Source organism: Leopardus geoffroyi, chromosome X (genome assembly GCF_018350155.1).
Source record: "Leopardus geoffroyi isolate Oge1 chromosome X, O.geoffroyi_Oge1_pat1.0, whole genome shotgun sequence".
In the NCBI taxonomy this organism is placed as follows: Eukaryota; Metazoa; Chordata; class Mammalia; order Carnivora; family Felidae; genus Leopardus; species Leopardus geoffroyi.
Window position 1 is genome coordinate 38,383,134 of NC_059343.1, and position 278,310 is coordinate 38,661,443.

At 44.3% G+C, this 278,310-nt stretch overlaps 2 protein-coding genes and 1 non-coding gene across 4 annotated transcripts; 2 read left to right on the forward strand and 1 right to left on the reverse strand.

Moving 5' to 3' along the window:
• Positions 1-1,796: 1,796 nt before the first annotated feature.
• On the forward strand, positions 1,797-75,094 carry MAOA (monoamine oxidase A). Of its 2 annotated transcripts, none has more exons than XM_045473004.1 (15): positions 1,797-3,942; positions 23,797-23,891; positions 32,038-32,175; positions 50,990-51,094; positions 51,795-51,886; positions 56,450-56,591; positions 57,255-57,404; positions 57,702-57,861; positions 59,665-59,761; positions 63,365-63,418; positions 68,296-68,353; positions 69,406-69,503; positions 71,705-71,816; positions 72,028-72,090; positions 72,248-75,094. In XM_045473004.1, the coding sequence occupies exons 1-15, from the start codon at positions 2,073-2,075 to the stop codon at positions 72,392-72,394; spliced, it is 3,381 nt and encodes a 1,126-aa protein (XP_045328960.1). In that variant the 5' UTR covers positions 1,797-2,072; the 3' UTR covers positions 72,395-75,094. The 2 variants fall into 2 exon arrangements, with proteins under 2 accessions (XP_045328960.1, XP_045328961.1); XM_045473005.1 differs by lacking the exon at positions 1,797-3,942 and adding an exon at positions 9,055-9,163.
• LOC123595603 lies at positions 20,065-20,171 on the forward strand. Its single transcript, XR_006711271.1, has one exon. It is a non-coding gene; the product is annotated as a U6 spliceosomal RNA (small nuclear RNA).
• A 19,021-nt stretch (positions 75,095-94,115) lies between the features above and the next one.
• On the reverse strand, positions 94,116-212,924 carry MAOB (monoamine oxidase B). The gene is made up of 15 exons (XM_045470595.1): positions 212,777-212,924; positions 166,777-166,871; positions 165,457-165,594; positions 126,388-126,492; positions 125,597-125,688; positions 118,982-119,123; positions 117,254-117,403; positions 116,037-116,196; positions 110,133-110,229; positions 109,033-109,086; positions 105,674-105,731; positions 102,913-103,010; positions 97,464-97,575; positions 96,400-96,462; positions 94,116-95,125 (listed from the first exon to the last, which is right to left on the reverse strand). The coding sequence occupies exons 1-15, from the start codon at positions 212,820-212,822 to the stop codon at positions 94,973-94,975; spliced, it is 1,563 nt and encodes a 520-aa protein (XP_045326551.1). The 5' UTR covers positions 212,823-212,924; the 3' UTR covers positions 94,116-94,972.
• Positions 212,925-278,310: the final 65,386 nt, after the last annotated feature.

The following is a 278,310-nucleotide window of genomic DNA, read 5'->3' on the forward strand; positions in this document are numbered from 1 at the left end:
CTTTGGACTCTTCGTATGTATCTACTCTTGTCTCCTTCAACCCGTTATTTACATGGTAGGCAGACAGATGTTTTCAAAATGCCATCTAGTTGTATTACCCTTTGCTTAAAATCATGCAGTGGCTTCCATTGCTTTAGAATACAGACCAAGAGGGACGCCTGGGTGGCTCGGCAGGTTAAGCATCCGACTTTGGCTCAGGTCATGATCTCATGGTTTCTGAGTTCAAGCCCTGCATCAGGCTCTGGGCTGACAGCTCGGAGCCTGGAGCCTGCTTCGGATCCTGTGTCTCCCTCTCTCTCTGCCCCTCCCTGCTCATGCTCTGTCTCTCTGTGTCTCAAAAATGAATAAATGTTTTAAAAAGCGTGTGGTTGTCTATACCCTCTACTATAGCTCTTTTAGCAGACTGTATGTTCGGTGAAGGTCTCCGGCTGTCTCGTGTTGCCCGCGTATCCCCAGTACTTTGCCCTGTGCCTGGCACGTAGCATGAAATCAAATATTTGAATGAAAAGAAATGAATGCAATAGGGGTATGGAGAAAGTTGGATGGAATCATATTTAGGAAAGGTCTGAATTCTTTATATCTCTTATTTCCTCTTCACTTCAATGTGTAACAAGATAAAAATGTTATCAATTTAGTCATAATCTCAACCACTTTTCTAGACAGTAAAAGCTTTTAAAGCCTGATAAAGACGATATATTCCCTCACAGTTTCTTCAACAAGATATTGATACGGAATTGGGAGGTGGACAAGAGAAAGAGTTATAGGTGGACTTTTAAGTGTTTGTTTTTGAGAGAGGGAGAGAGGGAGAGAGAGAACAAGTGGGGGGGGGGAGGCAGAGAAAGAGGGAGATAGAGGATCTGAAGTGGGCGTCACACTGACAGCAGAAAGCACCAACCCAGGCATCATGACCTGAACTGAAGCTGATGCTTGTCAACCGACTGAGCCACCCAAGGGTGGATTTTAAAAAATATTTTTCTTTTTTTTTAAGAGTCTTTTTTTTAATTTTTAAATTTGTTTTTAATGGTTACTTATTTTTGAGAGAGAGACAGAGCACAAGTTGGGGAGGGGCAGGGAGACAGGGAGACACAGAATCAGAAGCAGGCTCCAGGGTCTGGGCTGTCAGCACAGAGCCTGACGCGGGGCTCGAACTCATTAACTATGAGATCATGACCTGACCTGAAGTCAGTTGCTTAAGCAACTGAGCCACCAGGCGCCCCTGATTTTTAAAAAAATATTTAACAGATTCTAGTTAACTTCCTGGAGTTCTCATCACCTACCCTAGATGTTATAATTACATCTATTTTCGAGGGTTCTAATAATGATGACCAAACCAGCTCTAGGAGGATAAAGTGTAAATATAAAGAAGGGATAAAACTAGCAAGAGGCTGGTTGTACAGTAAAACATGGGCACTAAATATCCCTCTTTTCCGTAGGATGGGGAAACACATGTTTTCTTTTTTTTGTTTCTGCGCCTTAGCCAGCCCTTCACCTTCACTTTTAAAGTGCAGGTCCCACTTAATCTGTGATAGTTGAGTTCTTAATTTTCTCGCCTACGCGCTTCGATTTGGGTCAAGCACCTCAGCTTGAACCACCCCACAGAGAACCAATCGTCACCAAGTCAAGCCCAAGTAACAGTTCCCACTTCACCCCGCCCCCTCCCTAGGGAGGGCCCGCGCGCGGCTGCGCAGACCTCACCCTGGCCCCTTGTGACGTCACAAAGGAGCCATCGCGGGTGGGCGCGGCCATTACCCTCCATCTTAGTCCCCTTCCCGAGCCCACCCGGCCCAGTCCACTTTTAGTCACGGCGTGAGAGTAACGGCACTAGGCTGAAACTCTCACGCGCCCACCGCTCCATCCTTTGGTGGTGCCGCCCGCCTCTCGGGGCAGGCGAGGTAGGCGGGGCCAGGCTGCGGTAGCGCCGGGTCTCCCCGTCACCTAGTGGGCTGGGCCCCTCACCCCCGGGCAGGCCCGGGAGAGTGCCGGTTCGGGACTGCAGGGACCGGCAAGGAGGGGGCCCGTAGGGGAGGGGCAGAGGGCAGAACACCGCGTCCCTCCTCACGCTCTACACCACCATGAGCGCACACAACTCGCCCGCCTCGCAGGGGGGCCGAGGTGGCGGGGGGGCCGAGCGCGCTCCCGGAGCCGAGGGCATCGCTGCCCAGATCCCGAGCCAGGCCTCCATCTCGGGCGTGGCCGCATCTTCCATGTCCGGGTCGAACATCCATGCCGAGTGGCGGACCTTGACCGGTTCGTCGGCCAGGCAAGCGTGGAGCAGGTCCGCAACGGACACCGGATACGAGAACACCTCCAGGTCCAGCGAGTCGGCCCAACGCGACTTCAGTCTTAGCCGGAGGACCAACACGGACTCTAACACAAGCCTCTGGCGCTTTGACGCCCACGGCCAGAGTCACCAGATCCCCATGTCTGCTACCCGCTTGAGCACCGCCGAGAGGGCCGCCCCAGCATCCGACCCGGACGCCAGCAGCGGTCGGGGATCGGTACCAGCCCCCGCCCCGCCCTCAGACTCCACCCGAGTGTCGGTGTCTGAATCCACCCTGGCCGCAGGGCGCGGCTACCCCCGAGTATCAGTACCAGGACCTCCTATAACCAATAACTCTTCCCCAGAGTCGATGCAAGGGTCCGACCCGCCTGTGACACCCGGCTTCCTCAGGGTATCTACACCAGCACCTCCTCCACCCAGTAACACTCTCCAGGAGTCTGCACAAAGGTTGGCCCCGCCCTCAGTGCAAGGCTCCTTCCGGAGTTCGGTGCAAAGACCTCCCACACCTAACTCCCCACTAGTGTCACAGCACGGGTCCTTGCGGTTCCCAGTAGCTGGCTTTCCCCGAGTGTCAGTAGACGGATCCGCCCAGCTCTCGGACTCCACTGTGGAGTTGTTGCAAGGGTCCGCCCCGTCCTCCGTGCTCAGCATCCCCCGGGGTTCGCTGCAAAGATCTGTCCCGTACTCCGACGTCTCCGGAGCGTCGGTGCAAGCGAGCGCCCCGCCCTCAGGGCCCGGCTCCCTCCGGGGTTCGCTGCAAGGATCTGTCCTGTACACTAACATCTACCAAGCGTGGGTGCAAGAGAGCGCCCCGCCCTCAGGGCCCGGCTCCCCCCGGGGTTCGCTTCAAGGATCTGTCCCGTACCCCGACGTCTCCGGAGGGTGGGTGCAAGAGACCTCCTCGCCCTCAGTGCCCAGCTGCCCCCGGCGTTTGCTGCAACGATCGGTCCCGTGCTTAGACCTCTACCGAGCGTGGGTGCAAGAGACCGCCTCGCCCCCAGTGCTCGGCTCCCCCCCGGGTTCGCTGCAAGGATCTGTCCCGTACCCCGACGTCTCCGGAGGGTGGGTGCAAGAGACCTCCTCGCCCTCAGTGCCCAGCTCCCCCCGGGGTTTGCTGCAACGATCAGTCCCGTACTTAGACCTCTACCGAGCGTGGGTGCAAGAGAACGCCTCGCCCCCAGTGCCCGGCCCCCCCCGGGGTTCGCTGCAACGATCTGTCCGGTATTCTGACGTCTCCGGAGCGTCGGTGCAAGAGACAGCCCCGCCCTCAATGCTCGGCTCCCCCCGGGGTTCGCAGCAGGGAAAGGTCCCGAGCTCGGACTCCTCCCAAGCGTCGGGACAAGGATCCGCCCAGCCCTCAGTGCCCGGCTCCCCCCGAGGTTCGCAGCAGGGACCGGTCCCGAGCTCGGACTCCTCGCGAGCGTCGGGACAAGGATCCGCCCAGCCCCCAGTGCCCGGCTCCACTCGGGTGTCCGTGGAAGAATCGACTCCGCCCCTGGCCTCCCACCGAGAGTCGGTAGAAGGGTCCGCCCCGCCCTTGACCGGCCCCACTTCTATACCTACGCCCCGGGAGAGTCTCAATCAGAGCATGGCGAGTCGGGAGAAGGCGAGTGTCGCGGGCCACATGTTCGACGTAGTCGTGATAGGAGGCGGCATCTCAGGTCAGTGTGGGCCGTAGCGGTAACCTGAGGGGCCCTGGCCGGCCTGGGGTGGGGGCTTGCAGTAACGCCGCGGCGTTTGGGGGTCTCTTTTGTGCATGCTGGTGTGCAACAGTGCCCGGCCCCGGATCCTGCAAGCGCGGGGGTTGGGCCAGTTTTGCCTGTGGTGTGAACTGGGGGAGGCAGAACAAAAATTTTACGACTACAATTAAATACTAACATTTAACTAGCTCTTCCTGTGCAGTTAAATTCAGTACGTTACTTGCATTTTCTCAATCCTGGGAGACGGGTACTATATTCGCCCTCATTTTACAAAACCAAATAACTGAGGTCTGGAGACTTTTCAATAACTTTCCAGAGGTCAAATCACTTAGCCAGAAAGTGGCGAAATCATTTTTTTTTTTTTTTTTTCCAGTTAAGACCTTTACTTCTAATCCCTGAGGTGGCGGCTGCTTTGATTCACTCATTTCATGTCCTTTGCCCTAAACAGGACATCAGTGTTCGGATTTTTGTACTATGGAGGTAGTAATAGAGTTATTCCAGTTCTACTCTTCTCCAAGCACTTTTCTTTAGAAAATTTGGTGAGTGAAGAGGAAGGAAGAATCGTTTAGTAAACATTAAAAAAAAAAAAATTTTTTTTTTTTAATGTTTATTTTGAAGGGGAGAGAGAGAGTGACAGAGTGCCAGTGGGGGAGGGGCAGAGAGAGAAGGAGACACAGAATCCGAAAGGGGGCTTCACGCTCCCAGCTGTCAGCACAGAGCCCTACCTGGGGCTGGAACCCTGGAGCCCCACAAACCCCGAGATCATGACCCAGCCGAAGTCCGACACCTAACCGACTGAGCCACCCAGGCGCCCCAATATTTCTTTTTTAAGAAGAGGATGGGCTTTTAGGTTGAACCTAACTCCCACCATTTCTTAGAGCTTGCAGGAAAGTGTAAGGCATTTATTGCCCAAAGGGAATCCCTTTCTGAAGCAGAGGCTGATTGTGTCTTTTTAAAATTTTTTTTTTCAACATTTATTTATTTTTGGGACAGAGAGAGACAGAGCATGAACGGGGGAGGGGCAGAGAGAGAGGGAGACACAGAATCGGAAACAGGCTCCAGGCTCCGAGCCATCAGCCCAGAGCCCGACGCGGGGCTCGAACTCCCGGACCGCGAGATCGTGACCTGGCTGAAGTCGGACGCTTAACCGACTGCGCCACCCAGGCGCCCCTGATTGTGTCTTTTATAAGCACTCCCACCATCTGAATCTTGTCCTGTGTGGAGCTGGTGAGCCTGGGTTCGCCCGGTCCTGTCTTGGTTTTGCAGCTGACCGAGTGGTGCATGAGGCTTGCCAGTATTTTCGTGGAAATCTCATCATGATTGATATATTAAATTGTCACTTAGGCTGTCATAATTGGTAAAATATTTGAAATTTAGGAATTGTGTTTCAGCCCTAGCTAAAATCCCTCGTGAATCTGCCCAGGAGCGGGAAGGTGTTAATTTCTGAAATGTATCTGCAGAATTTGATATGCGAAGAGGGAGAAAAAAGGTGGAAGGGAGTAAGTCTGGTAGCCCCACAGTAGCCATTTTTGTGTATAATTCTTTTGGGGAGACTCTGAACATGCTTACAAATTAATTTTGGGTGGAGATAGCTTTTGACTTGGTCTGTTGAGGATCAACAGTCTGAAACACCAGAGAAGAGGTTGGCCTGAGCTGCTGCTTTGACAACTCCAGCCAGTGCCAAAAAAAACATGCATGTATGTTGGAGCATCGGAGGAAAGCAGACCCTGGTGGCGAGTAAGAAAAAGAACTATATTTCTCTTGTTTCCATTCTTTCATTCATTCGTTCATTCAACAAACACTCTCTGAGTGCCTGCAATGAAGAGAACGGTTGTTTCCAAAAACCTAGTGCTCCTATGCAAGCCTCCTAGAAGCAATGTGATTGGTGATCACTAGGAAATAAATATTCTGATAGTGTGGCCTTGTAAAGTAAATTGATTATTTCTCTCTCTTCTCCCGTCTCCCATCTCCCATTGATTTTGCAATTCGAACTTCTTTCTGGGATTTTATCTTTGTCCTTTTCTTGTTCTGTGCTCCAGTATTCCTTAAGGAGCATTTTGTCTTTCATTTTCCCTCTGCCTGATTACCTGCTTTCTCCCTGTCCGCACCTTACTCCCAGTAGGTGGTCTTGAGCAGAGGGGGACTTACCGTGTAGGTGGTGACCCTCATGCTTTATGGCCTTACAGCTGCAGGTGCCTTCTGGCTCTCATTCCGAATAAATAGCTTCACGCTGAGTCTTGTGTTGGTAACGTGGCATTCTTTTTTTCTTAGAAAAAAGCATGCAAGTAATATAAGCTTCAGGCCCCTCAAAACCTGGATCTGTCTGTAGTCACTAGTGACTGTTAATTTCTTTGTGTCATTCAGAGAGTGCAAGCAGGGGAGGGACAGGGAGAAGGCAACAGATGATCTGAAGTGGGCACTGCCCTGACAGCCGTGAGCCCCGTGCAGGGCTCGAACTCATGAACCACGAGATCATGGCCTGAGCCACAGACGCTCAACCCACTGAACCACCCAGGTGCCCCGGATTTGAGTGATTTTTAACACCAAAACTGGCCAGAGACATTGCATTCCGGCTCTGGTGGCTTCCCAGATGGTTCACAACTAAAATAAAAGGAGGTGCAAGTCTGGTTCAGGATAAACCCTGCACGCAGACTGGGTATTTCATGAGGAGGTGAGAGGCATTACTTCCCAAGAGCTCTTGAGATATCAGAAGCATAATCTTTGTGTGGGCCTGGCAAAATCCCATGAGTTACTTAATAATCCCTCTATCAGTTTTTAAATGCTTTGGGATATTTCTTACAGCTTTTGTCAGGACTTGCGCACTTTAATATGCTACTCACACACTTACAATACATGGCCAATACTTAATACCTAGCATCTGTAACAAAGCAGCTCCCAGAAGAGTACAAATTCCAAATGACATTCCTCAAAATCAATCTATAGTAACAGAATGACAGGATCTTAATATAGCTCTCTTTTGTCATTAAAAAAAAAAACAACATAAAACAGAGCATGTCTTATAGCCACAAAACCCCTTTTTCTGTCCACTAATCAATTACATAATTGTATCTACTATGTCACTAGTGGAGATGGGAAAACCCACCTGCTCATTTGTAAGCAGTATAATGGTATGTTTAGCATGCTCTGGCCCTTATGTGTCATCCATCATCTGTCACCAAGTCCTTCTTGAAACTCCTTTCATTTTGTGACACTTGGATCCTGAATTTTTTATCCCACACTGATCGCTCCTTTTCTGTTCCTTTCATGTGCCCATATCCTTGTGAACTTCTAGTTTTGAAATGGCCCCGAGTTTCCGTTGTTGGTCACTTTTGGGCTCTTATGCACTCTCTCCCTTCTCTTTCTCATTCTAGGACTTCAGATTTATCTATAGAACGCTCTTAAATCTCTAATTGGGGTCTGTTTCGTTCTCTCAGCTCCTGTTCTACAGCTTATCTGCTGCTGGATATTTCACACTTGAGTGTCCTCTTCTTACTTCGTATTCATCATGTCCAAAAGCCTCCTGGCCGTCCCAGCCCAGCTTGTCTCCCTCACTTCTTGGCTCCACCTTCAATTCCTTATTTGGGCTCTTCCTCTTCTCCATTCCCAGTGACTCCCTCGTCCTGAGAATAGACCCTGGACGCCTTCAGCTCTCCAAGTTACGACTGTCTTTCCAGTGGCCACCCTTTACTTTGGGTTTTCCTTTCATGTCCATCCTGCAGTGTTCTCCCAGAGTTGATTTTTTTTTTTTTAACTTGAGCAGAGTTGACCCACAATGTTACATTTGTTTCAGGTGTACAACTTGGTGATTCAACAAGTCTGTATGTACTTCACACTGTGCTCACCCCAAGTGTAGCTACCATCTGCCCCATTACGTTGCCATTACAGTACCATGGACTATATTCCATATACTCTGCCTTTCATCCCTGTGGCTTATTCATTCCGTAACCAGACTTGATTTTTTTAAAATTTATTTTTGAGAGAGACAGAGAGAGCATGAGCGGGGGAGGGGCAGAGAGATGGAGAGAAAGAGGACCCCAAGTGGGCTTCATACCATCAGCGTGGAGCCCGATGTGGGGGCTTGAACCCATGAGATCATGACCTGAGCCGAAATCAAGAGTCTGCCATTTGACCAATGGAGCCCTCCAGGCGCCGCCAGACTTGCTTTTTTTTTTAAAACACTTCTTTCATCACCTTGCTCTTCTGCTCAAGACCTTCCCTGGTCTACTCCCAGCCTCTCAAACTCCCCACTGCATCCGCAATTATCTGGCCCCACTTTGTTGGACAAGTAGCATTTCCCACTGCCCCCAGCATGGAGTTGAGCTTTGTTTTTGTCTTTCTTAACATGGAAGTGCTTCTCTCTCACTGCCTACATCCTATCCATTCTTCGTCACCTGATTCATGACCCTTTCCTTGACCACCCTGGCTGGCCTTGATTTTTCTCTCTCTATTAGTGCTTGTCCTCTCTAACAATCTACACTCATTTTCTGTCTCTATGTGTATTTCTTGATGTCATTTTTTTTCAAGTTTATTTTTTTATTTTGAGACAAAGAGCGTGTGAGCGGTGGAGGGGCAGAGAGGGGGGAGAGAGAATCCCAAGCAGCCTTTGCACCATCAGCGCAGAGCCTGATGTGGGACTTGAACTCACAGACCGTGAGATCATGACCTGAGCCGAAATGAAGAGTCGGCCACTTAACCGACAGAACCACCCAGGCGACCCTCTTGATGTTATTTTAACTATGGCAATTCAGTCCTTGACTATAGATGCTAGTTTTTACTCAGGAGCTGACAGAGAGAGAGCAGATGGCAGAAACGAAGCAGGGTAAGATTTAAAAATCTGCCCTGAACTGAGCATTTCTGAGTTGGCTCTCTTTAAGGGGAAGAAAAAAGGAAAAGAAAAAAACAACAAAAAAAGCCCATCTCCAGGGGACAGTGTCTACTTCAGAGTCTTTGGGCCAAAGGGTTTTTGGAAAGGCAGTCCGGTCCAATCCCCTAAGATTTTAATCCTCTTGACGGCATCTCCTTAGCGATGGTCTGGCTGTAGCTTTGAACACATCTAGGGAAGGGGAATGCTCTGCCCCTCAAAGCAGCTCCTTGTGTGCCTGGACTCCTCCAAGCCCTTTGGGAGCCTCTATTCCATATGCCAGGCGATGGCAAGATCACGGGGAAAGAGGGATGATGATGAGTAAGTAGTTTCTCCGCCCATAAGGTGCCTGGTCCTCTTTTTAGAAGTAATCAAGGAAGAGCGTAATTGACATTCATACGGTGAGAGAAATATTAATGGCATGAATGTGAACAAAGTCTTGGGACCTTGAGAGATAAGTTTCCAAGTGATAACGCTGGATAGTCCGGGGTAGGTAGTTTCTGCATGCTTGTTGAAGTTTTTAAGTGTCATGTAGAAAGAGATCTTTCCAACTAGTGTCTGAGTAGTGGAACTTCCTTGTATTTTTGAAATCTTGCCATTCTCAACTACGTGGATGGAACTAGAGGGTATTATGCTAAGTGAAATTAGTCAGAGAAAGACAAATAGCATATGACTTCACTCATATGAGGACTCTAAGACACAAAACAGATGAACATAAGGGAAGGGAAGCAAAACTAATATAAAAACAGGGAGGGGGGACAAAACGTAAGAGACTCTTAAATACGGAGAACAAACAGGGTTCCGGGAGGGGTTGTGGGAGGGGGGATGGGCTAAATGGGGAAGGGCACTAAGGAATCTACTCTTGAAATCGTTGTTGCCCTATATGCTAAGTAACTTGGATGTAAATTAAAAAAAGAAGTTTAAAAATATCCATTGTTTTAAAAGAATAGAGAGCACTAGCCACCCAGAACTCTGTGTTGTGTAAAATCAGCAGGGACTGAGTCCTTCCCACCCTCTGAGACATACCACAATTTGCCTTCTTGCTGAAATACATCGCCGTGAAGAGTCCGTTCTGCGGAGAGCATTTCTGCCATTTTAACCCAGAACTTGGCAGCACATCCTTGTGGTTCTGTAGTGATTAAGAAAAACATTTTTAAAAATGGGGCTTATTTTGGGTGCCTTAGTTATTTAGATACTCTGAGGTTCAGCGCAAACCGAGCGTTGATTTTTCTTCTGCATTTCTGGACCCTTCTTTGCCTCTCTTTTGCATTTTTTCCCCTCAAAAATTCACTAGGATGCTTTCACTTTAGAAACTTTTTTGATGTTAAACAAAGAATTCAAGAAAATTTGCGTTCTGATTTTTTGAAGTAGGAAATGCGGAAGTCTGTTAGTGGCGAATGTGGGTCATACCGTTCTTGTGCAGGTGTGACATACACATATTTTACAGGTGTACCCAGAAAGCCTGAGGTCCTGTTGTGGTTTTCTATCACATGCAGGGGTTCGCAAGAGTGTAGACATCCAATTAGCGTCCATTTGAACACTTACACTTGCACGTGTGAAATGGATAGATTTCATAATGACAGCTCCCTTTCGTTTTATGTCTGAGTGATGAGAACGGCACAAGATCAGCCAAAAGAAGTTTCGGTACGTTTTTAACTCTTGTAAGGTTTGAGACAAGTTGATCGTTAGGATTGTTTTTTTCTTTTTTCCTTTATTGTGAAAAATACAGGTTTGCCAGGAATTGAGATTGCCACATTGACGATCTGTTCCTTATTATGTTGTCATTTAGCATTATGAACTAGGGCACCTTAAAATATACTTTTTTAACATTTAAAGGGGCGCCTGGGTGGCGCAGTCGGTTAAGCGTCTGACTTCAGCCAGGTCACGATCTCGCGGTCCGTGAGTTCGAGCCCCGCGTCAGGCTCTGGGCTGATGGCTCAGAGCCTGGAGCTTGTTTCCGATTCTGTGTCTCCCTCTCTCTGCCCCTCCTCCGTTCATGCTCTGTCTCTCTCTGTCCCAAAAATAAATAAACGTTGAAAAAAAAATTAATAAAAAAAAAAATAAAAACATTTAAAGAAAAAATTTTAAGTAATCTCTACACCCAGCGTGGGGTTCGAACTCAACGACCCCGAGATCGAGTCGCACGCTCTACTGACTGAGTCAGCCAGGAACCCCCAGGGCATAGTTTAAAATCTTTAAACTGTGGTTTTGTCATATATAAAATCAGAGGTTGGAGTAAGTTGGATTATGTTATATGTGATGTCTCTTCCAGCATCTCTTTTAGAAATTAGTAGTTCTCCTAACTGTCTCTGCAGCTTTCTGTTTTGGACTCATCCTCAACCTGTTTTTAATTCCATGTTGTATTCTGGAAATGGTTTGCATGATCTCTCATATTGACACCCTACGGTAAATTTTTGTAAAAATTATTTTTAAACGTTTTATTTATTTTTGAGAGTGAGAGTACAAACAGGGGAGGGACAGAGAGAGAGGGAGACAGAGGATCCGAGGCAGGCCCTGTGCTGCCAGCAGACAGCCCAACGCGGGGCTCGAACGCACAACGGTGAAATCATGACCGGAGCCGCTGTCGGCTGCTCAACCAACTGAGCCACCCAGGCGCCCCTACATCCTACACTAAAATCAGGGTCTGGGGCTCCCTTACACATGTTCATTCACACCTTCTCCATGACTTCTCTGAGCCTTGTTTCAAAGCCCTTTTGGAGTTGCTGCTAAGCCAAAGTAAATAAAACCCCACTTTATAGCAATAGTTAATCAATTGATTAGGTAAGAGGGTCAATAGGAACATAAAAATCAGACGATAAGCTTTGAGAGTTGAGTTTATTACATATTAACCATGTTCAAGGGTCACAGAATTGCAGCCTGTAAGGGCTCACAGGGACCAAACCGAGGCTCAGAGGGATGAAGTGAACTACCAAGTGCCACAAAATTCTTATTGGCATAACTTGACCTTGGACCCCTAAAATATCGACTGCTAGGGCAGTACCGCTTCCATACCCCACTTCACTGAGCTGGCCTTATAGGCCTAGTCATAGAACTGCAGTGAACTTTCCTATTGCTTTACTTTAATGCTTGATGCTCTGAAACTTTGTGACTATTGTTTCACTGTAATTAACATTTTAGAATATATTACATGGCATGTTACTGCTTCATGAACATTTACATTTATTATTATTCTTTTAACATTTATTTACTGTTGAGACACAGAGCATGAACAAGGGAGGGGCAGAGAGAGAGGGAGACCCAGAATCAGAAGCAGGCTCCAGGCTCCGAGCTGTCAGCACAGAGCCCGACGCCAGGCTCGAACCCACGAACTGCATGATCGCGACCTGAGCTGAAGTCGGCCGCTTAACCGACTGAGCCACCCAGGCGCCCCTCTTTTGTGTTTAAAACATTTTTTAGAAGATTTTTATCTTTAAGTAATCTCTACACCCAACATGGGGCTCAAACCCACAACCCCAAGATCAAGATTGCACGCTTCTCTGACTCCGCCAGCCGGGTGTGCCAAAACATTAAAAAAAATTTTTTTTTAACATTCGTTTATTATTGAGAGACAGAGTATGAGCATGGGGGGACAGAGAGAAGGGGAGACACAAAATTTGAAGCAGGCTCCAGGCTCCGAGCTGTCAGCATAGACCCCGACGCGGGGCTTGAATTCACAAACCATGAGATCATGACCTGAGCCGTCAGATGCTTAACCAACTGAGCCATCCAGGCTCCCCCATTTTTTTTTTAATTGAAGTATAGTTGACATACTAAAGATAACCTTTAAAGGTGGCCATTTCCAGATTAAATGAGTTTGCTGGGAATGGTGGCTTAAATTCAAGACCTTTTTCTTGGCACACCTGCATGTATTTGTTCATTCACTTATTCATTCATTCATTCAATACATATCTGTCGATTGAGTGGCTCAGTACGTGCTGTGAGCAAAATTTATGTTTTCTTGCTTTGGAACATTGCTTCTAAAGCTTCAGTGAGCTGATGTTTGACTATACTTTTTATTGTCCTCGGAGCCTTCAGTCCAAGAGTCCAAGCGTGTGGTTATGTAAGAATTCTCTGGGCCAGAGATCACCTTGCTGAATAATAGAAAGTTAACTTTAAAAATTTAGTATGGGACACACACTATTCACATTCCTAGGTGATGTTGAATGTGAAAGTTGAAGAAAAATGTCACTTTAAAAACAAATTTTTTTTTTAACGTTTATTTATTTTTGAGACAGAGAGAGACAGAGCATGAACAGGGGAGGGGCAGAGACAGAGGGAGACACAGAATCTGAAACAGGCTGCAGGCTCTGAGCGGTCAGCACAGAGCCCGACGCAGGGCTCGAACTCACGGGCCGTGAGATCATGACCTGAGCCGAAGTCGGACGCTTAACCGACCAAGCCACCCAGGCGCCCTAAGAAAAATGTCACTTTTAGCAATTAAGAGGAAGAACCAGGAGAACCAGAGCATAAGCCATAGCTGTACTAAAGTTTTGCTTCAAAACGCTTAGCTTGTTGTGTTCTAGGCATTGCTTACCTGGGTCCTTGCCCAGGGGAGTTTATTACTGTAAATATTTGGACAGTCTTCTGACAGATGAAACCAGCTTTCCCAAAGTGTGTTTCCCAATAGGGTTTTGTTGTTGTTGTTGTTGTTGTTGTTGTTGTCGTCTTAAAGGCAGAAGGTGGACAAATGCGGAGTCAAACAGGTCTCTTCACTGCAGGACTTATTAGGGTCTTTAATATGCCAGTGTGTGTCACACATTTCCCAGAAGGAGAAATGGCCTGTCCCAACATCCAGGAACATTGATACTTTTCCCTGGAGCGTCTTGAAGAGTAGTGTTCTATAAAACATCTTGGAAACTATTGCCTGAAACCACAGTGCATCCCGGGGTGCAGAATCTAAGGACAGCAGTGTGGAGGGTCTTTGGTGTGGATTTTTTAAGTTTCAGTGAAAGAATGGGGCGGGTAATGAATTAAGGGATAATTGCATTCCCTAACTCGGGTGAGATCCATTTATCTAAAGGGAAGATGAATGCTGGACACTAATCAAATAAATTAGGACTGTCTAGACAACCAGTCTGTCGAATTCAGGGCAAATTGAAGTTAATTGTTAGCTTTCATCTACTTATCATTTGAGACAGTACTGTCTCTTTAGCTTATCAAGGGGATTAGAAGATTTGGCATTTGCAAAAGCAGAGAATTATTTCTCGGAAAGGAAACACAAAATACAGATGGATAGAGGGATGGATAGAAAGAAAGAAATGGTTACATGTATCAGGGACAAGTTTGTGTGTACGCGGATATTCTCTGTTCTCTGTTGCTAAAAAGTGCAATATTGGTTCAGAGACCAGAAAATGTATTCATGGGGCGCCTGGGTGGCTCAGTTGGTTGAATGTCCGACTTCAGCTCAGGTCATGATCTCTCCGTCCCCCTCTCTCTCTGCCTCACCCCCCACATGCGCGCACTCTCTCAAAAATGAATGAACATTAAAAAATATAAACAAAAAGTAAAAAAGAAAATGTACTCCTAGTATTTGGAGTCTGCTGACTTATTTCGGTATAAACATTAAAATGATGTGGCACCCTATCTTTGTCAGTCTTTCTTGGTTGCTCAAGATAAATATAATCTAAGCCTTAGAAACTTCCCTGTTGCCCTCATCCAAGTGAGCATGGTTTTGTTTTCTTGGTGTGTGGTTGTTCTGGTCTTTGCAACGAGCATTTGAGCACCTGCAACGTGGCAGGGTCTATTCTAGGAATGCAAAGACGTAAAACACATTTCTGTTCTCAGGAAGGTCCTAACACACCCGTTAGGAGTCAGATCTCTGGGCGAGGGGTCAGGTACCTTGGATGAAGGCAGAAGCCTACCATGGCTTAGACAAGGGTGACTGTGGTTGCAGTCGGTAGCAGGCAGATTCAGAGCATATTTTGAGGCTACATCTAACAGGACTTGCCACTTGAATGGATGAGGTATATGACAAAAAGAGAAGGCTCAGAAATGGCTTTGAGAGTTTTGATCAGAGCAGCTGACTAAATGGTGGTGGCATTTGCGAAGTTGCAAAGGGCCAGGGGAGGAATGAGTTGTGGGGGAAATACCAAGTGTCCTGTTTTAGATGTATTGACCTCGAGACGCCTAAATGACGCTACTTTCTCGGGGGTTTCATTCCAGTGCGGCTGACCTAAACGCTGTATGTCTACTGCCAGGTGGTGCTGGGCGCTAAGAAGAAACATCAAACAGGCTAACAGGGACAGAGTGTGGCAGGAGATTTAAAACACTTGCCTGTATTGAACACGGGGTCCCTGGACATTTTTCATCAGGAATACGTTACATTTCAAGGTTTTTTTCTAGTGAAGGAGCGGAGACACCAGATCATTTGTTGTGGAAGGAAAATCAGAAATTGAACTGGAAAGGGTGGCATGAATCAAATGGATGAATTTCTTTTTTTCCTAGAATAGAGTCATATGAATGTACTTGAAGAAGGAAGGTAAAGGGAAGGGCCCTTGGCGAGGTTAGAAGAGGCAGGGGTAAGGTGCCTGGGTGGCTCAGTCAGTTAAGCGCCTGACTTCAGCTCAGGTCATGATCTTGCAGTTCGTAGGTTTGAGCCCCCACCGGACTCTGTGCTGACAGCTCAGAGCCTGGAGCCTGCTTTGGATTCTGTGTGCCCCCCTCTCTCTTCCCCTCCCCTGCTCATGCTCTGTCTCTCTCTCAAAAAAAAAAAAAAAAAAAAAAAATTAGAAGAGGCAGGGGTTAAGTGTGAAGCTAGGGTTCCACGGTAACAGATTTATATCCCAGGAGGCATGGACCGTCTCTTTGAAGGCTTCATTGCAAAGACTCTTAATTCTTGCTCCAGGTGCTGTGCGCGTTAAATCATCCCTATACCATTTCTCTGGGGAGGTCCTGCTTCTCAGGACATTGGAAGCAGTGAACAATCTGTAGGAACACAGTTTCCACAGCAGTGCCTTTAAGAAGCTGGAGCTTGGTTTGTGGTTGCCATGGTAGCAGGGGCTGGCTGCATACACCATCTCACCCAGGCTCTCCCGGTCTAATAACCAACATTAACAATTGCCTGAACTCTCACACGAGGGGTGCTTTTAGCAGACTTGCTTTTCTTTTTCTTTTTTTTTTTAAGCCTCTCTAATACATCCTTTAACCTATTTTATTTGGGGTTGTGTAAAACCCAAACGATTGAAGAAAAATCAGAAGAGGAATTGTTTTAAAGTCCTCATTCCTATTTAAAATACTTAAGCGCATGGGGCGCCTGGGTGGCTCAGTCAGTTAAGTGTCCAACTTCAGCTCAGGTCACGATCTTGTGTTTTGTGAGTTCGAGCCCCGCCTGGGGCTCTCCGTGCTGACACCTCAGAGCCTGAAGCCTGCTTCGGATTCTGTGTGTCTCTCTCTGCCCCTCGCCCACTTGGACTGTGTCTCTCTGTCTCTCAAAAAATAAACATTTAAAAATAAAATAAAATACTTACGTGCAAAGTGGGTAAAGATTTGCTTGTGCCCTGATCCTCTGATTTTCCTGTTGTTCAGGTTTTGTTTTGTTTCATTTAAAAAGTGATCAGATCCTTATTTATTTGATAAGTCCTTACCAAACTCTTTGTGAACGTAGCTTCTTGGGGCTCTGTACTCTCATGGAAAACCACAGGACATTTGGGAGTCCTGGGCTCTTTTGCACCTAAGGATTTTGGTTTGCCAAGATGGGGGAGAGAAAGAACTCTCTGTGCAGGCGTGAGGGATGGTAGATTTTGCCAATGCCCCTTAGACCTCTTCCTTCAAATGGAGGGAAGAACCGTTCCCTCGATGGAAGAACCATGGGAGAACCATAGACTTCTGACACTAGGGAAACTGAGAGTCTAGGACACCTTTCCAAGGTGGCCCTTCATCCCTTACAACCCAATGAATCTCATACACTTAACAGACACTCTCCTCTCCCTGACTTTATCCCTCCCCTCTCTGATCTGAGGCCATGACAGTGTGTGTGGGAGCCAGCTTTTACTGGCCGGAGAGGCCTCTTTCCAATTCCACATTCGGTGATCCTACGTTAGTAGCTTGAAATAAGTAGTTTGAAATCACACATGATGGGAGTGTCTATACACTGTGGAAACCCAAATGGTTCAAATCAGGTGGCCCCCTCCCTCTCCCCAGCCCAGAGATGGTTGTTAACAACTTAGCAGCATACCATGGTATCAGACCCTTTCCTTATCTTGGGCAGGGGGAGTGGGGGCTGTGTGTTGCTGGAGGGCTGGATCAGGGGCGAGTCTCTTCTGTCACTCAAGATTCCATGTGGCAATGAAATGATAGGGAGGTGAATGAAAGTGCTCTTAGCTCTGGCGAATCTATATTTCTTGAGAACAAGATGAAATAGATTTAATATGAGATTTTCTCTTTTCATGACAAATATGAAAATAAAAAATACTTGATTATAAAATCTTTTTAAGGAATGAGTAAGTCACGGAGCTGAAAGGCACAGCATGGGGAATATCGTCAGTGGTATTGTAACCGCGTTGTCTGGTGATAGATGGCAGCTATTTTCTCGTAGCTATACTGTATTTGGTGGCTTGCCTTCAGACGTAAAAACCTTTTCTTTTCTGGGGCTTCCAGCTGGCTCAGTCAGTAGAACACGTGATTCTTGATCTCAGAGTTGTGAGTTTGAGACCCACGGGTGTAGAGGTTACCTAAAGAAATAAAAAAATAGTTAAAAACACTTTGTTTCTAACAGTGTCATCCCATTTACCAAAAAAAAAAAAAAAAAAGCTCAATAAATGTTTTTGAAAGATAAACTCAAAGCCCTTAAGCTAATCTGTGTAGTTGTGATATGATTTTTTTTTTTTCCTGTAAGTGATTATTGAGTTCTGTGGTGATGGAGGGTAGGATGCACAGTGAGACACAGAATAAGAACAAAAAAAGAGCTAAGGAGGTCCCTGGGTGGCTCAATCAGTTGAGCATCCAACTCTTGATTTCCGCTTACATCATGATCCCAGGGTCATGGGATCAAGCTCTGCGTTGCCCTCTGTGCTGAGCGGGGAGCCTGCTTGAGATTTTCCCCTCCCCAACTCGCGGGCGTGCTCTCTCTCTCTCTCTCAAATTAAAAAAACGAGAGTTAAGGAGTAGAATCTAAGACTTACATCTTGAAGCAGGCATCATCTTCCTTTTTTTTTCATTCAAATCAACAGCCACAGTTGCTACATTTCTGGACCCCAAGTATTTCCCTGTGCTTTATTTTTGACTGACTGAGTTATTTATTCAAACTTAGTTATTGGTTCTTATTCAAAAAGAACTTTTTTTTTTTAATGGCACCTTGCTTTTCTTTTCGTATTCTGTATTTTCTCACCTTCCAGTGGTTGTGGAACTTCCTCATCAGGGTGTTGTTCACAATAAACACACAAACCCAAACACCAGAACCCCATTTATTCAGCACCGTAGAAGACATACTTTTCTCAGTGACTTACGTCTTCCCTCCTCAAACTCCCAAGACCTTTTTAAAACCATTGCCCCTCTCTGAAATCCTTATAAAATGTTTTGAACATTTTCCTTATTTCTTAAACTAAGAGTTGACACTTTCCTTCCTGAGATAGGACCAGCCACATTCCTGTAGTGCAGAAGTCACTATTGGAATGGTCAGTTTTTAAATTTTGTTTGTAGCCTTAAATGGCCAGTTGCAAAATGACTTTCGTCGCTGGTGTGGTCATTGTCCTGGCTCAGCTGGCTCTGCTTCCCCCCCCTCCCCCTTTAGCTTCCCGAAGGGTGCTTATGTATTATTAAGCCACTCACCCAGCTTATTTACTAGATCTTAGGCAAAAGGCCGAGAAGGCGATTCACCAAGCTTATTTAGAGTTACCCATTAGGTTGGATTTTATTCACGCTCCAACTGAGCGTGTGAGAAGTAAAACCAGTCACCTTTCAGGAGACTTTGTTGCGGTCCTGTCGGTTACTTGGCTTTCCCATATAGAATATGGGGATAATGAAGTCTACCCCGAGGGATGGTTGTGGAGGGGTAACAGGAAAGGCACATGAAGTTGATCTGTATGTGTAGCACCAAACCGACAGGACGCCACGGGACCCACTGCTGCTGGAAGTCAAAGCCACCTCTGCCTCTCCGTAGGCAGCACGCAGAGGGTCGGTGTCCCTTGCTTTAGAAGAGGAGCTACCGATTACTTCTAATAAACCCCTGGCTGTCTTTTTCTAATTGGTTTATAGTTCCATTGGTTAAGGTGAACTGGGAACAAATTAACCTTTTCGTATCTGCCTTTCTCTGCTTTTAAATACAGAATGGTAGTTTGACATAAGAACAGATGTGTGCACAAGCATGCTTTTATTTTATTTTATTTTTTTTTTTAATTTTTTTTTCAATGTTTATTTATTTTTGGGACAGAGAGAGACAGAGCATGAATGAGGGAGGGGCAGAGAGAGAGGGAGACACAGAATCGGAAACAGGCTCCAGGCTCTGAGCCATCAGCCCAGAGCCTGACGCGGGGCTCGAACTCACGGACCGCGAGATCGTGACCTGGCTGAAGTCGGACGCTTAACCGACTGCGCCACCCAGGCGCCCCAAAGCATGCTTTTAATAACACCTTCGTCCTTTTTTAAATGACCAGCAGCAGAATCCGCCTTTGGCTCTGTCCCAGAAAACACATTGCACCAAAGTTTGCAGACCTTGGTTTGCATTTATTTAAATGTCACGGGATGGACGCTTTCTTTGTGAGCAGATTCCAAAGATTTGTTGCATACCTAAATCTTTGATGAATGTCAACAACGTAAGGGTACATTGTACTTGAACAGGTCAAAACTACGTACAAACAGACATTGGCAGATAGCAAGGCTGGATATTATGCTTTAGCCTCCCCGCATGCTCGGTCTTCTAGACCCAAATTCATTCTTGATTCTGTATATGAACAAAGTACCGTGTCAGTCTGGGTCTTCTGAGAGCAGACATCAAGACAGAACTCGCCACTGTAAGAGATTTATTGTAGGGGAAGCCTGCAAAGGATAAAGGGGAGAGAGAGCAGGTGCAGGCAAGTAGTTAAAAAAAATAAGCCAGGGTTGGGGTGCCTGGGTGGCTTAGTCGGTTTAGCGTCCGACTTTGGCTCAGGTCATGATCTAATGGTTCGTGGGTTCAAGCCCCGCATCAGGCTTTGCGCTGATGGTGTGGAGCCTGCTTTGGATTCTCTGTCTCCCTCTCTCTGTGCTCCTCCTGCACGCACTCTGTCTCTCAAAAATAAATAAACCTTGTGCTCGCTTCGGCAGCACATATACTAAAATTGGAACGATACAGAGAAGATTAGCATGGCCCCTGTGCAAGGATGACACGTAAATTCGTGAAGCGTTCCATATTTTTTCTTAAAAACTGAGAGCAAACTGAGGGCTGATGGGGGGTGGGAGGGAGGGGAGGGTGGGTGGTGGGTATTGAGGAGGGCACCTGTTGGGATGAGCACTGGGTGTTGTATGGAAACCAATTTGACAGTAAATTTCATATATTAAAAAAAAAAAGAACAAAAATAAATAAATAAGTAAATAAATAAACCTTAAAAAGAATAAAAAATAAAACAGGGTAGTCCTGTGTCAGTTCCTGCAATCTGGATTTTGTTGATTGCATTTGGTAGTGTCATTTAAACGTGTTCCTCTGGCCCCTGAGTATTAGATCTGGAGGCTTGATCACGTTAGAATTTAGTGTTTGCTCCTCGTCTTCCTCCCCTTCCTTCCTAGCTACTTCTTCCATCGGGAGGCAGATAACATCTGGTTCTCTCTCTTCTTTTGTGTGATGTTAGCAGATGTTAATGATTATTACACTAGATCCATCAATTAGGGGGCGCAAAATGCTGATATTCTTTTAAAAAAATTTTTTTTTCTTTACTGGTTTATTTTATTTTTCAGAGAGAGAGAGACAGACTGTAAGTGGGGCAAGGACAGAGAGAGAGGGAGACACAGAATTTGAAGCAAGCTCCAGGCTCTGAGCTGTCAGCACAGAGCCTGACACAGGGCTCAAACTCACGAACTGTGAGATCATGACCCGAGCCGAAGTTGGCCGCTTAACTGACTAGCCACCCAGGCGCCCCGCAAAATGCTGATATTCTAATTTTACTTGTCTTTACTTATTAGCTAGCGTACTTTTATACAACAAAACCTCCCTTTGTTAGCTACTTGGTTGCTTTGAGGTTCATTGCAAATAGGAAAGGTAGGATGACTGTCAGATTCTTTTCTTTCAGTCATTTTCAAACTGGTAAGGTGGTTCCTTAGCATTCTCCCAAGATGAACTAATGAGAATTTTTCTTTGTTTAATATCGTTATGAATTCGTGGATTTCAGCATCGCAGTTGGGATTCTTTGGGTTTTTTTCTCCACCCCCTCTCCCTCTTGCTGTTATTTTGATTTGATACTCAAATTCTTCCATCTCTGGCCAGTGGGAGTTTCTATAGGTAGGTTCCTGAGCCTTTCTGTCACAATCCAGGCAGTCTCACGTAGCCGCCTCGCTTTCTGGTATGACTGGTTCCAGATTCATCTTTGCACATTTCCTACCCTACAGCTGAAATAGGTCACAAGCCATGATTCATTTCATTGGAAATTCATTGTTTAGGAACCAGAATCTGGGTGTTGGGAGTGTTCACTGCTTCTAGGTAGGTAATTTTTTCCCAAGCTTTTTCACTGGGCAGGACTAAGAAATATAGTTTTTTAATGTTATTTATTTTTGAGAGAGAGGAAGGGAGGGAGGGGCAGAGAGAGGGAGACACAGAATCCGAAGCAGGCTCCAGGCTCCGGGCTCTGGACTGTCCACACAAAGCCTGATGTGAGGCTTGAACCCACGAACCATGAGATCATGACCTGAGCCGAAGTCAGATGCATAACTGACTGAACCACCCAGGCGCCCCTGTATTTTTTGAAGATAGAATCTAGCCGGAGATCATACCAGCAATTCCAATTCATATTCAGGACTACAGGATTTTTACTTAATGTCATTGTTCTTCTATCTGAATTTCCTTACCCCCAGGCCAAAAACCCTGGTTCTCAGTGACATCGGCCTGATTCTGCATTCGCTTTATCCCACACTACATCCATAATAGCCTCAAAATGACAATACTAATGCCAGCACCAGGGAAACGATTGCTGTCTTCCGGATGTATACTGTCAGAAATGAGCTATCAGATTACTGAGTTTTAAAATCACGTTTATACCATTTTACCCAACTTATCCCAGGTGCCCTTCTTATGTCTGTTTCACCCTAATATGCTAACAAACCCTCTTTTTCTCTTTGAAGTGTGTTTATCTCTAGTCTGCTTTGTACTTTTCGTAACGGGAGTTTAAAGATAACTAGGCATAAGCTAGCATTGGAAGTGCAAAAACAACGTAGATTTGAAAATAAGTGTGTGCCGACATAGATTTCCTTACTCTGTGAGCTGAGAGATCTGTGAGATCTGTGAGCAGCAGCGAGCACACCTAGAGCCCAAATCTTGGTTTCTAATGCTGTCAAGGCTCATCGGAGAAATGGCTGATTCGGGGGCTGCACAGAGAGACACAAGCTGAGCCTAGAACATCTTGTAATACCAGAAAAGTAAGGAAGCGCCCAAGCAAACACACACACAAGCACACACACACACACACACAAAGTGATGGGGCCATGTCAGAGTGACACAAGAGCCAACTGAAAGAACTCTCAGAGACCAAAGCTGGAAGGGTTTGAGCAACAAAATAAATAACATACTATCGGATTATAACCCAAAGTGTAATACAACTATCTGTGGGTCCACACTGATGTAATAAGGTCATGATTGAATATGTAAATAAACGGGGGAGGGAGAGAAATCTACCATGTGGGAGAATTCTTAATAATTTATATAGACACATCACCCTCAAAGAAGTGGAACATAATTCCCTACGTCTTAAAAAGTGTGGGGTGTGCATAGACTTCCTTCCAAAGAATACAGGATTGGACGGGAGAAGAAGGAGTAGTTTTACAGTGGAGAAAACTGGCAAATACCACCTCAGCCAGGTAATCAGGATTAACATCAGTGACAAGTCATGTTAATAGCACATATCCTTGTTATAATGTCAGTCCACCATATTTTCCCTACTTTTCTGGTATTACTGTACTGGGTTTTAAATCAATCTTTTATAACAGTTTTTATTTACACATAAAAACCTGTGCTTTGAGCCAATGAAGGAAGTGCGACGCATGGTTCTTCCCTTTGGGAACTTGGAATCTAGCGGAAAAAACAACTAGCAAACATGTAATCCAGAGATAAATCATGGGAGGTGATTATAAGGGTTTTTTAACTTGAGAAAAGCACAGATATACTGAGGGCTGGTGTAGCCAGAGGGAGTTTCCAGGAAAACATACCCTTCTCTTTATACCATCAGGATTTCTGGATGAAGGGTGGGATAAGGGTTGACTGAGGGTTCGACACGTTCTCTTAAGTAAGATTGCATTATCACTGTGGAATTTAAGAACGACAACAGATGAACACAGAGGAAGAGAAGGAAAAATAAGATAGAAACATAGAGGGAGGCAAACCATCAGAGACTCTTAAACACAGAGAACGAACTGAGGGTTGCTGGAGGGGAAGTGGGTGAGAGAATGGGTTAAATGGGTGATGGGCATTAAGGAGGGTGCTTTTGGGGATGAGAACTGGGTGTCCTATATGAGAGATGAATCGCTGGGTTCTACTCCCGAAACCCAGACTACACTGTATGTTAACTAACTTGCATTTAAATAAAAAAAATTATTACATTTTGTCAACCAGCCTCATGATGGATAATATTATGTTAATGTAACAGAGGATAGATGATAAAACTGGTAGCTCAGTTAATCACATTGTGGTTGGAGTTTATTAGAAAGATAGCAGAATCTGTGAATTATGAAGGATGTCCTTCCTGCACTCATTTTATGTGTAGATCTGGCTAAATCTTGGATGTTTCATGTTCAGGTCTTAACATGTTCCTTGATTTTTTTTTTTTTAAATTTCCTCGTAGGGCTGTCTGCCGCCAAACTCTTAGCTGAACATGAAGTGAATGTTTTGGTCTTAGAAGCGCGGGACAGAGTTGGAGGAAGAACATACACTGTGAGGGTAAGTGATTTTTAATGCTTAACGTATAATTTCTCACTCAAACTAGAAGTGGGAGCAATGGAAGGCACAGAAGCCATGTGTCCTCTAGAGCCTTCAGCTGCTCCAACAAGTAAGCATCCGTTGTGGTCAACAAACACTCACTGACCATTTGCAGCTACGTGGCTGGAACCGGAAGGTATTAGGCTAAGCGAAGTTAGTCAGAGAAAGACAAATATCATACGGCCTCACTCATGTGAGGACTTTAAGAGACAAAACAGATAACATAGGGAAGGGGAGCAAAAATAACATAAAAACAGGGAGGGGGACAAAACAGAAGAGACTCATAAATATGGAGAACGAACAGAAGGTTGCTGGAGGGGCTGCGGGACGGGGAAGGGGCTAAATGGGGAAGGGGCATGAAGGAATCTACTCCTGGAGTCATTGTGGCGCTGTATGCTAACTAACTTGGATGTTAATTGAAAAAATAAAAATAAAACAAAACAAAACCAAATAAACACTCACTGAAGAGTGAACGCCTCTGACCTTCAGTAGCTTATAGTCTAGTGATGAAAACAAACGTGAACAAATAACTTCAGTACACTGTCATAACTTCCATACCAGAGACCTCAGTAGACTAGGTAGTGTCTCAGATGGGGTTACAGTTTGACTGGACTTGAAATGACTGTATACCCGTAACACACATGCACGCGCGCACACACACACACACACACACACACACATACACACACACACACACACACACACACAGAGTATAGGTTCCATCTTTATTTATTTAAGGATACACAACTTAAAAGAAGTATGGCTACATGGGTGGCTCAGTCGGTTAGGAGTCAAGCTGTTAATGTTGGCTCAGGTCATGATCTCGCGGTGTGTGGGTTCGAGCCCCATGTCGGGTTCTGTGCTGACAGCATGGAGCCTGCCTGGGATTCTGTCTCTCCCTCTCTCTCTCTGCCCCTCCCCCTGCTTGTGCAATCTCTGTAATAAGCAAATAAGTAAATAAATAAACTTGAAAGAAAAAAAGTGCGGCTACAGTAAGCAGAAGCAAAATGCTGCGTATTTTTGTGCAACTTTGTCCTTGGCCCCTGTTTCCTAAGAGGAGGGCTGTTGGGAGGGACACTCTTTGCTTGGGTAAGGTCGGCTAGACATGAGGACGAAGCTCAGTTCTTGCTACATCACTGCCTTTTTAGACTTGGGCTGATGTCACCTTTCTAGAAAAAAAAAAAACAAAAAAAAACCAACGCATCCCAAGTATTGTTTGCCATTATTCAAGGCCACGGTCGTAGGCAGTCAAGTCTGTGGGAGCTGATGGATGCGCACAGGGAGACGACATGGGGTGGGGAGGAGGTAGGGCCAAAGGCAGAGGTTTGGGGAGCATGCAGATTTAATGGGTGCAGAGGCAGCGGAGCCAAAGCGAAGCAGCGGTGGCAGAGGCAGATGGGTGGAGGAAAGAGGAAGCCCCTGTGTTTGTCAGTTAGGTCATTAATGAGAGCCTTTCCTCCAGCCCGCAAATGGAGTGGTAAAGGCTGGAGATCGACAGGACGAAAGCAGCCGGTTGCAGTGACCGGAAAGAGAGGCAGCATCTATCTAATGAGATGTGTTGGGCTTACAGCAAAATGGCTTTTGCAGCGCTAGTCACAATGGCTTGAGCAATCCAAACATGCAGTTATTTTGCATAAGAAGTGGTCTGGTGGCAGAGAGTCCAGACTGGCGCAGGGCAGGGGGCGGTGGGGGGGATCAGCTTTGTCATCAAGGCTTTATGCTCTTTCTGTCTTCTGCTCAGCCATTCTTTGCATGTTGTCTTATTGTCTTATTGCCTAATGGGCACCAGATGGCTGCTGTAACTCTGAGCATCAGTCCTCACTGAGGACAGGAAAGAGGATGAAGAGGCAAGCCGAGGTTTTCTTTTTAAGTTTGTATTTAAATTCCCGTTACTTAACATACCGTGTAACCTTTGTGTCAGGTGTACAATACGGTGATTCGTCACTTCCATAGGACAACCGGTGCTCATCACGACCAGTGCACTCCCGAATCCCCATCACCTGTTTCATCCATCCCCCTACCCACCTCCCCTCTAGTAACCATCAGTTTGTTCTCTGTAGTTAATGTTTATTTATTTTTGAGAGACAGAGTGAGAGTGGGGGAGGGGCAGAGAGAGAGGGAGACATAGAATCCTAAGCAGGCTCCAAGCTCTGAGCTGTCGGCACAGAGCCCGATGCGGGGCTCGAACTCATGAACTGCGAGATCGTGACCTGAGCTGAAGTCAGACGCTCAACCGACTGAGCCACCCAGGTGCCCCTGTTCTCTGTAGTTAAGAGCCTGTTTTGTGGTGAGGCGGCCCCAGCTTTATCTGCAACAAAGCTTTTCCTTTACCAGAAGACCCCCAGCAGACATTTGCTTTAGGCTATAACTATGCCCTTAGCTGCTGGGGAACCCGGGAAAGCAAGCATTTAGCATTTCCAGACTGCATAATACAAGCAGGCATGGAAAAGGCAATATGAGTGGATGTGGAATAGCTAACCAACATGTGAACTAGAATATTGTAGACTATGTTTTTCCGTTAGACCAGGCCATGCTTCCCCTGTCATTTGCTTCCTATGTTTTTAAAGTTATTTATTTATTATTTATTTTTGAGAAAGACGGAGAGAGTGCGAGCAGGGGAGGGGCAGAGAGAGAGAGAGAGGGAGAATCTCAAGCAGGCTCTGCGCTGTCAGGGTAGAGCCCGACATAGGGCTCGAACTCACAAAAGCATAAAATCATGACCTGAGATGAAATTGAGAGTCCGACACTTAACCGACTGAGCCACCCATGCGCCCCTGCTTCCTATCTTTTTATGATTTTCTATTTTTTATTTTTTTAACATTTGTTCCTTTTTGAGAGGCAGAGAGACACAGAGCATGAGCAGGGGAGGGGCAGAGAGAGAGGGAGACAGAATCCGAAGCAGGCTCCAGGCTCCGAGCTGTCAGCACAGAGCCCGACGTGGGGCTCGAACTCACAGACCTCAAGATCATAACCTGTGTCAAAGGCGGACACTTAACCGACTGAGCCACCCAGGCGGCCCCCTACCTTTTGAGATGCACGCAGGGATGAAAAAAAAAAGATACACACAGGGATATACCATGGGTCTGTTTTCACTTTACTCAGTTCTAAGAGTGCTCTACAGCCTTGCTACTCAGTGTGATCCATGGACCAGTAGCCTCAGAGTCACCTCCCGCTAGGAGCTTTGATAGAGATGCAGAATCATAGGCCCCTGGTCCTAGACCCACTGAATCCAAATCTGCATTTTGACGAGCTCCCCAGGGGATGTTACTGCAGTGCTGCTCTGTGGGGTGTGTTTGCTTGCTTGCTTTAAACGAATCCCGATTAATTGTATCTGGAGAATTTCTGAGCGCTTCCCGGTGCACCGGGAAGCTATTGGTCTGGAATTGAGGAGACTGAGATTCTGGCCCCTGTACCGCCTGACATCCCTTCTTAACCTGGGCCGAGTCCTGCTGGCACCTCACATCTCTGTCTTCCCAGCCGGGCCGTGAGATACAATCTAAATGTACTTCAAGCTCCCTGGCAACTTCAAGTTCTAATTGAAGACAGTGTGTTGTAGTGCAAAAGAAGGATTGCATATTCTGCGTGTCTGACCTTATTAGATACAAGTCCCCTGTCATTTTCAGAAAATTATGCCTTCAGTTTGGCGATAGTTATTCAGCTATTCCTTAGCCCTCCTTTCTTATCTCTAAAACCTTTTGGTTATTAAATAGGAGCATCAGTCATGTTGCAGATTTTCAGGTAAGAACAAGTTTCTTGATCTAAAGGAAATGAGAATTCCAACATGCCTGTCCCCATCTGTGTTATTGCCCCAGGCTGATTTTTCAGGCGGTATCATTTATATACGTCAGCACCATACAGGAAGTATTGTGTGTGAAGCATGATAATTGTAACTCTTTAGGTATATGAGGAAAGAACTTTGAAATGCGCTTTGAAATGCTTACAAAGTAGGAATTAACATTTGTAAGATTTCAAGTGAATAGAAGGAGAATAAAGGGCTTTGAGAAAAAGGAACAGAAATGGTATTTAATAAGAAACTGAACTGGATATTGTTAGAATTCCTACTAAGAGCAATTTTTAAAATATTTATTATTTATTTTTGTTAAGTTTTTAATTTTTATTTTATTCATTTATTTTGAGAGAGAGAGAGAGAGAGAGAGAGAGAGGGAGAGAGAGAATCCCAAGCAGGTACCTTGCTGCCAGTGCAGAGCCCAGTGTGGGGTTTGATCTCACAAACCATGAGATCATGACCTGAGCCAAAATCTAGGAGTCGGGCGCTTAACCGACTGAGCTACCCAGGCACCCCAATTCTTTTCTTTTCTTTTTTTTTTTTAGTTTATTTATTTTTGAGAGAGACAGAGAGAGAGAGAGAGAGAGAGTGAGTATGCATGCACGAGCAAGTGGGGGAGCGACAGAGAGAGAGAGAGAATCCCAAACAGGCTCCACTCTCAGCACGGAGCCCAACACAGGGCTTGAACTCATGAACTCTGAGATCATTACCCAGGCTCCCCTGTAAGAGCAATTCTGAGTCAATTAGGATAATTTGGGGTGGAGACGCCCTAACAGTTACTCTGGATCTTTAAGTACCAAAATACTATGTTTGGTGTTGTCGCTTGGCCACTGTTCAGATAGATCTCCTGTCAGTTTAGAACTTCCCAGTTTTTCCTTCGTGTGGTTCCTCTGTAATTCTTCAGGACCAAATTAATTAATTTGTGTTGTTGCCTTAATATCATCAGGGAAAGTACCATCAGGGAAGGTACCACCAGGACTCCACTAAATAGAAACAATGGACAGGGGTGCCTGGGTGGCTCAGTCAGTTAAGTATCTGACTCTTGATTTCGGCTCAGGTCATGATCTCATGGTTTGTGAGTTCGAGCCCCACGTCAGGCTCTGCGCTAACAGCACGCAGCCTGCTTGGGATTCTTTGTCTCTGTCTCTCTCTGACCCTCCCCTGCTTGCTCTCTCTCTCTCTCTCAAAGTAACTGAGAATAAACTTTCAAAGTAAAAGAATCTTTCACCTTTGTAAAGAAATATCCTGTAAAAGAAAACAAATGAATGCATGGGTGACCAACAGAACCAGAAGCACACTATGTACAGAGAACAAACTGGTGGTTGCCAGAAAGGAGGTGGCCGGGGGTGGACAGAATAGGTAAAGGAGATTAAGAGGTACAAACTTCCAGTTATAAAATAAGTAAGTCACAGACGTGAGAAAAGTACAGGATAGGGAGTATAGTCGATAGTGTTGTAACAATTTGTATGATAAAAAAAGGAAATGTTCTGCAATATGCCTCATAATCCTGCACTTAGGATTATTGGCTTTAGTGTCTGTCATCTAAAGACATCATGTTTGGAAATTCCCACGACTCCTTCTTGCTTGGTTAAAGCAAGTACTTTAACCAGTTTTGTTTTATATTTATTTTATTTTTAAAAGTTTATTTATTTATTTATTTATTTATTTATTTATTTATTTAGAGACAGAGACAGCACGAGCGGGAGAGGGGCAGAGAGTGAGGGAGACACAGAATCTGAAGCAGGCTCTGCGCTCAGTGCAAAGTCCAACTCGGGGTTTGAACTCATGAACCGTGAGATTGTGACCTGAGCCAAAACTGAGACAGTCGGACATTTAACTGACTGAGCCTCCCAGGCGCCGCAGGGTTAGTTTAAAGAAGTCAGAGGCACACTTCATTTCTGGTCTTGTGGCAGGATGGAAGCCCTGGTTACCTCTCCCCATTGGAATCAGTAAAGTGTTGTATAAAATACACTCTGCTGCCTTGACACGGAAATCGGAAATTTGCGGGCCTCCTGAATGCTGAACAGACAGCTCACGTTTCACACACCCAATCTGAACTTCTGATTTTCTCCATCAAGACCGCCGTTCCAGCAGTCTTGATGGAAAGGATGACAGTTCCGAAAAATTCAGAGTCACACCCAATATGCTCATGCCTCTCATTCATTCTGTTGGCTCTGCCTTCGAAATACATCCAGAATCCAACACTTCGCACCGCTGCCATGGCAACTCCTGGGGGCAGTCACTGCCATCTCTAAGCCAGATGCCTCAGTGGCTTCCTAACTGATTTCCCTGCTCTCACCCTGGCCTCCTATAATCTAGTCTTAGTGCCGCAGCTAGAATGAGCCTCTCAAACATAAGTCAGATCTTGGTGTGTCTCTGCCAAAAAGCTTCCAGAAGCTCTCCTCATTCAAAGGTCAAGCCACGGTCCTTACAATGACCTTTGGGGTTTCCCATGACCTGCCCCCCAATAACGTCTCTAACCTTATCTCTAATTCTCTTTTCCTTGCTCACTCTGTTCTAGCCATACTGGCTTCCTATTTCTTGTTTTTTTTTTTTTTTTTTAAATGCTTACTTATTTTGAGAAAGAAAGAGTGCACACAAGTGGAGGGAGGGGCAGAGAGAGAGGGAGAGAGAATCCTAAACAGGCTGCACATTCGGTGTGGAGCCTGATGTGGGGCTCGAACTCATGAACCGTGAGATGATGACCTCAGCAAAAATCAAGAGTCAAGAAGCTTAACCAACTGAGGCACCCAGGAACCCCTGGTCTCCTGTTTCTTGAACACACCAGGCACCTTTCTGCCTTAGTCTTTGCTGTTCTTTCTGCCAGGAATGCCCTTGTCCTGGCATATGGATAACTCCTTCATCTACTTACAGTCTTTATGCAAATGTTACCTCTTCAAGGCGGCCTACATATCCAGTGCATTGTGAATTGCAGTCTTTCCTTTTCTTCTCTGCGGTTTCAGTCTCCCGTGTTCTACTTTAGCTTTTTGATCTTCGTTGCTCTTATCAACTTCGGAGAGATTTCGTTATGTTCTGGGTTCATTTTCTGTCTCTTCCCATCGAATGTAAGTTCCTTGAGAGCAGGGATCTTTGTTTGGTTTACTGATGTAACAGAAGCTCCTTGAACAGTACCTGGCACCTTGTAGGAGAGCAAGGTACTTGCTTATTGAATAAACAAGTGAATCCCCAGAGCAAAGTAAAAACATGAAGCCTAGGAAGTAAATGAGCTCAAAACTTGACTTTCACCTTGAATGCCTACTGAGCCCGAAAGACTTTGCAAATTACAGGGTGACAGCCATATGGCGCGCAGGGAACAGTAGATGAAACTCCGAACCTGCTGAAGATAGGGAATTTTAATAGGAAACGCTCCAATTGGAATGCTTCATACGTGGAAGTGTGATAAAGCTTACCATTCAGAAAGGGAGAAAAATAAACCTTGCCCTCGTTCATGGTTTCCACCCAAATTTACACTACCTTTATGGTATGCTAAACGTCAGGCAGACTATGTAAAGTGCCACACTGGCTGGCAGAAATAGACTCCAAAGAAAAGAAGTAACTCATAGTTAAAAATGAGAGATCATACAAGGAAAACAAGGCACCAAAAAAGGATAAGCGTAAAACAACGATCCAGAAAGTATTTTAACATAAGCTCAAGAGCCCATCAGTGTGTTCTGATTTAAAACTTCATCTGTTGGAAATCAGAGAATTGGGCCTAATAAATCTCAAGGTGGTTCCTCCAGCAACAACCCCAAAGAAAAGCCTGCATAAAAACCTAAATGCTTGGAAAAGGATCTAGATCGGCAGGATGTACTATAGCGTTCTTTATCTACTATACATGTTATTGTTGAATCCACCTCACCAGTAGCTATACAAATGGGATTGTTTCCTGATGAGTGTCCTATAGGGTTGCGCCAAGTTCTTGGGTGACAGAGAAAAAATTGGTATTTTCAGCTGCACTTTATAAGAGATAAATAAGGCACATTTAAGGTGTAACAAATAAATTTTTTTGTTTTTAATTAAGATATAGAAACTTGTCGGGGCGCCTGGGTGGCTCAGTTGGTTAAGCATCCGACTTTGGCTCAGGTCACGTCTCACGGTCCATGGGTTTGAGCCCCGCGTCGGGCTCTGTGCTGACAGCTCAAAGCCTGGAGCCTGCTTCGGATTCTGGGTCTCCCTCTCACTCTGCCCCTCCCCCATTCATGCTCTGTCTCTCTCTTTGTCTCAAAAATAAATAAACATTAAAAAAAAATTTAAGATACAAAAACTTGTTTTTCCCAAGTGTTAACTAAAGTCTTCTGACCCCTTTTTCTCTTTGTACAGAATGAACACGTCAATTACGTAGATGTTGGCGGGGCATATGTGGGACCAACCCAGAATAGAATCTTACGGTTATCTAAGGAGCTGGGTCTAGAAACTTACAAAGTGAACGTATGTGAGCGGCTTGTTCAATATGTAAAGGTAAGCCTGACGTTTTACTCAAGTGACCAGTGGGGGAGCACTGTATTTGGGAAAATATTCAGTTTTCTTCCTAGTTTTTTCTCAAAGCAATTGTAAAAATAGGCTCTCAGCCTTATAGTAGTCTTCTGCATTTTCTTTTTCTTTTTAAAGAAATCCTTGGGGACCCTGGGAATCCCTGTAAGGGGTCATGCCTCAGTTTGCCCCCTCTGCACATCACACACTGTGGCCCTTATAGGCTGCACCCTTACCCCCAGTCCAACTGGAGTAAAGGTATGAGGCTTTCAGCTTCTTTGCTTCTTCAGTGTCTATGGGGAGCAAGGGGGCGGGGACAGGAGCTACCTGTGGTAGACACATGGATGTGCCTACGGATGTGTGCGCGCTTGCGCACACGCACACACACACACACACACACACACACACACACACAGAGCCACAGGCAGCCCTTGAGGCACCTATGAGGCAATTCTAAGGCCCCAAGGAACACAGTAGTCCGAGGCCAGTTCTTAAGACTGAGCAGGTTATTCATTGTCATCGTTACCTGGCGTTTCTTTGCACGCTTTGATAATTTCCTCCGTACTGAGCCTTGACTCTTGGGAAGTCTAGCTGGGCTGTGCGGTTTCCCACTGTTTAAACAAGATTGTTTCACTCTGCTGATATCCAGCTGTTGCCAGAGTTATTCTTTGTCACTGAAGCCAAACATGGAACAGCTGGAGTGTTGGAAATGTGCCTTGAGATGTCAGGCTGTCCAATCTGCCTTCGCAGCCGGCTTCCCAGAACTAGCGTCTCGAGGGCAGGGGTCATGCACTCGTTCTAATGGCAGGATTCCCACACCGGTGATCACGTCACTCTCTGAGCGGCTCTACCCCACTCAGTCACATGGGTCTGGAGCCCTGGGGGGGTTTTCGGAGCTTGGAGTCAAGGGTACTTGTGATGTGTGCACACTGATGCGCCATCAGGGGATCTTAAGACATTCTGATATGGTTTGGGATGGTTTGGGTTGTTTGGGGGAAGGGTCTGGCAGTTGCACATGTGAAAGAACAAAAACAAACCAGCAGCCTTGAGAGAAACTGGGTTCGGAGGTCAAGGGGGGAATGAAGAAAGTATAAAAAACTATACAACGCTAGCTTCGGTAGGCTTCCTGATCACTTTCTCTGTCTACACAGCAGGGTGCTTCCCTGGATTAGCAAATAATGACAACGGTGAGAATGATAGTAACTAACATTTATTGAGCACTTTTACATGTGTTAGCATATTTAATGTAGGGAGAGAGACCAAATCCTTTGCATGGAGTACTAAATAAACAGTCCCATAAATTCACTCTTCAGTCCAAGTAGGAAGCAAGTGAGTCTGATGATTGTCCTGGAATCTGAGCAGACTCATGCTTATGATCTCTTTCTCTCTCACATTCAGGTGCTGAGAGATTTTTTATTTTCCCTGAAGTCTCACAGTAAACAACTAAGTGATTTTTTTATGCATGATCTCTGTAAATCATTACATACACCTCGTTAGGCAGGCACGATTATCCCCATTTTACAGAGGGGAAAACTGAGGTTCAGAGAGATAAAGCAGCTCGACAAGACTATGAAACGAGTAATGGTGTGTTTTACCCCCCGAGCTCATACCATTCATGCATTTTAGGACTGGCTTCCAAACAAGCACACATTTAAGGTGCTGAGCACCATTCTTTTCTTTTAAGACACAATCCCATCTAAAGAAAAGATGGTGGGGCGCCTGGGTGGCGCAGTCGGTTAAGCGTCCGACTTCAGCCAGGTCACGATCTCGCGGTCCGTGAGTTCGAGCCCCGCATCGGGCTCTGGGCTGATGGCTCAGAGCCTGGAGCCTGCTTCCGATTCTGTGTCTCCCTCTCTCTCTGCCCCTCCCCCGTTCATGCTCTGTCTCTCTCTGTCCCAAAAATAAATAAACGTTGAGAAAAAAAAAAAATTTAAGGAAAAGATGGAGCACGGAAATACCATTAAACCATCCTCTCACATACTTTAATCTGCCAAAGCACACATATTTTCACCCAAGGTAGACCGCAATGTTCAGCTAAAGATAATAGTGGGTCAGTTAGAGGTTAATTTATTGGAGCTGAAGGAGTCCCTGTAAAGTGAGGCGGCCAGATTAGGGAAAGGCAGGAAGACTATATTCCATGGAAGATTGTTAGCAAATCGTATAGCAAAAAATCATTCCATTTATTTAAAAATATCTCAACCCTTACTGCTGTGTCCACTTTGGTGGGGTAGGGGGTGGGGGCGAGGGGAATGGACTTTTCCCCGTCACCGTAGTGCACCGGGTTAATAGTGCAAATTGTCTTTGTGACACTCTGAATTGGCTCTCGAGACAACCCCAGCCTCTGTAATCTACCACAGTGCATTCTTTTCAGTGAATACCACCGAAATGAAGCAGGTGAATCCAGAAGATTGCCAGTGTCTGGTTAAACCAAGCCATATTCCTTATGGTCCAGATTGCTTCAGCTTTTAAATTTTCCCAGCGCGCAGCCTTAAAGACTGCCTCGGTTGTTTCTTCTGACAGCAGACTGTAGATGTTTCAATGTATTCTGGGATGATTTTTTGTTTGTTTAAGATTTTTGTTTTTAAGTGATCTCTACACCCAGCGTGGGGCTCGAACTTGAAACCCCGAGATCAAGAGTCGCATACTCTACTGACTGGGCCCCCGCCAGGTGCCCCTCTAAAACGATTGTTAGTATTCACCAAAGAATGGTTCTTGACCCTTGCTAGATTGTGTTTACAGGGCAAATTGAGACTCTAAGCCTGAGCCTCTGAGCTGAGCAGTGGAGATAGACGTTTAGTGGTGTTTTGCACCCTGTCCCTTCCTAGGAGACTATGTCTGTCTACTTCATTCATAGAAGGTTCAAATCATTATGCTAAATTCATCAGTTCAATGAACAGTTACTGGATAGTCTCCTCTGTACAAGGTATTGTTCCAGGCTGGAAATACAGTGGTGGACACATGATCAAAGCTCCTGCTTTCATGGAACTTACCATTAGCTCACATTTCTGCCTGTATCCTTCGTGGACCTTGTGAATAGAATACCTGTTCTTTTTTTTTTTTTTTTTTTTAATCTTTATTTTTTAATCTTTTTATGTTTGTATATTTATTTATTTATTTATTTATAACTTTTTTTTTTTTTTACATTTTATTTATTTTTGATAGAGACAGAGTACGAGTGGGGGAGGGGAGAGAGAGACGGAGACACAGAATCTGAAGCAGTCTCCAGGCTCTGAGCTATCAGCACAGAGCCCGACGCGGGGCTCGAACCCACAAACTGTGAGATCATGACCTGAGCTGAAGTTGGATGACTTCAACCGACTGAGCCACCCAGGCGCCCCAATGTTTATTTTTGAGAGAGAGACAGAGTGAGAGCAAGGATGGGACAGAGAGAGCGGGAGACATAGAACATGAAGCAGGATCCAGGCTCTGAGCTGTCGGTGCAGAGTCCGATGCAGGGCTCGAACTCACAATCTGTGAGATCATGACTTGAGCTGAAGTCGGATGCTTAACTGACTGAGCCACCCAGGTGTCCCTAGAATACCTATTGTAATTTTGGTTTAGTAGATCCTGATTCTTTTTTTTTTTTAAGTTTATTTATTTTAGTAATCTCTACACCCAGTGTCAGACTGGAACTCACCACCCTGAGATCACGATGCGCATGCTCTACTGACTGAGCCAACCAGGCTCCCTAGTAGATCCTGATTCTTATAGAATAGGTTCTTGAACAGGTTTTATGAATGTTGTGAATTTGATAATGGCTTTATTTAGGAGTTTATATCTGCTTTGTGAAATTAAATTAACCATGTTGTTTTTAACCTAAAAGGCGGATTTGAAGTAACACCAGCTAAATGTGTTTAAAACATCTATTCTTTTCCTTTGGATGGTGTAAGGGAAGCAGGTGGACTTGAATGCTTCTTGGATTAATTGACCCATTACTTGCATCAGTGAATTAGATGCACTATCATTACGGGTTATTTGATGAGTAAGTTTCATTGAATTGTGGAGGCTTTTTGTTAAGTTTTACAGTGCCAGGTCTTGGAGAGGAAAGCAGAAATGCTTGATTTCCTTTTTTTTTTTTTTTTCCTTCTTTTAATGGGTTCTTCTGATCTTTTTTTAATTTTTTTTTTTACATTTACTCATTTTTGAGAGACAGAGACAGAGGGTGAGCAGGGGAGGGGGCAGAGAGAGAGGGAGACTCAGAATCTGAATCAGGCTCCAGGCTCTGAGCTGTCAGCACAGAGCCCCACACGGGGCTCCAGCTCACGAACCGTGAGATCATGATCTGAGCCGAAGTCGGACACTTAACCGACTGAGCCACCCAGGCGCCCTGGGTTCTTCCAGGTCTTAATAATACAGGTAGGGTGGAGAGAGGGAGAACACTGCATTTTGCCCGTGCTGCTCTGAAGGAGAAGTTGACATATTTATGCATTCCCGCTTTCTCCCTGCTTTCACACCCTAAATAAAAGTCAAGACTATTAGGGGCGCCTAAGTGGCCCGGTCGGTTGAGTGTTTGACTCTTGGTTTCAGCCCAGGTTATGATCTCCTGGTTCATGGGTTCGAGCCCATTGGGCTCTATGCTGCCGCTCCCCTGCTCATTCTCTCTCTCTCAATCTCTCTCAAAATAAATAAACAAACTTAAAAAAAATCGAGACAATAAATATATACCACCCATTTCTTCTTAGAGAATGGTGTGATATTTATTTAAAACAACCTAGGCTTTCCTGATAGTAACAGCTCACCAAGCAGGTTTTCCTAGTACTGGTTCTTTTCTTCCCACAGCCATTTACTTGAAGGTTTCTAGGCCAATAACTGCAATCAAAGGCTTGCCACATATGTGTGTTCTGGAATACTAAGTCAACTTTTTGTTGTTGTTGCTTAGAGGTGGACTTTATTTTAGCCAGTAGGCCGTGTTGAAAGCAGGGGATCTATTTATTTATTTACTTACTTACTTATTTACTCATTTATTTATTTTTGTTAGGGTGTCTTAATGCCTGCCAGAAATAACTGCGTTCTGACCCCTTGCTTATAATAGTGTTTCTTTTGGATCAGGGACATATATTTTTAAGCTGCTTTTAACACCTTTTTCTATACCAAATCACAGAAGGCGTATGTTTTGTGTTCAAAGAAAGTTATACTTTCACTTTCAACGCCGCTCTGTAGGAAAGGCAGGAAGCCAAGGGCATTAGGCTCTTCTAGGGATATTGCTTGTTGTGTCTTTGTTTCCTTTCTTTTAATCCCCTGAATCCCAGCTGCCTCACTCCATGCATTGGTATTGCCTTCCATCTGTAAGGTTCCTATACCTGTGTCACCTCATTTGAGTTACCTCGTGATCCTATGGCTTAATAAGCATTTCCCCCCATCTCACAGATGAAAAAACTGAGGCTCAGAAAATTTAGACACCAAAGTAAGGCTTTCTGGCTCTTGAGCTCAGGGTTCTGGGGGTTACATCACAAAGTTCCTTATTCCATGGGCAGAAAGTCAACTTGTAAATTCCTTAAAAATTTTTATTTTATTTTATTTTTTATTTATACAATTTTTTTAATTTTATTTATTTTTGAGAGAGAAGGAGAGAGAGAGAGAACATGAATAGGGGAGGAGCAGATAGAAAGGGAGACACGGAATCCAAAGCAGGCTCCAGGCTCTGAGCTGTCAGCACAGAGCCCGGCGTGAGTCTTGAATCCTTGAACCTCGAGATCATGACCCGAGCCGAAGTTGGACACTTAATCTACTGAGCCACCCAGGGGCCCCCATTTTATTTACTTTAGAGGGAGAGAGCATAAGTGGGTGAGGGGGCAGATTGAGAAAGAGAGAGAATCTTAAGCAGGCTCCATGCTGAGCATGGAGCTCAAAGCGGGGCTTGATCCCATGACCCTGGGATCATGACCTGAGTCTAAATCAAGAGTTGGACGTTCAACCGACTGAGCCACCCAGGTGCCCTTATAAATCCCTTTTAATAACCTGTTCTAAGGTATGATAAAAATCACCTTACCCTGATAGGCTCTGAAGTCCTAACATGCCACTCAGACGGTAGGGGCTCCTCTGAACGCGGGCAAGGTCCTGTGGGGTGCCTGGGAGCCGTATGTGGTCCCTTTCACCAGGGTGGCTTCTTCTCTTCTCGTGCACCCTGAGCCATAGATCTGGGGTGCCTCTGGTCTTCAGTGAGCGTTTGACTCCTGACGAACCCCCCAGACCACCCTAGTTAGGCTCAGTGGGCTCAGCAGATGAGTCCCCTTATTATGTTAAAATACTAAGTCTACAGCACGGTTTGGAATAGTTGGCTGTATATTCTTTTTGTTAATTGATTGATGTGAACTTACTGGTCAAAGTATGACCCAGATCAGAGTATTTTATTTTATGCCATTATATCCTGCTTGGTTTAAAGAGAAAAAAGAGAGAGGATTTAAACTAATTTGTAAGCTGTAGAAGTCAGGGTAGAGATGAAAAAAAAAAACCAAACCAATTAGGTATGAACAGGAAAATGGTAATGGGCATGTGGTCATGATAGAAATTCTGTTTGATCATAGAAATGAAGTAATACAAGAGGGATTACTTGTTTTCTTCTCTAAATTCCAGTTATACGTAGGTTTTTTAAAAGCAGAGAGACTAAAAATGTTCATATAGTCTTACATTGGTCTATCAAGTATTTAGTACAAAGATATATGGACATAGCTTGTAAAAAAAAAAAAAAGGTTTTAGTAACTTCCATTCATTTCCCCCCTCCATTTTTTAAAAAAGATTTATTTATTTATTTTCAAGAGAGAGAAAGCATACGTAGAAGAGGGGCAGAGAGAGAAGGAGGAGCCTTGATGTGGGGCTCAAACCCACAAACCGGGAGATCGTGACCTGAGCCGATCTCTTAACCAACTGAGCCTCCCAGGCACCCCTCCTCCTCCATGTTTAAAAGACTTCATTTATTTCTTTTGTTTAAAGGAAAGCATAATGACAGAAATCACTCTTAAAACCTTGTAGTGTTTAGAAAGCTAGGTCAGCATTAGCCATTTTCTCTCAAAGCCTCTTTTCTTTTTCCTAGAAACTTTCAGGGATAAATTTCAGATGTAGTTTGTAGAGAGCAAACCTTCCACTCGGTTGAAGCGACAGCCCAATACATAGCAAAGTCAGGTTAATGACTAGATCTTTTTCCTTCCATTTTTTCCCCTTTTTTTCGTTATTTTTCCCCCACCCCCTCTATTTTTTTTCTTTCTTGAAAAAATCATGGTAACATACACATAACATAAAAATTGTCTTCTTAACCATTAGATGTACAGCTCTCCAACATCAGGTAAATTCACATGTTTGTACACCCATCATCTGTACCGAACGTTTTTCATCTTTTTGCTATTCATTTTTAATAGAGGGCGATTCATGACAGCAATCCTTTTCCAACCATTCATTGAGAAGTAGCCCAGAGTTGCCCTCTGTGACTCAGTGAGCTGGCTTTCAGTGACAGCACAGAAAGGGGATTAGGTCAGACACAAAGGATTTCTCTAAGGCTGTGGAACTTTACAGTCACCCCCCTCGAGTGAAGCTTGGGCATTGTGGGTAATGGCAGAAAGCACCTTGTGAGTGGAGGGGTGCCTGGGTGGCTCAGTCAGCTAAGCATCTGAGTTCAGCTCAGGTCCTGATCTCACAGTCCGTGGGTTCGAGTCTTGTGTCGGGCTCTGTGCTGACAGCTCAGAGCCTGGAGCCTACTTTGGATTCTGTGTCTCCCTCTCTCTCTGCCCTTCCCCCGCTCACACTGTGTCTCAAAAATAATGAATAAACATTAAAAAATTAGAAAAAAACAAGAACCTTGTGAATGGAATGAAACCTCGCATAAGCAGCTTCCTCGAGAGAAATTGCTCTTGTCTCCTTGATAACTCAACTCTTGGAGGTTTTGAGCTTTCAAGTTAGAATGTGGTTGCCAGTGCGAGGTCAAAAAACATCTCCTTTTTCCTCCCCCCTTCTTGCTTTCTACCTCTTCCCTATTTCCCCCTCTGTAGTCCCTACCTTACCCCAGAGCACAAGTCTGCTGTCCCAGCCAAAAGACTTAATCATCCGTCCTGAGGTTTCAGACTTTTGTACAGTAGCCTTCTCTAACAGTTGAAACCGGAGACACCCTTTAACGTCCTATAAATCCCATACCTGGTCCATTCTGGGTACTTCCTGAAGAAGGGAAGTTCCGTTGTCGCATGGATACGCTGACCCAGCCAGAAACTTTTTGTTCTCATTGCCCTGTCCTGCCATTTAATAGGATCGGTGCTGTTATATAGCCCTCTGTTTCAGATGTGGACTCTAAGCTTTTTCTTTTGTTTTTCCCTTAATTAATTAATTATTATTATTTTTTTAATGTTTGTTTACTTTTGAGAGAAAGAGAGACAGAGTGTGAGCAGGGGAGGGGGCAGAGAAAGAGGAAGGCACAGAATCGGAAGCAGGCTCCAGGCTTTGAGCTGTCAGCACAGAGCCCGACGCGGGGCTCGAACTCATGAACTGTGAGATCATGACCTGAGCTGAAGTCGGACCCTTAACCGACTGAGCTACCCAGGCACCCTAAGCTTTTTTGCTTCTGTGTCAAGGTCATTGAATGAATACCTTTTGAAAACTGGGTGGACTGCAGAGTTTTAGTAAGTGACAGTTTTTCTTAAGAGATAAGAGAAAGTTGTAAGAATGCAAGTATTTGTTCAAGGTCCTACAGAAGTGAGTGAGAGAGAAACAGGCAGTCAGAAGCCTAGTTGATAACTAACCTAAGCGAACACAGAACTTGAAACTGAAGAGACAAATAATGATAATAATGTGGATACTTCTATTTGAGCAGCCCAGTACTGTTTTCATGGCACTTCATTTTATTGTTTGCTTTTTGTAAAGGGAGGGACAGAGAGAGAGAGAGAGAGAGAGAGAGAGAGAGAGAATCCTAAGCAGGCTCCACACCCCGTGCAGAGCCACACTCAGGCTCGATCTCTCAACCTTGAGATCGTGACCTGAGCCGAAATCAAGAGCTGGATGTGTAGCCGACTGAGCCACGCAGGCACCCCAGTGTCGAGTATTGTTAAATGTAATAAACATTCTGATCCCAAAAGCTGTGGAACTGAGTCCTTTCCATTTAAAGGACTTTTCACATGTCATGTTTTTCAAACAGAGAGATTGATTCCTGATCTACTAGTCCATTTCCTTTCCTTCCTACAGCACTTGTGTAATTTGTCAGACTCCAGTGATACACAGGGAACCTCAGGCCGAGATTTAATTCTCTGTGCTTGCCTACTAAGTACCCGGTGGCCTAGTTTCCACAGCCATACCCAGTAGGTGAATGCCTCTACAAAAAACCTCGGGCTTCACAGCTGATGGGAAGAAATCACCATTCTGCCCACACTTGCTACCCAGCAAGCAGTCACAAAAGTTGACCCTGGGGCACAGATGTGGGCACAGTCGCTAATCTACATACTTCTTTGGGCCAAAGAAATCCTGAGTGTCTGTGACTTTCCCCAATTTGTAGATTTTTATTTATCTTTGAATTTTTAAAACGTTAAAAAAATTGTTTATTTATTTTTGAGAGAGTGTGAACGGGGGAGGGGCAGAGAGAAGAGGAGACACCGAATCTGAAGCAGGCTCTGCGCTGTCAGCAGCAAGCCAGATGTGGGGCTCGAACTCACAAACTGTGAGATCGTGACCTGGCCGAAGTTAGACACTCAACCGACTGAGCCATCCAGGCGCCCCCAATTTGTAGGTTTTTTTAGAAATCCTTTTCTGATGTTCAAATGTGGGGGAGATTGTGCTAAGAATCTAAAGGCTTGTGGTCCCCTCTCCTTCCCATGTCTCCACCATCACGATCACAGGAGACATCACTACAAGAATCCCATGCACCACAGTCTCAGGGTTGCGTCTGCCCAGTCACTGGGATACACAAGATGAATGCACTCAGTTAACCCCCAGTCTGGCAGGAAGCTCTGCTTTGCCCTTGACCCTCTCGACCTGCTCCGACGTACTTTCTCTTTGTACTGCCCTGTTCCGTGGGGCCGAGTCCCAGGCTCGAGATTCAACAACAGAGCACTTGCAATTTTAGCTAGACCAACAAGTGATTTCATTTTATTTCTCCTGTTTGACTCGTTGTTGTGGGATGACGCATGCTCTTGTTCGGGAAACGCACACATGAGAATATCTTCCCATTAGTATCATTTGGAAAATAAATCCTCTGTTTTTCAGAGCTCTTCTTTCTAGCCCATATTCTCCCATGTTCCCTCAGGCCCCTCCCAGTGCCAGCCAGAATAGGAAGAAAGAATGCCAAAAGTGCTTTGCAAAAGAGGGTGTTTCTTGGTCAGATACATTTTGGTAATGTTCCGTGTCCTAGCCTTGTCTTTGAGTGCCGAGATGTCCGTTAGCAAGTTAGGGGTCCTATGAGGACTGGCAGAAAAAAAAAAAATTAAACATAAAAAAGCTATTTAACTCTAAGTCAGAGTTTCCCAGATCCATGACCATGGAACCCATTTTCATACAGCACCCATAAAGAGCATGAGAAATGCTCACATAGGAAATGGTTTGAGAGATTTCCATCTTTTTCTCTTCCCTTCAACACCTTACACATAGGGAGTTCTAGTAAATTTGATGGTAATATTGATTATGGCTATTTTAGAAAAGGTATGTACATGGCATTGATCATTAAAAATCAGCACTAAATTGGCATTCATTAGAAGATTTTGTCTGAAGAGAGGGGGGCGCCCGCATGGCTCAGATGGTGGAGAAGGGACTCTTGATCTCGAGGTTGTGAATTTAAGCCCCACGTTGGGTGTAGAGATTACTTAAAAATCAAATCTTTTAAAAATTAAAAAAAAAAAAAAGAAGATCTTGTCTTAGGTGGGAAAGGAGGAAGCCATTTGGGTAGAAAGAGGCTGGACCCTTTCTGGAGCCTGGGAGGGCTAGATGTGATAAGAGATGGGTTGTAAATGCAAGAATTGTATTTCTCCCTTTTAGTCCTCCCTTTAACGAGCTTTTCTCAGAACGTTGGAATGTGCAAGGGAGTGTAAAATATAAACGTGTGAGGCGCAGTCTTTCTAAGGTGTGTTGAAACTCGTTGGGAAAGTTCTTACATAAATCAGTTTATTTTTTAAATTTTTTTTAACGTTTATTTATTTTTGAGACAGAGAGAGACAGAGCATGAACAGGGGAGGGGCAGAGAGAGAGGGAGACACAGAATCTGAAACAGGCTCCAGGCTCTCAGCGGTCAGCACAGAGCCCGACGCGGGGCTAGAACTCACGGACCGTGAGATCATGACCTGAGCCGAAGTCGGACACTTAACCGACAAAGCCACCCAGGCGCCCCTAAATCAGTTTAATACAATGTAGAAAATGGCGAGGTGCCACGGCAGCACTAGTCTGCCAGTGGAAGCAGAAGTGGTTTCTGACGTAGGCAGCTAGGTGGAATCTTTGGGACCATGTTTCTCTCACATCAGTGTTTTCTCATACCTGCAACCTCCACATCTAGAAAGCACGTCCTGTTAAGCTCCTGGTGGAGGGTCCAGCTCAGTGGCACTGCAGATTCAGTTTTCCTGACATGGAGACCAAGGCACAGAGGGGAAGGGCAGGGGAGTCCAGACCAAGATCCTGGAGTCATGAACTCTAGCTGCCAGGCACCAGCTGGGATTAAACAAATTATACACGTACACACACATAAATATATGCCCATATATACCCACTTATATATTACAGATCTAATAGATATGTAATGTGGACTTCCGAATATCTTCAAAGACATAGTGAACTTGCTAAATTCATCAAAAGCAGCCCAAAGGTTTTAACCTGTGATGCATCTCACTTATTACAATCGCAAGACTTTAACTAGGAGCAGTGAAAACCAAGAGAAATCAGACATGAGATCCGGGCATAATAATAGTCAAGCAAGTAAATGATTTTTTAAGGAAAAGTATAAGAGAAAATAAATATTAATGAAGGAAATGGGCAACTGCAATGGAAAGTATCATTTCTTTTAGTATTTTTAAGTAAAGTTTAATGAAAAGAAGGACTAAAAAGAAATGGCTTATGGGGTGCCTAGGTGGCTCAGTTGGTTTCGTGTCTGGCTCTTGATTTCAATTCAGGTCATAACCTCATGGGTCATGAGTTTGAGCCCCACATTGGGGTCCATGCTGACAGTGCAGAGCCTGCTTGGAATTCTATCTCTCCCTCTCTGCCCCTCCCTCACTTGTGTGCACGTGCATACTCTCTCTTTCTCTCTGAAAATAAACTTAAAAAAAAAAAAAAAAAGAACCCAAAGATCATGTTGTAGAAAGCTCTTGATGCATTTTGACCTATGGTATGATTAGAACATACCAAATTGGGGGACAAAGGCCTGGCCAATAGTAATCATATACCTGAGAGCTGATAGAGTCTGTGTAGCCAATGTGATGGATTCAGAGCAAACAGAAGTGATTTGTTAGTTTTCATCCTTGTGTCATTAAACATAGCAGTGTCTTTATTATCTTTCAACCTGTAAGTACCTTCAGATCCACTCTCCACCCTTCTCTGCCCTACTCTCCACCCAGGAAAGCAGACCTGTAAGGGCAGAATCAACTGGACTCCCTTGCCCAATGGCTTTGGGTTGGTTTGGAACATGGCACACTGGTTAGGAGAGTAAGATTGGATTATTTATTGTCCTGCCCCTGTCCATATGATGTACCACAGTCTAGCTCTGAGCTACCTTTAGCAGAAGTATATAGGAAAGAAAATTCTGGGAAATCCAGTTCAGCTTGGACAAGTCAACACATTACAAAACCACCACACCCTCTCTTTCCGTTATCACTTGTTCAGTGGGCCCGCATAGCAAAGTGGCCATGGCAGCAAAGATGGAGACAATGTATGTACTGAACAACATGACCATCCACCCAACAAGCCTAATTTGACTTTGGCCATTATCAGTCATTAGGGGAACACAAGTCAAAACTACCTTGAGATACCGCTGTGCACCCACCCGGATGACTAGAATCAAAAGGACAATACCAAGGGTTGGTGAGGAGATAGAGCTGTTGGAACTCATATATTATGGGTGGGAATGTAAAAAGGTGCTGGTGTTTTGCAAAAGAATGGAGAGTGACTGTTAATGACTAAGGGTTTCTTCTTAGGGTAACAAAAATGTTCTAAAGTCACGTGTGATGATGGATACGTGACTTTGTGAATCTGCCAGAGCCCGTGGAATTGTACACTTTCAATGGGTGGAGTATTGAGTACATGAATTATGTCTTAATAAAGCCGTTCTGGAAAAACAGCCACTCATCCTCACAGTGTAACATTTTCATCTTTTTTTCTAACTGCCCGTTTCTCCTCAGTTCATGGCTTTTGTGGAAGAGGAAAACATTTTTCGAATGCTCTGTCAATTGGCTTTACTTACCCAAGAGGCTACTAATACAACACAATACTGCCATCCTGTTTAATGGGTCTCGTTTTAGATTATTTTTTTCCTTTTATTTATTTATTTATTTTTCAATATATGGAATTTATTGTCAAATTGGTTTCCATACAACACCCAGTGCTCATCCCAAAAGGTGCCCTCCTCAATACCCGTCACCCACCTTCCCCTCCCTCCCACCCCCCATCAACCCTCAGTTTGTTCTCAGTTTTTAACAGTCTCTTATGCTTTGGCTCTCTCCCACTCTAACCTCTTTTTTTTTTTTTTTCCTTCCCCTCCCCCATGGGTTTCTGTTAAGTTTCTCAGGATCCACATAAGAGTGAAAACATATGGTATCTGTCTTTCTCTGTATGGCTTATTTCACTTAGCATCACACTCTCCAGTTCCATCCACGTTGCTACAAAGGGCCATATTTCGTTCTTTCTCATTGCCCTGTAGTACTCCATTGTGTATATAAACCACAATTTCTTTATCCATTCATCAGTTGATGGACATCCTTTTTTTTTTTTTTTAAAGATTTTATTTTATTTTTAAGTAATCTCAACACCCAACATGGGGCTTGAATTCACAACCCCAAGATCAAGAGTCGCATGCTCCACTGACTGAGCCAGCCAGACCCCGCCTAGGTGATTTTTTTTAAAGTTTATTTATTTATTTTGAGAGAGAGAGAGAGTATGCTCAGGGAGGAGCAATGACAGAGGAGACAAAGAATCCCAGGCAGGCTTTAATGTCAGCACAGAGCCCAATGTGGGGCTCAAACCCACGAACTGTGTGTGAGACCATGATCTGAACCAAAACCAAGAGTCAGACGCTTAACCGACTGAGCCATCCTGGCACCCCTGATTTCTTTATTTAAAGCATTATTGTGTACTGTAGAAAACAAACCAAAATCGTTCTCTTACAGGCTTGTCGCAAAACAGTGGGACTAGAAGAGTGCCAAGGAATTCATAGGGGTTGGGCAGACTTGTTCCTAAACCATTCTAGAACATATCTGTTTATTTTCAAGATGATTAAAAAAATATTTGGCAGCTTTCCTCGGTGGCCTGTGATCCTCTTTAATAACACCCACTTCCTTTTGTTTAACTAAAATAATAAAAGTAAAGAGAGATGAAACTTTCCCGACAAGGTTGCCAATCAGTAAATGTTATTTGCTTACTCTAAACTTGCTCTATCTTCCAGGACTAACAATAAAGAGTGATGTGGGAGCCGTAAACTGCCATCTCCTGGCAATAGTCTCTTGTTATTACGAACATCAGTAGATGAGGGATGTGGTTTCTCAAAGGGACTTAAGTATTTTGGGCACGGTTCCAGGGACATTGTGTTCTTCTCGACCTCAGCCATTTCTGCTGTGTCAAAGACACTGTGCTTTAGAGATGAAAGGCCACTTTGGAAGGGGTGGAAAGCTCCAGAGTATAGGTACAAAATGGACTTGACCTTTACTCAAGATTTTTTCCCTTTCATTTCTAAGGAGTGGTAGCCATTTGGAAATATTGAAAAAGGGCGGACATCTTTGTGAGAAAACAATACAATCACATTTAAGAGAGTGAGAAGGTCTGGTTTGCAGGCCATTCTCTCAATCAAGAGACAGCTCCACTCCCTGCCATTGCCGTTGAGTTTAGAAGCAGGCCGTGGAGGAAATAAGCCTTCTAGAGCTTTCTGAGAAAGGCAGAGGTGACATGTAGGTGCCTGTGCCCATATATATGAACTTCTTTAGTGGAATAAGAGCAGAGACGGCACCTGGGTGGCTCAGTCGGTTGAGCATCCGACTTCCTGCTTGGGTCATGATCTCATAGTTTGTGGGTTCGAGCCCCTCCTTGGGCTCTGTGCTGACAGGTCAGAGCCTGGAGCCCACTTCGGATTCTGTGTCTCCCTCTCTCTCTCTGCCCCTCCCCTGTTCACATTCTCACTCTCTCTCTCTCTCTCTCTCAAAATAAATAAACATTAAAAAAACAACAGAGAAGCCAGACATGAAGAGTGAAGCTAATTTATGAAAAATCCCGTTATCAACTTGGTACCGCTGTCAACAGGATAAAAATTAATGTCGTGGTGGGCCTTGATGATCTTTTAAAATACTGCATGGTTCCCGTTTCTAAAAAGATTGCCAGGCTAGACTTTTCTGTCTTGTCAAATTCTCTCTCTCTCACAGTCTCTTTTTTTTTTTTTTAACTTTATTTATTTTGAGAGAGAGAGAGAGAGAGCACAAGCAGGGGAGGGGCAGAGAGGAGAGACAGAATCCCAAGCAGCCTCTGCACCATCAGCATAGAGCCCAATGTGGGGCTTGAACTCAGGAACCATTAAGATCATGGCCTGAGCCGAGACCAAGAGAGATGCTTAGCCGACTGCCCCCCGTCTCCTTGAATTCTTTACTTCTCCTGCCACTTATTTGTTTATCCCGGTGCAGATCACGGGGTCTTTGGGCCTTGTGTGAAAGGAGACTCTGGTTGCCACCACCCTGACCACCCTGAGAGGAACTTCATTAGGAATGTGGAACACATTTTTTGACCTTTTTTTTTAATGTTTTTAAATTTATTTTTGAGAGAGAGAGAGACAGACAGAGCTTGAGTGGGGGAGGGGCAGAGAGCGAGGGAGACACAGAATCAGAAGCAGGCTTCAGGCTCTGAGCTGTCAGCACAGAGCCCAACGTGGGGCTCGAACTCACGAACCGAGATAGCATGACCTGAGCCCAAGTCGGACGCTTAATGACTGAGCCACCCAGGCGCCCCTGTTGAACTATCTTTATGATACTTTTCTCCGTGTCCCCAGATGATTGAGCATGTTTGTTTTTATAAAAAAATCATTTTTTTCAAAGGAAAGATCAGCTTCGTATGAGACTATTACTTGAGTATAAACACATTTTACCGAGAAAAATGTAGATTTTTCCTGATTTCAATTAAGGGAAGAATTGTAATGAGAACCAGCTGTTCTGAAGGCTGCCCATGAGCTGTTAAGCCCAGTCTGACTCCTTTCCATAGCTGGTTTTGCGTTCTGGGTAAAACGTCTGCCTATTTTCCTCCAAACATGCTTCAGCATTTTTCAGGGTTCACCCTGTTTCCTCAACAGTCAGCTAATACCCCCGAGCTTCTTTGTCTCCATCTGCATTCCTCAGAAACATAAAAAATGTGTGTGGAAGATTTCTAAACTTTCACATTTCCCAAGTTGTCTTTCATTTAGTTGGAAGGTTATGATGTCTCTATCTCCACATTCTGTTGACCACATAGGAGGCCAGAAAGCCTAATGTTTATGAGCAAAGAGTCTTTGGGAACAGGACATTTCTGCTCTACTATTTTCTAGCTCATATCCCTGGGCTTTAGTTTCCTCATTTATAAAATGGAAATAGTAACAGGGCTTGCCTCCACAGGGTTGGGGAGAGAGAATGCATACGAAGAGCTTAGCCAGGGCCTGGCATGGAGAAAGATCTCAATGAATGTCAGAAATAATGGTGGTGATATGGGCAGTGGTGATGATAAAGGTTTGGAGTCTTGAAAAGTCGTGTTGCAGCATAACAACATCGCATTTTTCAGATAAGAAACCAGATCACATGATCTGCCAAGGTTGTTTGAATTTGCTACTGTGGCAGGCAAAACTAGTTATCACTTAATGGCTGCCGTATATTGTTACTCAGTTGAAGTGTGCGTGCACGCGTCCATGTGCAAGTGTGTGCACATGAATGCAAATGCTGTTAGGTCTTGCATCCTTTCCCTGATGGTCAAGAGTTTTGCTTTGGCTACCTCCCCCCTTTTGAAATCCAACACAGTTATGGGGCACCTGGGTGGTTCAGTTGGTTAAGTGTATGACTCTTGGTTTTGGCTCCGGTCATAATCTTGTGGTTTCGTGAGTTCAGGCCCTGGCATCGGGCTCTGTGCTCGGAGCACGGAGCCTGCTTGGGATTCTCTGTCTCCCTCTCTCTCTGCCCCTCCCTCACTTGCACTGTGTCTGTCTCTCTCAAAATAAATAAATAAACTCACAAAAAATTTTTAAGTCCAACACAGTCCTTAATATTGTACAGTGCATACAATAGGCTTTCTGCAAATATTGAGTATGTTTTTATTTGATAAAAAAAATAGGGGTGCCTGGGTGGCTCAGTCGGTTGGGTGTGTGACTTCGGCTCTGATCTCGCCGTTTGTGGGTTTGGGGCCTGCGTTGGGCTGTGTGCTGACAGCTCAGAGCCTGGAACCAGCTTCGGATTCTGGGTCTCCGTCTCTCTCTGCTCCTCCCCCATTTGCACTCTGTGTCTTTTTCTCTCAAAAATGAATAAACATTAAAAAAATTTTTTTAAATCTCATGCAAAATTGTATTAGTAGACGACATCTTGATTTTCTGGATGTTTTATTTTAAAGGAACTAAATTAAGAAATAAGACCTTAGAACATACCTAGACCTGGTCTCTTTTTCCCAAGGATTCACTCTTGCCTCACGCTTGCATTTACCCAGCACAGGGCTTATCATGCAGTTGAGATGAAATAAATGGCGGCTCGTCAATCGCTGTCTTTGTACCAAGCAATAGAAAGCAACTCGGGCCAACAAGAGAATCATTGAGAGCCTGGAGGGCCACACTTGGGAATAGGCAGAGATCAGGGGAGCTCTGGCAAGTCAGAGGCAGCAACCACAGCCATAGCGTTTAGAGCAGGAAGCATCTGCACAGCATGCTGCCATGGGAAAGAAGAACCCATAGTCAGCTTCCTTCTGTTGTTGGGCGACTCGTTCCAGGGTCAGAGAGTGCGTGATTGGCCCAGCTCAGCCTGGCTGCACCAGGAGCCAGGGTGGGTGGAGAAAGGATCTAGCCCATTGCCTGCTATACTGGGGGATGATACCCAGGAGGAGAAGCAGTTTCCCAAAAAGAAACCAGTATAATACTTGAAAGGAAGTGTGGATGCTGGGCGACCAAGAAATGTCAAATGCCCATTGTTCCGGGTTCTCATATTTTGACTCTTGACCTCAGGCACGGTCGCTGGTCTAGCCAGTCTCTTTATTTCGCCTGTTTGAACTCTACAGCACAGTCTCAGATATTCTGCTTTGTGGTTCCAGCCCTCTATGTGGTCCAAGGTCCTCTATGTGTGTCATCATTCTGGTCTCATCTGAGTGGGAACATCGTTCCAAAGAGATTAGATAGAAACTCAAGGGTTGAGAATGTCGCGGCATCAGCATTAGATATTAGGATGAGCTACCTTTCTTTATTTTCTCTCTATAAGCAGAAATAAGTTCACAGGTATTATTGCCTATAAATTGAAAACTAGTAGCACAGCACCAGGGGGAATTCTGCTAATCTAATTGAAATTTGGGTCTGGTGTAGGCAAAATGTTATTTACTTTCCATCAAAGGTGACGCTTTTTGTAACAGTAGAGGATACTGTTAGTTTGAAAATGGCTCTCAGGTTGGCTTGGTTTTGTCTTTTAGAATGCCATCCTATTTTAAGGTATTATCCTTTGCTTTTGTCTTATAGGGGAAAACTTATCCTTTTCGGGGCGCCTTTCCTCCGGTGTGGAATCCTGTCGTGTATTTGGATTACAACAATCTGTGGCGGACAATGGATAACATGGGGAAGGAGGTAAAACATGTGTTCGGCTTACCTGTGACCTGTTACTAAAATAACAATAGCACTTGTTTCATATCCTTCCAACAGCGCAGGGAACATTCCTCTGGACATTAATGCGTATCATTTCCACTTGTGAGGAAAATGAGTGCCGGGGGTTACGTCGATTTGCCCAACACCACACGGCAAGGGAACCAGGATTCAAACCCATTGAATTGTCATGCTCTGATTGTCATGCCTGTGTGCTTCTAGCTCTATGCCACGTGAGAACTCATGTGACATATTCTTGCCAGGTGTCCTGCTCGTAGTTGTCTTACTCATGTGTGATACCACTTTAGACAGTAAAGGAAAGAGGGATTTGTTCCCCCAGAGTATTTTTACCTTGTCCCAAGCTCTCATACTTAAATTGGGGACTTAATAATAACGATGATCAACATCATCATAATTTCATATTAATTTATATATACATTTATGTGTAAATCCCCCCCTTTTTTGCATAATAGTAATAATAATTATTATTTTGGCAACAGCATTAAGGCATAGAATCCAAAGACCTATCCATCCCAACCCCATCACTGTCTATAGTAGAATTTTATGACAATCACTCATTCCGACACAGACACAGAGGCTGGATTTAAGGGGTGCTTCTCAAGGCTTCTTGGTGGGGCAGTAGGCAGTAACCAGCACACCTTTGTGGGCCCTTCTTCCTCTGTAGATTCCAGCCGATGCACCATGGGAGGCCCCACATGCTAAGGAATGGGACAAGATGACCATGAAAGAGCTCATCGATAAAATCTGCTGGACAAAGTAATCCTCGACTATTTAAAATTCACTTTTTTATCTTTTCTTTGGATCTTTTCTGTCCGATCTTGCACTGTGGTGTGTTTTGTAATCAGCTGGAGGAAAAAAGTTACGAGGAAACCTAATGATCTTTCAGTCAGGAACAACTTGGGGGGGAACTTCAGACACCTCAGAGTGGGTATGAACATAAAAGGAACCTAAAATAATAGAAAAAGAGGAGGCGAATGAAGTAGATTTTTTTTTTAAATGAAAGGGCCGTGTGATTTGCAGTAAAGCAAGTAGTTGTGTACTCAGATTCTGTAGTGGTCAGCTACAGAAGCAATTTGGGAAGGTATCAGAGTTAATTCCCTACAGGTATAGAAAAATACGAAACTGAAGGAAAGCTGGTCTGTGTTAATGAGAAATAGAAATTTTCTAACGTTTTCATCGAGAACCTGTGTCATTAGTTGAGTTACTTACAGATCATTTAGTCAGCTTTCTGGGGCTGCTATCTGAAGGCACTATACCAACCTGTGGGAAATGGCAGGGAATTTGTTAGGCATGGCCCCTAAACTCACAGAGGGAATATTCTTCTAGCAGGAGAGACTGACATTATACACATAATTTCATTATGTTGCAGGAGTGACTGTAACAGGGAACTTGACCTGAAGGTGAGAGAGAGATTCCTAGATGCAGCAGTCTTTAAATATAAACCAAGGACTTAGGGCATCAACTGAAACGAGTCACAGTGGATGAGAGGAGACAGGAAAGGGTGGGTGGTATGGGGGACAAGGTATCTTCCAGGAATGCCACATAGTGGATAGGGGAGAGAGAGAGGAAAGATGGATGGTGTGGAAAGAAGGCTCTTCCAGAAATGAGCCTTAGTATTGGGGGATAGACAGGAAGGGAGGATGATGTGGGAATATGTTATCAACAAGGGATGTGCCACAGTGAATGGGGGGAGACCAAATGGATGGATGGTGTGGGGATGGCATGTTCCAGGAATGAACTGTAACAGATGGGGAGAGTAGGAAGAGTGGATGCTGTGGGGGAATGGTATCTTCAAGGGATGAGCCACAGTGGAAGGGGGGAGAAATGAAAGGTGGACAGTATATGCAGATGGTATCCTCCATGAATGAGTCACAGTGTTTGGTGGTAGACAAAAAGGCTGGATGGTGTGTGGGGGGGGATGGTATCTTCCAAGAACGACCCAACTGATGGGAGAAAGAGTAAGAATGAAATGTGTGAGGGGATGGTATCTTTCGGGTATGAGACACAGTGGCCTGGGAGAGACAAGAATGGATGCTTGGTGGGATAGTGTCTTCCATGAGCAGGCTTTATGAGGCACAGTGGATAGTCTGTAGGAGTGATATCTTCCAGGAATGAGGAAGGATGGATAGTGTTGGTAGTTAGTATATTCAAGAATAAACCGTAGTGCGTGGTAGGAGACAGGAAGGTGGGATGGTGTGGTGGGATGGTATCTTCTAGGAATGATCCACTGTGGATGGGGGAGACAGGGTAGATGGATGGTGTGGAAGGATGGTATGTTCCATGAGTGAGTCATAGTGAGTGGGGGGAGACAGGGAAAATAGACGGTGTAGGAATATGGTATATTCAAGGAATGAGCCATAATGGATGAGGAAGGGCATGAGAGATTGATGGTGTGGAGGATGTTATGCCCCAGGAATAGGGCCTAGTGGATGGAGGGGGAGTGGCGGGAGACAGAAATGGTGGATGGTTAGTGGGGGGATGGTATCTTCCAGGAAGCAATCACAGTAACTGGGGTAGGGGCTGATGGGAAGGATAAATGGTGTAGGGGGTTGTATCTTCCAGGAATGAGTTATAGTGACTGTTTGTGAGAGACTGAAAAGGGTAGATGATGTTGGAGCATATTATCTTCCAGGAAAAGCTATAGTGATGGGGGAGATAAAGTGAATGGTGTAAGGGGATGGTATCATCTAGGAATGAGCCACAAGGGTGATGGGAGACAGGAAGGATGGATGGTGTGTGTGTGTGTGTGGGGGGGGGTGCGGGTAGGGGGGTATCTTCCAGAAATGCCCTATGGAAAGAGAAAAGACTGGAAGAGTTGTTGACTGGATGGTATCTTCCAGGAAGGATCGACAGTGGATGGGGGGAGATGGGAAAGTTTGGATGGTGTGGGGAGTTGGCATTTTTCAGGACTGAGCCACAGTGAGTGAAGAGAGACTGTAAATAAGAATGAATGGATTGGTGGGATGGTATCTGTCTTCTAAGAATGGGCCATTATCCATGGAGGTAGGAAAGGGAGGAAGGTTTGTAGGAATGGTATCTTCTAGGAATGAGCCACTGTGGATGGGCAAGACAGGAAGGATGGATGGTGTGGGGGGCGTGGTATCTTCCAGAAATGTGCCGATTGATGGGGGAACATTGGAAGAGCAGATACAGTGAGGAGCTGGTATCTTCCGGTATTGAGCCACAGTGTTTAAGGGAGACAGGAAGAGTGAGTGGCTGGTGGGGAAATTATATTTTTCAGGATAGAATCACAGTGATTGGGGTGGTGAGGGTAGGGTTGAGGGCGGGAAGGTGATGTGGTAGTGAGATAATTTTCTGGAAAGGGTAGCTGAATGATGAGGGGGATGGTATCTTCCAGGAATGAGCCACATGGGTAGGGGGAGACAGGAGGGTTGATGGCAGGGGTGGGGGTGATGGTATCTTCCAGGACTGAACCACAGTGGATGGAGGGATGGGGAAGAGTGGATGGTATAGGGAGATGGTATTTTCAGAAATGAGCCATAGTACATGTTGGGGGATAGGAAGGGTGGATGGCCCATTTTATGATGGTATCTTCCAGGAAGGAACCACAGTGACTCAGGTGTGTTGGAGGGGGGGGGGGCATAGGAAGGATACATGGTGTAAGGGATGGTATTTTTTGGCAATGAGCTACGTGTCTGTGGATGAGAGACAGGAATAGGGATGTTGGAACATGCTGTCTTCCAAGAATGAGCCATAGTGGATAGAGGAGACAGGAAAAGTGGATGGTGTGAGGGGATGGTCCCATCCAGGAACGAGCTACCTTGCTGTAAGAGGAGACAGGAAGGGTGAATGATATGCCTGTTAAGTAACTTCCAAGAATGAGGTGCAGTGGATGAGTGTGGACAGTATCAGGGAGTGATGTTAGAGGATGGTATCACAGGAATGAGCGAGGTTTAAGGGAGATACGAAGAGTGAACGTTGTTAGGGGAATGGTATCTTCCAAGAATAAGCCACTGTAGATAGAGGAGACTGGAAGGATGGATGGCGTGACGGATGATATCTTCCAGCAGTGAGCCACTGTGGAGGATGGGGGAGACCGAAGGATGGATGGCGTGATGGGTGGTATCTTCCAGGAGTGAGCCGTTGTGGATGGGGGAGACCAGAAGGATGGATAGTATCTTCCAGGAATAAGACACTGTGTATAGGGGAGACTGGAAAGATGGATGATGTGATGGTTGGTATCTTCCAGGAGTGAGCCACTATGGATGGGGAAGATTGGAAGGATGGATGGTGTGGTGGATGGTATCTTCCAGGAGTGAGCCATTGTGGATGGGGGAAACCGGAAGGATGGATGGTATCTTCCAGGAGTGAGCCACTGTGGATGGGGGAGACCAAAAGGATGGATGGCATTATGGATGGTATCTTCCGGGAGAGAGCCACAGTGGATGGTGGGAGGCCGGAAGGATGGATGGTATCTTCCAGGAATGAGACACTGTGGATGGGTGAGACCGGAAGGATGGATGGTGTGATGAATGGTATCTTCCGAGAATGAGCCACTGTGGATGGGGGAGACCGGAAAGATGGATGGCATAATGGATGGTATCTTCCAGGAGTGAGCCATTGTGGATGGTGGGAGATATGAAGGGTGAGTGGTGTGGAGGATGCAGTTTTCCATGTCGAGAGAGCGGGAAACAGTTCTTGAAGGCCCTGAGATGGGGAGATTGACATGTTTTTGCAATGATATGACAGTATGGATGTCATGACAAAGTGACGTAATTAAGAGGTCGGAGAGCTCACTGGGAGCTGATGGTGCAAGATATCGTGGCCCCATTCAAGATTTCTGCCTTTTACCATGCATGTCATTGAAGGGTTTTATGAAGTGTGTTTTTGTTTTGCACTGTCAAAAGAGTTCATTGGCTGTAACGTGGCAAAGGATCAAAAGAGGGCGTGGTCATAAACCAGGTAGGGATGCCCGGAGGAGTCACCACTGCCCCCACATCCCAGGTGAGCGATGTTGGTGGCCTGGATCAGAGTGGAAGTAAGTGGTGGAGGCAGAGAAGAGAGAATGTTTGTTCAAATCAATGAGAATTATATCCTTAATGATCCATCTCAAGAATATTGACTGTTCCAGAATGAATATATTTGGAGCTGACCCAGAATTCCCTAAAAGCAAAGGAAAAGCTTATTTTCACCAAGAGTTAAAACATGCACTCCTTCAGAGACTTGAGCCCGCGAGAGTTTTTTTTTCTCCCCCCAAAAGCAACACAAATGCTTTCTAAATTATGGTTTAAAAAGATGCGATATCCTGTGAAGCGTGTATGTATTTACACCTGACAGCTGCTCTTGTTACGTGACCAGGACTGCTAGGCAATTTGCATATCTCTTCGTGAACATCAATGTGACCTCTGAACCCCACGAGGTGTCTGCGCTGTGGTTCCTGTGGTACGTGAAACAGTGTGGAGGCACCACTCGGATATTCTCGGTTACCAACGGGGGCCAGGTACGGAGTGTCCGTTCCCCCCCACCCACCAACTTCCTTTGTGATTTTGCCCTCACCCAGGGTAGCGTCTTACAAGGTAACCGCTTCCACGTTTTGAAACGTGAGTGAATTTGGAACCTGAGTTTTGGAAATGGTTTCAACCAACTTGCCTGAAAACAGTTCTCATTTCCTTTTCTCCTTCCTGAAGATGAGTTCTCAGCTAAAGAATGTTCCGTCTCGAATTAATTAGATTTGGGGAATTCAGTCCCTTCCTTTTTTTTTTTTTTTTTTGAAGGTAGGGAAAATTAGTCCCTGTAGGAGGAGCCAAATTCCTACAATCAAGTGATTTTCGAAAAAAATCCTCGAATGGGTAAAATGATCATGCTTCAGGTTATTTCTGTTCTAGACATGCTCTGTACTGTAGTGCAAGGTGTAGAGTCTTTCTCCAACCAGTGAATAGTTCCTCTCCTTAGGAAATTTCCAGAACTCTCTAAGTTGTTCTTGTGGCCCCAAGAGCTATTGCCCATTTGACCCTTAGCTTCAGCAAATGTAGGACACTTGCATCTTTTCAGTATCTTTATACTTAGAAATTCCACATTGCTTCTTTTGACCTGTATTTTGCTTTCTGAGCTATCATGACTGCTATTTTGTGATTGTAGCCTCATCACCTGCCTTCTCCTCTAGGAACGGAAGTTTGTGGGTGGATCTGGTCAAGTGAGTGAACGGATAATGGACCGCCTCGGGGACAGGGTGAAGCTGAAGTGTCCTGTCACCTATGTTGACCAGTCAGGTGACAGCATCATCATAGAGACGTTGAATCATGAAGTGTATGAGGTAATTCAGCCTAGCCAAAAAAGAGCATATACTAAGCAGGCCTCGTGTATTCTGCAACTTGTAACCAAATGTGACCCAGACAGTGGGGTAATTAGTGCCGGCACGTTTCCCCCTCTGTCTTCCAAATGACCACTTTTAGTTGACCTGCCTTGCTCTGCTGTGTCGCCTCACAGTGGCCTCAGTTTGTATGTGGTAACTGCTCAGGGTCATTCAAGATGGTAAATATGTTGTTTCCCACCCTCTGTGAAGACCGACACTCACGCGTCTAAGGTGGTATTTTGTGTCTGTGTGTTTCAGTGCAGATACGTAATTAGCGCCATCCCTCCAACATTGACTGCCAAGATGCACTTCAAACCAGAGCTTCCGTCAGAGAGAAACCAGTTAATTCAACGTCTTCCGATGGGATCTATCATTAAGTGCATGATGTATTACAAGGAGGCCTTTTGGAAGAAGAACGGTAGGTTGAACTTACTCATGTTTAAAATGTGCTAAGTGAAAGGACCACACTCTTTTAGGGACCTTATGGTAGATACCGAACAGAAAATAGATTAAAAATGTCCGTGTTGGGGGCGCCTGAGTGGTTCAGTCGGTTGAGCGTCCGACTCTTGATTTCAGCTCAGATCACGATCCTGGGGTCATGGGATCCAGCCCCGCATCGGGCTCTGTGCTGAGCATAGAGCCTTCTTGGGATTCTTTCTCTCCCTCCTTGCCCCCCTCCCCTGCTTGCACTCTCTCTATCTAAAAACAATTTTAAAAAGGGGCACCTGGGTGGCTCAGTCAGTTAAGTGTCTGACTCCTGATTTCAACTCAGGTCTTGATCTCAGGTTCATGAGATCGAGTCCCCCCCCATCGAGCTCTGCGCTGATGGCACAGAGCCTGCTGGGGATTCTCTCTCTCTGCCCCTCCCCCTCCGGCTTGTTCTCTCTCTCACTCTCTCAAATAAACATTAAGAAAAAGGTAAGTGTTTTTAAATGGGTAGAGAAAGGATCAGAAATCTCAGGCTGTCCATCTCTTCATAGCCTCTAGCAACCCAAAATGATCCCAGCACCACTTGCTGTCAATGAAAGGAAAGGAAGAGACCCCACCAGTTGCGGGGCCCTGGTTCCTGCCTTGGGTCCTGCCACTTACTCTTCGTGAGCAGAGTGACACGGAGCGGTTCTGTGGGGAGACCGCTGCTCTGAAGTCCCGCAGTCCTGGGCTTCCCTTGCTTACCAGCTGAGCAGCCTTGGTGTGGCACTACCTCTCCGCCTCCGTGTCTTTGTGTAGAATGGCAACAAGGAGGCCTACTGTCAGGATGTTTCAAGAATGAGATGAGGCAGGGCCTGGGTGGATATGGTGGCTGTCGTTGCTAAACCTGCTCATACTCAAAGGATTCCTTCCGCCAGCTTCTTCCATGGGCTCATAGGGCTGATTCCGTCTAACTCAAGCACCTGTTACCCCGTGTAGCCCAGGGCTCCAGGGACACGGTACAGTGTGAGCCACATATTGGTCATACGTGACCATTATGTAAAGCTCATAGACATGGGTCATTTTCCATGTGTCTGGCTCCACAGACACCCTGTGTAGTTAGTGTGTGTATTGAACAGGAAATACCTACTAGGGGTGGGGCAAAGACTATGCTCTGAGATTTGCCTTCCTCTTAGCAACATAGTTTTTTTTGTCTTACTTATTTCTTTTCTTTTGAGAAAGAGATAGAGGGCACTAGTGAGTGAGGGGCAGAGAGAGACAGAGAATCCCATGAGGGGCAGAGAGAGAGAGAGAGAGAGGGAGGGAGACAGAAAAAAGAGAAGTGGGGCACACCCCATGCAGGACTTGAACTCACAAACCGTGAGATCGTGATCTGAGCTGAAGTCAGATGCTTAAACCGACTGAGCCACCCAGGCGCCCCGTAGAGTGTTTTTTTGTTGCTGTTTTATTTTTATTTTATTTTATTAAGAAAAAATTTTCTTAATGTTTATTTTTTTTTGAGCGAGAAAGAGACCGAGTGTGAGTGGGGAGGGGCAAAGAGAGAGGGACACACAGAATCCAAAGCAGGCCCTAGGCTCTGAGCTGTCAGCACAGAGTCCCATGTGGGGCTCGAAGCCACAAGCCATGAGATCATGACCTGAGCCAAAGTCGGACACTCAACCAAGCCACCCAGGTGCTCCAGCAAAATAGTGTGTGTGTGTGTGTGTGTGTGTGTGTGTGTGTGTGTGTGTGTATTTTTCCCATAAATCTCGGATGAGGTCAATTTCAATCTCCCGATTTTCTCCTTATTAAGATTATTGTGGCTGTATGATCATTCAAGATGAGGAAGCACCCATCTCAATAACTCTGGATGACACCAAGCCAGATGGATCACTGCCTGCTATCATGGGGTAGGTTAGAGCTGGATGCTCTAACTAAATTTCTAAATTTCTAATTCGTATTGGTGTGTTGGTGTGGATGCTGGCAGAGCATATGGAATCGAATGCAAGCAGTCATAAATAACCCTACAGAAATATATCCTGTTCCACGTATTAAAATATTAGAGTAGTGTTTTGCATGTGGCACAAGAACCCTGGGAAGGCTTTAGCCTGGTCTTCATTCCAAGCATCACCGCATAGCATCTGTTGAATACGTTCATTATTACCCTGGTATATAAGAGAGATAGCCAATGAGGAAGTGCTGTTGGAATTAGAGCCAGGCCTCGAGTGGATGTCACTCTTCCCCGTAGGTCGCTCCACGGCTGTCCTTCACTGGGGATGGTTCAGGGTTTGGTTCTGTGTCTAGAAGAGGAGAGCCTCCCCGCTTCTCCTCCCATCCCCGCCCCACCCTCCCCCTCCAACAGCTACTGTGGCCTCAAAGCTACACAAATAAAAGGGCTGTTGTTTCTACCACATGACACCAGAAGGGCACAGCTTCTGTAACAGGCAAGCGACTTTCAGAGAGACAGGGTGGTTTTCCCTTTCTCCCTGGGGACAGTTGAGCTCACGCAGGTTTGCATCATAGAAGGGAAATTAGCAAACCAAAAGGAGCAGACCCAAGACCCAGGACTCTGCTGCAGGCTGCGTTCCTGGGCTGCTCACAAGATATTTTGCAACCACTTCTCTGGCTGTAAATTGTCAGAAATGGCGCTGGCCTCCCTGGGAAGGGTGAAGGGCAGGCGCTCACGAAGGAACGATCACAGGAACAACACATCCTCCTCGTCTCTAACCCCACTGGGCAAGAAGGGGTCCAGATTACGTGGGCAGTTTGCCATCGCCTTCTTTATGCCAAAGGAAAACAAAAGGTTGAGGTGGAGGTTTTGGGAGACTGTCCGTCAAGAGCAATCCAACTGTGGATGGAAGGACATTGATGCTCTTGCCCTGGGAGTTAGATACTGTGACCTCTGCCCTTCTGGGCTTTCTTTAGTGTTGTTATTAACAAAGACATGTGTGGCCGTAGTTTTCCAGATGGGGGGGCTATTTAGGCAGTTCCTAAAAAGTGATATTCTAATCTGTCTTATCTGGACACCTACATTTATTGCCTCCACCCTGTTCTTGCCTTGACACTGGATTGCCTCTACCCTGCTCTTTGCTCTGGGCAATGAAAGCCTTAACGATAGGGGTGGTAATTGCCCAGCACTGTGTTTGTGATAACTTGTACCTTTTGGAAACTAGAAAGGACCTTGTACTTCAGAGCTGTGAAATGTCCCCCACCCAAAGCCAGCATGTTTAATTTCCTCAATAAAACAGCAAAGAAAGTTAAAGAATAGTCGTCCATGGTTAGAATTAGATCCAAGGGGTTATTTCATTCTCGATTTGAGATTTGACAGGAACGGCCAACACTAACCGCCCTTTAGGAAAGGAGCTGTAAGGGGCACCTGGATGACTCAGTTAAGGGTCTGACTTCGGCTCAGGTCATAACCTCACGGTCTGTGGGTTCGAGCCCCACATCGGCCTCTGTGCTGACAGCTCAGAACCTGGAGCCTGCTTCAGATTCTGTGTCTCCCTCTCTCTCTGCCCCTCCCCTGCTCATGCTGTGTCTTTCTCTATCTCTCAAAAATAAATAAATGTTAAAAAAAAAAAAATTAAAAAGTAACTGTAAGAAGCACCCAAGATCTGAAAAGGTTTTCAGATATATCATTTAATATTTCATTGGATACTGGGGATTTTCATTGAAATCCTGTGTAAGCCTAAAATGACTGATTCTGACATACACGTAAAATTTAACCAGAATCATTTCTAGCAAGCCCCATGACGTAGCAGTGTTAAATCAAGCAAAATTAGGACTATATCCCATAAAGTTCATTAGTTCCGATTTCTTAAGTAGTCCACAGCTTCCCCCGAAATGCATATTGTAATCTTTGCTTCCCAGAATGATCTCGAATAATTTCATCCGAGAAAAAATTTCATTGTCCTGTAGCTCATTTGGATTTTTGAACAATTAGTAATATCAGCGTTACAGATAAATTATAACTGAGTTTTACTGAGTGATTGAATTTGAAGGCTTTGCTAGGCCAGTTTCTCAGAAGCCAACTTGGAGATGGAGATTTGGGTAGAGGGGATCCGTTGGGGTGTGCGCTCAGGGTTATTGCCCGTGGGGAAGGGAAGGAGTCAGGACAGAGCAGGGGGAGAGGTTGGGCACCAGTGTTGTCCCACGGAGGTCTCGGCCAACCCTTAAGGAGGTCTAGAGCTGGGATGGCCCTTCAGCGGTGTCGTGCACTGAGGTGTGGGGCTTTGATACCCTCACCGCACCCCAGAGCTAGTCATTCTGGGGAGTGGCAGGACCTCAAGCCAGGCAGTTCTCTGCTGCCGAATGCAGTGGCTGGGGAAGTGTTCACCCATGAGCTGAGGGTAACGAGTGCTTGATCCTGAAGAGGGATCTGGGTGGCTCACCGTGGCATCCACTACAGCTATTTACTTATAGATGTTTTTCCAGCTTTTAAAAAAGAATTTTTTTTTAAATTTAATTTATTGTCAAGTTAGCTAACATACAGTGTATACAGCGTGCTCTTGGCTTCGGGAGTAGATTCCCGTGATTCATCACTTACATATAACACCCAGTGCTCATCCCAACAAGTGCCCTCCTCAGTGCTCATTACCCGTTTTCCCCGCCCCCCTCCAAGCCCCTTTCAACCTTCAGTTTGTTCTCTGTGTTTAAGAGTCTCTTGTGGTTTGCCTCCCTCTATGTTTGAAACTAATTTTTTTCCCTTCCCTTCCCCCATGGTCTTCTGTTAAGTTTCTCAAATTCCACATATGAGTGAAAACATATGGTATCAGTCTTTGACTGACTTATTTCACTCAGCATAACACCCTCCAGTTCCAGCCATGTTGTTGCAAATGGCCAGATTTCATTCTTTCTCATTGCCAAGTAGTATTCCATTGTATATGTAAACCACATCTTCTTTATCCATTCGTCAGTTGATGGACATTTGGGCTCTTTAAAATTTTTTTTAAGTGTATTTATTTATTTTGAGAGAGATGGAGAGCATGCGAACAGGGGAGGGGCAGAGAGAGAGGAAGTATCTCCAGCAGGCTTCGCGCTGGCTGTGAGCGCACAGCCTGGCACAGGGCTGCAGCTCACAAACTGTGAGATCATGACCTGAGCCAAAATCAAGAGTTGGATGCTCAACTGACTGAGCCACCCAGGCATCCCATGTTTTTCCAGCTTTTATCAAGTGTTTGGCAGAGGGTAACAGTCATTCCCAGGATATCATTTAATGCAACATGAATTCAACTAACATTTGCTATCCCAGCTATATGCCAAGGACTGTGCTGAACTTTGGGGGTAAAATATTGAGTAGGAGGTAACCAGTTCTTTAGGAGCCCACAACCTAGAGGGGTTTTGGACACAGGCAGACAGAAGATAGTATGGCATTTGCTGTCGTAGGGGGAAATAATGGGAGTGTGTGGGAGAGTTAATCAATGTTGAGTATGTGGAGGCAAGAACACCTTAAAAAAAAAAAAAAAGGCAACTCTCCTGTCACCTAATCGTTCACATGTAACCTCTCTCTCCAGCTTCATACTTGCCCGAAAAGCAGACCGACTTGCCAAGCTCCATAAAGAAATCAGGTAAGAATCGACATTGGAAACCCACACGAAAGGTTAGCTTTATATTGTGCTTGTTGCACTAACAACAGTCTGACGGCATCATGAAAAACACCACAGTCCACGAGTATTCTCAAAAACGCAACAAATCAACCTTGTGGCAAACTTTTGGTTACAGCCCCGTGGACTCAGTGCTTGCCCACATGCATATATTAATTTAGTTTTACATATTTGGGTTTATTTTGCAGCGGTGGAGAAGTAGGGTTTCTCTGCAGGAGAGATGGAGGAAATATGATAGGAAACACTAGCTGTGCAAAAAGCTTGAGGCTGAGTCCTGCTCACCTTGTGAGGCCATTAGCCCTTTGACATGGTTCTCAGATTAGCCCTTTGACGTGGTTCTCGGACGGGCGTATCCTTTTTCTGGAAGGCAAATGCATAGGTGTGTTTCAGCGTGTTGCAACTTGTGTGCATGTGTCCCCCTTTGTTTATCTAGCATGCAGCTCTGATGTTCCCTTCGATAGCTTCCTACTATAACAAACACAGTCATTTTAGGACAGTGGCTTTTTTTTCTTTCTTTCTCCCTTTCTCTTTCTGCCATGTTGTATTCGCTTTATTTTGCCTTGGAATCCTTTCCTTCTTTCAAATAAAATCTTACCAGGAACTCTTCCCTGGAAATAGTCATTTGGCTATTGGGGGGTTGCCTCGGTGAATTTCTGGGCTTCCCTTCTCGAGGGTAGCCCTAAATCCTTTGTTAGGGGACCAGTTCGCACACGCGTACACTTCTCTCTGCGTTTAATTGAAACAAATTAAGCAGCAAATGCACAAGCCGCCTTTGCTTTGAGAGTTACTTCGATGACTTTGAGATTCAGGCTGCAGAGGTTCCCACATTTGCGCACGAATGTGTTTATTTGAATTACCATGAGATCTGATTTCGGGAAGGAAACCATTGTCCACCTACTCAGTCAAAAGAGGAAGAATTTGGGGTCCAGTGACGGGGAATGGTTTGTCCAAGTCTCCACAGCTAGCTTGCGACAAAGTTAGAAATAGCATCTAACGCATGCGTTTTTTTCATTACGCCACACTAAGCTTGACATTTTCTTTTGGATTTCCTGCTTTCCCTCCTTATTAATAGTAAAATAAATACCAGCCTGGATGTAGACATTTGGTTATGATTCCACATGGTGGCTGAGCTTCTCAAAAGTTTTTATGAGGCACAACCCTTAGAACTCCGAATATGTCATTGACTGGAGCAAGTTTCCCAGACCTGACTGCCTCAAAATCTACCAGGAAAATATATTTGGAAAATAATATATTTTTGAGGCTGGTAGATTACGATTTTTGGTAGCTTAGCGGTGGGGCCTGAGTATTTTGTATTTTTAAACAAGCTTTTCTTTTAATTGCTTTTCTTTTTATTTTTTGAGAGACAGGGAGAGAGAGCATGAGAGGGGAGGGGCAGAAGGAGAAGGAGAGAGAGAATCTCAGGCAGGCTCCACGCTCAGCATAGAGTCCAGCACAAAGCTCGATCCCATAACCCTGGGATCATGGGTGAGCTGAAATCAAGAGTTGGATGCTTAACTGTCTGAGCCACCCAGGCGCCCCTTTTAACAAGCTTTTTAAATGATTATGATGAGCAGCCAGATTTAGAAACCAGTGAGTAAATACAACTACAAGAGATTTGCACACTGACCTCTATTGGCCATCATTTAAATTATGTTCTATTACTTTTAAAGTCCAACTAATCAGTGCATTGCTCTAACATTTTTGACTTATGTAACTTTTCCAAAATTTTTAAGTTAAAAAAAAATTTTTTAATCAGAAATTTCTTTAGAAGTATTTATTTATTGGGGTGCCCAGGTGGCTCAGTCAGTTGAGCATCCGACTTCAGCTCAGGTCATGATCTCACGGTTCGTGGGTTCGAACCCTGCGTCAGGCTCTGGGCTGACAGCTCAGAGCCTGGAGCCTGCTTCGGATTCTGTGTCTCCCTCTCTCTCTGCCCCTTCCCTGCTCATACTCTGTGTCTCTCTCTCTCTCAAAAAATAAACAAACATTTACCAAAAAAAATTTTTAAGTATTTATTTATTTTGAGAGAGAAAGAGAGCAGGGGAGGGGCAGAAGGGGGAGGGAGAGGGAGAGAGAATTCTAAGCAGACTCCACACTCAGCACAGAACCCGACTTGGGGCTTATTCCCATGACTGTGACATCATGACCTGAGCTAAAATCAAGAGCGAGCTGCTCAACCAACTGAGGCCCCTAGGTGCCCCCCTAAAATTTTAAATTTAATGGGAGGAAGGGATAGGGAAGATAATTTCCTGATGTATTTGTATGAACTTATCCTTGACTCATCTAATACTACAAAATACAGTAAATAATGACTTACGTTTCTATATAAGTGACTTACTGTCCATGAATGAAAAATTAACTGCAACGTAAGTTGACTGGAATTTAGGAGAAAGAGGGAGAGAGAGCATCCTGAGCCAGCTCCACACTGTCAGTGCATAGCCCGATGTGGGGCTTGATCCCACGAACCGTGAAATCAAGACCTGAGCCAAAATCAAGAGTCAGAAACTTAACTGACTGAGCCACCCAGGCGCCCCAAGATTTCACTCTGTTTTAATGAAGATTTTTATCACATGTCCCCAAAATAAGCTAAGCATCACTAAACCTTCAGAATAATGCTTGTCCATACTTCTGTTTTCTGGTTGACTCACAAATGTTGGCATTTCCTTTCCTAACACTCACATGAAGTAGGTGGGTAAGAATTAGTCATCTCCTTCCAGAGTAGGAAGGAGGGTACCGTACTAGGCCGAGGACGGATTTTGACTCAGTAAATTTTTATTGAGCAACTAGCTGCAGGCAGGATTGCTCAGGAGAGTAAGTGCCTTGGCCCTGCCATTAATTTGCTGAGTGATGTTGTACCCATCTGCTCACACTGAACCTCAGCCACCTCATCGTTACATGAGGGGCATAGATTAGACAGAGACAGGCAGGCAGGCAGACAGTAGTTCTGCCTTTCTGTTATGATTATTGATCTGTACTACGAACAGCTCTTTCAAGGAAACGAAACTTTTCCTGTTTGTGCTGGAACTTACATAGCCATGAATGTTCTAGGACATCACCTTAGCCATCACATTTGTCTTTCCCTTAAAACCTTCTATGGGGGCGCCTGGGTGGCTCAGTTGGTTAAGCGTCCAACTTTGGCTCAGGTCATGATCTCGCGGTTCATGGGATTGAGCCCCGCGTGGGACTCCATGCTGACAGCTCAGACCCTGCTTGGAATTCTCTCTCTCCCTCTCCCTCTGCTGCTTGAGGGCATGCTCTCTCTCTCAAAATAAACATTAAATAATGTTTTCTAATGTTATTGGCAACATAAAATTGTCACGTAAAAAAATTTTTTTTTAATATTTATTTATTTTTGAGAGAGAGAGAATGCAAGCAGGTGAGGGGCAGAGAGAGAGGGGGACTCAGAATTTGAAGCAGGCTCCAGGCTGCAAGCTGTCAACACAGAGCCCGACACGGGGCTCGAACTCATGAACTGTGAGATCATGACCTGAGCCGAGGTCTGAGGCTCAACCAACTGAGCCATACAAGCGCCCCTAAAATTTTCATTTTTAAAAAACCTCTGTTTCTTTTATTACTAGTAAATATAACCTTCCCTTACCTCCTTTCCCCTCCTCTCTTTTTTGGCCATTTGTCTCTTCAGCTTTCAGGGCTCATCTTTCAGATTTGAGTTAAGCCCTTCGCCACATTTTTTACCAAGCATTTTTTTTCAGTTGCTCATTAGCGTATACCAAATATTTTGGAGCAATTTCAGTGTTTAAACTATGTAAAGACTAAGGAAGGTAAATACCAAAGCATATAACTGGATCAGTGTGAAGCTGTTCAAACAAATCCTGAAATTGAACCATTTCTTTCTAAAAGGGGGGATTTTAGTAAATTGGAACGTAAAAAAATGTTTTTTTAATGTTTATTTTTCAGAGAGGGAGGGAAGGAGGGGGGAGGGGCAGAGAGAGAGGGAGACACAGAATCTAAGTCAGGCTCCAGTCCTTGAGCCATCAGCACAGATCCTGACACAGGGCTGAAACTCAGGAACCGCGAGATCATGACCTGAGCCAAAGTTGGATGCTCAACTGACTGAGCCACCCAGGCACCCCAAGAACTTTTTCATTTCACCAGGAGTCACTGTGAGTGTGAAAATATGTTTGAGGAAGTGCTTAGATCAGTTAAGCTACTGGTTTTTAAGACCTAATACAGGCCATGTTCTGTGAGAGTCTTCTACCTAATGAATTATGAGGGTAACCAGAGACTGAGGTAACGTCATGAGGCACAGCATGTCAGTTGCCCTTGGAAGTACTGTGTTCACAGACCATTCTGTCAAGTGACTGATTACTAGACTAGGACGACCTTAGGCCTCTCATGGTGTAGAATATTTTATGTTATATTTAAAAGATTAAGTGAGCTTTAGTTGTTCATAGGTCTTTAAAACACAAATAGAGGATAGTTAAAAGACACGGTCATATGTATTATAGACTTATAAAAAGGATTATCCTAGAAGTCTCCATAGTCCAGAGAAGTCACTTAACATCATTTCCTAAACTGCCTGCACTAAATCTAATCTTATTTTCCCCATTTGAATCCTGAATAGACATGATATGGGGTAGTAAAAGAGGTGAAAATGTAAAAGGAAAATTCTGTTGAGTCTTCAAATAAAATGACTATATTGAGGCGTAGAGGGGTAATTTGAATGCAGAGATCCGTGGAACTGTTCCTTTTGTGTAGTTACCATCGATTTTATTTTTTCTTAATAAATCTGGTTCATTGGCAGCAGCCCTGGAACTCATTATGTTTACTCTATACTCCTCAGCTATTATTTCCTTCACATTTTTTTGTATTCTTTTTTATAGGAAGAAGAAAATCTGTGAGCTGTACGCCAAAGTGCTAGGATCCCAAGAAGCTTTACACGTAAGAAACCCTCAGCTCTAATCCCTAGGAGGTTCTGCTCTGTTTGCTCTAAGTGGTAAAGCAAAGCCGATTCCGGTTTCCCGACAGTCTTATGAAGAGAGTCTTATAAAGGGATATACACTTACTGGAGGATTAACTTCCATCACAAAAAAGCCAGTAACGGCTGCCGGCAGGTGCATGCAATTTCTTTTGCAGTAGTTCTTGGGCTGTTTCAGTGCTCACTGGAAAACTGGCAGCCAGTTGCAGTCAGAACCTGGAGCTGGGTGAGATCAGTTCCCAGGATGGAGGTCCTGCCCCCCCACCAGCCAGCTGAGTGCTGAATCTAGACTCTCTCAGGTCAAAGTCATCCTCATTGATTTTTCCATCTGGAGACTCCATTCACAGCTCACTTAGGGATTCTATCTGAGGATCCTATTAGATCGCTGGAGGCTTTTTCAGGGGATTATCTCTGAACTGTTCAATAATAAACTTACGGACCGTGTCAGGGAAAAACTCAGACAACGTTCTCTCGTGTCTCTTGGAAACCAGTTCTCATCTTCAGTGGTCCCCATTTAGACAGGATTCCCATCATTTGCTTTTCCAGCTCGGAGAAATTGTTCCGAAGAAAGCCTTTCGTAGACATTGTGCTTATCTTCTGCCTTCTCCCTTCCACCCTTTTCTTTCAGCCCTGGTGGATGGCAAGTAAGGTCTGTTATTTAGAGAATCCAGAGATTTCCAGAACCCGACCCCTGATGGGGTTTCCTGCAGACTTATTCTAAAGACTTCAGAGTCTGCGTGGCGATGCCCTCTCTGCCAGATAATGGACTACTCCGTGGCTCCCCTCGCCAAGAGGTTGAGAAAACCAAAATATACATGTTCTGTCACTTGGTACCTCACAGAAGGCCATTTGCTTGGTACCGTCATGTTTCCCCTTAAACGAAATCGTGACACAGGGCCACCTTTTTTTAAACATAAACCTGTTGTTAAAGTAAGATACAGGAGAGACTTCGTTGTTGACAAGTTGCATTTCAGCTTTGTCTTCCCTTTGGAATTTTCTCCCCAATGAACTGCAGCCCGTGCACTATGAGGAGAAGAACTGGTGCGAGGAGCAATACTCTGGGGGCTGTTACACCGCCTACTTCCCCCCTGGGATCATGACTCAATATGGAAGGTACTACGTGGCCACTATACCGATTAATATAAGACATGCACACGGGGCTCCTGGGGGGCTCAGCCGGTTAAGCATCGACTCTTGGTTTCAGCTCAGGTCTTGATCTTACGAACCGTGAGATCTGAGCTGAGCTCTTTGCTGACAGCGTGGAACCTGCTTGGGATTCTCTCTCTCTCTCTCTCTCTCTCTCTCTCTTCCTCTCTCTGTACCTCCCGTGCTTGCTTGCTCTCTCTCTCTCTCAAAATAAATTAAAAAAAAAGAAAGACACATCCCCCAAATGTATGTATATATATATATATATATATATATATATATATATGTAAAAGACATACACCAAACTTAAACTCATAAGCAAAACTCGATGGAAAGTTAGAAATAGTAGTCAGCACTTTGATTTGGAATGCCCCGGTAGCTAGTGTGTATATTTCTGGACGTCTATAGGAAAATAAGGATGTCGGTACATAGAACAATGGCTGTCAGAACATTGAATGAGAGCAGAGCACGGGTGAGGATTTCAGGTGTCAGTACTCCATGTGGGGACTCTTCGAGCCGCACTGTCCTCCAAGGGGCCTTCTTCTTTTTCTTTTCTTTTTTTCTTTACCTGTGTATTTATTTTTGAGAGAGAGACAGAGTGTGTGCAGGGGAGGGACAGAGAGAGAGGAAGACACAGAATCCGAAGCAGGCTCTGGGCTCTGAGCTGTCAGCACACAGTCTGATGCGGGGCTCGGACTCACAAACCTCGAGATCATGACCTGAGCCAAAGTCGGACGCTTAACCGGCTGAGCCACCCAGGCACCCCTCCAAGGGGCCTTCTTGAACTCAGTCAGACGTTTAGTTTCACACGACTACCCTAGGCTTCTGGGTAGCCTTCTACGCAGAAGGACGTTAGCAAAACACGTCTTGCTGCAGCCATTCGTCTTGACGGGGAGGCGTCCCCACTGCACAGCGGGGGTGATCTCGCACAGCGTCAGGGGAGTCCACCTTAGCTTAGAAGCCCCCTGCCCCATAGGAGCCATTGTCTCTTGTAACAGCCTCATACGCATAGTGTCCATCCAGGGTTCCTGCAAGAGATATGCCCTGCTACAAGAGGCCCCACACTCAGGGAAGCCCAAAGTGACAGCCTCCTACTGGGTATTTGCAATTCATGACAAGTCTTCCCGCCCCAGATGCTATCACCAGTGTGTGTAGGGGGTGGGGGGGAGGCATTTTTGCAGAAGCAGTGTCGCTTGGTAACGTCCCTGGCATTATACCTTCAGCGGGTTCCCAGAGGAACGGAGCTAGAAAGTTAACTCAAGGTCACATGTGTCCACAGAGAAACAAGGACTTGTTAACCCTTTCCTTACATGAGATGTTTCTTTGTCTTTTATTTATTTTTATTTATTTTATTTGATCTTTTTAAGTTTGTTTGAGAGAGAGAATGAGCAGGGGAGGGGCAGACAGAGAGGGGGACAGAGGATCTGAAGTGGGTTCCATGCTGACGGCCCCAAGCCCGATGTGGGGTTCGAATCCACGAACTGCAAAATCGTGACCTGAGCCGAGGTCGGATGCTCAGCCTACGGAGCCACCCAGGCTCCCCTTTGCCAAGGCCTCTTTGTGAGAGAAGGCCCAGTTCCCTGTCTTCAGCCAGGCGCCAGATAAATTCACAGAAGCTAACTGTACAGAGCTGGTTATTTTGAGACAGACATAGAATCCCTCGGGTCCCTCCTTTGCTAGAAATCCATTGATCTCCTTGTCTTCCCACTGGCCACTGCGGTTCCTCCTGACACCCTGGGAGTGCCTGCACGGCTGGGGTCTGCTGCCGGATGCCCTCTTGTGAAGAACGCACCCCTTTGGAAGAAACGGTGTAGGGACCAGAATGGACCACAAACAGGGAAACCCACAGCCAGGAAATCCGATTGCGGATTTCACGTGTCTTCTTGTGTTCTGATCCTGGTTGGCTAGGAAAAGGCCAACGTCCCCTTTAGCGACCGACGATCTGGCAGCCTGATTCTCCCTGGCTTGAAAGTTCAGCCCCTTGGGTGCAGGCCCAGACAATAGGGGTGTGGGGGGAGCCTTTCAGCTTCGGTTGGGCCGCATGGGAGTCTTTGAACGGCTGGAGTTGCCCTGTCTTGGGTGGGATAAATAAATGAGGGCAGTGATGGGCTCATTTACCCTCAGTGCCTTCCCAAGTAACTGTGCGCGACCTCTCTGTTCCCTGGAAGGGTGATCCGCCAGCCGGTCGGCAGGATTTACTTTGCAGGCACTGAGACTGCCACACACTGGAGCGGTTACATGGAAGGGGCAGTAGAGGCTGGAGAGCGAGCTGCTAGAGAGGTAAGGGAGACAGCCGTGTCACTCGCCCTCCGGAGCGCGGTGGCGGTTTTGGCATCTGGCCTTTCTTTCTGGATCTTGACTCTGGTACGTTTGTGCATCCACTTCTCGGCCGCTCACGCCACTCATGGGGCTCATCTGTGGCTACCCCCAACCTTAAATCGGTCGGACCTACAGAATGTCACTTCATAATACCGTGGCCACTTTCTTGCAGATCTTGAATGCTCTCGGGAAGGTGGCGAAGAAGGACATCAAGGTTCAAGAACCTGAATCAAAGGTGAGTCTAGCAGCTTCACCTCCACTGACCAGTAATTGCGTAAAAAAACTGTGCCGCTCTAGGACACACGCATGCATCGACTTGGCGGATACGTTCCGCCCGTCCTTGTCCATGCGAGCGAGAGCTGTCTGCTAATGATCTCTGCTCATTCGTGCAGGACGTTCCAGCTGTAGAGATCACCCGCACCTTTTGGGAGAGGAACCTTCCCTCAGTGTCAGGACTGCTGAAGATCATCGGATTTACCACCTCAGTAACTGCCGCGTGGATTGTGGTGTACAAATTCAGGCTCCTGTCCCGGTCATGAGGTTCTTCTGCCTGTGTCCTTCTGCTTCTCTTCCCTGGCAGCATCAAAAGCAAATTGTTGGCAAAGGCTGTGTCGTTGGACTGTTGTTAATATGCACCGGATTTAACCCCTCGGTGTAGTCTCATTTGGTGTCAGAGTAAAAACAACCCAAAAAACCACCTCGTAATTTCAAGAAGATCAAACTGAATTGTATGATTTGCCTGTGTAGACTGATTTGTTCTGATTGGGAGAGTAAAGCCATGTGATCGATTTCTTAATTTCAAGACATCAAATTGAATTGCTGATCAGAAACCATTACCATGTTGGGTTTTTTCTCCTCATTAATACAAAATGCTTGATGATTGCACAAATGAAGCATTTCACTTTCTCCCTGGAGCGGTTGCGTAGGCACAAGCCCAGCCTGTGACTGTCCTTTTCAGTCCTTAGGAAATGGTGAAGCCCAGAGGCTCATAGTTTCCTGGGGGTGCGAGGCTCCCCCTTTGGATGAGGGGTAGTAAATGGAAGCCGTACAGATAGACCATTAGTGGGGGACATCTTGTGGGCAGTGCCTCAGGGATCTCCTGACTGCTTCTAATTCCTGTGAAGTTTCTAGACATCCGATCTAATGTTCAGTTGACTTGCTGTGACTTTTGTGTAGCTCCCCAGGGGATCACAGTAGACCTAGTGACAGGACTGTCTCCCGCGAGGACAGTCCTTATGAGCTCTGCAAGAGACTAGCTGCATTCGGTATCTTCTCTTCCTCCTAGAAGATGGCTAAACATCACTTCACTCATCATTTGTGATAATATTCATGCCGATTTCAAGACAGTATTGTCTTTTTTGCAGGTAGACCCTGGCTGTCTGAAGACCCCTAGTGGCATATTTTTTTTTTTTTTCTTTTGTCCTAGGACCGTAGTAGAATTAGGCGGGTCTGTTAACTTAAATGACACAGTTACCTTTGAGTAAATACTGGCATGCTAATCTCTCTCAAGTAGGAACTGAAATACACCTGATAAATTTCCAATTGCTATTTGTTGAGACTACCAAATACAGAAAGGAAATTGGGACTTTCTAGCATACCCTCACTGGCTTTAGTTATTAAGTTCATGACAGACATGACATTGACTGATTTTAATACGAAGAGTGACTTCTCTATTTTAGGAGTAATGTGGGCCCAGAATGGTGCCCACCTCTTTCTGGCCTTTCCCATTTTAAAACCTCAGTTGTTTTGTTTTGTTTTGTTTTCAAAGCCCCTTCCAGAGGGTTTCAGCCTTAAAACACTACTTTTTTAGATATAAGCATCCAGAAGAAAAATCAGCACCGATGTGATCAAATAAAGCAGTTGACAAGATTCAGTGAACTTGGGTACACAGGTGGATATGCGCTTAACCCCCACGCCACTGATGAATGAGGCATTTTAGAGGAAGTTTCTAGATAGTTGAAGTGTACTCTTTAAAGTACCAAAAAGTTTACATAAAATTTTTGATGGGCATACTTCCACACATTATTCAACAAACAAGATTCAAATTCATCTTTTTTTAATTAGGTCAATCGTTAAGTGCCTCAATTATTTTATACTTTCATAAGAGAGAATGATACCCTTGTGTTTACCCCTCTGCTGAATGTCACATGATTGGTTTATAGCTGCTAAGTCTACTACTGCTCCTTCTATCTTCTCCCATATTCAGGATTTTATTTCATACCCTTATTATCCTAATACCTCTTGACCTCATCTCCTATCTCCTATTGAATGGGAATTAAAGATTGCAGAGAAAAATCAACCCAAGTTTATTGCATAATTAACCTTATAAATTTGCAAGTCACTGGACCCTGATAACAAGGGCTTAAGGTATTCCAGTTTTGCCTGCCCTAAGAGCAAAGAGCAGGATTTTTCTGCCACTCTTTACTTTGTAATTGAAAAGCGTTTTAGCTAATGTAGGAGTTTGGGTAATGCCTTGGATGTGCTCCAGTCCGGAAGGAGTTGCCGCATACTATATCAAACCGCTTAGAGAAATCACATCCCTGATCTATTTCAGTTGTTTCTGTTCACTTACTGATTAACGTGGTTCTGACACACCTTTTGGGAAATGCTGATTTAAACCTCTTAACTGGCAACAGTTTTAACTGGGAGGAGGTTGTTAGCATAGCTAAGTCTTTAATGTAGAAGGACTCCTGAGTCTGTGATGTACCCTCTTCTCAAACTTTTTAGAAAACCCATTTCTTTCTCCTGATGAGAACCAGCCCTGTTAAACTGCAGCTTGAGCTTAAAAATGAATGCTAGTCCAGGTGTACCTAGGTAGGAAATCAGAGCTGAGGACACCCTCCATTTTGTTTGTCCACTGCCAAGATCCCATAGGTAGGTCTTTCTTCCAACCCTGAGAAATGAAAGGCAGTTTAAGCAGCTCATAGGGCCTGGCGTTAGCTTCCCAGTTCTGAAGGCTGAGTAGGCCTCACTCCATAGTAAGGTCGAGAAGTAGACGTAAAAAACGAACCTTTTTGTCACGGATGTTGAAGAAGGACTTAAACCACACTGAAGGAAAACTACCGAAGGATTGTGAACTATGTTTACTTGGATTGTGAACTTGGTGCCTCGTGTTCTGTCTGAAATGTGCCCCAGTGCTACATGTGCGAGTACACGTATGTGTGTGTTTTGCCACTGAAATACGACTTTGCCTGTGTGGTACTGTTTTGTTTGTTAATAAAGTGCACTCCCATCCCTGATTCAGACCTAGCTCCTCTTTTCAGTCAGTGCTCCCCAGGTTAACTGGCTTCATAGAGCAGGAGGTCACCAGCAGGCCTCGTCCATGGATAATGGGCTGAAAAGGCCACTTTGTATGGACTCCCAAATTCTCAGACTTCCACGTGACTCTTCTGTCGTACCGAGGGTTCCGGGGAGCTGATTAAATGCTAGGACATTGTGTTCCTGACGGGGCCACAATCAGTGTGGAGTCTGATGGAAGCTTTCTCACCTTAGGATACCTTGAGCAAATCACCGTGGTTTTCTGCTTCAGTCTCCATCTGGAAAAGGGTGGGCTGTACTTGATGGCTTCTAAAGATTCTTTTTCATGTCAGTATTATGTGATGTACACATTTGTTGCCAGCACTCTGCCTATTTTTTTTTTTTTTTTGAATTTTGCATCCTTTAAAAAAAAAAACTATTATTTAAATTCAAGTTAGTTAACATACAGGGTAGTCTTGGCTTCAGGAGTAGAACCCAGTGATTCATCTCTTACATATGACACCCAGTGTTCATCCCGAACAGCGCCCTCCTTGGTGCCCATCACCCATTTAACCCATCCCCCCACCTTTCCAGGGACCCTCAGTTTGTTTTCTGTATGTAAGAGTCTCTTATGGCTTGCCTCCCTCTCTGTTTTTATCTTATTTTTCCTTCTCTTCCCCTGTGTTCATCTGTTGGGTTTCTTAAATTCCACATATGAGTGACATCATATGATATTTGTCTTTTCTCTGACTGCCTTATTTCGCTTAGCACTCTATTTTTGTAAGGGCAAGTCACTTAGCCTTTCTGTGTCTTTTTTATCTTTTTTTTTTTTTTTTTTTGAGGGTGGGGAGGAGAAAGCCAGAATGTGAGCCCGGGAGGGGCAGAGAGAGAGGAGGAGAGAGAGAATCCCAAGCAGGCTCCACGCTATCAGCACGGAGCCCATCGCGAGGCTCGAACTCACGAACCACGAGATCGTGACTTGAGCTGAAATCAAGATTCGAACACTTAACCGACTGAGCCACCCAGCCGCCCCTCAGCCTGTGTCTTGGCTCATTCCTTGTCTTAGGTCAGGTTCCCTGGAAACAAACTGAGAGTCGGGGCAGAAACTTTACTGGGGACAGCTCTCAGGAAATACAGCGAAGGGGGTGAGCAAGGCTGAAGAGGGCAGGAGTTGGCCGCCAGAAAGCAGTTGCAGCTGAGACCTCGGTAGACCCTCAGGAGGGGCTGGGAAGACGCTTCAGAATTGATCCCCACTGAGACAGGGGATCTGGCCTCTCTCCCTTCATTAGCTGCCCTCTGGGAAGGGGGTGTTTCCTTGACTTGGGTGAGGCAGGTCCAAGGACGACTGCCAGTAGCTGGGAAATCTGGGGAGGGGCATGTGGTAGCCACTCGACTCCTCACGAACATACAGTCGCCCTTTGTCACAGAAAAGACGTTGTGAACTTGAGCTTCGGTTTTACAGATAGAACGGGGCTATCTCCGTGAGCCTATCCTTGTTAGATAAGGAAACCGTTTTTAGAAGGTTGTACTTCTGTGCTATGTATGGGCAAGAAAAAACTCAGAAGTGGACGAAACTCTGGAAATCATTCAACCTCCGTCTCAATGAAGAAGCCCCTTCCACAGGTTACTAGCGGATCAAAGCGGGGGAGATGTGCATTTATAAGCAAGAGCCCCGAATCTGATGTTTTCAGGAGTCAGTCAGCTAAAAATGAACAGCAAGCAGCAGGGAGGGGGCCCTCGAGAGTAGCAGGGATTGTGGCTGACCTGGTGGGTGCCTCTCTCAACAGTATTTACATTCGAATTCCTTTAAAAGATTGCTAACCAGTGAAAACATTTGAAGGCTTTGCTCACACGTCAACATTGTTCTGTAAGTTTCTGATAGATAAAAATGCAGGGTTTGGTTTCACGTCACTTAAATGACAAATTCTTTTTTTTTTTTTTTTTTAATGTTTATTTATTGTGACAGAGCGTGTGCTCAAGCAGGGGAGAGGGGCAGAGAGAGAGGGAGAGAGAGAATCCTAAGTAGGCTCTGCGTTGCCAGCCCAGAGTCTGATGTGGGGCTCCATCTCACAAACCGTACGATCATGACCTGAGACGAAATCAAGAGTTGGACACTTAACTGACTGAGCCACCCAGGGGCCCCTAAATAACAAATTCTTTTGGGTGCTTTTGGTTTTCTGAGAAGTGGCACTATAAGACCAGCAACCATCTTGTGAAACTATTTTTTTTATTACGTTTATTTATTTTTTGAGAGACAGAGTGAGACAAAGTGACAGTGGGGGAGGGGCAGAGAGAGAGGGAGACACAGAATCTGAAGCAGGCTCCAGGCTCCAAGCCATTAGTACAGAGCCCGACGCGGGGCTCGAACTCGTGAACCGCGAGATCATGACCTGAGCCAAAGTTGGACGCTCAACCGACTGAGCCACCCAGGCGCCCCTTGTGAAACTATTTAGAACACGTAAGAGAGGCCTGGTTTGGAAGGACAAAAAGACAAAAGGGGAAAGAGCCCCCCCCCCAAAAAAAAAATCCCTCTTAGACCAGAAATCTCCCTCAAGAAATTGCCCTTCTTCCAGCCCACCCCAGGCAATGCTTATCTCCGGTCATGTCAAAGTCACGATTGACAAGAACAGTACCAAACTTTATTGGGAAAACCACATCCTTCTGTCAGCGCTCAGTCTGTGCTGACCACGATGTAATTCTCGTAATCAGGACATCAATATTGAGCAGATTTTCTTAGAACTATGAAACTATTGGGTGGCTCAGTCGGTTAAGCATCTGACTTCGGCGCAGGTCACGATCTCACGGTTCATGAATTTGAGCTCCGCATCGGGTTCTGTGCTGACAGCTCAGAGCCTGGAACCCGCTTCGGATTCTGTGTCTCCCTCTCTCTCTGCCCCTCCCCTACTCACGCTCTCTCTCTCTCTCTCTCTTAAAAATAAACATTAAAAAAAAAAAAAAAAAAACTATGAAACTACTGTCTGTAGTAAAAATGCAAGGTGTGTCCCTTAGCCTGAAGAGGCCGGCTGAGACATCAGAGGAACAGACAATCACTCAACACATACTTACTGAGCACCTACTATGTGCTGACAGGCACTGTGCTGGGATTCAGCAGTGACCAAGACAGACAGAGCTCACCTCACGGAGCATGAAGTCTAGTGTAGACGCCGAGGAACACATTCCCTGTGGGTCTGGTTGGTGCCATGACAGAGAGGCACACAATATATGAATGCGGCGGAAGTGTTCTGGGAGGACATGAGATTTAAGGGGAAGTTTCCAGGATATGTCCTCAAGCCTTTAGAAGTGTCACCATGTAGCAAATCAATGAGAATACGGCATCGGACAGAGAAAGGAAGTACCAAATAATAAGATGGCTTAGTCCGTTCGGGCCGTTTCAACAAAATGCCGTAAACTGGGTGGCTTCCGTACGGCAGAAATTTATTTCTCACAGTTCTGGAGGCTAGAAGTCCAAGATCACTGGATCCAGCAGATTCGGTGACTGGTGAGGGCCCACTAGCTGGTTCCCAGTCGATGCCTTTTTCCTGTGTCCTCATCTGGCGGAAGGGGTGAGGGAGACTGCCCCAGCTTCTTTTCTAAGAGCGCAAATCCCATGCATGAGGACTCTACCCTCATGACCTACACACGTCCCAAAGGCCCCGCCTCCTAATATCGTCAACTTTGGGGTTCGAATTTCAACGGAGGAATTTTGGTGGGGACACCACCATTCGGTCCAGAGCCAACAACATGGCTACATGGGAAAGAAAGTCACAAGCATCATCGATAAGTGCTGAATGTTAAGTCCCACTCGCTCCATGGACCATTGTTCACCTTAAGTCTGTTCCTGTTCTCTACCCAGCCCTTCTCGGCTCCCCAAGATCTGTATCAACTAGGACGCTCTTCCAGCTCCCTGTGCGAAGGGGCCGCCTAAATTTGTTTTAAAAGAGTGCCATCTTCTGGCCAAATACTGCTATTTCAAGGGAAAGCCTAACGTATTCACGAATTTTCATTCTTGGGGAAACGAAGGGGTGTCGCCTTCACCCGAATGTCCTCCAGGCGCATTTGTCTGTGCTCTCTTGCTTTCCAGTTGCCACATGGATCAAAAACATTTACTGCTTAATATGTCCACAGCCTTTCCTCTGCCAAAATCCCCCAGGAAGGTGTTTTGTGAGAAGCGTTTGGCGGCTCAGTTTCTGTTGTGTCCGTACGACACGGGGTGAGGAAAATTGGTGGCAGCCAAGAGAGGTGAAAGGAATTGCTTTTACCTTAGCTAGGGCAGGGAACTTATCTAGAAAAAGCGAGAGAGAGAGAGAGAGGCTGGGAGGTGGGAAGAACAGAAAGTTCCAGGAAGTCAACTTGGGACTGGAGAGAAGGGTTTTGTTTTTTTTTTACTAGTTTATTTATTTATTTATTTTTTTTCAATGTTTATTTATTTTTGGGACAGAGAGAGACAGAGCATGAACGGGGGAGGGGCAGAGAGAGAGGGAGACACAGAATCGGAAACAGGCTCCAGGCTCCGAGCCATCAGCCCAGAGCCCGACGCGGGGCTCGAACTCACAGACTGCGAGATCGTGACCTGGCTGAAGTAGGACGCTTAACCGACTGCGCCACCCAGGCGCCCCGAGAAGGGGTTTTTTCAAAAGCTGCCTTGACAAGCCAGGAACACAGAAAGCTAGGAGTCGTGGTGCAGTAAGATCTTTACACGTTGGGAGTCCAAATTGTGTTTCTTTTAGATCCTATATTGTACGGGGACCACCTTAGAGGTCCCCCAACGGCCTGTATTATTCTGGGCTACGTAAATTCAGAAAACCTATGGCTAATAGTGCCCGGCATCCTGAAAGGTGTCTGGGAGTCCTGCGGGTTCGGTGAATGGGATCTCCCTGGAACCAAACAGAAGGACCTCAGCAATCGTGCCCTGGAACACCACATCCAAGCCGGGTGAAGCGTGCACCCCAGCCTGGATATACACTCCGTAGGTCTCACCGTGAATTGGATTTATATTAAGAAAAGGAGGTCTTCGGCTGCCAGGGTGAGATGGGTTTTGTATTTAGACTGCGCAGAGCAGGCCAGAGTGTGCATCCTAAAGACAAGGTCACGGGGAGGTGAGAGAGAGAGAGAGAGAGACAGAGACAGAGCACGAGTAGGGGAGGGGCAGAGAGAGAGGGAGACACAGAATCCGAAAGCGGGCTCCAGGCTCCGAGCTGTCAGCACAGAGCCCGACGCGGGGCTCGAACTCACGGACCTCGAGATCATGACCTGAGCCAACGTGGGACGCTTCACCGACTGAGCCACCCAGCCGCCCCGCCATGTCAGCCGTTTTAATTCTCTGGGCTGTATTATTTTGCCATCGGTCCTATCGCAAATGACCACGAACTCCGTGGCGTAAAACAACACAAACTTAATATTGTAGTTGTGGAGGTCAAAAGTCTGAAATGAGTCTCACAGGGTTAAAATCAAGGGGTCGAGGGGCGCCTGGGTGGCGCAGTCGGTTAAGCGTCCGACTTCAGCCAGGTCACGATCTCGCGGTCCGTGGGTTCGAGCCCCGCATCGGGCTCTGGGCTGATGGCTCAGAGCCTGGAGCCTGTTTCCGATTCTGTGTCTCCCTCTCTCTCTGCCCCTCCCCCGTTCATGCTCTGTCTCTCTCTGTCCCAAAAATAAATAAAAACGTTGAGAAAAAAAAATTAAAAAAAAAAAAAAAATCAAGGGGTCGACAGAGCCGGCTCCTTCTGGAAGCTCCAGGGGAGAATCCATTCCTTGCCTCGTCCAGCTCCCAGAGGTTGCCAGCATGCTCGGCTGGTGGCCGAATCACTCCAGTTTCTTGCTACCACGGACACACAACCTCCTCCTTAACTTTGACCCTCCTGAGGATATCCCTCTTAGGAGGATACTTGCGTTAAAAATGGGGCCCACCCAGATAATCCAGGGTAACCTCCCTCTTTTACAATCCTTAATCCTATCCACAGAGTCCCTTTTACCATGTAAGGCAGTAGATTCATCGTTCTGGGGCTAGGGCATGAACATCTCTGTCAGGGTCATTATTCAACCTGCCACGTGGGCCTTCGTGCTCTTGAAACCCAAGAATTAAATGCCATCATTGGTCTGTCCTCAAATTCCTTCTATTTCAGGTGCCTGAATTTGGAGCAGCAGGGAGATGTTTCAACGATTTAAAAACATACGCGCTCTCTTCTGCTTCTGCTAATGCCCCCACTCCCTGTCCCACCACACACACATCTGACTATAACCATTTCTCGGTTCCGATTCTGTCTTCTCGATACAGAAAGACTGGAACGTGTCATCGTGAGAAGCAAACGTATCGTCTTACGTCAGCACAAAACTAGACTCCAGGTTTCTCACCCTCAATAAACAAGGGAACAGACATTTTTATTCTCTAATCCAAGGAGATATCTTTTCTCTGACCCAAGTTCTTTCAGACTCTGCCCATGACTGAATACTGTGCTTTTATAGAAACCTTCTCAGGGGCGCCTGGGTGGCGCAGTCGGTTAAGTGTCCGACTTCAGCCAGGTCACCATCTCGCGGTCCGTGAGTTCGAGCCCCGCGTCAGGCTCTGGGCTGATGGCTCAGAGCCTGGAGCCTGTTTCCGGTTCTGGTCTCCCTCCCTCTCTGCCCCTCCCCCGTTCATGCTCTGTCTCTCTCTGTCCCAAAAATAAATAAACGTTGAAAAAAAAAAATTTAAAAAGAAACCTTCTCAGTCCCCCTTTTAGCTAGCAGAACCTCAAAGTAAAAGTATCCTACCAGGCCCCTGTCAAGCGTCGGCCTCCCGAAAGACGAGAAAACGCGTTGATCGGGCAACGCTCAGTTTGTCGGGCTCACTGCAGTAAGGGGGAACACCGCATTGGCAGTGGAGAAATTAGGGGAGGGTTGATGGAGTTCTAGGGTTTTCAACTTGGGCTTGGTGATCCTTAAGGCTGATCTTGCAAGGCAGAAAACTGGTTAAGATTGGCTGAGTCTACAGGCGTAGTGAGGTCAGGGTCATGAAGGGAGTCTTGATGAGCGAGCTCTTAGTCTTGGTAGATAATATATTTTTGTCAGTTCAGAGCGTTGTGTTCGAGGAGCAAGTATGTCCTAGGACAAGTTATTTTGACCGGTTCCCGTATTGTTCAGCTCAGGGACAGGAAAGCATGTTGGTTTCAGTTCCTGGATTTAACACAGAACTGAGAATACTTACGATTGCCACATGTACACTGTGATTTATTTTAAGAATTGCCTTTAGGGGGGCGCCTGGGTGCCTCAGTCGGTTGAGCATCTGATTCTTGATTTCATCTCAGGTCATGATCTCACGGGTGTGAGATCGAGCCCCGCCCACGTCAGACTCCACATCAGGAGTGGAGATTCTCTCTCTCCCTCTCCTGGCTAAATCCTTTGGGTCACTGATGATATATCATTTCCTCAATGATGCCTTTCCTGACAATCCCTTTCCCACAATGAATTCTCCATCATAATCTCTTATCATCGTCTTGATGTTCCCTCCCTAAAACTTTGAAATCACACATTTGTTTAACTGATGTCTACTATCTCCCCAAATGATAGGCCCCCCACAAATAGGGCATATGTGTGCAGAGATCTGGGGACCATTAGCCCTCTAAGCAGAGGGACAAGGTCTTGGGTGGCTGGAACCCCCAAGCTTCTCACTTCCACGCATGGAGTGACCTTAGCCATTTACCCAATATGCCATACAAATGTGATCCTTGTTGTTTTCCTGTGTTACTTATGAAAAGCACTTACTTAAGCCAGTATTTTTGGTACACATAGAGATTATAAGCAAGCAAGGACCAGAAATCATCATTAATATTCATATTTTCCTAAGAAACACCACTTGCAGGAGAAAAATTAAAACCCACTGTCATTTCCCTGGACCACAATTCCATATGGTGCCTGGCATCATAATGGTAATGACATAGCTTCAAACGTATCCAGCCACAAATTCAAGTTTTCTGCTCTTTAATTATTTTACTTCCATTGCGACATGCCCTCAAAAGAAGGAATTTAAATGAGCCAATTAGTAACCGGAGGTCAGTCTGGAAGAAATAATTGGCAGGAACAGTCCTCAGATCTCACCAGGGCTCCTTGGATTTAAATTGGAATCTAAGAGAGAAGCATTTATTCATTATTTATTTTGCTCGATCATTTACGACATGCCCAGTCTTGAGGGGGAAGCTGGGTATCGGGCTGAAATACAAAATTAACAAATTAAAACTAACCGGCACAGAAAGGAACAAACCCAGTCTCGCCCCCTGCTCACTTCAAGGGCTGGGACTGACATTGGGCACACCCGGGGAAGGGTCTCCCCCCCACCACCCCCGCCCGCGTTTTTTAAAGTTAGGCCAACCTTCTCCTCCACCCCCTGCACTCCCACTCCTGGCGACACACGTGAATCCGTCCAAGGTGAAGTTTCTGGTTAGGTAAAGCGAGAAGACAGTATTGGGACAATATGAGGATCGTTTGGCATGAGGTGAGTGCTTTCAAGCCCCCTCCCAGGGGGCTGCTGATGGTTATGGGGCTCAGAACCTCAGTCCTGTTCCCTAAGGCAGACCTCTCTTTGTCAGAGGATGGGGTCTGGACCCAGTCTTAGGCCCGTGGTCTGCGTTGGGCACTTTAATTGCCCTGTGAGGCCAGGATATAGCTGGAACCCAGGAGTTTCCCACCTCCTGCCTTTGCCCCCAGCTGAGGGCGGGACCTCTGGACCCACCTGCCCGAGTCCCCCTTGAGACCTTGACCGACTCACCTGCCAGTCCCACCTGGGATCCCTGCTCACCTATCCGGGTCACCCTACCAAGCCAGGGGCACTCTGTGATGGCAAGCCCTGATGGATCGCGCTGGGGGTACAGCCTCACTGGCCTAGCCCACCCTCCTCCCCTTGACTTCCTGAAGAACAGCCTTCTGGAGCAGAGCGGCTGAAGACACAAGGTAGACATTCTCCAAGCTGACAGTAGGGGAGGCTGCCCAACAAAGAGGTATTGCCCACAAGTACAAGCCCCAATAGAGGGTTCTCAGGCCCCAGTCTGCTGGGTGGACAAAAGGCCACTAGAACTCACCAAGCGCCTTCCCCGTCACCCATCTTTATCCCAGTTGGCCCGTGTGCTTTTTCACTGAGCTCTTTCAAACAGGCAACACACGTAAGGTCAAGCCACGTAAAGGATCTTTTAGCAACCCCCTTCCTGACCCCCGGAAAACATGGCACACGTTGGGGGCCCTTTCCCGGCCACAGGATCTTGGAAAAGGAGGAGGTCACCCACCAAAAGCAGACCAGGAGGAGGCCAAGGAGAGGCATGAGGAAAGGCTGACATTGAAGGGGAGAGCCAGAGAAGGAGCCCAGAAAGTGAAGGGGAAGGAGGAATCAAGGGCCTCCCAACATCCCGAGCTCACCTGGTGCCAATATTGCTCAGAAATCCATCTCCGGAGAAGATTTTATCTCTGGGTTGACCACAATCTGATGAAGCTTATTCACACTAGGGTAAGACGTGCCAGGAGCTCACTTGGTGGGCTGAATGTGCATTTTGAGAGACCCCTAACCAAGAGGCTTTCTGATGTAATGTTTCAGACAGTACGACAAAATAAAATGGAGGGGACGCCTGGGCGGCTCAGTGAGTCGAGTGTCAGACTTCAGCTCAGGTCACGATCTCGGCGCTTCTCGGGAGTTCAAGCCCCACATCAGGCTCGCTGCTGTCGGCGAAGAGCCTGCTTCGGATCCTCTGTCCCCCCACGCCCCATGGTTTCTCTCTCAAAAATGAATAAACATTTAAAAAAACGGGGACACTTTAGGCCTTGGTCAGTGTGTCCTTGCCAGAGTCCTGTCCCTCAGATTCCCTACTTCCTTCCCCCCCCCGCCATCTTTTTTGAGGGCACAAGTCTTGATTTTGTTTTGATTTATTATCTTTATATTTACATGTACTGCTAGATGTTGCCTCAAATCCTTTGGGAAGGAGCAGACAATAAGCAAATACATAAATAACAACAGCAGATCGTTTCACCAGGTGTCTGCACATCAGAAATATACAACAAATGTTTTCAGAAGATTTAAAAAAATAACTACTCACCTTCTAACATCAGGTTATTATCATCATTGAAAAGCTGTGATAATGTAGCTCATAATGGATGATCAGAGTGAAATCATGGATGATCGCAGCAGTCTTTCTGAGTACTCTAATTGCCATGGTTCTTTTAGGGATCACAGCTGTTTGTTTGGGTTTTTAAAAAATGTTTATTTATTTTTGAAAGAGAGGGAGAGAGAACACAAGCAGGGAAGGGGAAGAGAGAGAGGGAGACAGAGAATCCCAAGCAGACTCCACTCTGTCAGCATGGAACCTGATGTGGGGCTCGAACCCACGGACTGTGAGATCATGACCTGAGCTGAAATCAAGAGTCAGATGTTCAACTGACAGAGCCACCCAGGCACCCCAGAATCACAACTACTTGTAATTGAATGAATATATACGGAACATTTCACACGAAATGTTTGAATGTCTCAGGGTGCATCCCCAGACATTTCTCTATCTATACTCAATCCCAGGGCTCCCAGAATTATATCATCAGCCCCAAACTCTCCCCTAAACTCTAACAGGCATGGTCAATAGTCTACCTGCCATCCACACTTGGATGTCCATGGATATGTAATAGATCTCTCCAGTCTATTACACTAGACCAGGCGACCAAGGAAGTTTTCCTGAGGGTGCCCTTGGTATCAACACCTATGAGGGAGTGAGGGAAACAAAACTGGGCAGAAGGTGAAGTTGAACTATGACCTCATTGCCATAGAGGTGTCAGCTGAGCCCAGTCATTGGATGTGGACTACCCCTAGGGAGGGGCAGATCTTTGGGCCAGGGGGTTTCATCAGCTTACAGAAAGGGATAAAGCCATGAGCTATCAGCTTTCTAACTTCCAGGGAGAAGGAGGACCATTAGTCCCCAGCAGAGGGATCTGGGTGGCAGACCATAGTATCCTCTACAAAGTAATTCTTACAAACACATTTTTTGGAAAAAAATTTTTTTTTAAGTTTTAAAAAAAAAAATTTTTTTTAACGTTTTATTTTTGAGACAGGGAGAGAAAGAGCATGAACAGGGGAGGGTCAGAGAGAGGGAGACACAGAATCCGAAGCAGTCTCCAGGCTCTGAGCTGTCAGCACAGAGCCCGACACGGGGCTTGAACTCACAGACCGTGAGATCATGACCTGAGCCGAAGTCGGCTGCTTAACCGACTGAGCCACCCAGGCGCCCCTTAAGTTTTTTTTTTAATGTTTATTTCTGAGACAAAGAGAGACAGAGTATGAGTGGGGGAGGGGCAGAGAGAGAGGGAGACACAGAATCCAAGGCAGGCTTCAGGCTCCGAGCCGTCAGCACAGAGCGCAACGCGGGGCTCGAACTCACAAACCGCGAGTTCACAACCTGAGCCGAAGTCGGACGCTTAACCGACTGAGCCACCCAGGTGCCCCTGGAAAAAAACCTTTTTTAAGTGTATTTATTTTGAGAGAGACAGAGACTGTATGAGCAGGAGAGGGGCAGAGAGAGAGAGAGAGAGAATCCCAAGCAGCGCAGAGGCAGACATGGGGCTTGAACTCACGAACCCTGAGATCGTGACCTGAACTGAAACCGAGACTCAGACGCTTAATGGACTGAGCCACCCAGGTGGCCCAGCATTTGCCAAACCTCCTCGCCTGCTAGAAACCCTCCAGTAGATTGTCTTCACCCTCAGACTAAAAAGCCAGAGCCTCACTATGGCCTAAGACATGACCTGGCTCCCGTCAAACTCTCAACCTTATTTCCTCTACCGCTAGTTTTGTTTTTTTTTTTTTTTTTCCAACGTTTATTTATTTTTGGGACAGAGAGAGACAGAGCATGAATGGGGGAGGGGCAGAGAGAGAGGGAGACACAGAATCGGAAACAGGCTCCAGGCTCTGAGCCATCAGCCCAGAGCCCGACGCGGGGCTCGAACTCACGGACCGCGAGATCGTGACCTGGCTGAAGTCGGACGCTTAACCGACTGCACCACCCAGGCGCCCCTCCTCTACCGCTAGTTTTCTGTGACTTTTGCTCCTGCCTCGCGGGCTCCTTTGCTATTTCTTTGATGTTCCAATCACACTCTCACCTTTGGGCTTTGCACCTGCTGTTTCGCCTGCCTGGAAGGCTCTTCCCCCAAAGAGCATACAGCCACCCTCCGCCCACACCACAACTTGTCCCCTACCTTGCTTGCATTTTCTTGATGACACTTCTCTCCACTGATGGTGCATCACAGTACTGACTGTCTACCTGTTAGCATTTAAGCTCCATGAGGGAGGGGCTTCCTCAGTTTTGTGCACAACTATATTCCCAGCACCTAGAAGACCCAGAAGAGATAGTATTCAATATATACTTGCTGAGTTATGGTTGAATGGGGATGATCCTATGATCCATATAGTGCAGTAGGCAAAAAAAAAAAAAAAAAAAAAAAAAAAAAATATATATATATATATATATATATCAAGAAGATGTTGGGGTTCAACAGAGTGCTAAGAGAGCAAGAAAAAAGCTGTTTTGCAAAGGAAAATATCTAGGCTTTGGAAATACTAGCAACTCAGAGAGGTCAGGTCCTTGGTGTTCTGGATAACTTCTTTTTTTCTTTTATTACTAATTTATTTATTTGTAAATTTCCATCCAAGTTAGTTAGCATATGGTGCAACAATGATTTCAGGAGTAGATTCCTTAGTGGCCCTCACCCTTCTAGCCCATCCCCCCTCCCACAACCCCTCCCGTAACCCCCATATTTGTTCCCCATGTTTGAGTCTCTTGTGGTTTGTTCCTCCTCCCTGTTTTTATATTCTTTTTGCTTCCCTTCCCTTATGTTCATCTGTTTTGTCTCTGAAAGTCCTCGTATCAGTGAAGTCGTATGATATTTGTCTTTCTCTGACTAATTTCGCTCAGCATAATACCCTCCAGTTCCCTCCACGTAGTTGCAAATGGCAAGATTTCATTCTTTTTGATTGTCGAGTAATATTCCATTGTGTGTATATGCCACGTCTTCCTTATCCATTCATCCATCGATGGACATCTGGATAACTTCTTATAAGCCTGGCTCAGGAAGTGAAGAGAACACCTAGAGGTTCAGAACAACTCCCAGGGTGGAGGTGGGGGGTTGAAGCTCATGTCCACCTCTTCCTGATTATGAGACCTTTGTCTCATAGCATCTCTGAGACTCAGACTCCTCATCTGTATAATGGAGATGACGGGGGTGATCTCAGGATTGAAAGAGATGATATACAGTGTCTTGTAAATAATACATGTGTAATGAAGGGTAGCTGTTATCACAATTAATAATAAGCATGATTATTATCCAAAGACGGTCTTTTTTTTTTTTTTAACGTTTATTTATTTTTGGGACAGAGAGAGACAGAGCATGAACGGGGGAGGGGCAGAGAGAGAGGGAGACACAGAATCCGAAGCAGCCTCCAGGCTCTGAGCCATCAGCCCAGAGCCTGACACGGGGCTGGAACTCACGAACCGCAAGATCGTGACCTGAGCTGAAGTCGGACGCTCAACCGACTGAGCCACCCAGGAGCCCCAAAGACGATCTTGAAAGAAGGTCTTAAGTTGTGTCGAGTTACGTGCATCTTGTAGGATGCTTTGGACTCTAAATACCAGAAAACACATATTTAAAATTGTTGAACTTACTTCTCATATGGTCAGCCATCCTGAGTCAGGGTAGGCTGTAAGCAGGGTGCATCAGGAATGCAACTCAGTTTCTGTGTGACTTTTTAAAAAATGTTTATTTATTTAGTTTGAGAGAGAAAGAGAGAACGCACGTGTGCAAAAGGGTGGGGGGCAGAGACAGAGGGAGAGAGAAAAAATCCCAAGCCAGGCTTCGCACTATCAGCCCAGAGCCCGACGCGGGGCTCGGTCCCACAACCGTCAGGTCATGACCAGAGCCAAAGTCAAGAGTCGGATGCTTAACCACCTGAGCCACCCAGGCACCCCTCTCTGTGACTTTTTTGGCCCTGACCTGTTCTGTGTGTGGGACTTGTCATTGGCTTGAAAGTTAGATGGTTGTAGCGATTACAAATATCTCATCCAGACACTTGTCCATAGGAAGTATGGGAGGGGATTTTTTATTTCATGTGTCTGTTTTTAAGAATGAAGGTCCCTGGAGTGCCTGGCTGGCTCAGTCAGTAGAGCATGTGACTCTTGATCTCGAGGTTGTAAGGTCGAGCCCGACACTGGGTGTAGAGATTACTTAAAAATCAAATCTTAAAAAAAAAAAAAAAAAAGAGTGAGGAACCCTTTCCCTCACTTTCCCAGAAGCTCTAGCCTACCTCCCAAGAAGACTTCTTTTGTTCCATTAGGCAGAATTGCATAACACAGTTAGGCGTAAGTCAATCATTGACAAAGGAAACAGGCCCACCACGATTCGCTTAGACTGACCAGTACCCACAACTTGGGGCTGAGGACGTGGCCAGCCTAGCTATCCTGCAGCAGAACAGTGGGCGAATAGCTGAACCAAAGCAAGATTCTATTAGGAAGAAGTTGGAAGGATTGATTATTGACTAAGTCTAATACCCAACATTTTGCCCTAACTTGTGGCTCAAAAAGAAATGGCCATTGCCGATGGGAATGGCCTGTAACATCTAGAGCCCCCCTCTATGAGCCCCGTTCTTATACTGCTCTTTTCTATGGCAGGTTTCATCACCTACATTGTCCTTTGCTTAAGTGGTGCTTTTGGCATTGGGCACCTAGAATAAAGGGGCTCAAGGATGCAGGGAGTTGGCAGGGAGGCTCTTACACTACTTAAGGACACAATTTATTTCCTGATTTTAACACTCCAAGCAGCTTTTAGAAAAACATTACTTTGAAGACCGTCTTGTCCTTGGGGTGCTCCTAAAACATACAGATGCATAATCCAAAGGGCCAATATCGCCAGTGAGCCTTGGACTCCAGAAAGGGTTATATTTACCCAAACCCAGTGTTGACCGGTGGACTGGGGCCCAAGCACCTGGCTGCACTGGAGGACAAGCAGCAGAAGAGGAGAAGAGCGGACAAAGGACAGCAGGAGGCCAGAGGAGAGGAATGGGTAATGGGGATGAGGGGCTCACAGCCCAAGCCAGCTCTCTGGTCTTCTTCCCACTGCCCCACCCGCACCCTCTGCCATAACTCAGGACTTTCCTCCTGATTTTCTATAACACAGGGAAGATTCTGGGATTGAAAAGCTCTTGACAGCATGTGGAGGATAAGCTTAGGAACCTCCCCGCCCCCCGCCCCGGGCTCACACCAACGGGTTGACAAGTCATAAAGAAATACAAAGTCATGAAATGCTCACCCCCAAGTTTGGGTAAATCAGACTGTCACCCAAGAACAGGGGGGTGCAAAGACACCCTGAGAATAGGGAGGCACAAAGGTGTCAGGAATAGGGGGTGCAAAGGCACCCCAAAATAGGGAGGGGTGCAGAGCCCCTCAAAATAGAGAGAGGCAAAGGCCTGAAATAGAAACGGCACAAAGGTGCCCAATACATAGGAATAACAAGATTAGATATTCAGGGTGAAAGCACCCCCAATTTAGTACTATAGCAGAAAGCTGCTTTCACAGGAGGATAGGGGCAGGTTAGGTAAATTGGTGAATTGGACTATGGACTGCTGTGCTGCAAACAAAGCAGCCTGGAGTGGAGATGGTTAACAAAAGAAAAGGTGCCTTGTCAACCCTGAGGTTATTTCCCCCTATCTGTCTCATCCCCAAGGCTGGCAAAGATAAACAGAGATGCTGCCTCATGTCCGCTGTAAACAACCTTCCTCCCAACTGCCCGGCGCCTGGATTTTCTTTTGTATTAACCCAAACCCCTAACCCCAAGTATCCTCGAGACCCCCTTTCCCTCACGTCCACAAGCTAATGTTCACAGATTCACTGTCCTTATGTGCATGTCGATCGTTATGTTTGTAAACCTTCTGATCCTAATAAAAATGGGGCAAGGCCCCTTATTCGGGGCTCTTGTCTTTTCCCGGACATTAGCCATCTCTCGCTTTCAATCCTGCGTCCGCCCTTTTGCTGGCCAAAAGAGAACTTCAGACTTCAGAGTCTATGACAACAGCAGGTTAGGGAAAAGAAAATACAATACAATGAAATGGCCTAGAGGTAAGACAGTTCGGTATGTCAGACTCAAGTGCAGAAGCTCAGTGCCACTCAGCACTTTGCCTCGAAGCAGAAGAATAAACTGAACCAGAATGCTTAAGGAAGAAATGGTTGAGGATTAGTGAAGTAAGGAAAGGTGAAAGAAGAGGTCAAAAGGGATCACGGATGGGGGCCAGAGGCTGAAATGTCATTCTGCTGGAGTGGTATATGATATGTCAGTGACTCATTGCATGGTCTCAGCAGAAATGACAAGAGCAATCACATCAGAAAGTAGCAGCCCAGGGTCTGATTAGATCAGTTGTTGCCAATGCAGGAGCTTGGCTTCTAGTGTCTACAGACTGAAATGTCATTAAGATTCCCTCTCCAGGAGAATTTCCTGATGGATCTTGCTCAGCACTTAAAAAACAAACTAACAGGAAACAGACAACCACAAACCCAGCACCACATTGCACCTGGTTGTGTACACAGTTCCTTAGATTCCAGAACATTCTAGACAATTTTCTTTGGATCACAAGGTTTAATCGATTGTTGACATGAGAACATGTCCTTCTTAGTTTGGAGCCAGGACTAAGATGGGAGTAAAGTGATCCTGACAGATTGTCCAGGAGACAAAATCCTAAAGGGTGTGTAGTGACAGAGGACTAGGTAATTGGGGACAAGCAGAATTGAAGTTTGAAAGAAAGCAGATGGGAGGGAGGAATGTGGGCAGAGGTATACTCGGTTTCCATAGAAAAACTAGAAGTGAAGTAGGGGACATCAGCCCACTGTAGTTCAGTGAAGTCTCATGACATCCCTGACATCTTAGGACATCGCATGCTGTCACATCCAATGACATTGGTCACTGCTGTTGAGATGCCTCAGTAGGCCAAGTGACTTCAGGGGTGTGCGTGGAAAGGGACGAGGGAAGGAGGCTCAGTGAACATTCCTACTTGAGTGGTCCTCTTGGACGATGGTTTTATATTCTCTGGACATGAATGTCATGAAGACTGACTCTTATGGGGACACTTGTGGGGTTTTATTCAGAGACTTTCATACTGGCCCTTTCTGACGTTGACTACCCCAACACAGGCAGTGCCTTGCTTGTGGATGCTCAATTTTTTAAAAACGATCTACTTATTTTTGAGAGGGGGGTGAGGGACAGAGAGAGAATCTGAAGTGGGCTTCCGCTGACAGCAGAGAGCCCGACGCAGGGCTCAAACTCATCAACTGCGAGATCACGATCTGAGCCGAAGTTGGACGCTTAGCCAAATGAGCCACCCAGGCGCCCCTGCGGATGGCCAATTTTGATACCTACTCAGCTTCTCATTTTTTGGCGGTCTCTGTGAGAGTCCCTTGCTCTCTGGTCAGAAGCACCTTGAGCAGAGCCCAGGGCTTTAGATTCCTCAGGGGTGTGTCAATCGCTCGGAGGAAACAAACCCCTCTCGCTAGGCTTGGGATGAGAAGGTAGCACCCCTCTCCTTCCTCCTTGGGGTGCCTTGGACTCAGAGCATGGCAGCTCTCTGGAGAGATCTCTTCATTAATCTACCCCATTCACAAAAGGCCTCCCCACTCTTTTTATACCCTCAAAACTGATGAGGAGTTTTAACGGAGAAGAAACTGTTTTTTACGGCTTTCACATTTCCCATTTTTGTCGATCTCAGGATTTACCTCGGTAACTGACAATTGACATGACTGGGCAATTGCAATATCGTGTGGTAAGTGTAGGACACAAGGTCTATGCATGTGGCATTGGGAGAACAAAGAAAAGGACTATCTGGCCCAAATGGAGGATCGATGGTCCAGAAGATTCCTGGAAAAGGTAACTCCTGATGTGATTCTTCCTGTGTTTTTTTTATTTTAATTTTTTATCAGTTGTTTATTTGTTTATTTATTTATTTATTGAGAGCGTGCATGAGTGGGGGGAGGGGCAGAGAGAGGGAGAGAGAGGATCCCAAGTGGGCTCTGCGTTGACAGCAAGGAGCCTGATGCGGGGCTTGAACTCACAAACCGTGAGATCATGACCTGAGCTGAAGTCGGACGTTTAACCGACCGAGCCACCCAGGCACCCGTTCCTTTTTTTTTTTTTTTTAAACCATTTATTTTTAAAAATTGATTTATTTCAGAAAAAGAGAGTGCACGTGCACGAGTGGGAGAGGGGCAGAGGTGGGGGAGAGAATCCCAAGCAGGCTTCGCGCTGTCAGAGAACTCGGGGCTTGATCTCATGACTCTGGGATCATGAACTGAACCCAAATCAAGAGTCAGATGCTCAATCAGCTGAGCCACCCAGACGCCCCTGGTTCTTCTTTTTTAAAAATTCGGTAAACCTTTGTGCCCCGGTTACATTGAGATCTAACTGATATGCAGCGCAGTGTAAGTTTAAAATGCACATCACAATGATGTGACATATATACTGTGAAATGATTACTACAATAAGTTTCATCGACATCATCATCTCATATAGATACCATTTTCTAAAGAAGGGAATGACAATGGTCATGTATGGATTTAAAATATACTGTGACAAGAACTGACCTATTTGAATAGGATTTAATGGACTCTGAAACTGTACTTTTAAATTAGTGAGTGTGCCTAGTAAAAAGCTTTGCACTGATAAGGAATATGAAACAGTCAACTGAAATATTATAATTATCTGAATAGTTAAAGCATCTTATTAATATGCCAATTACTTTGACAGGTTTTTGGTGGGGGGAGGATATGAAAGGAAGGAGTTCTCTTAGCATCCTTATCATACCATTATGGATCATTTACCAAGTACTCACCTACACATCGCCCATGATGGGTCACGCAATCAAAATGCATGCATCATCTAGGCCTCAAGGAAATTTTGACCAAAAACATTAAACCCACAGTTATGTGCCTAATACTTGGGTCTTGATTTGATCAGTCAAAACCTCGAAAGTCACCACCCCCCAAAAGAAGACAACAGACATCTGGTCAATCAACTTTATTTTAGATTGCCTAAATGTGTGCTGACCTCTGTATCCAGACACAATGGAGGGTACAAAGGGAAGAAAAGACAAGATTCCTATCCTCCAAGAAATTAACGTCAGCTGAAGACGCATTGCACGAGACAGTAAGACTTAAGGATACATAATGAGTAGCACTGCGTAGCACGTAACAACTCAGTACAGAGCAAACCCACACAAAGGAACGCCATCGGTGACCATGGCAGGGAGTGGAAGAGGGTGATCGGGGCACACATACTGAGGGGTGGGAAAGGCAATGGACCTGTGTTCTAGCCCCCCGGATATCAGTGGCTTATTGTAGACCTGGGGCAATTCATTCAGCTCCGCCCCTCCTGGCCTTGGTTTGATCACCACTATAATAGAAGGTGAAGCCTGGGTGGTCTCTAAGGCCCAGCGATAACATTATGGGATTCTAAGGACAAAGGCAGAGAACTTGGACGAAGAGGACGTTATATGTAAGAGAAGAGACGAGCACAAAGCCACAGAGGTGGGGAAAAAACTAGCTTTCTTGTGCATGGGCAAGGTGCATTGTGGGACAGCGAGGACCTCAAAGAGCCTGTTTAACTACTGTAAAGATTCTGGGGGTGGTAAAGTGGGACATGGGCAAGACAGAGCGCGAAGCCAGGTACGGGGGACCACGTGTAGGGGCCAAACGGAAGAAGACATACTGTGTATGCTGCGGTCGGAAGTCTGACTTGTCTTCGTGCTCCCCACCTCATTCTACAGTCTACACGTCTTCTTGGAACTTTATTGCAACCCCTTCCCCAAACCCACACACCCGACGGAGTAAGGGGAAGGTGTAGTTACAGACGCCCCCTCCTTAGAACCGCACAAGTAGACCCCTCTTGTGGGCCAGGAAGCCGAGAGCGGTTGCCGAAAGGATGGTGGTCAATCCAAGCAGCCTCAGCAGGCCTGGCACAGAGGGCAAATGTCTCTCCAAGAAGGTCACGGTAGTGGGCTGCGCGGGGACATCCTGGATTCGGAGAACATACGCTGTCAGTACGGGGCTTACGCGCTTTGCTCCAGAAATATTTCCTCCAGCTCTCTGAACATGACCCACTCTTGCCAACCGCTGGGCCGTTAAATATAAAGTGCCTGCTGCTCATGACACGCATCGCCCATTCTCCGCTAGGCCCTTTACTTGGCTAATGCGGAGTCATGCTTCCAATCTTAGTTCACAGGCTCCTGGGGGAGCCTTTCCTGTGTCCCCAGGCCAAGATGGCCCCTTCTTTTCACACTCCTGGCGTGTCTGGTTCATGAGCCTTGTGCCTTCTGGTTATCACCTGTTCTCCCCACATGTTGTCGCCCCGTGGAAGCAGTGGTAGGCCCTTAACATGGTGGCCGCGGCAGAGTAGCTACAAAGTCACTATTTGTTGAGGGGAATGAATCCGCGGTCCATTCAGCCCCCAGTCCCATCTCTGACAGAGGCACTAAGACAGTGACGGGCACTGGCAGAGCTTTACTTTTCACCTTGATCAAGGAGTAACTCTGACCCCTTTGACCCTTGTCCTCTGCAATGCATTTCGCTCTATAGGAAAAGTTCCTGAGGTTTTATTAGAAAAGTAATAGGGCCTATACTGCAAATGCTGTTTTTAATCTAAATCTGCTCCGTTTCATTCCGCTGCATCCCTTGGACCGTAGACAGGGGAAGGGGATCTTCCTTTCGTTTCCTACCCCTTGTTGGGAATCACCAGGTTAGAGATATATTCAGCAGGCAATCATTGAGTTCTTAATATGTCCTAGAACTCTCTGGCCAAAAAAAAAAAAAAAAAAAAAAAAAAATCGTGTTTTTTTTTCCCCCTGATAATCTGCAATGGATGTGGCAGCTACAAATTTATCGATTTCTTTTACATCTCTCTCACCTCTGCCCTCACTCATGGTTATCTATCTATCTATTTATTTATTTTTCCTGAAAAACCGTGATTTTATTTTATTTACCTATTTATTTGTATTTATTTTTTATTTTTTTATTATTTATGTATTTTTTTAAATATGAAATTCATTGTCAAATTGGTTTCCATTTTTTCTGAAAAAACAGTGATTTTATTTTATTTTGATTTTTTTAAATTTTTAAATTTTTTTTAATGTGAAATTTATTGTCCAATTGGTCTCCATCATGGTTATCTTTTTAAGCATGCATGGGTTGAATCACTTAGGGAAAGGCGTGGGACTATATACAAGTGGTTCTTTCTGCAAATAATTGTTTTTAGAGAAAGATTTAAATTCATGAAATAAAATGCAACCTACCACTGACTCTGGTTCTGCCTGCCAGATTTCATCCTCTGGGATCTTCCCCATGGCATGCAGGATCTGAAAAGAAAGAGTATTTTCGCGAATAGTAAAAGTGACACCATCTTCCTGCGAATCTGCTCTTTGAAGGACTAACTGGGGGCGCCTGGGTAGGCTCAGTCGGCTAATCGTCCAACTTTGGCTCAGGTCACGATTCTACGGTTTGTGAGTTCAAGCGCCCATGTCTGGCTCTGTGCTGATAGTGTGGAGCCTGCTTCGGATTCTGTGTCTCCCTCTCTCTCTACCCCTCCCCCCACTCGTGCTCTGTCTCTCTCTCTCTCTCTCTCTCTCAAAAATAAATAAACAGAAAAAAAATTTTTAAATAAAAAATAAAGGACTAACTGAACGTCTCTTGGGATATCCATCAAAACACCAGGGTAAAAGCCAATGTGGTCCATTCAACCTTTAAAAGGCTCTAAAAGGTCTTTCATCTAGAACATAAGAGGCTCCAACTGTTAGGCTCACCAGAAATTTTAGTAGTTTTGAACATGAGATCATAGGGGTTGTCAGGAAATATATAAACGAATTCTGAGTCATAATAAAAATGTGTTTGGTTTTATATTAGACCTAGATTATCTTTTAAGTATATCCATAGTGATCTTTTGCCCCATAGGGTCTTTTTACTTTGGGTTCCATGACAGATATTTTCATTATTGCTTCCGGATTAAGATGTTCATTGTTCCTGAGAATACTGTTAAAATGGTGTTTCATGGGGCGCCTGGGTGGCTCAGTCGGTTAAGTGCCGGACTTCCGCTCAGGTCATGATCTCACGGTTCGTGGGTTCGAGCCCCGCGTAGGGCTCTGTGCTGGCAGCTCAGAGCCTGGAGCCTGCTTCAGTTTCGGTGTCTCCCTCTCTCTCTGCCCCTCCCCCGCTCGCCCTCTGTCTCTCTGTCTCTCAAAAGTAAATAAACATTAAAAAAAATTTTAAAAACGGTGTTTCATGGATCTTCAGGGGAGGTTAACCTGTTTGTCAGACTCCTGCATTGCCTCCTTCCCCACAGCCTGTGACCCCGAGGCCTTACCTCTCTGGCTGCTCTCTCCCCGGCCTCCACAGCCCCCTCCATGTAGCCACTCCAGTGGGTGGCCGTCTCGGTGCCTGCAAAATAAATCCTGCCCACGGGCTGTCGTAGAACCCTTGAAACAAAAGCAAAGAGGTAAAAGTGGTCAGTCTCAGAGAGTCAGAGAAGAGCCTGCCCGCAAAGACCGAGTGTGGTCGGTTTCCTCCGATACTAAACATCAGGAGCACACTGGCAATTCTGGAATAAGGTTCACAGCTTCCTCGAGCTATTGCATGGTCCTTGTTACAGACAAGGAATGCAAGCTGAAGTCCCTTCCTGCACCAAGAGCTTACAGGTAAAGGGACTGACATCAGGGGAGTATGTATTTACTTCACCTACGTGGAACTTGGGACTATTTGAGCCAAGTCATGTATAGCTCTGTTTATGGCTCACCAGCTGTAAGCAAGGTGATACATGTCCCAGTTCCCTACCTGGCTATTCCAGCAATGAACTTGGCAAATCACTTCCTCTCGCCGAGCTCTTGGATTCCCCATCTCTTAGTGAGCACGGTCCAATGAGTTCTAAGAAGTTTTCTACTGGTGACCGGTAACAAATCTGTGGGTCTGACAACGGCTACAAGACTACCACTCACTGAGCGCCTCCCTCTACCAGTGTTAAGAGTTTTACTGCATTCAGTAACAGTTAACATTTCTTGGGTGCCAAGCACTCTTCTAATTGCATCAATCCTCACCACAGCCCTATGAGGTCGGTGCTGTTATCATCCCCATTTTGCAGATGAGACTATGGAGGTACAGAGACACATGTGTGTCATTGGGAAACACTGTCAAGACCCCCCGCCTCCCCTAGCAAGAATGAAGGACTTATTCCCAGCTACTGGCCAGGTGGCGGGGGGGGGGGGGGGGTGCTTCCAGAACATGCCTTTTGATGTCAATCCTCTTTGGAGGCGGCTGAAGAAAACTGTCTCATCTCAAGGTCATGCCTTCTCCCAGAAGCAGAAGCACTCAATGATCAATCATCATGGGGTGGTAAAGACCTAACCCCCTTGCTCCGACTTGGAACAACTCTCACGGGCCCTCCTACCTCCAGAGCTCCCTAGGGGATCAGCTGGGGCCTTCACGAGACTACATCACGGTCCAACTTCTCCCTCTTCCTACTCTTGGTGCTTTCCTCTCACTTCCACAAGCATCGACACCAAGGGCTCTAATACATAGCTCATGTGCTACCTGTGCTTCAGAGTCGGCTTCCGGGGGAGTCTAACCAGCCACAAAGTCCTTCGCTCTAGGTAATGGCTAGTAAGTGGCAGAGCTGGTATTTGAACCCAGGCCATTTGACTCCAGCACCCACAGTCTTAGCCACCTGGTTATACTTCTTCCCTCTACTGAATTACTTGATCCTTTTCAAGAACTCCACGGCATAGCTACTGTTATCATTCTCCCCTTTTTCACATGAAGAAACGGGCCTGAAGAAATGTGCCAAGAGCCACACTGCTAGAAAATAGCAGAGGCAGGATTTGAACTAGGTCTCCCAGAGGTCCAGGTCTCTGTTTTTTATCCTCTATGCTTTGTCTCGTGTATCATCGTCACTACTTAGGAAGGAGTGCCCATACGCTATACAACGGGACAAAAGTGCGTTAGAACTTGGCTTCTAGGAGGGACGGTTTGTTGCTACCCTGACAAAAACACCATAAGGGGAGCACTGTTATGATGTCATTATTCATCCTATCTTAGGTTTCTTTTTTTTTTTTTTTACAATTTTTTAATGTTTATTTATTTTTGAGAGAGAGAGAGAGAGAGAGAGAGTGAGCCCAAGTGGGGGAGGGGCAAAGAGAGAGGCAGACACAAAATCCGAAGCAAGTTCCAGGCTCCGAGCTGTCAGCCCAGGGCCGGACACGGGGCTCAAACCCATGAACCGTGAGATCACGACCTGAGCCAAAACCAAGAGTCGGATGCTTGACCAACTGAGCCACCCAGGCTCCCCATCAGGTTTCTATTATATCAAGTAAAGGATGTGGATGTCCAGAGCGAACAACCAAACTCTTATCTTGGTCAACCCTGTATACCACCAAGACTTTTATCAGCAAAAAAATGGGCATGCTTCAATTAGTGGGGTTTTCTTTCATTGGCCCTTACTGTTGCCAAGTAGGAAGCAGAAGACAAGATATTGTAGAATATTAAATACTGACTATAGTGCATGGAATAATCTGGAATGATCCATAGCCAGCATGGTCTGGAAAGCCTAGGGGTATTCAGGAAGGGCTCCCTGCCAGAGAAGGTAAATTTGCTTTCCCCAAGTTCATTAAACAATGTTGCTTTCACCACATGTTGGCTTTTTTCAGCTTGAGGGAACTAACCCCCAAATTGAAAACCCCAGGATGGAAGGCCTGGCCAAATCCTAGAGTGAAATATTAGAGGAGAGAAGAAAGGCTTAGAGAACTAGTCAGGCTAATACGTTGCCACGTAAAAATGTAAAAACCAAGAATTAATGTCAAACAGAGAGATAGTTTTCCTCTACTTGCCATGTGCAAATCTTCTCTTGTGGGGGGGGAGGGGGGGAAGTCCAACAGCTGGAGAAGAAACGTCCCTGCCTTTTTCACCACAGGTGAGTGAGCAGATGGTATCTATTCACAAAAAAGGATATTTCCACGTATATTCCTCATGGCTTGCTGGAGTAAAATATTTCTTTATGTGTTTCACTGCTTCATCACTACCATTAGTTTTTCTGTCTACCCGGAAGTAAAACTCCTTAAGAACTATGTGTTCTTGGGGCGCCTGGGTGGCTCAGTCGGTTATGCGTCCGACTTCCGCTCAGGTCGCGATCTCACGGCTCGTGAGTTCGAGCCCCGCGTCGGGCTCTGTGCTGACAGCTCAGAGCCTGGAGCCTGCTTCGGATTCCGTGCCTCCCTCTCTCTCTGCTCTTGCCCTGCTCACACTCTGTCTCTCAAAAAGTGAATAAACATTAAAAAATATTTAATTCAAATATTTGTTAAAAAATACATAAGTAAAACATGTGTTCTTTACTAAAGCACTGTCAATACTGCCCCCTGTCTTCATCTGGAAGCAGGATCTTTTCCGTGTACTTCCAGAGTCATGAAGATAACCCACTCTGCAGTATCTCAAATGTCATAAGCCTGAAGGGTCAAAGGGTCAAAGGAAGATATACTGAGCCTTAGTTTCTACCTTACGAATTGCAGCTAGCGATATGAAGGCTGACACACGTCCTTGGGAAGAAATAAAGATGAAAAAAGGGCATTATCATGTCACCACCAATGCCCGACACGATGGGGTCTACATTGCTTCTGTCACGTGGCCAGGGTCACGCCAGTGTGGGTGAATCTCCTTTTCACTCCCCACCATCCCAATGCCAGAGAGACATTTTCTTGCAACACCTGATGGGATTGAGCATAAAACTTGCCAGTCCGTGGTCAGAGATCTAATCGAATCACGAAACCAAAACCAAAAGTGATGCTCTGATCGGCCGTTCTTTGTTGAAAGGGTAAGTTTTGTATTCTTGAATGTGTTCTATGAGGCAAAGGATCCTATTTGCTTTTCTGATTCTCTATTCCCTTTCCAATGTCACCCAGAGCCCAGTCATGCAGAACTCTCCCCAGACAACCCATAAACTTGAAGGACTCCAAGTGTTTGCTCATAATGGTCCATCTGCCCAGGATGCGTTCTCCAATATCTTTCCCCGCCTTCTATACTCCTCAGGTGGTATGTGTATTATGAAGCCTTCTTAGATTGCTCTCGGTCAGGCAAGCCGATCCCTCCCCAGGTCCCCCATGGTATCTGTAAGCCCATCTGTTAGAGGACCTACCACAATGTCTGCTGTCCTCTCTTCTCTCAATCCCCACCACAGCCCCCAACACTGTCAGCTCCTTCACGGCAGGGAGGAATTTTCTCAGTATCGAAGTTTCTAGCACGGTGTTTGGCAAATGGTTGGCACTTAGCCAATAAATCCCGAATGAAGCGATTACTATGGATGTATTCTATACTTAGCATATCCAAAAATGAACTTAATAACTTAATGATCCGGTAGCTAATCAGGTGGTGCTCGTCGGCCCCAGAATGTTCTCATACATGGTATTTTGCCATCTTCAGGAAGATAAGGAAAGTGTTCACCAAAGTCATTGTGTATCTTCTTACAAGTAGGTTTTAATCCTTTGATTTTTATGGACAGACTGATAATCCATTTATATTTCCTCATACTTTCTTTTTTATTAACAATTTTTCTTAATGTTTTTATTTATTTTTGAGAGAAAGAGAGAGAGAGTGTGAGTGGGAGAGGGGCAGAGAGAGAGGGAGACACAGAATCCGAAGCAGGCTCCAGGCTCTGAACTGTCAGCACAGAGCCCAACGCGGGGCTCAAACTCATGAACTGAGAGATTATGACCGGAGCCAAAGTCGGACGCTTAACTGACTGAGCCACCCAGGCACCCTACCTCATACCTTCTTTTTATTGCATACTCCCAACGGGCTTTCCCTCACTACCCTACATTCCCTATTTTGTTTAGATTGAGCTCTTGGCATTAAATTATTGTTTGCTTTGCTTTCCTATAATGGTCATAACCAACTGCTAGATCATTAATTCATACCTTGTTGCTGTCATAAAACACAATGATCTAAACACCAATGGGTCCTACTTGGACGCACAACACGTCAATGATAAAAGCCGTTGAATTGTGCACTTTGAGTGAACTGTATGTGGTGTGTGAATCATATCTCAGTAAAGATGTTTTTAAAAAAACCCTCGGGTTGTCATTGACATACGGATTCTCATCCCTGGTACGCCATTTTGTGCTTTCTCATATACCTGCTAAGGAAAGCAAGGCGCAGAGAGAAGCGACCTGTCCAAGATGACAAAGTTGGTTACTGGGAGAATCAGGACTGTACCCAAGTCCCCACACTCCCAGTCTAGAATTCGTATTGAAGAACCAATATATGTCTGAAATGGAGCCTCATTATCCTGACGTTTCCAGAGATATGTCTTTGGGCAGGTCGGCGTCCTTGATGATAAACTTTGAAGCAATTCTGACTTGAGGATTGCTTTTATTAATGCTGTACCCATGCGGGCAGGTCTACGGTTCCACTTAAGGAGATCTTACTGAGCTCTAAACTCAGTATAAAGATAATTCTTCTGACAATACAAGTGAGCCCTCTGACTATGTGAATTCCTGTTCTTATGCGGCAACCTTCGTTGGTTACATTGATTGGGCCCGCTCCTTCAGAGGGACTCAGAGGGCAAGGCACCAGCATGATGGACAATTAGAATGACTTCACTCATGAGATTCACAAGATGCAAAGGAAACTGGGGATTTCTTGCTCCTTCTTGTCTTTTGTAAGAATTTACCAAAAAAGAAAAAAAAAAAAAAGGGAGAAAAGCCATCGGAACCCATTTAGAGTCTGGATTCAGACTCACGGAATTTCAGTGACACCTTAGCGCGCTTTTGCTCTACCTTCCATATTGAGTCATGATCCCAGGGGGGAAGTAGGTGGTGTAACAGCCCCCGGAGTATTGCTCCTCGCACCAGTTTTTCTCTTCGTAGTGCACGGGCTGCAAGACAGAAGGACAAAAGCTTAGAGGACACCCAGAGGAAGCCAGCCAGGCTGGAATAAATCAAACACAGCCTGGTAGGCTTCCTACTGAAAAACCAATATCTATCTGAAATAGAGCCTTCTTAGCCCGATATCATTAGAGACATGTCTTCGGGAAGCTAAGTGTCCTTGCTAATAAACTCTGAAGAAATTCTGACCCGAGAAAAGCTCTCTCACTTGGTGGATGCATGTGTCAGGAACTGTTCGTCAACTGCAATTGTCTTGTTCCATTTTTAAATTGGTCTTACCTTTTATTTTGTTTGGTTTTATGTATGTATTTATGAATATATTTTTTTATTTTTAATTTTTTTTAATGTGTATTTTTGATAGAGAGAGAGATAGCGCGAGAGGAGGAGGGGCAGAGAGAGAGGGAGACACAGAATCCGAAGCAGGCTCCGGGCTCCGAGCTGTCAGCACAGAGCCCGACGTGGGGCTCGAACTCACGAACCGTGAGATCATGACCTAAGCTGAAGCCGGAGGCTTAACCAACTGAGCCACCCAGGTGCCCCTATTTTTCTTTTAGAGAGAGAGAGAGAGAGAGCAGGTGTGAGTGGGGTAGACAGGCAGAGAGAGGAGGAGAGAGAGAGAGAGAGGGAGAAAGAGAGAAAATCCCAAGCAGGCTCCGCACTGTCAACGCAGAGCCCGATGTAGAACTCGAACCCACAAAAGTGTGAGATCATGACCTGAGCCAAAATCGAGTCAGATGCTTAACTGACTGAGCCACCCAGGCACCCCATGACTGGTGTTTTCTGTTTAAAAATGCTGTTCAAGATGGGAATGTAAGCTGGTGCAGCCACTCTGGAAAACAGTATGGAGGTTCCTTAAAAAATTAAAAATGGAACTACCCTGTGACCCAGCAGTTACACTACTAGGCATTTATCCACGGGATACAGGGGTGCTGTTTCGAAGGGACACATGCACCCTAATGTTTACAACAGCGCTGTCGACAATAGCCAAAGTGTGGAAAGAGCCCAAATGCCCATCGATGGATGAATGGATAAAGAAGATGTGGTATAAATATACAATGGAGTATTACTCGGCAATGAAAAAGAATGAAATCTTGCCATTTGCAACTACGTGGATGGAACTGGAGGGTATTATGCTGAGTGAAATTAGTCAGAGAAAGACAAAAATCATATGACTTCACTCATCTGAGGACTTTAAAAGACAAAACAGATGAACATAAGGGAAGGGAAATAAAAATAATATAAAAACAGGGAGGGGGACAAAGCATAAGAGACTCATAAATATGGAGAACAGACAGAGGGTTACTGGAGGGGTTGTGGGAGGGGGGATGGGCTAAATGGGTAAGGGACACTAAGAAATCTACTCCTGAAATCATTGTTGCATTATATGTTAACTAATTTGGATGTAAATTAAAAAAAATAAAATTAAAAAAAAATAAATTAATTAAAATGCTGTTCAAGAGGGGTGCCCAGGTGGTTCAGCGAGTTAAAAAATTTTTTTCTTAATCTTTATTTATTTTTGAGAGAGAGACAGGGTGTGAGCAGGGGAGGAGCTGAGGGGAGGGAGAATCAGAAGCAGGCTCCAGGCCCTGAGCTGTCAGCACAGAGCCCGATGCGGGGCCCGGACTCACGAACCGTGAGATCATGACCTGAGCCGAAGTTGGACGCTTAACCGATTGAGCCACGCAGGCGCCCCATACCAGCGAGTTAAGCATCTGACTTTTGATTTTGACTCAGGTCGTGATCTCACGGTCCGTGAGTTCGAGCCCCACGTTGGGCTCTGTGCCGACAGCTTAGAGCCTGAAGCCTGCTTCGGATTCTGTCTCCCTCCCCCCGCTTATGCTCTGTCTCTCTCTCTCAAGGATAAATAAACATTACAAAAAAAAAAAAAAAGAATGAACAAAAATGATAAACTGAAAAGCCAGAGCAGCCTGACTAGGAGGAAGCGAGCCATGGTGAAGTTAAGCAAGATAAGTGTGAAAGTAATAAGATTAAGCCATGTAGCTGCTCAACTAGGTCACGGTGTGCATTGGGGAGGTTTGGATTTAAGAGGCTTAGCACGTTAAACATTCTTAGCCCCCTCATTAGATTTTTGTCACGCTCTAACTGCTCATATGTACATGGGTCCCCATTGTCTTCAAATGCTTCATGGATAACTGGATTTAATAATCGCTTTCAAAAGGTGATTTCAATCCATGTTCGAACGTTAAAGAGCCAGCAGTCCGGTGAATGTAACAAGAACATCAATTCATTGCTTTAAAGACGGAGCAGGGAGGTGGTTATGGCTACTGGTTATGGGCACACTGGGTCCTCTGACTGTCACCAAATGCCCTTAACACACTGCCTCTCTGTCCCGCCCCATCCTGCCTTTATCCACCTGGGTCAGTGGGGGGTTACTACTGGTTTATCTTGAAGAAAATCAAGAGCCTGGAAGAGCTCTGAACTCAGGGTCAAGTGTAGCATCGCCAAGGGCACAGCCGAGACCCATCCTCTCTGGGACAACCGGCCCCATGCAGACCTTCCGAGAAGATTTCCGAGAAAACACGGGCTCTAGAACCCTACTTGCGTGAGCCCCTCCCCAGTAGTCCCTTGAGGACACAGCCAGATCTCTCTCTCTCTCTCTCTCTCTCGGGAAAGAGATGAAACACAGCCTTACTTGCAAAGCTTCTTGGGAGCCCAGAACTTTTGCATAAAGCTCACAGAGTTTCTTCATCCTATGGAAGGGGGAGGGGGGGAGAAAAAGACAAAAGTGAAAACGAAGAACAAAAGAAAGTAAAAGACCCTGTGAGCTGTTGCTTCCACTAATCATTTCATTTTAATTTTTCCAAATAAGGCACTTTGTTCTTTTTAAAAAAAATTTTTTTTTGATGTTTATTTTTGAGAGAGAGAGAGACAGAGTGGGAACGGGGAGGGGCAGAGGGAGAGGGAGACACAGAATCCGAAGCAGGCTCCAGGCTCCAAACTGTCAGCACAGAGCCCGATGCGGGGCTCGAACCCACGAACCGTGAGATCATGACCTGAGCCGAAGTCGGATGCTTTAACTGACTGAGCCACCCAGATGCCCCAACAAGGCACTTTGTATCTATTCCAAATGTCTTAAATCTATGAGGTCATAAACAGTATTAAGGGAGACAAAGTGATACGTGGCCTGCATTGCAGGGGCATCCGGCAATTTGTTTACTCATTCAAGAAAACATTGTGTACTGGGGCGCCTGGGTGGCTCAGTCGGTTGAGCGTCAGATGTCAGCTGAGGTCATGAACTCACTGTTTGTGAGTTCAAGCCCTGCGTCGGGCTCTGCCCTGACAGGGAACAACCTGCTTTGGATCCTCTGTCTCCTTGTCTCTCTGGCCCTCCCCCACTGTCTCTCTCAAAAATAAATAAACATTTAAAAAAAAAGGAGAAAACAGTGTGTACCTCTGAAGTCGGTCAGTCTGCTAAGCGCTAAAGATTCTGGAGGGATCTGGACATGATCCTTGCATCCCCCTTCCTGTCAGCCTCCGCCCCCCAACCAGGCAGTGGCCAGAGGGGAAAGAGGAAACAGCCAGAAAAGCATTGCATTCTGCTTCTGCAGAACACTTAAATGCTAGGAGATTTTGAGCAGTTTCCTTAAACTCTCTGAGCTTTAGTTTTATTAAACTGGCATGATTGTTTCCATTCCTGGTGTAAAACTGTGTGGCCCTCAGACCACCACCATCAGCAGGAGCATCACCCTGGGAACTTGTTAGAAATGCGAATTCTCAGGCCCCACCCCAGACCTGCTGGTTCAGAAACAACAGTGGCAGAGCTGGCTTTTCCCAAGCCTTCCAGGCGATTCTCAAGTTTGAGGACCACCGACCGATGTGAAGCACATAAAGGTCCCGGACCAGTAACTGGGACATAACAGGTGTTCAATAAATGGTGGCTCTTAAGGTTGATTTTATTTTTGAGAGAGAGACAGAGACACAGCCCGCGTGTGGGAGGGGCAGAGAGACAGGGAGACACAGAAAAGAAGGCGGCTCCAGGTCTGAGCTGTCAGCATGGAGCCCGACGTGGGGCTCAAGCTCAAGAACCGTGAGCTCGTGACCAGAGCCAAAGTCAGACACTTAACCGACCTGAGCCACCCAGGCGCCCCAATAAATGGTAGCTCTTAAGAAATTTAGTTTCATGGGGGAATTGGACATTAGCCAACAGTTAGCATTAGTCAGTTAAGGAATGACATTATAGTTATTTCAAGTCTGATTTTTATAGAACGCTGAAGGGAATCTTACAAATGATTTAGAGTCAGGCAATGACTTTCAAAAGTAGCATGACAACCTACGAGAAAGACAGATTATTCGGTAAGATGGTACTGGGACAAAGAGCTACCCATGAATGAAACCAAGTTCAAGTCCCCTGCGACTTCTTACACCAAAATATATTTAGGAGGACAAAAGAGCTTCAACATAATAGATGAAAATGAAAAAGTAATTGGAAAATGAGCGATTTTTACGATAATCTTGGAATAGAAAAATCTTTTCTGGGGCACCTAGGTGGCTCAGTTGGTTAAGTGCCTGACTCTTGATTTTGGCTCAGGTCATGATCTCATGGTTTGTGAGTTCGAGCCCCACATCGGGCTTTACGCTGTCAATCCGTGCTTCGGATTCTCTCACTGCCCCTCCCCCAGGTGCCCTCTCTCCCTCTCTCAAAATAAATAAACATTTTTAAAAGAAGTTTTTTCTAGGGGCACCTGGGTGGCTCAGTTGGTTGAGCATCTGACTTTGGCTCAGGTCATGATCTCACGGTTCAGGAGTTCAAGCCCCAGGTCGGGCTCTGTGCTGACAGCTCAGAGCCTGGAGCCTGCTTTGGATTCTGTCTCCGTCTCTGTGCCCCTCCCCCGTTCGTGCTCTCTCTCTTTCTCTCTCTCTCTCTCTCTCTCAAAAGCAAACATTAAAAATTTTTAAAAAATCTTTTCAATGTATACAAGACCATTCAGAAGCAATGATTTTAAACATTGATAAATTGAACTTCATAGGAAGTTAAAATTTTATTATAGCATCAAACAAATAAACCATAAACATGGTCAAAAGATAAACTGGGAGGGGCGCCTGGGTGGCTCAGTCAGTTAAGCGTCCGACTTCAGCTCAGGTCACGATCTCGCGGTCCGCGAGTTCGAGCCCCGCGTCGGGCTCTGGGCTGATGGCTCAGAGCCCGGAGCCTGCTTCCGATTCTGTGTCTCCCTCTCTCTCTGCCCCTCCCCCGTTCATGCTGTGTCTCTCTCTGTCTCAAAAATAAATAAGTGTTTAAAAAAAAAAAAAAAAGATAAACTGGGAAAAGAGTTGTTGGAGGCACTGTTCCAGGCACTGGAGATCCAGCAGTGAACGGGCCAGACGAAACCTCCTACCTTCTTGGATCTTAATATTCCAGTGGCAATTTTTTTTTAGGTGTGTGGCCCCATCAGACCTCCATACCCCCGGCCAAGCACAGTGGTGGCCATAGTCCCAGAGGATGGTGATAACAGGCGGGGAAGGAATGCAATTCAGAGGCTCTTAGTTGGGAAATCCACATCCGTGGTGGTGTGGGAATAAATAATTGGCGGGGGTGAACACTAACCGCTGGAAGAAACTGTGGCCTCCAGAAAAACTCGTCCCTCTGTATCTCTCATCTGTAACTGTCACACATCACTCATGCAACGACACGGCAGACTGCCCTGCCATGCGGTCATTTAGTCTAGCTGGTTGTCTCCTTCCCAAGTACATTTCCTGCCCCTGGGCTATGTCCATTTCTGTATTCAAGATAGCTCCTTGCATGGTATCTTATGTACAATAAACTCACCAAGTGATCATCTGACTACTTGGTTCTCAAAGACCCTCATATTTAACATAGCGCCCCCGTCGCATTGGCGGCACACATATTATTAGGCGGTCTTTAAGTTACAAAGTGTAGTAAAATGGAAAGGCAGGCGAGTTGGCGGAAAAGAAGGAAAGAAGAAAGGAAAGGAGGGAGGGAGAAGGAAGGGGGGGAGGGAAGAAAGAAAGAAGAGTGATTTTTTTTCTTACCTTTCATCTTTGGTAAGACGTGCCAGTTTCCTGGCTTTGTGGGCAAGGATAAATCTAAAACATACAAATAAGGGGGGAAATTAATGGCTGCTTTCATCCTGGCCTCATTTCTACAGCCACACATGTGCCTCGAGTACAATCGAAAAGTTGACCAGAAGACACACATTCTATACTAATTTATCTCGTTCAATGTTTTACTATTTACGTGCTGCATCCTTGACATTGACAAGCACCTTCTAGCTTCTGGGATGTGAGGGACTAAACACAGATGATGGCCATAATTTCTGCCTAAGATAATGACTATGATTGACCCACCCCCCCCACGTGGCTGATGGCCAACAAGAATGAGCCCTTGGGTCTCAAATGCTCATCTAAGGTTGGAGCCTTTTCAACTTCATCCAGCCCTTGCTGTTTGATTCTGTCCCCATGATGGTGTCTCCCTAGTGCCCAGACTCGGAAAATCTGCCTCCATTTGTAGCTCTATAATCGCCTTCAACTTAACAACTGGCTTTGATTTCCCTGTTGTCGCTCGTGCTTCTCTTGGAAATAAATTTGTATATATCTTAGGGCCCATGTCAGTTTCGGCTGCTTCAGGTAATCACCAATCTGGACTGGTTCTGACCACTAAGACATCCCCAATCTGTGCCGCTTTTCCCTGCCAAGCAGAGGGCTGGGCCGGCCTTAGATCCTCTCTGGCAGGACTTGGAAAATCTCAGCATCCCACCTAAGTACCATGGATGCCCATACGGCATCCACAAGAAGCCCTTTTAGTAAAACATCCCACATGATCTTTATATTATGCTTTCATAAAAGATAGGCCACCAAAATATAGCTACTCCCCAGCACTAAATATGAAGCAGAAAATGGATATAACAAACTTTAAAATATTTTTAGTATTCTACTTCTTTTCTAAATATCTATCCATTGGAACACATTATTATTTTTTTCTAAAGGCATTAAGAATTTTTCTACTGCCGGATTTGGAGAATAGTGCCATTGGGTAAAAAATTATTTAACAATGTTTGGGGCACATTTATGAAGAGCCTGGGAATATTTTGGCAACACCGAATGGCATCCACACCACCATAAGCATGCCTTACCCCATTATGGCGGCATAGTTGCCATCAGGTTTGGTATCATCCAACGTGTAGGCAATTGGAGCTTCCTCTCCTTCAATAATCATGGTTCCACAGTAATCTTGGAGAAGCGCAAAATGGAAAAAGGTATTCATCACTCTATCAAACTACCCAGAAAGTTACTGCGAAGCATACATTTTCAACTTAAGAAGCCCAAAGAAGCCTAACTTTAAGAAGCTCCGTTGGTTAAGCACCCGACCTGTTGGGTTTTGGCGAAGGTCATGATCTCACGGTTCGTGAGTTCGAGCCCTGCGTCCATTCTCTTTCCTTCTCTCTCTGCCCCATCCCCGCTTGCGCGCGCGCTCTCTGTTTCTCTCAAAATAAATGAATAAACTTAAAAACATTTTTGTAAATAAAAATAAAAAAATAAAAAAAGAAGCCCAAAGGCCAAATACGTTATACTCTCAATAATGAAGGCAGACCAAACTGATGTCAAAAGGAGGGGTAAGTGGCCAACATTTTGTGAAAAATCAAACTGTAGGCACCTCTCTGCACAGAATAAAGCAATGTGATGTTATGAATGACTCCAGGCCACAATTCAATAAAATCTTATTTTCATGCTAAGACTGGGTCCTGTCCCGTTTCCTCTTTCATAAGAAATCACATAAACCCAAAGATGTGTAAAAAAACCAAAACAAAACACTAGTCAATTGTTGTACAATAGAAGGGACTGAATGTTCACATTTTAGGGGAAGCCACTTAGACTAAGCCAACTGTTCTTGATTTTCTGGAGACAGGGCACAGAGTCCCAAGCCCTCATTTGCTACACGATCTCCAGAACAACTCGCGAAACGTCTGCTCATTCCGGGCAAAAGTGCTTCTCTCAGTCCCCTCCATCATTTCCTGGCAAATCTGAGGTTGTTTGAACGAACTTAAGGTGGATCTGAAACAAATGTTGTGCAGAAAATGCAAGGAGAGGGTTTGAAAAGGAGAAAGAAAAAACAGAGAACGGACCTGAAGGCTTTTTTTGTACCTACACCTGCTTCTCTCTCTCTCTCCTTCCACATTCCCCCGGCTGTGCACCCGTGAGAATCAATGTCTCAGTCAGCCACTGCACGGAGGAGTGCTTGCCTACCGCTCCAGGGTGCATGGACAGGAAAAATGTTGAGAAAAGCTGAAGTATGGGAAGAAGAAATGTCTTAAGTCCATCCAAGAACTCCAGAAGATTTAATGATCCAAGAGAAATAGCCAACGAATCCTCCATTATAAGACGACAAGAAAGAAAAGACAAACAGGACAGGATGTGATAAGAGAAAAGAAAGAGGGGCGCCCGGGTGGCTCAGTCAGTTAAGCGTCCAACTCTTGTTTTCGACTCAGGTCAGGATCTCACGGTTCGTGGGTTCCAGCCCTGAATCGGGCTCTGTGCTGACAGTGCGGAGCCTGCTCGGAATTCTCGCTCTCTCCCTCTCTCTCAAAATTAAAAAAAAAGAGAGAGCCAGAGAAAAGAAAGAGTGCACACTGATGGTGTGTGGATCAGCTGGATTGGACAGAGAGCTTGTGAAGGACACCGGCTGTCCCGAATGGAGGCCCTGCTTTTTGGATGGAGTGGTTCCTTAGACACCTCTTCCCAGAGCAATGCTGGCCTCTGAGCCATGCAGGCACACTGCGCGGAAGTGAAGGAACAAGGGGCAGAGAGAAGAGTCCCGTATATGCCAGGACAAAGAAGGAACTCTTGGGGAAGAGAAGACAATGATTCAGCGAGTAGAAGACATCTCTCTGAAAGACGTGTAACATTCTCAGGGAGAAAGGAGAAGATATTACAGTTATCGGAGGTGAAAAAGAGGAATATGCAGGCTAAAATAATTTAATGGGATTTTTTGAGTGTGGGGGTGTGGAGGGAGAAGTTTAGAGAAAATGATCACCCTCCTCTGAAAGAATAACTGAAGTTCACCAAAGACACAACTGAAGGAAAAATAAGGAAGAATGTCCTATCAGATGCCAAACATATTATAAAGCCACAGTCATTAAAACAGTACAGCACTGGGGTGCCTGGGTGGCTCAGTTGGTGAAGCCTCTGACTCTTGATTTTGGCTCAGGTCGTGATGCCACAGTGTGTGGGATCGCGCCCCGCGTTGGGCTCTGCAGCGATATCGCGGAGCCTGCTTGGGATTCTCTCTCTCCTTCTCTTTCTGCCCCACTGGATAATATAAATATGTGCTCTCCAAACTGGGATGTGCACACATAGATTGCGCGCCTAGATAGCAGAGGAAGTTGTTCGAAATTCTGGCTTTTTAATCCACCTTTTCAAAAAAGTCTACTTTTGTATATTTTATAATTATAACAATGCATTTTCCAGAGGCCCATGTCCATAACCTAGGAATAAACATATACACTGGTCATCAATGTTTACGGTTTTTTTATGTATTGGGCTACAAACAAAATCTGGAGCCCAGCAACAAAGACAGGGGAAAGGGTTAATCCAGAAAAGCCCCACGTATATATGGGAGTTCAGTAGGCTGAAACCATCATAAACAAATTTTAAAGACAATCTGTAACATATACAGAAAACAGCTGAATAGGGGCGCCTGGGTGGCTCAGTCGGCTAAGCATCCGACTTCGGCTCAGGTCATGATCTCGCAGTCTGGAAGTTCGAGCCCCGCATCAGGCTCTGTGCTGACAGCTCAGAGCCTGGAGCCTGTTTCAGATTCTGTGTCTCCCTCTCTCTCTCTGACCCTCCCCCGTTCATGCTGTCTCTCCCTGTCTCAAAAATAAACGTTAAAAAAAAATTTTTTTTTAAAAGAAAACAGCTGAACAGGCAAAGGATAAATAGGTAATTTACAAAATAATTTAATATAGCCTCAACCTTCTTTACAATTTTTTTTAACATTTATTTATTTTTGAGAGACAGAGACAGAGCACGAGTGGGGGAGGGGCAGAGAGAGAGGGGGACACAGAATCCGAAGCAGGTTCCAGGTTCCGAACTGGCAGCATACAGCCTGACACGGAGCTCGAAACCACAAGCCATGAGATCATGACCTGAGCCGAAGTCGGATGCTTAACCAACTGAGCCATCCAGGTAGTTACCCTAGCCTCAAGACCTTCTTAATGATTAAAACTTACAAATTCTAGGCAGCTCTTTCTGCCCATGGGTCCTGTCCCTGTGCTTTACTAAAATCACCTTTTTTTGCACCAAATAAATAAATAAATAAAACTTACAAATTCTAGATAAATGGGATATTTTCCTCTATTGATCACCAAAATGTTGAAAATGTGATTAGTGGGCAAGGACAGGAACCCTAACAAAATTTTCAAACATCTACCCATGTCAATCGACTTCAAAATGCCACTTTGACAAATTTATCAAAAGGCAGTGGTCCTATACAGATTTGCGGAGCTATCTGAAGAATGCATTTTACTGCAGCATAGTTGGGTAATAGCAAAAACTTGGAAACACTTGACATGCTTATCAAGAGCAGACCTATGCGGTAAATTCTGATGGAGCTGTACAACGAAACACTGTTTATTCAGTTGTTGAAATGAGGTAGATTGATTGACTGATTTTTATTTTATTTTTTAATTTAAAATAGAATTTATTGTCAAGTTGCCTAACATACAGTGTAGACAGTGTGCTCTTGGCTTCGGGGGTAGATTCCCGTGATTCATCACTTACATATAACACCCAGTGCTCATCCCAACAAGTGCCCTCCTCAATGCCCATCATCCATATTTCCCTCCCCCCCACTCTGATCAACCCTCAGATTGTTCTCAAAATGAGGTAGATTTTTTTTTTAATTTTTAAAAAAAAATTTTTTTTTCAACGTTTATTTTATTTCTGGGACAGAGAGAGACAGAGCATGAACGGGGGAGGGGCAGAGAGAGAGGGAGACACAGAATCGGAAACAGGCTCCAGGCTCCGAGCCATCAGCCCAGAGCCTGACGCGGGGCTCGAACTCCCGGACCGCGAGATCGTGACCTGGCTGAAGTCGGACGCTTAACTGACTGCGCCACCCAGGCGCCCCAACAAAATGAGGTAGATTTAAATGCACTGATGCGGAGAAATGTCTATGGTGTATTGTTAACTGAAAAAAAGCAAATATCTTGCTTAGTATATATCCCGTTTTTAAAAGAAATGTTTTTGAGGGACACCTGGGTGGCTCAGTCAGTTAAGTGTCCAACTTCGGCTCAGGTCATGATCTCGTGGTCTGTGAGTTCGAGCCCTGCGTCAGGCTCTGTGCTGACAGCTCAGAGCCTGGAACCTGCTTCGGATTCTGTGTCTCCCTCTCCCTCCGCCCCTCCCCTGCTCACGTTCTGACTCTCTCTGTCTTTCAATAATAAATAAATGTTAAAAAAAATTTTAAAAAAATAAAAGAAATGTTTTTGGAAAAATATAGAACATGTTTATTTAAAATTATATTTGCATGTAAATGTTACATATTATTTAATATATATTTAAAGTATATATATACTTATTTATTTATGAAGTGTATATATATATATTTTTTAATACATATGTGTACACATACATTTAAAGTATTATCGGGGCGCCTGGGTGGCTCAGTCAGTTAAGTAGCCGACTTCGGCTCAGGTCATGATCCTGCCGTTCGAGAGTTCGAGCCCCACATCGGCCTCTGTGCTGACAGCTCAGAGCCTGGAGCCTGCTTCCGATTCTGTGTCTCCCTCTCTCTCTCCCCCTCTGCTGCTCACACTCTGTGTCCTCTCTCTGTCTCAAAAATAAACATTAAAAAAAATTAAAGTATTACCTGTGCATATGCTACATTTCTAAAGATAAACAACTTAAAGTTTTAGTAGTTGTTCCTTACGGGAGGATATGCCAGGACACATACCATAGGAGGGACATTTTTATTGTTTTTGTAAATTTTACTTTTAAGTTTTACAGATTCACTTCTGTAATTTTTTATTTTTTATTTTATTTTATTTTTTTTTAAAACATTAAAAAAATTTTTTTTTCAACGTTTATTTATTTTTGGGACAGAGAGAGACAGAGCATGAACGGGGGAGGGGCAGAGAGAGAGGGAGACACAGAATCGGAAACAGGCTCCAGGCTCTGAGCCATCAGCCCAGAGCCTGACGCGGGGCTCGAACTCACGGACCGCGAGATCGTGACCTGGCTGAAGTCGGACGCTTAACCGACTGCGCCACCCAGGCGCCCCTGTAATTTTTTATTTTTAAAAAATGCTTATTTATTTTGAGACAGAGGAGGGGAGAACGTGAATGAAGGAGGGGCAGAGAGAAAGGCAGACAGAATCTCAAGCAGGCTCCATGATATCAGGGCAGAGCCCGATGTGGGGCTCGATCTCATGAACCACGAGATCATGGTCTGAGCCAAGTCAGACGCTCAAATTGCCTTAATTTAATATAGTAGAATCTCAACACAAGTGACAGGCTGCCTGGAAATTTTCAGAATCTTATTTTGGTGAATGGCTCTATAAACTCATACTTTAAAAAACTGTATTAGAAAGTAATAACTACTTCTTTTCTTTTCTTTTTTATTTTAGAGAGACAGAGGGCATGGGGGAGAGGTGGCAGAGGGAGAGTGAGAATCCCAAGCAGGTTCCACGATCAGTATGGAGCCTGATGCGGGGCTCGATCCCATGACCCTGGGATCATGACTTGAGCTGAAATCGAAAGTCAGACACTCAACTGACTGAGCCACCCACGTGCCCCAGTATTAACTATTTTCACAAGATTTTGTGGCAGGACAAAGCAAAACTTTACATATTAAATTATAAGAAGAGTCACATTCCAAGGGACGTGAATTCCATGAGTTTGCGCCAATATGTTTTATTTGATAGAATTGTACTCAGAACCTGGACTAATGTTTTATACCCAGCATTCTAATAAAACCAGTTCCATACAAATACATGTCTTTGCACCAAGTTTCCCGGACCTTCTCCTGATAATACTCACCCTTTTTCCTCCAGAAGGGCTCTTTATAATAAACTATGCATTTGATGACTGATCCCAAAGGCACGCGAGTGATCAGCTGGTTTCTCATCATGGGCAGAGGGGGATCGAAATGGATCTTCATGCCCAGAATAGGAGGAATAGCACTAATCACATACTTAGCCTGAAAGAAAAACGTGGTTAAACAGAGTTCGTGGGTTGTTTTTTTTTTTTTTTCCTAATGTTTCTCCTTTATTTTACCCTTGGCCCCCTTTGAGTATCTTCTCTTTTTTTCCCCCCCAAAGGTTTTATTTTTAAGTAACCTCTACACCTGACATGGGGCTCAAACCCACAGCCCCGAGATCAAGAGTCACATGCTCCACTGACTGAGCCAGCCAGGTGTCCCTCGAGTGTCTGCTTAACAGAAAAACTGGAAGAATCATGTTAAAACCAAAATTAGCCCTTATTGTTCTCTAGTTCGAACCTTCCAATGACTTTCCATCACACCTGGAGTCAAAGCCAAGTCTCCCACACTCACCTCCAAGGCCATGCATGAAATGAACTCCTGTTACAGCTCTGATCTCCTATTAATCTTCCCCTCACTCCTTTGATTCTGCCACTTGACCACTTGCTGTTCCTTCATCGTGCCAGGCTCACTTCTACCTCAGGGCCTTTGCACTGGCTGTTCCATCTACTTGGAACACTCTTTCCTCAGAGAGCCACAGGGCTCAACCTCTCATTTTATTATCACCTTATGACCTTATTTAAAATTGCATGACCAATCCCCTCACCCTACCTTCTGACACACCTTCTTCTCCTTGCTGATTGATCTTTTTGCCATAGTACTTACCACTATGTGCCACACTTTGTATCTTAACCACATATTTGATTATGCCCTTTCTTCTTCACTAGAATGTAAGCCACATGAGGGCAGAGAATTTTATTTTTGTTCCCTGTTCTATTCCCAGTTCCTAGAATAATGCCAGACACATAGAAGGCACTTGATATTTATTAAATAAATATTTTCTTTGGTGTCTACTTAAATAGGAGCCCAATACAGAGGGTTGAATATGATTTTGTAACTCTGCCCTCTCCTCCAATATTCTGGTTCTCTTTTCCCTTCTTTCACACCCTTTTGGCAAAGGGAATGTCTGTAAAGTCTGGAATATTCTTGGCTTTATTTAAGCTTTGGTTATCAATGGGACTCTGGCCACTTCCCATAGTTAAGGGCTCTTGGTTACCTCATACACCTCCTGGTTTAGGGTCTCCACAAGGACATTTTCTCCTGTCTGGTCAATGTGGGTCACAGGCCTCTCCAGCTTCACTTGGTCCCCAAGGAGGTCCATTATCCGCTCACTCACTTGACCAGATCCGCCCACAAATTTCCTCTCCTGCAGAGAAAAGGGGACTCAAGAGATGGGTAGGAAATATAGGAATGGGTTTCAATTATTAAGTTGCTAGATTTTCTCATACATCTCTATGCGACACACGAAAGGTTGCATTTTGCTGTTGCCAATAGTGTCTTCTTTAAACAATTTTTTTAAATGTTTATTTATTCTTGAGAGAGAGACAGAGAGACAGAGAGAGAGCGCGTGCACGAGCAGGGGAGGGGCAGAGAGAGAGGGAGACACAGAATCAGAAGCAGGCTCCAACTCATGAACGTGGGGCTCCAACTCATGAATCGCGACATCATGACCTGAGCTGAAGTCGGACACTCAACCGACTGAGCCACCCAGGCGCCCCCCGCCAACAGCGTCTTTGGTCATTGTTTTCTAACTAGTGATTGCCGGCTTTGGACAAAATTACAGGCCTTCTAACAAGGTGACTGTTTTTTGTGGATTCCCAGGCTTCACCCTCTGCTGGACATCCTCAGCCTGGCCCCCATGTACCCACCTGTCCGGCCGCTGCCCCTGCCTCGTGTCCCACCTGCATCGTTCTGTTGGGTGGCCAGGTCTGGTGAAGTTCCAGTCGCAGCTGGGCCACTGCTTGCCTGAGTGCACTTAAGCCTGTTTTTCCCTTCCTTGCTTCTCAGGCTGAGAACCTCCCTGGCCCAGCTACCCCCAGGCCACCTGACTCTCTGTTGCAGGCTACCGATCTCATCCTGGGTCAGGTGCCTGTTGCTTCTGAATGTTCTGCGTGGCTGTGGGCACAGTTGAGCTGAAATTTTCAGTTCAGTCATTTGTTTAAAATTTTATCTAAATCCAAGTTAACATAGAGTGTAATAATGATCTCAGTCGGGAGTAGCATTGAGTGACTCATCACTGACATACAACACCCAGTGCTCATCCCAACAGGTGCCCTCCTCAATACCCCTCACCCATTTAGCCCATCCCCCCACCCACAGCCCCTCCAGCAACCCTCAGTTTGTTCTCTGCGTCTCAGAGTGTCTTATGGTTTGCGGTTCAGTTGAGTTTTTAAAAGATTATTTCAAATAGGTCTGAGACGAAGGAAAAGGAGAAGGACAAAGTGATAGAGGAAATGGACTCAGAGAAGAAGGAGGGGGAGGAGGGGAAGAGGCGGAGGTGGGGGGGAGAATGAGGAAGGGGAAAGAAGGAAATTGACCACCAAGCAGATTATGTAAGATCTCTAATTCACTTCCTACTGGGCCTAGCACAGGGCTTCACACAATGCTGGCGCTCAGGAAGCAAGGAATGAATGAATGAATGCATGCATGAGTGAATGAATTTTGTGTGGTATGTGTGTTTGAGATTGAAAGTGCATTTCTGACTGCAAAAGTATGTAGAGAGGTAAGCCTAAACTTAAAACCACATTGGCTGCTGGGCTCTCATGCTGTGTACTGAACAGGCTGTCCCTTAACCAAAGCCACTCGGAGCTGCCATCGTGAAGTTTCCAACGTCCGCGAGCCCGCCTCCTGCTTCATCCATCGTGAATACCATTCATTCATGATACCAATCTTTTATTTAGGCATGGTGGTTTTCTGCTGGAATGGTGGGGGAATGGATGGGTACCTGCCCTCCATTGGTTGTTGAGATGATCCTGGTCGTGCCCCCACACTGCTTCACATACCACAGGAACCAGAGAGCAGAGACCTCGTGGGTCTCCGCAGTGACACACAGGTTCACAAAGAGAGTGGCAAGCTGCTTGGCAGATCTGCTCAGGAAGAAACAAGAGCACAATGAGCAAACGTGGGAGGGCATCTTCTTCATACTCTGGAAATTATTCAGGCAATAAACTTACTTGGCTAACTGTAGCGCAGTTTGGCTGTGTTGTCACTAGAAATCGTCACTAGAGTCCAGTATTATAAAACATGACATCAGAGAGCTTGGGGGAAGGAGGTTTATTTTCCCCTTACCCCAAACGGCTTACTGAGACTCAGCTTGTATTCCATTTGGGGTGCTATCATGATTTCTGTCCATATACCAGCTCCTCTTCCCGTGGTCTCCATCTCAGTGAAAGGCAACATCATTCACCCAACTGCTAAGGCCAACACTCTAGAAACCAACCCTGATTCCTCTCTTTCCGTCACTCGCCCCCCAATCCACTCAATCAGGAAGTCACGTTGTCACTCGCTACACCACTCCACCTTCACCACTACCAATTTAGCATCCTCTCTTGCCAGGAGTACTGTAATTATTTCTTCTAGACTGGTCTCTCCACCTCCACTCATCATTACCTGGTGCCCATTCACGACACTCAAAGCCAGAAGCTTTTTACCCACTCCCCACTGTGGTGTTCCTTCTGTAGTGTAAATCAAGTCATGTCCTTCTCCTGTTTTAAACCCTCCAATGGCATCCTATCGAAACCAGAATAGAATTTGGATCTTTCCCCTTTGCCTGCAAAGCCCTAAGTGACCTAGCCCGGGCCTCCTTTTTCTACCTTGTTCTGTACCCTCTCTACTTCTTTTTTATTTTAACATTTGTTGAGAGAGAGAGAGAGAGAGAGAGAGAGAGAGAGAGAGAGAGAGAAAATGAGAATCTTAAGCAGGTTCCACACTCAGGGAAGAGCCTGACGTGGGGGTTCAATCCCATGACCCTGGGATCATGACTTGGGCTGAAATCAAGAGTTGGATGCTCAACTGACTGAACCACTCATGTGTCCCCCCTCTCCACTTCTTCTAATGTCTCCTCAGAAAGATGAACTCTTCTGGGTCCATGAAGATGAACACCAGCTCCCACATATCCAGAACCCCGGCATTCTCTATCACTTTACCATTGTATGGTGTCTTTAGAACCCTTTTTGCTGTCTTAAATTAAATTTCACTGTGTTCTATTGACATTATAATGTGTCCCCCATTATAATATCAATCGATGGGAACAAGAATCTTAATAAAATAGTGTCTGGTGCATAGTAAGCACTCAACAATTACTTGTTGGATGACTGAATGCATGAACAGTTATCAGTTAAACATTATTTTAAAATTACCAAGAATGTGCAAAGGATATGCTAGGGTGCTGTCCCAACCACAGAAATAGTCGCGATTATTTATTCAGTTATTTTAGTGTCTCATGGAAGATAAGCTCAAAGGATGGATAAGGGGAAAAAAGCAATTAACAGAGCATAGAGAGGTGAACTTTTGCTCTGGGCTGGCAGTTCAATAGTGGAAGGTTATATCGTATCTGGAGGCATACCAGAAAGTGAAGGATCTCATGTAACTCCAACGACTCAGTTATGGCTAACACTTTCTTCTTTAAAAATTTTTGAAGTGTGTATTTATTTTTGAGAGAGAGAGAGAGAGAGAGACAGAGCATAAGTGAGGCGGGGGTGGGGAGGGGTGGAGGTGCAGAGAGAGAGGGAGACACAGAATCCGAAGCAAGGCTCCAGGCTCTGAGCTGTGTCAGCACAGAGCCCGATGCGCGGCTCGAACGCGTGAATGGCGAGATCGTGACCTGAGCTGAAGTCGGACGCTCAACCGACTGAGCCACCCAGGCGCCCCTATCTAACACTTCCTAAAATCCACTAGTACAGATGTGTACTCTGAGACATCTTTAATAAGAATCAATCCCCCTTTTGGCTTTGACAGAAAGCGTGCATGATGTTACTCTGCTTATATCTGAGGCAGAGCTTGGCACCTGGTAGCGTTGACAGTGGGTGGACAGAGGGAGACAATCCCAAGAACCGATGTGAGGTTCAAACCCACGAACTGTGAGATCGTGACTTGAGCTGAATGCTCAACCGACCGAGCCACCCAGGCACCCCCCTACTCCCTGGTTTTCAAACCTGTTGCACTGAAACGTCGTAACAACTCTATAAGACAGCAATTTGCTCCCAGGTTACAAGCCTGAAAACCGCATCTCAGAGAGGCTAGTAAATATGTCTTACAAGGTGCACCAAACGGTATGACTTCACACCAGATCGTACCTGCTTCAAACCTCATGCTTTTAAGGCCTCGAAATGTTTTATGATGAGCTGACAGTCCCATTAGCCTGAAACTAGTACAATAATCTATGTTGAAGCGGCTTAAAGTTAGTTTCCTAAGATTCCTCATGATAACCGAAGGGAGGGCGATTGTTGACCCAGGCTTTCTTTGCAAAGGCAATTTGTGGCATGTGTGTAAAGCAAACACCCCGACATTAGTTTGAAATATTACTTGAGGGGCGCCTGGGTGGCTCAGTCGGTTGAGGGTCTGACTGTTGATTTTGGCTCAGGTCATGATCTCGCGGTTGGTGAGTTTGAGCCCCGCGTGGGGTTCTGCACTGACAGGGCGGAGACTGCTTGGGATTTTCTCTCTCTCTGCCCCTCCCCAGCTCGTGCTCTCTCTGTCTCTGTCTCTCTCGAAATAAACAAATAAACTTAAAAAAAATATATTACTTCAAAGTGAAAACATTCTTTGCTGTCTCCCCATGTCCTATTTATTTTGTTCCTTGACTTGTAAGTGAACTTGGGGGGCATGAGGTAAGGGGAGTAATAAATAACTAAAATTTAGCAGTGGCCCAGCTAGACGGCCAAGATTAAACACAAAAATACTGCTGCGATTCTAGTTATTATTGTTGCCAACTGGGTGGGAGACAAATAATCCTGGTTTGAAATGGAGGGAGATCTAAAAGTAATTCTCTTTGGAGGGCCAGGCCATTCCTAATCCTTTATTTGATTTGCTCTGGGAGCTTTAGTGAGAAAAGAAATGAGAAGAACAGGTCAAGGAAGCTTGTGCAATAATATTTTCATGTTCTTTGCCCTGTTGACTTTTTAGAAGATAAATGTGATTATATTTTTCTACATGAAAAATACATACACATTATATAAAATTTGGAAAATTCATAAAATAAGAAGGTGAGGGAATGAGTATCTTCCATATTTCTGCCCCCCAAAAGGTAATCACTGGTTTCATTTTGGGACTTTTTTTTAGTTTACAGGCTTTGGAAAGTGTATTTACATAACCTTGACCACACTGTAAATTTAACTTGTTTCTGAAAAGTACTTTTTTTTTTGAAAAACACTTTTTAAATGGTAATAACTGGAAGACCGATCAACATTATTCTTGGAACATATAACTGTGCTTTAGTTTGAGTAACAATAGGTTGGATATTTGGGGGATTATCTCCTTTAAAACAAGAAAATGATACCACGTAGATCTTGCCTAGAAAAATTTAAAAATTACCTTGTGTTCATATAATCTTAGTATCTCAGAGTGTTTTATTTTGTCAACCAACAACCTAGAATATTCACGAATGGGGGGTTTAGGCCAAGGCCTATGGTAGAAAAAGTCAGATCTCTATAATCCCAAAGAAATACAATGCGTGCCTTCTTCAAGGAGCTTCAAAGCTCTCTTGGAAAAGAAAAAACCTTACTGACTTTATGAAAAGCGTTTTGTAATGGAAGTTATAAAATAAATGCAGATAATTAAATCCTCACTATATTTTGAAAATCTAATGTATAGAATTTAAAATATTGAAATTGCACTACAATGAAAATAAGTTGTATTGCAAACTGCATTCTCAAAAAAACGTGGTAAATAGCTTAAGCGTTTAAAAAGATATCATTGGGGCGCCTGGGTGGCTCAGTCAGTTGAGCGTCCGACTTCAGCTCAGGTCACGATCTCGAGGTTTGTGAGTTCGAGCCCCACGTTGGGCTCTGTGCTGACAGCTCGGAGCCTGGAGCCTGCTTCAGATTCGGTGCCTCCCTCTCTCTCTGCCCCACCCCCACGTGTGCTCTGTCTCTGTCTCTCAAAGATAAATAAATGTAAAAAAAAATTTTTTTTAAAGATATCGTTAATAATAGGCATTGATTTCATGATAATGAAAGGATTTTACTATTCCAGAATTGGTTGTTTTCAAAGGCTGAAAATATCGGAGAAGCACAAAGATGTTTCGAACAGAATATTATATAATAATAAAAATTATGAAAAACTGGAGGTGACCACAATGTCCATCAGGAAGATAACGGATAAATGCACGATGGCACCTGATTTCCATGGAATATTCTGCAATCATAATATATGGTAGTTAATGAGGCATTTTTAATGACATGGATCAATGTTTGCACTGTAGTATTAAGTATTAAAAACATTTTGATGGATGTCCATTGCTTTTGCATTACATATATAGTTTCCTCTTTAAAAATGAGATCATATATGTGTTTAATATTATAAAGTTTTTCCAAGCCATTAAATATTTTTCCACGACATGATTAAAAAAATGTTTTGTGTGCGTGCATGCGCGCAAGGGGGAGGGACAGAGGAGGAGAGAGAGAATCCCAAGTGGACTCCACACCATTGGTGCAGAACCGGACACAGGACACAAACCCATGGACTCCGAGATCATAACCTGAACTGAAATCAAGAGTTGTTACACTTAACCCACTGAGCCACCCAGGAGCCCCTACAACATGATTTTAAAAGACCAGAGTATTCTAGTTTTTGGGTGCCCCATTATTAATTTAACCAATCTTTTGTTTTGGGAACATATAAATTTTCCCTTTTAAAATTAATGCTTTGAATCTCCTTCTTTTTCCCCTTCTCCCTGTATGCCTTTCTCCTGCTCTTCTTTTCTCTGTCCTTCTTTTTTTTTTTTTTTAATTTTTTTTAATGTTTTTATTTATTTTTGAGACAGAGAGAGACAGAGCATGAGTGGGGGTGGGGCAGAGAGAGAGGGACACACAGAATCCAAAGCAGGCTCCAGGCTCTGAGCTGTCAGCACAGAGCCCGACTCGGGGCTTGAACTCACGGACTGTGAGATCATGACCCGAGCTGAAGTCGGACGCTTAACCGACTGAGCCACCCAGGCGCCCCCTCTGTCCTTTAAGCTAAACTCTACAAAGCTGAATTTCTCTATCAAGAAGCATATAAATGTTATGTCTCTTGCTTCCATATCTTAGATTCAGATATTCCTACAAACTTGTTCTCATTTTCAGTTATCAGTGTCCAGCTCCCCTCCCCAATGCCTAAAAAATGAAGACATCAGGGGTGCCTGGGTGGCTCAGTCTTGAGCGTCTGACTTTTGGTTTCAGCAAGTTTGTGAGTTCAAGCCCCGCGTTGGGCTCTCTGCTGTCAGCACGGAGCCTGCTCGGGATCCTCTGTCTCGCTCTCTCTCTACCCTTGCCCTGCTCACTCTCTCTCTCAAAAACAAATAAACATTAAAAAAAAAAAATGAAGATATCAACCCCAGAACCAAACATATTCTCAACTGATGCAGTTTAGCATGGGAGGACAGTCTCCCTGAACATGGCTTCTGTATCTCTCACTTTGTTTTTTTACAAATTCACCATGTGCTTCGATCCTTAGAACCCCTTCCTTTTTTCCTGGGGTTGGAGAGCAGGGAGGCCTCTCCATGTTGCCTGTCTATATCGCCTCCACAATTTGTACCCAGTTCCCAGCTCTGCCAACCAGAATGGAAATGTCTGAGTCCTGAATACTTGCTTTCAATGCTACATGTTTTTCAATAAAGGGGGCCGGGGGGGGGGGCAGTTAGTCCAGGCCTGCATGTTTTAAGTTTTTCAATTTTTTGATGTTTATTTATTTTTGAGAGAACAGCAGAGCGTGAGTGGGGGAGGGGCAGAGAGAGGGGGAGACACAGAATCCGAAGCAGGCTCCAGGCTCCGAGCTGTCAGCACAGAGCCTGATGCGGGGCTCGAACTCCTGAACGGTGAGATCATGACAGGAGCTGAAGTCGGGCGCTTAACCGACTAGAGCCACCCAGGCAAGGCACCCCTGTTCTTTTTTTGTTAAGTTTATTATTTATTTTGAGAGAGACAGGGATAGTGTGAGTAGGGGAAGGGCAGAGAGAGAGGGAGAGAGAGAATCCCAAGCAGGCACCGCACTGTCAGCACAGAGCCCGACGTGGGGTTTGAACCCACAAAACCGCCAGATCATGACCCGAGCCGAAACCAAGAGTCGGGCGCTCAACCGACTGAGCCACCCAGGTGCCCCATAAGTTGTTCTACATAAAGATGGTGGCACATTCTGGTCTGTTCTGAGGACTTTGGGGGGGGGTAATACCCCCTCTGTGATGCATAGCTATTCTAAAGATGTCTAGACATCTTTAGGACCGAAGCCACTTCCAAGATTTCTCAGCATTCCATGGGGCCAAATGGTGTGGTTTTAGACACAAAGCAGTTCCAGAGCCATTGAATGGTGCCGCTAAATAAACCTGAAAGACGATCGGAGTAAATGCCTGCATGGGGAGTCTTACTCTGTCCAGCAGATCTTGTCTAGCAGCTCCTTCATGGTCATGTGGTCCCACTCCTCTGCAAGGGGTGCCTTCCAGGGGGCATCACTGGGGATCTACACTCAGGTAAGGGTTCGGGGGGGGGGGGAACACAAATGTAATTTTCCATTTTAAATAGCTCTCTCAATAGTATTAAAAACTCTACCTTGAAGAAGGAAAACGTAAGATTTCCAAAGTCTCCCAGTAAGGATTTTTACTGCCCAACCGAAGCGGTTTGTGTAGCGTTCCTATTATCGGTCTACACCACCGGATCCATATTTAATTTCCGGTAACACTCCCCGCACAATCAGAGGAGGCTACGTTGAAATCGGGCCACTTGCAAAAGTCGATGACCAAGTTACTCCTTTAGAGGCGGCATTCATAAATTTAGCTCTTTAACCAGGACCAGACAGGCATACTAAGTCACACCTAAACTGGAGTTGCAGGTCAAGCTCCGTGTGTGTCAAAAGACCTTAGGAGTCTTATTCTGCTATGTCCTGAGGACTTTCTAAATTAGAAACGTCCTGCCAGGAAGGCTGAGTGCTATATCGTCTTCTCCCCCCCTCACCGGTGATACACAGACAGCACTCTGGTGGACGTCTTACTCGTTTAGAGGGTAGAAACAGGTTCATTCGCCCATTTCGTAAATCTGCACGGAGATACCTTCTGTACGAAGCCATACACTAGGCATTGCTGATACATAATCCCTTCCTTCTCTTAAGGACTAAGCGTATGAAAAATACAAATGCAGTCAAAGAAGCTTTAGTGAGCTTTACCTCTCGTCCCATGTCATCCATCGTCCTCCAAAGGTTGTTATGATCTAGGTACACAATTGGGTTCCACACAGGTGGGAAGGGGCCCCTGAAGGGGTATGATTTGCCCTGTGAGATATAAGGTATTTTTAAAAGGAAACATTCACTATAATGTAAAAATACTCAAATTCCTTGTCAATTTGTGACATACACTTAAGCGTTTTAATTCCTTGTGTCCTTAGAACCCTACTTAGCTTTTCAGCATAGAAATTTCCAGCTCAATTCTCTGTTACCTAAATAAATTTGGTGCCAACCCCCCCCCAAAAAAAAAACAATAAAAAGGTTTCTCTCTGAAATTAGAACCCCTACCACGAAAAATTTAAATGCCCGTACATTAGTGGGGTTACCAAAAGTTATCTCATTTGCCAGTGATACTTGCAAATACTTCAGAGTGATGGGACCCTATGGGTCTGGAGGATCAGAAAATTACAACTATAAATGTTACACAAGGTAGAAGAAGATGAAAAACCGATTGTAGGGATGTAAGCATATGTAGGAAGAGCCATAAGACAGAGCTCAGCAAGCTTTTCCAAGCAATCATAGGTGCTAGGTCAACAAGGAGTTCCCAGAGGAATTTCAAGGTCAAAGCAGAAAGAAGAGACAATTCAGAGGCACCTGGGTGGTTGAGTTGGTTAATCTTCCAATTCGTGATTTTGGCTCAGGTCATGATCTCGGGGTCATGGGATTGAGCCCCTTGTCAGGCTCCATGCTAAGTGTGGAGCCTGCTTGAGATTCTCTCTCTCTCTCTCTCTCTCTCTCTCTCTCCCTCCCTCCACCTGCTCCCCACCCCCTCTAAAATTAAAAAAAAAAATAAGAAAGAAGAGACAATTTCTTTTTTCTTTTAAGGTTTATTTTTGAGACAGAGCGTGAGTGGGGGAAGGGCAGAGACAGAGGGAGACACAGAATCCCAAGCAGGCTCCAGGCTCTGAGCTGTCAGCACAGAGCCTGACGCGGGGCTTGAACCCACAAACCATGAGATCATGACCTGAGCTGAAGGAGGACGCTTAACTGACTGGGACAGCCAGGCACCGCCCCCCCCCTCAAAGTCTACTGATTTCAATGTTAATCTCACCTAAAAATACCTCCATGGAAACATCTAGGATAGTGTTTGACCAAATATTGGTATTGTGGCCAGCCAAGTTAACACATTAACCATCACACTTTTTAATTAACTTTATTAAGGTATAATTTACATACAATGCAACCATTTTAAATGTACAATTTGGGGAGTTTTGACACATGTATGCACCCATGTCACTACCACCATGATCAAGATAGAAAACATTCCCATCACCCCATAGAAAGTTCTCCTTTGTCCCTTGCCAGTCAATTCCTGCCCCTCGCTTTCTTTATTGTCACACAAAACAAAATAGTAACTTTATTTTTTTAAATGTTTTGTTTATTTTTGAGAGAGAGAGAGAGAGACAGATCACGAGTAGGGGAGGGGCAGGGAGAGAGGGAGACACAGAATCTGAGGCAGACTTCAACCTCTAATCTGTCAGCACAGAGCCTGACACGGGGCTTGAACCCACGAACTGCGAGATCATGACCTGAACCAAGTCAGAAGCTTAGCTGCCTGGGCCTCTGGAGGCGTCCCCAAAATAGTAACTTTAATTTGTGGTCACACAACCGTTACTTCTGGTTTGTTACGTTTACATCTCTTCTTTCAGTTTTTAAAAAATATTTATTTTTGAGAGAGAAAGAAGGAGAGAGGGGGGAGAGAGGCAGAGAGAGAGGATCTGAAGCGGGCTCTGAGCGGTCAGCCCAGAGCCCGACATGGGGCTCGAACTCCCAAACTGCAAGATCGTGACCCGAGCCGAAGTTGGATGCTTAACTGACTGAGCCACGCAGGTGCTCCTTCTTTCAGTTCTACTGAGATATAATTGACATATAACTCTGTGGAAGTTTAAAATGTACAGCCTCATGACTTGATTTACAGATGCTATGAAGTGATTACATAGTTTAGTTAACACCTATCGCCTTAAGACAAAACTGGGTTTTTCCTTGTGATGAGAACTACTCTCTTGCAAAGCGCCCTTCTCATCACCTCATTCAGAAGCACATGACTTACCACTGATGATACTAATCTTGATCCCTTGGTTAAGGGTGGCTCCTGTCCGCTTTCTCCACTGTAAACTTACCATTTTCCCCTTTCCGTGCTCTGTCCTTTGGAAGAGAGTCGCTAATTTCAGTCCAACCTCAAGAGGAGATAGGAGAGGGGGGGCGCTCCCGGGTGGCTCAGTCAGTTAAGCGTCTGACATGGCTCAGGTCATGATCTCACGGCTCTTGAGTTCAAGCCCCGCGTCGGGCTCTGTGCTGACGGCTCGGAGCCTGGAGCCTGTTTCAGATTCTGTGTCTCCCTCTCTCTCTGCCCCTCCCCCGTTCATGCTCTGTCTCCCTCTGTCTCAAAAATAAGTAAACGCTAAAAAAAATTAAAATTCTTCTCTAAGGAAGATTTGTCTCTTTCCCCCTTGTTATTTGTTCAATCACCTATTTGCATCACTATGGACTCATATATTTACTTCATACTCTGGATTGTAATCTAATACTGCATTATTTATTTTGTTGTTCAAATTGTTCCACTCGTGTCCACAGGGAGCTCATTCAGGCTGGCTCTTGTGTCCCTTGCAATGACCCCATCTTTTTCTTTCTTGAGCACTTCCTTGACTTCTGGCACTGGAAGATTCTCCGGCCTCTTCTTCTATTAACTCTGCCTCAGCCCTACGATCTGCTGTTTTTTTCAAGGAGACTTCATTCCTTTTAGCAAAAGAATGATATTTAGAAGCAACTCCTGGGGGGTGCCTGAGTGGCTCAGTTGGTTGAGTGTCCAACTCTTGATTTTGGCTCAGGTCATGATTCCTGGGTCATGGGCTTGAGCCCTTCATAGGACTCATGCTGTGCGTGAAGCCTGCCTGGGATTCTCTCTCTCTCTCTCTCTCTCTCTCTCTCTCTCTCTCTCTCTCCTTCTGCCCTCTCCCCTGCTCGTGCTCTCTCTCTAAAATAAAGTTAAAAATTAAAAAAAAAAAAAAGTAGTGGGGTGCCCAGATGGCTCGGTCAGTTAAGTGTCCAACTTTGGCTCGGGTCACGATCTCACGGTTTGTGAGTTCGAGCCCCACGTCAGGCTCTGTGCGGACGGTTCAGAGCCGGGAGCCTGCTTCAGATCCTGTGTCTCCCTCTTCTCTCTGTCCCTTCCCCGCTCATGCTCTGTCTCTCTCTCACTCTCTCTCAAAAATAAGTAAACATTAAAAAAAATTAAAAAACAAAAAGGAAGCAGCTTCTGGCTACTCCAGGTATGCTGACTTAAAAAAAAAAAAACAGCTTTATTGGGATACAATTCTTCTACCATATCATACAATTTACATGCTGACTTTTTAAAACCTCTCCTTATGCCTGTATCAGTGTTCAGCACACAGAACATAGTGGAGATCTGTGACCGACCCACGGGATCACTCTCCACAAAGGACGCCTGAGTCCCCATTCCGGCTTTGCCTTTTCCTGAGTTGATTGACACAGAGCAAGTGAGTTGCTTAATCTCCTTGGGCCCCAGATGGCAACCTTTCCAACTCAACATCTGTTGGCCGCATCACCTTCCTCCAGGAAGTATGCCCAGATTACCTTAAACGGCTGGGTTAGGGGGCCTTTTCAGTGTCCCAGAGCTCTCCGTTTACCATTCATCTGCCACTGTCTCCACTGCACCAGCTTCGTGTATTTCTCATTCTGTGTCACCCCCTGGGATCTCAGCTGTAAGAGCATGGGCTCTGCAGTTGGCCTACCTCGGTCAAGTGATGGGTCTGTCTGCCAGTCACCAGCTGTGTTAAGTTGCTTAGCCTCTCTGGGCCTCAGTCTAGCCGTGTGTAAAACGGAACGACAGCAGCTTCCTCACAGATGTGCTGGGACAATGAAGTGAGTTGAGCCACGTAAGTCACTTTGGACGGTGGTTGGCACGCGGGAGGTTCTCGATAAATGTTGTGTTGCTATTGCTGCAGCTGCTACTGTCGTGATCCTAACCTTCGCATGCCTGGGGACTGCTGCGATGGACAGGTGAGTTCATCTCAGCAGTATGACCTTGAACTGGTTATTTGCTCGACACCCAACGTCCTCAACTCCCACAATGATCGTTTGTACTTAGGTTTTTTTTCTTAGTCCTTTTGGGCTGCCATAACAAAGTACCATAGATATTTCTCTCCCACGGTTCTGGAGGCTGGGAAGCCCAAGATCAAGGTGCTGGCAGCTTTAGTGTCTGGTGGGGGCCGCTTCACGGTTTATAGATGGCGGTCTTCTTGCTGTGTCCTCCCATGGCAGAAGAGACAAGGGATCTATCTCCCTGGGGTCTCATAATTTTATAAGGGCACTGAGCTCATTCGGGAGGGCTCCAGCTCAGGACCCAGTCACTCCCAAAGGCCCCATCTCCTCATGCTTTCGCATTGTGGGTCAGGATTTCAACATGTGAATTTGGGGGAGCCACATTCAGTGTAGAGCAGATTTTTTTTTCTTAATTTTTTTTTCAACGTTTATTTATTTTTGGGACAGAGAGAGACAGAGCATGAACGGGGGAGGGGCAGAGAGAGAGGGAGACACAGAATCGGAAACAGGCTCCAGGCTCCGAGCCATCAGCCCAGAGCCTGACGCGGGGCTCGAACTCCTGGACCGCGAGATCGTGACCTGGCTGAAGTCGGACGCTTAACCGACTGCACCACCCAGGCGCCCCTAGAGCAGATTTCTTAACACTATTATTAACTTCCTACTATTTTCTTTTAATTTTTTTAGTGTTTTTTTTTTTTTTTTTTTTTTTTTTTGAGAGAGAGAGAGAGAGAGTGCGAGCAGAGGAGGGGCAGAGAGAGGAGGAGACACAGAATCTGAAGCAGGTTCCAGGCTCTGAATTGTCAGCACAGAATCTGATGTGGGGCTCGAACCCACGAACCATGAGATCGTGACCTGAGCTGAAGTCAGACACTTAACCAACTGAGCCACCCAGGCGCCCCAACCTTCTTCTTTTCAAGTCTGCCACTGAGCCCAGACCTACTCTGGCCGTTGCCAATTCCTGCCAGGAGAGGGGTGCCAGCCCCTGACCCCCTTCCCACCATGCGCACAAGGTACTTAAAGAAAGAGGGTGAGGGACGGAACTTCAGTATTCAAGAAGCAAGTCAGGCTACCTACCAGGGGCAGAGTGCATCCAAGACTGGGAAACAAAGACATCTCCCTAGACTCCTCAGTGTGGCCGAAGGGGATCGGAAACTCTACCCTCACCCAAAAGGTGTTCTTCACCTTTCCCCAGGGCAAGCGCCATGAGTCAGAATAGAGTTCTCAGATTTTAAAAAAATATTTATTTTTGAGCACGCGAGCAGGGGATGGGCAGAAAGAGAGAAGGAGACCAAATCCTAAGCAGGCTCCAGGCTCTGAGCTGTCAGCGCAGAGCCCGACGCGGAGCTCAAACCCATGAACCGCAAGATTGTGACCTGAGCTGAAGTCGGACGCTTAATCGACTGAGCTCCCCAGGCGTCTCTAGAGTTCTCAGACTTTGAAACAACTGTCTTTATGTTCCTAGGAGCAGCCCTGGACATCAGCAGCCCCGCGCTGGTGATTTCTGGCAGAACCAAAGTGTTGCTGAAGACAAACACACACACAAAACCCCCAGAGAGCTCAACTGTTTGGCTGAGTACTATTTTCTTTCCCTCCATCTTGGTCCTAAGGGTTTTTTGGTGGTGGTGGTTTTTTCTTCCCATGGAAGGGGTGACTGTTCCATCTGCTTGTGGCTTTATCTCTTTCTGTCACAGTCACAAGTGTGTGTAGCGGGGAATGGATGGGAAATGTCTGGCAAATCATCATGAGCCATCCACCAGCCAGTAAGTATATATTGGTGACTAATATCAAAATCCCTGCGATACAAATTGAAAAATTTTTTTAGGTTTATTTATTTATTTAAAAAATTGTTTTCGTTAAAAAACATTTTTTTAATGTTTGTTTATTTTTAAGAGACAGAAACAGAGCACGAGTCGGGGAGGGACAGAGGGAGGGAGACACAGAATCCGAAGCAGTCTTCAGGCTCCGAGCTGTCAGCACAGAGCCCGACGCGGGGCTCGAACTCACAAACCACGAGATCATGACCTGAGCCGAAGTCGGACACCCCACCGACTGAGCCACCCAGGAGCCCCTGTTTATTTTTTTTGACAGAGAAAGAAAGAGAGAGAACAAGCTGAGGAGGGCAGAGAGAAAGGGAGAGAGAACCCCAAGCAGGCTCCGCACCGTTAGCAGACAGCCCAACACGGGGCTTGATCTCACGAACCGTGAGATCGTGACCTGAGCTGAAATCAGGAGTTGGACGTTTAACCGACTGAGCCACCCAGGCGCCCCACCCCGTGATACAAATTAGGTAAGCATTGTAGCAAGCACCATGAGGAAGGATTTGAGACCAAGGCACGTTGTCTTACGGGCTTTCTAGAAGAAACAGTGGAGCGAAGTGAGCGGCAAACACATGGTACAGAGCAGTCCAAGCTCTTTGGGGGTCACTTCATGCAGGATGAGCGCTCGTGGAGAGGTAAGACAGGGGTGAAAGGCATACATCTTGCTGGTGGGGGGAAGGTGAATCCCAGGAACCATGCTTGATGTGACACATCATAGGTATGTGTATATGTGTGTGTGTTCTACTACAGGAATTTTAGATGACAAAGAAAATAAAGAAACCGTAGGTATTCCTGAAATCCCACCAAGCGGAAATCTATAGTGGGTATGAACATTTCAGCTATGTTTCTTGCATTCTTTCATGTATTTTCACAATTCTACACTTGAGGCCCTACCATCCACACAATTATCGCCCTGCTAGTGTCCAGTCAATACCGTATCCTCAACACTTCCCATGTCATTTACGTACCCGAGAAGCATACTTCCCTTGATGATTATGTAACATTCCACACCACGCAGAGACCAGGATTTTCTCAAACTGTGATCCAAGGACCCCCTCAGGCTCCCTAAAGTACATTCAGAGAGTCTGTGAGGGTCTCCCTTTTCCAAGCACATGTGAAGGAAGACTTCCTTTATTTATTTCAACCCAAACAACACACTGCAACGGACTGAATGCCAACACAGATACGAGAATCCAGCTCTCGGCTGTCAAGCAGACGTGAAAAAGATAGGCAGAACGTAAATCGATGCCACTCAGGCATTTTTTTTGTTTTAGAAACTATTCATTTCATACAAATATGTTATATCAGACAGTAATTGGGTTATCGTTATTTTCGGTGAATTAATATTCAAACAATCCTCAATTTTAATTTCTAACATAGTAAAGATAGACAGAGTCACATGGGCAAAAGCTACTTGAAGTTCTTCATGTTTAGGAAGGTAAAAGTTTGGGAGCACCTGGGTGGCTCAGTCGGTTGGGCGTTCGACTCCGGCTCAGGTCATAATCTCGCAGTTTGTGGGTTTGAGCCCCACATCGGGCTCTGTGCTGACAGCTCGGAGCCCGGAGCCTGCTTCGGATTCTGTGCCTCCTTCTCTCTCTGCCCCTCCCCCACTCACTTTGTGTCTCTCTGTCTCTCAAAAATAAACATTAAAAAAATTTTTTAAAGAATGTAAAAGTTTGAAGAGCACTGCAAGGGACACAGGATGGCTTTTAAGAGGCCAACACAACTGACTTAAATGGACTCTTGAAACTTGATAGCTGTGTGACTACAGGCTAGTCGCTTGACATTTATGTTCTCTTAACTGTAGATTTGGAATAATGGCACCCATCTCACAGGGGCTTTATAGGCATTAAGTAAGTTTATACATAGCAAACAAAATGTGCTCATTAAACAGATGTTGCTGATGGCTTTGTGATCATGATAAATGTCCCGTCATTTACACAACCACCCACCTCTTACCCATACATCCACATCCATCTTTTTGATTAACCTCCTTTGGATAAATTCTTAGAATCGAAAAGTCTTGGCATGAAGACTTTTTACTTGGTTCTAAAAGATATATATATATATATATATATATATATATATATATATATATAACATTCCACCCAAGAAAAATTGAAAACACATTTTCCTCAAGTACACACAGAAGAATCCCCCAGTTAAATCACATAAAAAGAGACATAACAAATATTATAAATTTAAGAAGACTGAAACCATACCAAGTACATTTTCCAACCACAAAAACTAAAGACCGACAATAAAACAGAGCTGGAAAATTGACAATGTAAATATTAAATATTTAATATGTAAATATTAAGCAGCACACTATTGCACAAGCAACAGGTCAAATAAGAAATCAAATGGTAAATCAAAATATGCCTCAAAACAAAAGAAAAAGAAAACACAATATTCCAAGCAGATGTTAAGTGAAATTTATGCCATCAGTGCTTGTGTTAAGAAAAACAGTTCAGAGGCGCCTGGGTGGCTCAGTCGGTTAAGGGTCTGAGTCCTGATTTCGGCTCAGGTCATGATCTCACTGCTCCTGAGTTTGAGCCCCGAGTCCGGCTCCGTGCTGATAGTGTACAGCCTGCTTGGGATTCTCTTTCTCCCTTTCTCTGCCCCTCCCTTGCTCTCTCTCTCTCTCTCTCAAAATAAATAAATGAGCATTATAAAAAAAAAAAAGCAACTGACCTAATGATCACGTGACCCTATTTTGTAGTCTGTGAGCCTCAGCCAACTCAGGAAAGACATCTGAAATCTACCTTCTGGATTCCCCACCTACCAAAGCAGGTGAGAAGCTCTCAGAAACAAGCTGGCTTAGCGACACCACATCACTAATATCACTCTCAATGCTCCAGATGTCCTGCTCTTGTTGTCTGGAGGCAAAGACCCTGCATCCTGATTTCTGTCCCATCAGGGAAGTCCCTCTGCCATTTTATTCCCAGCACTGACCTCAGTCTCAGCCAGTAGGAACAGGTGGCCTGGCTCTTCTTAGATCCAGCTCCTTGAGACTGACCTTTTCCTCTCAGGGGGTTTTCTCTGCTGTTCATGGGAATCTTGCCCTCCTTCCCTGCGGGGAGCCAGAGAAGGCCACCCAGCCCTCCAGAACTCAGTCACTTTTATAGCTATCGGCAAGGACTATGCTTAGGCCATAAACAAATTTGGAGGACCAAGCTTTACTTTCAGTCTATACTTCCAGTTTGGAAGAAAAGAAACGGATTCTTGCCCATGGGGGAGAGAGGAAGGAAGTCCTATAAGCTTTACTTAGCAAATGGTTTTCTTCCTCTGTTCATGAGCTCACATTGATTTTTTTTATGTTTATTTTTGAGGCGGGGGGGGGTGGGGGTGGGGCAGAGAGACAGAGAGAGAGAGAGAGAGAGAGACACAGAATCCGAAGCAGGCTCCAGGCTCCGAGCTGTCAGCACAGAGCCCAACGTGGGGTTTGAACCCACAAACCGTGAGATCATGACCTGAGCCGAAGTCGGACGCTTAACTGACTGGGCCACCCAGGTGCCCCTTTGAGTTCACATTTCTAAGCACCGTGAGCTGGCATTGACACTGTCTTCTGATTACATCACCACATGGGAAAGCTGGAGGGAGCGGGTAGACAATGGCAAGGTCTTTGGAACCAGCCAGCAGCACGATAGCACGCGAAAGGCCTGGAACCGTCCATGCAGGGAGAAATGGAGGTGGTGATGGCTAAGATATTAAGCAAAACCCTGCAGGAATAATGATAACAAACAGTAAGACAACAGCTAACACGGAGTGTGTACCCTGTTCAGGCCTTGTTCTCTTGGGCACTTTGCCTGTACGGACTCATTAATTTTCACAACAACCCTTTCAGAAGGAGAGGCTGAGGCAGATGAAATCATGACCATTTGCTCAAGGTCTCATATTGCTCAAGGTCTCATAAGTAATAAGCAGCAGCAGGATATAAATTCAGACATTCAAAGGCCACTACTCTTGATCATGAAGCTTCCCAGCCTCTTAATTATAATTATTAAACACCACAGGGCTAACAGTTTTCATTAAAGTATTTAATTTAATGCTCACAACAACTCCATGCGTAAGCTGCTTATTGTAGGTTTCATTTTACAAATGCGTTCTGAAGCACAGAGAGGTTGAGTAATTTGTTCAAGGTCACACAGCTTGCATGCAGTGGGAACAGAATTTAACCTCGGGTTGGTGTATTCAGGGCTCAAGCTCTTACTTAGGTCTCTGCTCTATGAGCCTCTGCTCAGTTCACTTAAAGAAGGTCTCTGGAAGGCCAGTTCGATCCCGTAACCACTTGAGATTTTTTTCTTTTTTGATTAAAACTTTTTTTATTAAAAAAATTGTTAATTAATTTATTTCTATATTTAAACTTTTGGTTATTTACTTATTTTTATTTATTTTATTTTTTTATTTTTTAAATGCTTATTTACTTTTGAGAGACAGCACAGAGCCCAACGCGGGGCTGGAACCCAGGAACCGTGAGATCATGACCTGAGCCGAAGTCAGGCACTTAACCGACTGAGCCACCCAGGTGCCCCTGATTGCAATTTTTTTTTTTTTTTTTTTTTTAAATTTTTTTTTTTTTTTCAACGTTTATTTATTTTGGGGACAGAGAGAGACACAGCATGAACGGGGGAGGGGCAGAGAGAGAGGGAGACACAGAATCGGAAACAGGCTCCAGGCTCTGAGCCATCAGCCCAGAGCCTGACGCGGGGCTCGAACTCCCGGACCGCGAGATCGTGACCTGGCTGAAGTCGGACGCTTAACCGACTGCGCCACCCAGGCGCCCCCCCTGATTGCAATTTTAATAAGGTGGTCAAGGAAGACCTCGCTGAGAAGGTGACATTTGCGGGAAAAGATAAAAGAGGACAGAGAACCGTGGGACTCTCTGGGAGGGCAGGGAACAGTGTCCTGAGATGGACGGATTCCTGAACTTCAGAAGGGAAAGGAAGGAGGCCAGCTCCACCCCATCCCTGCTACTGGGATGCGCCCTCGCTCCCTGGAACGAATCCAGGCACCTGAGTCTGTTTCTGGAGGTGACTGCCGAGGAGATGGCCTCTGTGCTCTGGTCAGGGAGACAAGTTTCCCCGATCTTAGCAGCCCGTCGTCACCCCTGTGTTACTGCCGCTTCTTCCCTCGAAGATTCGTTGCTTTCTGATCTCCGTCGGTGCAAAGCTTAAACTACTTTCTATGCCCAGCACAAGACAGGTTCTTCTAGAAGCCTTCCAAAATTCACCTCACCCCCAATCAGTGCACTAAACATAGAGTTCACCCATTTTGAGCCCCTACTGTGTTGGCCAGCACCTGTCCACTTTGTTATCTGGATAGCATTCTCTAGGTGTTCCGAGTGGGTATCTCTTCTCTTTCCGGTCCCTTCAGGAAAGGAATCAATCATCTGCATGCTCCCATAACGCTTAAGAGCGTTATAGATTCAATCAGTGTTTGACGAGCTTTGGATGATTGGATGGAGGAACGGACGGATAGACGGGCGACTGGAAATTGAATGTTTGTGTCCTTCCCACACCGCTCGTATGTTGAAACCTAACCTCCCGTGTGACAGTTTTTAGGAGAGGGGCCCTGAGTGTTTTCTGAACACGATCAAAATTAATTTCTCCTGAAAAACATAAAGTGTGGGGCGCCTGGGTGGCTCAGTCGGTTAAGCGGCCGACTTCGGCTCAGGTCATGATCTCGCGGTCCGTGAGTTCGAGCCCCGCGTCGGGCTCTGTGCTGACAGCTCAGAGCTTGGAGCCTGCTTCCGATTCTGTGTCTCCCTCTCTCTGACCCTCCCCCGTTCATGCTCTGTCTCTCTCCGTCTCAAAAATAAATAAACGTTAAAAAAAAATTTTTTTTAAAAAACATAAAGCGCTCTGAGTAGGAAGCTGTAAATTGTGACTCCTCCCCCCAAAGGCCTAATCAATGTCTTTGTCCTCTTTATCTTCACAATCTGTTGTCAATACACCTGCCAATGAGGACAGACCCTGAGTTCCACAGGGGAGGGTCTCCAAAATTAGCTCATATGTTTACCTCAAAGAATAAGCATGTTGAGAAAGACGGAGAGTTTTTTTTTTAATGTCTATTTATTTTTGAGAGAGAGAGCAAACAAGCACGGAAGGGGCAGAGACAGAGAGAGAGACAGACAGACAGACGGACAATCCCAAGCAGGTTCCTCGTATCAGTGCAGAACCTGACGTGGGGCGGGATCTCACAAACCTCAAGATCATGACCTGAGCCGAAATCAAGAGGTGGAGGCTTAAACCAATGAAGCCACTCAGGCTCCCCTAAAGATTTTGTTTCTTTTTTAACCAAAAAAAATTTTTTTTTTATTTTGAGAGAGAGAGAGAGCAAGCAGGGGAGGGGCAGAGAGGGAGGGAGAGAGAGAATCGCAAGCAGGCTGTGCACTGTCAGCGTAGAGCCTGATGTGGGGTTCGAACTCACAGACCGGGAGATCATGGCCTGAGCCAAAGTCAAGAGTCGAGCGCTCAACCAACAGAGCCACGGGCCTCAACCAACAGAGCCACCCAGCTGCCCTGGCCTAAAGGTTTTATTTTTAAGTGACCTCTACACCCAACGTGGGGCTCGAACTCACAACTCTTGAGATCAAGAGTTGCAGGCTCCACCGACCGAGTCAGGCATCCCTGGAAAGGCATGAAGCTTCGTGCCTTTAATCACGTGCTGCTTACATCAGCCACTTCCGGCTATATCACATTGCAAACCATCAAGGACACACCATTGAAGCCAAGAGGTTGTTTCCAAAGCAGAATTATGCCCGCAGCTAAAATCTGTTTTCCTGTGCCAATTTTTTTCAGTCTTTGAATTAGTAGACACATAAGCGTGTATTTGACCAAATAGCACAGGCATCTAAAATATCCCAATAAATACGATCCCTCTATTGAGGGCATATAATTTCTGAACGACACATTACCCAACATGTGCCAGCACTAGCAAAGTTCCAGAATGTTCTGGCCTTGAATGATGTACTTTTCAAAAATAGGATGACCACCCGGCAGCGTTAGCTTTCCCGGGAGAAGTCCTGGCTCACACAAAATGCTGTGCCATCACAATGCCAGGGTTCTCGCCCTTCTCTGGGACGAGGGCCTCCCTGCAAATCTGTTGAAAACCATGCAATCTCTCCAGTCAAGGGCACGCATACAGGCCACCTTGCATGAAATCCTGAGTGTGCCTGGCACGCCCCCGTGGGTCCTTCGCCAAGAGTGCAGGAATTTGAGGTTATAAAAGTGTGATGACAGGGCGCCTGAGTGGCTCAGTCAGTTACGCGTCCGACCTCAGCTCAGGTCATGATCTCACGGTTCCGTGGGTTCGAGCCTCTCACTGGGCTCTGAGCTGACGGTACGGAGCCTGCTTGGGATCCTCTCTCTCTTGTCCCTCTCTCTCTCTCTTCCCCTTCCCGACACATGTGCTCTCTCTCTTTCAAAAAGAAATAAACATGAAACAAAATTTTGCAAATTACAAGTGTGATGACAGTATTACACCTGGATAATGGGACCGTAACATAGTCTAACCACTTGGCAAATCCGTTTGGCAATGTTTACTAAAGCTGAATGTTGTGCGTAGCTTACGGCCCATTTCTTGATGCCCAAGAAAATGTTCTCCAAATAACACACGAGAATGTTAAACGTCCTCGGATCGTAGTATGGATGACTAAATTGAATTATAGCCCCACAGTGGAACACCATAAAGCAACGGGAATGATCTACAATGACCTATGGTAACAAATATGAATTTCACGACATAAATGCACAAAAGAAGCCAGAGCCAAAGATGACAAGCTGGAAGATTTCCGTTTGTATAAAGTTCTAAAACAGGCGAAATTAATCTCCCGAAGTAACAGAAGTCGTGATAGCGGTTATCCCTGGGGATAGGATAGTGTCAGCATGGGAGCGTGCGGAAGCTTCTGGGGGCTGATCATGTTCTGTTTCTTGGTCTGGGTGCTTCATGGCTGTGTTCGCTTTGGGGACATTCATCCAGCTGTACCTTTATGGAGGTCTCCTTTTCTGTAGACATGTTATCCATCAGTAAAAATTGACACACTCTGAATAGACTAAAAACCATTGAATTGTGCACTTTAAGCGGGATAACTGCATACTTTGTGAATTCTATTTTAATGAAGTGGCTTTAAAAAAACTGATGGGGGGCGCCTGGGTGGCGCAGTCGGTTAAGCGTCCGACTTCAGCCAGGTCACAATCTCGCAGTCCGTGAGTTCGAGCCCCGCGTCGGGCTCTGGGCTGATGGCTCAGAGCCTGGAGCCTGTTTCCGATTCTGTGTCTCCCTCTCTCTCTGCCCCTCCCCCGTTCATGCTCTGTCTCTCTCTGTCCCAAAAATAAACGTTGAAAAAAAATTAAAAAAAAAAAAAAACTGATGGAATTTAAAAAAAAAAAAGGGGGGGCGCCTGGGTGGCTCAGTCGGTTAAGTGGCCGACTTCGGCTCAGGTCATGATCTCACGGTCCGTGAGTTCGAGCCCCGAGTCGGGCTCTGTGCTGACAGCTCAGAGCCCGGAGCCTGTTTCAGATCCTGTGTCTCCGTCTCTCTGACCCTCCCCCGTTCATGCTCTGTTTCTCTGTCTCAAAAATAAATAAACGTTAAAAAAAATAAAAAAAAAAAACTGATGGTTGATGTAACTTCTGAACTCAGGGTGAGGAAGGTTAGCACCCAGAAAAGGAGCCCTAGAATGTCTTAAGAAGCATAGATTAGCTGACCCCATTTAAGTACATTCACAATGTTGTGCAACCATCGCCACTATCCATTTGCAGAATGCTTTCATCATCCCAAACGGAAACTTCATACCCACTGAATACTATCTCCTCATTTCCCCCTCCCATCACATCCTGGTAACCTCCACCCACCTTGCACCTGCCGAGCTGCTCCCCTTCAACTGTGGAGATCCTTCTGCCACGCCACGGGGTGATTTCCTGAGCGTTCTGAGTGATCTGACCTCAATAGAGCTGTGTTGGAGGGACGAGGAAAGTCCAGCGTTCCTCCTACTTCTTTGCCATCTTAACTCCTCTCCATTCCTGGTAACCTCTATTTTACTTCCTGTCTTTATGAATTTGCCTATTCTAAAAATTTTTTTTTAATGTTTTTATTTATTTTTGAGACAGAGAGAGACAGAGCATGAGCCGGGGAGGGGCAGAGAGAGAGGGAGACACAGAATCCGAAGCAGGCTCCGGGCTCTGAGCCGTCCGCACAGAGCCCGACGCGGGGCTCCAACTCATGGACCGTGAGATCATGACCTGAGCTGAAGTCAGTTGCTTAACCGACTGAGCCACCCAGGCGCCCTGAATTTGCCTATTCTAGATAACTCTTTAAGTGGATTTTGTATCTTATTTCACTTAGCATGTTTTCCAGTGTTGCAGCGTGTATCAGAATTTTATTCCTTTTTAAGGAATAATTTTTAAGCATCATAATTTTAAGTGCTGCTGACGCTTGGGCAATGTCTTCTTTCATTCAGCAAAAATGTATTAACCACAAGGTATGAAACAGCCACCATGTAATGCTCTGAAGATACAAAAATGAGGTAAGACACAGTCCCAGCCTCTCGGAGTTCCAAAGTCTAGTTGGGGAGAGGCAGGTTCACGGAAGCAGAGAATGACTGCACCACGGTTATAATGTCCCTTGATGAAATCCGGAGTCTTTGGAGGAAAGGGGGCTATTTCGCCGAGAGCGCGGTTAGCATCTATCTTATCTGAGACACTCCTACGCGTCTCTGCCCGGAGCCAACCCGTTAGCCAGGTGACAAGGTCTACGGAAGCCCCAAAAAGTAAAGCTTGGCCTAGAATTCCTCAAGAGGAGAGGGGTCTACCCAGTGGTCAATGTGGCGGATGCTGTGATAAGCTTGCCCACATCCCCATTTGGAAGTAAGGGAGTTATTTCTTCGGCTGCTTGCATTATTCCTGGCAGGCAGCCCTTGGTTCTTAGCCTCCTTCAGAGACTACCCCAGCTGCAAAAAACCCCACTTTGTCCAAGGTTAGGCCGCCTTCTCTGGGCAGCTCACTTCCAATGACTGACTGATATGAGGGTATAAAGTTCTTGTCCATCCTTCTGCCCCACTCAGGACAGCTCTGAAGGGTCGCCCCATCCTCAGAATCCCTTGTGGGGTTGGCTGAGGCTTCCATTGAGACTGTGTCACAGTTTGACTTCTCCCTCTGCTGGCTCTTTCCCTCCTATCCACAGCTGTTGCTTCCCAGAGCACCTCAGAAAAATATTATCCCCTCCTGCGTGCTAATCTCTGTCTCAGACCCTGCTTCCTGGGGAACTTCCTGCAACAGCCCTTCACTGGAAGGGGCACAAGAGACTGTAGCAATGTCTAAAGAATCTCAGTCTCGGGGCTCTGGGGTGGCCTCGGACGCCTATCCTTCTCCTTAGCTCCTATAAGCTTCATGTTGCCTCAGTGTCTTTGGAATTTCCACGTCTGTGTCGAAGCACGCCTATTTGATGTGATTTTCTCCTGTTAATCTGTCTCGTGTCTCTTTGATTCCTGGTCCAGAGAGAAGGACCTTGAAGGTCGGAGGAAATTCTTCCTCCCCAACACACTTCTCTATAATGTGGACGTAAACAGAACCAATGTCATGGTGTCACTGCCAGCGATGAGTGAGATGATGTATATGCATCTCCAGGAAGAGATTTCCACACACAGTAAGTGTGTCAATACTGACTAATGTCATCGCTACCGTCCCTACGCTCTTCCTTCCGTGAAAGGTATCGCCAGATGTCATATCTTGAGCTTCCCACGAAGGGAGGTTCTCCAGGCCCTGCAGGGGAATCCCACTGTGTGAGCGACAGAAGACTTGGTGGGAGGAAACATGAAGCTTCTTACTCTCACAGCATCCCTTGTCATGCTGGGATTTACCAGCAGAAAAACCAGTCTCCGACTGCTCACCCCAGCACCCTCTTGTCAGGGCAGGTGCTCATCAGTCACCTTCTCTATCAAGCCCTCTCTGAACCTCCAGGACCAGACACTGAACCCCAGCCTCAGAGAGCAGCTCAGCTAATCCCCAACAAATGCACCCCTTTCCTAGCTCAACTATAGCCTCCCTGGGGTCACAGGTGCCAGACGACAGGTGCATCCCTGGTCTTTCAAAGATATGATCCAAATGCTTTTGATGTCCCTAAACTGTGTAGAGTGATGAGATAATGAAAAAGCTCTTAGTAACCTGGGTATAGACACAGTACAATATAAAAGGAGAGAGAAACAGAGGGAGGTATGGAGACAGAAAGAGAGAGAGAGAGGTAGGAGAGAGAGGAAAGAAAGAAAAGAGAGAAGAAAAAAAAAAAGAAAGGAAGGAGGGAAGAAAGGAAGGAAGGAGAAAGAAAGAAATAAGGACTTCTAAAAAGAAAGGATTTTTCTCCAAATGAGTCATTCTTCAGATGTCAATTATCATCTTTGGGTTATCAGACTATCATTTTGAAATCTGAGGATCTGTGATGAGCGAAGTCTGGAAAAATTGCATCTAAACAGCAAATTACTGGGGCGCCTGGGTGGCTCAGGCAGCTAAGTGTCAAACTCTTGGTTTCAGCTCAGGTCATGATCTCACGGTTTGTGAGTTCCAGCCCTGCATCAGGCTCAGAGTTGATAGCGCAGAACCTGCTTGGGATTCTCTCTCTCCCCCCTCTCTCTGCCCCTCCCTTGCTTGCACTCCCTCTAAATAAACTTAAAAAAATAAAATAGCAAATTATCAAAAACAATTCCCTCCTAAAGACTTTCTCTACCATATAAGACACAAATCCAATGGTGAAAATACCTGATGTTTATAAAGTCATTACATATATTATCGTATTCACTTTCGATGACCACACTGGGAGGTAGAAACTAGTAGTTCCATTTAATAGATAGGAATTGAACATTCTAGGAATCCGTAAATTACATGGCCACGATCCATGGTGAATCTACTGAAAGCCCAGGACTCTGACAGAGGTCTGTGACTCCGGACTTAGTCTGTATTTCTCTACAGAGGGGTTGTCACAAGATGGAAATTCAGATCCTCGATTGTACCCACAATTTGCTCTCTGTACACTCCATTGAGTAACTCACTCAGTTCCAGAGTCAGGCTCTGATCAATACTGGCAAAGATACCAACTTTTCACTCCATGAATTGTTTGAGGAACATGTTTACTTTCTCTAATGGTAGAAACCAAAATGATGATTTACTTCGCTGAGTCAGAAAGTTCCTCCCAAAAGAAGCTCAATGCTTCGATATAAGAACTCTATTTTGAAATAAATCAAAAGAGACTTATGCATAGATAAAAGGGTTTCCTTGGCCCCCAAAGGAGCTTTGCTGCTATGAACATTAATCCCTTGTAGAGAAACTGTGTTGACTTAAGGGACGATCCCTTGTCGAGACAGTGAGAAGGGTGCTGGGCAGATCCCAGTTAGAGGAACATTTGGGGTCTAGTAAAGAAATGATGTGGCAGGAGAAATCTGGAGCGAGATTCAGATGAAGGAAGAGGCAAGTCTGGCAAAGAGGCAACTTGTGAATTTTACATGGATGACACCCTGGAGACACTTTAAGGAATTCAAACTTTATGAATTGCACTGAGATGAAAGGATTATCCCAGTTATTTGAGACAATTATTTTCAGGAAGAAAGAGTTTTCAAAGAAATTCACTTAAGTGGTACTTTTTTGGATTGACATCCATATTCTAAAAAAAAAAAAAAAAAGGCATTGCAAAGGAGAAGTCATGAGCTATAAGAAAATGGGTAAGAGAAATAAAGATGATGAGAGAAAGCATCATAATTACCATCACCACCACCGCCATCATCATGTCTAACACTCCCTTTTAAAAAATTTTTAAAATGTACTTATTTATTTTGAGAGAGAGACAGAGAGCGCAAGCGGGGGAGGGGCAGAGAGAGAGGGAGAGAGAAAATCCCAAGCAGGCTCTGAAATGTCAGCACAGAGACTGACGCAGGGCTCGAACTCATGAACCTTGAGATCATGAACTGAGTTGAAACCGTGAGTCGGACGCTTCACTGACTGAACCACCCAGGGGCCCCTATCATGGCTAACGCTGCCTGAACACTTGCTATGTGCTGGGGACTCTTTCAAGATTTTACAAATTTAATTCATCTCTCTCTGTCAATAACCATATGAAGAAGGGGTTATTGTTATCCTCATTTTTTTTTTTTTTTTTTTTTAGATTAAGAAACAAAGGTACAGCGTTGTTAAGACACTTGCCTCCAATCACACAGCTAAGCAGTGAGTCGGAAAATTGAATCCAGGCCTCTGGGTTCTAAGTCTATGATCTCAGTCTCTATGTTATCATGGATGGACTGGGTGTTTTATCTTTTGATTCCCCCCCCAATACACTTGATTAAATAAATAAATAAATATTTTAAAGTTTCATAAGTTTGATATTTTAAGTTTAAAAGTTGATAACATATATGTGTGTGTGTGTGTGTGTGTGTATTTAAGTTTATTTATTTATTTTGAGAAAGAGAGAGAGAGAAGCAGAGAGAGAGAGAGAGAGAGAGAGAACCCCAAGCAGGTTCTGTGCCATCAGCACAGAGCCTGATGCAGGGCTCGATCCCATGAACGGTGAGATCATGGCCTGAGCCGAAATCCAAAGTCAGATGCTTAACCGACAGAGCCACTCAAGTGCCCCCATGACATATATATATGGCTACAGGAGCTCTGCTATGATAATTCCAACATACCTTGGAGCTGTTGGAAGATATTAGTAAAGACTACTGGAGCAAAGCCTATCTCTTTCATAGCTGGGAGAAATGCTTTTTAAGATATATTAGAATTCACGGCTTATGTTGAGTTTGTAAGCGTTCACCTCTTTCTCTTCCCTGAAATTCTTTTCAACTATCTCGCTTTTTCCATGCTCAAGCCTATGTATTTATGCTCAGGAAGTCTGTCGCCGTACAAGCATTTTGTCCTTCTCTCATCTGTGTCATTTAGACTCCCTCAGAATTAATCTACTGACCTAGAAAGTTCCTATAATACCTCCGACGCCATGCCTATGCATAACTTCAATTTTATTTATTTATTTATTTATTTATTTATTTATTTATTTTTAATTTTTTTTTTAACGTTTATTTATTTTTGAGACAGAGAGAGACAGAGCATGAAAGGGGGAGGGGCAGAGAGAGAAGGAGACACAGAATCGGAAACAGGCTCCAGGCTCTAAGCCATCAGCCCAGAGCCCAACGCGGGGCTCGAACTCACGGACCGCGAGATCGTGACCTGAGCTGAAGTCGGACGCTTAACCGACTGCGCCACCCAGGCGCCCCATAACTTCAATTTTAGAATGCTGTTCAAGGATACTGTTTCATATGATTTTCACACTGCAAGGCAGGCCACAGGGTGATAGCCACCTTACGCTGACCTGCAGTTAGTTTAAACGATGGCCGTGGCAATCAGAAATGCAGAGTGGTCTAAACACACTTTCAAAACGTTCCTCTTCAAAATTACTGAATGTCTGCTGAAAACCCTTAAGTTTCCCAAGTATACATCCATCAGAGTAGAACTGAAGAGAATAACATTCAATAGAACGTTATGAGCTTCCGAGCAGGATCCCAAGGATCCTTTCACCACCAATTAATGAGATGAAATAATGGAACTAATTGTGATGACAACTTAAGCCTTCGCAACCTGTGCTGCACTTCCCTTTTATGAGAAGCTCTAGGTCGAATAAGCCACGTATTCTTAAAAATCACGATGACAGGGGCGCCTGGGTGGCGCAGTCGGTGAAGCGTCCGACTTCAGCCAGGTCACGATCTCGCGGTCCGTGAGTTCGAGCCCCGCGTCGGGCTCTGGGCTGATGGCTCGGAGCCTGGAGCCTGTTTCCGATTCTGTGTCTCCCTCTCTCTCTGCCCCTCCCCCGTTCATGCTCTGTCTCTCTCTGTCCCCCAAAAAATAAATTAAAAAACGTTGAAAAAAAAATTAAAAAAAAAATCACAATGACACATGGCATTTGTGTTTAAAAAATTTCTTGAAAATATTTTTATTTATTTTTGAGACAGAGAGAGACAGAGCATGAGCCGGGAAGGGGCAGGGAGAGAGGGAGACACAGAATCTGAAGCGGGCTCCAGGCTCCGAGCTGTCAGCACAGAGCCCGACGCAGGGCTCGAACTCGCGGACCATGAGATCGTGACCTGAGCCGAAGTCGGCCGCCTAACCGGTGGAGCCACCCAGGCGCCCCATGGCATTTTTATTTTAGAGGGTTCTTGGTTAAAGGCATGAATGAAGAAAGAGAATCAACTCTTTACAGGGAAGGATGTATATTCATCTTTGGTATCTGCCCCTCAAAAAGAGCAGAACGGTGGCTGGGGTGAATTGACATCTATGAAGAAGAAATACACACATACCCACGAGATCATGTGGGTGCAAATGTGCATATACACACGCGTGCGCAGACACACACACATCCTGTCTTTATTTGCTCCTGAGCAAACTTAATACCTTCCAATGGCTTTTCATATCGCCTAGAGTATACGCCAATGTTCTCATAATTGTCTATACACCTCTCTGACCTCCCCATGTCGTGCTGGTATCCACACATATTGGCTCGGGAGAACTGACTGTCCTCATCTCCCAGCTCTTTGTTCAGTGACAAGTTGGTGGGTTACAATGAGAGTTAAGTTTTTGTTGAGATCTTACCTCCTCCCGAACTACTCTATTTGAAACAGGATCCCACTGTCTCACACCGCTCCCGAAGCCTCTCATTCTCCGTAGCACTCATGACCTTCTGATGACATATATAATTGAAAATCTGCCTATAAATAACTTTCGACTCCAAAAACTTAACTACTAATGGCCTACTGTCTACTGGAAGCCTTACAGGTCACATGAACAGTCGATTAACACATACTTGGGACATTTTATGTATCATACACCATATTTTTACGATAAAGTAAGCTAGGGAAAAGAAAATGTTAGTAAGAAATATCATAAGGAAGAGAAATATGTTTCCACGTATATAAGCGGACCCATGCAATTCAAACCCATGTTGTTCAAAGGTCAACTGTATGTATACTTTTTTCAAATGTGGCTGAGCAGATGTTTTATTACACATTGCTTTTTTTTTTTTTTTTTTACATTTATTTATTTTTGAGAGACAGAGAGAGACAGCGTGAGCAGGGGAGGGGCAGAGAGAGAGGGAGACACAGAATCCGAAGCAGGTTCCAGGTCCTGAGCTGTCAGCATGGAGCCTGACACGGGGCTCGAACTCACGGACCAAGAGATCATGACCTGAGCCGAAGTCGGACACTTAACCGACTGAGCCACCCAGGTGCCCCGTGTTACACGTTGCTTTTAATGTATATGAGAGATTTAACAGATCTGGCTAAAAAGTTCAAACCCTTTGTCGAAATCATTCAATCTTAACATGGGAAAAGTAACAGATTTTAAAACCCCAAGCTTTTTGCATAATTTTGATTAACTGAATTTTAACTCTAAAACACATTTGAAAATCAGCTCACATACCTATTAGAATTGAGACTGCAAAACTAAATTAACATTTTTTAATACTTGAAAAAATGTTTATTTATTTTGAGAGAGATAGAGCACAAGCAGGGGTGGGTCAGAGAGTCAGGGAGAAAGGATCCCAAGCTGGCTCTGTGATGCCAGTGCAGAGCCCAATGTGGGGCTCGAACTCACGAACCGTAAGATGGCCTGAGCCAAAATCAAGAGTCAGGTGGTTAATCGACTGAGCCATGCAGGCGCCCCAACAAAATTAACATTTTTAAAGTTTCAGACAAAGCAATACATGAATTTTTATACCTCTGAATTAACTTCATGCTAAGCAAATCGATCTTTTTTATTTTGCACTACACCGTATGTCTTAATTGGGCCGGTTAACTGAACGTGCAACACAATATAAAATCAAGCATGGCAAATTCGAATTCTATTTTAGGTATATCACTTGTTCCTTCTATATAGTTTGTTTGTTTATCGCCTGTCTTCCCCAGCCAACACGTAAGCTCCACGGGGACAAAGATTTGTCTGTGTTGTTTGCCTCTGTGTTTGTAAGTTTTTGTGACTTGGCTGTGCGGACAAAGAAAATAGTCTTCAGCTGTGGAATTTTGACGGGAGCTGGTATAGTAGGGCACTCATCTTCCTATAGGACTACATTACTTGTGACTTAAATAGTTCCGTTTTGCCCGAAGCGCAATACAAATCAAGGTCTGCTCAACTGTGCTCTAAAAGGGACAGGCTTGGGGCGCCTGGGTGGCTCAGTCTACTAAGCCTCCGTCTTCGGCTCAGGTCATGATCTCTTGGTCCGTGAGTTCGAGCCCCGTGTCAGGCTCTGTGCTGACAGCTCGGAGCCTGGAACCTGCTTCGGATTCTGTGTCTCCCTCTCTCTCTGCCCCTCCCCTGCTCACGCTCTGTCTCTCTCTCTCAAAAATAATAAACATTAAAAACATTTTTTAAATAAGTAAAAGGGACAGACTCGCAGAGGCGCAAAGACCCTTTCTTTCAGTCATGCATGCAAAAAACATTTATCTAAAGCTTACTATGTGCTAGGTCCCAATCCGAGTGCTAGAGATATGGCAGTGGACAAAATAGAAAAAAAAAAAAAAAATTCTGCCCAAATGGAGCTTACAAGTTACCAGGAGAAAGCAGATCAAAAACATATACATATATAATGTGATGTTAAGCATTTGTTTGTTTTTTGAAATTTTTAAACGTTTATTTATTTTGAGAGAGCAAGAGAGAGAGAGAGCAGGGGAGGGGCAGAGAGAGAGAGAGGGAAAAAGAGAGAATCCCAAGCAGGCTCAGCACTGTCAGTGCAGAGCCGGACGCAGGGCTTGAACCCACAAACTGTGAGATCATGACCTGAGCCGAAATCCAAAGTCGGATGCTCAAGTGACTGAGCCACCCAGGCGCCCCGATGTTAAGCATTTGCAAGTGCTATGGGAAAACAATGAAGCAGAGAAGGGACAAATTAAGGATAGAGAATACCAGGTGGGGTGGGAGAGGCAATTCCTTAGGATAGAGTTATTGGGGAAGGCCTCTCTGAAGAGGAGGTGTTTGAGTTGAGAGAGGAGAAAGGGCATCCCCAGGGGAGGAAACAGCAGGCGTGTTTTGGTTATCCGTTGCTGCATAAAGAAGTAACCCCACGGCTTCAGGGCTTAAATCGTTAATCCAATATTATCGCTCACGGGTCTGTGGGTTGACTGGGCTCAGCTGGGCGGTTCTTGCTTGAACTCATGCGTGGGGCTGCGTCAGACAGGACCAAGAGAGAACACCAGCTTCCTAAGGCCTGAATGCCCAAACTGGAACAGCATCACTTCGGCCATATCTACTGGTCTAAGCAATGACAGAGCCCCCCCTAAGATTCAAAGGGAGGGTGCCCAGAACCCACCTCTGCCTCTCTATGGGAGGCGAGTCAGAGGATCTGTGACCATCTTTGGCCTGTCTTCAGGTGTAAATGCCCTACAGCAGGAACATACTTGACTTACTAGAATCCAGAGTGGGTGGTCTAGAGTGCACTGGGCCGGGATCGTGGTAAGCACATACCCTCCAGGTGTTTGTAGCCCACGCTGACAATTTAATTTTATTCATGTTTCGAATCGTTTTTTACTGCGTTTTTCTGCGCTAGGGTTCTACAGTCAAGAAACCGTGGCTCCAGCCTGGATACATAGACAAGATGTCAGGAGAGATCTGGGAGAGATGCCTGGAACCAGTAAGGGAGAAATAATGAGGCCACTAAAATACCAGCAGCACAAGCATCCTGGCCTGAGAAAGAGCAGTAGCAGCTTAACAGAACCTGTTGTTTTTAGATGGACTCTCATTCTTTTCAATCCAAAGGGATCAATGTCATTAGGTATCATTATAATGATACCCCTTGACCGCCAAACATCTCCTGTACACAGGTCACCCTTAAATGTATAGTTTTATCTTCTCTGTTCTGCCTAAGGTTGAAGCCGTTTCTATAAAGCAACGCTTCTTGTCACTTTATTGTGATTCTACTTTGCAATGGAAAAGTGAAACGAGCCCCGGATGTGTGTGCGGCTGTCTGCTCTCGTGTGTATTTCATGTGACACAGGGTTCCGGCAGGCTCCCCAGAATGAGCACCTTTCATATGCTTTAAAAGTTTTTGGATTAAGGGGCTCAGTTGGTTGAGTCCGACCCTTGGTGTCGGCTCAGGTCATGATCTAGCGATTTGTGAGATCGGGCCCTGCATCAGGCTCTGAGCTGACAGTGTGGATCCTGCTTGGGATTCTCTCTCCCTCCCTCTCTCTCTGCCCCTCGCATGTTCTCTCTCTCTCTCTCAACATAAATAAACATTAAAAAAATATTTTTGGATTAGGAATGAAATAAGATGACCCCACTGTCTCCCAATAGCTCTTGATTTAACCAAACGGGGCAGTTCATGTCAGTGGCCTCCACGAGCTCCTACCACCACTAGGAGATCAGGGAGGTCCCAGAAGGTCAAATGAGGATTGCACAAAAAACAGCAGTGGGGCGTAAGACAGAAAAACACAGCAGGAGGCAGCAAGAACCTGATTAGAAAGACGAGGAGGGTTCGGTTCTCTGCACCCATACCCTTTTCTCGTCTCTCTGGAGACTTCCCCACCCTTATGCATGATTTCTGCGCGGGTCAGCACCTCAGCTCTCGAGCCAAGTACCCAAACTCTGGAGTGAGACCCCACTCCATCACTTACCAACTGGGGGATCTTGAGCAAATCACCCAGACGCTTTGGGTTTCCATGCCCTCATTTGTAAATAAGGGATAACCATAACTATCAGGCTTTTCTGAGTATTAGTGAGATAATGCGTATCAAATGCTTAGAATAGTGCTTGGTATATATCAAAATCTCAAAAGATGTTGGCTCTTGTCATTATTAAATTCGGTTTTGGCCTGAATCGTCAGGGGCCATGAGGCACATGTGTGTTGGGCTCAATGTGGGAGCCTAAACTATTGGTGATTATGAATTATGGATTTATTTTTCTTGGTTTGCACATGACCAGACACGGTCTGTGGCAGCTGCCCTTAACATTTGCCAACTTAAAAAAGGGGAAACAGTAAATGTCAGCAGTAAAAAGCTCCGGGCCACTCTGCAGCCCTTTTGCTGAGAGTTTTGCATGGAGCATGTGTGCTGAAAGATGAAATGAGTAAATAAATGAGTTTATGCAATGAACCACAGGCTTATCTTCTCTACAACTCAGTACTTGCGGGAATCTTCTCTCGCTGTGTTTTAAGACAATAATCATTTAGAGTACTTTGGGCCAGTTCTATGGTTCCCCCTGAGTTAGTCGTAGTCAGGAACAATTTGACAATTTTTGTAAGATAATGATGCTTGTATACAAAAAGTCTTTGTGCTCTCCATAAAGTGATCCCCGTAAATTTATTTAGCGATGTCCTTCGAGGTTTTGAGAAGTGTTCTCAACATTGTCTATGGCAGTGTCTCTGACCACCTTGACCTCACATAGTTCCAATTTGCTCACTGTCTCATGCGTAAAGATAACAGACACACGGTACCTCCCTGTGCACCTAGGAGAGTTTTAAAATGTGATTCAAGGGGCGCCTGGGTGGCTCAGTCGGTTGAACATCCAGCTTCGGCTCAGGTCATGATCTTGTGGTTTGTGAGTTCGAGCCCCGTGTCAGGCTCTGTGCTGACAGCTCAGAGCCTGGAGCCTGCTTCGGATTCTGTGTCTCCCTCTCTCTCTGCCTCTCTCTCTCTCTCTCTCTCTCTCTCAAAAATAAATAAAACATTTTTAAAAATGTGATTCAAAGCTGGTTTGCCACAAGGAAGCAAAATACATAGGAGGAATTTCATTCTGTTTTACTTCCAAGTTCTTTGTGATGCCAGATATTTGAAGATGCCAGAATAAGTGAAGTGAATCTGGGCCATTGTGTAGCATTTATGTGATTGGATCTAGGTGTACGTTTTGTACAGGTTTCTACAAAATTGAAGATGTATGAGAAGTGTTTGCAAAAATACATGTGGTCTGCTAACCTTAGAGGTCTGTGCTATCCAGTACAGTAGCCTCTAGCCTATGTGGTTACTGAGCATTTGGTATGTGGCTAGTCCAAAGTGAGATGTGCTAGAAGTATAAAATACACACCCAGAGGTCAAAGGCTTAGTACAAAAAAAAAAAAAAAAAAAAAAGAACGCAAAATACCTTCTTGATCACATTTTATACTGACTACATGTTGAGACAATGCTCTTTTGAATATATTGGGTTAAATAAAACATACTATTAAAAGTTAGCCTCACCTATTCCTTGCTTTACTTTCCAATATGGTTTCTAGAAAATTTAAATGACACACGTGCACATCTATTTCTATCGGACAGAGCTGTTCTAAGCTATTTTACTGAGTATTCCCAGGTTTCATGCCTATGTCAAAAAAAGAAAAAAAATAACGTGTTTTGATCCTCTGAACTTAGGTTATTTATAGATTCGTCAACTCTGACATGCCCACGGTCCCCTGAAAGTTCTAAAAGAACACCAGCATTGCTACTCAATAAGCTGAAAGGAAGGTTGTCAAGGGGGCCTCATAATAACACTGTCCCATATGCTAGGGCTTAAAGAAATCAGAGGAGAGCTGAAGGAAACATAGAAGGCAAACAACCAGGAAAGGAGATTTTCTTCCCTCTCTTCTATTATCTATTTATTGTTTGTCTGGGCACGTGAGTTTAGTTGCAGCCAAATGCTGATGGCCTAGCCTATTAATAATATGGGATACAGGTAAAGAAGACGAGAAGGCTGGATTTAAAAGCAGGAAGAGTTATAGTTCAGTATATAAGGAGCCTATAAAAATATCTGCAGGATGAGTTTACTGGCCTGGTTCTCTTCTGCTAAGAATGTGTACAGTTTCATCCCAGTTGGCACCTGGCCATTCAAATACTTGGGAGTGAGAATCTGCACAGTGTGTTAGAAAAGTTTTTCTAAAGGAAAGTAAATAGACTCAAGCCTTCCTACCGAGACAGTCTTAGTATCTTCAGTGTATCGTACCCGCCTTGTTGGCGAGAATAATGTTAATCAGTGTCTTCTGTTAACATCTTGTCTCTTTAAAGGCTCAAGGCACTAGTCAGGACAGGTACAAATATTCTTTTTTTTTGCAAATAGAGAAATTAAAGCACAAAGGGTCAACAATGTGTGTGTGTGTGTGTGTGTGTGTGTGTGTGTGTGTGTGTATCAGACAGGGAAAATTCTGCAGCCCAGTAATACCAGGATAAGAGCCTTTGTGGTTCTGCATTCAAACAGCTGCTTTGGGATCTAGACCGTCTGAACTCAAAGGGTTGAAGCTCAGTCACTAAGCCCAGCTGGAAGCAGTTTGGTCATTGTTAATAGATATATAACCCGGGAGACCACTGCTGGGCAGATGAGAGTCACAGAGCCCAATTTCCTCTCATAGTCCATAAGCTCTCAAAAGTAGAGTCTGTGTCTAATTACATTTTTAAAAATAAAAACGAGAGGAGCTCTTTATAAAAAAGTTCCAGCAGTACTAAAAAATACAAAGAAGAATGGAGCAAATTATCTCAAATCACACCATCCAGGTTAACAAAGTAGCTGTAACATTTGGTGCATGACATTCCAGACCCTTTTATAAGCATCTACAAGATAGAAAGATGGATGGATGGGAGGATGGATGGATGGATGGATGGATGGATGGAAAGATGGATGGATGTGTGGATGGATGGACAGATGTGTGAGTGGATGGGTGGATGGGTGGATGGATGGATGGATGGATAGATGGATGTGTGGATAGATGGATGGGTGGTTGGATGGGTGGATGGATGGATGGACGGAAGTATGGATCGATGGGTGGATGGATGGATGGATGGATGGATAAATGCACAAGTGGATGACTGACAGAGGGAGAAAGGAAACAAAAAGGGAAGGAAGGGAAGAAGGAAAGAAAAAGGGAGGAAGGAAAGGAGGAAGGGGCAAAGAAAGAAATGCAAATATTTGAGAATCAAATCATATTGTATTTTCCATTTTTAATGACCTAAATGTACTCAAATTTAATGGAAGAAACACAAACTCAAGTGAGCTGAAGGAAGTACTAAATTTCAAATAAATCTTGCATAACCCTAAGAAATAAGAGTTCCTGAAAGAGCCCTGTAGCAGAAAATGAAAAGATCATAAAAACCATTAGGCGATTTGAGTCTGTGTTTCTTTATTGACTACAAGTTTAATTTTGGTACACACCGATTCCATGCTATGAACTAAGATGTCACTAGCACTCCATTTGCTTATACTTCTTACCTTCTCACCTTCCCCACATTCTGATTCTATAGATTCTATCGTTTTTTATAATATAAAGTTTTTTTGAAAAATACAGTCTGTAGTACATTCTGTACTCTAACCACAATTCTCCTAATTCTTTAAATTTAAGTCTTTATTTAAATGTATTTACTGTTTGGCAACAATTTCACCAAAGTTTACCCATTCCTGAGTTCTTTGGATCCCCATTTGATGATACCTTAAAGTGGAGTGTTCTTATGACTTTTTTTTTTTTTTAGAGAGAGGGAAAGAGAGAGAGAGCATGCATGTGCACTCACATGAGTGGGGGAGGGGCAGAAAGAGAGAGGGAAGGAAGAATCTCAAGCAGGCTCCATGCCCAGTGAGGAGACCAATGGGGGGCTTGATCTCACGACCATGAGATCACGACCTGAGCCGAAATCAAGAGCTGGACCCTCAACCCATTAAGCCACGCAGGTGCCCCATGACCAAATTTCAAATATGGTGCCACTGGGTTAAATAGGTGATGGAAATTAAGGAGTGCATTTGTCTGATGACACAAGGTGATGTATAGAACTGCTGAATCACTATATTGTACACCTGAAACTAATGTAATGCTGTAAGAGTATATTAACCGAGATTGAAATAAAAACTACCTACCTACCTATCTACCTACCTACCTACCTACCCACCTAGGGTGCCACTGGATTAAGAGGTAGAGAAAGTGGAGAGGCATTGGTAAAACTGTTGTCTGGATAATCTGAAAGGCAGACCAAGTACTTACCAGTCTTGGGGCTCTAAGAGAAACTGTTGAAGCGTTTGTGATCATTGGCTTTTACTTGTAATATGTACGTTTTCAGCAACAGTTGAACTCTGGGATTCAACAGCCAGGATTAGAAGCATTTCCTTTTACACCGACAGGGAAATCTTTGATCTCACCACTCTCACACTGACTGTAGCCCAAATTGTCTCAAATTCAATTATTTAGCCCAGTGCCTCGCATGCTAGTAACGATTTGAATATAGATGCCTAATTAATTGTAACTGATTGGCACAATATCTACCATATTACAGAGCGTTCTTGCAACAGAATATTATGTATCTGTTTAAAATGGGATCTACAGGGGCGCCTGGGTGGCTCAGTTGGTTAAGTGTCCAACTGCAGCTCAGGTCTTGATCTCACGGTTTGTGAGATTGAGCCCCGTGTCAGGCTCTGTGCTGACAGCTCGGAGCCTGGAGCCTGCTTCGGATTCTGTGTCTCCCTCTCTCTCTGCCCCTGCCCCTTTCACAGTCTGTCTGTCTCTCTCTCAAAAATAAATATTTTAAAAATTAAAAAAAAATAAAATGGGATCTATAAAGAACTTTTTTTTTTTAACAAAGAACTTTTAACGACATTGGAGAGTATTTGTGAAATATTTACGAGTGAAAAAACAGACCTAAAAACTTTCCTTTTTAAAAATTTTTTTTAGTATTTATTTTTGAAGGGGAGAGAGAGAGAGAGAGAGAGAGAGACAGAGCATGAGCAAAGGAAAGGCAGAGAGAGAGGGAGACACAGAATCCGAAGCAGGCTCCAGGCTCTGAGCTGTCAGCACAGGGCCCAATGTGGGGCTCGAACTCATGAACTGCAAGATCATGACCTGAGCCGAAGTTGGACGCTTAACCGACTGAGCAAGCCAGGTGCTCCAGACCTAAAAACTTTCTTAATGTGAAAGTATGAAAATAGGGATCCAAGAATGTTAAATATAAGCCAAATATGCTGTGTGTGTGTATGTATGTGTGTGTGTAATCTTGAAGCACAAATAATGGAACGCTATTCATCTTACTTTCCAACAGGGTTTGTGAGAAAGTATAATCAGGAAAGTGAGGAAGAAACAGGGCTTGGGAAGGAACCAGTGGAGTAACTGTGGTCAACTGCAGAAAATTTTAAGGAAAGGAAAATGTTGAATTGGATTTTTCTAAGATGCGAGAGTGTACATTTGGAAGGAAGGCAGGCGGGCAAGCTAGGGGCTGGGGCTCAGAAGGAAACCATGGAAAGCTTCTCATCCAGGGGACAGCAAACTCCTTAGGGTGTATTTCTGGCACCCCAAGACCTTGGTTCATGCTCTGAACCCATCGCTTTCTGCCATATGCAATTAATCGCTTTAGCCTTTATGTTCTTACCTGTGAAATGGGGCCAAAACTTTGAGTTCACAACCAAATAACTTCTGGTTTTTGGGGACTCACCAATTAGATGGCATGTGTAAAATCACGTACTTGGTAGGAGCCAGACGTCCATATCCCAGTAGTGTTACCATTGTTATCATTTGCTGGTTGTAGCAAAGGCCACGAGAAAGGCAAGTTTAGGCCATTTTGTACGTCCTGTCATTCCCTCGGTACGTGCAGGCTGCTAACGCTCTTTGACCTGTGACAAGGTTGCCCTTATTCGCCACCGTTCTTTGGCAAGATGCGACCCTTTCCTTGCATCTTCCTTGGACTACTTGGCCACACCCCATGATGACAGTACAGGGGCTGTAAAATGTGGCACAAGAGTTAAGCTGCAGGCCTATTCCTTTAGAGAATTTCACCACCGTGACTGAATTTTTTTTTAATTTTTTAAAATGCTTATTTATTTTTAAGACAGAGAGACACAGAGCATGAATGGCGGAGGGGCAGAGAGGGAGGGAGACACAGAATCGGAAGCAGGCTCCGGGCTCTGAGCTGTTGGCACAGAGCCCAACGCGGGGCTTGAACTCACAGACCGACCGTGAAATCATGACCTGAGCCGAAGTTGGATGCTTAAGCGTCTGAGCCACCCAGGCACCCCACTGTAACTGAATTCTATACATTCTCTGCCCTCCACCTTCAGCAGGTTAGATCTAAAAGTAACTCTGTGCTACCCACAACTCTAGCCCCTCTTAAGTTTATCCGAATGTGCATATGTATATGTTTGTACGTAGAGAATACGCTTACTGATTTTATCATAAATTCAGTTCCAAATGAAAACCTTGAGGCCCTAGAATAAATTCATCTCCTATCTCAAAATAAGTGCTCCAAACGCAGCCATTGAAAGCATAATTTTCGGCGAATTATTACATGCCAAAAAGCCGCTGTATTTTCTTTTTTTTATTTAAAAAATTTTTTTAATGTTTTATTTATTTATGAGAGAGAGACAGAGTATGAGCAGGGGAGGGGCAGAGAGAGAGGGAGACACAAAATCCAAAGCAGGCTCCAGGATCTGAGCTGTCAGCACAGTGCCCGATGCGGGGCTCAAACTCGTGAACCACAAGATCCTCACCTGAGCTGAAGTCGGACGCTTAACTGACTGAGCCACCTGGGCTCACCGTATTTTCTAAATAACACCGTATTTTCTAAATAACACAAATGGGCACTATGGTTTCTTGAACAACTTAAAATAAGCTTCAGAATGATCACTAGACAAATGGGTTCCACTTGCTGAAGAGGAAATGACTATTCTCCACATTGAAAAAAAAAATCTCCCACAATGATTAAGAGATATTTGTCTCCAGCAAAAAAAGAAATGTCTTGGCATATAGGTAGGAGGGGAAAAGAAGGTTCCCAAAGCCCATCTCGGCTAGGGCAGACTCTTGGAGCCAGTGAGCTCTGTGTGGCATGTGTGAAGTTCATGTGAAATGGGCAGCTGTTCCTGTGTGAAATACAAGAGTTTGTCTAACCTGTTCCCGGGGGCTTCTGTCATCATAAGAGAAGCAAGTGCACTTTGGACTTTGATCCAGGCTTCCCTGGATTAATAGGACTGGAGATAAAGGTGTGGAGAAGGGAATATTAAGAGCCTGAAGAAGACCCAACACTTCTGATTTGCTGATTTCTGAGAGATGCTGAGGTCCTGCACGACAGGATAGTTTCTGTTTGCCAAATGCAATGTTAATTTGAAAATTTTATTTCTCAGTATTTGGGCTCTCATTCTTTCTTTCTATTTATTAAAATTTTTTTTCAATGTTTATTTATTTTTGACAGAGAGACAGGGAGAGAGACAGAGAGAATCAGTGGGCGAGGGGCAGAGAGAGAGACACACACACGCAGAATCCGAAGCAGGCTCCAGGCTCCAGGCTGTCAGCACAGAGCCCGACGCAGGGCTCGAACTCACGGACCGTGAGATCATGACCTGAGCCGAAGTCGGACCCTCAACCGACTGAGCCACCCAGGCGCCCCTCTCATTCTTTTTTTAAAGTTGAGTTATTTAGGGGCGCCTGGGTGGCGCAGTCGGTTAAGCGTCCGACTTCAGCCAGGTCATGATCTCGCGGTCCGTGAGTTCGAGCCCCGCGTCAGGCTCTGGGCTGATGGCTCAGAGCCTGGAGCCTGTTTCCGATTCTGTGTCTCCCTCTCTCTCTGCCCCTCCCCCGTTCATGCTCTGTCTCTCTCTCTGTCCCAAAAATAAATAAAACGTTGAAAAAAAAAATTTAAAGTTGAGTTATTTATTTTGAGTGAGAGAGAGAAGAGAGGGAGGGAGGGAGGAGTGGGGGAGGGGCAGAGAGAGAGAAGACAGAGAATCCCAAGCAGGCTCCGCGCTGTCAGTGCAGAGCCCGGCATGGGTCTCGATCCCATAAACGGTGAGATCATGACCTGAGCCAATATCAAGAGTCAGAAGCTTAACCGACTGAGCCACCCAGGGGCCCCTGGGCTTTCCTTCCGTTGCTGTTCCCCAAAACGGATAGGCATTTCAGCACCTGTGATCTCTTTGGAGAAATTCACATAACAGGTCTTGTTGATAGAGATCCAGTCTCCGTTCTCTGTCTTTTATGTGCTTCTTGCGCGTGGTATTTTCCAGTGGATTTCCGGGTTCCCAATAAACAGGTGCTGAGCCAAATGGTGCAATATATTTGAGAGGGGTCTCATTCGCAGGCCTCGAGCACTGAGGCTGACCCCAGACATACACACAAGGGACGTTAACAATGAGCTTGGCTTCTGCCTGCTGGGAAGCAGACTAAGACCAGAAGATCTTCCCCCCACCACCTCAGTTTCTCCAGATGGCTGAGGTTTGGAAAGGATTATCAGTGTGGAGTTGGGCTAAAGCAGTTTCATGTTTGATTAGACTCTGTTTCCAAAGTTCAGACTTACAGAAGTTTCTGAAACAGAGAAACTGTATTTGCCGACAGCCTAAATTGTACGAGACTTTTCTCCACTTTCTTTAAGAGATGAGCCCAAGAGAACAAAAAGATGAATGAGAACCACCACACATGCATGCACGCAAACACACACACACACACAATGAAAGAGAAAGGGGTATAAATCAAAATATCGTGAAGATCCTTCTTAAGTTTTTATTTTTTGTCTTTTTTTTTTTAAATTATGAGATAGTCCCCGAAAGGGAACAAGTTTTACAAGTCGCTTTCAAGGTATCTAAACAGCTGCCTTCTAAACTATACTAGCAGACATTAGCATGACCAGGGGTGCCTGGGCGGCTCAGTCTAAGGTTAAGCGGCCAACTTCAGCTCGGGTCATGATCTCACGGTTCGTGAGTTCAAGCCCCACGTTGGGCTCTGTGCTGGCACGTCAGATCCTGGAGCCTGCTTCATATTCTGTGTCTCCCTCTCTCTCTCTGCCCCTCCCCTGCTTGTGCCCTCTCTCTCTCTCTCTCTCTCAAAAATAAACACTAAAAAATATTTAAAAAATGAAATTAGCATGCAAAACAGATTAAAAATTTCAGTACTGTTAAGCACTAACCGCCACATTACAGATTTTGGAAGTGAGGAAAACACCTTCTAAATTATAAAGACATGAGCTGAAGTGATCACTTTTCCCACTGATAATTAAATCCCAACATAGCTTGAGATCACATCTTTTATTCACGAGCAAGGCTTTAGAAAACCACATTTTAGCCACATAAGACAGATCTATTGTAGTACTAAAAATGAATGCCGCTCAGTAGTAATAAACATTTCTGACAGATCGGAGGCAGACAGGACAGAGGCTGCATATCACAGCAAACCAAGAGCGTGTGGATGCTGGTTATGGGGCATGGCATGAACATACCCCATCTATCAGCAGACTATTTCTTCTACAGATGCCAGGGAACTGGTGATACTGGGAGTCATCATTTCTTGAGAAAGACACCCTTCCTTTGGAGAGCTAGCCCATTGGGAGATGCTGGACCCTCCTGCTTTTTTTTTTAAAGTTAATTTATTTATTTTGAGAGAGGACAGAGAGAAAGAAAGAGAGAGAGAGAAAATGCAAGTGGGGGAGGGGAAGAGGCGAGGGAAAGAGAAAGAATCCCAATCAGGCTCCATGCTGCCAGTGCAGAGCCTGATGCAGGGCTCTAACTCATGAACCATGAGATCATGACCCGTGCCAGAATCAAGAGTTGGACAGTTAACCGACTGAGCCACCCAGGTGTCCCTGGACCCTCCTGCTTTTATGAGTAGCTCCATTTCACCAGTTTCTTTATGTTTGTTTGATTGATTGTTTGTTTGTTTTTGAGAAAGAGAGTGCATGAGTGGGGAGAGGGAGAGAGAGAGAATCTTAAGCAGGTTCCATGCTTAGTTCGAAGTCCGACTCAAGGTTTCATCCCACGATCCTGGGATCATGATCTGAGCCGAAATCAAGAGGCAGACCCTCAACTGACTGAGCCACTCAGGTGTCCCTCGCCAGTTTCAATTTGAAACTGCTGGTTGCAACATAGTCAAATTCCTTAGCCGAATGGTATTAAAGCTGCCCATAAAACTGTTTTCCATTAACGTCCGTGTAAAAAATCTGAAAAGCAGATTCCTCGAGCAGGCGGATATGAATAGCAGGATCTGACAATATGGTAAGTAGCATACTTAATACTCTCAGGCTTTGGGTTAAGAAATACACACGGGTCCACTGATGAAACAAGGCACAAATGTACTATATATATGCGTGAACCATACTTTGCACTCGGGAACAGTAGTTATTGAAATAGGCAAGAGAGAGTAGCATCCAAACGCCTACAGTACTGCCTACCAGGACAGAGGAGACAAATTTCTGAACGATATTCTTTGGCATGTAGTAGGAGATAGAACACTAGAGTTGTTATCAGTGATTCCAGAAATGGATGTAGCCATCCAAAATGCTTTCACAGGTTAAACATAAGAAAAATGAGGGGCGCTTGGGTGGCTCAGTCGATTGAGCATCTGACTTCGGCTCAGGTCATGATCTCACGGTTGATGAGTTCGAGCCCCACATGGGGCTCTGTGCTGACAACTCAGAGCCTGGAGCCTGTTTCGGATTCTGTGTCTCCCACTCTGTCTCTGTCCCTCCCCCTGCTCATGCTCTGTCTCTCTCTGTCTTAAAAATAAATATAAACATTAAGCCAAAAAAAAAAAAAATGACATGCTAGCAGAGACATGGAGGTGGTGATGGTGGAGGACAAATATTTAGTTTTGGGGGAGGACTTCTTAGGTATCAGGTCTTTATCATTGATTATAATGCAGCTCCTCACTGGATATGACCACAGGAGGTCAAATTAGCACCTCTATCAACACTGAAAAAGACCTTCATGTAGCCTCATTAGCGTTTCAATTGTCCTGGCAGTGAGAATTAATTAGAGTAAGTCAGTATGTCAAATACATATACATATATGCATATGTATGCAATATTTTTAAGTGTACTGATATTTCTCATTTCTTCCAGTAGAGGTCAGAAAATAGCAATACAGGAATATGAAAATCTATGAAACCAAAGAATACTTAGCATGATTTTCTCTAGATAGGATCATGGAAGGGTTTTTAAATTGTTTTCCTTTATCCGCCTTTTCTAATTATATTTGTACTTTTGTGATAATTAAAACGCAATGGCATTTATTTGAAATTTCATAAGGAGCACTGTCAGCATATGTATTTACCCTGTATCAAGTCAGGGATACTGGTTAATTATTTGTATTTTTTTCTTAGCTGCACATAGATTATTTGAAATCGTCTAAGAAAGCAGCACGTCTGGCCATAGCCCTGAAAAATTATTTCACTGTAACATCGTTTCCTTTGTCTGGAAAAATCTAAAAGAGATCCTAGTGTTCTGGGAAGTCAAAGAAATCAGTCAGCGTGACCTACATTTAAAAGCAAGGAACCCGGGGCGCCTGGGTGGCTCAGTTGGTTGAGCGTCCGACTTTGGCTCGGGTCATGATCTCACAGTCCGTGAGTTCGAGCCCCGCATCGGGCTCTGTGCTCACAGCTCAGAGCCTGGAGCCTGCTTCGGATTCTGTGTTTCCCTCTCTCTCTGCCCCTCCCCTGCTCATGCTCTCTCTCTGTCTCAAAAATAAAAAACATTTAAAAAATAAAAATAAAAATAAAAGCAAGGAACCCAATGAAAGATCTTTGCTAAGCTTGTGGATTGATGCTCAACAAATCGCACTATCACCATGCTACATTTTCATTTCTAATTCATGTGTCCCTTCTTCCGCTAGACACAGATGGAAAGCAAGGCGAAAAGGCTTATAAAACAAAATCTGAAGGTCAACCAAACATTTATGTAAAAATTAAGGAAATCTTGGGGCGCCTGGGTGGCACAGTCGGTTAAGCGTCCGACTTCAGCCAGGTCACGATCTCGCGGTCCGTGAGTTCGAGCCCCGCATCAGGCTCTGGCCTGATGGCTTGGAGCCTGTTTCCGATTCTGTGTCTCCCTCTCTCTCTGCCCCTCCCCGGTTCATGCTCTGTCTCTCTCTGTCCTAAAAATAAATAAACGTTGAAAAAAAAATTTTTTTTAAAAATTAAGGAAATCTTTTACCCACATGTAGATGTTTATTTCCTCTTTTATTAAATGACTCATAACGTACAGTCTGTTATTTGTCCTTCTTGATATTATCACTCACAAAGAATATCAGGGTGTCAACATTGTGAATATAAATCAAAACTGCCTGCCGCTAGTTTCTTCTGTCTTCTAAAGGGAGGATTTCTACCATGGAGGAGTATGTCTCTGTATTCTCACTTCCACCTACAAGGGCAAGTATGGAAGAGAGGAAAAGCTGAAGTTCAAAACCTCTAACAGTTCTTCTATGGGACTCCAGGATGGGGCCCAGAACAGGTGACTCTGTTGGTCAGAGAACAACAGTGACTTTTTGGACGAAGACAACGATGCCGGGAAAACAAGGATCTGGGAGATACGAGAGGAGTCTGGAGACATCACCATGGTGGGTGACTTGGATGCAGAGAGAAGTGTGGCCGGTAAGAAATCCCCAGGGGCTCACTGGTCTAATAGCTTATTAGAGTAAGAATGTCCAATGTTCGATTCTTAGCTGTTTGTTTCTGCAATTAAACCTCCCACCCCCAGAGCTCAAAACTTCAGTCAAGTGTGTCCAACACAAATGCTTGGGGTGGTCTGAAGAAAATCGAGATGAAGAGGTGAATCTGAACACAGGCTGGCATAAAGCGAAGGGAAGAGAAACAGTCACAGGCCATAAGATGTGAATGAGCAGAGGCATCATGGAAGCAAGAACCATGAGCCACAAATGATCATGGGAATGGGAGACCCAGTCAACTCACAGAAATTTTGGGGAGATCAGTGGAGGTTCCCCACAATAGATGGAATTTGGGACTTGAGCCACTTTTACGTAAATCTCCAAGGAAGAGTAACCTTTAATGATATGTAGAATACAATGACAAATTTCAAAATATTACATTAGGCATACTACAAATACTCTTTACAACATGAAGTCTAGGGCAGCCTTTATAAAACTGTACTCAGGTTTTTGTATCACATGAAAGAACCCAGATATTTAAATAGAGGCACTTAATAAATCGACTGCATTTTTTCCTCTCTTGGTTTTGTGAAACTTTTTGCCAAATGGGCAATGCCGCTTTGTCAACAACCTTCCCAAATAGGTTAGAATTCTCATCTTAATTCTACTTTGGTGGCAGCGAAAACATTTTCACAATGGTTAAAATACACTTATAAAATACACATACATCATTGAGGACTACAGTAGATTCTCTGAGTGAAGGATCTGGAATTCATATATGGAAAAACCCATAGAGAAGTCTTCAAACCTTTCAAAGGCTGGCCCAGGCCTACCTTTACATGGTGGATGAGATGTTCCACTTCATTCACTTTGTAGGTCTCCAATCCCAGCTCCTTGGCTAATCTTAAGATTCGATTCTGAGTTGGCCCAACATAAGATCCTCCGAGGTCCACATATTTAACCTCTTGGTTCTGTTTTCCCAGGGAAAGAAAAAAACAGAAATAAATATTTGCAGAAATGTTCTTCCTAGATTAAAAAAAAAAAAGAGCTCTGAAATCAACAAATGGGTATTTCACAGACCTTGAGGTGTATCCGTGGAAAATGTGACTTACCTGTCCTTAAACCATTCTGCAATTTAAAGCAAACTGGATTGAACTTTACTTTTTTTTTTTAAGGTTTATTTATTCTTGAGGGAGAGAGAGACAGAGTGTGAGTGGGGGAAGGGCAGAGAGAGAGAGAAAGAGAGAGAGAGAGAGGGAGAGAGAGAGAGAGACAAAGAATCCAAAGCAGGTTCCAGGCTCTGGGCTGGCAGCACGGATCCCGACATGGGGCTCAAACTCATGAGCCGTGAGATTATGACCTGAGTCAAAGTCGGACGCTTAACCAACTGAGCCACCCAGGTGCCCCCGGATTGAATTTGAAATAGGCAGGAGACTTCTGAATGCCATCACTCACAATATATACCACCTCATGGTTTGTTTTCTAGTGCCTTGAATTTGTAAGCTATGAATCGTTGATGCATTTCTCTTTACTTGGTACTCCAGGCTAATTTGGAGCCACTTAATGCTAGAGAAAAACAAAGAAAGGAAATGATCACTTCTGTGGTTAATCCAGACATTTGAAAGATAGCATCAGGGAATATTTTGGCCATAATGTGAACCTTTGAAATTGCTCTCCTATGTTCATAAACAAGGTTTCCATATGGTTACAAATCAGCTTGGTTTCCAACGACGAAGGACCAATCTCTGAAGAAGAAGTAACCAGAAAAGCTCCCTATGTCTGAACATGTCCAGGCATAACCAGATACCTATCAGCCGGGGACACCATAGAAGGTGTTTCTTGTTTTCTTTTGTTGTCTAGCTCCCCCTGTCCCCGAAGATAACATAACTTTCACAAAGGCGGGAATCTTTAGTTTATTTACTGATGTATTCCAAACACCTCCTTATTGGTGCAATAATTTGTGGGGCATCGTGAGGTAAGAAAAGAGACAGAAGCACATGTGGAAAAGGTAGCAAATTGAGAGGCTGTGGAGAATGTTTCTTTTAGTAAGAGTCAAATGAAATTCAAGACTTCTAGAAAGGAAAAAAAAAAAAGACACAGTAACTCCGCTTCCGTCCTACATTTCTCCATCCCATCCTTAATGTCTTACTTACCCTGATGGTGTAAGTCCTGCCTCCTACTCGGTCCCGGGCTTCCAGAACAACCACATTCAGGCCAGAGTCATGCAGAAGCTTGGCTGCCGCCATACCTGGGAGAAAATACAATCACCATCAAAGACCTCACAGGGATTCCGGGTAAGCGCCTCATGTTAACGTCGATGAGAAAAGCCCACGATGGCTCACACACATGGCCTACCGTTACATGCACCTTACAGGTGGCTGGCGTTTCTCAATAGAGGCCCAGATTCCAAGAATGGGAAACCAACTGGTCTTTTCTAGCAAGAACAAAAGGGATTTCGTTTTTGGTAAATGTCTCAAATCTTAAAAACATCCTCGGTCACTGTATCAAAATGTCTATCTGACAGTACAAACGGAAACACAAGGCCACACTTAAATGCACAAGCCCCAGTCAACACCAGACCAAATGTAGCCATTGACTTATTTCTCTTTTTTTTTTTCTTTTAATTTTAATTTTAGAAAGAGAGAGACAGACAGACAGCAAGTGGCGGAGAGGGGCAGAGGAAGAGAGAGAGAATCCGAAGCAGCCCCTCTGAGGGGCTCGATCCCATGACCCCGGGATCATGACCTGAGCCAAAATCAAGAGTCGGACACGCAACCGACTGAGCCACCCAGGCCTCCCTAGGTGTAGTTTTTGACCTCGGAGATCTTAAAATCGTGCATCTTTAAAACCACCTTACATAGCTCAGTAAGATCTTTCACAGACAGGAGAGCTCTGGAGCCCTTACCATGATGACTGAATTTCCTCAGTTCTAATTACCTTAATCATTTGCTTTCTGAGAACAAACAAAATCGAGGAAATGCCAAGACGCTGTGCATTACAGAGAAATGAAACTGGCTTCTACCTTGTCTTTCAAAAATAATAGTTCTGGGATTTTTAGACCCCACTGGGTGCAAAGTAAAAGAGAGAGAGAGAGAGAAAGATTCCTATAAAAAGAGCTAATACTCATATCATACTCCCTACCACTTGAGACCCTGTTCCAAGTGTTTTTATATATTAATTCAGTGAATTCTCACAAAAACCCATTGGGAAAAGGCACTGTTGATCTTTCCATTTTATGGCCGAGCACACTGAGACACACAAGGTCTCACGTCGAGCCAGCAAAGCCAAGCCAGGCAGTTTCACTCCCGGGTCAGGATTCATAACCACACGCACTGTTTTCCACGGAGCCTCCCGGCCATCGTCTCCAGAGATGGCATCTTCCCATTTCTGCGCCGGGGGGAAATTACATTTCAAAAGATATTTTTTACTTTATTTGGATCAACACATTTTTAAAACACACTTGTATCTTGTGGTCCGATAAGAATCCATAAAACATAAAATATGAGCCCACCCGTAAAAGCCATAAAGAAAAGTCGGGGCTCTGTTCATTGTCTATCAGCTACCCTAAAAGAGGAAACCCATTTTTTTTTTTTTTTTTTAGAAAAAAAGGCTGATCTGATCTGACATTTCATTATTGGAGTTAATCTGTCTTCCATGCCCTGTCCTTGGAGGCAGGAGGCTTTCAGCTGGTGGCAGAGTTAGGGTACCAAAGTCCCCAACCACCCACGCGGTGCATACGGGATTGCACACCCTCATTTAGAAATATAAGGCTTGGATTTTTAACCCCAGTGCTAATTCGACCTCCACGAGGGGAAAAAAAGGAGAAAACATTTCTATTTAGGTAGAACGCAATTTCAAAATTGCAGACGATTCAATGCCATTTCTCTTATCAAGCATCAGTTCAGCAAATGAAATATGAAATAACACGCAGCCATAGTAACCGCTGTTATCAGGGAATTCAGACAGACCCACTGAGCACGCCCGGGCTTAAACAAAAGGGTTCAGAATGAAATACAACATCGCTCACACATGCTAGCATTTTCTGTTCCACAAAAGGCACTGTCTTTTGGTCTGTGCAGTTACCCAACAGTATCTGATGCTAAACACGAACAGTTATTAAAACAAGCCAGGGTCTTATCAAACCATTCAATAGACAGTTCTCTGTGCTTGTGTGCCTTAAAAAGTCATACCCAGAAACTTACAAAAATATCTTTAAACAGGGCAATACGAGGGTATGTGGTTGGAAATACCTCACAATTTGCTTAATATTCACCGTGGGGGGAGTGCGGGGGTGTTCAATTGCTTGTCGGACATCAAGTGGCAAAAACGGATTTGGAAAATAATTGGTCCGATTATGGGTGGCTTAAAGAAGTCACTGTGGTTTAGGAGAAGGGAATTTCAGAAGACTTAAGAAACGGAGGATTTGGGAGTCTGGTCAGGAGGCGATTAAGACTAAGAAGCAGCTCTCCAGGGGGCGCCTGGGTGGCTCTCAGTCGGTTAAGCATCCTACTTTGGCTCAGGTCATGATCTCATGGTCTGTGAGTTTGAGCCCTGTGTCAGGCTCTGTGCTGACAGCTCGGAGCCTGGAGCCTGCTTTGGATTCTGTGTCTCTCTCCGCCACTCCCCAGCTCACGCTCTGTCTTTCTCTCAATAAATAAATAAACGCTGACAAAATTAAAAGTACAGAGCAATTATAAGCTCGCTCTTAAGTGGGTTACAAAAGTTAAATATCCATGTATAAGAAAAACTGGCACTTTAAGATTCTTATATTTAGATGGAGAGCGGAATGCTTTAAGATATTTCATGTGACTCACTGTAATGGAGTTACTGTATTTTTCATTTTTCCTCTTTGGTTCAAGGATAGTAGTTAAGAGTTCAGGTTTGGGGCTGAACTCTGATGCTGCTGTTTACTGATTGTGTAATCAACGGCAAGTCAGTGAATGTCTTTAAACCTCCATTTTTTTCTTAAAAAAAATTTTTTTTCAGCACTGTGAAGATCAGATGAGCTTTGCTTATAAAGTGCCTCACACGGAATAAAACGAATGCTGTGTTTTATGACAGTGCCTGTTATTTTCTGTTTAAAAAGAAACTGCTGTAGTTTTTTAACGTGTCAGGAAATGATTGCTTAAGTGTTTAAACAGCACCCATGACACTGTCTGGTGTTTTAGGGCAAATATATTTCTGCTACTTTCTGATTTGGGCTTTTTTTTTTTCTTTTTTGCCCCTAGTATTGCATTTTAAAATCCCCAGACCTCCCAGAGAATGCACCATCCCTCATATTTTTGTTCTATGGCAAAATGTGTTTCAAGTTCCCCCAAATCGGCAGAGACATGAACTCTTGAGAAAGAGTCCTGTCGTAGGCTGGACAGCTCTGTAGAGTTCATTGCTTGGCATATTAATTCTTCCATCGGCTAAACTATCAGTCCTTTCCCCAGTCATCAGGGAGGAGTCCCTGGGAGTACTTCTTTTTTTTTTTTTTTTAATTTTTTTTAATGTTTATTTTTGAGAGAGAGAGAGAGAGAGAAAGAGAGAGCATGAGCCAGGGAGGGGCAGAGAGAGAGGGAGACACAAAATTCGAAGCAGGCTCCAGGCTCCGAGCTGTCAGCACAGAGCCCAACGCGGGGCTTGAACCCACGGACCGTGAGATCATGACCCGAGCCGAAGTCCGACGCTTAACCGGCTGAGCCACCCAGGCAGGCACCCCTGCTTTGTGCTTTTATTTTATTTTTTTTTTAATTTTTTTTTTCAACGTTTATTTATTTTTGGGACAGAGAGAGACAGAGCATGAACGGGGGAGGGGCAGACAGAGAGGGAGACACAGAATCGGAAACAGGCTCCAGGCTCTGAGCCATCAGCCCAGAGCCTGACGCGGGGCTCGAACTCACAGAGTGCGAGATCGTGACCTGGCTGAAGTCGGACGCTTAACCGACTGCGCCACCCAGGCGCCCCCTGCTTTGTGCTTTTAAAAAGTTAATTAAACCAGAACTTAATGCGCAGTATCAATTAATATTTCACAAACGGATTATCGCTGGCATATTCAGCAGCAGCTCCTCTGTGCCCTGCACAGGCTCCTGATAAGATCATCTCATTTGTAGACTCCAGATGGTGCAGGGTCCACGGTGTTTGGGCTCAAAGAGGCTTCCTTGGATGAATGACGAATAGCACAGCACAATGATGGACTGATGCCTAATTCCATGAAATTATAAAAACACTGTGTCTTTCTTCTCAGGTACTTTACTTGGAAAAGGTTTCACCAAAGTGATGACTGCCTCGACCATTTGCATACTTCGGTTTGGATTAGGCGTGCAAACGATTTTAAACATCTAAATATCAGTGGTGTGCAGCATTATTAGCATTCAATGCTTCCAGGTTTTTTATGTGTCACAGAAAAACAACCCAGAAGTTGGATGGTGCAAGGAGATGGTAAGATACGCAGTGCTGGTAACAGAAGGGGTGCTTCAGGGCGTTTTAGGAGCAGAGAAGGGGTTAGGATGCAGAGGGAAGAGAAAAATCACAATCACCTCTTGCCCCATGCTTTGCTTTGTCAATCTGGCTCACGTCCTTCGTATCAAAACCTGACACTTAACAAAACTTTTTCAGAGTTTTAAAACACAATGTTAATTGGGGCGCCTGGGTGGCTTAGTTGGTTAAGCATCTGACTCTTGATTTCGGCTCAAGTCATGATCTCACGGTTCGTGAGTTCGAGCCCCCCATCGGGCTCTGTGCTGACAGTGCGGAGCCTGCTTGGGATTCTCTCTCTCCCTCTCTCTCTGCCCTCCCCCCTGCTCGCGTGCACGCTCTCTCTCTCGCTTTCAAAATAAATAAGACATAAACATTTAAAAAATGTTTATTAATAAAATGCAAAGTTAATTGTTTTGAAAACATTATGAAACATCAATACTTCAATACCACGGGAGGACTTTTTCTCAGTTTAAAGGCACTCCCCCACCAAAAAAAGTATCACACTAACCAAAACTGACAAAAAAATTCACTGTACCTCAAAGCATCTCTAACCTTATAACCTTGGTAAAAGATACAAGCGTTTCCCCAGGAGGGATGAAAGGCAAAAATATGAAAATAGCCTTCAACACCTCTGTCACTTCCGACAAAGAAAAGGCTTTATGAGAAAATTCTGGAAACAACCAAGTGACCTTCGGATCAAAGAAGTGAGATTCTTTAATGTCTCTAAAGAGAATGCCTTTTAGCTATTTAACGCAAATACACACACACACACACACACACACACACACACAAGGTCTGGGTTAAGGAGAAAAATATCCCCTTTGTGAAATAAATTCATTAAAGGAAAATGGTATTTGTAGGTGGAATTCAGTTGTTAATTGCTGAACTTTTCTTTTTAAAAAAAATTTTTTTTTCAACGTTTATTTATTTTTGGGACAGAGAGAGACAGAGCATGAACGGGGGAGGGGCAGAGAGAGAGGGAAACACAGAATCGGAAACAGGCTCCAGGCTCTGAGCCATCAGCCCAGAGCCTGACGCGGGGCTCGAACTCACGGACCGCGAGATCGTGACCTGGCTGAAGTCGGACGCTTAACCGACTGCGCCACCCAGGCGCCCCAATTGCTGAACTTTTCAACACAGAGACGCAGGTAAAGATACCACAAAACAGCCAACATTTTGAGCACTGAGTGTATGCCAGCTTCTACTCTAAGTGTTTTACATGTAAGAATTTGTTTATCCTCTCAACAACTCTATGAAGTGGGTAGATGTAGAAAGTGAAGCACAGAGAGGCCCAGTAACATGCCCGAGGTCTCACAGCTACCAAGGGACTGAGTCAACATTCAAACGCAGGCGCTCTGACTTCAGATAACAAACATGCCCAGCAGCCTTCCTCATACTAAACCGTGAAACACTGAAAGCCTTCCATTAAACATCACAGGCCACTGCCAGCACATTCCATGCCTTTGTGTAAATTACAAGAAAAGGCACGCGCCTGGCAGGTAAATTTCAAAATGGCATCCTTCCTTTCGGGTGAAATGCAGCACCCACTGGTCCAAGTGGCTTGGGCTGGCAAAATGTGGGCTGGATCGCATCCCCTCTTTGACTGCATCAGCCGGGAGAGCTTGTGCAGGGCACCGCCTGAAGAGACTGCGCTGTGGCCTTGAAACTCAGAAAACTTATTTCCTGAATGATAAGAATTTAATTATCTGTTCTTTGTCTCCCCCGTGCCAGTACACGGTTGGCCCTTACGTGATTGTTGAATGGATTCATTTACTACCCTTCCACAAAGATGACATTTAATTACTTAGGCAATAAATAAATAAATAAATAAATAAATGGCGGCGATGGCATCTGTGTAAACAGGGTGTATTTAATATGGTATAAGACACCAAAATATTTGCACACGCTGAAACTGATTTGCTCTGGTGACACCGGAAATGGTAAAGGACACCTTGGACTTTTTCAAAGGGAAGGAGCTGGAAAGAAAGCCAGCCAACTGATAATATTAACCACCTTACATTTGTACAGCATTGCAGATTTCTGTATTCACACCCATTCAGTCCTTAACAATGACCTGTGAGGCTGGCATTATTGTTCCTATTTTTTGCTCAGCGTCATACAACCAGCTACGGCAGAGGTAGATCTAAAATCCAGTTCTGTTTCTCGGCCCGATGTATTTCTCACTAGTCCCACTACTTCCTGTAACATACAGGGCCTATGTTTGAAAAATTCTGTTTTTTTTTTAAACATGGCCTATGTTTAAAAATTTCTCTAGGGATGCCAAATTTTGAAATTAGAATCTATCTTTATTAGTTTTCTTGGAAAGGCTACATGGATAAAAATCACCTGCAGCTTGTCATGCCCAAAGCCCTGAGACCCTATCATTACAGGACGATCTGAAAGCTTCTAGATCAATGCAGTGCCCTCAAGGTCACTGACACTGAACTATTCCTTAAGAAGTGCTTTGGCCAAATAGCTCCTTCTCCTTAAGTACAGACCGACTTGTCTTTCCTGACAATGCACCACTCGCCACTTTTTGGAAAAGAGAGACCAAGCTACCGAAAGTCTACCGTCATTCTCATCACTAAGAAGCAAAGTCTAGATTTAAGCTATTCACGTCTTGCTCGCAAATGCGAAACAGATTCCAAGCTTTCTTGGAAGCCCTTTGCTCTGTTTTCCCTAAGACCGTCAAAACATATCAGAAAAACAAATGGCAATAGTTTATAAAATAAAAGAGACCTTTACCGAAGCCTCGGACCATAGGATGATTTATGCTCTTGAAAAGGATAAAAGACACCAAGCATTCCTGAGTTGCCATAGAAACCTTTCTCCAGATGATACTAGAATAAGATTGCTTCCAGGGCTTTTGAGAATATGTCTAAAGCCATAAAAATGGTTTCTTCATCATGCTTTATATATATATAAATGATTACAATTTCCTAAAATGTCAGCAATCACGGTAAGTCTTATTTCAGAACCAAGTTTTTGTTTTTACCCTTTGTTGTTGGAAAAGAGTGGGAGAGCTTTTGTAATATTGTAATTGGGGCAGACAAACTTTATTTTCACGTTACCTCAGTATGGAGTCCCATGAAAAAAACAATGCAAACCCAGAAGTTACAGCTTTGTCGCAGTTTCTTTAAATGAAGAATGTAACACACAAACTTGTTATAGAAAAATAAATGTTTCATTCAGTGGCCTCAAATCCTTTTGGAAATTCCATGGAATGTGTATAAATAAGGAGACGAAGAGTACATTTATGCGATGAGCACTGAGTCATGTGCAGAATTGTTCAATCATGATAAGGTACATCTGAAACTAACAGAACCCCATATATTAATTATACTGGAATTCAAATCAATCGATCAATCAATAGTAACCAGTCAATAATTATAGAATCTTTACTACGTTATAATAGTTGGTGGGGTATCTGGGTGGCTCAGTCAGTTAAGCGTCAGGCTCTTGATCTCGGCTCAGGTCATGATCTCACAGTTAGTGAGATCGAGCCCCGTGTCAGGCTCTACGCTGACAACACTGAGACTGCTTGGGATTCTCTCTCTCCCTCTCTCTTTGCCCCTCCCTGGCTCTCTCGCTCTCTCAAAATAAATAAATAAACTTTAAAAAATAGGTTATAATAACTGGGATCCCAACAATCATTATTACCAAGAACATAATTCTCAGATGAAGAAGACATTAGCAGAAAACAAAGAGTTAAATTTGCTTAGCCTCAAATGTTGAAAAGATTAGTGCTATAGAAATAATAATTACTACTAGAAATCCTAGACATCGGTCGAAGAGCAATTTTCCTGAGATACATCCAATCATTAGGAGAGAGATTAAATACTAAAAAACCCTGTTTTGGAAGTATCATAGGATGGTAATCATAGGATGCCATGATAGTTTCCTCGACTGTACTTTGAGGATGAAATACCTCATTGCTGTGACACAGGCCCTCTTATGGAATCCCAGCATGAGTTTTAGAATCACAAACATTTTTTCAGGCAGGATATAAAATTGGAGTGCTATCATTCCCCCTTAGGCTCACACACACCCTAGATCTTAGTCTCTGAAAGAGCTGGGGTGTTACAAATGCCCTGAAGAGGGCCAGAGCCCTGCTGTAGATTGCCTTGAATGTTTCTCCACGTAAACATCTTTTTTCACCAAAAATGAAATGGCAAATTTTAGGAATTCTGGAAGGAGAGGATAAAATGTGGGCACAGCCAAGGAAAAGAAATCTGGGTGAGATGTAACAAGTAACCAGAAGAAATGAAATTACAAAGGACTCATTCATCTATGCCAAAGTCTGCCCCTCCCTCCATCTTCTGGGAGCCTAGTGTGGAGCTCGGCCCAGGAGCTTTACTTTGTCCTCCCCTGAAACATTTCTGTGAGCCAAAGCCCAAGGCAGTCAACAGTGTGCAATGACCAGAGTAGAAGGAAAATGTCGCCGGATTCAAGGACAAGGGCAGAACACCGCCATTTTGTAGAAAAAGCTCTATAGCTAATAGGCCACAGTCTGGCTATTTGACCTTGGAGGTCCTGACCTTCAGGGCCTCACTTTCTTCATCTGTGATTAATTTTGGCCCCTCCCATTCTGTGACAATCTAAATGAGACAGGACAATGCTTTTAAATAAAGCTGAGATTTCATAACCCCCAAAGCAATCTAGTCCAAAGACTGCCCCGTGCCACATGAAATTTGGGTGACATCAATAGGTGTTAGTAAAAGAACGCTGATTTTTGTGGGACAAGGAAGTGCTGATTGAAACGAAGCTGGCTTGTGCTCACTTTGGCAGGCACATATACTAACATGGGAATAATACAGAGAAGATTAGCAACGCCGCTGGGCAAATTTGTGAACAAAGCTGGTTAAGGATAGGTGTGCTGAGGTCTTTGGGACAAAAGGTCCTGATGCCTGTGACTTACTCTAAAATACATCAGAAAATATGAGGGATTGATAGATGGACGAGAGATGGATAGATGGGTCCAATGGAATAAAGCAAATATAGCAAAAATGTTAATTACAGAATCTAGATGGTTGGTACATGAGTCTTAACTGTATAATTCTCTGAAAATTTTCGTAATCAGAAAATTCTGGAAAAAAAGTTAAAGTGAGTAGTCAAAAGGAGCAAACTTTCAGTCATAAAATAAATAAATAATGGGAATGTAATGTACAGCATAGTGATTCTAGTCACTAATACTGTATTAATAGTTGAAACTTGCTAAGAGAGTAGATCTTAAAAGTTCTCATCACAAGAACAAAGTTTTTGTAATTATATGTGATGGATGTTAACTACACTTGTTGTGGTGATCATTTTGTAATATATACAAATAGTAAATCATTAGGTCATACACCTGAAGCTAATATATGTTAATGACATCTCAATTTTTTTTAAAAAGTTGTCCATTATTATGGAGATGGTTATTTGTAATTTAAAATGTGTGGATTTAGGGGCGCCTGGGTGGCTCAGTCGGTTGAGCGGCCGACTTCGGCTCAGGTCATGATCTCACGGTTCATGACTTCGAGCCCTGCATCGGGCTCTGTGCTGACAGCTCGGAGCCTGGAGCCTGCTTCGGATTCTGTGTCTCCCTCTCTCTCTGCCCCTACCCTGCTCACACTCTGTCTCTCTCTCCGTCAAAAATAAACATTAAATAAATTTGAAATGTGTGGATTTTCTTAGAATATGTATATATATATATATTATATAATTATATATAATAGAATATATATAATATATATTTTTTAGAGACACAGTGCAAGTGGGGGAGGAGCAGAGGGGAAGGGAAGGAGGGAGAATCTTAAGCAGTCTCTATTCCCAGTGCAAGCTCCATGTGAGGCTCGATCTCACAACTGTGAGATCATGGCCTGAGCTGAAATCAAGAGTTAGAGGCTTAAGTGACTGAACCACCCAAGCACTCCAGATCAATTGATCTATCTCTCTATAGATATAGATATAGATATAGATATAGATATAGATATATAATGTTTATTTGGAGAGAGAGAGAGAGAGAGAGAGACCATGTGTATGAGTGAGAGGAGGAGCAGAGAGGGAGAGAGAGAGAATCCCAAGCCGACTCCACACTGTCAGCTCACAGCCCGATGCAGGGCTCGATCCCACCAGCTGTGAGATCATGACCGGAGCCGAAATCATGAGTCAGACACTCAACCAGCTGAGCCACCCAGGCGCCCTTATATTTTCAATTACAAAATACTGAAGGTTTACCCAACTTAAAGGTGAGTGAAATATTGTTCAAGTACAAATGTTGAAACGTTTGCTGACCTTTTGTATATCAATAATTGGTTGTTAGTAACAAGTAGTAATGGTTGTTAGTAATATGCTACCAAGCTGTTACAAAATAAAATAAAAATGAATACACACACACACACACACACACACACACACACACACACAAAGTTAAGCCAATTTCTGTTCAGCTGAACTTGTCAGAGACTTTAATGTACTACATGCTCATCTTTATAATTTATCGGGGAACGGGGTGGAAGGGATTTTCGAGAAGGGAAGAAATGTCTCCTGACATATTTTGGGAAGTATTACCTAAAGCAATTAGTTCACTCGGTCAGTGCGACCACAAGTGGTGGTAGTTTTGTCACAGAATCCTCCCCTCTTCCCTCAACAAATCAAACATTCTCAACCACACCACTGTCCTCCTTAGGCTGCATGTTATCAATGGGTTGATGTCTAAGCAGGACTTGCTTCTAGAAGAGAACCAAGCTTAACAAGAGAGGCACCATGGGGATGGGAGGACGGTGACTGTAATGGATCCGGAAAGAGGGCTTCCTTGGGAGGCAGGAAGTGTCCTTGGTTCAGCTGAGTTATTGAAAAGTGGAACATGGAGAAGGAAAAAGAGAGCATCTTACCAAGAGAAGAGACAGAAGGTTCCTTCTTTCTTCTAGTCCTACATGTGGTGCAGTCGGACTGCCCAGGAGAAGGCAGGCCAAGGAGAGAAGGGAAGTCCAGGAATCTGGAAAACCTGGGGGCAGCGCCACAGCTAGAGTCTCAGAAAACGGGGAAAGTGGGCAGCCACCTCTCTGGTGTTGTAAGTTAGCCAAGGGACAACCAGACGAGTGAATTTGGGTAGCATGGTGTTAGGGTTTTAAGTGTTATTTATTTTGAGAGAGAGAGAGTGTGCACGCAAGTGGGGGAGAGACAGAGAAAGAGAGAATCCCAAAGAGATCTGCACTGTCGGCACAGGGCCCCCTGTGTGAGGCTCGAACTCACGAATAATGAGATCGTGACCTGAGCCGAAGTCAGACGCTTAACCGACTGAGCCACCCAGGCGCCCCTCAACTATTTTAATTTTCATTAAAGACCCTGTTGAAATCATAGTGTTTGAAAAACTCAAGTACAGCAGCTTTTACATGAAGCTTTGTGTTCTTTCACTGTATTTTCTCTTCTGTGTTCCATTTTACGAAAATGTTAATTATGTGGCGTTTCTTTCTTTTAAAATAGAAAGTAGCGGATCCAGAGCCTTCCCCTACCACCAGCATCCCACCATCAGTATTGACTAGAAAGTGCCTTCCACCATGTTGAAACAGGTTGCCCATTGTGTGACCATCTCAACACAAAATTGGCACTCTACGCGCAGCTGATAGCCCAAAAGCACTTTCCCCAAACGTGGCACCTCTCACTCTGGCATCCGCCTTCCGGAGTAAGAAAAAGTACTTGCTGATGTGGCTGCAAAGAATTTTCTTCCACATTCCTAGATGCTCTGGTAAACCACTTCTACCTCACACCTCGCGAGTGCTAGCCTCTGGAAGTTACATTGCCTGGGTTTGTTCCTCAGTTATGGATACTGAGGTTCTGGCAAGACCTTGCCTTTACTTTTCCTTCCAAGTCAGGGACTGAAAATCCAGAAACAATGGGGAGCAGGGGAGAGCAGGTAAAGGGTGTGAAGTGGGAAGGTGAAAAACAACAGCCAGGGCCGAGGGCTATGGAGAGCTGAAGACTGTGGCTCGAATAAAAGCACTTACATTTTAAAAACCCTGGAGAGCCATCCCCAGATTGTGGAAGACTTGGCCTGCGGGCTACCAGTTTAGAACCTCTGTTGTAAGTTACTTTCTGGGCCTCGTCTCGTTAACAAGGGTGGGGCTCCAGCACAGGGCGCCATTTTCCCGGGTCCTCACTGATACCTCAGCTCTTAGCATGGCTTCAAAGATGGCGGCTCTCCCTGTTCCAAAGCAGGCCTCTTCAACAACCCACTCAGAATATCTCTAGTTTTCATCATATTTAGCATGTAAGGAAAAATGACAAACCGGCAACCAATGAGTGATCAAATCCTAGCCATTTTCCCGGTTTTTTTTTTTTCTGATTTATTACTTGGGCCCAGTCATCTACCGAGGAGTCCACTCTAAAACCGGGGCTCCTTCTGTGAGTTTTCCTGGTCCCTCATCCCATCCTATCCTCAATGCCCCACAAGAGCCTTTTCCTGTTATTTGAAACCAACAGATCAGAGATAGGTTGAAATCTCTTCGGGTCTGGCCCAAACCCAGCTTGTGGCTTGATAAAAGATTTAACAGAAAGCCCGAATAAGCTGGCAATGTTTGTGTAGACAAGGCCTCAAATGGAACTCAGATGAAATTACTTCCATGTTTATTAGATTCAATTCTTCTCAGGGAAAATTATACTCGAAATTCCCGTGGGAAGTCCTGGATTCAATTGTCAAAGTTAGTATCAGAAGAGGGCCTGCCACACAGAAATTAACACTAGGGAAAACATTTGCAGAAAAACAAAATATCTATTGCTATTTGGGAAAATGATTTCAGACGCGTCCGTAGCCGGGATCCAGCTTCCCCACTGATTTTCGGACATCTGCTCAGTTACCCCAAATCAAAAACAAATTCAGGCACTTTGAGCCAGAATGTCCAGATTTCATGCTGTCTTGATTAATTCCTCATGTTAAATTGCTTTGTTATTACCCCAAAAAGGAAATTTTAACCTTTCTACAAAATTAAACATGTCTCGTGGTCTGGGTCTGCTAGGAGTTAGGTGATCAAATTTACCCCCTTCTTCGAATCTCAACTTCCTAACATGTAAAAGAGTAAAAATATTTATTCATTAACTCACTGAGCAGTAGTGAAAGGTGATTCAGGCAAAATTTATAAGTGTTCAGTCAGCACATTGCCTGTTGCATGGTAAATACCCAACAGTATCTCTTCAATGAACGGATGAGTCCAACATCGTTAGAAGTATTTGGCTTTGAAGTTGGAAGAATTAAGTTCCACCCCCTTGGTCTCTTAGGCACCGTACAGTCTTGGGCAAGGAACTTCTGAACTCCTCCCAACTCCGGTTTGTAAAACGGGGATGATACCTTGCAGGTGGAGTTGATGCAAAGATTATATGCGCAAAATTACTTGCATATACTGGGCCTGCTGTTACCTGGTGATAGGCAGGCTGGGCTTGGAAATTAATTCTGCCTCTACTTCTCCTTCACTTCCATCTCCCTACAAATACTGACAACCTCATGATTTTTGTACCAACTCATCAAGTTTTGATTCAGTATAGATGATTTATCTGTAGGCTATGTCTTTTAATTTTTTAATGTGTTACTTATTTTTTTTAATTTTTTTTTATGTTTATTTATTTTTGAGAGAGAGACAGATCGTGAACAGGGGAGGGGCAGAGAGAGAGAGGAAGACACAGAATCCAAAGCAGGCTCCAGGCTCTGAGCTGTCAGCACAGAGCCCGGCGCAGGGCTCGAACTCACAGACCGTGAGATCATGACCTGAGCCGAAGTCAGACGCTCAACTGACTGAGCCACCCAGGCGCCCCTTTTAAAAAAAATTTTTTTTAATGTTTATTTATTTTTGAGAGAGAGAGAGAGAGAGAGAGAGAGAGAGAGACAGATTGTGAGCAGGGGAGGGGCAGAGAGAATGTGTTACTTATTTTTGAGATGGAGCGTGAGCAGGGGAGGGGCAGAGAGAAAGGGAGACACAGAATCCGAAGCAGGCTCCAGGCTCTGAGCTGTCAGCACAGAGCCCGATGCGGGGCTCGAACTCACAAACCGTGAGATCATGACCTGAGTTGAAGCCAAACGCTCAACCGACTGAGTCACCCCGGAGCCCCAATCTATAAGGCCATATCTTTAAATATTAGCATAACCTCCTAGGTTTTAATATTTTTTCAAATTGTACATTGCACATCAAAAAAAAATTACGTGATATATTCCTAGTTTTATCTATTTATCTTGAGAGAGAGAGAAAGAGCATGAGCGGGGGCTGTAGAGAGAGAGAGAGGGAGAGAGAGAGAATCACAAGCAGGTTCCACACTGTTGGTGCAAAGTCCGACGTGTGGCTCGAACTCAGAAACCCTGAGATCATAACTCGAGCTGAAATCAGGAGTTGGATGCTAACTGACTGAGCCACCCAGGCGCCCCCCAAAATGACCTAGTTTTAAACACTTTTTTTCCCACCTATAAAAAGGAATTGGATAAATTATATCATGAGCTACATGAATGCCCACCGACCATAGCAGAGAAGAGGTAAAGCAATTTTTTTCTCTGTTGATAACATTCTCATCACGGACTTGGAACAATCTAAGCAGTATCTTTTGATTGATCGTCACCAGAAATAATATTTTAACATCTCTTTGCTCACATTAAGACCATTGTATTTGACAGATATCCTCATGTCATTAAATGAATAATACTTTTGAACTTCACTGTGTGCTTTCTCGCTGTCCAAAATGGCTATTTTGGACCTTTTCGTAAACTTCCTACATGACACTACCCATCCCAGCCCTTTGCAGCTGATGACTCTGCATCTTTTATCGGGAAAATGAAAGAACACATTCATCTTCTCACAATAAATGCGGATATACCTTCACCTGTGCCCGTATGCCCTGCTTTACGTCTGAGGACTTAGAGGACTTCCTTACGGAAGCCACCCCTCCCTTCCTTACGGAAGCCACCCCTCCCCGCTCGTTTGGATCCTATTCCCTCCAGGGTTTGATCTGCTCATCATGTACTTCTCTCCTGCATCACCAATTGCTGCCTGTCTCCCGGGTCAGGGTCATCAGTACGCAAACCTGCTCTGGGAGCTCTCATTTCCAAAAAACCTAAATGTGGCCCAACATCTTCTGCCTATAACCGCCCCTCCCCCTGCCGTGCATCCCTTTGTAACACTTCCTTTTCCGTTTTTTAAGGTTTTGTTTATTTATTTTGAGTGCAGAGGGAGAGGAAAAGCGAGAATCCCAAGCAGGCTCCTGGCTGTCCGTGCAGAGCCTGACGTGGGGCTCGATCTCACAAACTGTGAGATCATGACCTGAGCAGAAATCAGGAGTCTGATGCTTAACCGACTGGGCCACCCAGGCGCTCCCCAGTAACACTTCTTCAAAGAGTTATCTACACGCATCGCCTCTCTTTCTCCACCTTGCTCCAGGCAGGGTTTCATCCCTACCATTCTGCCTAGACGGTTCTTGTCAGGGACACCAGTGATTGTCACACTGCCAAATCCAACTGGTCAAGTCTTTGTCCTTAAACTACTTATTGTGTTAGCAGCTTTTGCTCTCGTCTTCCTGCCTTCACTCTGCTTCTGGGCCACACACTTCCTTGCGTTTCTCCCTCTCCGTCTCATTGTTCCTTCTCAGATGTTTTGCTGGATCCTTCTCCTCTTCCCAACCTCTAAATGTTGGAGAGCCCCAGGACTCTGTTCTTGGACCTTTTTTTTTTTTTTTTTTTTTTTACATCATTCCCAAGTGATCTCACCTAATCCCATAGCCTTGAAGCTCCAAGTCTGATATATACATTACCTACTCAATAGTGCCTTCTGCTATGTAATTATCATCTTGAACTTAACAGAGCTCTTGAGTCCCTTCCCCCAAAACAGTTCTTTTCCAGTATTTTCCATTTCAGTAATGGTACCACAAATGACCCAGTTGTTCAGGCCAAAATTCAGGAATCATGCTTGATTCTTTTTTTCCCCTGACCACCTCACCCTCCAGTCACTCCATCAGTGGGTCAATTCTACCTGAATACAACTGTTTCTTTGCACCACTCCTACCGCCACGTTGGTCTAAGATGACACCGTTTCTCCTGTAATGTTTCCATTTACAAAGCACAGAATAATTTTTTTTTAAGTTTATTTACTTATTTTGAGGGAGGGGGGCAGAGAAAGGGAGAGGATCCCAAGCAGGATTGGTACCATCAGCGTGGAGTCGACGTGGGGCTCGACCCCACGAACTGTGAGATCGAGACCTGAGCCGAAATCAAGCGTTGGACGCTCAACCAACTCAGCCACCCGGGCGCCCCCAGAATATCTTTTAAAACAAAATCAAATTCGTGGCACCTCCTTGTTTCAAATCCCCCAGTGACTTACATTGTAAAGAGGTGAGCCCACCATTACTTAATTTATAAGGCCCCATATGACCTCATTTTCTGCTTACCTATCTTGTCTTATTACCCCTTGCTCATTCCAATCCAGCCATCGTGATTTGCTTCCTGTTTTTTGAACGTGTCAAACTTGTTCCTAACATAGGGGCTTTGCACCAACTGTTCCCCTCTCCAGTAATACTCTTCCCCTGATACTTACATGTTCAACATCTTACATCTCAGTTTATACTTCATCTCTAAGGAAGAGGCATTCCGGGACTGTGCTCCATCACCCCATCTGTGTTATTCTTCATGGACTACTTACTACTGGAAGTATTTTGAATATCTGTAGGTAAGTAGGTAGGTGTTTATTTGGTTGACTCATTGGTTATTTACTGTGTGTCCCTCCTCACTAGATTATTTCTTTTGTTCCCTGTTTTATCCCCAGCACCTGGCAGAATACTTGGCATGTAGATGTTCTCAATAAATATTTGCTGCTGGGGTGCCTGGGTGGCTCAGCCGGTTAAGCAACCAACTTGGGTTCATGCCACGATCTCGTGCTCATGAGTTCACGCCCCACGTTGGGCTGTCTGCTGTCGGCTCGGAGCCACTTCAGGTCCTCCGTCTCCCTCTCTGTGCCCTCCCCTGCTTGTGCTCTCTCTCTGTCTCTCAAAAATAAATGAACATTTAAAAAAATAACTATTTATTGTTGGCATGAAAGAACTCAGATGAATCAATTAGCTCATCTGTGAAGGATGAAGAGGGGTTCATTTTGCAAAGAAATTCTGGTGGCTTCCTCAGAATGCATTTCTACACAAAAAGTGATGTATCACAAAACTTATTTCAATGTCCATGTGTTCATTTGATCACAGGTGTCCTTCAAATTTCTCAGCCCCCAATTTTCTGATCCAAATATCTTCCAAAACATTTTTCAATGTTTTTTTATGAGACAGAGAGAGAGAGAGAGAGAGAGAGAGAGAGAACAAGCAGGGGAGGGGCAGAGAGATAGGGAGATACAGAATCTGAGGCAGGCTGCAGGCTCTGAGCTGTCAGCACAGAGCCCAACGTGGGACTCGAACCCACAAACCATGAGATCATGTCCTGAGCCAAAGTTGGATGCTCAATGGACCGAGCCATCCAGGCGCCCCCCCCCATATCTTTTAAATTACAAATATAACACAAAATTTTTGCGAGGAAAAAAAATGCCAATATGGAAAAAAAAATACCAAGGATTCAAAGAGGTCCCGAAATATTGACAATACGCCACACCCCCTCTGCCCCACATCTAAAGTCTTTAGAGTTTTCTTTAATCAATAACACCATCCGGGCACCCGGTCAGAAAATGAAACTGTTTCTTCTGCCAGTGGTCAGTTGAGCATCTGATATTTTAAAGAGGTATTTTAAGGGCTTTGCTCATTCTTAATTCCTCAGGAGCATTTATTATTAATTCCTCAGGTGCCTGCACCATTAGATTATGGAACAGAAAGATACTTCGGACTATGATGTACTAGTTACTGAAATTTCTCCTGTGTTAAATTTCTCCTATGTCATGCTATAGCTGAAATGGTTGTGTGGGCATGTGTATGCGTGTGTGTGTGTGTGTGTGTGTGTGTGTGTGTGTGTCTGTGTGTGTTTAAGTACCTTAAACAAACCCTTTGTACTTAAGCTTTGGGCATAGCCCAAAACTGTGGTATCAGTCAGCATTCCACATTGAAAGGTAAAGCCACCTCTAATGGAAGAGGCCAATTCCATCTTGTTGAAAGGAAGTGTAAGCCACACCTGGACATCCTACAATCCTGGACCAATTCCTCCCAAACAAAGGAGCAAATGGAACTAAAAGTGCCAATGTCACCACTTGTACCCACGGTAGCAAAAAATACATTTAAAAGCCTTTAGTGGGCAACATTTTTTTAAAAATCTTTTTTTCTTAATGTTTATTTACTTTTGAGAGAGAGGGAGAGGGCAGGGGAGGGGCAGAGAGAGAGGGAGACACAGAATCCGAAGCAGGCTCCAGGCTCCGAGCTGTCAGCACAGAGCCCGACGTGGGGCTCGAACCCATGAACCGTGAGATCATGACCTGAGCTGAAGTTGGACGCTTAACGGACTGAGCCGCCCAGGTGCCCCTAGTGACAACATTTTAAATCTGGAAAATCATGCTGTCATGTCATGTCATGTTCTTCTGTGCCCCTTGGTCCCTCTGAGTTTCTGTTTGATTCCACGAGTCTTCACTTTTGGGACTCCTTTATTCTGTATATATCTTCGTGACAGTCTCCATGTACTTAAAAAAAATTTTTTTCTTAATGTTTATTCATTTATTTTGAGAGAGAGAGAGAGAGAGAGAGCACTCATGCGGGCAAGAGCAGGAGAGGGGCAGAGAGAGACAGAGAAAGGGAATCCCAAGCAGGCTCCGCACTGTCAGCGCAGAGCCCGATGCGGGGCCTGAACCCACAAACCATGAGATCACGACCTGAGCCGAAGTTAAGAGTCGGACGCCTAAGCGACTGAGCCACCCAGGCGCCCCTCCATGCGCTTTCTTGGCTCTGGGTCTCACTATGTCCATCTGTGTCTCCCACCTCCCCAATTCCTCTTCTCTCTCTCAGCTGACCCAAATACAAAGCCAATAGTTAGTTCTTTATTTTCCCAAATGTTGACTGGGCCAAAAATACAGGGATTTGGATGTCACCTTGGTACAGGTGAGTTCTGAAACCACTGAGCTCCCCTGGAGTTCTGTAAAAGTAGACTCACAATACGAACTTTATGTAGAAGAATACCACAAGAAAAACACGTTCAAGGAAGTTTCCTTATTGGGTTGGGCCATTTTAATTGCAGTATCAGAATCATCCTGTGGCAAACGGCCACACACCTGGGTGTGAAATCTGTGCACCAAAAGTGGTCGAGAGGCTCACGGAGGACTCCGTGCATCGGAAAGGCATCACGGGTCTCCTAACAGAGCATTTCAACCTCTTGGCTAAGATGTCTCTAGTATTAGCTGCCTGTCGGTTCAGAAACAGAAACATACACACACCGGGTGATTCAGAAAGAAGAATGGATCCCAACCCCCTATTCTGGCTGCAAGAAAAATGTTCAACTTGGCTAGTAATTAAAAATGAGAAACGACCATTTTCACTTCTCAGTTTGAGAAACTGAGAAATAGCATTTTTACTCTCAGTCTGAGAAAGATTGAAAAATAAAAAAGAGAGAGAGAGAGAGAGGATATTAAATGCCGCCAGCAATGTGATGAAACAAATCTGGCTGAAATGTGCATTGTTAAAACATTTGAGAAAAACGCTGTGGCAGTATCTGGCAAAAACCTTCTATTGTCCATATCTTTAATTATTTTTTAATGTTTATTTATTTCTAGGGGGAGAGAGAGAGAGAGAGAGAGAGAGAGAGACAGAGGGCAAGTATGGGAGGGGCAGAGAGAGAGGGAGAGACAGAATCTGAAGAACTTTCCAGGCTCCGAGCTGTCAGCACAGAGCCCGACACAGGGCTCGAACTCAGGGACCGCGAGATCGTGACCTGAGTCGAAGTTGGAGGCTTAACTGACCAAGCCACCCAGGCGTCCCTCTACTGTCCATATCTTTATTTTTTTTTAATTTTGTTTTAACGTTTATTTATTTTTGAGACAGAGAGAGACAGAGCATGAACGGGGGAGGGCTAGAAAGAGAAGGAAACACAGAATCCGAAACGGGCTCCAGGCTCCTAGCGGTCAGCACAGAGCCTGACGCGGGGCTCGAACTCACGGACCGCGAGATCATGACCCGAGCCGAAGTTGGCCGCCCAACCGACTGAGCCACCCAGGCGCCCCGTGTCCATATCTTTAAATCAGAAACGATTGCTCTGTGATTCAATTCTAAGAAATGATGCCAAATATGGAAAACTTATTATTCCTCAAGATTCAGGGCAGTGTCATTTGCAATAGCACACATATACATAATGTCCAATAATCTAGTATTAAGTAAGCAATAGCACAGCTATTTGATATTAATTAAATTATGTGCAGAAAGACTGCAATATTGTGAAAAATGCTTGTGTTTTAATATCAGGTGAAAGACATAAAATAGTGTCTACAATATAAACGTGTGACACAGGTGTGCACGCACGCACACACACACACACACACACACACACACAAAGAAAACAAATACACAAAAAAGTCTGGGAGAAAATATACCCAAATATTAACAGTGGTTGTTTTTGGACGGTAGGACTTAAAAATTAAATTTTAAAGATAACCCATCCAGAATTAGTATAAAAAAATAACTTATTTGGTCATGATATCATGTGAGTCGTTTCACTTACTAGACTATTTCCAGGATTTGCTGTATAAATGACTGACTTTTGTTACAAGTTTATAAAATTTAGAGACCTAAAATTAAGCAGAGCCACAGAACTGCATAAATTATCTATAAAGCACAGTCTATCTTCTTCGTATCGCCACTGACCTTTTTTTTTTTTTTTCAGAAAAAAAAATTCTAGGCAAGTTCACTGATAGAAATGCTTTCCGAGTAGTCGACTGTATATCAAATCAAATCAAAATGAAAGCAATTACGTGACATTTAATGAAATTTACTTCAGTTACAACCTAAGAATCAGGTTGGGGAAGGGAGAGAAAGACGTACAGTATTTTTTCAAGGCTTGGGAGCTGTTTCCTTAATTGTTTTTTCTTTCAATACCACCAATATATCATTATTAGATTACCCTGTAAAATTTGGAACTTAATAACATTATTTATATGGTGCCTTCTAAACTGCTGTATACAGAGCAATTACTGTTCACCAGTTAAGGGACTGAATTTGGCATCATGAACTGAAACTCCAGGTTCATGGGCCAACTAACATGCCCCCTGAAATTCATGGGAAAGCTGCAGAAAGGAAAATACTTACTGTATGTTAAATGTAATACCCAAATGTACACACAGATCTATTCATGTAAATATCACACTTTATATATAAGCATATACTTAAATAAACAGGAAAGGATTTTCTTTGGCAGAGGTTTTCATGTTGGGGCATTTTTCCCAAAAGATCCAACCATCTGGGGAAAGCCAGGCCCCTCCTGTCTCCTTCCAGTCTTCTTGATTCATAAGTCAACGGCTCCTCTTTCCAGAAGGCAAAACCCAATAATTACTTTCCAGGAGCACCCACACTAAGTGGTATCCAGAAAAAAAAAAATCACTGAGGATCACATTTTAAAATTTTCAGATGATTCTCAAAAGGTCAAACACAGAGCAACCATATGACTCAGCAGTTCCACTCCTAGGCATACACCCAAGAGAAGTGAAAACTTTCGTCCACACAAAAAATTATACGCGAATGTTCGGAGTGGCATAATTCACAATAGCCAAAAAGTGGAAACAACCCAAATGCCTATCAACTAGTGAACAGATCAACAAAATGTGCTCTATCCACACGAGGGAATATTATTTTGCCATAAATAGGAATGAGGTACTGGTACATGCTACAACATGCGTGAACCTTGGAAACATGCTGACTGAAAAGAAACCAGACACAAAAGGTCATATGTGGTATGGTTCCATTTATATGAAATGTCCAGAACAGGCAAATATCAAGAGACAGGGAGTATATTAGTGGTTGTCAGGGGTTGGGGCAGGGGGGTTTTGGCAGTGGTGGTGATGGTGTTGGGAAATAGTGAATGACTGCTAATGGGTGTGGAGTTTTCTTTTGGGTGGGTGTGTGTGTGTGTGTGTGTGTGTGTGTGTGTGTGTATTTTTTAGAGCAGGGACAGGGGCAGAGTGAGAGGGAGAGAGACGCCTAAGCAGGCTCCATGACAGGCTTGATCTCATGACCTCAAGATCATGACCTGAGCCAAAATCAAGAGTCAGATGCTTAACTGACTGAGCCACCCAGGCACCCTTCAATAAAGCTGTTATTTAAAAAATTTTAAATGATAAACTAATAATGAAGCAACAGAAAGAGAAATTACGAAAGCAATCCTATGTACAATTGCACCAAAAATAATAAAATGTCCAGGAATAAATTTAACCAAAGAGGCGAAGGAACTTTACTTTGAAAGGTATAAAACACTGATGAAAGAAATTGAAGATGACATAAATAAGTGGAATTGTGTTCCATGACACAAACAAATAGAATGATAACCCATGCTCATGGATTGAAGAACAAATACTGTTAAAATGTCCATACTACCCAAAGCAATCTACAGATATAATGCAATCCCTCTCAGAATACCAACAGCATTTTTCATGGAACTAGAAAAAATCATCCTAAAATTTGTATAGAACCATAAAAGACTCCAAACAGCAAAAACACTCTTGAAAAAAAAAAAAAGCATGGAAAAATCTGGAAGCATCACATGGAAGCATCACAATTCCAGATCTTAGGTTATATTATAGAGCTGTAGTAATCAAAACAGTATGGTACTGGCACAAAACAGACACATAGATCAATGGAACAGGATAGAGAGCCCACAAAAAAAACCTATGATTATATGGTCATTTCATCTTTGACAAAAGAAGCAAGAATATACAATGGGGAGAAGACAGTCTCTTCAACTAATGAGCAAATGGTATTGGGAAAACTGGTCAACTACATGCAAAAGAATGAAAGTGGACAACTTTCATACACCATATGCAAAAATACACTCAAAATGGATTAAGGACCTAAATGTGAGACCCGAAACCATAAAAATCCTAGAAGAGAGAACAGGCAGTAAATTCTCTGACATGGGCTGTAGCAACGTTTTTCTAATCACGTCTCCTGAGGCAAGGGAGACAAAAGCAAAACTAAACTATCGGGACTACATCAAGATAAAAAGCTTCTGCACGGTGAACGAAACAATCAACAAAACTAAAAGGCAACCTATGGAATGGGAGAAGATATTTGCTGACGACATATCCGATAAAGGGTGAGTATCTAAAGTATATAAACAACTGATACAATTCAATACCCCCCAAACAAATAATCCAATTTAAAAACGGGCAGAGGACATGAATAGACACTTCTCCAAAGAAGACATCCAGATGGCCAACAGGCACATGAAAAGATGTTCAACATCACTCCTCATCAGGGAAATGCACATCAAAACCACAATGAGATACCACCTCACGCCGGTCAGGGTGGCTACAATCAACACCAGGAACGAGTGTTGGTGAGGACGTGGAGAGAAAGGAACCCTCGTGCACTGTTGGTGGGAATGCACACCGGTACAGCCACTGTGGACAACAGTACGGAGGCTCCTCAAAAAGTGAAAAATAAAACTACCCTACAATATGGTAATTGCACTGCTGAGTATTTACTCCCAAAATACAAAAACATGAATTCAAAGGGCTGTATGTACTCCTATGCTTATAGCAGCATCATTTACGATAGCTAAATTATGGGAGCAGCCCATGTGTCCATAGATAGATGGATAAAGAAGATGTGGTGTGTGTATCTATCTATCTACATATCTAATGGAATATTATATATTATATATATGTATGTGTATATATATTCATATATATATACACATACATATACATATATATATATAATGAAATCTTATTCACCCATAAAAAAGAATGATATCTTGGGGTACCTGGGTCGCTTAGTTGGTTAAGCATCCAACTCTCGGTTTCGGGTCAGGTCATGATCTCGCGGTTCCTGAGTTCAAGCCCCACATCGGGCTTTGAGCTGACAGTGTGGAGCTTGCTTGGGATTCTCTCTCTCTCTATCTCTCTCTCTCTCTGCCCCTCTCTCACTCATTCTCTCATTCTCTATCTCAAAATAAATAAATGAAAACTTGAAAAAAAAAAAGAATGAAATCTTACCATTTGCTCTGATGGATGGAGCTAGAGAGTATCCTGCTAAGTGAAATCAGTCAGTCAGAGAAAGACAGATATCATATGATTTCACTCACGTGTGGAATTTAAGAAACAAAACAAATGAACAGAAGGGAAAGAGAGAGAGAGAGAGAGACAAACCAAGAAATAGACTCTTAAGTATAGAACAAACTGGTGGTTACCAGAGGGGAGGTGGGGGGGCATGGGGGAAATAGGTGAAGGGGATTAGAGTACATTTTCCATGATGAACACTGAGTAATGCATACAACTGTGGAATCACTACATTGTACACCTGAAACTAATAGAACAGTGTAGGTAAACTACAATGGAATTAAAATAAGAAACTCAACAAAAAATTTAAGATGAAACTTCAGAACTCAATAAGGTCTATCATTCTTCTTATTTTGGTTTAACGTTTATTTTTGAGACAGAGAGAGACAGAGCATGAACAGGGGAGGGGCAGAGAGAGAGAGGAAGACACAGAATCCGAAGCAGGCTCCAGGCTCTGAGCTGTCAGCCCAGAGCCCGACGCGGGGCTCGAACTCACAGACCGCGAGATCGTGACCTGAGCTGAAGTCGGACGCTTAACCGACTGAGCCACCCAGGCGTTATTTTGAGGTCTGATTTGTTTTTTTTTTTAATTCAACACTGACATTTTATTTTCTGAGCTTTATCATTTTTACGAAACAAAACAAAAAGCAGGTATCAAAACAGCAAAGAGGTTACAGAATTTCCCACCAGTTTATTTTGTTTTGTTTTGTTTTGTTTTGTTTTGTTTTGTTTTATTTTATTTTATTTTATTTTATTTTATTTTATTTTATTTTATTTTATTATTTTTAACCAGTTTTCACGTAAGGCAGCGATTATGAAACTGGTGTTCAATGTAAATACTAAACACAGGCTGATTTCCCTCTTGGTCATATGCATTTTTTTAAATGCTTATTTATTTATTTATTTATTTTGAAGCCAGGGAGGGGCAGAGAGAGAGAGAGAGAGAGAGAGAATATCCCAAACAGGCTCCGCACCATCCGTGTGGAGCCAGATGTGGGGCTTGACCTGAGCCGAAATCAAGAGTCGGACGCTTCACTGACTGAGCCACCCAGGTGCCCCTATTTTGAGGTTTTAATGAAAGATGTTGCAAGAGGTGTTGTAGATGCCCCCCCCTCCCCCACATACCCTCTGCCTTCTCACAGACTTGAGCCAGTGACTGGCTCTGTCCCACAGCTTGTTTCCAGCTACTGTCGCCACTTAGAACGTTAGGTGCCCCAACTGCCTCACACCTCAGTGCGGGATAAACTGAACAGGAGCTTGCATTGTCTCTCCAAGGTCCCCAGGAGGACTGTGCTCTGGCCACCCACAGTGGAAACAGACCTGAACATCACCCTTTCCTGACCTCCTTGCCCCCTCTACTCCTGCTTGCTGATGCTGAGATCACTTCCCAAATATATGACTTCCGCTCACATTCCATGCGGGTCAGTTTCTAGGGGAAGCCAAGCCACAATACACATTACTGTCTCCTCCCTTCTCAACTAATATTCGTATCTTGCTCCCCTAGAAAGATCTGAAGTGATAATGGGTCAGGTCATTAGAAGAACATTTCTGTGGCTACGTTTCACCAACACAGAGAGCTAGCTTTAGAATTAGATTTTGTTGACTCATGTTTACAAATAATGTGGAGTTTCCCTAAATTGCCATAATGGCTGTGGCCCATCTTAAGTGCCACAGTGCATGTGAAACGTGGTGGCCTTCGAAGCATCGGTCTCTGGAGCCACTGTCTCCCCTGGGGACTCAGACCAGAGGATTCTGGGGCGTTACCCTACATGTGTAAAAAGGGCAGCTCCCAGCTCAGGGCTGCAGAAACATCAACTGTGTCTCCGGCCCATGGAAACAGCAACGAGGGCTTCAGCGGAGCAGCTCAGGGACACCGGGGCTGTCAGAGACCAGCACATGGAAGGTTCCAGAGTCAGGCAAGCTTTTTGGTGAGTAGGGAACCCTCCTTTTCCTCTGGGGTTGAGTTTATGTGATGTTCCTACTCTGAGGGGCAGAAAAGCAGATGTCATTGGAACGCTGCCATGAAAATATCAAAAGCTTAAAACCGGGATACTATATGAACTCGTTGCTGAAAGTCTGGTGGGAACGGTTAGGTCTTTGTTGAGAACAATGAGCCACATGCATTAGCAAAAAACCAACTAACAAACAAAAACCTTGTGATGAACATAACAGTATACGCCCATCTCATTTTAGGTATTGTATTTTTCAATGTATGCCCTCCTCTTAGTTTCTATTTTATTTTTTTACACATTTATTTTTGACAGAGCACACGGACACGCGCAAAAGGGGAAGGGGCAGGGAGAGGGAGGCAGGGGATCCAAAGCGGGCTCCACGCTGAGAGCAGACAGCCCAACGCGGGGCTCAAACTCACGAAACATACGATCATGATCTGAGCCAAAGTCGGACGCTCAACCGACATGAGCCAGCCGGGTGCCCCCTCCTAGTTTCTATTTTAAAAGGCTTCCATGACTGGAAACCTTGGGAACTGAATGCATTGCAGAACTTCAATTACTTTCAGATTTTTAAAGGGACAAAACGGTATAGAGGCATGTATTATGTAACAGTCCTGTGCCAGCTGTCGCTGCCATCAAATGAGTGCTGAGGATGAGGGTGTCGGGCACGGGACAAGGAAACTCAGAAGAGGGGGACCACACAGAGAGGGACAAATGCAATCTAGAACCAAGGCTCTTCATGAAGCTCTCAAAGAAAGATTCAATAAACAAATTAATATCGACTGTGAAGTCCAGGAGGTACAGGCACCGTCCTGGGTGGTGAAGAAGACAGATGGGGTCCCTGCCCTCCCGGAGCTTCCGGAAGGGTGGACAGAAAAGGTGTCAAACCGAGTGCCCCGGGAGGGTAGAACGGGGGGTGGTGTGGGCAGCGCGTTGTGTGCAGAAGGTTGTCAGACACGGAGATCTAAGAAAAAAAAAAGGTTTAAAGTAAGTTCTGGGGGCAGCTGGGTGGCTCAGCCAATTAAGCAGCCGACTCTTGATTTCAGCTTGGGTCATGGTCTTGCGGTTTGTGGGTTTGAGCCCCAAGTCAGGCACCGAGTGGACAGTGCGGAGCCTCCTTGGGATTTCTCTCTGTCCCTCCCCCACTCGTGCTTGCTCTCTCTCTCTCTCTCTCTCTCTCAAAAATTAATTAATTTTTTTTAACGTTTTTTTAATTTGTTTTTGAGACAGAGAGAGACAGAGCATGAACGGGGGAGGGGCAGAGAGAGAGGGAGACACAGAATCGGAAACAGGCTCCAGGCTCTGAGCCATCAGTCCAGAGCCCGACGCGGGGCTCGAACTCATGGACCGCGAGATCGTGACCTGGCTGAAGTCGGACGCTTAACCGACTGCGCCACCCGGGCGCCCCAAAAATTAATTAAAAAAATAACAAACTAAGTTCTGAAAGATGGTCAAGAGTCACCAAAGTGGCAAGGGAGCAGAGGGGGGAGAAGAGCTAGAAAGAGTTTCCACATGGAGAAGTGCAAGTATTTCCTCTGGGGTTGAGTTTATGTGATGTTCCTACCCTGAGGGACAGAAAAGCAGATGTCACTGGAACGCTGCCGTGAAAATATCAAAAGCTTCAAACTGGGAAACTTTATCGAGACTCCCATATATTAACTTGCTGCTGAAAGTCTGGTGGCAACAGAAGGCCAGAGCCTGAGGTAGATTATTCAAGGATTCAACAGTCGGCCGGTGCAGACGCAGAGCAAAGACAGTGGTGGCCGATGTCCTTTCTGAGGTAGGCAGGGGTCAGATCTCCAGTGCGTCTGGGCCAGAGTCATCATTTTGGACTTAATCCTGATGTTAATGGGAGCCACTGAAGGGTCTGAAGCAGAGGAGTAACCTCATGACACTTACATTTTAGAAAGTGTGCCCCGCCGGGAGGACATTCTGGAAGGATACATGACAGGTTATTAACCGGGGTCACCTCAAGAGGGTCAGGATGGGGTGAAAGCCAACGGATAGTTAGCTTTGTCTCTGAACAACTTCATTTGCTTCACTTCTGACAGTAAACATCTTTCCGTGGCTTGAAAACATCAAAAACATCAAAGGTTGAATTTTGTTCTCATTAAAGCCAAATTATTCTTCCTTTCGTGTACGAATCGACACTACTTCAGGTAGATAAACCCTGAGGACGTTATGGTGAGTGAAATTAGCCGGACATGAAAGGACAAATAGTCAAATTCGTGGAGGCCGAAAGCAGAATGGGGGTTGCCAGGGGCCGAGGAGAGCAAGGAATGGGAGTGACTGTTAAATGGGGACAGAGAGGGGCGCCTGGGTGGCGCAGTCGGTTAGGCGTCCGACTTCAGCCAGGTCACGATCTCGCGGTCCGTGAGTTCGAGCCCCGCGTCAGGCTCTGGGCTGATGGCTCAGAGCCTGGAGCCTGCTTCCGATTCTGTGTCTCCCTCTCTCTCTGCCCCTCCCCCGTTCATACCCTGTCTCTCTCTGTCCCAAAAATAAATAAACGTTGAAAAAAAAAATTAAAAAATAAAATAAATAAATAAATAAATGGGGACAGAGAGTCAGTTTAGGACGATGGCAAAATTCTGAGTTGCACAACAGCGTGGATGTACTTAATGTGGCTGACCTGTACACTTAAAAATGGTCCAGGGGCACCTGGGTGGCTCAGTCGGTTACGTGTCCGGCTTTTGATTTCAGCTCAGGTCATGATCTCATGGTTCGTGAGTTCGCGCCCCTCATGGGGCTCTGCGCTCAGAGGGCGGAGCCTGCTTGGGATTCTCTGTCACCCTCTAACTCTGACCCTCTCCTGTGTGCGTTCTCTCTCTCTCTCTTTCAAAATAAATAAATAAGTAAACATTAAATTTTTTTTAAATAGTCCAAATGGTGCATTTTATGTTCTGCATTTTATCATAAAAAAAAAAAAAAGAAAAAGAAAGGAATAGAGAGGGCTGGACCCTACAGCAGGATACAAATGAGCAGACTCTGGGAACTACAGTGGTCCACGTGAGGAAGCCCAGGTCAAGGGAGGGCACGGAGACGGTGAGGTGGACTGGTCTGAGCCATATTTTGAAACCGGAACTAACAGGGCTTTAGCAGTTAATAACAGGGAGTAGAGAAGAAAACCTCTAGCATCTAGTATCCAAAGGCAGACCTTGAAACAAGGCAGTTGGTTGCCAACAGCTGGTTTGGGAAGTGACCTCAAGAAGCCTCGTAGGCTCTGAGGAGGTGAGACAAGGAAGAGAGGGTAGGCAATAAGGGCTGCAGAGTTGAGCAGGACGCCACAGTGGCCAACTAGGGCTCCATCCCACTTGGGGGCCTCTGGGAGACCGTAAAGAACATGCCTCAGTGGTTCCAACTGACAGGCGAGGAATCCAGGCTACTGAGCAGGCCAGTCCTAGGAGCAGATGGCGGCCGGGATGGGAGCCAAGGCGGGGTGGGGTGGGGTGGGGTGGGGTGGGGGGGCCCCAGTGGCCGGAGAAAGGCCTCGGGCAAAGACTTGGAGCTGCCAGAAGCCACAGGTCCCCGTGTATGGGAACAGGTGCTGAGGGGCAATGGTAGGACCCTTACGGCGTCTGCTCCAAATGTCAGGGGTCTTGGCTTAAAAACTGGTCTGAAGGCGGTTCTGTTTCCCGGAACAGCGAATACTGAAGGAGAAGCAGGTGGGAGCGGGCAAAGGAGTCTGAAGGAGCAGCTCGAAAGGTGGGAGGGCAGCGGGAAACTGGAAGGGAGGTGGAAAGAAGTGATGCTTTCAAACGCCCGGCTAATACACAGCACGAGAAGCTGGAAAATCTTTTCTTGGATCGTGGGAACTTCTTCGGAAAACACTACTTGTTCAACGGCGGTTTACAGGGGCCGAAAACCCTATACCGCTCTGCACCACACAGCTAAAATGCCAAACATGCAGCAAACAGTATTCAATGAGGGGCGCCTGGATGGCTCCGTCGGTTAAGCGTCTGACTCCTGGTCTCAGGTCATGGTCTCGTGGTCCGTGAGTTCGGGCTCCGAGTTGGGCTCTGCACGGACACTGCAATTATTTTAACAGCCAAATTGAGTAAAGCTCGCACGTTGCAAATGACTTGCAAACGTCACTGTTCACTGGCACTGAAGCCTTCATCCGTTGTATTTGAAAAATACTGCAAAATGATGCCAAGAATTTATACAGAGAAAGCGTGGGTTTGAACACGGGTTTAAGTTCCAAGTGCCCCCATTTTTTTTTCTCTAAATCTCTATTGTCAAAGAAAACGTATTCCAACACCTCAGCGCGCACATGTACCTTCACTGGAAACATAACATTCGCGAATGCTTTTCATTTTAAAGGTTGGTTTTTAAACTTACTCTCAAGCCATCTTTAAACCTGCAAATTCCAGGGGCGCCTGGGTGGCGCAGTCGGTTAAGCGTCCGACTTCAGCCAGGTCACGATCTCGCGGTCCGTGAGTTCGAGCCCCACGTCAGGCTCTGGGCTGATAGCTCAGAGCCTGGAGCCTGTTTCCGATTCTGTGTCTCCCTCTCTCTCTGCCCCTCCCCCGTTCATGCTCTGTCTCTCTCTGTCCCAAAAATAAATAAACGTTGAAAAAAAAATTTAAAAAAAAAATAAATAAACCTGCAAATTCCTTTCAAAGGAATTCATCCATAGGGAAGGGAGCCAGATTTAGAAGAAGGGCTTCCTGAAACATACCTTGAAGACAACACAGGAGGAGGAAAGAACTGTTTTGTCATTTTCATCAGCTTTTCACGGGTTTTTGTTCACAAACTAAAACCCAGAAATGAAAGCATGCCTAAGTCCCAAATGGTTTTTCTTCTGCACACAAAACGGTTTTGCTTCCCTTCCTACCTCACAGTCATCTTAACCTCTTTGTACTTTGATTCCATTTCTCAGACCTGTCTGCTGGAAGCTCGATATTGTGGACCGGCAGACTGATTTATCTACAGAAAACTCATTTTCCCCTTGGACACACTCTCCATGATATCAGAGAGAAAGGAACAAGGGAGAGAAAAACAGATCACAGGCAGTGTATTTTGGATGTGCTGGCTTTTATCAGCTGGGACCATGTGATTTCCTTTCAGCCTCTGACCACTCCGGCATGCAGCCGATTTCCGACGACATAAAAGGCATGTATGATATTTGACTTACCCCTCAGAAGGCCAGGAATATCACACCACCTATGAGTAAAGCCTGCAAAAGTTAGCGGATGACACAACACCTGGAAACCCAAACCCGAGTTGTCTCAGCATCTGTTCTGACTCGGTTCAGATGGGAGCCCTGTAAAGGTATACAGAGGCGTCTTTTACTTAAAAAAGTACATTTCTGTGTGTGCGTGAGCCAACACTTTATAGGCACGGGAAATGTAATTTCACATCATTTCTTGTGTGTGTGCATGTGTCAAGCTGGAATTGTTTCTGGATTGTTCATTCCTGGCACCTAGCACGTAGAAGGCACTCACTTCTTGTTTTCTAAGTAAAAAACTAACCGCAGGCAGATGGAAAGAGATGGGCAGCCATCTAGCTCACAATTTCCTTTTACAGATATTTCTGTAAGTAATATGCTAGGTCTTTTTCCAATCAGAGAACAGACCCCTCAAAGTGTTAATGTCCTTGTAATACTAATAGTCTAGCTCTGTAAGGTTTGGCTTGGTGGGGCATGGAAAGAACAGGATCTCTCTCTTTCTCTCCCCCCCCCCAAATCAATTGTTGAATCGCACAGAGGATCGTATCTCTGGGCATGCCGATTCAGAATGCTGCAACTCGTTTAAATGCTATCAGTGGTCATTTCCAAGAGGACAGTCTAAAGGTTACCTGTGAAAACTCCACAATGCACTCCTTCACGATCATGATCTAGCTTTTCTAATTCCTTTGTCAATTGCCTCTAATATGAATGTCCTTGGACCAAAGACCCCCAACCTCTAACCTCTCCACTCAAACACCACCAACCAGCTCCCTTTTTGCCTTGCCCATCTTGGGTTGTGTCGTCCAATTTCTACAATCGCCACAATTCCTTGTGAGAAATGCCATAGGAGGCTGAATGAAATAGTAGTAGGATTATGGGAAGACTAGAGGCGCACACCAACAGACCTATTTTGCCAAGAACCCAGAATCTGAGCTGGACCCAAAATGGTAGCCTACGATAGATGGACAGTCCATGACCTTCTGTGTCCAGTCTTCACTGATTAGGGCTGTTTGTTTCATAATTCACCCCTTGGTTCCGCTGCCACAAATGTTTTTAATTGTTTATAGCAATTCCAGATAAGAGGCTATGAATCTCAGCTCTAAATCAGCCCACAGAGTGGTAAGAGAATTAGATTCCCTGGAGCTTGTTTGGGCTGAGGTAGCGGTCAGCCTCCACCCTCCACCCTGTTCTGGAGGCTCAGCCCTCTCTCCAGGCGTCCACCTCCAAGTGACTAACGCTTCATGGTTAGAACATCTTGTGATGTACAGAACAAAAATACTGTTCAACTACTGTCTGTTTAGATTAAGGTTCATGGCCGGCAGCCTCTGAGACAGATTTTTTTTTTTTTTTTTTTTTTTTAGTTTCCAAAATTTTATTTTATTATTATTTTTTATTTATTTATTTTTTATTATATGAAATTTATTGTCAAATTGGTTTCCATACAACACCCAGTGCTCATCCCAAAAGGTGCCCTCCTCAATACCCATCACCCACCCTCTCCTCCCTCCCACCCCCCATCAACCCTCAGTTTGTTCTCAGTTTTTAACAGTCTCTTATGCTTTGGCTCTCTCCCACTCTAACCTCTTTTTTTTTTTTCTTTTTCTTTTTTCCTCCCCCTCCCCCATGGGTTCCTGTTAAGTTTCTCAGGATCCACATAAGAGTGAAACCATATGGTATCTGTCTTTCTCTGTATGGCTTATTTCACTTAGCATCACACTCTCCAGTTCCATCCATGTTGCTACAAAAGGCCATATTTCATTTTTTCTCATTGCCACGTAGTATTCCATTGTGTATATAAACCACAATTTCTTTATCCATTCATCAATTGATGGACATTTAGGCTCTTTCCATGATTTGGCTATTGTTGAGAGTGCTGCTATGAACATTGGGGTACAAGTGCCCCTATGCATCAGTACTCCTGTATCCCTTAGATAAATTCCTAGCAATGCTATCGCTGGGTCATAGGGTAGGTCTAATTTTAATTTTCTGAGGAACCTCCACACTGCTTTCCAGAGCGGCTGCACCAATTTGCATTCCCACCAACAGTGCAAGAGGGTTCCCGTTTCTCCACATCCTCTCCAGCATCTATAGTCTCCTGATTTGTTCATTTTGGCCACTCTGACTGGCGTGAGGTGATACCTGAGTGTGGTTTTGATTTGTATTTCCCTGATAAGAAGCGACGCTGAACATCTTTTCATGTGCCTGTTGGCCATCCGGATGTCTTCTTTAGAGAAGTGTCTATTCATGTTTTCTGCCCATTTCTTCACTGGGTTATTTGTTTTTCGGGTGTGGAGTTTGGTGAGCTCTTTATAGATTTTGGATACTAGCCCTTTGTCCGATATGTCATTTGCAAATATCTTTTCCCATTCCGTTGGTTGCCTTTTAGTTTTGTTGGTTGTTTCCTTTGCTGTGCAGAAGCTTTTTATCTTCATAAGGTCCCAGTAATTCACTTTTGCTTTTAATTCCCTTGCCTTTGGGGATGTGTCGAGTAAGAGATTGCTACGGCTGAGGTCAGAGATGTCTTTTCCTGCTTTCTCCTCTAAGGTTTTGATGGTTTCCTGTCTCACATTCAGGTCCTTTATCCATTTTGAGTTTATTTTTGTGAATGGTGTGAGAAAGTGGTCTAGTTTCAACCTTCTGCATGTTGCTGTCCAGTTCTCCCAGCACCATTTGTTAAAGAGGCTGTCTTTTTTCCATTGGATGTTCTTTCCTGCTTTGTCAAAGATGAGTTGGCCATACGTTTGTGGGTCTAGTTCTGGGGTTTCTATTCTATTCCATTGGTCTATGTGTCTGTTTTTGTGCCACTCTGAGACAGATTTGTACGTAGGAGCTTCATCGGCATTCAACACGTGTCAAGGAGTAAGAGAGGCAGGAGTGGTCACAGGGAGGAGTTGAACAACAGAAGCTGAGAGGGCCTGTCAGAGTCGTCCTGATGTGAGGGTGTCCCCAAAGGAAGGGGCAAGCTCTTGGGTGAGTCGGCTCCCCTCAGTCAAGGGCAATCTCCAGAGAAGGACTCAGCAGTGCACCAGCGTGCGGCCAACCCTCTGAGCAGGTGAGGGAATCACTGCCCCGAAGGGGGCTCGAACAGCCAACCACAGCATCCCCTGTGCTGCCATTTTAGGCCCTACAGTAGGAAGGGCGAAACTGCCATTTCAACGGCCTGTGTACATCAGAATGTAGATTGAAATCTCAACCACTTAAAGCTACAGTTTACGGAACAATATCTGAATTGGCCCATCAACTCTCCAGCAAATCCTGTCACTGAATGTTCCAGCAGGTTCTTTGAGGCCCCGAGGTGACGCCGTCATCCTTCTCTCCTCTGCGGCATCTGAACCAGATGCACTTCTCTTTCTCAGCACCCACGCCCCCTCAGAGCATTCACCTGTGTGTAGCTGTACGGGACGGAAACACGCATAACCCATGTGTTTGCCCCCACGCCAGCCCAATGCTTGGCAAATGGGGCATTCGATAAGCGTTTACTGAACGAGTGAGCGCATCGAGGAAATGAGCAAACGTGCCTTCTTTTTCTCCCCTGCAGAAACAACAAGATAGGGCACCACGTTCGATGAAAAGAGGGGCTCATTTGCGTGTACGCCTTTGTGCGCGCTTATCTTCAGTGCTTAACAAGGGCTGTTTGATTTTGACTAACTGGCCTAGCACAAAAGGGCTATTCTGAGACTGTCAACTGCATCGGACAGGACTCCTAAATAAACTAAAATCTATGGCAGATGTGAAGGCAAACTAGAGAGGAAATTAAAATGTAAAACATGAAACAGCTGTTTGATCAGCCGTTAAAACAGACTGTGGACAAAGGCTATATTCATGTCTTATCTAGAGGGGTAAAAATAATTAATCATAGAAAGTGATTTGTCACCGGGCTGTTTGCTTTTCGGCACTGAAACACCTCAGAATGATCTAAGTGAGGATGGCAAACTTCTAGACGCAGCGGATAAATGGCATCCAAAGAATTTAGAGGTACTCTAAAAAAGGTATGTTCCTAGTAAATAATGGCGGGCATAAAGCCATAATTGCAGAAACCAGTTGCAGAGAGCAAAATTTACTGAAATTTTACAAAACAGAAGAGGGTTGTGATTTTACAACTTCATTAAATTACAGCTATGAGCTCGTGAAGAACCATGGCTTTCTCAGTATTGTGCCAGAGTTGGGGGGGGGAGTGGATGTCGGTTGCCTGTTGAGGTAACCAAGAAGCCCATTATTACAATTCCACTCTGAAGTAAGTGTGAAATTCTCTTGGGAATAATGTTCTCTTTGCAATAATTATTAAATGCCTTCAAAGGATTCCCAACATTTCTAGAAGGTTCCAAGAGAAATAATCAGAATCATGCACAATGGTTTAGGTGTAATGATGTTTATAACAGCTTTCTTTCAAATAGCAGAAGTTTGGAAATGCAAATCTTCAGCAATAGGAGACTGGGTAAATAGATACAATCATATGGAGAAATATAAAGTTCTCAAGACCTTACGGGAAAAGAGCACTTAAGACATGATTAAATGGTCATGTTATTATTTATTTAAAAATAAACAAATAAAGGCACCTGGGTGGCTCAGTCGGTTAAATGTCCAACTCTTTTTTGTTTTTAAAGTTTATTTATTTATATTTAGACAGAGACAGCGCAAGTGGGGGAAGGGCAGAGAAAGAGGGAGAGAGAGAATCCCAAGTAGGCTCCACCTTGTCAGCTTAAACTCATGAAACTGTGAGATCACGGCCTGAGCCAAACTAAGACTCCAACGCTTAACCGACTAAGCCACCCAGGGGCCCCAACTGTCCAACTCTTGATTTCATCTCAGGTCATGATCGCAGAGTTTGTGAGATCACAGCTTGGAGCCTGCTTGGGATTCTCTCTCTGTTCCTCCCTTGCTTGCACATGCTCTCTCACTCTCTCTGTGTCTCTCAAAATAAACATTAAAAAAATAAAAACAAACACATAGATCCAACAGGTGGTTTACAAAAAGAAAATACAGGTGGCATTAGTAACAGTGGTTAGTTTTTTTTGTAGAAAACAATTACGGATGATTTTCATTTTCTTTTTGTCCTTTTCTGCAATTTACAGATTTTCATAATAAACAGGTATTATTTCTACAATTCAGGTTATTAAAAAATGTTCCATGTCTCCAAAAAACTCCTTAAACTATAAATCACCAAGAAAAAAATGTGATTTCATCTTTCCTTTGTATCAGTGGCTTATCTTCTTAAAACTTAAAAAAATTTTTTTTAGATATTTATTTATTTTTTAGAGAGACAGAGAGAGAGAGAGACAGAGCACGACCAGGAGAGGGGCAGAGAGAGAGAGAGAGAGAGCTCCAGGCTCTTGAGCTGTCAGCCCTGAGCCTAACACGGGGCTCAAACTCACAAACTGTGAGAGATCATGACCTGAGCCAAAGTCAGATGCTTAACCCACTGAGCCACCCAGGCAACCCTCTCCTTAAAACTTTTGGTGGGAATTTTGGTTAGTAATTAATTTGCCTCTTAATTATTTACTTTATCTTAAATTATCTGCAAAAGGGGCTCTGTTGGATAACAAAAGCTTTCCCAAAGAACTTGTTTTAATGTAGAAAACTGGGAAATAATCCACAGAAGTGAGATGGAATTAAAGACATAATTATAAAGACACAATTTAAGACAGAAACACAACTGGGATCACAAGAATAGAAAGTAGCTCGGGGCGCCTGGCTGGCTCAGTTGGTTGGACGTCCGACTTTGGCTCAGTTCATGATCTCACAGTTCGTGAGTTCGAACCCCGCATCGGGCTCTGTGCTGACAGCTCAGAGCCTGGAGCCTGCTTCAGATTCTGTGTCTCCCTCTCTTTCTCTGCCCCTCCCCTATTCAGGCTCTGCCTCTCTCTGTCTCAAAAATAAATTAAAAAACATAACAGAAAGAAAGAAAGAAAGAAAGAAAGAAAGAAAGAAAGAAAGTAGCTCTAACTACAAAGCATGAGGTCAGGAGTCAGAATTCAACATAAAAGGATCATTGGAGATATTTGAGAGATACACCCAAAGGGAGTGGTTATTCGGGCTGGAAGGAGAGCGAACCTTCCCTGTTGTCCAATTCTGATAAATGTTGAGAGGGAGGATGTGGCCAGAGTTAAAAAATGGCCTATGGAAGAGATGATTAACATCGGATCAAGAGCTTACCCTTTTGACATAAAGTGGAAGTTAACTGGAACATGCCATTTAAGATACCATTAAACAGAGGTTATGGTGACATTACAAACATTTGAAAGGTCATTCCTACCCGAAGGTACTTTCTGACTGTGCCCTGTCTCTCATAAAACAGTATGTTTCAATTTTCTTTTTAACATTTATTTATTTTTGAGAGAGAGAAAGAGAGAGCGAGCTCGATCGGGGGAGGGGCGGAGAGAGAGAGGAAGACACAGAATCTGAAGCAGGCTCCAGGCTTCCAGCTGTCAGCACAGAGCATGACATGGGGCTCGAACTCACGGACTTTGAGGTCATGACCTGAGCCGAAGTTGGACACTTAACTGACTGAGCCACCCAGGCGCCCCCCCCCACCTTTTTTTTTTTTAATTTTTTTCCTTTTACGAAACCGTAGGTTTCAAGGACAACTTTGACATAACAAATAGGATGAACTCTTCACTTCGTGTTTCTGATTGCCCAAGATGTGTGTTTGTCACTTAGTAAGCTGGGTCAAAGCCCTGGGTAGAAAATCTCTTTGATTTAAAAAAAAAAAAAAAAAAAGGAAAAATGTAAATACAGTCATGTCCTTCGATTCTAGTTATAAAACTTCAGAGAGAAAACATGAATTACTTATTTTGTGATACTTCCTCTGGGTCAGCTCTCGGCAAAACAGAAGAAAGCCAAGGGCCCTCCAAGACCTCTTCCCTTCTTGCCTCCCCTCCCCCACTTTCTCTCACAACTAGCCTTGGGGGTCAGGATAACCCAATTCATTCTCAGCAGCTGGTCACCTTTCAACCTGTTCCAGAATTTCTACTCATTTCTTGGCTTCTCTGGCTCCTAGGGTTGCTGCCTTCCACGTGTCAGGCACATAACTGCCCCCTTTATCTTTATACACAAATTTTCAGTGGCTCCCTGTTTCCAATCACAGAAAACCCTATCTATTCACTTGGCTTTTCTTTCTTTCTTTTTTTTTTTTTTTTTAAGATTTTATTTATTTGAGAGAGAGAGAGAGAGAGAGAGAGACCACAAGAGTGCAAGCTGGGGAGAGGGGCAGAGGGAGGGAGGCAGAGAATCTTAAGCCGGCTCCACCCTCAGCCTGGAGCCTGACATGGGACTCGGTCCCACGACCCTGGGATCACGACGTGAGCGGAAATCAACAGTTGGATGCTCAACTGACTGATTTACCCGGGCGCCCCTTTAAGATTTTATTTTTAAGTCATCTCTACACCCAACCTGGGGCTTGAACTCACAATTCTGAGATCCAGAGTTGCATGCTCTACCGCCTGAACCAGCCAGGTTCATCACTTGGCTTTTCAATGTCTCGCTGTTTGATTCCCTCCTTCTACTAACTTTATCACCCACATGTCCCCATCCCTATTACTCTTGCCTTGCTGGGACTTCTACCTTCCTATAAATAGAAATATTAGCTATTAACTGGAGCCCATGGCCCTATGATTCACCTTATTCCTGTTCTTCAGCACCTGTTCACATTCCATTTGCTTAATGGCACCTTCTCCAACCCCTTGGGTCTTCAATGATTCATTCCTTCTATCTAACTTAGCCCTTGGCTTACACAGTACAGAGCTCACTTACATATTATTTTTAAAAGTTTATTTATTTATTTTGAGAGATAGAGAGAGCAGGGGAGGGGCAGAGAGAGAGAATCCCAAACAGGATCCATGCTCAGCACAGAGCCCAACTTGGGGCTCGAACTCACGAACCGTGAGATCATGACCTGAGCCGAAATCAAGAGTCAGACACTCAACCAACTGAGCCACCCAGGCGTCCCTTAGCTCAGGGCTTGATTTCAGGGTGGTGAGTTCAAGCCCCGAGTTGGGCTCCGGGCTGGGCATGAAGCCTACTTAAAATAAAATGATAAAACTAAATGATCTCTTCAAGTTCATAAGATAGATCTGACCAGAGGGGCCACCTGTGTGTTTATTATCAAAAGTGCAAGAAACCCTAAAGCAGCGAATTTTCTAAGCTGTAGTGTTTTAAAACACATTTTGATGGCACACATTAGCAGCCGCATCAGTAAAATCCTCTCAATGTGTGTGTGCCTTTGCACCTGTGTGCGTGTGAACAAATGATGTCAAAACAAACTCCAAGTTATTGTTACAGGGAAATGGCCCGCTCTGATGATGGGGAAAGGTTAACAGACTGGAACCAGCTGCTTCCCATGATGACATTTACACGGGAGTAGAAGACATCAAACAAGGAAACAAATGTGAAACTGAGTAACAGTGGGGGTGAGCCTAATATTAACATCTTCAGGGTACCAAGCGGGTTAGAAGTGTCCATATAGAAAAGTGTCCTGCGTTCAGAATTTCTCACGTATTTCTCTCACGTACATATTCAAAGTCATTAGAGTTTAAGCCTTTTGAATTTTGCTGCTGGCTTTTTTTTTTAATGTTTATTTTTTATTTTTTAGAGAGAAAGAGTGCAAGCAGGGGAGGGGCAGAGAGAGAGGGAGACACAGAATCCGAAGCAGGCTCCAGGCTCCGAGTTGTCAGCACAGAGCCCGATACGGGGCTCAAACTCACGAACCTCAAGATCACGACTTGAGCCAAAGTCAGACGCTTAACCGACTGAGCCCCCCAGGAGCCCTGCTTCTGGCTTTCTTATATCATCTGTGTTATCATATCATATACAAGCCAAGAAAGTAGAGCTGCAAAGCAGCATCCCTATATAAGATAATAGTCCATGAATGTGTGTGTGTGTGTGTGTGTGTGTGTGCGCGCGCGCGCGCGTTACTGCACGCACGGTCACTAACCATTTCCTCAACCCAAACTCTGACAGTGGAGTCAGCTGGCAAGGTGCCTGTTCAGACCCGCCTGTGGTTAGTGGCCATTTTGTCAGCCTGATGAAGAATAATAACCAGTATTTACCGAGTGCTTGCCAGATGCTAAGCCCTTTGCATGCATTTTCTCTTGTAATCCTCTCAACCACTTTTTGAACTGGATACCATTATTATCCTTATCTTCCAGATGAGCAAACTAAGACGTGAAAGGGTCACCAATTTCGCTTAAGGTAGCACAGCTAGTTGGTGGAACCAGGGTAGACGCGACGCTCTTAACACTATGCTCCGTGTGCCCTGTGTGACACGGAGCCTAGACCTCAACACCCAGCCAGAAGCCAGGGAAATTGCTGCCATGGAGAATGGCCAAGCCAAGCCTTAAACCTGGAAGATACAGAAGGACTTAAAAGTTGTCATTCTAGTGGCCCCTGGCTCTGCCCACATGGCCAACCAAGCAGGCCCCTCCCATCAACGCACCCCAAGTATTAGGATCAAGCAGAAGGTACAGGGCTTTGTAATTTTCAACCCGCACAGAGCTGCCGTGAAAAGTTAAGCTCCCAACGCCTTGCCTTGCCCAGCCTGTGGACGGCCCTCGAAATGCTAACTCTTGTTACTATTTATTCTTAAGAAACAACTGATCCTGTTAAACAAATAAGATTTGCATTCATTATGAATGCACTTGTTATCATCACGAAGATGGGAGTGAGGTGGCTGGGAATGAGGACCTGGTCAGAATCTGAATAACAGCCGGGCTGGGGTGTGGCTGAAATGCAGATCTGGGGCCGCCAACATTTTTCCTGAACCCGAGGTGAGCCTGAGCTCCTGAGGCCCTTCGGTGCAGGGAGTAAAGAGATGGGGTGGGTCAGGATGGGGCTGCGACCAGATGGGTCCCGACGGATGCCTGCACATATACGTAGCCTTTGTAAGGGGTGAAGAGGACGAAGTGATTACGCAGAAATGCCTGCTTCTCCTCCCACAGACCGGAAAATCCTAGGGTCTAAACAAGGATGTATTTTCCAAAACGTGTAAGCTGAAGCCATGTGACTGCCAATGTACATTCTTTCTAATCCTAGCAACAACCCCCTCTTGCCAATAAACGCATTAGGAGTCTCATTTAAAACATGAGGTCGCTGGGGGCGCCTGGGTGGCTCAGACGGTTTGGCGTCCGACTCTTGGTTTGGGCTCAGGTCATGATCTCGAGGTTCGGGAGTTTGAGCCCCGAGTCAGACTTGGCACTGCCATTGCAGAGCCTGGGTGGGATTCTCTCTCTCTCCCTCTCTCTCTCTGTTCCTCCCCCGCTCACATGCTCTGTCTCTGCCTCTCTCTCTCTGTGTGTCAAAATAAATAAAAAAAAACTTAAAAAAAAAAAAAAAGATGAAGTCGCTGAAGAACAGAGAGGTGATGGAACTTTCAGGGTAACACAGTAGGGTAAGTGTAGAATGAGTCTGTTTGATACCAAACTATATATATCATTTTAACATTGCCATACTGCCTCTCTATAGCCTCTCTTTGATGGGGATAGACAGATTTCCAAGCAACTTCTACACAGTTATTATTTTTCAGAACATTCGGGTGGGTTCTAGATGAAGCTCTGCCATTAACACACAGGCCACATCTGCCGACTGTGTTCCAACTCAACTCATGATCCCTCCTGGGCCATCTGTGACACCACCCTGCCTAGACCAGGCCCACCAGCCCGTACCGGGCTTGCTCTCCTGGCCAGGTGTTGGTCACCACTTGGAAGGCTGGCTCCCAGCTCCGCGGGATCTCGGCTAAGTGCCCACTAACCCCAGACAGCTGACTCTCCTCTCTCAAGCCTGGCAAAAACACTGTCCTTTCTGCTTCGAATTTCCCTTTTTTGGTGTTTTTTCCTGAGGATTCAGCAAGAGCCAATCCAGATTTGCAAAAGATAGTTTCCATGGTTTCACCAACTCAAACACTGAAACTGAGACTCGGGACAGAAACAAAATGCTGCTGTCCAGCTCCATGTGGGAAATGCTGTTACTCTGTTAAAACTCCAGAGATCACCTGCTCCTTCAGTGGAAGAGATTTCAGTAAGTATGTATTCATATAGCGCACACATTTCTTAAAAAAAACTATTCTACAGCTGCCCTGGAAGTTTTCAAACATCAAAAAAGAAGGTTGTATATTAACCGGCTGACCCTCCCATTATCTGTGTGTATCCGAAAGGGAGTGATGAAAATTTGCTGACGGCTTTCAAAACGATTAGAGAATTAGCAGAACGCCCCAAGCTTAACAACTAACAAACTTTAAAAAGCAGAGTCAAATTCAGACACTTCTAAATGTAAACACTGGGTCCGTCACCTACTAATTCTAAAATTCCGATCTGACTGCTTCTCCTGCTGTCAGGGTGATTTGGCGGGAAATGAAAAAGATTGGTGGTTACAGTGGATGTGAGTTTCAAATGCAATCAGTTGCTACTTTGTTGGTGTAAAGTCCATTAAGCCAACAGCAAGTCCTCAGTGCTAACTGGGCCACGCAGGGCTCTGGAGCTGGGGGCTGGGGTTTCTCTGCAGAGAAAAAGGGACACTTCCCCGGGCTCTGGAGGCTCACAGTCTAGTGGAGGGGAAAGTGAGTCATTAAAACCTCAGGGAAAAGGACCAGGTGGCAGGGGAGAGAATAAAACGGAGGCATCTAACACAATCTGGGGGGATTCGGAAGGGCAGCCTTGGGAGATGATATCTCAGCTAAGCTGTGAGGTTAACTAAGTGTCTTCCGGTATCTCAGTTTCCTCCTCTCGGTCCTCAGACAACAGAGAATGATGGACACACCTTCCTCTCCTCCACCCTCTCGTCTAGTCTGTTCCAGACTTCCTCTCTCCTCTCTCTCGGCTTGGGTCATTTCATTTGCATCAGTGGCTTCAGCTCAAACTTCTCTCGCGTGCACGTATCTCTGAGCCCAACTTCCCTGAATCTCCACCTGCCAGACACCTCTCCCGTGGTCCTCCCAGCACCTCTGACTCCACGTGCCCCATCCTTCTCCCAAACCTGCTCTTCCCCCTTCACCTCCCTCTTTTGGGTAGTACCATCCCTGTATTTCTGGGAATGAAAAATCCCCATTGGCGTTCACTGACCACAGAAAGAACGGCACCTTTTGCGGATGATGCACAAGCCTCCCCGAAGTTCGTGCCACCACACCCTCCCTCCCTCAACTCTCCACACGGAAGTTCTCGAGGTTTCCTAAGCCTGGCTACCGTGTTCCTTCACATGTTTGTGTTTTTATATAAGCGGTTCCTTAGCTCAAAATGCTTTCCTCATCTAGTCTCCCGCTGAATTCATAGTCCTCCTTTCCCACCTACTTCAAGTGTCACCTCCTCTGTGAAGTCTGCCCAGATTTTCTCAGCAGAGTTGGAGATTCTCTCCAATCCCCTTCCCTAGGACTCTGTGCATGCACCACTAAAGCATCTATCACATGCACCACTGTCTACCTTGTATTGTCTTTGTTTGGGTATCTCCTCTCCCCTCCTGGATTGACACATCTTCAAAAGCAATGTGACCCAATTTTGCATCCCCTACCACAGCCTACTCTAATGCCTACTGTTTGAATAAATGAGTACAATTCTTGTAGGACCCCTTTGCAAAGCTATTTTCACATGCATTGTTGCTTTTGCCCTTCACGGTGATGCGGTCATCATCTAGCTGTGACTAGTTGGTGTTATCCTCATGCAGCAGATAAAGCAGTTGGGTAAGGCCTTGGAACCCTGTTTTCTTGCTTTTTAGAACAACGACTGTTCCGTGTAATGTTCCTGAGAAGAAGGCAGATCTAGTCATCTGACCCCTGTCTTCAGAGTTTGAGGGTCAATATGAAAGTTCACCACTGCTTGTGGAAATAGCCAAACCCTTATCTACCCTTCCTGAACGAGTCTAACATGATTTATTTGAGTGATCTTGAAGGTTTGGAGTATGAATCAGACAGGGCAAAATAAGGGGTGTGGGGGGGGAAGTAGAAAAATCTGAACCCATTAGACTTTGGGCAAAAACAGGACCTCGGGGGCCTGGCAAGAGAACTTCAGGTGCCCCTGAATAATATTTTCTACATATGCTTTGAAGTCCAAGCCCCCATAGGAGAAGAGATGTCAAAAATACCGAAAGCAAGCCAAATCAACCCAGCCCTGGCCCACCCTGGCGTGCCACTGTCATATGCGTCTGTGTACCCTGCAGCACGGGACACAGGGCCTGGCCTGAGTGAGCCCAGGAGGGCCAAGAGAACACAAATGGTAGCCTGAGACTCGACCCAAAGGTGAGGAGGGCTGCAGCGGAGGGAGCGGCACAAGACCAGGATCAGCCCCCAACATCCAAGGTCTTCGTTTCCTCACCAGGTACAGCAGTCGGGGCACCTCTACCCTGCCCACTCCATGGAGAACAAAGGCTAACCCTGCTCCTGAGACCTGGTTAGGGCCAAGGGTTGGGCAACACATCCGTGGATTTGGGAAGCATCCCAATTACTTCTCAGGAACCAGGAGGCCCCGGGATTGGGGCCAAAGCGTCCCCAGGGGGCTGTTAGGCCGCTCTGGGAACACTGCTTATTCTCACTAACCCCCACCCATAGGATCCGCCTGACCCTCGTTAGAGGATGGGTTTCTCCACCCACTCCATCCCTCCCTCTGGCTTCTGTCTTTGCGCCCTGCTGCGCACACAGCCTCCCTGTGTCTGAGAGGGTAGTCTCCAACCTGCCAAACATAGGCTGGGCCAGAGAGTCAAGTTTCCCCACCCCAGCCCCACTGGACAGTTTGTTCATCCTGTTCTGGAAGCGGGTAGTGGTGAGAAGAGCTATTTGCTCAAAAGGCCCTGCAGCCCCAGGGAGAGAGCCGTGACAATCACAGAACCACAGAGAATCAGGGTCAGGACGGTATTTGTCAATCAATCGCCCCAGGGTCCAACCCCTGCTTTCTGAACCAGGAGCTAACTGTTCAAGGTCGTTTCCCCTGCTGCCAGGGTTATAGTACGCTGTGGTGCACGCCTCCTTCAAGCTGGGGTGCCGAGTGCCCAGGGCAGGTTGGAGCAGATGACTGATCTTTGCTTGGAAAAAGTGACGGACCTCTGCGCCACCCCCTAGCAGAAACCTCCCGCACGCTAACCAGCCCCCTTTCTCCTCGCCTCGAAAATTCCCGCAAGCGCAGGCCCAGCAGCCTTCGGAGGGAGAAGTTCAAAGCCTGGCCCCGGCCGGTCCACAGACTTTCGTCCCTCCGCCACCCCCCCCCCCCCCCCGCCTTCTGTCCAGGACCGCACCAAATCCTTCCCCTCGTGGGAGCTTCCGTGCGCTGCGCTCGGGGCCCGCGAGATCCCCGCCCGCGCACACCGACAGGCTCGAGGCTCCCGGGGTCGGCCCCCGCCCCCAAGGCCCTCGGCCGCCCGCGCCCCCCACCCCACCCCGGCGGCCACCTGTTCGGACGCAGGAGAAAGAAGGAGGGCCGCGGCCGCGACTGACCTGAGATACCGCCCCCCACCACGATCACGTCGCATTTGTGGCTCATAGTGCTCGCCCCGCTCCGGGCCGCCCCGGTGCCCGCCGCTCCGCTGTCTGGGTCTCGGCCCCCGCCCGCCGCACTGCCCCCGCGCACTGGTGCCGCCGCCAAGCCGCTATATCGCCCGCCTCGGGCCCCGCCGCCGAGCCCCGCCCCCCGCCCGGAGCTCCGCCGCCCAGACCTGGGGAGGGCGGGCGCGGGGGCGGAGAGATCACCTGGGGCCCGCACGGGGAGCCTGGGGAGTGGGGGGAGGGGGGGGACACCTCCCCTGGGCCTTCAGCACGGCCTTTATTTCTCCATCAGCCTCTGTAGTGCGTTATTGAGCTTGGGGGGCTGGGGGGTGGGCGGTGGCCCCTTTGGGTGTCTGCCTCCAGCCCCCTGCAATTATTCCCCCAAATAGAGCAATACAAAGAACACCAGACTTTTCGTTCGTTGAGCGTTTTCCAGGGCCCAAGCACCGCATTAAGCGCTTTGCCTGCATGATTCCGGTTAAGCCTTCCAACAACCCATTTCACAGATGAGAAAAGCGAGATAAAGTAGGTAAAAAAGGCCAGCAAGGCTCCGAGACTCACTTTGCTCCACCACCCAGTATTGCCACTATCTTGGCATGTACTGGGGAGGCATTCTCCGACCCTCTCATCCTCCTTCCAAATACCCACCTCTCCCCCTCCCCCACTTCCTCTGCCCTTATGTCCGCAATTAGCTCCGGGAGACTAAAGCAGCAAGCCGAGTTATTTGTGGCCCTGGGATGTGGGTCTAGGGACCTTGGCTTTGCCAAACATGGGGGGGGGGGGGCGGGATTCAACAATATTACAGGTGTTTAGTTCCGAAAGTCAAAAGAAGCAATGTGGTCTGGCTTTTCAAGAACTAATTGTGTCAAGGGCTTCGGTTCAGGGCAGAGGAGCTGCGGGTTTGGTGGGGGCAGGCTCCAGGCCTAGCGAATTGTTTGAAACAAGCCTCCACCTCATCGGCTGTCCGCACAGGGCCCGCTTCAGATCCTCTGTCCCCCTCTCGCTGCCCTTCCCCCACTTGTGCTCTCCCGAAGATAAATAAATGCAAATATAATTAATTAATTAATTAATTAAACAGCCCCTGGGCCTGAACCTAGGTCCCCACTGCCCCATCCCGAAGAGAGCCCGGGCTGGCCTCCTCGTCGCCAAGCCTTACCTGTCTGCCTCTGTCCACAGGGCCCTGAAGCTTCGGGCTTCTTAGCTGTGGACACTCTGGCCCCTCACCTATCTTGCCAGTGAATCCCATGTCCAGTGGGGTGGGGTGAGATGGGTGGAGGGGATACTTGTAGGGTCTGCCTGGGATCTCTTTGGCGTGGGTCCAAAAATACGGAGTCAGCAGGAGGCCCCGGGGTGTCTGAAGCTTTGAGTTCAAGGCAGGCTGACCAACTTATCCTTTCTCGATGTCCACCTGGCAACAAGGCCGGGAGAGGAACCGTGGTGTCTTTGAAGAAAACTTACCGGCAAACAGCATTTTCCCCAGGCGAAGGTAGTCAGTGAACCTTGTGCTCCATGAGGTCAAAACCGGCTTGAGAACTCAGGAGCCTTCAGAGGATCTCTGAGGTCACCTTATCCCTGCATGCAAGGGGTCGTTCAGGCCTGCTTGGGGTCCGTCTTCTACAGGGGATACCTCCCAAGGTTCCTCTTCTCTCTCTGCACAAAGCCTCTAAGAGCAGTGCTTCTCAAACTTGAATGTGAGTATAAAGCACCCAGGTCTGGGGTGGGGCCTGAGAAGCTGCATTTCTAATAAGCAACAGGTGATGCTAGTGCTGCTGGTCCACAGGCCTTGGGCACATTCTCCTCTCCTCCAGGCCTCTACTCTCCCAACAGTTCCAGAACCAGCTCCACACTCCAGAGCCCCTGACCTGTCTCAAGGTGGTCCTAATGAGAAGCTGTCTGGTCGTTATACGTCTTCCATAAATGCTATGCTGAGCCCTGGGGAATTGACGGACAAGAACAGAGCTGCCCCTGCCCTCTGCCCTCTTGGGGTTCACACTGCATCAGAGAAGACATCTAAGAGGGGTAATCACCAGCATAATTCTGAATGTTGCTCCGGGACACGTAGCAGGGCGAGAGAACCTAGCCCAGGCAATCGAGGAGGGCCTCCAGGAGGAAATGACTTTCTCGCTGGGACTTGAAGGATGAACCGGGGTTAATCAACTATTGAGGATGAGCACACCAGGCAGAGTACGAGGCTGGAGCATTGGGAGGACTGGACACAGTCCAGTGAACAAAAAACGTCTTTGACCACCTTTAAGACTTATTACCCGTATCACAAAAACTAATAGTGCATAAGAAGAATGGAATGCGGAAAAATCAACAATGAATAAAATGATAGGAAGCACCATCTAACCTTGGGAGTGTCTGTGGTAACAGATTCCTGCAGAAAGGGGTCATGCGTCCTCTTTCATCCATCCATCCAAGAATGATTTATTGAGCACCAACTCTGTGTCGTGTACTCATCACTGGACATACACCCTTATAAACAAGAATCTTCCAAAAAAAACAAGCATGAAAATGGACAATTACAGCAAACCTAACTCATGTTGCTGGGGAGCCGCGTTCAACACTTCTACCTAAGAAGCGCACAGAAATGCCATTTGCCCCAAGCAGTGTTTCTTTGCCTTTCCAACTTCATGATATCCGTGCTTCGTCAATTAAAAGGAACTTACTTTCCTGTCATTTTTTATTAGAAGACTGCCAAGGTAATAAAATGTCCTTATTACTTTTTTCTTGCCATCCAGCTTTTCATAATGGATATTTCAGCGAGTCTTTTATGATGCCACAAAAGGTTTCAATAAAGAGACAGGCTGTGCAGAACAGAGTTCACCAGATATTATCTATGTTGTGCATTTCACTGGTTTTGAACACTGGAGGTTTGACCGGGGCTGGAAAATTTGTTTCAAAATGAGATTTAGAGCCTACCGTGTTTTTTCCCCCAACTTCTTTGTTAGTCTTTTGAAAAACGTACACTGAGGGATCGAATGATGAAAGGGTCAGTCACTGCAGCCAGGACAGTTCTTGAACAATGTTAAATTGGAATTTTAACAGTTTAACAATTGTTAAGTGCTCTAGGACCTCTGATTCTACCCAGTGAGGTATCCATCATCAGCTTGGATCCTAATCTGAGTGTCCAGATCCCCTCCTTGGGGACAACGAGGAGGCAATAGGTGACTTTTCAATGGGCCAAGACCTCGCTTTTGGCCTCAAGGACTTGTTTGGAGGAGAACCACATCCTCAAGCAGCCCAAGAGTTAGGGGGCACCCAGCTTCAATCGAAGCCAAAGCCCTTCACTGGACCTTGGGCTAGAAGCTGGAGATCCAAGTCAAAGTACAGAGGCTGATTTAAGATGCCAAAGGAAAGACGTGTTCCAGGGCCAGGGTGCCGGTCAGGAACCGGCTTGAGTAGAGTTGGAAGGAACAAGCCAGGCGACAGGTGAGTATTCATGACTGGCCTTAACAGGCCAACAGCTGTGGGGATGTGCCAAGCTGGCTTATAGACACAAGGTTGAGATGGAAGAGAAATCTTCCCGCCCATAGAACCGGAGTGGGGCTCTGTCCCCTGTGGCCTGATTTCCACAGCACGGGCAGGGTAGAGGCCAAGGGAGACAGACATAGGGAGTCAGGCAGAGACACCAAGCTCCAAGACTTCAGGAAGATAGAGGTCACACCTATAGACACGTGGCAAAGCATGTCAACAAAAACCAAACCTTATTTGCAAAGTAAGTGCTAAACCAACTGTCCCCAAAGTGATTTTTTTGCAGTGACTAATGCCGCGACTAAGACTATCTCTCCAAATGGTAATATGGGCTCCTAATCACTTTATCATAAGGGCTGACATACCACAACAGATGGTGTGACGCAGGCTGTATGGGACACATAGAGGAAGCGCAAACAGCCAACCATTTGGCTCAGGAAGAAGAGGCTACCAGAATGGACCAGAATTGCCCAAGAATGCCGGCGTGAGGGTTTTCACAATTTCTGTGGGGAAGAGGAAATTAGAAATTATGATTACGGCCCCACTGGATACTAATTATGGGTTGTTGAACAGTATTACTTTTAATTAATTATTCTTACACGGATGATTCTAATTTCGTAGTGTGAGATCACCGACACAGAATCGATCCTTTGGTTATCTTTATGTAGTCCGGAGTGAAATCATCTCTCCATGTTTTCTTATAAGTAGATATTTGTGTCATGTACACTCCAGATGGTGATTGCAATCAAGAGCCTGGTGATTCTAGGAATCAGATGACAAGAGGGACCCCCTGACAAATGGCTGCCACTCAGGTCACATTCCCGGTGAGGACAGTTACACGGTACAAAATGATGCTAATAGCTGGGGCTTGAGTTGATTTGAGGTCTTTTCTTCAATAGAAATCCAGTTTATAGACATGATTCAAATGAAGGTGTTTAAGAACAAAATTTGTTGTGGGCACCTGGGTGGCTCAGTCGGTGAAGCGTCCGACTTCAGCTCAGGTCATGATCTCACGGTTTGTGGGTTTGAGCCTCGCATTGGGCTCTGTGTGGACAACTCAGAGTCTGGAGCCTGCTTTGGATTCTGTGTCTCCCTCTCTCTGCCTTCCCCCACTTGTACTCTGTCTCTCTCTCAAAAAAGTAGATAAATGTAAAAAAAAAAAAAAAAAAGAACAAAATTTGTTTTTCACTATGGATGTTGGGACTCATTAAAGGTTTCAACTAGGGACAGTTATAAAAAGAAGTGAAGTAAAAAGTAGGCCAGATGCTGCAAAAAACCTGAAATGTATTCTAAAAGGTAGAAAACCTGAGCAGGTCTCTGAAATAAAATAATATTGGATATAATAATTCAAATACATAGTATGCCTGCATAGGCAACCCCTTCCTTCTGCAACCAACAGCACACATTTTTTTTTAATATTTCTTTTTGAGAGAGCGCAAGCCACAGAGGGACAGAGAGAGAATGGGACAGAGGATCCGAAGTGTGCTCTGTACTGACAGCAGAAAGTCCGACGCAGGGCTCGAACTCACGAACCATGAGATTATGACCTGAGCCGAAGTCAGACGCTCAACCAAGTGAGCCACCCAGGTGCCCCAACAGCGATTTTTGACAGCCGAGATTAGAACGCAGGACTCCTGGTCATTAAAAAAAAACAAAACAAAAAACACATGAAAAAGCTCATGTGTTTTCCAGTTGTCATGGCATTTTATGTGACTGGAGTCCCTGTTTGTATAATATTTGACTGGGCGTGTAACATTTACTGACAAATTCCAGATAGCAGGGCATTTTCGGGCTCCAGAAAGGCAATACTTGCTGTTGGTGTTGCAAACAGAAACTCTGACCCACTGGGATCAGAAAGAATGAATGCCACTTAGCAATAGCTGTTTATGCTTTCAGGAGCAGCTCAAAGTACATTCACCCACAATGTCTACTGTAGAGAAACAGCGTAATGTTCGCTGATAGCAAAACGCTAGATGAAAAAGCAATACTATTGAGGGTTAAATTTCCATGGTTAGTTATCTCAGTTATTGAGACTGGAGACAAGTTAAAGTTATTTCCTGGCATTGTCAACATACCAATGCCCTGTGTGAACATTCAGGACTAAAAGACAGACTCACCCACTGTCTCCTCCCCCGGGGGAAAAAACTTCCCTGGGTCCTGGATTCTCTCCTGTCCTGATTTGGTATTTAGAAATTATATTTTAAACCCCACCATTTCCTGGAAGCCTGCCCTGCCTTCAGATCACAACTGATTTAACTATGCCAAGGGTGCTAGAAGAAATCACTCACTGTCCCTACCTTGCGAGGAAGAATATTTTAACTTTCTGTCTACCTCAAAGTAATGAGACACCTGCTTGTATGAGTGCTTATTTGAGGACCAGCTGTGCGTCCAGACCTCTCTCATATGTCCTTGGAGATGTAGGGAAAATATTAGAGAACCCTTGCCTGAAACAGGGCCGTCAGATTTAGCACATAAAAAATACAGGATGCCCAATTAGCATTTGAATGTCAATGAATTGTCTTTTTTCATATAAATGTGTCCCCTGCAACATTTGCAACATACTCATACAAAAAAAAAATCATTCATTATTTATCTGAAATTCAAATTTAACTAGATGTTCCACACTTTATCTGGCAACCCTAGCCAGGAAAGATACTATGCCCTGGTTCAGGAGGAGAAATCAACACAAAGAGGTCAATTTGAGAGTAACACAGTCATCTACGAGCACGTATTAAATTGTGGAGTGCAGGGAAAGGGCAGGGTTAACAGAGATCAGAATTCCTCCAACAATGAGCTACTCAAGGAACTCCGTCTTTGGGGGGACGGTCTTCCTATGTCCTCAGCCCTTAGCATGGTGGTGGTGATGTTTAGTAGAGTCTCAATGTGTGTAATGAATGAATAAATGAATACGTTAATCAGTTTGAGGGGAACTTGAGGTGGGTCTTGAAGGTCACGTCCTCCCAGCACACCTTTCAATAGCGGTGGCGCTCAAACTTTTTTGTGACCGAGAATGACGTCGGCAGAGCAAGAGATCCCACAGCTGCCGACTCTACTCGCTGCACTTTCCAGTAGAAAAAGAACTAGGGAAACAAAATTAAAGTCTACAGAATGGCATGTGATGCGTCTGGAAACACATTGGGAGGTCTGCCAACGACTCTCCAGGGGAACCCTGTCACCCATTGGTGACCCAAGGACTGTATTTTGAGCAATGTTCAACTAGAATGTAGGTGTGAAGTCTCTCGAGCTGGAAAAACGAAAAGTTGAGAGACTAAATCTTAGATTTTTAACATTTTGGTATGAAAGTGTTAATATCAAGAGCATATTCTCTGGCCTGGCAGACTTTGAATGCACTTTAAAAAGTCATTTAAAAGCATCTGAGCCCAAGAAGGAACAAGATTTGAACTCTAGAATTGCTTCAGGCTAGATCGGAGTTTCTCAATTTCTGCACAGTTGACATTTTGGACAGAAAAACTCTTCGTTATGGGGGCTGTTTTGTGCATTGTAGGATGCTTAGCAGTATTCCTGGTGTGATGGTCAATTTTGTGTTGTCAGCTTGACTGGCCACAGAATGCCCAGATTAAGCATCTCTGAGTATATCTGTGAGAGTCTTTCCCGATGAGATTCGCATTTAAATTGGTGGATTGACTAAAGCAGGTTGCCCTCCCCCATGTGGGTGGGCATCATCCAATCCACTGGGGGCTGACATAGAACAAAAGATGGAGGAAAGAAGAATTTGCCCCTCTTGCTTCCTGACTGCCTGCTTGACTTGGGACATCTCCTCTTATCTTCTCTGGCCCTCAGACTAAAATGGGAACCATTGGCTCCTCTGGTTCTCAGGCTTTTGGAGTTGGACTGAATTACACCACTGGCTTTCCTGGGTCTCCAGCTTGCAGATGGCGGATCGTGGAACTTCTCAGCCTTCGCAAGGGTGCGAGCCAATTCTTCATTATATATCTCTCTATCTCTATCTCTATCTCTATCTCTATCTCTATCTTTATCATCTCTCCATCCTACTGGTTCTGTTAGTTAGGAATTGGCTTGCACACTTGTAAAGGCTGAGAAGTTCCACGACTGCCCCCTTCCCCATTTGTTTGGGACAAACAAAAATGTCTCCAGACATGGTCAAGTATCCCCTGGGAGAGAAAAATTACCCCCCTGTTGAGAACCATTAGTCTAGATGAAAGCCCACTGTACCAGTTGAACTGGATGTCTAAGAAGTCTCTAATGTAATTCTTTTCCTCTCCAAATGAGACAAATAAGGGACAATTTGTGCAAATAAAGCCTATGCATTTGAGAAGCTTGTCTCTAAGATGAATAAAAGTGCTGCCAGACATGAGTACTAGATGATGAAAAGGCAAATGATGAACTATATCCGTTGAGATCACATATGTTCACTTCAAAGGTCCTGACTTCAGTGATCCTGGGCCAGCCTCAGTCAGGTTCGCTCATTGAAATAGATGGACCTGACAATAAAAAGCAAGTCATTATTGGTTAATCACAGAGATGATTACCTTTAATAAATGCTTTTACATCCACAATTTGGGGCAGAAGAAAAATTGCCAGAGGTAAAAGAAAAGGAGAGAGACCCTTGAAAATCTGGCATCTCCCAAGAATTGATTCCTATGGCAAAGAAAAGCAAGTGTATTTTTAAATCAGTGTATTTTTCCTGATTCAAGAAATTATTTTTTCCTATGGTGAAATCAGAAAAAAAAACATCTTTCTGATAATTTATTAACTAAAGTTTAATATGGGGTTCAAAATAAGATAAAATGAATTTATATTTTGAATGTTCACTGTTTTAGGGAATTATTGATCAAATATTAGGAAAAACTCTTCTCCTTGCTGTTTTTTTTTTTTAATGTAAAGCATTGAGTGAAAGTTTTGAAGCTTTGAAAGATAAATATCAGTTAAAAGGAATTTTTGAGGCACCTGGGTGGCTCAGTTGGTTAAGCGCCCAGCTTTTGACTTCAGCTCGTGATCTCGTGGTTTGTGGGTTCAAGCCCCACATCTGGATGTGAGTTGGCAATGCAGAGCCTGCTTGGGATTCTCTCTCTCCCTGTCTCTCTGCCTGTCCCCCACTTGTATGCTCTGTCTCTCCGGTTCTCTCTCTCAAAAAAAAGGAATTTTCAATTTTAATTTCCCACTCATGGTACATGAGTTAATAATAACATTAAATAATAATCAGATATAGGACTTCTATTTCCAGAAACATAATATATATACTAGATGTCCTGAAAATTCTCCTAATACAAAATAGCTAAAAACTCTACATAAACCATAACAAACATCACGTTGTATTAAATAAAAGAAGCCAGAGGCACATGGGTGGCTCAACTGGTTAGGTGTCTGATTTTAGCTCAGGTCATGATCTTACAGTTCCTGAGTTCGAGCCCTCATCGAACTCTCTGCTGTCGACCCAGAGCCTGCTTCAGATTCCCTATCCCCCTCTCTCTCTGCCCCTCCCTTGCTTGTGCTCGATCCCTCCCTCTCCCTCTCTCTCAAAAATAAACACTTAAAAATAAAGAAATAAATAAAAGAAGCCAGACACAAAAGTTTACATACTGTATGATACAATTTATATGAAATATCCAGAATAGGTAAATCTATAAAGACATAAAGCAGAACGATAGTTGCCAGGGGCTCGGGGGAGGGAGAAATGGGGAATTAACTGCTCATTGGGTAAAAGTTTCCCTCTTGGGGTGATGAAAATGTTTTGGAAGTAGACAGAGGTGCTGGTTGGACAACATGGTGAATGTGCTAAATGTCACTGGATTGTACATTTCAAAATGGTTCATTTCATGCTTTGTGAATGTCATCTCAGTAAAATGTATAGCGAGACGTAAGGAACATTGTTTTCAATGTATAGCCAAGTTAATAAGAAAGTGATAAAAATCATGAGGGACCAAAACTTAGGAGGCAGATGGAAATACAAGTGATTCTGTATAACTACAGCTACCCTGGGGTCTTTGATGACTTTCCTAACCCCAGGAATTGACCTTTAAAGGCAGCACAGGACAGGAGGCAGTGCTTTGGACTCACGCTGCATGAGATGTCAGAACTGAGACCCCTGAATGAAACCCAAACACTAAAAAGAATGAGTCAATAAGAAGGCTCATTGGACACAAGCCACCTTCTTGAAAGGAAGAATAAAAAAGAACTTTGCTCGGCTTGGGATCTGGATGTGAAGAAAATAATAAAATAAAATAGCTGTTTCTTCCTGAAAAACCATAACAGCAGTTTCTTCCTGAAAAACCATAACAGCAGGTTACGATGGATGGTAGAAATGACAGACAGGGAAGGGTAACGGTCAACGACTTAGAATTAAAGAGGATATTTATCATATTAAACTATTATGTCAAACCAAACAAGATGGTAAACATGTAAGGAGTTGAAATCAAAAGGGTTTGTTAGTGCAGCAGAAGGAAAAAGGGAAAACATAAAAATATATAAAGGTGATTGAAGACATAAAAGATCATACAAATTTTAGAGATAATCCAAGGGAAGAGTTTTTAAAAGCGCAAATCTTAGAAAGCCAAAGAGCAGAAAAGAAAAAAGAGTGCAAATTGTAGAAAAGTAATTTAAAACAGGCTAACCAGAGGAAGAGTGTTCAAAACCGACAGAACGCCAAGCTACGGATAAGTTTCAAGAGAACAGTCCCACCCCTCGTAACAGAATTATTAACACTTTCTAACAGGAATGGCCATGCCCCAGGGTGGGGCTTGGGCAGAGGCTGTCAATGACAGAGGGGCAGGGCGGCAGAGTCCAAATTCCACAGGTTCTAGCCCTACCCTTTGGTTATTTACAAGATCACTTAAAACCCCAGTCACCCCTTTGGTAAAAACACACAGGTAAGGACATGTGACAGTATGAGGACACTGTGCCTACCAGGGTTGGGACTTTCCGGGACATCACATAACTGAAGAATGACGCGTGGCACAGGGAACAGATCTGGCTGGCAATACCGAGAGAGATGGGGGGAGGGGACACAGAGATCAAAGAAAAAGGGGGTGCAAGGACCAAAGAGTTTGAGAAGGGAGTAGCAGAGTGCACGTGGGAGCCCAGAGGTAACAGATAATGCCTGTGCTCACCATGTATTATCTACCCTCCCCAAAACAGGAAAGCTAAGAACACAGCAGCGAAATGTTCAGGAAACTAAGATTATGCTAATTTGGAGAACATCACCTAATGGGAGATTATATCCTTCTGGCTTTTTTGGGTGTTATCATGTCCTTTCTTTCTTTTTTTTTTTTTTTTTTAACTTTTTTAGTGTTTATTATTGAGAGAGTGAGAGCGAGCGTGTGCGCTCAAGCAGGGGAGGGGCAGAGAGAGAGGGAGACAGAATCGGAAGCAGGCTCCAGGCACTGAACTGTCAGCACAGAGCCTGATGCGGGGCCTTGAACTCATGAGCTGTGAGATCATGACCTGAGCCGAAGTCGGACGCTTCACCGACTGAGCCACCCAGGCGCCCCTCATGTCCTTTCTTTTATAAAATAATGTCAACAATAGATAGTCGCTAGAATACCTTTACTTGGTACAATTAAAATTTAACAGCCTCCCACCAGGCAACCAATTTATTATTACTGTTATAATTAGGGAACTTCTATCAGTCTGTGAAATGGCCAACTCTGAGTATTCTGAGTCTCAGAGACAAAAACGGCAGGTCTTAATAAAAGAGTGCCAGCAGCTGCCGTGCGTGTGTGTGAGGGTGCACGAAAGAGAAAGAGAAAGAAATAGAGAAAGAGAGAAACGGGAAGGCCAGTGTGGAATATGGGAGTTCTAGATAGGAGTTCTGGGAATGAGCAGGGGAGAGGCTAGGACAGGTGAGCCTGGAGAGCAGCGATGTCTCGTCTAGGCTTTGCATAAATATGGGGCTCTCCTTAGCCTGGGTTGCCATGGAAAGCACACCCTGGGACAGCTATCGCGCAGACAGCTCATCTGGGGGTAGTGACTCCAGAGAATGGTATTGTGGGTTGGGAAAAGGGAAATAAGAAAGGAGGGACACAACATGGGCACCTGGGCTTCAGTCTCACTGGAACCTTCTGGGGGAACTATACGGAATGAGCCTCACAGTTGTCTGCCAGTGGTCCAGAAGAAGAGGGCGTTTGTCCACTGACTCACATCCTCCACTGGCCAAGGGCTGCCCACGGGCTACTTCTCCCGCACTTGTAGCTTGTGCATCTACGAGTGCTAAGAGGGTTTCTGTAGGAGTTTCATACAGTGGTGTCACAGGAACTCCGGGGACAGAAAGTGAGACGTTCAAGCTGCCGTTGAAACGAGGTGCTGTGAGTTTATACTTGTGTAGAACTGGTTGCCACTCCAACGGCCGGGGCAAAAAGGTGTGCTGGGAGGACGTGAGGCAATGCACCTGAAGGGTCTGCTACAATGCGTTTGTCCAGTAGAAGAAGAATCCGGAAGCAGTTGCCGCATCGTAAGAAACAAGTTTTCAGGTGAAGTTCTCGTTGGATGCGACGCCCTTCCCATTAGCCATTCTGGTCTCATTCTAGCGACAGCTTGGGTGGGAGGGCAGGTGTTCTAACACCTCAGGCACCTAAGCCCAGCTGAAACTACAGCTGATGTCTTAGGGCCCATCCCTTCCCAAGGTCCCTAATCTCCTCTTGGCATTTACACAATGGCTGCAGTGATCTGTTCTTTGCATAATCACTTAGTAATTCAATCTCAAGCGTTACTGCCATGAGACTCCTTAAATTCTCCGCGACTTGGACTGGTCCGTCCCAGCCTGGGACAGGTACGAACTGCCACGTTCGCAAGGCCCTGCTAAAATTACAGGAGATTTTCACGTGGCATTTCTTGTTTGACCTTCACACCAAACTCAGAAGAATGGGTTTCAAGAGGTAAAGCGGCAGCTATCTTCGAGAGGAGGCACAGCTCCCAAGCCATAGAATGTTAGGATTTCTAGTGATGTTCTTTCCTCCGGGATGTTCTTTTTTTTTTTTTTTTTTTTAAGTTTATTATTATTTTTTTTTATTTTGAGAGAGAGAGAGAGAGAAAGAGAGACAGAGAGAGAGACAATGCAAGCAGAGGAGGGATGAAGAGAGAGGGATCGAGAGAATCCCAAGAAGGCTCTGTGTCGTTATCGCAGAGCTCAACTCGGGGGCTTGATCTCACAAACCTCGAGATCATGACTTGAGCCAAATCAACAGTCAGGCGCTCAACCAACTGAGCCACCCAGGCACCCCTGGATATTCTACTTCTTGTCCACAATAATTTGAAAACAGCTCTTAGGCCAAAAGGACTCTCTTCTTACAAACTAAAGCTGGGACACTGCAACGGGCAGCTTCTGGTATAGTTGTCAGTGTATTTCTAATGGACCACTTGATATTCTTGGTACTAAACAACTGAAATCAATTCTATCTTTAAAAAATTTTTTTTAAATGTTTATTTATTTGAGAGAGAGAGAGAGAGAGAGAGATAGAGCGCGAGAGCGAGAGCAGGGGAGAGGCAGAAGGAGAGGGAGACACAAAATACTTAGCAGGCTCCAGGCTCCCAGCTGTCAGCACAGAGCCCAATGTAGGGCTCGAACCCATGAGCTGTGTGATCATGACCCAAGCTGAAGTCAGATGCTCAAGCGACTGAGCCACCCAGGTGCCCCTCAATTCTATGTTAAGAAGGAAAGAAGTTGTTGGAGAGATAGAGATTGGCTCGCAGAATCAGTGGGATTACTAAAGAACCAGGCTAAGAAATAAACAGAAACCCAAGTTACAAGCCTGGCTAGGTTGTTCCGGCAATGTAAACCAATTAAGGCTTATTTCTTGCTCTACCCACAGGTCCAGCTTGGCTTGACAGAGTGCCTCTGCTCCACGTAGTCGCTTGGGGCCCCAAACTGGTAAGGCAGCCACCATCTCAAACCTTGCCCTGCCAAAAAGTAAAGGGGACTCCGGAGGGTCTCAATTAAATTCTCGGCCCTGAGCTAGCAATGACTACTTCCGGGCCAATTCATTAGCCGTAACAGGTCTTATGGCTGCACTCAACCCCAGGGCCATCGGGAAATGAAATTGTACCATGTACCCCAAAGGAAAGAACTGGAGATACTTGGCAAACAGCCTTTAAGACTACCACAGTCACGCAGAGGGAAAATTCTCTGGCTGGAGTGCCACCATGGCGCAGCTGCCCGTAGGTTGCCCTTCACCATGTCATTGTGTGAATTCAATGGCAGATTCCCCAAACGCAAGAAAGGAGTTTAGATCCTGGGTAGTCAAAAGGGAGAAAAGTGTCCCCTACGTGACAAACATCCAATATACTCAACTTGCAAAGGAAAATAGTAGAAAATATATAAACAGTCCTGTTCAAAGTGTCATTCCTATTTGTCCTCTGATTAGTGCGGGAAATCAGAGACACGTGGGCCCATTCACTCCTATATATATATCCGTATATTCATTTAGGCAACAAATGTTCACAGAGATCTATATGCTTCAGGTACTTTGAACATACCAAGATGAATAAGGCATCATTTTCCAGATGCTTATGTTCTTTTTTTTTTTTTTAAGTTTATTTATGTATTTTGGGACAGAGACAGAGAAAGCGTGAGCAGGGGAGGGACAGAGAGAGAGGGAGACGGAGAATCCCAAGCAGGCTCTGTGCAGTCAGCGCACAGAGCCCTATGTGGGGCTCAAACTCATGAAACCGTGAGATCATGACCTGAGACAAAATCAGGAGTTGGACGCTTAACTGACTGAGCCACCCAGGTGCCTTTCCAGAAGCTTATGTTCTAATAGTAAGGGAGACACTACATAAATAATTGCCATACAGTATGATTAGTCTTTATGCAGAAATTAATGTTAAAGGGATGGTTTGGCACAAGGGGGAGAGTAATTAACTTAATGTGGGCGGGGCGCACTAGTAAGCAATGGCTGTTCTGGGAAGAAGCTATAGGAGGAAGGGGTGAGGCTCCCCAGAACCTGCCCTGGGGACAGATGAGTACTTTAGTATGTCAGGGGCATAAAAAGCAGATAGAGGCTGAAACTAGAGTCGCCGGAATTAACAAATCAAAATGCAGGACGCCCACTTACATTTGAATTTCAGGTGAACGGTGACGACTTTTTTTGGTGTAATCAGGTCCAACACAGTATTTGGGACATGTTTATACCAAAAAAGATGCTAAAAATGGTTTATTATGTGAAATTCAGATGTAACTGTGGGTCCCATATTGTATCTAGCTACCCTAGCTGGGAATGCTGTCGTAGTCATTCTTTGGGACACATTTCAAGGGTCCTGTCCTCCAGGAAGCCTTCCCTAAAACCCAGGGTTGGCCTGAAGGTCTTCTTCAGGGCCCTTGTGGGCCTATGTGTGTGCCTCCATCATAGAATATAGCACATTTTTGTGACATTCTCTTTAGAAGCGGTGTTGTGTTGTGTGTATTCCCAGCATGAAACCCGTGTGAGAAATGTCCGTTGACATTAATCAGTATCTGTACGAGTAGATCTGCAGCCTTGCAAGGAAACACCCCAAAGGTACCAGCCCAAAGAGGCTTAAAAGAAAAGATTGTCAGGTGCCTGGGTGGCTCAGTCGATTAAGCATCCGACTTCAGCTCAGGTCATGATCTCACAGTCCCTGAGTTCGAGCCCCATGTCGGGCCCTCTGCTGTCAGCAAAGAGCCCTCTTTGGATCCTCTGTCCCCCTCTCTCTATGCCCCTCCCCTGCTCATGCTTCTTCTTCTCTCTCTCTCTCAAAAATAAATAAACTTAGGGGCGCCTGGGTGGCGCAGTCGGTTAAGCGTCCGACTTCAGCCAGGTCACGATCTCGCGGTCCGTGAGTTCGAGCCCCGCGTCGGGCTCTGGGCTGATGGCTTGGAGCCTGTTTCCGATTCTGTGTCTCCCTCTCTCTCTGCCCCTCCCCCGTTCATGCTCTGTCTCTCTCTGTCCCAAAAATAAATAAACGTTGAAAAAAAAAATTTTAAAAAAATAAAAAATAAAAAAATAAATAAATAAACTTAAAAAAGAAGAAGAAGAAAAGATTCTCATTACGTTCTCTGTGTCTCGGGCCATAAAAGAAACGCAAGACTCTGCGAGCTGAGCCCGCACCTCATCCCTGGTACTGAATGAATGTAAAGGGCGGTTGTAAAGTGTTCCAAGAGAGCAGATAGTACTCTCGGCAAAGCGTCAAAGTGCAAACAACATAGAAGTTTGACCTTTCAGTGTAAATATATGTTTGATAAGAAAGGTTAGAAACAAGACATTTTGCATTTTTCTGTCTCAGAGGATGGCTGAAATGACGAGAAAATGTGAAGGAATTGGTGCTTTAAGAGGAAAGCATTACTGCAAACCACGGAATAGCCTTAGCAGGGAAATCTAGCTCATTTCCTTGGCATGAGGTAGGGATCGGCTCAGCAAGATGAAAATCCAGCTAAGAATCCAAAGTGTCCTTTGGTAGTCCAAAGGCTGTCATTTTAAAGAAATTTGGAAGAAATTAGGACCCAGAGAGGCTAAGTAACTTGCCCAAGGTCATGGAACTCGTTAATAACTAAGCTTAAAGGTCTTCGGATCCCCAGCCTAGCACTGGTGTAATAGAAGATTTCCAAGATCATCAAGTAATCCAGTCAGGTGTTTATTAGAAGATCTTTATTGTCAAAGGTTCCTTCTTTCCTTCCATCTTAACTGGGCTGAAGTCTTCCCTTTGGTTCGTCTTTCAATGAAAAGGAAAACTAAGCTTTATTCTTGTCAACCTGTGCTTTGTGTATATATATATATACGTATATATATTTTTTAATGTATATTTTTGCGAGATAGAGAGAGATAGAGCATGAACAAGGGAGGGCAGAGAGAGAGGGAGACGCAGAATCTGAAGCAGGCTCCAGGCTCCGAACTGTCAGCACAGAGCCCGACATGGGGCCTGAACTCACAAATTGTGGGATCATGACCTGAGCCGAAGTCAGACGCTCAATCGACTGAGCCACCCAGGTGCCCCAGTGCTTTGTATATTTAAAGCAGTATTAAGGTGACCCATTAGCTCACCTCATTCTCAGGACAAATAAAAACAGATTTTTAAAAATGTTTATGTATTTATTTTGAAAGAGAGAGGGATAGAGAGCAGGTGAGGGGCAGAGAGACAGAGGGAGAGAGAGACTCTCAAGCAGGCTCTGAATCGTGTCAGCACAGAGCCCCAAGCAGGCTCAAACCCACAAACCGTGAGATCATGACCTGAGCCGAAACCAAGAGTTGGACTGAGACACCCAGGTGCCCCAATAGAAACAGTTTTTGTTTTCAATGTTTATTTATTTTTTGAGAGAGAGAGAGAGAGAGAGAGAGAACAGGGGAGAGACTGAGACAGAGTCCAAAGCAGGTTCCAAGCTCTGAGCTTTCAGCACAGAGCCCTACGTGGGGCTCGAACTCACCAACCGCGAGATCGTGACCTGAGCCAAAGTTGGATGCCTAACTGACTGAGCCACCCAAGCGCCCCTAGAAACAGTTTTTTAATGGAGTTTGTTCTCCTGGGCAAAGTGATCCTCCTTTGATCTATTACCTGGGTCTTTAGCCCCTTCTACACTTTAGAAAGCAGAGAATGGATATGCCATTTTACTCTGGATCTACCCAGTTTGAGAATAAACAAAAAAACAACTTCCATCTGTGCATTTTCATGCATCCTTATACAGTTTGTGACCTCATTGCTTTCAAAGGGGGAAAAAAAAAAGGTGCAGAAAATGGCTTTCTATTACTGACTCATGATAATGCCATCCACTCAAATCGTGACACGGTTTTATTGCTATCGCTAGAACGTGCACTAAGATCCCAACACCTCTGCCCCATATCTAGGCATTAATATCTCGTGTGTCCTACACCTTAAAGGGCTTCCTTGTCCAAAAACTTTGCTTAAATTCATTCTCTTTGCTATCTTTATGCTCTGCCTTAGGTGTAGTTTATTAAGAATGCAAAACCACAAGCATGCAGGCCATAAATCTTACCTAGGGCAAAGTGTATTAAATTTCAAAGAAGTTAAGTTTAGAGCTCCTTCTTGTCCAATTCTCACTCAATTTTCAATATCCATTTTACTTAATCTCCCTCTCGGTTTTGTTGTACGTATTGTCCTCATTTTTAATCTACAAAACCTGTAATTGCCCTGTAATAACACAAGCTTATCTTCTTAGTGAAATTTCCTTATAGGTTTATTTAATAATCTTTAAAGGTACATGATGCTTATATTTCAACTTAAAGTGGGTAAACACGAATATCTACTCATTAGATAGTAGTGGGGGATAGAATAAATATTAAATTCATCTTGTTTTGTTTGAACCTCTCCCTCTTAAAAACTTTTTTTCGTGTTTATTTATTTACTTTGAGAGAGAGAGAGAGAGAAAGAGAGACAAAACACAAGCAGGGTAGGGGCAGACAGAGAAGGAGAGAGAGAATCCCGAGCAGTCTCTGCACTGTCAGCACAGAGCCCAATGCAGGGCTTGAACCCACAAACTGCGAGATCATGATCTGAGCCGAAACCAAGAGTTGGGGGCTTAACCGATTGAGACACCCAGGCATCCCTGAACCTCTCCCTCTTTCCTAAGAATGCCTGCCTCTCCTCCCTTAATGATCCAAATCCTCCCCATTCTTAAAGGTTTAGCTTAAAATCCCTCTCTTTCCTATGACACTTTGCCGACTAAAGCATGATTCCTAAACTCTTATAATTTAAATCATTTTCTGCTTGGTTTTCTTTCTCACAACACCTGTACCTTTGCCTCACTGTACTAATACAATTTGCAGTTGATATTTATTTGCTTGTTTACTTGGTATTATATGTCTCCCTTCCTCCTCCTTGGATGTCTGTCTCCACCCGCCCCCCCCCATAGTGTATCCCCAACATCTTGCACAATGATTGGTATTTGTTAAATGAATGGATAAAAGCAACCTCATCATCCTAACCTGTAGTAAGCATTACTATCCTCATTTCACCAAGGAAGAAGTTGATTTCCATAGCAGTTGAGTAATTTACCCAAGATCGCATGGTGTTGGCTGATAGAACCTTCCTCCAGGAAGGTTTTCTGATTTACTAGTTGTGAGGCTTTGCACAAATTTCTTACCTTGCTGTGCTTCTATTAGTCATTGTAAAAATACTATCTACTTCACAGGGTTGTTGTAGGGGTTAAATGAATAAAGCCAGGCTAAGTACAGAGCCCTGGAGTTCTCTCCTGCACACACCTGACTGGTATCACTTCGTTATCCTTTGGGCAAAACTGTTCAAATCGCTACTAATCCAAAATTTTTTTCTGCAAATACATAACTAAATGCCTTGTCAAGTACTCTGTTGAATTTAAATTCACTAGGCCTGCAAAATCCCTCAGTTACCAGTTTCATGAACACTATTAACAAAGAAACAAAACTTGACTTGTTTGTTGGTGATCTCATTCCAACACAGTGGCCATGCCTTCCATTTGTGTACCCCAAACTATCTCTCTGATATCTGTTTGAGAGTTTTGCTGAGCAATTCCATCAAGAACATTCCTCCCTGGGTTCCAGAACCCATTTGTCCTTGCTTTCTTTTTTTACATTTTTTTAAAAAATGTTTATTTATTTTTGGGGCGCCTGGGTGGCTCAGTCGGTGAAGCGTCCGACTTCGGCTCAGGTCATGATCTCACGGTTCATGAGTTCGAGCCCTGCGTGGGGCTCTGTGCTGTCTTTCTGTGTCAAAAATAAACAAACATTTTTAAAAAATGTTTATTTTTGACACACAGAGAGAAAGACAGAGCACGAGCAGGGGAGGGGCAGAGAGAGAGGGGGAGACACAGAATCCGAAGCAGGCTCCAGTCTCCAGACTCTGAGCTGTCAGCACAGAGCCCAACACGGGGCTCGAACTCACAGTCTACGAGATCAGGACCTGAGCCGAAGTCAGACACTCAACTGACTGAACCACCCAGGCACCCCTGTCTTTGCTTTTGAAAATGGAAATATCACTATGACTCCAAAATAGATTCATTTAGTTTTATATTTTGTTGCCAAAGTATATGATAAAATACATTGCTCATTTTACTTTTGTGTATTACGTAATTCAGTATTGAATTCTTACAATGTCTTTGGAATTGAGTAGAATGTATCCAGAACCTTAGTTTTCTAATGATCCATTTTGATTTGTCTAATAAGATAACAACCAGTGTCTATTGCGTGCTGATGGATGAACTAAGCCCTTTACAAGCATCATTTTCTTTAAATTTTGCAGCATTTCTATGAGTTAACTAGTATTCTTACCCATTTTGCAGCTGAGAAACTGAGTCTTAGAGATTATCTTTCATGTTTCAAGGTAGCTAAAAGCATGGAAAGAGTAATTGGCAAAGAGGAAATGGGATAAATAAACAATGAAAAGTGAAAAGATGCCAGGATTCCTAGAGGGTTTTTTTCTTAAGTTTATTTATTTATTTTGAAAGAGAGAGAAAGCATGACTCAGGGAGGGGCAGACACAGAGAGAGAGAGAAAATCCCAAGCAGGCTTCATGCTGTCCACACAGAGCCCAACACAGGGCTCGAACCCACAAACCATGAGATCATGACCTGAGCCGAAGTTGGATGCTTAACTGACTGAGCCACCCAGGTGCCCCAGGACTCCTAGAGGTTTTAATGGCTTCTTAGTTCCTGTTTCTAGTCCTTTTCTTGACCCTTATAACCCACCCCCCAGCCTCTTAACCAAGCTCTAAGTGGTATCTTGAAAATGACTTGAAAGTTAAGTCCCAGCTGGGAAGGCTTTCTGGGGGATGTTATAGACAAAAATTCATTTTTGTAGAAAGTATAAGTTTATGAGATGAAGGAGTGTTTTTGGAAAACTCAGTATTGTGTTGGAAGGGTATAGCAGCTCAATGGATGCAGCATAACATCCGAGATGTCTCAATGTTCACAAAAAGAAAAGAACCTGAGGGTGTGATAGAGGAGAAGGTGGAGAGACAGATGGGAGCATAATCATGTTGTATCTTGCATATTAAGGATAAGGAATTTGAAGCACATCTGAAAAAAAAGGGAAATCACTGAATAATTTTAAGCTGGAAAAGGGCTTTGTATTTCAGACTGATCATGGTAACTTCAACAACCTAATGAGATCTGGGGTACTCTAGATTGTTAAGAGGCTGGATTTATGAAAGGAACCGAGGAAGATGGCCACAGAATAGGAGGACCTTAAGCTCGCCTCGTCCCATGAGCACAACTAGATAACTATCAAATCATCCTAAATACCCCAGAAATTGGCCTGAAGACTGACAGAACAAACTCCACAACTAAAGGGAGAGAAGAGGGCACATCAAAGAAGGTAGGAAGTACAGAGATGCGGTTTAGGGGAGAAACACATCTTGGTTACTGTGGAACGGAGGGAGCCGTGGTCTCAGACAAGGGTGAGAGAGCCAGAGGAGCACACGGGGAACACACAAGGAGAATGTTTCCCCAGAGCCATTAGCTTGTAAAATGAGAAGGGCTGAGTTTTGCAAGTTCTTGCAATCAGCAGGGCTTAAGACCAGGAGTTTTAAAGGTCAGCAGGCTTGGATGGGATAGATCCCAGAGGGCGTGGTCTTGCTTCTGGAGAGAAGGCAGGCAAACAACCTGGGGGCAGATGTAATGGAAAAAGCGATCAGAAGAGGGCCTGGGGCACAAAGTGGGGAGATTATCTACTCTTCTCAGAACTTGTCCCTGAGAGGCAGTGTTCATGGTAATACCTCTCTGGGAACAAAGGAGCTAGCCAGCACCATTTCCCTCCCCACCCCTCAGCATAAATGCCGAGCCACCTGTGGAAAGCAGTGCAGTGCTGACACAGGATGCCTAAGTTGTTTACACCAAGTCCCAACCCCATGTGCTCCAGTGGAACTGCCCTTCTCAGTCTCACTTGCCTCAGTCCCAGTGCAGTGGGCCCTTCCCCCAGAAGACCAGCACAAACCCCTGCCCACACCATATCTTCCAGCCAGAGACATTTGCAGAGCCTCCGTTATAGTGGAGGTGGTGACAGGAATCATTTCACAAGCAGACCAGAGCACCTTTGGTTAAAACTCACCACATTCAGGCCATTGACCAAACAGTGCCCACAGCAGGTGAGGATAGCTTCTGCAGACAACTGGCCTGAAGGATAGAGCAGCCAAAACACAACAGTAGAGCATACGCAGCATACACGGGAGACACTCCCTGAAGCACCAGGCCCTGTACACTACATGACTTCTTCTTCATAAGGCCCTTACATCAGGAGCAGGAGACATAAATGGTTTTTCTAATACATAGAACAAGGCAGAGACTCAGACAAAGTTGGAAGACAGAAGAATTTATCCCAAATGAAAGAACAAGATGGCCAGAGGTCTAAATGAAATAACTATAAGTAACATGCTTGATGGAGAATTTATTTATTTATTATTTTTTTAAATTTTTTTATGTTTATTTATTATTGAGAGAGAGACACAGAGCATGAGCAGGGGAGGGGTAGAGAGAGGGGGGAGACACAGAATCCAAAGTAGGCTCCAGGCTCTGAGCTGTCAGCACAGAGCCCGACGCGGGGCTCGAACTCCCAAACTGCGAGATCATGACCTGAGCCAAAGTCGGTCGCCCAACCAACTGAACCACCCAGGCGCCCCCTGATGGAGAATTTAAAGAAATGATCATAAGGATAGTCACTGGGCTTCAGAGAAGAACAGAAGACATCAGTGAGAGCCTTACCACAGAGCTAAAAGAATTAAAAAAGGATCAATCAGCACACCTGGGCAGCTTAGTCAGTTAAGCAACTGACTTTGGCTCAGGTCATCATCTCTTGGTTTGTGGATTTGAACCCCGCATCAGGCCCTGCGCTGTGTGGAGCCTGCTTGGGATTCTCTCTCCACCCCTCCTCCACCCACACTCTCTCTCTCAAAATAAATAAATAAGCTTCAAAAAAAATCAATTAGAAGTGAAGAATGTAATAAATGAGATTGGAAACAGGCTTGATACAATGAACAAAAGGCTGGAAGAAGCAGAGGAACAAATTAGTGACCTAGAAGACAAAATAATGGAAATAATGAAGCTGAACAAAAAAGAGAAAGAATTCTGCAAAACAAGAATAGACTTAGGGAACTCAGTGACTTCATCAAACATAATAACATTCATACTATAGGAATCCCAGAAGAAGAAGAGAGAGAAAAGGGGGCAGAACATTTATCCGAAAAAATAATAGCTGAAAACTTCCCTAATCTGAGGAAGGAAAGAGACATCCAGATGCAGGAGGCACAGAGAAATCCCATCAAAATCAACAAAAGCAGGCCAACATGGAGACATATTGTATTTAAATTTGCAAAATACGGTGATAAAGAAAAAGTCTTAAAAGAAGCAAGACAAAAGAAGTCGTTGGGGCGGCTGGGTAGCTCAGTAGGTTAAGTGTCTGACTCTTGATAACAGCTCAGGTCATGATATCACGATTCATGAGGTCGAGCCCTGACAGCATGGAGCCTGCTTGGGATTCTCTTTCTTCCTCTCTCTTTGCCACTCTGTTGCTCACACACTCTCTCTTTCTCTCTCAAAATAAATAAATAAACATTTAAAAAGTATACATAAAAAAAGAAGTCCTTAATATACAAGGAAAGACCTAGCTGCAGATTTCTCAACAGACACTTGCCAAGCCACAAGGGAGTGGCATGATATATTCAAAGTTCTGAATGAGAAAAATATGCAGCCAAGAATATTCTATCCAGCAAGACTATCATTCAGAACAGGAGAGATAAAGAGTTTCCTAGACAAACAAAAACTAAAGGAGTTCATGGCCAGTAAACCAGCCTTGCAAGAAATATTAAAGGGGACTCTTTGAGTGGAAAGAAGAGACTAAAAGCCAAAGTATAAAGGCAGAAAACCCAAAAGCAGTAAAAGTGAATATTTCTGTAAAAATTAGTCAAGGAACTCACCCCCACACACAAAGGATATAAAATATAATAACATATACCTAAAACATGAGGAGGAGTGAAGAAAAGAATGGGTTCAAATTTAAGTGACCATCAACCTAATACAGACTGCTAGATGCAGAGGAGTTTATATACAAACCTAATGGTAACCATATATCTAAAACCACTAATAAATATGCAAACAACAAAGAGAAAGAAATTCAAATATATAACTAAATAAAATCAGCAAAGCATGAAAGAGACAAAGACAAGAAAGGACCAGAGAAAATTTCCAGAAGCAACCATGAAACAAGTAATAAAATGGTAATAAATATATATGTACTCATAATTACTTTGAATGTAAATGAACTAAACCCTCCAATCAAAAGACACAGAATGTCAGAATGGATAAAAAAAACAAGTCCTATGTATATGCTGCCTACAAGAGGCTCATTTCAGACCTAAAGACACATGCAAGTTAAAGGTGAGGGAGATGGAGAAACAGAGTAGCAATACTTCTATTGGACAAACTAGACTTTAAAGCAAAGACTGTAACAAGAGACAAAGAAGGGCATTTAAATTTATATATATATATATATATATATATATATATATATATATATATATTTAAATATTTATTTATTTTTGAGAGAGAGGGAGAGACAGAGTGTGAGCAGGGGAAGGGCAGAGACAGGGAGACACAGAATCGGAAGCAGACTCCAGGCTCTGAGCTGTCAGCCCAGAGCCCAACGCGGGGCTCAAACTCATGAACCACGAGATTATGACCTGAGCCAAAGTCGGACACTTAACTTACTGAGCCACCCAGGTGCCCCAAAGAAGAGCATTTTATAATAATAAAGGGGACAATCCAACAAGAAGATATAACAATTGTAAATATGTATGCACCAATGTGGAAGCACCCAAATAAATAAAACAATAACAAACACAAAAGAACTAATTGATAATAATACAATAATAGTAGGGAACTTTAACACTACACTTACATCAACAGACAGATCATCTAAAGAGAAAATCAACAAGGGAACGATGCCTTTGAATGACTCAATAGACCAGATAGACTTAACAGATATATTGAGAACATTCCATCGTAAAACAGCAGAATTTACATTCTTTTCAAGTGTACACGGAACATTCCCCAGAATAGATCACATATTAGGTAACAAAACATGCCTCAACAAATACAAAAAGATTGACATCATACTATGCAACTTTTCTGACCACAACACTATGAAACTAGAAGTTAATCACAAGAAAGAGTCTGGAAAGACCACAAATAAATGGAGATTAAATAACATGTTCCTAAACAATGAATGGATCAAACAGTAAGTCAAAGAAGAAATAAAAACATACATGGAAACAAATGAAAATGAAAACTCAACGGTCCAAAACCTTTGAGATGCACCAAAATGTACTCTGAGAGAGAAGTATATAATAATGCAGGCCTACCTCGAGAAGCAAGAAAAATCTCAGATAAACCCTTACACTTAAAGGAGTAGAAAAAGCACAACCAATAAAGCCTAAAGCCAGCAGAAGAAAGGAAAACATAAAGTTTAGAGCAGAAATAAATGATATAGAAACTAAAAAAAAAAAAAAAAAAAAAAAGCCCACAATAGAATAGATCAATGAAACCAGGAACTGTTTCTTAGAAAAAATTAATAAAATTGATAAACCTCTAGCTAGATTTATAAAAAAGAAAAGAGAAAGGACCCAAATAAATAAAATCACAAATGAGAGAGGAGAAATAACAACCAACACTACAGAAACACAAACAATTATAAGAGAATATTATGAAAAACTGTATGGCAACAAGTGGACAACCCAGAAGAAACGGATAAATTCCTGGAAACACATAGATTACCAAAACCAAAACAGGAAGGAATAGAAAACGTGAACAGACCAATAACCAGCAAAAAAATTGAATCAGTAATCAAAAAAACTCGCAACGAACAAAAGTCCAGAACCAGATTGCTTCGCAGGCAAATTCTACTAAACATTTAAAGAAGAATTAATACATATTCTTTTTTAACTATTCCAAAAAATAGAAAAGGAAGGAAAATTTCCAAACTCATTGGATAAAGCCAGCATTACCCTGATACCAAAACGAGATAAAGACACCACTAAGAAGGAGAACTACAGGCCAATATCCCTGATGATATGGATGCATAAATTCTCAATAAAATACTACCAAACCAAATCCAACAATACATTAAAAAAAATCATTCGCCATGATCAAGTGGGACTTATTCCTGGGTCGCAAGTGCGATTCAATATACACAAATCAAACAACATGATAACATCACATTAATAAAAGAAAGGCTTGGGTGCCCGGCTGGCTCAAGCAATTGAGTATCCGACTTCAGCTCAGGTCATGATCTCATGGTTTGTGAGTGTGAGCCCCACATTGGACTCTGTGCTGTCAATGCAGAACCTGCTTCAGATCCTCTGTCACCCTCTCTCTCTGCCCCTCCCCTTGCTCATGCTCCCTCTCACTCTCTCTCAAAAATGAATAAACATTTAAAAAAAAGATTTAAGGAAAAGCTTAGAACCACATGACCATTTAAATAGATGCAAAAAAAAAAAGCATTTGACAATATACCACATCAATTCATGATAAAAACCCTCAACAAAGTAGGTTTAGAGGGAACATACCTCAATATAATAAAAGCTATCTATGAAAAACTCACAGCTAATATCATCCTAAATGGAGAAAAACTGAGAGCTTTTCCTCTGCTGTCAGGAAAAAGACAGGGATGTCCACTCTCACCACTTTCATGTAACGAAGTAATCGAAGTCCTAGCTACAGCAATCAGACAACAACGACAACAACAACAACAAAAATAAAAGGCATCCTAATCAGCAAGAAACAAGTAAAACTTTCACTATTTGCAGATGACATGATATTCTATATGGAAATCCCAAAAGACTCCACCAAAAAACTGCTCGAACTGATAAACGAACTCAATAAAGTTGCAAGATACAAAATTGAAGTACAGAAACCTGTTGCATTTCTAAATTTTTTTTAACCTTTTTTTAAATTTATTTTTGAGACAGAGAGAGACAGAGCATGAACAGGGGAGGGGCAGAGAGAGAGGGAGACACAGAATCGGAAGCAGGCTCCAGGCTCTGAGCCATCAGCCCAGAGCCCGATGTGGGGCTCAAACTCACGGACCGCGAGATCATGACCTGAGCTGAAGTTGGACACTTAACCGACTGAGCCACCCAGGTGCCCCATCTGTTGCATTTCTATACACCAATAATGAAGCAGCAGGAAGAGGAATTAAGGAATCAATCCCACTTACAATTGCACCAAATACAAGAAACCTAGGAATAAATCTAATCAAAAAGTTGAAAGACTTATACTTGGAAAAGTATAAAACACTGATGAAAGACATTGAAGATGACACAAAAAAATGGAAAGGTATTCCATGCTCATGGATTGGTAGAACAAATATTGTTAAAATGTCTATACTACCCAAAGCAGTCCATACATTTAATGCAATCCCTATCAAAATATCAACAGCATTTTTTACGGGGCTGGAACAAGCAATCTTAAAATTTGTATGGAACCATCAAAGACCCAGACTAGCCGAAGCAACCTTGAAAAAGAAAACCAAAGCTGAAGGCATCACAATTACAGACTTCAAGTTATATTACAAAGCTTCAGTCATGAAAACATTATAATACTGGCACAAAAATAGACATATAGATCAATAGAACAGAATAGAAAACCCAGAAACGAACCCACAATTACATGGTCAATCAATCTTCAACATGGTTAAACAGAGAAGAATATCAAACGGGAAAAAGAATGTCTCTTCAACAAATGGTGTTGGGAAAACTGGACAGAGACATAAAAAAGAATGAAACTGGACCAATCTTTCTTACACAAAAATAAATTCAAAATGGGTTAAAGACCTAAATATGAGACCTGAAACCGTAAAAATCCTAGAAGAGAATAGAGGCAGTAACTCTTTTGACATCAGCTGTAGCAACTTCTTTCTAGATATGTCTCCTGAGGCAAGGGAAACAAGAGCAAAAATAAACTATTGGGACTGCATCAAAATAAAAAGCTTCTGCACAGCAAAGGAAACAATCAACGAAACTAAAGTTACTTGGAATGCCCAGAATTTGGGGCTATTTTGAGTGTTGGTGCACCTCACATAAGAGTTAGCTTTTAACTATACATTTCCAGTGAAAAGTATTATTTGAGGTCAGCTGAATGCATCTTTCTTTCTTTCTTTCTTTCTTTCTTTCTTTCTTTCTTTCTTTCTTTTTCTTTCTTTTAATATTTATACATTTTTTATAACATGTATTCATTTTTGAGACACAGAGACAGAGTGTGAGTGGGGAAGGGGCAGAGAGAGAGACACACACAGAATCCGAAGCAGGCTCCAGGCTCTGGGCTGTCAGCACAGAGCCCCACGTGGGGCTCGATCCCATGGACTGTGAGGCCATGAACCGAGCTGAAGTTGGACGCTTAACTGACTGAGGCCCCAGGCGCTCCAATGCACCTTCTTTCTGACCCTACATGCCCTTCGTGGGCATAAAGACGAATGTAAATGTTGCACAAAGAAACATGTGCGTGTAGTTCCACAGTTCACTGACATGTACAGTCCAGACACATTGGAGTATTACCTTAAAGACAAATTAATTCACAAAATTAAGATTTTGATTTATAAGGTCCCACATATTTAGATTCGCAGGCAAGTTAACCCCTGCAGTGTGATTAGAATTCTGGATGAAGAGACGTAATTAAACTGGAAGTTAACTTCTTATAAACCTGCTAGTTGCTGAGATTCAAATATCTGTTAGTTTCAGGGGCGCCTGGGTGGCTCAGTTCGTTGAGCGTCTGACTCTTGATTTTGGCTCAGGTCATGATCTGACGGTCATGGGATTGAGCCCCGCGTCAGGCTCTGCACTGACAGGGTGGAGCCTGCTTGGGATTCTCCCTCTCCCTCTCTCTCTCTCTGTCCCTCCCCTGCTCATGTATGCTCTCTCTCACTCTCTCTCAAAATAAATAAATAAACATTAAAAAAACCCAATAAATATCATATATCAGTTTCAATAGCAGCAGGTTTCCAGGATTGTTAGATTTTAAACAGTTGTGCCTGAATTCTATTTTTATCTTTCTTCGTCACATCCTTCTCTCATTTCCGTATAAAAACAGTGACGAATAGTCCCTCCATTTCTTTGAATACCCCAGAGCATCTCACTTCCCCTTAAGAAGCCTTCTGGCTTTGTTTGTTTGTTCACTTGAGTTTGGGGGTGTGAGGAGCAGCAGCTAGTACATTGTCCTGTGGGCGTCAAACTTAAATGCTTCCTGTGTGTTTCCTATGCTACTGAGCCAGCCTGTTGATTCAAGACACCACCTTTCTTTCAGTGAGTGCACTTTAAGTCTTTCTGAATTACATCAGTGCCCAAGATGCTTCATATCTAGGACCTCTTTATAGTAAATAGCATCTGACAGGGCTTGATCCAACTGTTCTGAGAAAAAGCAGGTGTTATTTAAATTCTAGAGGGAAAACAGAGCTTGCTTATTTGATTTCTCAAGGTAATTGCTCAGACCCAAACCATCCAAAGCAATGAAAAATTTTATCTGGGACAAATTTCATTACATTGTCTTTCAGTGGCTTCAGTAACAGCCATAGAATATTTAATTCTGTTCATAACAACAACAAACATTTTAAAAATAAGTTGGCCAGAGGTTTATGCCTGAAACAAGGCAATGGGGGTAGGGGATGGTATATGAGGACATAAAACAAAGGGTGGATTTCATAGATTGAGGTTCTGATATTTTCTTGGCACTAAGATCAGAAGTTATGAACTACATGGTCCTGAAATCCTTCTTAGAGGAAAACAGTGTTTCCTTTATTTAGCTCAAGTCTCTCAAAACAAAAGACCTCTGTAGGAGTGAGCTTCAAATCCCAAAAGTGTTTTAAGTATGGATATGAAGCATGCAAAACTTTATAACATTCTTTTTAAAAATATGTTTTAAAATCATATGCGAATTCATATATGTTTTCAGATGCACGTATTTTATTAATGCCAACTTTTTGTTGCCTTTCCCATTTTTGCTTGGCTCCTCTGTTAACCTCCTTTGTCTACCCTGACCCACAATCACCTCTCCTACACGCACACACACACACACACACACACACATGCACCTTGTTGACTACTTAGTATGCATCCGTCCATATTTCTTACCAAGCTTACATAATCGTATATACACATACACACACTTGGGTGTTTGTCATTGTTTATTTATTAAAAGTGGATCGTATTACACTCCTACTATTGTATCATCTTTTTCCTTAACATTCCTATAAAAATCCCTTCAAATCAAGTGGTACCTTCTTCTTAATGGTTAGATAATTGCCTATAGTGGATGGACATAATATATTCAACGATTCCCCTTTTGATTCCATTTGTTTCCAGTGTTTTATCTCCATGAACCATGCAGCAATAAGCATCCTTGTACAAATATCCTTATATACCGGTAATTTATTTTTAAGGAGGAGATTTCCAAGACTGAGGCATTCAGTCAAAGGGCATATGCATTTTTTAATGTAAGAAACGTCGCCAGATTGTTTTCTAAAATGACTTTAATCTTTTCTATTTTGAACAGCAGTGTATGAGAGCAGTAGTTGTTATTAAGCCTTTTAACTTTTGCTAAGTTGATAGAACAAAGTGAAATCTCATTGTTAATTCAATTTGCATCTTTTCATGCATTTGTTGGGTCTTCATATTTGCTTTTCTGTCAATTGTCTATTCATATCCTTTGACTACTCTTCTTGTCCAATCATAAGAGCCCTTTGTAATAGATATCGACCTTCTGTCTGCCCTCCATATTGCACATATTTGTTCAAATTTCATTACTAACTGTTTCTGGTAACATTTGTCCCAAGATATAGTCAAAATATCTATATTGTGCTCAGTGGTTTCTGAGTTTCAAGTCTTGATGAAGAATGTCTATCCCTGGGGTGCCAGGGTGACTCAGTCGGTTAAGCCTCCAACTCCTGATTTCAGCTCAGGTCATGATCTCATGGTTTGTGCGTTCAAGCCCCACATCCAGCTCTGTGCCGACAGCACGGAGCCTGAGTGGGATTCTCTCTCTCTCTCTCTCTGCCCCTCCCTTGCTCGCACACGCACACTCTGTCTCTCAAAATAAATAAATAAGCTTTAAAAACATGTCTTTATCCCTTAGATCTGCCTGTTGAATGTGGTAGCCACTAGTCACATGTAGTTGTTGAGCACTTGAAATGTGGTTAGCCCAAATGGAGACATAGTGTAAATGGAAAATACACACTGGATTTTGAAGACTTTCTACCAAAAAAAGTGTAAAGTTCCTCCTTAATGACATATAGGTACATATACATATACATAATATATATTTTTAATATTTTACATGGGTTTAATCCCACGACTGCAAGATCATGACCTGAGCTGAGATCAAGAGTCAGATGCTTAACCAACTGAGCCACCCAGATGCCCCTTAATGACTTTTATGTTGATTAGAGGTTGCAACTGTGACATTTGGGATATATAGAACTAAATCAAATACATTACAAATTTTCTTGGGAGTTTAAAAACTATATTCTGAATATGTCTTTATCATATATATGTATCATGCGTATATTCTCCCAGTCAATGAATTGCCTTCTCACTCCTTTAATGGTAGATTTTGATTAGCCAAAGTTGTGAATTTTGATAAAATCCAATTTATTAATTTTATGCTTGATGGTTTATGATTAGTGATTTTGTGTCCTCCATCAGAAATGTTGCTTAGCCTAAGGTTATGAAGATACATTCTTATGTGTTAGAGACTGTATAGCTTTAGATTTTACGTTTAAGTCTAAGGCTATCTCAAATTTATTTTCAGGCACAGGACGAGGTCCACAATATGGTTCATTTTATTCCATAGAAGTACACAATTGTTTAAGAACAGCTTTTTCAATATACTTTACTTTCCCCATTAAATAAACTTTGTGCTTTTGTTGAAAAATCACTTGATTGTATGGGTATGAGTCTTTTTCTGAATTCTATTATATCCCATTGATCTTTTTATCTATCCTTATGCTAAACCACACTGGATGAGCTTCATAGTGAGCCTTGAAATCAAACGGTGTTAAGTTGTCCAACTTTCCTCTATTTTAAAAAATTGTTTTGACTATTCTACGTCCTTTGCTTTCTATGTAAATTTTAGAGTCAGCCTGTCCATTTTTACTCAGAACAAGAAACCTGTTATCATTATGATTGAGATTGCATTAAATTTATAAAGCAATTTGTAGGAAATTGACATCTTAACAATATTCCGTTTCCTCTTCCGTGAAAATATTGGTCTCCATGTATTTAAACCTTCTGTCATTTCAGTCAGCAATGTTTTACAGTTTGTAGCAAAGAAAGCTTCCGTATTTTTCTTTAAGTTTATTTCTTCAAAAAAAAAATTTTTTTTTAATATTTATTCATTTCCAAGACAGAAAGAGACAGAGCATGAGTAGGGGAGGGGCAGAGAGAGAGAGAGAGACACAGAACCGGAAGCAGGATCCAGGCTCCGAGCTGTCAGCACAGAGCCCGACGCGGGGCTCGAACTCGGAACTGTGAGATCATGACCTGATCTACAGTCAGTTGCTCAACCAACTGAGCCACCCAGGCACCCCATCTTTAAGTTTATTTCTATGCATATTACATGCTTTGACACTGTTCCATGTGTTCTTTTCAAATTTTGTGTTTCAATGTTTGTTATAAGTATATAAAAGTACAATTGATGTTTTTGTATTGGCCTTATATTCTATGGTTTGCTAAATTCATTTATTAGTTGTCCCCATCTTTTTGTAGAATCCTTAAGATTTGCTATATACAAATTATTACACATAAAAAATACAAAATACATTTAAAAATATTTGCTATGTCCACGCGTATGCAATCATGTCATCTGCATGTAAAAACAGCTTTAATTCTTTGTTTCATATGTTTATATATATCTTTTCTGGTTCCTTTCCTTAGCACACTAGCTAGGACTTCTTTTTTTTAATGTTTATTTATATCTGAAGGAGAGAGATACAGAGCATGAGTGGTGAAGGGCAGAGAGAGAGACACACACAGAATCCAAAGCAGGCTCTGTCCATACAGAGCCTGACGCGGGGCTCAAACCCACAAACCATGAGATCATGACCTGAGCTGAAGTCTGACGCTTAACCCACTGAGCCACCCAGGCGCCCCTGGAGGACACTAGACAACTTTCCATGAGCAGAAACTCTGCCAGCCTGGAATGGAAGAGACAGAGATGGGATAACATGAAGGAAGACGGGCAGAGCCACAGACACACAGGCCTGAGTCAACGGGACCACCTCAGTTCCAGAGGGCAGGGCCATCACTCAGGGTCAGTGGGTAGGGCTGCGACCCAGGGCCAAAAGGTCAAGGCTGTCCCAGTGGGCAGGAAAGACAGAGCATGAAGCCACAGAGAATTTTATTCGCAAGCCTTGAAATCGAAAGGACTTTTTCCTGTTGAATTTTGAACTTCCTTGGGACCCATGATCCCTTTTTTCCTTTCAATTTCTCCCTTTTGGAATGGGAATGTCTAGCCTGTGGTATATTCTACCACTGCCTTTTGGAAGCAGTTAGCTTGTTGTCTGGTTTCTCAGATTCGCAGACGGACAAGAATTTTGCCCCAGGGTGGACCATGCCCTCTAACTCACACCTGATTCAGATGACTTTAAACTCCTGACTCCGGAACTGTAAGAGGTTTGTGTTGTTTTAAGCCAATAAGTTTGCGGTAATTTTTTTTTTTTTAATGTAGCAACAGGAAACTAATACAAAGACAAAGAGGTGGCAAACAAAAAGTACAAAGAAGGCGTGCCTGGGTGGCTCAGTTGGTTAAGCGTTCGACTTCTGCTCAGGTCATGATCTCACGGTTTGTGAGTATGAGAACTGCGTGAGGCTCTGTGCTGACAGCTCCGAGCCTGGAGCCTGCTTCAGATTCTGTGTCTCCCCCTCTCTCTGCTCCTCCCCAGCTCTCTCTCTCTCTCTCTATCAAAAATAAATAAACATTAAGAAGAAAATTTAAAGAAAATAAGAAGACAAAAGAAGGAATAAGTGAAAAAAATAGCCAAAATTTTTAAAGACTATCTATACAAGACAAGAGGTTCCCTTTTATAATGTTCACCCAAAGTAGAGAAAGAAAGTATCTCTAAATTTTTTGGTTGGAAAAAGAGGGTGGAGAAAATCTGCTTTAAATACTGGTCAGTATAGCTGCCATAATAGTATACTTATAAAATAAAAAGAGAGAGGTACCAGTTTAAAAAAAAAAATTTAATGTTTATTTTTGAAAGAGAGACAGAGCACAAGCAGGGGAAGGGCAGGGAAAGAGGGAGACGTAGAATCCGAAGCAGGCTCTAGGCTCTGAGCTGTCAGCACAGAGCCTGGTGCGGGGCTCAAACTCACCAACCATGAGATCATGACTTGAGGTGAAGTCGGACGTTCGACAGGCTGAGCCACCCAGACACCCCAAGAGAGGTAGCATTTTAATGAAAAATGTTGAAATAACCATTATTGGGATACTACATAATATTTTCCTGAAAATTCCAAGGAAATCAATTGGAAAATTATTATAATTAATGAGTGAATTTATCACAGGGGATCAATAGAAAGTATACAAAAGCATTGTCTTTTTTATATACTTGTCATAGCTAATGAAAATTACAATTCTTTTTTCTTCTGCTTATTTGAATTTTCAGACTTTTATATAGTTACTATTTACTAATTGAGTAATAAAGTCTAATTCATAATGAGAAGAATGAGAAAAATCCCTGTTTTTAAGCAATTTGATTATGTTCTAAATTTTGTAGTTTTTAAAATGTTTCTTATCCTGGAGTTCATTGAGCTTCCTGAATTTGTGGGTTTATTGTTTTCCTCATAACTGGTATGTCATTTTTATTTATCTTTTCAGTCCTTTTTCCATTTCATTGTTGATAATTACTATCATTGTGTGTCAAGTTCACCAATCTTTTCCTTTGCAAAGTTCAATGTGCTGCTAATCCCGTGTACAGTGTTTTCCACCTCAAATATTTCCATTTTTAGGGGGAGGAGCCAAGATGGGGGAACAGCATGGAAGCTTTTTGTGTATCTCGTGTCCATGAAATAGAGCCAGACCAACACTAAACCATCCTACACGCCTAGAAAACTGATCTGAGGATTAACACAACAATCTGCACAACCTGAACCACAGAATTCAGCAGGTGTGCGGCACGGAGAGCTGAACTTGGGGAGTGAGAAGTCGCAAAAGGTAGGGAACCGCTTTTGCGGGCAGAGAGAGGACAGAGACTGGGGGGGGGGGGAGAATACGGGAAAAGCACCCCTCCCCAAAAGCAGCTGGAGAGAAAGTGGAAAATTGGAAACAGCCGCAGGGACTAAACTAAAAAGGGAGAAAGGAGAAAGGAGAAAGGAGAGGGCTTACATTCCATTAAGACTGCAGAGTCTGCAACTCCGCAGCTCGATACCTGGCGGTGCTCTGGTGGGAAGGGCGAATCCCCAGGAGCAGAGTGGGGTCCGGGAGGTTCTCGGGCCACACGGGGAAAAGCGGTTCCACTGCTGGAAGGACATTTGGTAGAGGCTGTGAGGCCACCTGGGCCCAGCAGAACCCAGAGAACGGCCACATTCGCTGGTGCTGGAACAAGGTCGTGAAGGGTGAAGCCTGGCGCCAGACGTGTGTTGTGATTTTCCATAATCCCTGAGGCGCTGCGGCTACACTGCCTCCCGAAGTTTTTGTGGGGTGGGCTGACACCCGGCCGCAGTCTCTGGGCACCGGCAGCAGCAGGGTCCCACAAGCGTTCCTGGGCGCAGCCGGCATTCGGCCATTGCTCGGTAAGACCCTCCCACAGAGGGGCGGAGCAGATCAACGCCGCAGTCCCTCAGAAGCAAGGGGCCAGGGAAAACAGCCGCATCTGAGACAAAACTCGGGAGAGAGGTACTACCTGAGGCTGGGTGACGGACAGTGTAAAAGCGGGGAGTGGACGAAAGCTGAAGACAGAGGACGGGTGCTCGAGTGCCGATCCGGTAGAACAGACTGGGTAGCTGGGTGACGCCATTTTCACTGCTCCCGCGCATGCACATACGCACCTACGAGCCCCGCAACAATCCACCCCAGTAGGCTAGCAGCGCCATCTAGTGGTGGGCAGAGCTGTTACACTGAGTCCCGCCCAACCAGGCCAACTTCGGTCTTCAAGAACACAAGTCTCACCGCGGGCTTAATTTACGGACTATAAAGAGCTACATAGACTGACCTCTAGGGGAAAACGAAGCAATTTCAGTCCTACTTCAATCTGTTAGCAGGTTCATCTATTCAATTTTTTTTCTTTTTCCTTTTTCTCTTTTACAATTCTTTTTCTTGAATGCAGAAAGAGAAAAACTTCATTTTTACTTTCAATTTCTTTTAAAAATATTTTTATTTAATTTTTATGACTATATTTTTTCTTTTATGTAAATTTTTTCAAATTCTATCTTACTCCCATCATTTTATTTTAGTCTACTACAGTGTATTCACTTTTTCAAATTTTCAAACGATTTCTTTTTTTCTTTTTTTATCTTTTTCTCTTTTTCATTTCTTTTCCTTTTTCTTAAATACAGAAAACAAAAAAATTCATATTTATTTTTAATTTTTATTAAAAATATTTTTCTTTAATTTTTTCTACCATATTCTTTACTTTTGTGTATATTTTTTTCAAATTCTATTTTACCCCCATCATCTCATTTTAGTCCACTTCAGTGTATTCATTTTTTAAAATTCTCGAACGATTTCCTTTTTTTTCTCCCCCTCCCTTTTTTTTCTGTAATTTGTCAAACCATTTTGAACACCCAGACCAAAACACACGTAGGATCTAGCATCATCTATTCGATTTGTGTGTGTGTGTGTGTGTGTGTTTAATTTTTAATTTTAATTTTTTTTAATTTTTTTAACGTTTTTTTTTTTTATTTATTTTTGAGACAGAGAGAGACACAGCATGAACTGTGGGAGGGGCAGAGAGAGAGGGAGACACAGAATCGGAAGCAGGCTCCAGGTTCTGAGCCATCAGCCCAGAGCCCGATGCGGGGCTCAAACTCGCGGACCGCAAGATCGTGACCTGAGCTGAAGTCGGATGCTCAACCGACTGAGCCACCCAGGCGCCCCTAATTTTAATATTTTTTAATTTCAATTTTTCTACCACATTAATACCTTTTCTCCCTTCAAAATGACAAAACGAAGGAATTCACCCCAAAAGAAAGAGCACGAAAAAACGACCGCCAGGGCTTTAACCAACACAGATACGAACAAGATGTCTGAACCAGAATTTAGAATCACCATAATAAGAATACTAGCTGGAGTTGAAAATAGATTAGAATCCCTTTCTGCAGAGATAAAAGAAGTAAAAAATAGAATGAAATGAAAAATGCTATAACTGAGCTGCAATCACGGATGGATGCTGAGGCGGCAAGGACAGATGAGACAGAACAGAGAATCAGCAATATAGAGGACAAACTTATAGAGAATAGTGAAGCAGAAAAAAAGAAGGAGATTAAGGCAAAAGAGCACGATTTAAGAATTGGAGAAATCAGTGACTCATTAAAAAAGAACAACATCAGAATCATAGGGGTCCCAGAAGAGGAAGAGAAAGAAATAGGGGTAGAAGGGTTTGTGAGCAAATCATAGTGGAAAACTTTCCTAACCTGGGGAAAGATACAGGCATCAAAATCCAGGAAGCACAGAGGACCCCCATTAGATTCAACAAAAACCAACCATCAACAAGACATATCATAGTCAATTTCACAAAATACTCAGGCAAGGAGAGAATCATGAAAGCAGCAAGGGAAAAAAACTCCCTAACATACAAGGGAAGACAGATCAGGTTTGCAGCAGACCTACCACAGAAACTTGGCAGGCCAGAAAGGAGTGGCAGGATATATTCAGTGTGCTGAATCAGAAAAATATGCAGCCAAGAATTCTTTATCCAGCAAGGCTGTTATTCAAAATAGAAGAAGAGATAAAAAGTTTCCCAGACAAACAAAAATTAAAGGAGTTTGTGACCACTAAACCAGCCCTGTAAGAAATTTTAAGGGGGACTTTCTGAGGGAAGGAAAGATGAAAAAATTAAATAAATAAATAAATAATACCAAAAGCAACAAAAGATTAGAAAGGACCAGAGAACACCACCAGAAACTCCAACCCTACAATCATCATAATGACAATAAATTCATATCTTTCAGTACTCACTCTAAACGTCAATGGACTCAATGCTGCAGTCAAAAGACATAGGGTAATAGAATGGATAAGAAAACAAGATCCATCTATATGCTGTTTACAAGAGACCCACTTTAGACCTAAAGACACCTTCAGATTGAAAATAAGGGGATGGAGAGCCATCTATCATGCTAATGGTCAACAAAAGAAAGCCGGAGTAGCCATACTTATATCAGACAATCTAGACTTTAAAAGAAAGACTGTATCAAGGGATGCAGAAGGGCATTGTATCATAATCAAAGGGTCTATAGACCAAGAAGACCTAACAATTATAAACATTTATGCGCCAAATGTGGATGCACCAAAATATATAAATCAATTAATCACAAACATAAAGAAACTCACAGATAGTAATACCATAATAGTAGGAGACTTCAACACCCCACTCACAGCAATGCACAGATCATCTAATCAAAAAATCAACAAGGAAACAATGGCTTTGAATGACACACTGGACCAGATGGACTTAACAGATATATTCAGAACATTTCATCCTAAAGCAGCAGAATGTACATTCTTCTCCAGTGCACATGGAACATTCTCCAGAATAGACCATATACTGGGACACAAATCAGCCCTAAGTAAGTACAAAAAGATCGAGATCATACCGTGCATATTTTCAGATGACAACGCTATGAAACTCGAAATCAACCACAAGAAAAAATTTGGAAAGGTAACAAATACGTGTAGACTGAAGAACATCTTACTAAAGAATGAGTGGGCTAACCAAGCAGTTAAAGAGGAAATTAAAAGTATATGGAAGTCAATGAAAATGATAACACCACAGCCCAAAACCTATGGGACGCAGCAAAGGTGTCCATAAGAGGAAAGTATACAGCAATCCAGGCCTTCCTAAAGAAGGAAGAAAGATCTCAGATACACAACCTAACCTTACGCCTTAAGGAGCTGGAAAAAGAACAGTAAATAAAACCCAAAACCAGCAGAAGACAGGAAATAATAAAGATTAGAGCAGAAATTAATGCTCTCGAAACCAAAAAACAGTAGAACAGATCAATGAAACCAGGAGCTGGTTCTTTGAAAGAATTAACAAAATTGATAAACCACTAGCCAGTTTGATCAAAAAGAAAAAGGAAAGGACCCAAATAAATAAAATCAAGTATGAAAGAGGAGAGATCACAACCAACACAACAGAAATAAAAACAATAATAAGAGAATATTATGAGCAATTATATGCCAATAAAACGGGCAATCTGGAAGAAATGGAAAAATTCCTAGACACATATACACTACCAAAACTGAAAGAGGAAGAAATAGAAAGTTTGAACAGACCCATAACCAGTAAGGAAATCGAATTAGTAATCAAAAATCTCCCAAAAAACAAGAGTCCAGGGCCAGATGGCTTTCCGGGGGAATTCTACCAAATATTTAAGGAAGACTTAACACCTATTCTCTTGAAACTGTTCCAAAAAATAGAAATGGAAGGAGAACTTCCAAACTCTTTCTATGAAGCTAGCATTACCTTGATTCCAAAACCAGACAGAGACCCCACTAAAAAGGAGAACTATAGACCAATTTCCCTGATGAACATGGATGCAAAAATCCTCAACAAAATATTAGCCAACTGGATCCAACAATACATTTAAAAAATTATTCACCACGACCAAGTGGGATTATACCTGGGATGCAGGGCTGGTTCAATATCCACAAAACAATTAATGTGATTCATCACATCAATAAAAGAAAGGACAAGAACCATATGATCCTCTCAATAGATGCAGAGAAAGCATTTGACAAAATACAGTACCTTTCTTGATAAAAACCCTCAAGAAAGTAGGGATAGAAGGATCACACCTCACACCGTGAGATCATAAAACCCATATACAAAAGACCCAACGCTAATATCATCCTCAATGGGGAAAAACTGAGAGCTTTCCCCCTAAGGTGAGGAACAAGACAGGGATGTCCACTCTCGCCACTGTTATTCAACATAGTATTGAAAGTCAGCCTCTGCAATCAGACAACACAAAGAAATAAAAGGCATCCAAACTGGCCAGGAAGAGGTCAAACTTTCACTCTTCGCAGATGACATGATACTCTATATGGAAAACCCAAAAGATTCCACCAAAAAACTGCTAGAACTGATGCATGAATTCAGCAAAGTTGCAGGATATAAAATCAATGCACAGAAATCGGTTGCATTCCTATTCACCAACAATGAAGCACAGAAAGAGAAATCAAGGAATTGATCCCATTTACAATTGCACCAAAAACCATAAAATACCTAGGAATAAATCTAACCAAAGAGGTGAAAAATCTATACACTGAAAACTAGAAAGCTTATGAAAGAAATTGAAGACAACACAAAAAATTGGAAAAAGATTCCATGCTCCTGGATAGGAAGAACAAATATTGTTAAAATGTCGATACCACCCAAAGCAATCTACATATTCAATACAATCCCTATCAAAATAACACCAGCATTCTTCACAGAGCTAGAACAAATAATCCTAAAATTTGTATGGAACCAGAAAAGACCCCGAATAGCCAAAGCAATCTTGAAAAAGAAAACCAAAGCAGGAGGCATCACAATCCCGGACTTCAAGTTGTATTGCAAAGCTTTAATCATCAAGGCAGTATGGTACTGGCACAAGAACAGACACTCAGATCAGTGGAACAGAATAGAGAACCCAGAAATGGACCCACAAACGTATGGCCAATTAATCTTTGACAAAGCAGGAAAGAATATCCAACGGAATCAAGACAGTCCCTTCAGCAAGTGGTGCTGGGAAAACTGGACAGTGACATGCAGAAGAATGAACCTGGACCACTTTCTTACACCAGACACAAAAATAAACTCAAAATGGATGAAAGACCTCGATGTAAGACAGGAAGCCATCAAAATCCTCGAGGAGAAAGCAGGCAAAAACCTCTTTGATCTTGCCTGCAGCAACTTCTTACTCAACACGTCTCCAGAGGCAAGGAAATTTTTTTTAACTTTATTTTTTATTTTTAAAAATTTACATTGAAATTAGTTAACATATAGTGAAACAATGATTTCAGGAGTAGATTCCTTAATGCCCCTTACCCATTCAGCCCATCCTCCTTCCCACAACCCCTCCAGCAACCCTCAGTTTGTTCTTCGTATTTATGAGTCTCTTCTGTTTTGTCCCCCCTCTGTTTTTATATTATTTTTGTTTCCCTTCCCTTATGTTCATCTGTTTTGTCTCTTAAAGTCCTCATATGAGTGAAGTCATATGATATTTGTCTTTCTCTGACTGACTAATTTCACTCAGCATAATACCCTCCAGTTCCATCCATGTAGTTGCAAATGGCAAGATTTCATTCTTTTTGATTGCCGAGTAATACTCCTTTGTGTATATATATATATAATAAAAAAATAAATTTTTAAAAATAAAAAATAAAGTTAAAAAAAATTTCCATTTTTATCCCTTACATTCCATTTGAGCCTTTTCTGTTTCTTCCATATCTGTACTTAATATGCTTGGCCATCTTCTACCTTACAACACATGGAATATAGCTATAATAGTTTTAACATCCTTGTCTACTCATTCTATTTTCTCTGCCATTTGTGGATACATTTTTATTAGTGTATTTTTCTCTTCATTTAGGCTCATAGTCCCCTGCATCTCTGAATGCCTGATAATTTGTGATTGGCTGTTAGACATTGTGAATTTTACCTTATTAGTGGTTGCTTACTTTCGTGTTCCCCCCAAAACGTGGTGAGCTTTGTTCTCGTATGTAGTCAAGTGATTTAGAAACAGATGATAATTGTGAGGCTTTGTCTTAAGGCTTGTTAGATGAGACCTGGTAACCTTTAGCATAGGTCTCATTTTGTCTCATGAGTTAGTCAGTCAATTCCATGTAATTACACTCTCTGATGCCCTGTGAATTCTGAGTTATGCCTCTCTGGCTGGTGGGAACACAAAGTATTCGTGACCTTGTGTGAGTTCTGGAGATTTTCTTCTGCTATTCTTGGGTTGTTCTTCCCCCCAGCCTCTGGTAGTTCCCTTCTGCACATGCATGGATCAGCTCTCAGTTGAAGAGTCAAGGGGGCCCTCTGAAGATTTCTGGAAAACTCTTTTTGGAGACTCTCTTCTTCAGTAATCTGTCCTGCAAACTCAACTCAAGGAGATCACCAGGCTTCATCAAGTTTCCCCCTCCCCACTTTGTTGCCAGGAAATTCTCTGAGCAGCAAATGGGGGCAGTCATGGGACTCAACTCGTTTACAATCTCTCAGGGATTACCATTCTGCACTAATGTCCAATGTTTGAAAACTATTGTTTCATATGTATTTTTTTCCATTCAAAAAAAGTCACGTGTTCTTCTTATTTCATTTTGAATGGAAGCAGAAATCCCAAATAAACATTTTTTAATATGCACCATGAATGGGGCAATGATTAAACCTTTCTTTAACCAATGCAAGAATTCCTTGACAGTCAATAAATCTGTATATTGTTGACAGTCATGTAATGGGTAATAAAGGTGGCATTGTGGATCAATGGCCAAAAGGAGGAATTAATCAGCAAAATGAGCCAGAAAATTACCAGCTATTTAGGAACAAAATCAGTTTTTATCCTCACCACACAAAATACTTGAAGTAAATGTCAGAACAAAAAATTACTGTAAATTAAAAACAAATGGAAAAAATAGAAAAAAATACAAAAATAGATACAAACAGGGGCACCTGGGTGGCTCAGTTAGTTAAGTGTCTGACCTTGGCTCAGGTCATGATCTCATGGTTCTTGAGTTCAAGCCCCACGTCAGGCTCTGTACTGACAGCTCAGAGCCTGGAACCTGCTTCAGATTCTGTGTCTCCTTCTCTCTCTGACCCTCCCCCACTCACACTCTGTCTATGTCTCTCAAAAATAAATAAACATTGAAAAAAATTTAAAAAGATAAATACAAACATGTATTTAATTCCTCCATGCACAATTTCTAAGTTTAAGTGTGTTAGGAAACACAGGATAATAGATCTGATTGATAGAAAGTAAAAAAAAAAAAAAAACTACATTTCAAGAAATATTAAATGCAAATGAGGAAACTATTTTCAGTAAACATTTATGTACAAAGTATTCATAACTTTGTATACATTAAAGAGAAATTGAAATTAACACAAAAATGAATATGACCCCAAATGCAAATGAGTCCATGTTACAAGTATATAGTCTTCAAAATGTTGAATTCAATTACTGAATAAGCTCGTGATAAATTACTGATAATGGGAGTAATCAAATAACTACAAACTAAAAGTAAGAATGAGAATCTATGTTTTCTCTCATACATGGAAATTGAGAAACTTAACAGAGGACCATGGGGGGAGGGAGAGGAAAAAAAATATTTGCAGACAGAGAGGGAGGCAAACCATAAGAGACTCTTAAACACAGAGAACAAACTGAGAGTTGGTGGGGGGTTGGAGGAGAGGGGAAAATGGGTGAGGGTGCTTGTTGGGACGAGCACTGGGTGTTGTATGGAAGTGATGAATCACGGGAATCTACTCCCGAAGCCAAAAGCACACTGTATACACTGTATGTTAGCTAACTTGACAATAAATTATATTAAAAAAAAGAATTTATTTTTACCTATCAAATTAAAGAAGATTAAGAAAAGATGAAAACCAAAGTTGGCAAGGTGGAGGAAATTATATGAGTGCTTGTCTATATTGCCAGTGGAAATAAAAATAAGAATTCTCCCTGTAAAAGCAATTTGGCAATATTTATCAACAGTCTTAGAAGCGTTCCTCTCTTCTGATTCCCTAGTTCCTTTCCTGGGAAACTACCCTTAAGCAAAAATAATTCTAAATGCAAAAATCTATTTGTACATGAAAAACTTCAGGGGCGCCTGGGTGGCGCAGTCGGTTAAGCGTCCGACTTCAGCCAGGTCACGATCTCGCGGTCCGTGAGTTCGAGCCCCGCGTCGGGCTCTGGGCTGATGGCTCAGAGCCTGGAGCCTGTTTCCGAATCTGTGTCTCCCTCTCTCTCTGCCCCTCCCCCGTTCATGCTCTGTCTCTCTCTCTCTGTCCCAAAAATAAATAAAACGTTGAAAAAAAAAAATTAAAAAAAAAAACTTCAAATTATAAGAAACTGGAAATAATATAATATTGATTAAATAAATTATATATCTAAATAATAAAATGGTGTGATATCATGAATAATGTTCACAAAGAATTTAGGGACAAAAGATAGTGATTAAGGTTAAAAAACTGAAACAAAATCAAACGTACAGTAGCTATACAACCACGTATGTACGATGTTACAAATACATCATTGATTATTATCACTGGAAGTAAGAATATACACTCTTGTATTTTCTTCCTCATGCTTCTCCAGTTTTTAAAATATTTTTACTTTTAATTATTTTTAATTTTATTTTTAGAGAGAGCATGCAAATGAGGGGCAGAGGGAGAGAGAGAGAATCTCAAGCAAGCTCCACGCTCAGCTTGGAGCCCGACACAGGACTCGATCCCACAACTGTGAGCTCATCACCCGAGCCAAAATCAAGAATCAAACGCTTAACTGACTGAGTCACCTAGGCTCCCCATTCCCAGTTTTAACAATGAACATGTATTATTTGGATAATCAGCAAAAATGTGACAGAGAAAAATACCAATTTTCAAGATGGACTTAAACTTTCTTATAATGTCTACTTTAAAATAGATTTCGGGGCACCTGGGTGGCTCCGTCGGTTGGATGGCCGACTGTAGCTCAGGTCATGATCTCTCCATCTGTGAGTTTGAGGCTGAGCCCCGCGTCCGGCTCTGTCCTGAGCGCTCAGAGCCTGGAACCTGCTTCCGATTCTGTGTCTCCCTCTCTCTGCCCCTTCCCTGCTTGCTCTCAGTCTCTCTCTCTCTCTTTCTCTCTCAAAAATAATAAACAATAAAAAAATTTTTAAATTAGATCTCATGCTCGGTGTCCTCTGGGTAGTTTTACTGATAAAGTATGAAGATCTTCAAATTTCCTGGTCTAAGAATTATCATTATTGTTAGCATTATTAACATTTTTATCACCTCCTGGAGCTGAAGATAAAACCCCATTAGTGAAAAAATGTTTGGGCAGTAATTTACTTCTAAGGAAGGAGTTCTATCGTCATTCATGTCTATTCTTCCTACTTTATTTCTATTTTTGTAGCTCATTTAGTAGCATGCCAGGTTCCTGAGAGTAAAATCTTTGTCAGAATCAGTTCCGAAATCAAGAGGAGAGGAAGTACTAACAAGTAGACCAGGATTTAAATTTACCGGCTGTACATCTGGACAAGCTAATAAACTTTTCTTTCTTTAAAAAAAATATTTTTAAATGTTTACTTACTTTTGAGAGAGAGGGAGAGAGAGCGCGAGCAGGGGAGGGGCTGAGAGAGAGAGGGAGACACAGAATCGGAAGCAGGCTCCAGGCTCTGAGCTGTCAGCACACAGCCCCACACAGGGCTCCAACCCACAGACCATGAGATCATGACCTGAGCCAAAGTCAGACGCTTAACCGACTGAGCCACCCAGGCGCCCCTTCTTCTTTTTTTTTAAGTGTTTATTTATTTATTTTTGAGACAGGGAGAGTGTGTGAGTCGGGGAGAGGCAGAAAGAGAGAGGAGACAGAATCCCAAGCAGGCCCCGTGCTGTCAGCATGGAGCCCGATGCGGGGCTTGAACTCACGAATCATGAGATCGCGACCTGAAATGAAACCAAGAGTTGGTCCGTTAACCAACTGAGCCATTCAGACGCCCTGCTAATAAACTTTTCTGTCTCAGGATTTTTACCTGCAAAATGGAGACAATAAAACTCACTTCCTACAATTGCTAAGTGTTAAAATAGCATACACAAAAAACCAATCACTTAGTAGGTATTCAACAAATCGTAGCTATGATCAATTGTCAGTAGTAATATTTTGTAGAGTAAGGGCTAAACAGACACTTCTTGCTGACTAATGGAAGGGATTCACCCTGAAACTATGCAATCAGTTACACTCTTTGGCAAAACAGTAAGAAAATCCTGAGATATATGGTTGTGCGTTATTGTTTACATAACTTGCTCCTCCCACAAGTAATATTTGTAACAAGATACTTAAAGGGACAAGGTCTTCCCCCAAAGAAGGAGGGTTTCAAAAATCACTTTAGTGTTGTATAATATGTCTTTGTCTGTTTACAAAAAGCTGTAGATATTTAATGTATACAATTTGATGTGTTATTAATGCCATCAACTTGGTTATCACCTCGGGAAGTTTCCTCCTACTCTCTTTGCTATTTTCTTTTTCCTTGTATGGTAAAAGCATTTCACGTAAGATCTATTTTCTTAGCAAATTTTTAAGGATGCGGCTCAGTATTGTTAATCGTAGGCTCTAGGTTGTGCAATAGATCTACGGAACTTCGTTCTTTTGCATTATTGAAATTTTGTACCCTTTGACCAAGACCTTCCCATTTCCCCCTCCACCCAGTCCCTGGCAACCACCATTCTATTCTCCGCTTTTGCAATGTTTGACTATTTTAGATTCTGCATATAAATGAGATCATGCAGGACTTGTCTTTCTGTGTCTTGTTTGTTTCTCTTAACAAGAAGGAACTTCTTTTTTCTTTTTAATTTTTAAAAAATTCTTTAACATTTTATTTATTTATTTATTTATTTATTATTTTTTAATGTTTATTTTTGAGAGATAGAGACAGAGTGCGAGCGGGGGAGGGGCAGAGAGCGAGGGGGAGACACAGAATCTGAAACAGGCTCCAGACTCTGAGCTGTCAGCACAGAGCCCGACTCGGGGCTCAAACTCGGGAATGGCGTGAGATCATGACCTAGGCTGAAGTCGGATGCTTAACTGACTTAGCCACCCAGGCACCCCTAAATTTTTTTTTTAATGTTTACTTTTTATATTTGAAGGAGACAGAGGCAGAGAGTGAGCAGGGAGGGGCAGAGAGAGAGAGAGAGAGAGAGAGACACAGAATCCAAAGCAAGCTCCAGGCTCTGAGCTGTCAGCACAGAGCCCCCCACGGGGCTGGAACTCAGGAGCTGTGAGATCATGACCTGATCTGAAGCCAGACCTTCAACCAACTGAGCCACCCAGGCTCCCCAACAGGAAGGAACTTCTAAGCATAATCTAGTAGTGTAACGAGTGAACTAGAGCGTGACAGAGGGACACGGATTTACAGTAGCCTGGTCTTATGGGCTGAATTATGTAACGCCCCCCCCCCCCCACCAGTTCATATGTAGACGTTTTAACTTTGGGCTGGGCTCCAAGAACTGTGGGCACCAAACTTAGATTTAATGACAATTCCTTGAATGGTTTTATGTAACTTTTGGCTTTAGTCCCTTACACAATGGAAGGAATCACAATTTCTTATTTTCTCACATACACCTGGATAAATGTTGGTTTAGGAAATCCATCAACTGACCAATCAGTATTTAGTTATTTCAGGCTTTTAGTTCTAGCTACGCACACGTGGTCTCTATGTTTACTTGAACTTTTGCAAAACAGACACAAAGAATGATTAAGAAGAAGCAATTTGCAAAAAAAAAAAACAAAAAGAAGCAGCAATTTGCATAGACATGATGAAGTGGTCTTTTCTCCCAAAGGCATTGTCCTTGTGAGAAGTTGGGGGCCCGGAGTATGGGACCGGGGAAGTATAGTGCTACTTGCTGAAATAGAAATAATACATCTGCTTTTAGGGAGTTAAACAGAAGATCTTCATTTTTCTTACCACACAGACGATCTTTCCTTGAGACACTAAAAAACCACCTAACAGCCTTTTTTTAAGTTTTGGGTTAAGCGCATGCTAATGACCACGTCTCAGTATTCATAGTTATCACGAAAAGCCGAGTCTCACCGGTTTTAACAAAAGTTTTGTCAAAATTTAATATCCGAGGGTCTTGATTTGCAAATTCTCTATCTCTGATGGCTGTGCCCTCCAAGTATGTAATCTGTCTATAGGTGTTCATAGATTAACAGGGGTGGGACCGTATGTATAACTCCGGTAACAAATTGCTCTGTTTTCAATTCATATATGTGTGCGGAGATATTATGAAAATAAATCAATTTCCTCTTCCAAAACACTGTCAAAGGCTAAAGGCGAAAATATTGCACTGGCTTCATTTGACTTCTGAACCTTCCTTCAGCTGCATGTCGTTCTCAAACTTCTCTAAGAAATCCTCATGTGACTGTACCAGTTAGTTTTGGCTCCACAAGTAACTACTCCAAAATTAAGCTGCTTAAAGCAATCATTGTTTAGCCTACATACTAATTTTTTTAACGTTTATTTATATTTGAGAGAGAGAGAGAGATCCAGAGTGCAAGCAGGCATGGGGCAGAGAGAGACGGAGACAGAATCTGAAACAGGCTCCGGGCTCTGAGCTGTCAGCACAGAGCCTGACGTGGGGCTCGAACTCACGAGCTGTGAGGTCATGACTTGAGCCGAAGTCGGATGCTTAACCGACTGAGCCAATCGGGCGCCCCAATCACTGTTGAGCTTATAATTCTATGGATTGGCATCTTGGGCTGGGACAGGCTAGGGGGGTTCTTCTGCTGCTCTTGGCTGGGCTTTCTTATGTGTCCAGGGCAAAGGTCAGCAAACTTCTTCTGAAAAGGGCCAAATAGTAGATATTTTAGGTTTTGTAGGCCATAGGTTTTGTCACAACTCTTCAACCCTGAAAGTATGGTACTGAAGAAGCCATAGGTAGTGAATGAATGAGCATGGCTGCTTTCCAATAAAACTTTATTTATAAAAACAGGCAGCTGTCTAGTAAACAATAGTTGCCAACCCCTGGTCTAGGGTCGGATGCCTGTTGGCTGTGGGCTGGCTGGTCTAGAATGGGGTTAGCTGAAATAGCAACTGCTTTTCAAGCATCCTGTTTGCTAACTTCCTATTAGCCAAAGCAAATCACAAGGCCAACCCAAATTCAAAGGGTGCAAAAATAGACTACACCTGTTGGTGGGAGGGAAAGAATTTGTGATCCTGTAGCTCACAGCCAACCGTAATTCATTTATCTGAATGATCTTCCACGATATATACTAAGGATGAATGGTTCTTTCTAGGATGAGGTTAGATGGCCCTGGAGAGATCGCCACCATATGCATCTTATAAGGGACCAAGTAGGGTAATCTGAGAAGGACAAAGGACCCAATTGGTCCAAAAGCATCAGTCACTACCAACAGCGTATCTTCCACCGTTAGAGCGGCGTCTTTGGAGTTAACAATACGGAGGCACCTGTCCCCAGGAGCACCTACCCAATCAAAGTGCAGCCAGGCCAGCAGAAAGCACAACTTATAGCTCAGATTTACCACCTGCCACCTTGCCAAGCATGTCATGACCATAAGGTCTGCTGGCCGCTCTCAACACGTCTCATGGGGCTTTCATGTTGTTTTATAATGGTTTCTGGGGGGGTGGGGGCTGCATGGCTCAGTCAGTTAAGCGTCCGATTCTTGGTTTCGGCTCAGGTCATGATCTCCCGGTTCATGAGTTGGAGCCCTGCATCGGGCTTCATGCTGATAGCAGAGCCTGCTTGGAATTCTCAATCTCCTTCTCTCTCTGCCCCTCTCCCGCTCGCTCTCTCTGTCTCTCTCTCTCAAAATAAACAAACAAACAAATACATGCTTATAATGGTCTCTTTGTGTCTATTTTCTTCTTGTCATTGAGGGTAGGAGCACGTCTTATTCACCCAACATCTGTTGAAGGATCACTCAAATGTAAATTTGGGGTGGGGATATGAATACGGTGGGGAGGGAGCAAACGTAGGCATAGAGGACACATTCTCAGGGAGGTGTCACTCAGGCCAGTTCATGGCAGCATGAAAACATCTCAAATCAAATGCAGCCTGTTTCATGGTTTGCTTGGAGGAAAGGGAATACCGTTAACTGAATGTCTGTCATGTGTAGGCCCACCTTCCTTTCCCTCATTTAGTCTTCCTAAAATCTCTTTGGTAGATATATTATAATGCCCATTTGACAGACCAGAAAACTGAGGCTCAGAGAAGTTCAGTCAATTGCCTAATCACTCAGCTAGTAAATGACAGAATCAGAATAGAAACCCAAAACATGGTCCCACTGCTTCCTTCAAGACTGGAAAAGTGGGCGCCTGGGTGGCGCAGTCGGTTAAGCGTCCGACTTCAGCCAGGTCACGATCTCGCGGTCCGTGAGTTCGAGCCCCGCGTCGGGCTCTGGGCTGATGGCTCAGAGCCTGGAGCCTGTTTCCGATTCTGTGTCTCCCTCTCTCTCTGCCCGTCTCCCGTTCATGCTCTGTCTCTCTCTGTCCCAAAAATAAATAAACGTTGAAAAAAAAAAAAAAAAAATTTAAAAAAAAAAAAAAAAAAAAGACTGGAAAAGTAATGTAGGTATTTCTCCCATTGGTGTCCTCTCATCCCTTCAAAACAAGAAGCATTTACTTTCCAAATGCTTGATACCCAAGCTTTCCTTTGTGCTTTGGCCTGATGAGTTTTCCCAGTGACCCAGTGACTGTCAGGCACAACAGCAGTTTGAATTTGGGCCATGACATGTGACACACTCTTTACGCTCAGAATCTTGTTATCTCTTGCTAGAATGAAGAGACGTCCCCAGAAATCATCTGTCTTGCTTAACCTTCACTGGGGAATTGCCTCGACCTCTCCCGAGTTGTTATTCTGTTCCTTTCTCAAGGTTCCCTATGTAGAGAGCCCTTATCTTTTCCACTGGAGGCCTCTTCCAGTGTTTGCTCTTAAAAGACTTTTCTTTCTGATGAAGATCGCACTTCTTGCAATTTTAACTTAAATCTATTACTGTACTTCTGTCTTCTAAGAAAATAAAGAAAAATGACATCTCCATGAAAATCCTATTATATGTTTCAAGACAGTAATTATCCCTTTGGCTCCTCTTTTTTTTTTTAATTAATTTTTTTAATGTTTTTATGATTGAGAGACAGAGAGAGACAGAGCGTGAGCAGGGGAGGGGCAGAGAGAGAGGGAGACACAGAATCCGAGGCAGGTTCCAGGCTCTGAGCTGTCAGCACAGAGCCTGACGCGGGGCTCGAACTCACAAACCGTGAGATTATGACCTGAGCTAAAGTTGGACGCTTAACCGACTGAGCCACCCAGGCGCCCCATGAAGGCATTTTTTTTTTTTTTAAGTAGACTTCACACCCAACATGGGGCTTGAACTCACGACCCTGAGATCAAGAGTTGCACACTGTACCTACTGAGCCGGCCAGGCGCCCCCATTATTCCACTTCTTAAGAGATGTGTCTTTGAACTTTATCACGTAAAGCAATAAAAAGCAAGAGATTGGGAATCAAACATTCTAGGTTTGAACCCTGGGTCTATAGATTACTAGCTCATTTACCTCTGAGCCACAATTTCCTCTTCCATCTTATATTTCATTTGCACCTTCTTTTGGGGGGGGAGGATATATTTTGAAACTTAGGAAGTCTTATGTTTTTGTTAGAACCTACTCACCTTTGCTGGCTTTAAAAATGCAGGAAGGGGTCCGTGAGCCAAAGAATGCTGTGGCTTCAGGAGTAGAACCCAGTGATTCATCACTTACATAGAACACCCAGTGCCCATCATAACAAGTGCCCTCCTTAATGCCCGTCACCCATTTAGCCCATCCCTCCCCTCCATCAACACTCAGCTTGTTCTCTGTCACTAAAAGTCTCTTATGGTTTGCTTCCCTCTCTCTCTCTTTTTTCCCCCTTCCCATATGTTCATTTGTTTTATTTTCTAAATTCCATATGAGTGCAATCATATGGTATTTGCCTTTCTCCTACTGATTTATTCCACGTAGCGTAATACCCTCTAGCTCCATTCATCTCATTGCAAATGGCAAGATTTCAATTCTTTTTGACTGTTGAATAATATTCCATCATGTATGTGTATATGCCACATCTTCTTTATCCTTTCATCCATTGATGGACACTTGGGCTCTTTCCACAGTTTGGCTATTGTAGATAATGCTGCTATAGACATCAGGGTGCACATACCCCTTCGAACCTGTATTTTTGTGTCCTTTGGGTAAATACCTAGTAGTGCAATTGCTGGGTCGTAAGGTAGTTCTATTTTTAACTTTTTGAAGGACCTCTATACTGGTTTCCAGAGTGGCTGCATCAGTTTGCATTCCCACCAACAGTGTAAGAGGGTTCCTCTTTCTCTGTATCCTTGCCAACATCTGTTGTTTCCTGTGTTGTTAATTTTAGCCGTTCTGACGGATGTGAGGTGGAATCTCAATGTGGTTTTGATTTGTATTTCCCTGATGATGAGTGGTGATGAGCATCTTTTCATGTGTCTGTTGGCCATCTGGATGTCTTCTTTGGAAAAATGTCTATTTGTGTCTTCTGCCCGTTTCTTAACTGGATTATTTGTTTTCTGAGTGTTGAGTTTGAGAAGTTCATTTTTTTTTAATTTTTTTTAATGTTTATTTATTTTTGAGAGAGAGAGACAGAGCACAAGTAGGGGAGAGGGAGAGAGAGGGAGACACACAATCCGAAGCAGGCTCCAGGCTATGAGCTGTCAGTACAACGCCGGATGCAGGGCTCGAATCCACGAATTGTGAGATTATGACCTGAGCTGAAGTTGGACGCTTGTCTGACCGAACCACCCAGGCACCCTGAGAGGTTCTTTATATATTTTAGATATTAACCCTTATCAGATATGTCCTTTACAAATATATTTTCCCATTCCGTAGGCTGCCTTTTAGTTCTGTTGGTTGTTCCTTTCACTATGGAGAAGATTTTTTTTCGAGTACATATATATTAAAGGGGTTTTAATTTTCAGAAAGTATAAAGGTACATAAAACTAAGAAAATAAGACATTATTAGCTTATTTCACTTTTTTTAAATTAAATTTTATTATTTTAAATTTACATCCAAATTAGTTAGCATATAGTGCAACAATGATTTCAGGAGTAGATTCCTTATGCCCCTTACCCATTCAGCCCATTCCCCCTCCCATCCCCCCTCCAGCAGCCCTCAGTTTGTTCTCCATATTTATGAGTCTCTTCTGTTTTGTCCCCCTCCCTGTTTTTATATTATTTTTGTGTCCCTTCCCTTATGTTCATCTGTTTTGTCTCTTAAAGTCCTCATATGAGTGAAGTCATATGATTTTTGTCTTTCTCTGACTGATTAATTTCACTCAGCATAATACCCTCCAGTTCCATCCACGTAGTTGCAAATGGCAAGATTTCATTCTTTTTGACTGCCGAGTAATACTCCATTGTATTTATATACCACATCTTCTTTGTCCACTTATCCGTCAATGGGCATTGGGGCTCTTTCCATACTTTGGCTATTGTTGATCGTGCTGCTATAAACATGGGGGTGCACGTGCCCCTTCGAAACAACACACCTGTATCCCTTGGATAAATACCTAGTAGTGCAATTGCTGGGTCATAGGGTCGTTCTATTTTTAATTTTTTGAGGCACCTCCATCCTGTTTTCCAGAGTGGCTGCACCAGCTTGCATTCCCATATACAGAAGATTTTTATCTTGACGAAGTCCCACTAGTTCATTTTTGCTTTTGTTTCCCCTTGCCTCCGGTGACGTGTCTAGTAAGAAGTTGCTGTGGCCAAGGTCAAAGAGGTGGCTGCTTGTGCTCTCCTCTAGGATTTTGATGGTTTCCTGTCTCACATTTAGGTTTTTCATCCATTTGGAATCTGATCTGTCACATTTATGAAATGAGTGCACACGAATCAAATAACCAGTTAACTTGATTGTTCTTTTTCTTACAAAAAAAATCACCCAGGTTATAAATACAAGGTAAGCTTCAAATCTTAAAACATGTAGGTTTTTATTTCTATTACACAGATACGTTAAATAGTAAGGCGGAAGTAATTGTAAGAATGTTTTTGTGCACAAAAGCTCTCTGGACAGAAAAGTCACCCACATTTAAAAATGTTCAGAGGCGGGGCGCCTGGGTGGCTCAGTGGGTTAAACGTCCGAGTGTTGATCTCGGCTCAGATCATGATCTCACGGTTTGTGGGTTCGAGCCCCCATCCGGCTCTACACTGATGGCACCGAGCCTGCTTGGGATTCTGTCTCTCCCTCTCTCTGCCCTTCCCCCACTCACTGTCTCTCTCGCTCTCAAAATAAATAAATAAACTTAAAAAAAAAAAAAATGTTCAGAGACTTCGTAATGTCCCTAAAATCCAGTCTAAGATTCCTGGCATGACAGAAGTCCCTGCAGAGGCAAGTCAGTTCCCACCTGCCTGCCCATGCTGTTTCCGTACTCCTTCACCCTCTGCCTCACTCTTCCCACACCCCACGTCCATGGCTGCCGGTGCATGCTGGTGCCATCTTGAGTCTCCTCTCCACCTGCTTTCTCCTGCCCATCCTTCAGTCTCAGCCTCAATGTCTCTTCTGACTAAGTTAGCCCATGCTCTGAAACGACATTGCATGGTTTTCGTCCTTTTCACATTAAATCCGTGTTGGAATTCCCGAGTTTTGGTGATTTGGGCGCTGCTGGACTCTCGGGCAGCCATACCTTCACCTGAGTGATAGTTTATTTGGCCAGTCCACTGATAGATGGTTTTTTTGTTTTATGTTTTTTTTGTGGTTTTTTTTTTTTTTTTTTTTTTTTTTTTTCGGCAGCAGGCAAGTCCTTCTCTGTCTTTGGAAATTCAGCACAAAGACCTCAAGTGACACCTCAGAGCTCCGGGACTAACCCCCAACACTGAGGTTCAATGCAAAGGAATGCCCCTCCTACGACCACATCCTTCCAATGCCATGCCCTCTCTGCTCAACTCTACATCTGGATGCAAGTCTTTGGCCAAATCTCTTTGTCTATGAAACACGCCTGGTGATTAGCAGAGAGAGGCCTGATGTTCTAAAATTAAAAAAAAAAAAAAAAAAAAAAAAAAGGAACTGGAACAGTAGTATAGAAAAAGAAAATTTTTGTAAAGAACCCCGACCCCCTACTTCACTCCATTCACCAAAAAATTTATTTGGGGTGTTATCATAAACCTAAATGTAAAACTTGGGACTATAAAGCTTCCAGAAGACTCAGAGGGGATTTCCATGACTTCGGGGCAGGCATATTTCGCACGTAGGACACAGAAAGCCTTCGCTGTTTTTGGTGTTTTCGGTTATTTATTTACATACGTTGTTTATTCTGCCACCACGCGTTGAGTTGGTAAACTGTACATGATATACTTGCCAAGCTGATGTTTAAAATTTGATATTTGATACAGGCCCTTTCATTTCTGAAAATCCTAAATAATTTTTAAGGTTTTATTTAAATTCCAGTGAGTTAACATACAGCATAATATCAGTTTCAGGTGTATAATATGGTGATTCAGCACCTCCATACATCACCCAGCGCTCATCACAACAAGTGCCCTCCTTCATCCCTGCCACCTATGGCCGCCCCCCCACTTCTTTCTGGTAGCTGTCAGTTTCTTCTCTATAGTTAAGAGTCCACTCCTTGGTTTGCTTCTCTCTCTCTCTCTTTCCCCTTTGCTCATTTGTTTTGTTTCTTAAATTCCACATATGAGTGAAATCATATGGTATTTGTCTTTTCCAACTGACTTTTTTGCTTAGCATCATACTCTTTGGATCCATCCATGTCGTTGTGAATGGTAAGATTTCATTCTTTTTCATGGTTGAATAATATTCCATTGGATATATACATATATATATATATTTATATACATATACCACATCCTCCTTGCCACTCATCAATCCGTGGCCACTTGGGCTGTTTCCATAATTTGGCTGTGATAGATAATGTTGCAATAGCCAGCGGGGTACATGTAACCCTTTGAGTTAGGATTTTTATATTCTTTGGGTAAATACCTAGTAATGCAATTGCTGGATTGCAGGGTAGGTCTATTTTTAACTACTTGAGGAACCTCCATACCGTCTTCCAGAGTGGCTGCACCGGTTTGCATTCCTACCAACAGTGCGAGAGGGTTCGCCTTTCTCCACATCCCCACTGACACCTGTTGCTTCTTCTGTTGTTGATTTTAGCCATTCTGACAGGTGTGAAGTGATCTCTCACTGTAGTTTCAAAGGTCTGTATTTCCCTGATGAGGAGTGATGGTGCGCATCTTTTCACTTGTCTGTTGGCCATCTGGATGCCTTCTTTGGAGAGATGTCTGTTCATGTCTTCTGCCCATTTTTTAATGGGACTATTCCTTTTTTGGGTGTCGAGCTTGATAAGTTCTTTATATGTTTTGGATAGTAACCCTTTATTAGATATGTCATTTGCAAATATCTTCTCCCATTCTGCAGGCTGCCTTTCAGTTTTGTTGATCGTTTCCTTTGCTGTGCAGAAGCTTTCTATTTTGATGTAGTCCCAATACAGATACATATTTTTTGCCTTTGTTTCCCTTGCTTCAGGAGACACATCTAGAAAGAAGCCGCTACAGCTAGGATTTTATGGTTTTAGGTCTCTCATTTAGGTCTTTCATCCATTTTGAATTTGTTTTTGTGTATGGCATAAGAAAGTGGCTCTGTTTCATTCTTTTGCATGTTGCTGTCCAGTTCTCCCAACACCATTTGTTGAAGAGACAGTTTTTTTTTCCCATTGGATATTCTTTCCAGCTTTGTCGGAGATTCGTTGATCATATAGTTGTGGGTTCATTCCTGGGTTTTCTATTCTGTTCCATTGATCTATGTGTCTATTTTTATGCCAGTACCACACTGTTTTCATTACTACAGCTTTATAGTATAACTTGAAGTCTGTAATTGTGATGCCTCCAGCTTTGCTTTTCTTTGAAAACCCTAAAGCTTAAAAAGTTTATACTTACTAAACATCACCAGTAATATATCTTAATGGATCCTGGATCGGGGAAAAAATACTGTTATAAAGAACATGATTGGGACAATTTGCTAAAATTTGAATATGGAGTATATAATTTTACTCTGGTTATGCAAGATGGTGTTCTTAGGAACTCCATGATGAGATATTTAGGAATATAGGGAATTTATAATGCCATTTACTCTCAAGAAGTTCAGGAAAATATCAATACACAAATGAGTGAAAGAGATAGAGAGAAGTCACCTGTGGCAAAAATATTAACAATTGAGGAATCTAGATTAGCAGCATATGGGCATTCTTTGTACTTTTCTTGCAATGATTCTGTAAGTTAGAATATTTTTTTAATTTTAAAAACTAAAAAGTTCTTTCTGAAATTGAATTGCAATCTATTCTTTAAAGATTCCTATTCTTTTGGTTCTTTTTCTTTTCCCTTTCTTTCTTTCTTTCTTTTTTGTTATTTATTTATTTTTTTTTTCAACGTTTATTTATTTTTGGGACAGAGAGAGACAGAGCATGAACGGGGGAGGGGCAGAGAGGGAGGGAGACACAGAATCAGAAACAGGCTCCAGGCTTTGAGCCATCAGCCCAGAGCCTGACGCGGGGCTCGAACTCACGGACCGCGAGATCGTGACCTGGCTGAAGTCGGACGCTTAACCGACTGCGCCACCCAGGCGCCCCTGTTATTTATTTTTGAGAGAGAGAGACAGAGCATGAGCAGGGGAGGGACAGAGAGAGAGAGGGAGACACAGAATCCAAAGCAGGCACCAGGTTCCGAGCTGTCAGCACAAAGCCCGATGCGGGGCTCAAACCCACAAAGCACGAGATCGTGACGTGAGCCGAAGTGGATGCTTAACTGACTGAGCCACTCAGGAGCCCCTGTTCTTTTTTTTTTTTTTTTTTTTTTTTTTAAGTTTATTTGTTTTGAGAGAAAGAGAGAGAGAAAGAATAAGCAGGGGAGGGGCAGAGAGAGATTTAGAGAACATCCCACACTGTCAGTGTGGAGCCCAACGAGGGGCTCAAACTCATGAACAGTGAGATCATGACTTGAGCCGAAATCAAGAGTGGGACGCTTAACTGACTGAGCCACTCCGGCCCCCCTCTATTCCTTCGGTTCTAATTCTGCTCCTTATATGATCTTTCTGGATGAATTGATTTTTCCCCATTATACTAGAATTTCAGACATGAGAATAACGGTATCATGATTCTCCCAGACTTGTTATCACCAGATGTTCCAGATGGGAACTTTACCTCCCTCCTGACTTTCATGGCTGCCCGATCCCTAGGCCTCCTCTACTCAAGGTGGGCGCACACACACACACACACACACGTACCCATATACTGACTATAACGTCCCACTTTGGAAATCTCTGTCAGCTCCCACATGCCCAGAGCCATTCGTGTGAATGGGCAAGGAGTTATTTTCTCCCCTGCATAGAAAACCTCAACAATGTCCAGGGCTTCTCAATGCAACTGTGACACAGCCTGTCACCCGCTGCATTGGCAAAGAAAAACTGGATAGCAAAGAATCGTGTCTTTTGGCAGAACTATGAGGCAAATAGAGCCTTAGGACCTCCCAATGTGTGGAAGGCAGAAGAAATGAAAGAAAGGTTGCTATGGCGTGATGTGTTTTTTCCCACCCCTCTTTTCAGAGCCGGGGGCGGGGGGTGGGGGTTGAAGAATGATGCTGGATTTCACCAGCTCTTTCTTAAGTGAATGAAAGAGGGTTTCCCGAAGAAAACAGCCTCACAAAATGAATGGCTCCATCACACAATCCAGCGACCCAGTTGGACATTTCGAAGCAAGATTGCCACAAACTCTAGTCCACGCACGAAGACGCAAGATGAATCTGAGTTCTGAGAGCGTGTGTTCACATTTAAACACGGACTGAGGGCGCGGATCGCGTGAGACCTGTTTAGGCATTACCAAACCCCTGCTGTGGGAGTGAAAGCCCCGGAAAGGTACTTTTATCGAGACACCTCCAAAAAGTGCCTGTGGGTGTGTTTCCATAGTCTGCCTCAGGAGGTCTGAGCATAGACTTCTCGCAGGTTCTGTGTTATAATAGAACATGAGCACCATCTAAAGGCTATGTACCAAATGTCTTGGCAATGTGAATGTTTCTCAAAACGCTGTTTGCTATGAGCGCCATAGAAGGAAGCGGGGGGCCCCTACTGTGTGCTACGTGGCTGTGACCGTGACATTCCTAGAGAGGAATGCCTGTTAGAAAGAGTAGGTCACATTTATCAGAAGTTGTGTTTGCTTGCTTGCTTACGTAGGTATCCGTCATTCTTGAGCTCAGGAAATTCACCCCGCCGCTGGGCCTAGTCTGAACTTGGAGTTGAACCAGAGCATTGGGGCCGGAGGTGGGGGGGTGGATCGGGTTAGGGGGAGGAGATTGGAGTAGCCATCCAGTAGCCGTTCGCCTTCGTGGGAGATATGGGGGCTCCAGTCCCATGATGCTGTTTGCTAGGTTTGTGACCTAAATGTCTCTGAGCCTGTCATGCATAAAACAAGGCCCTTCAACTAGATTTTCTCTAGGGATCTCTCCTGTTCTACCATCAGTGTGACCCTGGGTTCTGGCAAGCCCATGTAAAATGACATGGTCCCCTACCTCTCCTTCTATCATTATCATTGTAGTGAGCGAAATAAAACGATCTAGGCAGGCTTCTGTTTATGGTGTTCTTAAGCCCAGCTTAGTTTCACCCAAACCCTTTGGATTCAAGGCCAAGGAAATACTGACTGAAAGTTTCCTTGGCAAGTTTACGAGGCCCCAGTGGTTAGCCGGAGTCCCTAGATTTCCTAGAAGCTCCCGGGGACCTTTTAGGAAGAGGGGCTAGTCTTTTAAAGACTTGAGTGGTAGGAGATTTTTTTGGGTTTTTTTTTTTTTTAAGAATAGATTGACCTTTGATCCTCACCCTTTGATGAGTCATCTAGTGGGAATGTGTCGGTTCAAGGGTCAAACCTAGGTGGGTGTGGGGACACAGGGTGGATGGAGCAAAGAGAAAAAGAATCTTCAGCTACTAAGCAGAGCAGAGACATCTGTGGTCAGTTTGCCTTGGCCTCGTGCCGAGTCTGAGACTCAGGACAAATCATTCGGCCTCTCTGGGCTTTGATTTCTCTCTCTGTGTTACGCAGCTAACGACAAAGTTGTTGAGAGGATGAAATTAGACATTGCGCTCATCGTGTCTGGCACAATACTCAATGCACAGTCAATATTCCACGAGTGACGTCATCAGCTTATTATTTTGAAATCACACTCCTGTTTGTTTTTTTTAATGTTTATTTTTGAGAGACAGAGCACGACGGGGAAGGGACAGAGAGAGGGAGACACAGAATCCGAAGCAGGCACCAGGCTCGGAGCTGTCAGCACAGAGCCCGACGCGGGGCTCGAACCCACGGACCGCGAGATCACGACCTGGGCTGAAGTCGGATGCTCAACTGACTGAGCCACCCAGGCGCCCCCAAGGCTCTTGCTTTTATATTTCAAAATGTCCTCTCTGCTTGGTGCTTCCTGAGTATCTGCTATTGGCCCTGCCTTTTTTGGGCATGATCCTGCTTCTGCTTTTAGCCCAGGTGGCTTTGCTGTCAGGGTATTTGAAGTTTCCTTTGATGGCCCTGCAACTAAGCAACTTAATTATGAATGAGCGCTCTGCCTGAAGGCCTGTATTGCTCTCTTGTTTCCTCAAATACCCTTGGCATCTATCCAGGGCCTCAATGCACAAAAGCAGAAGGATGGCTGACCCATCCACCCACCTACTGAATGACCTCCGATCTCTCCCCAGCGACCTGCGGCTCGCTGCCTTTGTTAGAATGGAAAGGAGGAAAAGTGAGCTGGGGGGCAGGGTAAAGAAAAGGAAACATTTAATCCATTTTGCATGAAATATACCGTATTTAAAAATTCTTTTAATTCTCAAAATGAACAAGGCATTATCGGCAACTCACCATGTTCCGAGATCAGTCAAAGCAGGATTTTAATGAGCTCACTCCCATTGTTTTAATCCCTTATATAAAACATCACCGTGCACAACTCTTGAAACGAAGAAAAGGCGAAACGGAGAAACTTGATGGGCAAAAATATAAGGTTTTTTAGTGGTGAAAAACACAACAGATGTTTTAAAAGCTCCTTTATTTGGTTTTCTTTATTTCTTTTACTTTTTTTGTTAATTTAAAGTCTAGTTAGTTCACATACAGTGTAATATTGTTTTCAGGAGTAGGATTGAGTGATTCATCACTTACATACAACACCCAGTGCTCATCACAAGAGTGCCCTCCTGAGTACCCATCGCCCATCCAGCCCATCCCCCACCCACCTCCCTCTGTCAACCCCCAGTCTGTTCTCTACTGTTAAGAGTCTCTTGTGGTTTGTTTCCCTCTCTTCTCTTTTTTGTTCTTCTTTTATTTTTTCAAGTTTATTTTATTTATTTTGAGAGAGAGAGAGAGAGAGAGAGAACACGAGCAAGGGAGGGGCAGAGAGAGAGGGAGAGAGAGAGGGAGACAGAGAGGGAGACAGAGAATCCCAAGCGGGCTCTGCACTGCCAGTGCAGAGCCCAATGCGGGGTTTGAACTCATGAACAGAGAGATGTTGACCTGAGCCGAGACCAAGAGTCAGACGCTTAACCAACCGAGCCACCCAGGTGTCCCCACCCCTCTTCTCTTTTAAAAGCTCCTTTAGATGCTGAGCAAGGCATCACATCTAGATTTGTCAAATCCCTACGTTGTACACTTTGAACTAATGCAACATTGTGTTAACTATGCTTCAATTTTTTTTTTAATTTTTTTTTAACGTTTATTTTTGAGACAGAGAGAGACAGAGCATGAATGGGGGAGGGTCAGAGAGAAAGGGAGACACAGAATCGGAAACAGGCTGCAGGCTCCGGGCTGTCAGCACAAAGCCCGACGCGGGGCTCGAACCCACGGACCGCGAGATCATGACCTGAGCCGAAGTCGGACGCTTAACCGACTGAGCCACCCAGGCGCCCCTATGCTTCACTTTTTAAAAACAAATCTCCTTTACCTTGAGAATAGATAGGTGTTAGAGCAGGTGTGTGTGTGTGTGTGTGTGTGTGTGTGTGTGTGTAGAGTATTTGTGATAGGGGAAGAGATTTTCGTAATCTAGTCTAAACAACTGAGTAGTACCAAGCATAAGTCATTTACTCGGCATCTCACAGCTGGTTAGTGGTAGAGTCAAGAGTGCATCTGGGTTTCTTGACTCCCAAGGTATTGCTGGGCCAAGCCACGCTGACAATAAAGTCTTTGAAATGTCCAAGCAACTATTTCTTGCCAGATTCCAAGCTGGTTCATTCATAATCTGTGGGCCCATCCTCTCTGATCTTGTTCTGAGACTTGTCCACCATATTTGCCATCTTTCTCAGGGATTTCAGTACATGCTTGAAATCCCAAAAATAATATGTAGTTTGAAGTTATATGCACTGTGAGCGTAAAATAAACGTCCCATTTCAAAGATTTGGTATGACAAAAAGAATGTAAAATACCTCATTAACAGGTTTTCCTATGGATTAGATGATGAAATTATAATATTCAGGATATATTAGATTAAGTAAAGGGTGTTGTCAAAATTGATTTTACCTGTTTATATTTATTGTTTTGATTTTTGATTTTTGATTTTAATTTTTTCAGTGTTTATTTTTGAGAGAGAGAGAACACTAAGTGGGGGAGGGACAGAGAGAGAGGGAGACCCAGAATCCGAAGCAGGCTCCAGGCTCCGTGCTGTTAGCACAGAGCCCGATGAGGGGGCTCGACCTCACAAACCTCAAGGTCATGACCTGAGCCGAAGTCGGACGCTTAACCGACTGAGCCACCCAGGCGCCCCTATAGTTATTGTTTTTAATGTGGCTACTACAAAATTTTAAATGATTTATGTGGCTCACATTACATTTCTATCAGGTGGCATGGATAAAAGATTGCAGTTTGGGATAAATAGGATTAATGTAAGAGATAAATGACTCAGGTGTACTAAGCTGTGCTAAACTTAAGAAATAAATGATTTCGATGTCTGGACTTGTACTGTTTATTATAATCCTCCCTTCCTTGGGGTGGAACACGTACATGAAACATGTACCTTCATGGGGTTCTTTCAACAGGCCAGTACTCAGGCCATACGTCAGACTAGGCTTGTTAGGTCGAACCTGTAAGAGGAATTGTTAAAGGGTGGGGAAAGGCGGGGGACACGAAGGGAGAAAGGGAGAAATAACAGTGTTTCTGAGAATAATTGGATAATTGGAGGATAAGAAGGCTATACATTTATTTCGGAGTAAATTAATTTCCCAGAAAAGGTACTGAGAAACTTGTAGGTTTCATTGCTTTGGTTGTTTCCACAGAAGCCTGATTCAGGCACATAGGAGGGCAAATAAAATGATCTAATAGGTATCTTCGGCCGGCAGCGTGAATGTAATTTTAAGGCAGAATACCCAGGCTAAAAATTGAGCTATAAAATAGCAGCCAGCTCTGATTTATTTCTATCAATGTAGTACTATAACCTTAAAAAAAAAAAAAAAAAAACCTAAAACTTTTTATTGCAGAGTCATATAACAAGAAATCCGAAGAATGCATATTTTTTGCTGGGAAAAAATATGGGTAAGCATAATGTTCAGCCTCAGTGAAGCTATATTTGAGAAGTTACAGCTTGCTTGAACTATGAATGGGTAGAGTAAACGGTAGCTGATACTTCTGACTGCTTTCTGGTGTCAGGTGAGGTTCTAGATTTCTACACATCACCCATTCACTCGCTTTAATCCTCATAACAGTGCCCTGAAGTTTATACATACTTACAGAGGCAGAATCCAAGGCACAAAAAGGCCAAATAACTTGCCTGAAAGTCAAATGACTCCGAAACAGCAGAGCAGAGATGTGAACTTAGGCAGTCTGGCCCTAGGGTTCATGCTCTTTTTTTTTTTTTTTTTTTTTTTTTTTAATGTTTGTTTATTTTTGAGAGAGAGAGAGAGAGAGAATGAGTAGGGCAGGGGCAGAAAGAGAGGGAGACACAGAATCCGAAGCAGGCTCCAGGCTCTGAGCTACCAGCACAGACCCCAGTGCGGGGCTTGAACTCACAAACTGCGAGATCATGACCTGAGCTGAAGTTGGACGTTCAACCGACTGAGCCACCCAGGTGCCCAATGCTCTCAACATGCAACAGTATGTGTGCTGAGCACTACGAATTAGTCAGTGAAAGGGGGCAAACAGTCAAAACAAAATCTTAGGATGTCAGTTTCAAGGACAATAGCGAAGAATGCTTTTGTGTTGTGCGTGAGGGGCCGTCAGGCAAGAAGAAATGGGAACATCGCATTGGCCAAAGGCGTGAGTACTGGTGGGGCAGTCAAAAGACACAGAATCAAAAACCTCTATAAAATGAGAGAGGTGAACCACATGCCTTCCATGTGCTTCTTCAGTGTTGATGTTAGTACCATGGTTTCTTATGGCCTCTTCCAACAGCAGGTACCCAAAAAGTCGTGAATCGCAAACGGTGCCGTGGAATCAAATAAGGGAAAGGGAACGAGATTGTCCCAGTGCGAAAAAAAGGGCATAATTGGATGCTAAGATTATGGAAAAACACACTGCTGGTGTAGACCAAAATAGAAGAGAATGCGTTGTGAAGAATTCAGTTATTTAAAACCGTAAGCAGGGTTTAGAATGTCAGCTCTGGCAAGGAGAGAACTCACCTCTTTAAATTTATTTCCATAGCACATATGCACGCACAAATACTTCACATATGCTTTGCAGTGATGATGGCAATACAAGTTCTGGTGATCATTTTGAAGATAATGAAGAACTCTGCGATGCCGAAAAGAAAAGTCTGAGTGATTAAAAACCAAAGCTGATGTTAACCTCAAGGTCGTCTGGGAGGATTAAACGAGATAAAGCAGAGAAAGTGCTCATCACAATGTCTGCTTCGTTATATGCTGTGATTCGAGGTTGATGATGACGATGATGATGGTCCTAGGGAGCCCTGTCCCACTCTCAACAATTTGAAAATAGAACGTTCCAGTTAACATGCTCGTCTAGCGCTAGGACGCTGAAGCTATTAAAACGATTACAGCCGAGTGTGATAGGATTTTAAAATCATAAGCACAGTTTTGGCCTCATATATAATTTGGAATGTATTTCTTTTCTCCAGATGCTTATAGAAGGACAGTATATTCTCTGATGTTCTATTGGGTCAAGGTCCTACGTGCTTTGTGTATGTTGTGTTATCGTTTGCTAACGAGGACTGGTATATTCCGACACAAAGGGATTTGGAGTTCCTTTTCGTTCTGTCCACATGCTTCAGGAAAAAGAAACAGAGCATGTTTGGAAATGGCAAAGAAGGCATAGACTTTAAGTTCAAACGTCAACTTCCGGTTTCTTACCCGCAAGATTTTTGTAATAATTAACTTACGCCGTAAGGATATTCTGAAAACCAGACGTGCTAATGCTATACAAATGTTAGTGTTATCACCTAAAGTCACGTTTCTCCTTACTTTTAAAATGGCTCTTTTACTTCTTTTTAATGTTTATTTTTGAGAAAGGGGGGGAGGGGTAGAGAGAGGGGGACAGAGGATCTGAAGCAGGCTCTGTGCTGACAGCCGTGAACCCAATGAGGGGCTCGAACCCATGAACCGTGAGATCATGACCTGAGCCGAAGTTGGACGCTTAACCGACTGAGCCACCCAGGCGCCCCTGAAATGGCTGCTTCAAAGCCAAGCACATAAGGTCATCACTTGGTGGATTATCACTTATCACAGTTACCTCTCGGCCCCTCTAGCTTGGGCACATATTAAAAGCAAGGCTATGAGTTTTTCACCTCAAATCTCTCTGGCATTTAGCACTCCAGCGGACGCGTAGTAGGCGCTGGCATAATATGTTGGACGTACGCGTTCAGAGGGAGCACGAACATTGGTTTGAACCCCACATGTGATGGGCCACGTGTGTAATGAGACTCGATGGCTTAAAGACACTTGTCTCCTTTCATAGGCCAATGAAATATGTAAAAGTTACTGCTGTGGGCTTGGTTCCTGAGCTGAGGTGGTGCTTGTGGTACAGGTATTGATTAGGGATGGGTGCCTGATCAAGCTTGGAAGCAAGCGGGGGAAGCAAGCTTGGACACAAAGACGGATGGAGCTGGCATGCGTCCATCAACCCCGCTGGCCAGCCCTGGAGCCGGGACCGCCTGCTCGAGCTGTCTTTCATCAGGCCAGGATAGCCAGGCTCTTACACCCCCACTCCCATCAGTCACTGGGTATGAGCCACCCTTGGAAGAACGTGCCC

What these genes read in the sequence shown, in the direction of transcription:
- MAOA (XM_045473004.1), top strand. Translation starts at nt 2,073, where the DNA reads ATGAGCGCACACAACTCGCCCGCCTCGCAGGGGGGCCGAGGTGGCGGG. An exon ending in AAGCTCCATAAAGAAATCAG is followed by an intron (nt 63,419 to 68,295) that starts GTAAGAATCGAC and finishes TCTTTTTTATAG; the next exon opens with GAAGAAGAAAATCTGTGAGC. An exon ending in GATCCCAAGAAGCTTTACAC is followed by an intron (nt 68,354 to 69,405) that starts GTAAGAAACCCT and finishes AATGAACTGCAG; the next exon opens with CCCGTGCACTATGAGGAGAA.
- MAOB (XM_045470595.1), bottom strand. Translation starts at nt 212,822, where the DNA reads ATGAGCCACAAATGCGACGTGATCGTGGTGGGGGGCGGTATCTCAG. An exon ending in TAAACCAGGAGGTGTATGAG is followed by an intron (nt 116,197 to 117,253) that starts GTAACCAAGAGC and finishes TTTTTCTTTCAG; the next exon opens with GCTAAGTATGTGATTAGTGC. An exon ending in ATCATGACTCAATATGGAAG is followed by an intron (nt 97,576 to 102,912) that starts GTAGAGCAAAAG and finishes TTTTGTTTCAAG; the next exon opens with GGTTCTACGACAGCCCGTGG.